The sequence below is a fragment of the Rhinolophus ferrumequinum genome, chromosome 12 (assembly GCF_004115265.2).
Source record: "Rhinolophus ferrumequinum isolate MPI-CBG mRhiFer1 chromosome 12, mRhiFer1_v1.p, whole genome shotgun sequence".
In the NCBI taxonomy this organism is placed as follows: domain Eukaryota; kingdom Metazoa; phylum Chordata; class Mammalia; order Chiroptera; family Rhinolophidae; genus Rhinolophus; species Rhinolophus ferrumequinum.
Window position 1 is genome coordinate 80,997,230 of NC_046295.1, and position 248,557 is coordinate 81,245,786.

Consider the following 248,557-nt stretch of genomic DNA (forward strand, 5'->3'; position numbering starts at 1 on the left):
GGCAGACCAGTCTTCCTGGCTAAGGATGGTCCCTCCTGCTGTGGAAAGTCGGGCCTCCTTGCCCCACCCCCACCCCTGCAAAGTGTCAGTACTGCCTCATTGTGACCACCAGAAATACCTCCGTGGGACTCAGACCCTCCCGTGGGGACAGACACTCTTCACCTCCCCCAATTGTCAAAGGATGGCTTAGTCCCCGGCCCCCACTCCTCCATCCTGTTGTGCAGATGGAGAAACTGATCCAGGGTTTCCTTCCCCTGCTCTATTACAGCCAAAAGTAAAGCTTCTCGTTATAGCAGTGTACCCCCTGTTAGTCCCTTTCTACTACGCACCCTGAGCCTGGTGGGGCCATGGCCCTTCTAACGTGCACTGAAACTATGAACAGTGACCCTGGGACACGCACGGCCCTGTTTTCTCGTCTCTCTCATCTCCTCTCCCCGTACTCCACCCACCTCACCCACATACTCCACGTTTCCTGTATTTTCAGGGAGTTCTTGGATGGAAGGCAGCACACTGTGTCCAGTGAAGCCCAAACCAGAAACTGTTTTCATGGAAAAGTCCTAATAGTGACTTGGGGAGCCTTCACTAGAAGATTCTAGACTTAGAACTGTGCTTCTGAACGTCAGTGGGGCTGGATCATGGCCCCGATGTAAGTGGGTCTAGAAGCTGCCCTGAAGCACATTTGCTCATAAACAGGTTTGAACCTAGGACGGGCCCAGGACCATCACAGTTGCCCCAAGCTGGCTTCACTGTCCCCTAGTTCCTCTGGTCCTGGCTTTTACTCTCCCCAGCCCCTCTCCTTCGTCCGGTCTGAAATACTTATTACACAGGAAAGAAAGGCACACAGTTGGTAGGTGGCCGTGAGGGCTGAATAGATCAGGAGAGGGAGACCGGGTGTGTGAGGTGGCCGTCAGAGACAGCCTCGCTAAGAAAGTGACATTAGTTAAAATCCTGAAGAAGGTAGGGGAGTGAGCCCCCTGGGAATCTGGGGGAGGGCCTTCTGGCAGAGGAACAGCCGTGCAAAGGCCCTGAGGTGGGGTGAGTTTGAGGAACGGGGAGGAGGCCAGCATGGCTGAGCAGAGTGGGGGAGAGGAGGAAAAGTAGGAGCAGTAACCACGGGTGAGGTGTGACACATGAGAGAAGAGAGGGACAGCCTCACACAGCCTTCCTTCCACCCAGGACTCCCCAAAGCACTCAGCTAGCGGCCTAGAGGCACCAGTTCCCACCAGCACCGTGGGCACACTGCGTCCTCCCACCCCTTGATCTGCGCCAGGAGACATTAGCTTCTGTTCGCGACCTTCCCCCTCTGCCCCCTCCCCAGTCAGAAAGCAGAGCTGTGCCTTCCGCATCTGAGAGGAGATGTGCCCGCTGTTCTGGAGGGGAAGGAGGCGGGTATCTAGGGTCCCCTGGTGGCAGTTGCCAGGAGATGCCTCCAGTGCCCCGAGTGGGCTGGGGCAGTCACCCCCAGGCCACCTGTCTCCTGGCCCACGGGCAGGAGGGGTTCTGTGAGTCTGCTGGCATTTAGAGGGTTAGCAGGTTAGTTTGCAGGGGGAGCCTTGGGCTTTAAGCCTTTGATTTGGGGGAGATTGAAGAATAAAGCTGAGAAGGGAATAAAGGCAGAACCAGAAAGGCTCATGTTGGGCTGTTCTGGGGCTTTCCAGCACTGCCACGAGCCCCTCCCCATCAGGAGCCTGTCATTAGGTGCAGGCAGGAAATTAGGCTGACCCCTGGCAGACCGTCCTTCCCAGGGCAGGCAGCGCGCTGGCTATTGCATGTCAGGGTATGCCGAGGCCCCTGGCACCCAGCTCGCACAGCCATGCCCTCCTCGCCCCCAGCACACGGGGTGCCATTCTCTCCCTCACGCACCTGGGAGGGGACCCTCGCTTGGAGGAGAGGGCCCTGCCAGGGTCCCCGGGCTCCTGCCTGGTGGGTCCTCTTCAAGCTCACTTCTGGGCGACCGAGAGCCAGATGGCTCAGTTGCTTACATCCCCAATCGTGACCTGGGTAGGACGGTGCTGTCATTGTCAAGCCCTCTGGCCTCTTCGTGCCTTGTCCCATAAGGATGAGATGGGTGTTCAGGCCGCACCCAGGCTGGACAGTGCTTCTGTGGGGGCAGGGAGGTCCTTGGCAGGCAGAAGCCCACTGGGAGCATCCCCAAGATGAAGCAGAGGGAGCACAAGGGCTGTGCCCCCCACTTCCCCTTGGCAGATAAAGTGGTTGAAGCCCAGGAGACACCACCCAGGTCACATGGCCGGGCAGGCCCACCCCAGGACCTTAGCACATGACAGGCTCCTTGTCCACAATCACTAGTGCCTCTCTTTTGTCAGATTCTTTCGTTGCTACTTTCATCAGCTACACTGGAGGGAGGAGTGCCCCATGCCAGCTGTTGCCTGTGAGGCCTCAGAGAAGTAGGGGAACTGGGAGTCACTTGGGCTTTCCACTGCCAGGGGCCACAGGTCCTCAGAGGGAGATGGGCGCCTAGTCCCTGCCGGTCATGTTTCTTCTCTGTTCACCACTTGGAGACCAGAGGCCGGGTGCTGGCCTCGCTCTGATGCAAACACAGTGCTGGGTGCAGGGATCTGAGACTGCTGTGGTCTCTAACGGCCCAGTGCAGAAAGCCTTGGCTGCATGTGCAGGCTGACGGACGGGAGCTAGCGGGAGAGTTGGGGAACAAGGGGCCTGGCCACCTGCCGTCTGCAGGGCACCACTTTGCCCCGAGCTCCAGGCACTGCTGAGGACACCGGAGACTCCTTTCTCCTGTTGACTTCCAGCCACTCTCAGCCCAAATCCTGGCATGATGCTCATTTTGTCCAGAAAAAAACTGCAAAACTAGATAATGGCAACAGGTGTCTCTAGATCCGGAGTGAGGAAGGACTGACCCAGGGTCGCTGGAGGGACGAGCTCAGAGGGAGGGTGCTGCGGGGTGGTCCAGCGTGCAGGCGTGGGGCAGGGCACGGACTGGACCTTCCTGCGGCCGTGGGAGGGGCAGGCGAGCGTGGGAGGCAGCCCGGGAAGGCCTCTCCCGTGATCCCGGGTGCTCTCCAGAAGGTCCAGGGCGGGCCCCCCCAGGAGCAAAGCATGCGCAAGTCTGTTTCTGAGGAAGGAGCTGGACTGGAACCTGGATTTGACCTCCTCAGCCCCCTCCCAGGACAGGCTGTGGAACGAACACGTGCACGGGCCCAATCCAGGGGCGTGTGGTCAACCAGGGCCTAGAGAAGCAGGCCAGGCCGTCTGGAAGCCGGCTCCCCCTCTCCTCCTCTGGCCCCTCGGTGCTAGAACCAGGCCTGAGGTGAGCAGGGGGGCTGCAGTGTTCCTTCGCCTGAGCCCCCGGAAAGCCAGAGGCCCCCGCCCCCCAGCCCCAGCCTGTGGTCTGGCAGAGGGGCAAAGGCCACCTGCAATCCAAACACTTTCCGTGGCTTTGACTTTATTTGCCTGACCTGTTGCAGCTCAGCCAGGAGCGGGGCTGCGTGGTGTGGAGTCTCTGCGAGCCACCAGGGCCTGCACCCCTGGGCACGAGGGGTACAGCTCTGTTGGGCTGCCTGGCACCTGGGAACGAAATCCTGCCAGGGAGAGGTGAGGGGGGACCTGGGCATGAGGGTGGGTCGGCCAGGCAGGGAGCAGGGTCACATGACAGAAGAAGAGTTCTGAAGGCCCAGCCAAGGGGAGCAGGTGAGTTACCCCCTTTTAAGGCCCTGTGCAAGGTCCTTCCCCCAGCAGCCGGAAGAGAAGGGAGACCAGGACAGAAGCATGTCTTAATCACTCGGCAAGCACGGAGGCCACCCAGGCAGGCGTATTCTGTCCGGTTCTTACTCTGACCTGGACATGAATGGGCTCCCGGGGAAACTGAGGCAGGAGATGGCATTTCTGCATGGCTGAGGGAGGGCACTGAGACCTTCCCACCCCCCGCTTCTGCTCACCAATTTCACGGGCTGGTGACTCTCAGATGGCTTTCCCGTGTAAAGAACTGAGAGGTCAAGGTAGGGAGGTTTCTTTCTAGATTTCCTCCCTCCTGGGAGACAAGAGCGTCCTGCCAAATGGCCTTGCTGACAGGGCTGGTGCCAATCCAGCCATGTGTTCTATGCCTCTAACACTGGGCCCAAGGCAGACATTACTAGTCAATCCCACTCTGTCCCCGGTTCCGGAGGCACCTCGCAGCTCTCCGATGCTCAGAATAGCAGGTGACACCTCTCTGCTCCCTGCTTTTACGCTGGGCCTCTTAATGTTTACTCAGCACCTTGTAAGAAGCTTATTGTGGTCCCTGAGCCCAAGACGTTATAGGTCTGTTTTTTGGGGGGTGGGGGTGGACTAGAGACCACCCTTTGGTCAGTGACCACAGGACGGGTCCTCTGGGTCCTCTCTCCACTCTCTCTGTCCATATCTGTTTGGGGGTTAGCAGGCCTGGACTGAAGGCAGGGGAATCCAAGTTCTGGCTGGGGTCCGGGTCCTGCAGCCCAGGGCAGGATGGCTCCGTGGCAATCAGTGGTGGGGGGTGGGGCGGGTCACTGGCTTCCTGAGCAGCTGAGGCCCGGCCCACGACCCCATCAATAGATTCCCTTCACCCTCTTGTTGTCAGGGTCAAAAGGAGATTTCAGATGAACCCGAGCAGGGTAGGTCACCCCCATCCTCTCCAGGGCGTAGTCCCCACTCTTCACGAAGTCCGCGGAGACCTAGGAGCAGAAGAGGAGGACGTGGTCACTTGTGACTTCTTTGTAGGAGCTGAGCTCACACCTACCTGCTTCTCAGGACCGGGGCTCGGCGTCACTTCCTCCCCTGTGGGTAAACCCATCATTGAGCCAAAGTTCCCTTTGCTGAACCGAGGAGCTACCTGAACAGACAGAGTCTGTGTCCCTGTGCCTTGGATTTGAGCACCTGGGTCCAGCAGAGCCCAGACCTGGTAGCAATTACACTCAGGGCTGAGCCCCAGGGAGGGCGTCTGAGGGCTCTTCTCCGGGAAGTAGAGGACCCCTCTTTCCTGGCAACTCAGGACCGGGTGAAAAATAATGAAAAACAAACGAGGCTTTTTCTGTGACTGTAGTGTTAGAAGGGGGGGGACTTTTAAGCCCGACCTCAGAGCCTGATGAGCAAGGGTGGGGCTCAAAGCTCCACGTGCCCCCAGGGGTACAGGCCGCTGGTGCCTAAAGCAGTGGGTAACCCAGACTGGCATGTGGTCCTTATTAATAAACACGCCGGATGCCCCAAATTCTGCTCCGACCCCCAAAACCTTTCCCTTCAAGGGGCGTGTTCCCAATTTTATGAAGGAATCTTGGCTCTCCCACTACGTGTTGGTAAACGTTTAACAACGGGCTCTCCAAGGAGGCTGGGGGTCCTGAAGCAGCGTTTGCCCATGTCTGTGGTGTAAATACTCCGGGGTCCCGATGGTGGAGGTGGGCAGAGATGGACAGCCGACCCTCACAAGCCAGCCTGAGCCGCCGCGGCCTCCGCTGTTCATCCTGGGGTATTTGTCTGGGTAACGTGTCAGCTTTCCTTCCTCGACGGGTTAATTATACACCAATCCCCAGTTGGATAGAAAGGGCAAGGACTGCTGCTCTGTGAAAGAGGTGACTGGGCCTGCACCCCCCACCCCAGCATGGGGTGGACACAGAGCTTTGGCTGGAACCCAGGGGTCTGTATCAGGCTGTGTCAGGGAAGGCCCTCTGTCACCGCCTGATGCTGCCACCGGCCATGGCAGCTCGTCATCACAACTGCTGCTTAAGTCCCCACCCTGAGTGGGCACCTGTGAGGCAGCCCTCCCTTTACAGCCGAGAAAACTTGAGGCCCAGAGAGAAGCCCTTGTTCAAGGCCACAGCCCCAAGGCTGTTGGTGCCGTCTCCCAGCCGACTGCAGGGGGCAGCCTTGCTGGAGGCCCTGCTGGGAGCTGCTGCGCCCCCTCCCCGGGGGCCTACAGGCCAGGCCCAGCACATCCCCGAGTCCCTGCCTAGGTTGGTCTGACTCACTTCCACCTGCCTCCCCTTCGTTGCCTGTCCCAAGTGCCCCTCCCTCCAGAGTCTGGGGTGGGGTGGAGCTGCAGCCTAGAGCTGTCCAAGACTGTCAGGGGCTTGGGATGGAAAACTCTGGAGCCAGACCCAGCTGGGTGGGCCTCCCTTCCGGGCCTCAGTTTATCAGCTGTCATAGGGCTGGTGTGGGAGACTCAGGAGGAAAGCAGGTGAATCCGTAAAGGTGCTGGCAGTGACCATGCGCTCCTTCTCCTCCTCACGTCACAGCACCCGCCTGTCCAGCTTGAGCAGAGACCCCTCGGTGGCTGGGAGCCCCTGCAAGCCCTTACGGCCCTTTCTCTGCCCCTCCCCCACACATACGGAGGGAGGCATCTGTGCTGGGGAGGTGGAGACTATTTGGGTCTATAGATGGTTGTTTGGACAAAATGTTTAGATTTTCTCCACCTGGAGAAAATGCCATCCCTTCTGTCTCACTGCCAAGCACCCAAACTGTGCCTGTGTGTGCACGTGTGTCTATGTGTGTGCATAATGCCAAAATGTGTGCACAGGCTTGTGTGCACGCACATGTGTATACACTGATGTGTGTACACAGCTGTGTGCGTGCACAGGTATGCACACATGTGTGCCACGTGCACTGTACATGCATGGCACAATGTAGGGAGCAAGGAACCTGCCAGCCAGGAGAGAGTGTGAAGCTGTACCCTGTGCTCTGGGAGGGGCCTGCCTGGGTCCAAGCAGGAGGGGCCGTCATGCAGCCTCCAAGCTCGGGGCCTCAGCCCCGCAGCTGAAAGGACGGGACTGAATTAGAAGGCGGGTGCCTCCCCAAGTGGGATTTTCTTCAGGCCCTGAGCTGGGGGATGTAGGCTGAGTGGGAGCCAGACACCGATGGAGTGTGAGACCTCCCTGCCTGGGACTGTGGTAAGGACAGTCTGGGAGCAGCCAAGACAGGAGATCACTGCCTGTCCAGGAAGTCCGAGGCTCTGAGCCGGGAAGTGACGGCGCCATGACAGGACTGGCAGGGCAGTGAGGGCCAAGGCCAGGCAGTGCCCAGGGACCAGGAGAGCAACACCGCAGCACGTCAGCACTTCGGCTCTGAGCCCCACTCCCTGGGCCCGGCTGCCCACAGCTGGGGGACGTTCAGCAGTGACTCAGGTTCCCCATCGACTGGAGGGAAGCACAGACAGACCAGAGCCTGCCTGCAGGGCAGGGGGTGGGTGGGATGTGTGTGCAAAGCACCCAGGGAAAGCTGTTGCCCCTGAACCCGTCCGGGCCCCTATTCCCTTGGCTTTTACAGATGGGAGGTGACATCTCATACCCGTGGGCCATGGTCAAGGTGCCAGGCAGGGAGCAGGGAGGAGGGAAAGCCCAAGGCCGCGGCCGCCTCTCCAAGCCCAGAGCTGGGAGCTGGGTGGAGAGGCCTCAGGACCGGGGCCTGGGGCAGCAGACGGCGCCTCCCTCAGGCTTGGGGCAGGTGGCAGACAGTCTCCTGTGGACGCCTCGGCGTGGAGAGGTGTGGCCCTACTAATAAGCAGCTCCGCCCTCGCCCGAGGACGGGGAGGAGGGTGCAGGGGCCACCCTTCTGGGGCACCCCCTGTCGCCTCCCTCCCAGGCCGTCCAGGGCTGCCTCTGCACTTAGCCGTGATGTTCAAGTCTCTGTCCACTACCCCTGGCCCGCCCCAGTACAAGCTCCTGGGGGCCACCTGGGTCTTGCCAGCTCTGCCTGCTGGGGGAGGGGGCCATGCCTGGGGCATGTCTTGTCTGAGTGAAGAAGGAAAGGAGGAACGTGGGTCCTGGCCTCTGCCCACCCTGGAGTCCACCTAGAGCACAGGGTGGGCGGCAGCTCGAGGGTGGGGTCTCTGGCCCATGGAGCAGAGGGTGCCAGCCCAGCTCAGACCCTCCTTCTGACCAAGAGAATCCTGGAGCTCACAAAGTCAGACCCTTCCAGAAAGAAAATACAGGAACAGAAGCTCACTCTGCCCAGAGACACGGCCCCATTAGTCAGTCACCTCACTGTGCTCCCGTCCCCCTTTACCCAGCATGCTTAGAGCCTGGAGAGAAACCGGGGCTCCCCTGGCAGCACTGGGGAGTGGGACTCACCGGCCCACCGCTGGGGTCCCGGATGTAGCCGTAAGCGAGCGTCTTGTCGATGGTGAAGCCAAAGTCGGCCCTGCGGACGTGGCCCACCACGTGGCCGTTCCTCCAGATGGCCTCCAACCCGAACATGGGCACTTTCCTGGAAGAAGCAATGAGCGAGCTGGGACCCCGGAGCCCCCCACCCCAACCCCACCCCTGCGCTTTGGCCGGGCTGGGGACAGAGGGAAGTGGACCATCCCTGCTGCAGATGGTGGCTGGATGCCTGTGAATCCTACACTGAACAGAAAAGCCTGGCCAGGGTCTGCGTGCCTCCTGGTCCCGGAGCAAAACGGTCTGGGCCCCACCTGTCCAATGGGTGAGGGTGGGATGGAAGGAGGTTTTGTAAACATATCCGCGTATCCTTCAGTGTCACTCCGGTCTTACAGAGTCATGTGTACATGGGGAAACCAGCTCAGGGAGGCCACCCGTCTCACTCAGGACCCAGAGCACAGCGGCAGGAGTTCTCTGCGACTCCACAGCCGGCATCCTGCCCATGTCTGTCCTAAAGATTGGGACAGCAAGATGCAGAGCCCGCTCTGTCTGTGTCCCCAAACCATAGCTGAGCTGCTCCCAGGGAGGTGGACTGTCAGTCATACAGACAGACAGCCCGACGGGAGCAGGGAGAAGCCGTAGGACGGTGACAAACCACAGCTCTGCGCACCCGCCACTTCCCCTCCGCTTGTCACTCCTGACACTTCTTTTGAAAGCTCCAGAAATCTGGGAGAAATGGCACTGGCTCTCAGCACCCAATCAACAAAGCTGAAGCAGCCACCGTCCTGAGACTGTTGCTACTCAGATTCCTGTCCAACACATACTGTCATCTCGGTGACTCTGCCCAAATGGAATCAGGAACACCACGGGCAACAAGCTAACGCCACCACTCGGGGAAGAGTGAGGGGCCAGGTCGCCACACACAGGGGTTCTCCTTCCACCTCTGCCGTGTGGCTGGCATTAGCCACTGGTCCCTTGGTACCCACGGTCTCCAACTATAAGCGGGGATGGTGGCCCCAGCCTGGCCCTTCCCCCCGCGTCCCCCTATCCCTGACATGGGGAGGATTTTATTGGAACACAGTGGGAGGTTACAGCACCGCGGTTGGTGACTAGGAGCAAGCTCCAGGCAGGGCTCACCCTCCTCGGCCCGAGGCCTGAGCGGTGGCTTGGCAGAGTCTCTCTCTTTTAAAATGTGCATTGGAGAGGGCACGTCCTGTCCACGTCCCCATGGGCCCTGCTGACCCTACCCTTCCAGACGTATTAGGACCACAGGACACTCACTCGTCCACGGTGAAGCACACCAGGCGCCGCTGGAGGCCTGCAGCCCGCTGCTTCTCTAGGGCCTCGCGCCCCAGGAAGGGGGTGGTGGACTTGAGCTTGCAGGTGAAGGCCAAGCCTGCCTCCAGAGGGCTGTCGTCTGCCCGCAGGTCTGCGTGCCAGTGCCGATAGCCTGTGCGGAGGGGGAGACCACAGGCTCAGTGCCCCCCGGACCAGATGCCCCATCCGCATTCCAGCCTCCAAACCACGGGCTGGGGTGTTGGGGAGGGGGCTTGTGAAGGGGCCCCGGCAGACTCCCTCAGGGACACTAGGCACTAAATCCAAGCCCAGCTCTGGCCCCTGTCCCCACACCACTGGGCCAGCACCCCCCACCCCACCCCACTGATGTAGGTGTCACTCACCAGTGCCGCCCGGACTCTGTACTCACCTTTCTCAATGCTCAGGGAGTCGATGGCCCGGTAACCTGCGTTAACAAGGCCGTGCTTGGCCCCTGCTGTCATCACGGCCTGGTACACGGGCACGCAGGAGAGCCTCGGGATGTGCAGCTCCCAGCCCAGCTCCCCCACGAAGGACAGCCGAATGGCCCGGACCTGGGGGGACAGTCACAGCTCACACATGGGCTGGGGTCAGACGACTGAGGTCCAGGCCCAGCGGCCACTTACTGGAGGACAGTTCCTGCTGTCATCGTTATTATTACATTATTAGCTGGTCCAGGGCCCAGACCAGCTCCTCACCAAAAAGTGGGGTCTCCCAAGGAGAGTTCCCAGGAGCATTCTGGAATCCTTAAGGGGAGAAGGGGTGTCCACGTTGATAGCGGGGAAAGCGGACACCAGTTCCCAGGCCTCAGCCCTTCTTCTAAGTGACTGACTGCCCTGAGGACTGCAGTCAGTGACTGACCACACACTGGGATGCTTCAAACAACAGAAATGGATTCCCTCCCAGCTATGGAGGCTTGAAGTCCAAAATGAAGGTGTCAGCCAGCCTTGCTCCCTCCAGAGGCTCTAGGGGAAAATCCTTCCGGCCTCTCCCAGCCTCTGGGGGCCCCAAGTACTCCACGTCACCCCAGTCTCCATTTCCATCATCACATGGCCTCCCCTCTGTGTCTGTCCTTTCATCTCTTATCAGGACACTTATCATTGGATGTAGTAGCAGTAGTACCCACGCCAATCCTGGATGATTTCACCTCAGGATCTTTACCTAATTACATCTGCAAAGACCCTATTTCCAAATAAGGTCCCATTCACAGTCCCCGGGGCAGGCCATGGACATCTGTTTTAGGAGGCCACCATCCGATCACTGCAGTGACCTTGGACCAGCCTCTTGACCCTGTATAGCCTCCATTTCCTTGTCTGTAATAGGGTCCGGGGCCCTGGCTCCATCTGCTTTAAGCTCTGAGATGCGTCCGTGAGGGAGTGGATGGGAAGTCAGTGGCACGGCTCGCAAATCACAATGGCTGCACTTAGTGGGCTCAGGGGCATTGAGAGGGGACACAGCTGAGCACTGATCGTGACACCCACCCCCACCCCAGCCTGCTCAGCCTAGGCCAGGTGCTGGGGTCAGGAGATACACACAGCTTCTGCCCTCCTGGACTCAAGTATTTGAAGGACTCATCCAGAAGCACCAGCCAGTTCTCTGACAACCATGCTCTAGGTGGCCAGAGTGCAGGAAGGACGAACTCTGCCTGGGAGGGTCGGACCCGGCTGGAAGGTTGGGCAGAGTTTGTCACTGCAGACAGGCCTGCCAGGAAGGGCAGGTGCAAAGGCGAAGAGCTGGGCAGGCATGTAGTGGGGACAGGTGGGGCTGCAAGAACCTTGCCATCCGTGTTTGAACATTTGACTGGGAAAGCCACTTGTGTAAGAGCTGGTTCCCAGAGGCCCAGAAAGGGACTGTGGCCCCCAAACCCCATGGGAATGCCAGTGCCGTTCACAGAGCTCTGCATGCACCGTACGTCATCAAACACCTTCTCGGCGCCACGTGGTGGTGGAAGCCACCATAAATACAACCCAGTGATGGTACAGAAACAGAGACTCTGGGGCACCACGCTGGCCCAGCACACGCGGCTCTGACGGGGACAGCTGATCTGGGCATGTGTGTCCCTTACACCTGTGTACCAGGCGCAGCTGCATGGGGTCCACCACCAGCGTGGGTGACTGCTCAGGAGCATGTCACTTTTCCTGCACATTGGGGTGGTTGCATGTAATTTACACACTCAGCAACTGGTGTCTGCTTCCAGGCCTAAGGCAAATCCTCGAATCCGCAGCGTCCCCGTGGGTAAGGCCTGACTGCTCCGCCCTGCGACCATCCAGCTCACAGGGACATTGAGAGCACGCCCAGTCACAGAGCTCACAGAGCTCCAGGAGCTGATCCCATCACTGCTCGGAGCAGAAAGGTCTGTCAGGTGCAGCTCCCGCCAGGATAATACCTGCACAGAAGGAGGGTGAAGGCCACGCTCCCGTCCACAGAACCAGCCCCTTGTAAATCTAACACTAATCACACTACACCGAGGGGCTGGATTCTGAAAGCTTTTAAAACAGCGCAAATGTGCTCTGAGTTGCCATTTGCCTTGGCCTCTTAAAAAAACTCAAAATTGACACAGAAAATGTACTGTTGACATTTCCCCGCTCCCCTGGTGCAAGCCAGAGGCCCCTGACAAAGATTGCCTTGTCAACGGGGTTCTAATTTTAGACAGCCTACTGAGGAGCTTGGAGCTCAAGGCTAATCTCATTTCGAAACAGAAAAATCCTTTTTAAAGCTCACCGTTAATAGCCTCAGGATTGAGGATTCGAGTCAGATGCACGTACCCCCAGCTAAGTGAGACGGTCAGGCACTCGGGCTCCGTGTATTCATGGGTGGATGAAGCCCCTTCCCCAGCTCCCAGAAGCCCGGCGCAGTGGGGGCTGCTGCATCTGACTCTCCACTGTGCCCCATGCATCGGCGCTGCCCAGAGAGGGGCTAAATACAGGCTTCCTTAACGAAGGAGGAGAAAACAGGAGCAGGTGGACCTCTGCTTCCCAGAAAAGTGAGGGACAGAGTTAGGGGCATTCCAGGTGCCTTTCTAAGCTCACAGAATCACTGGTTCTCGGGATATCTTGCATGTTTCTCCACTGAAGCGGTGGAGATGGGGAAGTCCTCACTTCTTCTGAGCGGGGACACATAATGAAGGGAAAAGGCCTAGCATGAGGACATCTGGAACACGGGCTCTGGGTCAGCCAGACCTGGGAGCAAACAGCAGCACCAGAACCTTCCAGCTACCTACACGAGTCGGCCTCTCCTGGCCTCAGTGTTCCCACCTGATAAATGGGGCGAGGCCAGTGCTGTGAGCACCAACTTCACGGGAAGCATGATGCCCAGTATGCATCCATCTGCCAGTAATGTGGGCTTGGATGAACTGGAAAAGCAAGCCCCCAGCAAACCCCTTGCGAAACAGAGCCCTGCATTCTTACGGGAACCACAGGCAGTGGATGGAGCCACAGAATCGTGGAAGGTCCTCAGGAAGGACTTACACCAGGTTTTGTTTAAACCCTTTTCTCACCCTAAGGACTCCCCCAGAGACTGTTGGAACTAATAATCAAATTCAGCAAGTTTGCAGGATACGAAATCAACACACAAAAATCAGTTGTGTTTCTATACCCCAACAATGAACAATCCAAAAAGAAAATTAAAAAAACAATCCCGTTTACAATAACATCAAAAAGGATAAAATACTTAGGAGTAAACCCACCGTGGAGGTGAAAGATTTGTACCATGAAGACTACAAAACATTGGTAAATGAAATGAAAGTCACAAATAAATGGAAAGATATCCCACGTTCATGGATTGGAAGACTTAATATCATTAAGATATCAATACTACTCAAAGCTACCTACAGATTTAATACGATCCGTATCAAAATCCCAATGGCATTTTTTGAAGAAATAGAAAAACCCATCCTAAACTTCATATAGAAACTCAAGGGACTTCCAATAGCCAAAACAATCGTGAGAATGAAGAACACGCTGGAGAACTCACACATCTTAATTTCAAACTCACTACAAAGCTACAGTAATCAAAACAGTGTGGTAATGGCCTAAAGTCAGATAAACCAATAGAAAAGAAAAGAGAGTCGAGAAATAAACCCATGTGTATATGGTCAAGTGACCTTCAACAAGGCTGCCAAGACCACACAATGGAGAAAGGACAGGCTCTTCAACCACTAGTGTTGGGAAACTGAATATCCACAAAAGAATGAAGCTGGACCCTTATATTACACTACATACAAACACTAATGGATTAAAGACCTAAATGTAAAACTATACAACTCCTAGAAGAAAACATCGGGGAAAAGCTTGATGACATTTGACTTGGCAATGATCTCTTAGATATGACACCAAAGGCATAGATAACAAAAGCAAAAATATGCTAATGGGACTACATTAAATGTAAAAACTTCTGTGCCTCCAAGGATACAATCAACAGTGAAAAGGCAACCTGCAGAATGGGAGAAAATACTTACAAATCACATATTCAATATGGGCTTAATATCCAGAACATATAAAGAACTGCTACAATTCAACAACAACAAAAATAACCTGATTAAGAAATGAGTAAAGGAGTTGAATGGATATTTCTTCAAATTTGATATTTAAATGACCAACACGCATATGAAAAGATGCTCAACATCACTAATCATTAGAGAAATGCAAATCAAAACCACAATGAGATATAACCTCATCCCTATTAAGATGGCTCCTATTAAAAAACAAAACAAAACAGAAAATAACCAGTGTTGGCGAGCACGTGGAGAAATTAGAAAACTTGGGCACAGTTGGTAGAGATATAAAATGGTGCATCAGTATGGCAGTTCTTTGAAATATTAAAAATAGAATTACCGTATGTCCAGCAATTCTCCTTCTGGGTATGTATCCAAAAGAGTTGAAAACAAGATCTCGAACTGATATTTGCACACCCATATTCACAGCAGCCTTATTCACAATGGTCAAGAGGTGGAAATGAACCAGGTGTCCCTCCACAGATGATGCATAAACAAAATGTGGTCCATTCGCACACACAATGGAATATTATTCAGCCATTAATAGGAAGGAAATCCTGACATATACCACAAGAGGGATGAACCTTGAGAACATTATGCTGAGGGAAATAAGCCAGTCCCAAGAAAAGACAAATCCTATATGATTCCACTTGTAGGAGGTATCTAAAGCAGTCAAATTCATTGACACAGGGAGTAGAAGGAATGACGGTTACCAGGAGCCAGGGGGACGGGAGGAATGGCAGTTGTTTAATGAACGAGTGTCAGTTCTGCAGGATAAAACATTTGTGGAGCTCTGTTGAGAAACAACGTGAATGTGCTTAACACGATCGAACCATGAGCTTTAAAAGGGTTAAGATGATAAGACAAAACAAAACACCCTTTTCTCCATGGATGGCACCCACATCCCAAAGGGACTGAGTGACTCATACTTTCCTGATGTTCTGGGTACCGAGAATGAGGGAGAGAAGAAGTGGACTCAGAACAGGACCACACCACACACAGTGCCCTGCACTAACCCCCTTGAATATTTTTGGGTGGGAGGGGATATGCTCAGGTTTCAGTACAATGGGGACTTAGGGGCTTGATTCCATGCTTGGTGCATCACTGAACTTCCCGCCAACTTTCCTTGGAGATGACTCGAGTCCAAAGAGGTGCTGGGCCCCGCCTCAGCTTTCATCAAAGGCCACACGGGTGCTCAGGACAGGGGAAGCCACAGCCTCCCCCCATGGGTGCTCTGGACATGTGCGTCATCAAAACAAGCCTGGAGTATACCTTTCTGGGTAAATACCAGGGGAGGGCTTGAGCAGATGTGCCCACAGATGCCCTTTTCAAATCACATTAGCTCACGGCAGTTTTACAAGTTTCCGGGGTGTTTGATTGTGTAACAGCACCCCCGACACACCAGGCACATCCACCAAACTCAGCCACCCCTTAAATAAGTGAGGATCTCAGAGATCCCGGAGGCAGGAGGTGGGCACGGATCGGAGCAGGTATAGCCCTCTGCAGAGGCCTGGGGTCCTGAACCCACAAGAGAGGGAAGAAGCAAAAGTTGGTGGTAAGTTCAGAGGATCTTCACTTTTTAAGTGATGTCCTCTGAAGGCTCAGAGGATATCTTGATTCTAAAATTGTTCAGCTGTAGGGGTGTGAGATCTCTCAGTGGTCTGGTCCAGAAAGCTAATGTGTGGTGGTAGTGATGATGGTCATGATGGTGATGACAGTGGTGATGACAATGGTGATGGTGATGGTGGTGGTGGTGATGGTGGTGATGATGGTGGTGATGGTGGTGGTGGTGGTGGTGGTGGTGGTGGTGGTGGTGATGATGGTGATGGTGGTGGTGGTGGTGATGGTGGTGGTGGTGGTGGTGGTGATGGTGGTGGTGGTGGTGATGGTGGTGGTGGTGGTGGTGATGGTGGTGGTGGTGGTGGTGGTGATGATGGTGATGGTGGTGGTGGTGGTGATGGTGGTGGTGATGGTGGTGGTGGTGGTGGTGATGGTGTTGATGACAATGGTGGTGGTGATGGTGCTGGTGGAGGTGATGGTGGTGGTGGTGTGGTGGTGGTGATGGTGATGGTGGTGGTGGTGATGGTGGTGATGACAATGGTGATGGTGCTGGTGGTGGTGGTGGTGGTGGTGGTGGTGATGGTGGTGGTGGTGATGGTGGTGGTGGTGGTGATGGTGGTGATGACAATGGTGGTGGTGATGGTGCTGGTGGTGGTGGTGGTGGTGATGGTGGTGGTGATGGTGGTGGTGATGGTGGTGGTGGTGGTGATGGTTATGACAGTGGTGATGACCATGGTGATGGTGATGTGGTGGTGATGGTGGTGATGATGGTGGTGATGGTGGTGGTGGTGGTGATGGTGATGGTTATGACAGTGGTGATGACCATGGTGATGGTGATGTGGTGGTGATGGTGGTGGTGGTGCTGGTGGTGGTGATGGTGGTAGGGATGATGAGTGGAATAAGAATAAGTAAAAGGTGTGATGCTCAAACTACACTTCACAAACTTGACCATCTCTGAGGATCTAAAAAGCCCCACAGACACTGGCCAACCCTCAGGGTTCCTCTCCCAGCCCTCATGAATGCTGGGTCCATCCGCTGGACGCTCCTTGGAGGAAAGCACACCTTCCTGGCCGGACCTGAGCTGCAGATTTCAAGTTGCTAATGATAGCTATGAATCACCCCCCCCCCAAAAAAGACCCTGCCTGTACCCACAGACAATGGCAGGGGCTGCACTCAGGCTTCCAGCACTCCCTGCAGAGAAAGGATGAAGTCTGCCTTGGAGGAAATTCTGGAATCTCTGATGCACACACCCCAGGGTCCCTCAGCACCACCGACCTCATTCAGGCCACACTTTGTCCTCACACTCACAGCAAGAAGACATCACTGTCCACCACGGGACACCTTGAATAGTGACTGCAGGTTCCTCAGCTACATCCATGGACCCTGCTCATGCCCCCACCCTGGCTCTCCAGGGCCAAGACAAATTTGCACAGATTGTACAAAGTGATTTTTAGGCGGCTGCTAAAACCCAATTGGCAAATGCAGTATCCGTGGAGGTCGGGCCTCCGGCCACAGAGCCTCTGACTGTCTGTAGAATGTGTGCGGGTGGGAGAACGTTCCACCCTGAAGTAATCGAATCCATAGTGACGACTTCACACTGTCAGGAAAAGAAATTACATTTCCTTTTGATCTGCAATTAATTTTCAGAAGAAAATCACTTTGTCACCATGTCTTATGCTGAGCTTCTAGACTGGCACCTGCCACTTTCCAGAGGGAGCCCTGTCCTCACCAAAGCCCTGGGAACACCCGTCTGCCTGGTAACCACACCAGGAGAGCACTTCCCACTGGGAACCTTGCTGGCCTTGAGGCCAACACGTGGGAGGCAAGGACATCTGGTCAGTTGGCTGCCGAGGGGACAGCTTCTCCCCGCCCCCTGTTCTTCCTCTAGGAATGCAAGGATCATGGAAGCCTGGGGCTGATCCAAGCATCTCAGAGAATTATTGCAAAACAACCACGCTGCTCAGCTGGGGACACTGCTCAGCCAGGGGCGTCGCTCAGCCAGTGTCGCCCACCCATCCGTTGGCTGTGAGTGTGGGTCCTGGTGGGCAGTGGCAGGGTCCTTCCCACCCACCCTTGGGCCTAGGCTGCGGCTCTGGGCTCGGGCCCACACCATTCCGTGCACGGGGCCCGGGAGGCTTTACCGACTACACAGGCACATACATTCCTCTCCCGCATCTGGTTGGCTGGGATCCAATTATCTCCCATAAATACTTGGCCCAGCCCGGCGCCCCAGCCCCAGTGTCTCTTCACATTGAGGGACGTGGCGTCAACAAGTGCTGAAGCCAAGACGAGACCTCATTTAGGAGAATCTGAAATCCCCCCAGATCCAGGAGAATTCAGGATGTCTGCACAGACCTATGGGATGGACTCGAGACATCGTCTAACCGTGCTGCTGCCGATGGGGAAACTAAAGCCCGGGGAGGCAGCCCCCCAGAAGACCGGGGCAGGACGAGAAGCCAGGCCTGCCAGCTCCCAGCTCTGCGAGAACTGGGTGACTTTCCGTGCTGATCCGTTCCCACCTTGAGCATGTCAGTGACCCTGCAGGACCCGCCATTTAGCCCCGATGACATTAAATCTGTGTGTTCTGAGATCGGCTGGTCTTCCTAAGGAGCAAGGCAATGTCCTCTTGGCCCTTGGCACTGGCTGTCACTGTCCCCTTCGAGGAACCTTGGGATGAACTTCTGGCTGAGACTGTGGGAAGGAAGAAGTATCTGCTGGCCAGCCCAGGGCACCTGTTCCTTTAGTCCTGACAAGGGGCCAGGAGGCAGTGGGATGGGGGATCCCGTGGGAAAAGGGGTAGGATGCTGAATGAGGCGGTGGGGCCAGTTGCGTCAGGCCCCTGGCTTGCCAATTGTCCCCCTGGGGGAGTCCTAGGGCAGAGGCCCCCTCCTGGCACAGGCACACTTCGTTCCCTAGCCCAGAGGCCCACGTCACCTGGTCGCTCCATCACCTGTCTTTCTCTCACACATCTTGCCAAGACTTGACTCTCCCTCCTACAAATGTCCCTGGGACCTTCTTCCTTTCCATGTCAGCTCTGTGGGGAGTGGCCACCACTCCCCACCCAGGCCTCTCTCCAATGCAGGCGGGGCTGTGGCTGCAGGTTCCTTCCCAATCCCCAGCCTCAACTAGTGTGTGAGCTCATGGAGGGTGGGGCCCACATCTTTCATCCCAGAGCCCCCCATCCAGCTCAGTGCCTGGCATCTGGTGGGCTCCCCGCCAACATGTTTGGCGTTCATTCCAGAGCCAGAGTGGGGATCAGGGAGGAAGCTCGGCATTGGGAAAAGATCCTTCAGTTTAGAATAAAATGCTAGAACGCACGGAGAAGCCAAACTGGCCGATTATGAGCGGAGGGTGTTTGTCTCCACAGGCCAGGGCCGCTGGGAAGCTCTCCGCTTCTGTCCCCTGACTCCCCCAAAGGCCCAGGAAAGCACTGTGCATGGGGGAGGAGACAGAAAACACCAAACGATGGGCAGGAAGCCACTGCAGAGTGACCCGGAAGGCTGGGCCCGTGTCCCTGAGACCCCTCTGTCTCTGGGTCCTTTTCTGAGGAATGTCTTAGATCAATAATCAGTCATAGAAGGAGCACCGTGCGATGACCCTGCTTCAGTTTTAAAATTCGTAGACAGGGATTAGGGAAAGAAGGACAAGGGAGGATACAGCCTTGTCCCCTCAGGGTGCAGTTAGGGGTCCGTTTACTTGTCCTCGCGTCACCAGTGCTCCCAAGATTCACGGTGAAATGCCAGCGCCCATCCTCCCTTCAGCCAGACGGCAGGCAAGCTTTGTGTTGGTATCTCCTGGGACCATCCCCTGTGCCAGGTTGAGAAAGAGGTAGTACCAGAGCGAGGTTGTACCCAGGCCAGGCGCCCTTAGCGCCACGCTACACAGTTATAGTTGGAAAGAGAGTGGTGCACACTCATTTACACAGCAGTCAAATACTTTTTGACAAAACTGGTAAGCTAGTCCTGGAGGAGACAGTGATGAAGAACCCCTGCTCATCCTACACCCCTCCCCCACCCGGCATCCCCTGGCGCCCTCACCCGTGTCTGCCCGCCTGTTACCCTGGGGAGAGATTCATCCAGAAGTCTGGCCTCTGCTTCCACCAGCCCAGCTCCTGGGCTCCGCAGGCCAAGGTGGGGCCAGACAGCCACAGGGCTGGGCCCAGGGAGGCAGCCAGGGCCCCCACCCCCCCCTCCGGGGCGGGGAGGCAGCTGGAGCCCCGCTGTCCAAGAACAAGTCCCAGGTGCCTCATTGGAGCAGCCTGGCTGAGGGTGGAAGTGTTCCCACCTGGTCCTCTCCCCCACAATCCTCTGAACCACACACGGGCTGAACAGACGCCAAGCCTCGCAGCTCAAATCAGAACCCAGTCCCATACAAGGCCGGACGCTGCATGGACCCCATGGGGACCGAAGGGTCCTGAACTGTGGTTGGGGCAGGCTGGAAGCCGCCATGACCTGGGGTCGAGCTGTGCTGCTCTCTCAAAGCGCCTACCCTCTCTGGTCCCAGCAGGCAGCTTTGCACCAAGGAGGCAGGAAGCAAGCTAGACAGAGACCCCCTCCCCCCTCCTCGGCTTCCTGCTCCCCCAGCGTGGCCTCTGGAGAGTGAAGGCAGGAGCAGAGCCAGGCCAACCCTCCCGGGCCAGTCCTCCTCAGCTCCCAGAGCTGCCTTTATCTCAGTTTCTCCCTGGCAGCCTCCTGGCCATGTCATCGCAATGTTGTTTATTTGCTAACAGGACCCAGACTTAACTGACCTCCAGACCCTCTGCGGGCCAGGCTGGCTCCCCACCAACGCCCCCTGCCACTCTCCACACCCAAACCCACAGAAAAGGGCTGTCTGTCCGCCCACCCTGTCCTTCTGGCCACATCTGCTTTATGACACGTATTTATGTGCTTTTATGTTTCAGTGGCTGGGGGGACTCGGGGAGCCCACCCAACCTCTCTGAGCTCCGTTCAGGGAATGAATCATCCTCCACGGTAACAGGGACCTGGCCGCTCTTGCTGCTGGTGAGAACAGGGCTGATCACACAGCGGTGGCTCTCCATGGGCGATTCTGTCCCCCGGGGACACTCACTCATGTCCGCGCACATTTTTGATTGTCACAACTGGGGGTGCTCCTGGCATCGAGCGGGTGGATACCAGGGATATTGCTAAACACCCTTAACACCCAGGGCGGCCCCCCCAAATATCTTCCAATATGTCAGCAGTGCCGAGTCCACGAAGCCAGTGACAGAACCTCCCGCTCTGCTGTGAGGGTCAGGGGAATGACACGCGGGTGTCTCGGGTGCCTGGTGCCCAGTGAGCCCCTGGCAACCAGTGGCTGATGTTACTCTTACCGTCTGCTCCTCCGCTCGGCCTCAGGAAGTCAGGGCGGAGGTCACAGGCCTTCATTTCCTACAAGGACACTGAGGCCCAGGAAAAGGACATGCTGACCTCGAGCTGGACTGGGACCCCTGCCCTGGGGTCTCTGAGGAAGCGGGGTCTGGTGGAGCCCTGACATTGTCCCCAGTCTCAGAAGCTTCGGGTCCTGGAACCTGGACTTCCTGGATCTGGGGGTGGGTGGGGTGCTCCTGGGGGAGTAGCAGTCCCTCCTCCTCCCATACCGAAATACCGGTGGGCGGGGGTAGGAACACATACCCAGAGGACAAGTGCCACCTCAGAGGACACGTAGACCTCCTGGAACAGCATAATTGCTCAGTTGTCCCCAGCCCTGTCATTTCCAAGGAGGCAGAAGAAGTAATGCGTCACCCTGACTTGGGGGGGGGGGGTGTGCCCTGTGCCTCTGAGGAGGGGAATGTCGTGGCGGCTGTGCAGGTGGCAAGGCTGAGGCTGCCTTCCTGGCAGAAGCTTGGGACGGGCTCCCAGTGTGCCAGGCCCCGGGGGGAGCTCAGCGAAGCCCGGCTTAGACCTGTTGTCCCTTGGAGGTCCTGCCAGCCTGAGGCCAAGACCATCTGTTCTCTACTTCACAGTGGTGGTGAATGGATTTACCCAATGACACATGGACTCCCAAATCAGAGCCCCACGTTTGTTCCCTTGCAGCATATGGCTGCCACTCACAACCCTGGGGACGGCTAGAACTCACCAGGTGCCCAGCAGCTCTCACCAGCTTGTGGGTGGAGAAAGGGAAGGCCTCATTGCTCAGGTCTGTGTCAAGCACCTCCTGGAGAATGGCCCGGCTGGGAGAGGAAATAAAGTCGTCAGTCAGTCAATCAACAAACACTTCATGAGCACTCCTGGGTGTGTGCCCTGGGCCAGAAAAGCACTGGGGACACGGCAGTGAGCAGGACAAGTCCCCGTCCTCACGAGGCAGACCAACAACAGTCATGGTATTAATGAAAGCACACCAAGACTAACACCCTCCAAACATACAGTTGGAGAAGAAAGCCCTCAGTGGAAACCATGACAAGAGCAGCAGACCCTGGGTGGAGGCCAGACCTACAGACGAGCTCTAGCAGGACTCCTTCTCCGATGGGTGAACTGACGCTCGGGGCAGTTATCTAACCATCTAATACCCCCCAATCCCACAGAGGCCAGTGTACGAGCTCCCTGAACAGGCACCCGGCGTTTCAGCTCTCCCAGCCCTTGGTGACCAGCTGTCTGGCTCTCATATTTGATGGACTGCCCGAGACCTTGCTGTGTCCATGGAAACCTTCACTTGCTGGGCACCTTGCCCCCTTGCCTCCTCCTGGCCTAGTTCACCCCTCCTGCACCTTCTGCATTCCCACACACTTCTCCTGATCCTGTTAACTCTTTGTCATCCTTCAGGTCTTGGCTCAGCTGACACCTCCAGGAAGTCCTCCCTGACTTCCTGAGTCTGGGTCAGGTGTACTCCCGCCAGGGTGCCCCACACTGGTTGTACCCTCACTAAACCAGGAGCTCCGAGCCAACAGGGCCCCTGTCCTGATGTGCCTGGCACAGAGAGGGCACTTTGTAAATAGACTAACTGAGAACAGCCTGACTTTGCACTACGGGGTGAACTCCCCCATTGGCAGGAGATGGTTCCTCACTTCTGTCCAACAGGAGTCCCCAAGCATGTTGGGGCTGCAGGTGGCACCCTAATCCCCACCCCCATGGTGCCGCGAGCTGCCCGCCCACTCAGCCTAAGGTGCCCAGCATGCTGTAGTCGGCCAAGATACTTATGTAACACTCCCCTGGGCCTCCATGTAGTGCCAGCCCGGAGAACCCAGACCCTGTCCTCACAGAGCACGTCCTGTCTGCAGCCCCAAGGTTATCTGGGGCCAGGCTGCTCCAGTGTCTTCCCCACGGGCCCAGGGTTTGAAGGGGCTCAGCAGTGCCAGAGTACCCCAGCTCCTGGCACCAACCCAGCCCATGTGAAGTGGCGAGGAAGGGCAACAGTGTGCAGGTCCTGGGAGCAGGAGGCTGGCCTTCCCGGGGGTGACAGCAGGTGGCGCTGGAGGGCATAGGCTCTAGGCCAGAGACCCAGGTTCAAATCCCAGCTCCTCTACTCACCCCCTCCCCACCCCCACCTAGCCTCACTACCCCCATCTGCTCCACAGGGACAGTGACCCCACTTCACAGCGACCTTGTAAGGAATGAGTGAGAAAACACATGCCAAGCACCTTGGTATTGGTCATTAGAACAGTGATTATAACAGTGATATTTACTTCTAGGGCACGTCCGCCAGCCACGTGCCACCACTTGAGTTTAAGCTAATTAAAATTAAAAATTCAGTCACACCAACCAAAGTTTAAGGGCTCAATGGCCACATATACTTAGTGGCTACCGTACTGGCTGGCCCACCCAATTATCAAACATTTCCAGAAAGTTCTATCGAATGGCCGGTCGTATGGCACCTCCAGGCACTCTGTGAAATGCTTCTCACATAACTCAGAAAGTGTCGCCCTAATTGGTCGGTGGTGGTGGGAACATCAGTATTCACACAAGAAACTTCGGGATATTTTTGAAAGAGAAAGGACACTTGGGAGGAGAAAAGTAAGAAATTACCCGGAGGAGGGCCATGGCAGCCATCACTCCCGCCGCCTGGAGCAGCTTACAGGGAAGCTGGATGAGCCTGGCCCGTCGCCCGGAGCGCGCCTTGATCTGTCTGTCTGGCACCCCTCCCTCCCCTGACCACCCGCCGCCCCCACACTAAAAGTCCAAAGTCACCATGGCAATGAAGCCCCAGGCTTCCCGAGCTTCGGGCCAGGACCCCCACCCCCATTCACCCTGGTGATGTGGAGGGTGGGCTCACCCAGAGCAGAAATGGACCCCACCCCCCAGGGTCGGGGCTTCCTGCACGTGGGCGCTGGGCCAGCGGTCCCTGCACTACTTCACAGTCTGGACCCGTGCCCTCTCGCTGCGGCCAGCGGTCTGCCCCTCTCCACACTCACTCCTCCACCCAGCCTTTCTCACACTCCCACCCATCGGTCCCTCAAATGACCCTTGGCAAATCCACAGGGACCACAAGTTGCCAAACCCAACAGTCAACTCTCAGTCGTCGTCGCACTTGACCCGTTGACCACGGGGACACAGCTCATCACTCCCTCCTCAAAATCCCTTCTCCACGTGCCCCTGACACACCTGCTGGCCTCCCAACCCCTGGCCCAGCACCAGAGACGCCATTACAGCCCAAGTCCAACGTGTCCGTCCTCTGCTCAGTCCCCTCACCCAGAGGAGCAGCCTCTGGACCTGCAGGCTGTCGCCTCCACACCCTCTGACCACGCCCCCTTCTACCAGCCTGCTCCCCCCACCTGGCTGCCCTTGCCCGGACACACTGGGCATCCAGGTACCACAGGGACTTTCCACCTGCTGTTTCCTCTGCTGGGACACCGCCCCTCCAGAGAGCTCCAGAGCTTGATCCCTCACTTCCCTCAGACAAATGTCCCCTGTATACACGTGGGTCTCCATGGGCAGCCTGAAGTTAAACACTTGGCAGTTAAAGCACATGACCCACTCAGATTCTATTTGTTCAGCGAGCACGTGCTGTGCATCTGTCCTGTGCCCCTGAGCGGTGCCCACAAACACGGCTACAACTCAGCCTGTGGGGAGCTCGGCCAGCCAGGGGCACAGCTGGGGAGCTGCTGGCTTGGCCAGCTCCGAGGCACCAGGGAAAATGCACCCGTGGCAGGGTCTGGGAGCACTGACTTGGGGTCCTGGCAAGACCCACAATAACAGAGATGTCACCTAGGCACAGCGTGCTTTGTCAAAGCAGAGCACTCAGCTTGGGGATAACGTGGCTGGAGGCTCACCTGCCCCGTCTCCCTCTCCCTCTGCTACCTCTCGGCAGCCTTCCCACCATTTTTCAGGAGTTCGTCCTCTCCTGCCTCTTCCCCACACGGCTCCAGTCTGGCAGCTCCGCCACCGGAGGGAGCCTCCCGCCCCAATGTGCCGGGGCTCTGTGGTCAGCGAGGGAGCGTCCACGCCAGGTGTCTTATCCCTCAGGGAGGGCAGCTGCTCAGGGTGGGGGACTTTTGGAGAGTTAGGGGGGCCCCATCCCCTCAGCCTGGCACTTACTAGCGATGTGCCCTGGACAAAGGTCTCTACCCCTCTGTGCCTGTTTCTTCACCCGATTGATGGCTATGAATACCATGTGCTGTCCCTCGTGTCCTCTACCTCCCAGTGCCTTCTCCAAAGCCCAGCCAGAGGGATCCAAAATGCACACCTGCCCAGGTGCCCCTCTGCCTAAGACCCTCCTGTGACCCCACACACAAAGCAGCATCCGAGGGCCTGCCAGGCTGTGCTTCCTCACGGATGGGAACATGGCTCAGTAAATACAGTGAACGAAGGAGTGAATGGTCCACCCCGCCGCCCCCCCCATCCAGTCATCAGAGGTGTTTAGGGAGGGGCAGGTGACTCCTCAGTGTAGGGTGTTATCCTCAGCCCAGGTAGCAGGTAGAAGCCCAGCCTGGCCCTGCCCGCTTAGAGAAGGCATACGTAATGCCTGGACTGTTTTAACCATCCGGCGACCCCTCACGGGCCCTTCTGTGACTGCTGAGTCCTCAGACGCTGATTCACTGGAAGGTACAGTCTGATTCTCCTGTTGAGGGCTTTTCTGCATGTTAGTGCTTGAAAATGATTGATTCAGCATGGCATCTCTGGAGTCACCAGATTGTCTAGTCGACTAGAACGTCCCATTCTGGTCCAGCAAGTAGTTCTGCCCACAGGTCCCAGTTGGAGGGACTAGAGTCCAGGGCCCAGGTACACCCAGGTGTGCCCAGGTGCACGGCTCCCTGCCCTCTCCTCACCTGGCTGGGCCCTGGATGCTGATCATGCCCAGGTCTTCCGAGCTGTCGATGAGCTGGCACCGGAACTTGTGATCCTGCAGCACAGTGGTGATGTGGGACCAGTTGTGCTGGGCCACAGCCCCGCCCACAGCCAGGTAGTAACCGTCCCCTGGAACAGAAGCACCAGACTTAGAGCTGGATTGCTAGACGGACGGGGAGCGAGCGGGCGGGGGGGGGGGGGGGGGGGGCGCCTGAGGCCTCCGGGTTAAGAAAACAGAGGATCTTGTCTTGAAAGTGAAGTCACAAACTGAGCGTGGTGACCCTGCCCCGGGGCCCAGGATTCTCACAGCTACAGGACAAAACGTGGGACCTTCACTGGGGGAGGGGGCCAGGGTGTGGGACCCCCTGAGACAGAACATGCCAAGGGAGCCCTTTCCTGGGTGTCTCCACTTTTCGTAAGATGCCACAGCAGCACGTCACGGGAGACACTGTGTGCCACCTCAGCCAGTAGTGGGCGGCCGTGGACAAGTCTCTTCCCCTCGGAGCCTCATGTCCTCACCAGCTCTCGTTTCACTCCACATTCCCACACCCCCCGTGTCCGGGTTCCCCGCCTTGCCCGTATCAGGACTGGCTGGGGCCGGGCGCTGGTGGACCTGGCCAGGTCTGGGCAGCTACTTCTCATCTAAAACCCCAAAGAGGGTGGAGACGCCCGGGGATCTGGGCGGGCTGGGCACTGTGGGCTGTGGACTTTATTTGGTACTTCCCAGGGTTGCCAGATGTTCCCCCATGGGCATATATTCATATCTTTTGTGATATGAAAGATCGTTCAGACTGACAACTGCTTCGTACACCACCTTGATCAAATGCAAATCGCCACATCCTCTTGACTTCATGGTGATCTGATGTAACAGGTATAACTAACACACGTATAAAACACACGCATGTTTAACTGACATGCACATTCAGAGCAGGAACCATACAGCTTATAAAGCTGGGAATAAAACTAACTCTGTGCACCATTTTCTCAGGTTGGGTGGTATCCCCGGGACCTTTAGGACACTCCACAGAGCCTCCTGGGACGTGACTCAGGGGTCACTGTGCCTTCCCTGTCACAGTATGTGCACTAACAGGTCAAGTGCCCCCCCCCGCACCCCCCGCACCCCCCCTCATGCAAACCTCCCACCAGGCAGCTATTTAATTTGATTCAGAGGCCCCAGCACCTGGGAAAAACACCTTTCAAATCGAGGGGCCAGGAATCCACCAGAACCATCCGGAAGAACACAGTATGGGGTACCCTTGGGCTGGCTCAGTTACAAAGTGCTTCCATGACAACTTCCCCTTGTAAGGGGGGACTAGCAAGGTCCCCGTTCCCCAGATGGGGAATCTGAGGCTCAGGGAGGCTGTGTCCCAGCCCTCCTGGCACCTCCAGGCTCTCACTCGATTCCCTACAGCAGCATAGGGAGGTGGGTCCTTGTGTCTCCATTTCACAGTTGAGAAAAACTGAGGCTGAGAGCCAGGCAGCGGCAGAGCCTGGCCCAGGATTGCAGGGACCTCCACTTTCATTGGGGTCCCTCTGTTCTGTCTCCCCAGCTAGACTCGCTCCCTAAGGATGGCAGCTATGGCTGTGCCTGGGGGACTCTCCTGGGAGATGAAGGCCAAACAAAGCTCCCACTAGCCCTTCTTCAAATGGCCCCGGCTGACTGCTCCGCCCAGCTCCTTATAGGCACAGCCCTCCATACAACACTGATTCTTTCCTCCATACCTTTCTAGCTGGTGGCTCCTACCCATCCTTTGAAACTCAAGGCCAGACAGCACCTCCTCCAGGAAGCCTTCCTCATCCTGGCTCCGCTGCTTCCCATGGCTTCCCATAATCCTTGCTCTTTTCCATCCCCCACACTCTTAGCCAGTGTCTGACCGTCTGTCTGTCTACACAGTCCACGGTGACATCCTGGAGGCCCCACCAGCCTTGCTCCTCTCCTCCTCCACTGGCTGCCACAGTAAAGGCTCCACAAATGATGGATGAGGGAATAAATGAGTGAGTGAACCCGTCCATTAGCTGGGCACATGTGCTCTGGCTGAGTCCACTGCTTTCCCAGCGTCCACGTCACCCATGGCAGGAGGGACAGGGCCCCCCAAGCTCTACACGCCCCCAGGAAGACGCTCACCGACGCGCACAGCCTCCTCTCCACCAGTAGCCTGCAGTCAGCCAGGACTGCTCTCATCACACTGTGATTTAGGAGCCACCCCAGAGGCCCAGGAGTCCCCATTTGCACTTAACCCCCAAATTGACCCCAAAGGACCCCATGGGCAATGCAGCAGACTTGACCCACCACCCCTGCCCTCCACCAGAAATGTAAACTCTGCCAGGGCCAGAGCCTACCTGTCTGGGTCACTGCTATGTCCTTGGTGCCTTGCACTGAGCCTGACACACAGGGGTGCTTAGGGACTGTTGTTGAATTCTCTGACAGATGACCGGATTCACTAATGAGCCCCTGCTTCTTGCTCCACCTCCCTTTCCCCCGGGGGTCCCAACAGAGTTCCACTGAAGATGTAGCTAAATTGCCAGCAGCACTGAGCCCGGCCCGGGGCCAGGTGCCGTTTTCTGAATGAGCCAACTTTGAGCCTCCTGCTGGCTGGCACAGTTCACCAGCACAGACAACCACACAGTTGACACTTTCTCCCCCACAAATCCAGTCTCCCAGAGGCAGTAGTGGGCCCTTCCTGGGACACAGAGCTGGAGGTCCTCTAAGGACCTGCCTGGCCTGGGGCTGGGAGTTATGTGGAATTGAGAACGTCAACCCAGCATGTCCCCGGCAGAACAGCACCAACTCCTCTGAGTGGGAGGCATGGCCTTAGCCTTGGCTCTCTGTGTTCTGGGCGGGAGCGCCAAGCACGCCCACGCTGAGGCGTCTCTGAAACATCTCCGTGTGGACAGGTTCAAAGACATAATCACTGAATACTCAGAGCTCCAGCATCGCTGCCCAAAACAAATCTGCGTTCAGCCTGAAGCGAAACCTCTGATCCCCCAGGCCCTGGCTGCAGTGGGCACAACAGGTGATCACAGGCAGCCCTGGACAGCCCTTCCTGTCTGTTCTGCTATCAGGGGCCACCAGTCAGTCACCAGGGCAGGGCTGCATCACGGTGCCCTCTGGGCACCTCTTACCTTCAAAGGCAGGGGCCAGCGGGGAGGCCTGGGGGCTGGGGGCCAGGCGGCTGACGGTCAGGTCGCTTTCGGTGCCTCCGCGGTGGTTCAGCATACAGGTGTACACGGTTGAACCTGGGGCAGGAGGGAGACCCAGTCGGTGCTGGCCCCAGAGCGTGTGATCCACTCAGCGCAGGGCAATACACACGAGTTTGGATAACCACTTGGCATCATGCCCTAGTGGGGGTGACCTGGAAAGTCACCTCAGCTCAGTGATGCCAGCACGACTGAGTGACCCAAAAGGGATGGACAGGTCACCCAGCATTGCCATCCCCAGAGAAGGAACAGGAAGAAAGCTTCTTTCTCCTTGAAATGCCTTGGCATTGACTCCTCCCACCCCATACCGCCCACCCCCACCCACCCCCCACCACGCTGGAAAGTTTTTAGGGGTAAGAGTCACGTCTCATTCACTTTGGTGCTCTGAGCACAGTGCCTAGCATAGCAGAAGCTCCAAAAATGTCCGTTGAATAAATGGTGGCAGTGGGTGGATGGATGGATGGATGGGTGGGGGTCATGGAGGAGAAGGTGGCTGGAGGGGGTGCAAGGGTGAGGGGTGGACGAATGGGAGGGAGAAGGGCGAGGGGGTAGAAGGGGGAATGGACAGAAGGGGAACAGACAGATGGAGAAGTGGACGGGTGACAGGCAGGCGGTGGTGGTAGGAAGAGGGTGGGGTGGATTCATGCGTAGGAGGCGCCTGTGTAGGTCGTCAGGTGCGTCAGTCGGGTGGCTGGATAGATGGTGTTATGGGTTTACTGTGCCCCCAAAAAAGGTATGTTGAAGTCCCAACCCCCTATATCTGTGAATATGACCTTATGTGGAAATAGGGTCTTTGAAGATGTAACCGTGTTAAGATGATGTCACTAGGGTGGGCCCCAGTCCCATGTGACTTGTGTCCTTATAAGCACGGGAAAGTGCAGGGAGCGTGCCATATGACCAGAAAGGCAGAGACTGGAGTGACACAGCTGTAAGCCGGGGAGCACCAAGGACTGACAGCACCGCCAGGCGCTGGGAGAGGCAGGAAGTGTGCTCCCCGAAGTCAGAGGCAGGCTGGCCCTGGGGACACTTTGCGTTTGGACTTCCAGCTTCCAGAACTATAAGACAATCGTTTAGATTGTTTACAGCCACCCAGCGTGGGGTACTTTGTTACAGCTGCCGCAGGGAACTAATACAGATGGTGAGTTTTCAGTGGGTGGACGGGTGGGTAAGGTGGTGAGTGGGTGGGCAGTAAAAGAGGAGAAGAATATTCCAAATATGGCATAAAACATATTTATACTAAAAACATTATCATCCATTTTTTATCTGAAATTCAAATGGAACTGAGCATCCTGTGTTTTTATTTAATTCTGGAAACCCTGCTTGGGGAGAGCGTTCCTGTGCGGTGAGTGGATGGGCTCCCCAGTCCCGGGGACATTGGTGGAGGGCCTGCGGCCTCGAATGCTTCCCGGAACAAAGTCAAAGGCGGGAAGGGGAGGAAGAAGAAAGGGTGGAGGGAGGCTGTAGTCCCAGGGCCTGGGGCTTGGCGATGAGGCCAGAGGGATCCGGACCCAGGGGCCCAGGGCCAGACCAAGGGGCAGAGCCATGATCTGGGGGAGCCCCGAGGGTCAGGGTCAGCACACCACCTCGTCTGAGTACCTGGAGCAGTGCCCGAGGAGCTCTGCCTGGTGCTGAAGCACGAGAGGATCATGGCCCGCCCTGGGCCTCATACCTGGGGGTCGGCTGACATCGGCGGAGAATAGCCAGTCAGAGGCCTTCCTCGCGTCCACGCCCACCAGGTAGAACTTGCCAAAGTAGGACATGTCGAACACAGCAGCGGCCCCTCTGCAGCCCAGACACTCCTGCTTGATCTGAAAAGTTCCAGGGGGTGGGTGCCACGGGGCTGTGAGATGATGTGCCTCCCACTCAGGACCCCAGGGCACTGGGGCTCTGAGCCTCCCCTCTCCTCCAGCTCAGAAACACTGTGACATTGTTCTCCAGCATAGGGAACACCCTCAGGGTAGATCATAAGCCACAAACCAAGACAATCCATTCCAAGCGATTAAAATCACACAAAGTGTGTTCTTTGACCACAATGGAATTAAATCAGAAATCTAGCAGAAGGAAAATTGGAAAAATTCACAAATACGTGAAATTAAACAACACACTCCTAGTGGATCAAAGAAAACATCACAAGGGGAGTCAGAAAATACTTTGAGATGAATGACAATAAAAACACAACGTACGGAAACTGGCACGTTGGGGCTAAAGCACCACTCGCAGGGGCCTTTACACCTGCAAACGTCAGTATTAGAGAAGACGCTCTCAAAGCAGTAACCTAACTTTCCAGTTTGAGAAACTGAAAGAGAAAATTAAACCCAAAGCAAGCAGAAGGAAAGAAATAATAATTAGAAGGGAAATAAAATAGAGAATAGGAAAGTAAAAGAGAAACTCAGCAAAAGCAAAAGTTTGTTTTTTGAAAAGATCAACAAAATTGGCAAACCTTTAACTAGACTAACAAAGAAGGAGAGAAGACTGAAATTACTGAAATAAAAGAGGGGTCATCGCTATTCACCTACAGAAATAAAAGGATGATAGAACATTCTGAGCAACTTTCTGCCAACAAATTCGACACAAAATGGACAAATTCCTAGAAAGACACAAATTGCTGAAACTGACTGAAAAAGAGATAGAAAATCTGAATAGATTTACAACAAAAAGGAGATTGAATTAGTCATTTTAAACACCCCACAAAAACAAAACGAAACGAAAAACACCAACAAATAAAAACAGGTTGAGATGGCTTCACTGGTGGATTTTATCAAACAGTCAAAGAATTAATACCAAATCTTCACAACTCTGTCAAAAAAGAGAAGTGTAGGAAACACAGCCCCACTTATTCCATGAGGCCAGCGTTACCCCTGATGCCAAAATCAGACAAAGACATTGTCGTGCGGGGCGTCCGGTGGGGTCTCTGGTCCCACTCCCCACATAAGAACGCAGGACATGGTGAGGCCAAACAGGCACACCCACGGAGCCATAGGTAGGGGAGTCACACCACTATAGTCTCACTGGCGGCTGGGTTGGAGACACAGGAACCAGGAGCAACACAATTCTCAACCCTCACTGCGCCGCTTGCAGACTCAGCCACCATCTTCTTGCTAGCTCCCCCTTTCTTTGCTAGCATAGCCACGGCAGTTATATTAGTGGCCAATGGCTCACTGGTTACAGCTGACGGCCAACTAGCCACAGCTGATTTGATCAGTTGATGGCCATTTACTACCTGAGCCAGCACCTTTCTATGTGAGGCCGAGAGCCTGGAAACTGCTTTTTGGGGCTCTGTCCCCACAGACATTACAAGAAGGCATCATAATCAACATCCCTCATGAATGTAAATGCACACACCCTCAACAGAATGCCAGCAAACCAAATCCAACAACGCAGAAAAAGGATCGCACACCACGATCGAGTGGGATTTAGCCCAGGAACGGGGGTTGGTTAAGAGCCCAAAGTCAATTGATGTAATACACCATATCAATACTGTGTTTCCCCAAAAATAAGACCGGGTCTTATATTGATTTTGGCTCCAAAAGACACATTAGGGCATATGTCCAGGGGATGTCATCCTGAAAAATCATGCTAGGGCTTATTTTCCGGTTAGGTCTTATTTTCGGGGAAACACGGTAGAACAAAGGACAAAAACCGTATGATTATCTCAATAAAAGCAGAAAACGTGTTTGACAAAATCCAACACCTGTTCATGACAAAAACATCGAGCAAACGAGGAACAAAAGGGAATTTTCTCCACCCAATTAAGGGTGCATATGGGAACCCAACAGCTGACACCATACTTACTGGTGAAAGACGGTGTTTCTCCCCCGGGGCTCCAGAGCAAAACAGGGCTGCCCGCTACCTTCTACTGAACGCAGTACTGGAGGCCTTAGCCAGGGCAATCAAGCAAGAAGAAGAAATAAAGGGCATCCAGATTGGAGAAGAGAGCAAAACTACCTCTATTTGCAGATGACATAATCTGATATATAGAAAATGCTAAAGAACCACTAAAAAACTATGAGAACTAAAAAAATAGTTCAACAGGTTGCAGGATACAAGGTCAATACAACAAACAAACCAAGAACTACTGTATTTCTTACACTAGCAATGAACAATCAAAAAGGAAATTAAGAAAATAATTCCATTCACACCCAAAAAGAATGTTTAAATGCTTACAAATACACTTAATAAAACAAATGTAAAACTCGTACTCAGAAAATATTTTTGAAAGACATTACAGACTTAAACAAATGAAAAGACATCCCACTGTGTACAACACAAAGATTTGTTAAGGTGACAGTGTTCCCCCAAAACATCTACAGATTCAACATAATCTCCATCAATATTTCAGCAGGCTTCCTGGCAAAAATTGACAAGCGGATCCTAAAATTCATATGGAAATGCAAGGGGCCCAGAATATTCAAATCAATCTTAAAAACAAAGAACAAATATAGAGGATTTACACTTCCTGATTTCAAAACTCACTACAAAGCTACTGTAATCCAGACAGAGTGGTAAAACCCAAGGACAGACATGTAGATCAAAGAAGCAAAATTGAGGGTCAGAAATAGACCTTCACATGTATGCTTAATTGATTTCACCAAGGGTGCCTAGGCAATCCAGTGGGGGAGAGCAGAATCTTCAACAAACAGCGCGGGGACAACTGGATATCAACCTGCGAAAGAAAGAAGTTGGACCCCTTCCTCATACCGTACACAAAACATAATCAAAGTGGACCACAGACCGAAGCATAAGAGCTAAAACTATAAAATGTAAAATTCTTAGAAGAAAATACAGGAGTCAATCTTTGTCACCTTGGGTTAGGAAACACCTTCTTAAACATGACACCGAAAGCACAAGGGGCAAAAGAAATATACATCAGTTGTACATCATCAAAATTAAGAACTTTCGTGCTGCCAACAACACAATCAAGGAAGTGAACAGACAACCCACAGAATGGGAGAAAACAGTTGCAAACCGTAAATCTGAGAAGGGACTTGTATCCAGAAAATACGAAGGACTCTTATAACTCAATAAAAAGACACGTAAGTCAATTTGAAAACAAGTAAAGTACTGAACAGACATTTCCCCAAAGAAGACACACAAATGGCCAATAGGCACATGGAAAGATGCTCAACACCACTAGTCACCAGGGAAACGCAAATGAAAACTAGCGAGACACCATTTCACCCCACGGGGATGGCTAAACTCAGGCAGCCAGTAACAAGTGTCGGCGAGGACGTGGAGAAGTCAGAACCCCACACACTGCTGGTGGGGATGTAACGTGGTGCAGTCACGTTGGGAAACAGTTGGCGGGGCCTTGGAATGTTAGCACATGACCCAGCGATTCCACTGCTATGTCCCCCTGAGAACTGAACACACATGTCCACACAAAGCCTTGTCTGCACATGCCCACATCAGCACTATCACAACAGCCAAAAGATGGAAACAACTCAAATGCCCACCAGCAGCTGAATGGATAAATGAGATGGAGTATGTCCACATGATGGAATATTGTTCCTCACAAGAGGTGATGAAGCCCTGATACATCCTAAAACATGGATAGATCTTAAAATTATTACGCCAAGTGGAAGAAGACAGTTACAAAAGACTACACATTGTGTGATTCCATTTATATGAAATACCCAGACGAGGTAGAGCTATAAAGACAGGAAGCAGATCAGTGGCTGCCTGGAAATGGGGGTGGGGTGGGGGAATGACAGGGAGCTCCTACAAGGTTTGGGGTTTCTTTTGCGGGTAGAGATGAAAATATTCTAAAATTAGATTGTGGTGGTGATTGCACACCTAGACTCAAAAACGCTGAATCGTTTGCTTTAAATGGATGGATTACATGGTATGTAAATCGCATCTCAATAAAGCTGTATTTTAAAAAAAAAGAACAGAAATTGCTCCTTATTTCCCTCCACAGGGAATACAAATGGCTGGCCAGGTTTCCAAGGTCTTCTATTACCCAGCCTTTCTTTCTCCTTGGTCCCCCTTTCGGGGTCACTCCACCGGTCCTCTAAACGCACCAGCCAGCTGCTAGGCAGATATGCCAACCTTGCTGTTACTACTGAAAAACAATTATAACAACAAAGACTCACTGACTGAGCACAGAGTGTGTGTCAGGAAGTGGTGTCGTCTCCTGCCACCCATGGAATGTATGCCACCAGCCCACGCGGTAAGTACTATGGGCAACCTCACACTCAGATGCCCTCTGAGGCCCAGGGAGGGTGCATGGTGTGTTCAGGGTTAGACAGTCGGGAAAAGGCAGAGCCATTCACTCAGCCATGTCTGTCTAGAGGGGCACCAATCACGAAAGGTGGCCGTGGGTATCTCTTCCCAGCCCTGCTTTCAGGAATACCACTGGGTGGTCGGAGGGAGTGGATGGGGAGAGGACTTATACCAGGGCAAGGCCAGCACCACGGATCAGCCTCCCCAGGGCTGTTGGTAGTGGAACAGCTCCCACTGGGTCCACCCATGCCCACGCCCACCCCCGGGCACCGCTGCCCCACCCCTGCAGACACACGACCCTTCTTGGAGTGCCTACCACCCGACTGGCACTGCGCTACCCTGGCTTCTGCTGCTGGGTGTAGACCAAACGCCAAAACAGCTTCCTGGGCTGACTCTCATCTACTCAGGCCCGGGAAGTTGCCAACACTGGGAACAGTGTGAGTTTCACACTTGGTGACGGTTCGGGTGTGTTTGCTACGAAGCCAAGTTGGCATTCCATCCGAGCTCCCACATCCTCACGGGCCAGAACGTCTGCAGGCCTTGGAAGCTCCATGTGTGGAGGTGCCAGACGGAGCCCCATTCACTCCCCAAAGTGGCTGCCCCAGGGACCCTTGAGCTCTGGAAGCAAGTGCTTCCTGCTCCATTTCAGAAGCCCCTTTTCCAAGGCCTGTAACTGGCCTTCGCCACTGGAGCAGCTTTGGGAGAAGCCTGAGGGTGATAGTGCCGTCCTTACAGGACCAGCTATAACATTTGTGAGGCCCAGGGCACAGTGAGACTGTGGGGCCTCGTTCAAAAGTCAAGCGCGACAGCAGAGCGTTGCACTAGCCTAGGGCACTTCTGAGCGGGCGTCTGTGTGTCTGCCTAGGTTGCAGGCCCAGGAAACTGGCCTTGTCACCTGCCGTAAGGCACCACGAGGGACACCCGGCCTCAAGGATGCTTCCCAGGCACGCTGGGCTCTCGGGACCCCCAGGCTCAGGCCTTCACTCCAGTCCTGCACAGACACGAGTGGGACATCATGCTGCCTCTCCAGTTGGCCATGTGTACAGGGACACAGCAGCGTTCTCCTTGGTAATCGCTTTACAAAATGGCAAAGAAGCTGGCATTGTTCTTTCTGCACAAGCTGCCTGTGTGGAGGGAAGGCCTGGCCCCCAAGACCTCATCACCTCCACCCCAGCCAGCGTGGGGAACCAGGCACTCTGGCGAGGGGCAATGAGCAGTCAGGTGACAGGTCTGACCAGCCTCACCTACCCACTTCTGGAGTGGGAGGGGCAGCAGTGAGCAGGCCCAGACCACAGACCCCTCCCCCCTCCCCGACCCCATAGCTCAGGTCTCCTCAGCTTATCCCCTGGAGGGGCCCATGCTGGGTCTGGAAGAGCTGCGGAGGGGGCCCACTGTCCTGGACCTGGAAGGGGGCGGTCATCACTCACAAAATCTCACACGCGCCCCAGAACAGCTCTGGGTCCACACAGCAACAGAGGCTCAGAGAGGTGAAGCCCTGGCCACGGCCACACAGCCAGACCCAGGCCCGTCTGCCTCCCCAGTCCCGCTGCCTGGAGCAGTAATATTGCCCTCGGGCCTACTGGCTGGCAGTCTGGGTACAGAGAGAAGAGCATGTGTGTGGGGGTGGGGGTGGGGACAGGACAGCATCACCGGATTGCTCCTGAAAACTGAGTCGGCCCACAGCAGCGGGGACAGGATGCTGCTGCAGAGCCTGGCACGGGAGCTGCTGCAGGCCACAGAGGGCCAGGCCTATGGGAAACCCAACTCTCTCTCACATCAGGGATGGGGAAGGGAGGGGAGGTGGGTACCACTACTGACCACGTCATGGTGGGGCGGGAAATCAAAGGTGTATTCGTCCCTCAGCAGCCTGCTGTAGGTGTAATCCTCGTGCGCCTGGTTCTCGTAAGCCCCGTAGTAGTCGTAATGGAGAACCTGGGAAAAGGAGGTGAGGGCATCACCACTGGTCCTTCCTCCTTCCGAAGATACGCAAGACGCATCCGGCCAGCCGGCCGTGCCCTCTCTGAGCTTTCCCCGGGCGTGAGTGCGTTGTGGACCCGGGTGGGGGATGGTGCCCAGGCATTCCACAGTCACCCAAATGACACATTAATCACCATGGTGGTGGTGGGTCTGAGAGCAGGTAGAGGGGGCGGGCTGAGCCGGTTGGGCGCCCAGCAGGATGGAGAAGAAATTGGGTATCTTCAAGGTGTGGAGAGACAGGGAGGTCAGGTCAGGTCACCTGGGACCTCAGGGCCACCGGCAGGGCTTCGACTCAATGCCAAGGCAGTGTGATGCGTCTCAGGGACAGACTGGCTCAGGAAGGGGGAGGAGGAGTGGAATGGCGCAGCGCCAGCTCCAGGAGCTGTTACCGTGGCAATCTGGGACCAAGTCCTGCTCTGGGCCAAGCCCTGCTCCAAGTGCCTCCTCTCCTAAGGAGGAGGATGCTTTCCACAGATGAGGAAACTGAGGCATAGAGATTAAAACTTGCCCCAGGTCACAGACTAGGACCAGACATGGCCTGGCCTGAACCCAGACAGCAGGTGGGCCCCAGAGGCTGGTTCCCCAGCCACCATTTGCCTTGGCCTCTCCTATGCTCTGCCAGCTGATCTCGGAGACGCCCACAACCTGACCCGGCTCCTGCTGATGGAGCCCCCTCCCCGTTTCCCTCCTCCTCCTAACTCCGCTGGCACTAATGGAGGGGTAGGAGCCAGCCGGTAGATTCTGACCTCCTCTCCCAGTGCCCAGTGCAGCCAGCCCCGCCTGTTTTCACAGATAAGAGCCCAGTGTGAGGTGATAACTGAATTCTGCACTATGCTTCCCCAGTGCCAGCTCAAGTCCTGGCCTCTGGGGAGGTCCCCTTACCAGAGTCTGCAGGGAGTAGTCCCCTGGCCCGACCAGGTGCGGCTCCCACTGGCTCCTGAGGCCTCAGAGGGACATCCCAGCCCCTGCAGCCAGGCCAGGTGTCAGGGATTTGGGGGACATCTCGTCACCCAGTGCCCTGGACTCCCAGGATGGTTCCCAGGTTGGGGTGCCAAGCTGGCCCATTTTGGGACCTGAGTCTGTCCCCAATTCCCGTTCCAGGCTCCTCTCCTTGTCCATGGATTCTGGGAAAGAGGGACTTCCAGGGACAGACCTGGCTGAAAAGCAGTGGGCTCTGCAGGGACCTGCTCAAGGGTGGGGTCTGCCCAGGCCCATCCTCCCTGCCAGTCCTGTCCCAGGGCCCCCGGCGCCTCAGCCTCGAAGGGACAGCTGCTCCCCCTGGTGGTCTTACAGAGCCTTGGCTCCTCTGCCCTCCCAGGCGACCCTCATCCAGTGGTTTGCACCTCAGGGAGGCTCTGGGCTCCTGCATGGGGAGCATGGGTCCCCACAGGCCAGGAGGAGAAGTGATGATGGCCAGTGAGACTCTGAGAACACCGACCCCAAGCAGAGGCTGCTGGGGAGCTCTGGCTCCCGTCTCCCCTGATGATGGCCTGAAACACAACTTGGGACATGGGTTGCTATGGAGATGGAAGATGGGTTGTGTTGGAAGGGAACTGGCAAAATATAGCAATGGGAAAGGGATCTTAATTTGTACAAATCAGGACCAAATACTACCCCTGGCGGGGCTTAAAGCATCACACCACCTGCTCCTGAGGACCCGGCCGAGGGGTCACAAGCAGGATGATTTTGATTCTTCTTTCTGAGGGCCTGGGTCCCTGGAGGCACTGGGGTGGTGGGTCAGGGACCCCCCAAAAGGACCCCCAGAGGCCAGGATGCTGTGAAATCCCAACGTACAAACACACAGAATGCATAATTTTGTGCGAAAGCCTCCCACTCATATAAACTAACAGTTGCCCAAAATAAATGAATAAAATTATGAGAAGATGCTCTAATTTCTCCTACAAACTGGGGAGTGTTGTGTGCTGCCTCCTCTCCGTGGAACACCAGCTTCCCCAGGGGCCCGTTTGGACCCTGGAAGGCCTGGCCGCCCTGTGGGTGGTGAGTGACACCTGTGGGGACGTGTGCAGAGGAGGCACCCTGAGCTCACGGGCACACTGACGGGGCTCAGCTTCCCCACGTGCAGGATGACTCACCCACCCCACGGCACCGACAGGGTGAGGGAAGGACAGGAAGATGGGTGGTGGGCATGGGGGCGCTACTCACCGGAGCCGTGCCGCTGGGGTTAAACCATCCTGGCCGCTCCCAGCCATGCCGCTCCTGGAACACGCAGCCTCGGGCAACGAGCTCCTGGGGGGGAGGGGACAGGAGGCACCCTTCACGTCAGGCCAGACACCCCAAACAGGACAGAGAGCAACGAATGTGCCACTTTATGCTCGAGGGAGTGGACAGCAAACAGGCCCTCGGGCTCAGAACCGCGGCCCAAGCCCAGGCTCCCCCCTCCCCACTTCCCTTCCACCCCCCAAGAATCCTGTCTGCACAACTACCTCCTGCTATGGACTGAATTACTCCCCCAGACTCCTGTGTGGGAGGCCTAACCCCAGTGTGGCTGCATTTGGAGAGGGAGCCTATGAGAAGGGAATTGGGATGAAAGGAGGCCCAAGGGTGGGGCCCTAACCTTACAAGGAAAGGAGGGGACAGGAGCAGACAGGAGTGAAGGGGCCGTCTGAAGGCCAGGGAGGCCCTCACCGGGAGCCCGTCGGCTGGCACCCTGTCAGTAAGCACCTGGGAACGAAGGAGCCACCTCCTCGCCTCAGCTGCCCTGCACGTGGGGTACCACATGCACTCTGGCACCCCGATACCCGGGACTTCCTGCCAGCAGCCAGAGCAGGTTCAGAGCAGGTGCTCTCAGGGTGAGGTACCTCGTGGAGGGGGTCTGTCCTCGCGTTGCGGCCTGCCAGGGGCTCGTCGTGAGGGAAGACCACAGAGTAATTCTTGGCATAGGACTCATGGCTGCGCTCGCGAATCCAGCGGCAGTCGTCCGTGAGCGAGTGATGGAAGCGCCTGTCACAGATGGAGGGCCGGTCACCGCCGTAGGGGGCCTGCTAGGGAAGGGCTGGCCAAGGACCCAGGGCAAAACTGGATCTTCGTCCCCTCCGCCAGAGTCTTCCCCATGGCTCATATGTCAGGAGGGGCTCCTGGCTGTCCATTCTCCCACCGTGGGGCCTGGGGCAGCCCCTCAGACCTTGGTGAGCTCAGCCTCCTCACCTGCCACCCCCTACACACACACACACACACACACGGTGCCCTCCTCAGCCTTCCCATGGGCACAGCAGCTGGAGCCACCCAATGGTCTGTCCATCTGGTCTCCTCGGACCAGCCATGGCTTCCCCAGCCAGACTATGAACAGCCGCTGGGCTGGAGTTAGACGCCTGGCCCAGCCGTGTCAGGGGCCCTGCAGACCCCAGCTCAGCCAGGCTCCACACCTGTCCCTTCCTTCCCTCTCCACCTGCTGGCATCTCATTGCTTCTCCAAGACCACCTCCTCCCCAGCTTTGCCCTCACCAGCATTTCTGCCCTCAGTCGTTCCTGCCTGAACCTCATCAGGGCTAACGGACTCAGAATTTGCACATAGGTCTAGCAGGCATGATTTTCTGACCTGGGCAGAGGAACGGAGCTACCGTGTTTCCCCGAAAATAAGACCTAGCCGGACAATCAGCTCTAATGCGTCTTTTGGAGCAAAAATTAATATAAGACCCAGTACATATTATTACATTATATTATATTACCCAGTCTAACAGTAAAATAAGACCAGGTCTTATATTAATTTTTGCTCCAAAGACACATTGGAGCTGATTGTCCAGCTAGGTCTTATTTACGGGGAAACATGGCACATGACGGGAATTAGTAGCACCGACATTGTCACTAGTAACTGCTGCCATCTAAGGAGGTCTTTGCCGTGCAGACCCAGGCCGACTTCCACCTGCAAGAATGCTCCCTGTTACTCCTCAGTGTGGCCTACACGGGAGTCCATGCGTGGGGCCCAGGGTTTGGCTCATTGCATACCAGAGGAACCCCAGCCTGCGTCCATGCCGGGCTCCCCTGAGCCAGGAGCTTCTGGAACACACTGCAGGAGAGGCAGCCAGGGATCCTGGCCAAGGGGTCAGGGGGGTCCCAGGGGCAGCAGCAGAGCCCACGTCGGGCTGTAGGAGCAGAGTTCAGGGCATGGAGCTTGGAGGCACGAGGCAGGCTTGTAGAGCCGAGTCGGGGAGCAAGAGGCCACGAGGCCCACCTTCAGCTGTCTGTCCACTCTTAGTCAGGCTTGCCCCCCGGCACCAGGAGCCAATGCGGCTTTCTGGGGATGGGACACGGTGACCTTCCCAGCTGCTCTGAGAGTGAGGACCCTGGTGGGGGTTCAGGGGGGCTCTTTGGTGTTCTTAGGCCGAATGGGTGGTGAGGACTGAAGAGGAGGGTGGGAGAGGGAGCTGGGCCTGGGGCAGGGCTGGGTGATCCCTTCACTCACAGATGCCACGTTCGGGCAGGACCCCAGCCAGCCAGGACTCTGCCGCCTCCCTGCGCACATCTGCGCACATCTGTGGGATGTCTGTGGGTGTGGCTCTCAGCTCAGCGGGAGCACGACCAGTGATCAGCAGGGGGATGGGCTGCTCCCTGTCGCCCACGGGGACCTGGCTGCCATATTCTGCCCATGAGCAAGCAGGGGGCAGAGAGGCCAGGGCCAGGGTTGAGCCACCCTCCTCACGTATATGAGGAATGACTCCTCCTCCCCTGGTTACCCGGACCCCAAGGACTTTTCCTAAAAATAACGGCTCTCTCTCCAGGCTCTGCCTATGCCAGGCACTGGGTGGAGCGTCCATGCACATGAGCCTCAAACGCAAGTCACCCATTTCACAGATAGGAAAACTAAGTCTCAGAGAGTAGGAGGGACTGGCTGAGGGCCACACAGCTGATAGGTGGTGGGGCTAGGATGACTGCGAACCTCAAAGGGGACACCATCCCTGCTTTGTCACCCCTGCCACTTGTGAGGTGGTGGCTGTGGCCTGGAGGCCAGTTGGTGCCAGGTGGGCCTCGGGGCCGTATGCAGCCCTGGACCTGCCGGCTGCCGAGGCGCCTCCCTCACCAAGCCTGTCCTCCCGAGTGTGAGATGAGAATGACATAGCCACGTCCCTGCTCGGACCTCCTGAGGTGCCCAACCAGGAAAACTGGACATAGGAGAGCTCCACTTTGGTGCTAGCTCTTTCTCTGTCCCTTTCTTCTCTCGGGCTTTGGCAACGCCCTAAGCAGCCCCCTCATTTCCGCTCTGCGTCTCCTGCAGCGTCTGTGTCTCGTCTCTGTCCCCTCGCTCAGGCCCAGGGAGGTGAGACAGCTCATTAGTGCCGGACGCCCGGGTGTGTGCAGGCAGCCTTCCAGTTGTCCAGTTGTGGGCTGGGTGCTATGGAAATCCCACAACAGTAACCGCTCGGGCCTGGGACGCCATTAGCCGGTCGTCTCCTGAGGTGCACTGTCCGGCCAGGAGGGTGTACGGATGAGTTCACTGCCCCCACCTCTACACACCGGGCCCCAGCTCTCAGCGGCTCCCTCCCTGTGCCCTCTGCCTCCCAGCCACAAACCAGCCCACGAAACTCTCCTGCCAGGGAAGGCGGCTGACAGAAGAAGGCCCAGACCTGTCCCCAACTGGGCAGGGGCTCCGCATGCAGCCTGGAGGCCTCTGCCAGCCCAGCAGGTGGGCAGGCGTGCCAGCCCTGTTTTGCAGTCATGGACACTGTAGCACAAGGAGGCCACCTGGTGAGGCCGGTGTGAGCCCCGGTCTGTCTGATTCCAGTGCGGAAGCCCTCACCCCGAGGGCGGCCAGGTCACACAGATAACCCAGCCCGAGACCGGAAGCTGGGTCCCTCCCCACTCTGGCTGGCGCACTGAGTGACTTCAGGCCAAGTTGCCTCCCCCACTGGCACCTCCTTTTTGCTGTTTGTAGCAGGAGGGGCTTGGACAGGCCCGTCCCTGAGGCCCCTTGCAGCTTTATCATTCTGGAACATTCCTCTCTTGGGAGAGAACATGGGCACAGCCCCAGGAGGACTCCCAGGCTGCCACAGAGCAGACCACACTGTGCCAGGCTCCATGGAGGGGGTGTCCATCCGGGCATCTCAGAGTGCCCCTGTGGGGGCCAGACATCCCCCCCCAGTGGGTGTAATGTCCTCACCAGGCCAGGAAGGGGCGAGGTTAGCAGAGGAACGGGGGCACGCTGAGTTGCACGTGCACCCCACCGCCACCTCCAGCCCTCACGACAACTGGCGTCTCCCAGGGAGGCTGTCTGCCAGAAGCGGGAAGGGCAGAGCAGGCTGGACACCCGCAGAGGCTCCTGCAAGGGGCTGCCTCAACGGCCGCCTGCCACAGAACTGCCCCCTGGGACAAGACCCCGGCTCACTGATTCCCACCCTCCAGCCCTCTCTGGAAGCACCTGCGTCACTGGCCCCGACTGGGTTCTGACGGCGGTGGGGCAACCAGGACGCCTCGCAGCCCTGACGTCACTGCCGCTTGGCCTCAGCTCAGCTTTTCTTAGCGTTTCCCTGTGCAGACCTGTTGCCGAGAGTTTCACCCGCACATCCTAAGCAGGACGTGCACCGGGTCACAGCGAGGACACTGCTCGGCCTGGCTCTGATTGATTCTGGTCACCCTGCAGCAGGCAGCGCAGCTGGCATCTCCACTCAAGGCGGGCTGGCTCCTGGCCACTGCACACATGCTAACAGCAGGTGTCCCAGCTCAGCCCTGCTCCCAAGCAACCTGTGCAGTCACTCCTGCTCCCCATGCCTCAGTCTCCCCATTTGCTGAGTAGGAGGATTTGATACTGCTGCTGATCCCAGAGCTGTCCGGTGGCTCAGGCGGGACAGTAGGATGAGATCCTGGAGACTGTAAAGGCTGTGGGTCTGCCAAACCCAGGCACCTCTCAACACTGCCCCCTGCTGGCAGCCTTCCTCCCTTTTTTCTCTTGCTGCCGCCTCTTCCAAGAAGCCCTCTGAATTTCAGGGAAGGCTCCTTTCTAAATAGCCCTTACTATTTACCCCACCTCACCCGATCCTAGGGCGGCTGAAGAGCAGACACCCCTGCTCGCGGGTTCCAGTGGACACTCACCTGATATCATAGCCATACATGTCCTTCTCTGGGCGCCCGTGGACAATCCAGTGGGCCAGCTCCTGCCCACAGCCACCACCCAGCATCATTCCTGGCAGGAGTGGAGCCATAGGTCTGTAATCCATCCCGAGCCCCGAGCCCCAATTCAGTGCCCCTCCCATCTCCATGGCAGCACCACCCCCGAAGCCTGGATCTCACGTCTGGGATGCTGCATGTCTTCTAGCAGGACCTCACCCTGCCCTGCAGGCGTTTCCGGTCACCACCCCTGTCAGGGGCTGCAGTGCTACTGGGACAGCACCCCCTTCCCCTGTCCACCTGGGGGAGCTCTGAGAACTGAAGGAGAGGCCACAGGGGTGTCTGGTGGGCTGCTGCCCGCACTCACCTGCACTGTTGAAGCCACAGCCCAGGAAGAAGCCTCGGAGTTCGGGTGCCTCTCCCATCAGGGGCTTGTGGTCAGGTGTGAAGGACTCTGAAAGGAAGGAGAGACCTGAACCTCCCTCCAGGCCACATGCACCTGGAGTGGGGTGTCCTGAGAGGGCAGTAATTGAGGTGGGGGTCTGCAAGTGCCTCCTTCATCCAGACCCTCCCATCCTCAAGACACAGGTCCATGCCACATCCTCCAGGGAGCCTCCCTGATTGCTTCTGCCTGAGCTCCTTGCCATTTACTGTCAGAAGCCCCCTGCCATGAGCCAGGTCCTGCTTTGTGGGGTCCAGGTGTGTCTCGTGGCTAGCACCCTTCTCCTGCTGATGAAGGCCTGTCTGTGAGCCCCCAGCACAGTGTGTGGTTCCCCCTCACTGCTGTGTCGTTGCCAGTCACTCTTGCCCACTGGACCATGAGCACCGAGTGGGCAGGGAAGGAGCTTTGCTCACCGCTGTGCCCAGAAACCTAGCACAGGTCCCAGCAAACAGTAGGTGCTTGATAAATGTACCCTGAATGGATGAATGATCATAAGTTCTTTCAGAAATGGGTCTAAGCCTCCCGCTTCTGTTTGCTGCCAGCATGCATCGGGCAGAGGCCAGGATATGGAGGGAGAAGAACCCTCAGGCATAATTATAAAAGCTGGACTTTGCAGCCAGTCCTGGGTTCCAACCTCGCTTTACCCCTTCCTGGCTGTGTGACCTTGGACAAATCACTTCACCTCTCTGAGCCTTAGTTCCCTCATCTGTAAAATTGGGATCATGGTACATAGCTCACAGGGCTGTGAGTTAGTCTGTCCACAAATATGTGGAGCCAACCCATATGTACCCAGGGTTTGGCCCTGGGGGTCAGCTCTGGACAAGTCCCACCCGTTGGGGAGCTGACGGAGAGTGAGGGAGGCAGAGAGCAAGTATGCAAATAAGCAAAAAAGAATGTCTGATAAGAAAACAAAGTGGGATAAGGGGTCACGAGGGAGTGCGGGGCTGGCTGCTCTGCACAGCCCTTTTTGGCAGGCAGTAGTACTGCTCCCCAGGTTATGGATGAGGAAATTGTTTTTTTGGTCTGATTTATCCCAGGTCACCCTGTTAGTGAACCATGGACCTGGGAGCCATGCCTGGCTCCCAGACCAAGTTCTTCGCCTCAGATAACAAGCTCAGTCCTGCTCCCTGCAGTGATCAGGGCCGGACCTGAGGGGCAGCATCTGAGCTGAAGGAGGCCCCAGCCCTGGGGGACCTGGGGCTTCCAAACAGCAGGGAAGGCTGGCATTCTGGAGGGCAGAAAGTAGAGCTTCCCTGGGGCCCTGGGGGGAGTCCAGGCTGCAAGGGGCTATGGGGGGGGGGTCAGGCTGCAAGGGGATATGGTGGGGGCCAGGCTGCAAGGGGATATGGGGGGGGGCCAGGCTGCAAGGTGTTATGGGGGGGGCCAGGCTGCAAGGGGCTATGGGAGCGGCCAGGAAGGCGCAGGGGTGAGAGGCCAGGGCAGCTCAGAGCAGACTGCGGGGGCGGAACGGAGAGGAGAGGCCGCGGTTATGTTTGGGGATGACCCAGGGTGCACTGTGTGAGAGCCAGAGCTGTTTCCAGGCCCCAGACAGGCAGGCAGGAAGTTCTGAACAACCTCAGAGGGAATCTAAGGAGAGAGCCAGCCGGAGAGCTTCGGGGGACAAGGGTCTCTTGAATGTTTACTAAATGACTCAAGTCTGAGCCAGACCAGGGTGCAGGATGCCTGGGACCTCCAGGCAGAGCAGACGACCCCACCTTGGCTCTGACCTCCCGACCCTGGAACGACAGCTCTGCCTGCCCCCTCCCACGCCCCCACCACTGCTTCCCCGAAGTCAGGGGGCCTTCCCTGTTCTGTTCCAGAGGCCACTGGCCCTTGACCGCGTTTGTCCTCCTGGCAAGGAGAAGTGCTGATTTCCCCAGAAGCCTCCCTTACAGCCGGGAAACCAGACGCATGATGTCCTGACAGGCACCTCTCCCCCGAGGTGGGGCTCCAGGGGAGCCATGGGTCCCCAGTCTAATTAACCGAGGCGACTCGGGGCTCTCCGTGCCCCTGGGAATGTTTCAGGCCCGTGCTTCCCATGCCAGTCCCCAGGGAGGCTGCGGGGGGTGCTGCGTCATCAGCCCCCTCCCACGCTCTGCACCCTGGATCCAGCACTCAGGGGCACCGCCGTCACACGTGCCTCTCCTGGGGACACTGGCCTCTCACCAAACGCTCCTTATGTGCCGAACAGATTGAAGTAGCCCGGGCCGGCAGCTGTGTGGACATCAGTGTGTCGCGATGCGTGGAGAGGGCAGGCCGGCCTGGCAGGCCATAGCCCCTGGGCACTGGGCCCTTCCTCTCTCCTGTCCAGCTCTGCCCCCACTCCCCGTGTGGCCCGCAGACATTGCTTTACCCACTGGCGCCTGGCTGTCCACTTCGCTCATGGGACTCACTGCAGTTGGCTGACCCCGGGCGTGCCCTGCACCTACACGTGGCTGGCCCTCAATCACCCAGAGTAGGTGCTCTGTCACCCACGTCACCCCTGAGGCACAGGGAACTCAGAGCCTCAGACACAATGTTTCCTCTTTGGGCAACTCTGTATCTGAACCTTGCTCTGAAGTGGGGCGGGCTCACCAACTCCTTTGTTAACTTTGTTGGGGGTTAAAGAGATCCTTCGTGTGCCAGGAAGGAGTGGGGAGATCCACGTGATTCTGCTGAAACCACCATAGGAGCGGTGTGTGTCCGGCCCACACTTGGCCTGCTGCCCCCGCCCGGAACACTCACCCCAGGGCTGGTCCGGCTGTCCCTCCTCGGGGCGGCCCCCCCTGTGCCCCCCACCCCTGTCCTCCCGTCAGAGCATCTGCCCCACTGGGCTGTAGTCGCCCAACTGCCCTGGGCGCAGACGAGGTGCCAGCTGGTGCACAATGAAATCAAATGAACGACAGTGTAGGTGCCGGTCATAGCGGGACCACCCGGCTCTGGGGCTTGAGCTGCCTCCCAGAGACCACCCTCTGCCAGGACCCCAGGCCGGCAGCCTCATCCCTGTGCCCTCACCCTGGGACAGGGCTGCCACCATAGGAGCTCTGCTCACACTCTAATGGGCACTCAGTGCAGAGTACGCAGGAGGTGGAGGGGAGTGTGGGGGGCAGGCGGGGGGCAGGTGCTCAGCAGGAAGAAGGAGCTGAGCCAACGCTGTACGTGCTCCTTCATACAACATCCCTGCTTATCTCGCCCCTGGGCCTGGAATCTTATTCTGGAATCTTCTCCAGCTGCACACAGCCTTTGAGACGCAGCTCAGACAACCTGCTCAGTCTGCATTAGTGTCCCCTACCCTGGGGTCCCTTAGCTCCCTGCGCCACCCCAGGATGGCACCGTCCCAGGGCACTGAGTGCCGACGAGTGGTCATCTTTCCCTGTCAAGCTGTGAGTTAGTTACTCGCACAGGGATATGTCAGGTCATCTTTGAACCGCCAAAGCCTGGCCCGGCCGGGGGGTCCTGCGGGAATGAGCTAGTGGCCTTGGCCGGACACTTCAGCTCTGTGGGTCTGAGTCTCCCCCAGCCGGGTACACTAGCCAGTAGGCGGGGGCTGCGTGTGCATGCCCCAGGACGGGCATTCTGGGAGCTGAGCCCCTTCGCTCACAGCCCCCTTTCTGCTCCAGCCTCCTTCAGCTCAGGTCTCCCAGAGGCTGAGCTCGGGCCTTTCCACGCTGAGTGGGTGTGTGGCCTGAGCTGTTGGCTGCCAAGGCCAGAGAGCAGAGGGGTGAGACCGATGGCCCTGCGTCCTGGGCAGGTGGAACATTCTAGGCAGCGGGGAGAGCAGGGCCTGAAGCTGGACTGGCCTGGGGGATGGCATCGGGAACGGGCTTGGCCCGCCTCCTCTCACTCAGCCTCATGGGGTGCTGGGAGGGGCCTTCCACCTCGTTTTACAATGAACACGCCCAGTTCTAGGGACTAGTTGTGTAGAGATGAAGAACCCAGGCTGGGGCGTCCTGAAGAGCTTACCGGGGTAGGAGGAAGCCTGGCTGTGAGCCCAACTGCGGGCACATTTCTGCCCCCGCCAAACCCAGGTCTGTGGCCCGCAGAGAGGAGTAAAGCAATGCCCACCGCCCGGGGCTGCTGGAAGGAGAGATTGTAGGGATGCCCAGGTCCTGCCTGGCACAGGCCAGCCTGTGGGGTCAGCCCAAAGGCCCCAAGGCTGTGCACGCCCAGCTCCTGGGCCTCCTGCTCACCTGGGCCACAGACCGTGGACTTGACACCCGTCGTCTCCAGCACAGGGACCCGGTTGACGGCACCTTCAATGTGCTGGCTGAATACCTCCCAGTCCAGGTCGAAGAGGCCAAACGCAAACTTGTCCGACACCTGAGGAGGCAGGTGGGAGCTGCACTGTGACGGCTGCCCAGGGGAGCTGCAGCTCCCCACATGGGGGGTGACAGGGCTGAGCTGGTCCCCCACAGCGCCCTCACTTGTCTCCCCCTAATCAACCCGTCAGCAGGGCCTATCTGCTCCCTGTCTCCCCCCCGCCCCCCGGCTCAGGTCCCACCAGCTCTGCCCTTGATCGTGGCCACGACACCTACCTGGAGGCCCTGCTTCCCCACCCGCCATCAACTGCCTCCTGTGTCACATCACACCCTCTCTGGCTCTCAAGCGTCACATGGCTTGAGTTCCCCAGGCTCCTGTGGTCCTACATGAGCCCACATGCAAAGCCCTACACGAGCCGGCCCTGCCCTTTCAGTTCTTCGAGAAGGGCAAGCTTGCCCCCGGGGCCTTCACCTCCACCTGGGGCAACTCCTTGCCCACCTGTCACCCACAAGCCCTGCTCAGATGCTGGCTCCTCAGGGAGCCCTGCTGGACCGTAGTGTGAAGGACAGCCTTCCCCTTCAGTCTCCCTAGACTCATTCTTAAGCTGCTAACCTCATTCAGCGCACAGATCACCATCCATAATTTCATTACTTTGGTTACTGTACGTCTCCCCACCAAAATACAGGCCTCCTGGGACAAACACTTTTTACCTTAGTCTCTCTCTTTACACAGAAAGTAAAACAGCATCTGGCCAAAAGTGGTCACTTAGTCCTTCAATTTGTGGACCGAAGGCACGAATATAAGAGCAAGGATGGTCCACACACGTTTGAGGGGGCCGAGGGGGCTGCTGGGTTTGCACTCAACCCAGAAGCTGCCAGGAGAGTGGCCCAGGCCTGGGGAGACGCCCTTGCAGCTGTGGGGGTGGGGAGGGCACAGGGTCATTTGCTGATGGATGGATAGAGGGCTTAAGTGTCTGCACGCTCTTCTAAAGCCATTATTTTACATTTTCACAGGCTCTCACTGCTGATGCTTTGAGGCAGGCCCTCCACCTGCCCCAGGTCTGGATCTACCTGTAAACCAGGTCCTTCAGGGGTTGGAGGAAAGTGGGTTTGACCCTTGGGGGCCGGGGGACCTGCCATGTCTCAGGTGCACACCCGAGGAGTTTCAGGAGGTGGGCTCTCTGGAAGAAGCCTCCTCCATGCTGAGATGCAGCCTCCCAGCCCCTCCCTCGTGCCCTCCCCACCTCACCTCCTCCCAGAAGATGGGGTTGGCCTCATAGCCACCCACTGACAAGGCGTCCCCTTGGAGGCGGAGGTAGACCGAGGCATCATGGTCACGGACGTTGGGCATGTTCTGGAAGGCAGAGCGGAGAGGCTCTGGGTCAGCCAAGGTGGGCGACGGGCCCAGTCCCTCCACCAGGGCTCCCAGGCCCACCATGGGCCCACCCGCGGCCTCCTGGTTGTAGGACGCTGAGGACAGAGTGGACCGGGGCCTCGGGTTACACAGTGGACAAACCAGCCCCATTCAAGTCTCTCCTTCCCCAAAACCCACAAAATAGCAGCAAAGATGTGAGGAGGAAGAAGAGGAGGGAAAGAGGAGGGAGGAGGGAGGAAGAAGGACGGATGAGGGAGGAGGGAAGGAGGAGGGAGGGAAAGAAGGAGAGAGGAAGAGAGGGAAAAGAAGGCATAACCCACAAAGATAAGAGGGCAGGGGGACAACCGCGGACAGGACGATCGCAGCAGCACTGGAGGGTGAGGAGGGATGGATGAGGGCACGTCATAGGGGCTGGGGGAGGGCAGACTGAACAAGTCAGGCCAGTGTGCCACCCTCTGTGTCCTCCAATCTGCAAAGAGGCCGTGCCTGTGGCAACCGCAGGTCCTTCAGCATGGGTGTGATAGCAGTGTGTGTGTGTGTGTGTGTGTGTGTGTGTGTGTGTGTGTACACACACACGGGTGTGAGTGTGTGAGACAGAAGGTATGTGCATGTGCATTTATGCGAACAGGAAGATGAGCGAGGGTCTCTTCACAGCAGCTGGACCCAGATTCCTTCCATCCCCACCCTGTGCAGCCCAGGGCCTGGCCCTGCCCTGCAGGAGCCCTGAGGTCTGTCCCTGGAGGAGTGGATCCCACAGGTTCCAGGCTGGTGGCACGGTGGGGACAGCAAGGGGAGGTGAAGAGTAGGCTGCCTCCACACCCACCCCCGCTGACAACAGACTGGAGACTCTTCTATGGAGACACTGAGTGGTCTGGGGAAAGCCACTATGAAATAAACATAAGCTATATAATACCACATGTCAACAAAGGATGGAACCGCTAATCATCTCAATAGACGCAGACAAATACTTGACAGAATCCAACCCCTTTCACGATGAAACACTCAACAAGCTAAGGAGAGAAGGGAACTTCCAGATAAAGGGCACCTCAGAAACCCCACAGCTAACACAGACTTGTTTGCAGCATTTCCTCTCAGATCAGGCCTTTTATCACTTCTCCTGAACACGGTCCTGGAGGCCTTAGCCAGGACAATCAGGCAAGAAGAAGAAATAAAGGGCATCCAGATTGGAGAAGAAGAAGCAAAACTACCTCTATTTGCAGATGACATAATCTGACATATAGAAAATGCTAAAGAACCACTAAAAATCTATGAGAACTAAAAAAATAGTTCATCAGGTTGCAGGATACAAGGTCAATACAACAAACAAACCAAAAACTACTGTATTTCTTACACTAGCAATGAACAATCAAAAAGGAAATTAAGAAAATAATTCCATTCACACCCCAAAAAGAATGTTTAAATGGTTACAAATACACTTAATAAAACAAATGTAAAACTCGTACTCAGAAAATATGTTTGAAAGACATGAAAGACTTAAACAAATGAAAAGACATCACACTGTGTACAACACAAAGATTTGTTAAGGTGACAGTGTTCCCCCAAAACATCTACAGATTCAACATAATCTCCATCAATATTTCAGCAGGCTTCCTGGCAAAAATTGACAAGCAGATCCTAAAATTCATATGGAAATGCAAGGGGCCCAGAATATTCAAATCAATCTTAAAAACAAAGAACAAATATAGAGGATTTACACTTCCTGATTTCAAAACTCACTACAAAGCTACTGTAATCCAGACAGAGTGGTAAAACCCAAGGACAGACATGTAGATCAAAGGAGCAGAATTGAGGGTCAGAAATAGACCTTCACATGTATGTTTAATTGATTTCACCAAAGGTGCCTAGGCAATCCAGTGGGGGAGAGCAGAATCTTCAACAAACAGCGCGGGGACAACTGGATATCAACCTGCGAAAGAAAGAAGTTGGACCGACCCCTTCCTCATACCGTACACAAAACATAATCAAAGTGGACCACAGACCGAAGCATAAGAGCTAAAAATGTAAAATTCTTAGAAGAAAATACAGGAGTCAATCTTTGTCACCTTAGGTTAGGAAACACCTTCTTAAACATGACACCGAAAGCACAAGGGGCAAAAGAAATATACATCAGTTGTACATCATCAAAATTAAGAACTTTCGTGCTGCCAACAACACAATCAAGGAAGTGAACAGACAACCCACAGAATGGGAGAAAATAGTTGCAAACCGTAAATCTGAGAAGGGACTTGTATCCAGAAAATATGAAGGACTCTTATAACTCAATAAGAAGACACGTAAGTCAATTTGAAAACAAGTAAAGTACTGAACAGACATTTCCCCAAAGAAGACACACAAATGGCCAATAGGCACATGGAAAGATGCTCAACACCACTAGTCACCAGGGAAACGCAAATGAAAACTAGCGAGACACCATTTCACCCCACGGGGATGGCTAAACTCAGGCAGCCAGTAACAAGTGTCGGCGAGGACGTGGAGAAGTCAGAACCCCACACACTGCTGGTGGGGATGTGCAACTGTTTTGAAACAGTCTAACACGTCCTCAGAAAGTTAAATATAGAGTTACTATATGACTCAGCATGTCCACTGCTAGGGGTTGACCCAAGAGAAATGAAGACATGTGTCCACACAAAGACGCGTACCTGAATGCTCAGAGCAGCACTATTTATAGTAGGCAAAAACAAGTCAAATGTCCATCAACGGATGGGTAAATAAGATGTGGTGTACAACAGAGTAGTGTTCAGACATAAAAAGGAATGAAATTCTAACACATGGACCACATGGATTATCCTTGAAAACATCATGCTGACTGAAAGAAGCCAGGCACAAAAAAGGTCACATAGGGTATGATCCCATTTTATAAAATACCCGGAAATAGAAAATCCAAGAAGACAGAAATAAGATTAGTGATTATCAAAGGTTGGGGGTGGGGTGGCAAATGGGGAGTGACTGATAATGGGTTTGGATTTTAGGGGATGAAGAGAATGTTAGATAGAAAGACAGACGATAGATGGATGGATGGATGGATGGATGGATGGATGGATGGATGGATGGATAGATGATAGATAGATGGATAGATAGAATTAGTGACAGTTACATAGAAAACTGAGCAACTAGAAAAGAAAATTGTAATTCCAGGAAACACAAAAAGTTGGACACTATTTGCTCAGGAGTTAACAGTATTTATATTGTCATTATATTGCAAGCACTGATCGATTTAACCAATAAACAAATCAACCAAACCAAACCAAATCTTTTCAGAAAACAAGCAGGCGTGGGCAGCCCTCGTCCACCGTGGCCCTCAGCACTGGAGGAGCTGCCTTCTCTCAACCCCTCTCTCGTGTACCCCTGCCCTGGAGACGGACACAGGGGTGTGACTGCTCTGCACCAGCCATCTCCGAGGACAGGTGGAGACCCGAGGCATGACCTGGCCAATGCCCCGCCCCCCCAACGGCAGTCTCCCGGTTGGAATAAGAATGCCGCGTTGAGGGCCTGTTATCAGTGCCATATAGGAAGTCCTCAGTGACTGAGCACTTCAGAAATCATGACAGCGCTATCTACAGTCACTGCTACTGTAAAAACGGAACACCCAAGCTCCACAGAGCAGGACAATAGGGACACCTGGTGGCCAGGGAAGCCCAACTTTTCTTCCAGCGGGATCAGTGTCCCCAATTCCCGTCCTGGCAAGGAGTACCCAGGAGTGCCCAGCACGTGCTCAGTTCAACCCCGTGCTGCCCACTGGGCACCCTCACTGTCCTCTCCACAAAGGAGCCCACCCTACAGGTCTGACCCTGGTCCCACTGACATCCCTGCCTCCCAACCTCTGCCCATGCCCTTCCATCTGCTTCTCCTGCCCCCAGCCCCATCCAAATCCTGCCGGCTTCTTCCTCCAGGAAGCCTACCTGATGGCTCCAGCCTTTCCTGGTCTCCTCCTCTGAAGCACCAGCTGGCTAGACACCCCATGCCCTATGGTCACCACAGCGACCACATAATGAGCACCTGCTACATGCCAGGCACCACGCTCTGCCCGCAGCCCCGTCACTCGGTTCCTCCCTCAGCACAGCCCTGTGTGGTAGGTATACTTTGCACCCATTTTGCAGAAAGGGAAGCTGAGGCTCAGGTGGTGCCTTGACTTTGTCCGTGCTAGGTAATGGAGGGTCGGGACGCAGACCCCAAGCCTGGATCTATCCTATCGCTCTGCGCCCCAGCAGTGCAGCTTCTGTCACAGCGGGCGGAGGACGGCGGGAATGAGAGACCATGGGAGACCACCTGGCCACCACTTTTGACGGATGCAGAGACCAGGCCCAGAGAGGGAAGGGACAAGGTCACAGAGGAGCTGGGGCTGTGCTCGGCTAGAGCCCAGGACAGGGACAGCTTGTCAGTACTGGGGACCCTCTGACCACCTAAGAAGGAAGATAAACAGCACGTGCTTCAGGCCCTGAGCCCGCACCAGCCAGCTGGGACCCCAGGACTCCTAACACCTTGAGGCCCAGCTCTGGGCACATGGTGTCCTGAGGCACAAGACTGCCAAGCCCAAGGAGCTTCCTGACCAGACGTGGACAGGTGGGCAGGTGGCACGTGACCCCAGGACAGGCCCGGCGCCAGGGCTCCCAGCACACACCCCAGAGCTCCTGCCGATGGGGCCTGGCTGGCATGAAGGAGCTTGTACTCCGACCTGCACAGGGGTAAGACCACGCTGGCGGGATTTTACTGCGCAGGTGCGGCCCCAGGTGAGGCCAGCCTCCCAGACATCCCTGTGGCCACCCTGATGGAGGGGAGCGTTGGTAACTTCCTCCCCAGACACAAATCCCCTTTTCTCCTACAAAGAGTCTTGCGGCTTCTGGAGCTGGTGCTCCGGTGCAGCCTGGAGCTCCCAGCAGCACCCAGGGTCCCTGTGTGGGGGCAGCGTTTGTGAATAACATGAATAACCCCAGCTTGGCTCTGACCTTGAAATTCCTGGCCGGTTTGCCTGGCTTCTGCCTGAAAGGTGCCTCCAAGTCAGGCATCAGGAAGCACAGCGCATGGAGACAGGCCCTAGTCCCGGCTCTGTGGACGCCCCGGGGTCCTCCTCCCCGACACAGCCCCTGCCCTGCCCCTCAGCCGGTCTCCAGCTTTAGCTCAGCCCTCCCGAGCCCACTGTGGCCCGAGGGCGACCCCTGGCGGCCGCCCAGGAGCTCTCCGCACAGAGCGGGGACAAAGACCCGTGCTGCCAACTGCCGCAGGGTGAGTTCTCTCTGTTCCCCGGCACATAGAAACCCTCAGGAGGCATGTGCGGGATTCCAGGAAACTCGTCATGAACCCGGGAAACCCTGTGTCAAGGGGAGAGGCAGCAGCGGATGGGGACCCTGGTCCCCCACTCCCTCCTCCACCGCTGCCCACCTAGCAGCCGGCCTGGTCTGTCCCTGGTGAGAGAAGCCAGGCTCGTCCAGGGGCGAGGCTTCCAGGACACTCTTTGCAGAGGCCTGACCCTAAACAAGGGTGGTCTCATCTCACATCTCCCCATCCACAGCCCACTCTGAACTGCCTGCAGGTCCCAGCTGCCAACCTCTGTGTACTCCCCTTCTCCACCTCGCCCCTTCTCTGCCACCCTTCAGATACTTCAGAAGATCCTCCAGACATGGCATCCTCCGCGAGACTCCCTGGTCCACAGACAGGGGTCCATACAGAGCCCGGTCAGCCTGCTTTGGGACGGCTTGTTCGTGTGTCTGTACCTTCCACCCCGCTCCACCCAGACAAGAACTCGGTCCTTTTCTAGTTATAGCCCCAGTTTCTAGAATAGAGCCTGGGACACAGAGCTCATCCAACCGATGTTTAATGGAGGGATGGGTGAGGGAGGGAGGGTTGCCTGGAATGGTGGATGGATGGAATAAATAAATAGATGATGGAGGGATGGCTGGGTAGAGGGAGAGAAGGAGGGAGGGATAAATGGATGGATGGATGGATGGATGGATGGATGGATGGAGAACTAGATGGATAGAGGGATGAATGGATGGAAGGATGGATGGCAAAATGGACAGAGGGAGGGAGATTAATGAAGAGATAATAAGTGGATGGAGGGCTGGGGGAAGGGTGGGTGTACGGATAAAGGAATAAATGAGAAAGAATGGATGGATGGGGACTACATGGCAGGATGAGGAAGGGATGGTTGGATGAGGGAAGGAGGGAGGGAGGGAGGGAGGGAGGGAGGGAGGGAGGGAGGGAGGGAGGGAGGGAGGGAGGGAGAGAAAGAAGAGAGGTCGATGACAAGGGGACAGGAAGCTACCAGCGACCACCATGGGTGAGGGAAGGGATGAGAGGGGAGGAGACAGAGGGCAGGGGGTGCACATCCAGGGGGGCACATCCCTTGGCAGAGGCACATCCAGGGAGGTTCTGACGGCCGGGGATCAGTGCATACTTGGGGGCACCCAAACACGGGGGTTCCCAGAAACATCTGGGGCACAGCACATGGGAAAAAGCTGGGCCAGCTGCACGAGGCAGGGCAGGCTTGGGCATCAACAAGAAGTTGTGCCCCGAGGGCCAAGGGGGCTGGCACCACTGGGACACAGCTCTGGTCACACCGCCCGGAACACCCAGTGTCCTGATGCCCATTGCACAGACGAGGCGGCTGAGGCTCAGGACGGTGAGGGAACACACGCGGCCACACCCCCTGGGTGCTGGGCTTCACAGTCAGGTCCCAGCCCTGCACAGCTGGCATGCCTCCTGGGGCTGTCCACTTACCTGGATGCCCTCGATGCGCTCAGTGACGACGTAGGCATGGTGCATGGCCACCAGCGGGACCTTGACTCCCGCCATCCGGCCCACACTGGCCGCCCACACTCCTGTGGACAGAGCACGGCAGGTCAGCTCTGCTGGCACCTGCTAGGGGCAGCCAGCTAGGGAGGCATGGGTGCCTCTGCAGGCCTGTCCGCCCTGGGGGTGATTCCCCCAGGTCCGTCACAGCTGGGCCATCACCCCAGAGAATGGTCAGGGTGAGGGAGCCTCCAGCATAGCCGCTCGGAAGCCAGGAGAAATGCCATCGCACCTGCACAGTTGACCACACAGGGCGTCTGGATGGTGCCGTGCTCTGTCTCCACAGCTGCGACCCGCCTGACCCCGAAGTCATCTGTCCGCACACGGATGCCCGTCACTGGGCAGTTCTCGATGACCTGGGTGTGAGAGAAGCTGCTCCCTTTGAGGGTGCTGACCACCCACCCTCTCTCCATCCCATCCTGAGGGACCTGGGACCCTTGCTTCTTCTAGGACAGGCTTCATGTGACACTACTGGGGAAATGGTGTGACCACAGAGCTGGAAACTAAACCCATACATTCCTAGATTTGGAGAACTTGTCCCCAAATACAGTGGCTCCTTTTCATAAAGTGACTTACAAGAAAAAACTCAAGGCTCATTTACTAAAAGATGTTTGTGGTCTACTGCTTGGTAAAGAGGTCACAGCACAGCACAGTTTGGTTCTGTGGACACATATATCCATCTTCACAGAAAATGTATTTGGAGTAACACTAAAATGTCAACACCGGTTACCCCGGGGTGATGTTATATCTTCTTTTTGGCTTATTTGTCTTTTCTAATTTTTTTCTACAATTTTGTGTGTCTTTGAGACAAAAGACTAAAACTATAGGAAGAGATTTTGAGGAGTCACTTCTTCTGGCGGGGCCGGAACCTCAGAGAAGGAGGCAGGTGACCCTGCAGACAGACCAAGGCACCACCCGCCTTTGCAGGAGCAGATCAGGAACCTGAGGGGTCCCACCTGGCCCAAGGTCACACCACGCAGAGAAGGGCACCTGTTCGCTGGCCTTCTGCCCTCTGGGTTTGCAGGCTGGGATCAGGGAGCCCAGGGCTCAGCGGCCATCAGTACCTGTGCTCCGCGGGCGGTGGCAGCCCTGGTGAGGGTGGTGCAGGTGCCGGCGGGGTCCATGGTACCGTCGTGTGGCACATACAGGGTCCCGTAGAGGTCATCCACGTTCATCAGTGGGTACAGTGCCTTGGTCTCCGCCGGGCTTAGCACGTGGGACTCCACGCCATAGGCCTTGCCCAACTAGGGGAACCAGGGGACAGTACCTGAGACCTTGGGGACCGATCTCCTCCCCATCCGGGCCTCCAAAGTTCTGCTCTGGCCCTGCTTAGCTGGTCAGCATGGCCCTGCAGCCCCTGTCCTTTGCCCCAGCTCCACAGAAGGGTGAGGAGCACTCAGAAGTAGGTTCTGGGGCTGGCCTGCCTTCCCGATCCAGATGACACTACAATGTGACCTGGGACACGTTTAACGTCCCCTGGGTGAATGGGGCTCATAATGGCTTGGTTGACACGTCCAAAGAGCTTAGACCAGTCCCTGGCACATAAGGGCTTATTATATAAAATAAATAAAAATAACCCCACAGGTCTAATACGTTGGGCTTCTCTGGTCAGACGCCCTCCTCAGACACCAGTGAGGTTGTCCCAGGCCTCTGACTCATCACGTTTGATTGGCCCCAGTGCAACCAATCAAGTGTCCCCTGGCATTGCCTATCAGAACAGGCTCCACCCAATTAGAGGTGAGCTGAGCCAATCAGATTTTCTGAGAATTGTGAATGAAAAGTGGCCGAGACTTCACTCAGCAGGATGGGCACTTGAGCTGAAAGATGGGTTGGGGGCTTCCTTCGCCCACCTCTATCCCAGCTGATGAGTGAGCTAAGGGGGAGGAGAAGGAAGAGGGAAGGGAGAGGAGGGAGCAGAATGGGGCTCCCTCCTAATCCCAGAGAGCCAGGCCTGTTCTAATGCAGCCAGCTGCCCCTGCTTCTGGCCTGGGTGCCCAGGGGAACTCAGCGTCCCTGTGATAACGAGCCTCTGCTAGCCACACAGCTGGCCCTGCTCACTGGGCCGAGCCAGTATTCAGTCGGTGCTCAATAAGGGGTGAGTTGCTGCAGGAGCCTGTCTCACCGATGCCCTGGATTTTGGGGTCCAGGCTGGCTGTTCCGGTTAGAAACCAACAGCCCAGCCCAATGCAGGGCCTTCCACAACACAAGGCTTTCTCCCCCGTCTCCCCCACAACCGGTTTCCCTACGTCCTCTCCACGGGCAGTCACTGCCTCCTGGGTAGTCTTCTCTCCGTGAGCACCACCCGTGATGATAACTCCCGTTTATGGAGCCTTGCCTGCCTCCGAGGCTCGGCCCCCTGTGCTCTGCAATATGGTCCTATTTCAAAGGTGAAAATGCCGAGGCTCAGAGAGGCAAAGTCACTCGTCCCAGGTGGCCCAGCTAGCAAGGGCAGCTGCAGGGTTCGAATCCAGATCTGTCGGGGCTCCTCCCTGCACCATGCTGCCCCACCCTCCACCAGCAGGGGGCGCACCCACCAACTCGATCCCGTCTAGCCCTGGCAGGGGAGCACCCACCGACATGAGCCTCTTGTACTCATCCAGACGCTGCCGGTTGGATGCGATGAACAGGCCCCCGTTCTGGATCCAGCCCGTGTGCAGCCCCGTCTCCTTCTCCAGGTCATGGCTTACCACGCGCCTCGTGTGGGCAAGCAGCTCCACCTCCACGTCGCTGGGCCTCAGCTGCCACAGCAGGCCTGGCGGGGAGGATCGGGACACATCAGTCCCAGCATGGCGGTGCTGCACCTCCATCCCCCCAGAAGGCCAGGGCCCCTGAATGTCAGGCAGCGCCCCAGTCCTCCTCTGCAGGCCACGGGCAGCCTGGATGAGCAGGAAATGACAGGGTCCAGGCTGAGTTTTAGGACAGGCCTCCCAGCCCTTGGGCAGCTCAGAGAAGGACAATTATCAAAGGCTCCCTCATCGTGCACCTACTATATGCCAAGCCCTGGGCTGAACTGTCATGGGTGACTGGGCAGCCCTACGAGACAGAAGGATTATTTTACCCAAAGCAGGCCCTTCACCAACAAAACTGCTCCCTTCAGAGCAGCCTAGGGAGTGGGAGGCCAGGGGTGAGGCCGCGTGCTGGAGGGCAGAGGCTGCGTGGCCCAGCTGAGACAGGGCACGGGTGATGCCCGACTCCTCCCTACTCCACAGTGACCTCAGGCTGCTAGCTTGATACCGGCCAAGGTGGGAGTGTTCACCCCACGGAAACTGGCGAATATAACCCAGGGTTAAGGCACAAGGTGGCTGCCCTAGGGCCACGCACACAGTAGGCGCTTCATGTATGCCCCTTGGTTAGTTAGGAGGAAGAGAATCGTGGACACAACTCATGCCTGGAGGACCCCACTCTGCATCACCCCGGTGGCCCCTTCCCCGTCCATCCTCCGTGCCCCATGGGCACCCCTCAGCCCAGGTGGCTCCGTCCAGTAAGGGGCTTCTGCTCGCTGAACGGTCAGGTGCCTGGCTCCCAGCACTGGTCTCAGCCTCGCCCTCTGGGGTCCCATTGGGGTGTCTGCTCCCTCCTCCCCACCACAGCTCTTCAGAGACTTAGGGATAAGCAGGGCCCCCAATCTGCCCACCTACAGACTGACCCTGAGTCTCCCCCGTGTCCTTCCCCGCTTTGCTCAGCTGCCTCCAACAGGCCTGTATCTGTCAGTCCAGAACTGGCCCCTCAGTGGGTCCCTGCCCGCCTGGCCCTACCTGCTGTGTGCCAGGTGGTCCCAGAGGTCAGACGCTCCCGCTCCAGCAGCACCGCCCCACTCACGCCCAGCTTGGCCAGGTGGTACAGGGTCTGGCACCCCAAGCTGCCCCCGCCAATGACCACCACGTTGGCTGTGCTGGGGAGGGGCTGGCTTGGGCCTTGGGCCACCGCTGAGGTGCCCTGTGCCTCCTTCAGGGTCCGCTGGTACGGCACGCTCTTCTCGGTGGTGGTGCCAGCCCGGCTGGTCAGGCGGCGTGGCCCCAAGGCCTGGACAGGGCTCCGCTGAGGGCACGTGACAGCCACACGCAGGGCTCGGCTCAGGGAGGCCATGGGGACTCCAGGTGTCAGCAGTGCAGCGAGCTGGCGAGAGAGTCGGGGCTGGCTGGGGTGTGGACCGGACGCTGTGGGGACCGTGCCCCCATGCTGTGACCCCCACCCAGGCCTTTTTCTTGCTGCCACCCCACGGCCTGTGTGCACTCATGTATTGGTCCTGTGTGTGCCTAGTGAAGGCCACGCACACATCAGGCCCTGGCTGGGCCCAGGGGGGACCATGAGGGGGGCCAGAAGGTCCTGGCCAGCCCAGGGAGTGCAGGGGGTGGGACTATGACAGAGCACGGGAGCTCTTGGGGGTGTCGGGGCCACAGGGGGCAGCAGAGGGGAGGGACATTAATGAGATCTGGGGTAAGTGGGGTTACCGGTGGGGAAAGCAGGGAGGACCAGAGGGTACTTGAGAACTAAGGACAAGGAGGAGGCCAGGTCATGGGGGACACAGGACCCAGACAGACAACCTGAGAGGACGAGGGGGAGGCGGGAAGGGGTAAGCACCCTGTCTGCTGGCCTTGGGAGCCCCATCAGGGCTCAGGACAATTCCTGAGAGTGGGGACCCCAGGACCCACACAGGTCTGCATTGGAGGAAGGCCCCCGGTGCAGGGCGGTGGTAGGATCTGGGGAGATGGAGGGAGGCAGGAACCCCCAGAGGGCACAGGGTCAGAGGCTGTGCTGAGGGCGTGTCACACACACAGAGGATGGGAGCTGGGGAAGACAGTGCGCTCGGTGGAGGAAGGGCCACAAGGCAGGTGGCAGGCCGCCCCGAGACAGGGACACGCAACCCTCCAGCTGGATCCAACACACCCTCCTGGGGACACCCGTCTCAACTCTAGACAGAAGTTGTTTCTGCCTCGAGGCAGAAGGGAAGAAAGGCAGTGGGGTCCAGCCACGTGGCGTCCGGGGTTGGGGCTCAGAAGCTGGGTAACTGGCTGCCCCCCCCTCAGTGTCCCCCTGTGGCCTGCAGGGCTCACCTCGTGTCCCTCTTCCTTCAAGCCTCCCAGCCAAAAAAATCTCATAATTATGACTATAACAGGGGCCTCCTTCTGAGGACAGAAGGTGCGGGAGAGGCTCTCCCTGGGTGTGTGTCCTGCCAACACGGTGAGGACAGGAGGCCTCGGAGGGGCCGCCTGGGCCTGCACTGGGATCAGCAGGAAAAGCACAGGGACGGGGCTGTGATCCAAGGTGTGGAGGTGGGCCACGCCACCTGCATGAACAGTCACGAGAGATACGAACTGACTAATTAACTGAGAAAGGCAACTTCCATTTCCAAGTGCATAGTACCACAGGCCAGGCTCAGGGCACACTCTCATTCAGCAATTGCAAAATGCCCCTAGTTGCGTTTTGGGGACTACTGTCCCTAGTTTACAGAGAAGGAAACGAAGGCACGTTGAGGCTTGCTAAGGTGACCCAGGTCACAGGGCCACTATGTGGCCAAGTCTGCAGGCTCTCCTGCGCCCTCCTGACCCCTGGCCGGCAGATGTCATGCGCCCTGGTCTGGCGGAAGGGGAAGCTGGGAGAGACGCCTCACCCACTGCCACACCCCGTCCCTCCCTCCAGTGGGACCAGGCCCCACCGTCAGATAGCCCCCCGTCTCCTTCTGGCAGAGGTGGCTCGGGCACAGGGAGGCGCACCCCCCAGCTCCCGTCTGAACTTACCTTCCGCCCTCAAAGTTCCTCAACCTTCCAGGAGCCCCCAAGAGTGGTGTCCGACTGGTGGAAAGTTGGCCTCACGTGAGTGCCAGGAAAACTGTCCCAGGCCGACACCTGCCCCCCGCCCACAGCGCTGCCCAGCACACATGCCCAGCCTCTGGCTCGGCCTCCTTCCTCCCTCTTGCTGCGCGAACGCAACGCTGCCAGCCCAGGCAGCTGCCACGTGCCCTTTGCCCACCCACCTGGGCTGGGGGTGGGGCTGGCACGGCCCCCGCAGGGGCAGCCCAATGACCCTCCTGCCTTCCAGAAGCTGCTGCTTCAACATTAACCTGCTCCCCTGACCCCTTCAACTCTCTACCACCAGCTGGCGCAGTGGCCATTTGTGGCCAGGGGTAAGGGCGCAGTATACCCCGGGCATTGGGGCCAGACAGACAGATGGGGGCTTGACCATCACTTAACCTGATCTGTAAGGCGGGGGGCCCAGAGGAGCCTCCCCCAGGCTGTGGGACGAAGGGGGATTGATGGTGGAAAGGGTCTGGCACAGCCTTCGCCCTGTGAAGGGGAGTTAGGGTGCCCAGTCCCCTGCCCCCACACGCAGTGACCTGTGGTCCTGCCCACCCAGCCAGATGGTCGATGGTCACAGCAGCCAGAGGCAGAAAGAAGCCCCCACTAGTTCCGGGCCTGTCCCAACCCCACCCACATTGGGGAAAGCCCCAGCCCTGCCCTTCCCAAGGGACATACTTCAGCAGCAAAGCACCTCTTAACCCCAAAGGGCCTGCTGCGGGCCTGGCCTGGTGGCGGTCCGGAGGTGCTGTCTCCTTCCTTCCTGAGCAGCTCCTGGCCAGCCGGAACCCGGGCTTCCCTGCCCCCGCCCCTGGCTGCACAGCCATCCTGTCGCCGCCCACCACCGGGCGGGACGCACCGCCCAGCACCGCGGGCCTGCCAGCCAGGGCAGCAGCCAAGCGGGACAGCTCTGGTAAGAACAGGGCTGTGAACGCTGAGGCTCCATTGACCCTGGGTGATAAGCAGGTGGCCTCAGCTCTCAAACTGCTGCCTGTGGTGACCCTGTGCACCCCCATCTGTCCACACTTGCCTGTGCTCCCTGTGCCCCAAACAAGCTTAGCACAGCCCAGGTGGGCAGAAGTTGCTGGTAGGCAGCTCTGTGCCAGCACCCAGGGTCTTCTGTGGGCTCACTCCCAGGGAAGGGGTGCTCACTGCCTTCAGAGGCAGGTCAGAAAGTCTGGGTTAGCACCCCAGGCTCAGTGCCCTGAGCTGTCTGCACCCTGCCCTCCACAACTCCCTGATCCCTCTGTGGCTTGGGAGACCCTGCCTTCGTTTGACTTTTGCGGGGCACCAGGGCCCAGAGAGGGGAGCCAGCTTGCCTCAGGCCACACAGCAAGCCAGAGTGGGAGCCAGACCAAAAGCCTGCAGCCTGACTCTGGGTCTAGGGCACTTAGTTGATGCGCAGACAGAAGACGCCCAGAGAAAATGCACACCGAATAGTACATGAGGTGTGATTAAAAAATATGGTGAATGTTTAAAATTATTACAGTAAAAGACACATCGCCATTAATGCCCCTCAAAATACTCCCCCTCGCTTCACAAACACTTAACTCATCGTTCTTGCCACTTTCTGAAGCGGTTCTGGAAGTCCTTTTTTGTGTCTTTAGTTGCGCTGTCATGGCTGCCTCGATGTCCTGAATCGATTCAAAATGTTTACGTTTCATGGTCATTTTGACTTTGATTTTGGGTCATTTTGACTTTTGCCTTTGAGAGCCAGAAGTCACACGGTGCCAGACACAGTGAATAAGGTGGATGAGGACACATTGTAATGCTTTTATTTGACAGAAACTGCCGTACCAGAAGCGATGTGTGACACGGAGCACTGGCATGCTGGAAGGTGAAGTAAACACACTCACGAAAGAGGACTTCCAGAACCGCTTCAGAAAGTGGCCAGAACGATGGGATAAGTGTGTTCAAAGCGACGGGGAATCCTTTGAGGGGGGTTAATGGCAATGTGTCTTTTACTGTCATACATTTTTTAAAATTTAAATATCACCCTATTTTTCGATCACACCTCATGTACCTCTGGATGTGCAAAGAATCAGAGCAGGTGCTGATGTGACGTAGGACATCAAAGAAAATGTATTTAAATTGCGGTCACTTAACAAGACAGCTGGCCAGGTACAGGGCTGACCACAGCAGTAGCCCTGCTGTGACGAATACGAGCCAACAAACAACCGTCCTTATTCGCACCCAGGCTGTCCGCTGTCTGCTCGCTTGTCTGTCCTCTACACTTACTGAGCACCTACTGCATACAAAGCACTGCTGGGGGAGAACCAGAGGTAAGACACGGTCTCTACCCTTGTGGGGCTCAGGGTCCAGGACAAGGCGGCTGTGATGGGCAAGCTGTTCTTCCTCCCAGCAGGAACCCAGAAAGGCTTCTCGGAGGTGGTGGCCTGGGCTCTGGCCTGACCTTGTGCTGCCACCACTTCAGTCCCATGGGGACAGAGACCATCCGTCACTCCCCTGGCTGGCTCCAGCTGCACGAGGCTTCCCCAGGATGTGAGGGGGTCACCAGCCTGGTCGCCCTACGATGGCTGGCCTGGCCCAGCAACCTGAGTCAGGGCTGTACTTGCTCAACAGGGAGAAGGACGGGTCAGAGAGGGCAAGGGCCCTGGATGCGGGTGCACGTACGAGTGACACACTGGTCACCAGAGCCCCAGGGCAGCAGCTGGGGCAGCCGAGACCTCTCCTGGCGCTGCACGCAAAGACAAGCAGCTGTTGCAAGATTGTCACAAGCCAAGTGGGCAGCAGTCGCCCTGGACTTTGGACAAGAGGTGGTGGCTGGAGAACCAGGCCAGGCTGTGGTCATCGATCATGCGTTGCTTGAGTCTGGGAGAGGTGGATGGGCCCCCCTCGTCCCCCCTGGGTGCTGGAGGGCACAGCTCAGGAGGTGGCCAGGCTCCCGCTGCTAACCTGCTGTGCCATCTTGGGCTAGTCCCCCGTTGAGGGGCCCCCCTTTCCCCATCTGGAAAGTAGGGACTATAACCCCTGCAGTGCCCATTTCAGGGAAGTTTTGTAAGTTTACCTGCGTATTATTACTTTCTACTTCTAGTGCACTTGGAAGAAAACCATGGAGCAACCTGAAGTCACAATGGGTGCCAGGCCTGCAACCCACCCCCACTTCCAGGCCACAAATCCCAGAGGGCCTGTGGTGGATTCCCCCCCTGCCTGCATGGCCAGCCCTGAGACATCCCCTTCTTGCCCTACTGGTCCTCTCTGCAGTCCCCAGCCAGCCCTCCGCCCCTGCCTGCTGGCTAGGCTTCCAGAGCAGAGCGAGGCGTCTACAGACCGACCTCTGACTGGGCAGAAGTCCAGGGTGGAGCGGGGGAGGGGCTGGGGACACCTGACCCAGGGGTAGGTGGTGTCCGGCCAGCACCTGGCCATACCTGATGCCTGCCCTCAGCCGCCTCTGAGCGGTGCCACCTGCAGCTTCTACTGGGGGCAGGCAGCGTGCTGCGCGCCTTACGTGAGACGCGCCTGCTGCCCATTGTCAAGATGAGAAAACTGAGCTAGGACACAGCCAAGGGCACCAGACCCAGGAGATTCATGGACCAGGGAAGTTTCCAGAGCGACTTTTGAGGACTGGATTTATACTGCCGAAATTTTACCTTAAAAGAAAAAACATAACTACGTTAACTATCCCCATGACTTCATGAAGACAGAATGTTTTCTCATCCTGAGGTACGTGGGCGCCCCCATCCCCCAGACACCCACACACAGAGGGCAGGTGGAAACAGCCCAGGGCTCAGCCACCTAGGCACAGGCATTCCCAGGAATGCCTGGGACACACAGAGGGTGTGAGCAGCTTGCTACCACGACCCCCAGGCTCCCACTTCACTCTGTGATGTCTCCAGTGTTATTAGGGAGTGAAACAAACATTGGGGTGGACCTGGTCCCTCTGCTGTAGGGCCAGGCTGGTGACCAGAGCTTCATGCCACCCTGGGGCACCGTGCCCACAGCTGTGGGCACCACTGCTATCCAGTGGGGGGACAGAACAAAGCTTCAGAGGGCAGCGAGAGACTCGGGTCCTGTCATTGAGGGTATTAGGAGAGAAAGATGGAGCAGCAGTGGCCAAAGGCACAAGACCCGAAATAGCGCCCAGCCCCCAGCCCAGAAAGCCAAACCCTCCAGGCTCTCACACTGGCCATCCAGGCTGGGTTTGCATCTTTATATGAGTTACCCCAGAGAGTTCCTAGAAAAATTCAGTTCTCCAAGACTCTCTTAAAAAGCTGAGACATACACGCCCCTAGGGCCCACATCCCTGCCAGGCACACTTAGATGGGGCCTGTTTCGTCCAGCTGGCCCCAGTCCCCACCCTGCCACTTGGACGTTTCACATTCCCCACTGGCCTCTGGGAAGTTGGCTTTTCCAACCACTGACCCAGACCTCCAGGCACTGCAGAGGAGTAGGGGAGATAAGTTTCCTCTCTCCAGATCCAGGGGCAGGGGCACCCCCAGAGGAGACCCTCGCGGTGGCCTGGCTCTGTGCGTCTTGCAGTGAATGGAGGGGGAAGGGATTGTGCAGAGCAGGCAGCATCCAAGGTGGGTGGGGGCTTGGTCACCCCTTCCCCCAGGAGGCTGAATTTTTGCAGGAAACACTTTCCCCTGGTGGCCACATGTGAGTATGACACTTGGGGGAGTTTGACTGGGGACACAGCCCCAGGATGACTGTCCCCATGAGGTCACCCACAGACGGGGAAGTGGATCCCCACTGGGACAGGCAGCCTGGCTGTCACGCAGTTGTGCACACGCAACACTCCCTGGCAGGGGCGTCCTTACTGACGGCCACAGGCTCCGTGTCGCTTTCTAAGGCAGCAGTGAGAGACGCCCTCTCTACCACAGGGACGTGCCCATTTCTCCCCATAATTCTCCATATTTACTTTACGTATTTTGAGGCTATGTTGTGAAGTGTCATAAGCTCCAGAATTATTATAGCTCATCGCTTAACTGTCTTTCATAATGCAATAATAAACCTCTTTATCCAGCGGGGTGCTGCTGAATGTTCAGCATTTGGATCTCTAAGTGGGGAGTGTTGCCGATTCCTCTGGTATAAATACTCCTACCAGGGCCAGTTTCAAGCCACCAACCAGAAGGACGTCCCTGAACACAAAGTCCAAGAGGCGCATAGCCGGCGTTCTCTACGCGTCAGAATGCCATTTGCCTCGAGCATATTATGTCTGATGCCAAGAAGGTTATATTCGCCCCAACACTGGCCTGGTCAATCCCTTTCCATTGCTCTGCGTTCAGCACTTGTCACACGATAGCCCAGCTGTGTCCAGCACATTCCTGTTTAAGAGTGTGACACAAAGCTGTGATGATCCAAAACGGGTGATAACAGCATCTCGAGGGGCTGGCCAAAGGAGAGCGTGGTGCCCGGCACACGAGGGGCGCTCACCTGGCCAGGCTGGCTCTCCCCACCCAGGAGCACATCGATTTGTCCCTTTTACTGCTGGACATGCTAACTCACTCATGAGGAAGATAAAACACATGCATATGTGCTCGTGTGTTGGTAAGAATCTAGGCTTTCGAAGTGGTGTCAGCGAGAGATTTTTAAGTCTTAAGAAACATCAAGCCAAGTCTTCACCGTGTTCGAATGGAAACGTGTTCCTTCCCCAAGTGTGCACGGTTTGATCCCCATTGGAACTGAACTCTAACCACACCAAGGCGTACCTGCTCTACAGCGATTTTCACACTGGGAGGAGGCTGGGACCGGGAAGCCTTAGAAAGCTCAGTGTCCCCTGCATTGTCACGGGAGTCAAAGTTCTCCATTACCAAGATGTACCTCAAGGGGGACTGACCACCTCTGTGCCAGGCCAACCCTTCATGGCCACCTGGTCCACGTGGCAGAGGCCGCTGCTCACCTCCCCACCCCACCCTGTCCTTTCTTCCTTCTATGCTAATCAACCAGAATAAAGACTACATTCCCCAGCCTCCTTTGCAGCCACATTACAGCCAATGGGAGATGGTGAGTGAACTTCACTAGTGTCTTTAAATTAAAGGCCATGCCCCTTCTCCTTCCCGTTGGCTGGAATGTGGATTCAGGGGCTGGAGCTGAAGTCCCTTCTTGAACCATGAGGAGGCCAGGCACAGGGGATCAAAAATACCCCCAAAGACCTGGGCCCCTGACCCAGTCCCAGCCCTGGGTCACTACCTGGTAGGTGAGAAATAATGGTCTCTTGTCATGTGGGTTGTCCATCACTCGGCCAGACCGTAATCCTAACCAACTCTGGCATGGGCTCGTGTGGTTGTCACATCCATCCACCTGCCTTATGGCACCAACAGCACAGAAGTGTCAAAAAGTGGAATCGTTATCCAGAGAAGGAAGCGGCACAAAGCTCTCAGCTCTATATGCACTTGTGGGCTCTCTTCTTCTAGGGAAAGTAAAGGGTCCAAACTAAATCGTTCAAGAAAATAAAGACATTGAGATACGACTAAAGAACAGGGGTCTGAGTTTAACCCACAAGAGCTGTGAAATCCAACCACGAGCGGGAGAGGGCTTGGCCGGCTGCCCCCACCACCCCTGCCCCAGCAGTGGGAGCCATTGGAACAAGGGCTGTAATTTCAAAACCCTGTAATTCGTGCACATTTAATCCATTTGTAATTTTCTGCTTGAAAAAAATTACATTTTAAATAGATAATTTGGAAATGCTTAATGGAGACATAAGACTTTTGCTCCAGGAATCAGTGCTTTGTCTCAGTCTGAATAACTGTCTGAAAGGAAAGTCTACCCCTAGTCCTTTGTATGTACTACACGCTGTCAAGGTCACCAATCTCGGGTCAAGTTCAGTTTTAGCAGTATTCTGCAAGTTTGGTATGAAGTATTTTTATCATTTAAAATTTGAAATAAATTTGAACTAATTTGGAATTCCATTATAACTTTATTTTTAGAAGCATGTTTCTTAATTTGCTTATGGAAGTTTCTTGTGTATCTTTTATGACTGATTTCTAACTCAACTCATTGCGGTGAAAGATGCTCCTTCTTGAAGACTCCCTCCTCTTGAGTGCAGACAGGACCTGTGACAGAAGTTACGGCTGTCAATCCCTTGATGGTGTTTCGTTAGATAAGCCTTTATCCTAGCAGACAGAAGAGAGAGATTCTCCTGCCGGCCATGAAGCAGTGAGCTGGGGCGTGGCTCACAGCCAGCAAGAAGCCAGGAGGCCTGTCATACACCAGCAAGAAAGTGAACTCTGCCAACAGCCTCAGTGAGTGTGGATGGGGCCCCTTCCCTGGTTAAGCCTCCGGTGACAATACAGCCTGGCCGACCCCTGGACTGCAGCCTTGGGGGACCCTGAGCCGAGGACTCAGCTGAGCTGTGCCCAGGCTGCTTACCTACAGAAACAGCACTTCCGTCCTCCCAAACTGCAAAGCGTTCCATGGGCCTCTGAACACGATCACACAGGTCACCCTCTCCCAACCTCAGGACATCGTTGTCAGGTACATGAATTCCATCTTGTTTCCAATCAGATAATGTCCTACTATCACTTTTACTGTCAGCGTTTGTTCTGATATATCCACATATTTACCATTTTCCTTCAAACTGAAATACCTTTAGAACTTTCTATAGCAAATCCTCCAGTGAGGGTGTGTTAAGCTTTTCTTTTTTGTCTAAAATTTCCTTTAGATTGTCTTTGCTTTTTGAAATACATTTTTGGGGGTTGTAGAATTCTAGGTTGACAGAAGACATTTGTCTTTGGGACCCACTATTGCTTCTGGAAAACCACTGCAGCGCTGTTTCATTAGAAGTAACCTTTTTGATCTCTTCAGCTGTTTTTAAGACCTCCTCTTTGTGTTCAGCTTCTTGCCACTTCCCTGTGGCAGTGCCAGACTTGCATTTCTTTTGATTTACGCTCCTTGGGATTCTTTGGGCTCCTGATTTCTAGACTGATTATTTTTATTAGTTCTCAGATGGCCAGCCAGTATTTCTTGAAACAGTGCCTCTCTCCCATCCTCTATTTCCTCCCCTTCTGGATTTGTCTATATTAGATGTTGGACCCTCTCATTCCATCTCCACCTTCATTTGTTTAATCTCTGCACTGTCAGTGATGTCCTCAGAATGATTTTCCAGTTCACTAATTCTTTCTCTGACTATGTCTAATCTGACTCATACACTATGATTTAAATTACTTTGATACAGAGAACTATTCAAAAACGACCCTGAGAGTCCACTGTGGGTGGCCTAGACAATGAACCACCAGGGGGCTTCTCTCTTCTCTCAGACAGGGAGATCGCACCAAAATGCAGATTTCTATGGGATAACTCCCTTCTGTCAGCAAAAGGGGCTACAATTCCCTTGTACTCCGAGTCTCCTGGAGCAGAGCCGTAGGCACTCACAGACGACTCCCACAAACCACTGGAACCCAGGCAGTTTGCCTGTCCTCCTTCCTCTGACAAGGCCATTTCCCCATACTGGCACTGTAAGGAGGTAGTCATGGGGTGGGGGTGTCAGTGTCACTCTCCGGAATGCAAACACACTGCGTGTCCAGCGGCAGCACTGGCCTCCATGCTGGCCTTGCAAATGTCCCCCACCAGTGCTTCATTCATCCTTGACTTCCACCACACGACGCTGTGGCGTCCAGCCTGAGCACCGCTGCCTCACCGTTCCTGCAGTTCTAGACGTTCTGTTAGATTCTTCGCCTAATTGGCCTGGTTATTTTTTTAGGTTCTCACTCTTTACACCCACTTCCAACCGTCATTAGTCTATCTTTAAGCACACTTACTTTATAGTCTGTTTTTGTGGATCTGATACTACAGCCTGTGGTTTTAGTTGCCTCTGTGCTGCTCCTGTGGTATGGTAGTACCGCCAGCTCAGGTCCTGCATTTCCAGCGTCCACCACAACCTGGAGTGGCCAGTGCCCAAACTCTGGGTTAGGAGGGCAAGGGGGAGCACTGTGCCAACCTCTACATGACTTTGATGGCAGGAGCTCCAGCAGCCACCCCGACCACGACCATGAGGGAAGCATATACTGAGAATGGGGGAACCAGGGGCGGGGCTCACACCCAACCACCCCTGGACCACGGCCCCTGACTGCTTCTCCCTGAGGGAGAGAGCAATCTCTACCCCACTGCTCCTTCTCCATCACACGGCACAGACTCACCCTCCAGAAAGAGCACTATTTTTATGTCCAGCAGATTCTACATATATAAAGAAACAGGGGCTCAGGAGGTAAAACACAGGCACCACTGGCAAGGCTGGGATTTGAAACCCATTCAAATGGGAAGACAGTGGTGCCTGCCTCTAACGGCTGCTGGAAGATTCCACAGAATGCTCACATGCCCATGGCACGGTGCCAGTCGGGAGGAGGCACCCAGGTGGTGGCCCTGGCATCACTATCTGCTCCATACCTACAGCCTCCACCCAAGGCTGGGCTACCACAAGCCTATGTCTGACCCAGACCATGTCCCCTGGCTGACAGTGTCCCCTACTGGGGACAGATAGAGGAATCCCGCCACTCCCTCCTCCCCGGCACGAAAGGCCAGCCACTCCTGCAGAAAAGAATTCAGGTTTATTTGCAGTAAAAACCGTGGTCTGAAAAGACCTATCGTCAAATGTACAGTTTGTGTTCTCGTTGGGGTCGCCTCCAGGCCCCTGACGCGCATGCATCGGGCACCTATGTTCACAGCTCATCTCAGGCCCCAGGTTCGAAGCCCCCTCCAGAGGGCGTCCCGTCTCCGGCCGAAAACACCAGCACCCCTGCCTGCCCCGGCCCTCCGCCCTTCCTGCCTTGTGCAGTGCAAAAAGAAAAGCGAACCAAATCCAGGTTTCAAAACAAACTAAACAAAACATTCACAAAAACCAGGGTTCTAAATTGTTTTCTCAGTGTCCTCCACTATCATGACGACTTGTTTTACGAGGACCTCAAATGCACACGGTTCTCTGGCTATTATAAAATCTCTTCCTTTTCAGACACATAATGGGAGCTTTGGATGAAATAATTACAAACTTCTTTTTCCCTTAAAAAGCAAACAGCCAAACTGAAAACAAAACAACAAAAACAAGAAACAAAACCTTTCCGACAACAGTAAACAAAAAGGGGCCGGCTGGTTTCTGCCCTCCCACCCTGGGCTCGTGCAAAGTGCTGGGTGCACCCTACGATAGGGATTCGGGTCTGTTCCCTCCAGGCTCATTCTTCCTCCCCCTGGCTCCAGGGCCCCCAAACGTGATCCTGTTCTGCCTCACTTCTCAAGCCTTTGCAGGCTGCCTTGTCGCTCCTCCTGGCTGTCCGCCATCTCGGACCCCTCTGCCTCCTTCCCACGCCAGCAGGCTGAATGTGAGAGCCAAGCCTGGAGGCAACAAGAGTGGCCTCAGAGGAACCCCAGGGTGCAGCGTGGCAACCAGCACCCGCGCCAACAGGGGCCAGCTGTCCCAACGCCCAGCGTCGGCCTGCTCCCTGCACAGGGCTGTGCCGCTGCCCGAAGGGAGAGGGCACACGTGAAGCCCAGGCTTCACCAGTAGATTCGGCATGGAGCTCAGAATGTCACTAGATCTCATGCAACATCCAGGCAGAGAAAACAGGGTCTGGCCAAGCCAGCCAAAGGTCAAAGGCCAGGAGAAGTCAGGAGGGGGCATTACGGGGGTAGAGCCACCCCAAGAGCACTTATTTTGGGCTGGCCACAGGCCAGTCCATGAGCTGCAGGAGCCCTGGGCAGGAAGACCTGCCAAGGGTGAGAGCTGACCTCCTGTGCAAAGGCTGGGGGGACTGGCAGAGACCACCCTGCAGGATACAGGAGACCCCGAGGGCCCGCCTGCACGGGAGCAGGGGGGCCTCCTCTGGAGAGGACGTGAGCAGCAGGGACAGAGCGAGGTGAAAACCCTGTTTTCTCCCCACCCGTAGCAGGGTTGACAGACGTCTCCACCTGGCAGCAGGACAGGACAGACACACACCTCGGATTCAGGGCGAAGACAGTACCATTGACTAGGGAGTAGGGTCAGCAATTTCCTCGTCCTAAGGCACCCTCCCGAGAGAGGGACTTGCCCTGGGGGGCTCTGCATGCCCCTGGGGCAGAGGGACATGAGGAGGTCCAGGGGGACTTCACAGGCCCTTTGCAACGCTCTCCCCTCCACTCAGCACAGCCAGGGCTACACAGGGGCCCTACTGCCACTCAGGCCTGAAGCCACCCCTGGGAGCAGCAGGAAGCAAGAGGGCCCACAGTCCAGGGGAAGAGCAGGAAGGGTGGGGAAAGGCCCCTCTGCTGTCCCCAGCCCTCCCTGGGACAGCATCTGCTGTTCAAACCTAGGCTCCTGAATGCCATCTCGACGAGACAGGGGCAAGATGAGCTTTGGCCTCAGCTGTCACCCAGAGCTTGGCTAGGAACGCTGCTGGCGCTCATTCTCCTCAGCGCTCTGGTGGTGGCAGCCACAGCAGGGCTGGCCCAGATTTTCTCTATGTACAAGTTGCGGACCCAGGACAGGCCACCGAGGGCAGACTGAGGTGAGGCAGTTCGCGTTTGGGATTTTGCACCCCCACCCATCCCTATGGGTTGTTGGAGACCGAAAGGTCAGCAGGCATTTTCCCCTCTGAGTCACGGAGCTGGAGACGGACTTCAGAGCAGCAGAGACCCTTTCAAGAAAATCCGTGAGTCCTGTCTGTGTTCTTGCCGTCACTGGACGCCCTCCTCTTCTACATACGTTGAAGGAAACCAGCCGATCTGAAAAAGATGGCAGGATCACGTAACTGTGTGTGTGTGTGTGTGTGTGTGTGAGTGTGTGTGTGTGAGTGTGTGTGTGTGTGTGTGAGTGTGTGTGTGTGTGTGTGTGTGTGAGTGTGTGTGTGTGTGTGTGTGTTGGGTGAGTTGAGGCTCATGGAGATGAGGGATCCTTCAAAAGGCTGGGGTTCTAAGTCGGTCCTGACCCAAGAGCAGCGGAGAGCCCAGGGCAGGTGTGGCCCAGGAATGGGTGTGGCCCTGAAACGCACCGGCCCTGAGCAGTTTAAGATGACCTGTTTCCTCTCTGGCTGACAGCCAGGGAAAAAAAAGTCCCCTCTGGAGGCAATAACATGCTCTAGAGCCTCTGTGGTATTTCATTTGCAAACTCAGCCTTCAATCAGGACCACGTGACAGAAACTAAGAGAAAACGCAGACAACAGAAACCAGTCTCCAGCTCATCCAGGTATTGCAGTCAACTGAAATGGATATAAAGAATTCCAACATGCATATTTCAGAAAACTGACGAAAAGGCAGAAAATTTTATCAGAGAGCTGAACTCAGAAATCAAATAGAAATCCTAGAACTGAAAAACATAATGACAAAAATTAAGGATCCAGGAGAGGGATTTAACAGCAGATTAGACAAAGCAGAAGAGAAGATTAATCAATGGAGAGTAACTGGATGGAAAACCAGAGCTAATGGGTGGAAAATATATAAACAGTGCAGTGATATATGGGCCACGGTGAAAAGGCCCTAACAGACATGTGAACAGAGCCCACGGGGAGACCGGGCTGAAGAACTCTCTCAGACCAGTGAAGACCATCAGCCACAGATTCGACAATTTCAAGCAGAGAAAAACAATTTCAAACAGAGAAAACCACATCTAGGTACATTATAGTAAAAGTGATGGAAAACAGACATTTTTGTTTAAACATGTAGTCCAGAGGGGAGCAGTGTAGACATTTCCTACAAAGAAGCCACATTACTAATGTCGAATAACTTTTCTACAGAAATGTTGGAAGCCAGGTGACAACAGAACGACACCATCAAAGCACTGAAATATCTGATGGCCTAGAAGTCTATCCCCTGGGAAAACACCCTTCACATATGAACTCAATACAATTGCTCCCCCAAAAGGAAGCAGGTCTCAGTGGAGAGATGACTGATTTCTGGGGGAGAAGGATAAAGGGGAGAAGAGAAAGCTTTTCCTTCTAGTAGAATGCCTCCTAAGAACTGGAGAAGAAAAGACAGTTAGAAAAATCACTATTTTTCAACCATGATAGAACCAGTTAACCAGGAAAAACTCATCAATGAATAATAAAACTAGTAGATGAAAGTTTGGTGTGGGACAGGATATTTATCAGATTTCCAAGTATTACCCTGCAAATTACTTACTAATTACAGTAACTTCACAATGGAGAAACCTGGCAGATACCACCCTAACTAAGTGATCCAAGTTAATTAATGTCACAATCCTAGGACAAACTGACATCACAGACCTCTGGGAGGAGACTACAGCCCTGAAAAAGATACAACATCCCTTATGGTTTCCCACTGAAAATGCAGAGCCTCAAGCTAATCGCGAGGATCAAACACACCTTACTGAGAGAAAGCCTACAAAAATACGTGGCCCATACTCGTGAACAAGGTCAAAGTCACGTGAGACAGAGAAGGGCGGAGGAACTGTCCCAGATGAAAGGGAGCTGAGTGCCGTGGCAAGTTAATGCAATTCATGGATGGGATGCGAGATCCGGGGCACCAGCTAGAGAAGACACTACTGAGACAACTGGGGAGACTGACTATGGACTGTGGATTAGACCATCTCTTATGGTCAAAGGGGAATGTCCTTGATCTTAGGAAATACACACAAGGGTTTAGGGGTCACGGGATATGATTTCTGCAACTGACTCTGAAATGGCTTAGAGAAAAGTAAGTGTGCACACGCACGCACATACTTACAGAGCAAGGGAGAGGAGGCGGATGACAAAGCAAATGGTCAAATCATTCTTAATTGGTAAATCTGGGCCTATGGGAGTTCTTTGGACTACAGCCACTTTTCTTTAAGTTCGAAATTGTATCAAAAGAAGTTACAAACACTTATACAATGAGAACGTTAAACAAAGAAAGTGAAATGAAGATGCGATCAAACAAAACCTGAGAATTTATGGGTAGCAGACGTGCCCTAAAAAACAAGAAAAGGAATTTCAAGCAGCAGTAACATGGTCTTGGGTGGAAACACGACAGTGTGGGAAGGAACTGGGAGCCCCAGGAAACGCAAACAGGTGTAAATCTAAACGAACACCACCTGCTTAAAACAAAAATAGCATCTTACGGGGTTAAAAGATATGTCGCGTTAAGCTACGTGACAACACCTACACAAAAGTTGAGAGAAAAACGAATCCAGTCAAAGACTGTCAGCTCCCTGCATTGTCCAGGAAGTAGGAAGAGCACTAACTTAAGGAGGTCTCCCTGAAGTCCACACTGTAACCCCTAAGGTAACCCCTTAACTGGGGGGAAAAGAACGTGTAACAAACCAACCAAGGGGGCGGGAAGTGCAATGGAATAAAATATTAGTTAATCCCAAAGTAGGTAGGAAAGGAGAAAAAAAGAAGGAACAGATGTGATGAATAAAAAAATAAACGGAAAGGTGATGGATTTAAACCTAAATATCGCAATCATTACATTACATTACATGTAAATGGACTATATACACGGTATTAAAAGGCAAAAACTGTCGTATCAGACTGGCTTAAAAAACTGTTTATAACATTTTATCTTACATCTACCTTAAATGTAAGAACACAGAAAAGTTGAAAGTAATACAAGAGAGAAAAAGTGTGCCATACAAAACACTTACCACCCCCTCCAAAAAGCTGTGCTGCTCTAACAACAGAAAACGTAGACTTTACCGCTAAGAAGTACTGCCCGAGATAAAACGAGACATTTCATAATTATAGGGTCAAAGCAACAGGAATATCTAGTAATGCTCTCAACCAGTGGTTCTAAAACAACTCTGCACTGAAATCTCCTGGGAGACTAGTTGGCTTCGTGACCAAGGCAAGGGCCCAGGCACGGGCTTTAAGTCACAGCCCCAAGCCCGCAGTGCTGGCGTCCCAAGGACCCCTTGGAAGGTCGGTGGTCTCAGCCCTCTGTCGACTGCCTGGGACTCAGTGGCCTCGTGCGTCTGAAGGGCTGTCGGGTGGAGAACGGATGAGGCCGGAGGGCCTCCAAGGGGAGCACTGTGCTACGAGGAGGCAGATGGGCTCCCTCCACCTGGCAGTGGAACGCTGAGCCCCGGGAGCCAAGGCTGGCCGGCACTCCGCAGCCCTGTGCGCCCGCATGTGGACAGTTGCAGCCCTAAGGACAGGTGGACATTTCCCAGTGGGCGGCACATGGACATATGGTCCCCTGTTGTGTGGGCACAGAGAGAACTGGGTCAAAGCCAGGGGGTGCAGACTGGGTACTGGGGCACGGGGCCATGGAGTGATACAGGATCGCATGGTGGGCAGGACGACCAGAGTGCTTAGGAAGAGTGTGAAGGAACAGGGCGGGTGGGGATGCACTGTGTGCCTTCCCGTTGCACCAGGATGGACACGGGGCCTTGGAATATGGCAGCAAGCGCCCCGCAAGGCCACCTACTCTTAGTCCTGGGGCCTCCCTGCCTGCAGAAGGATTGGGTACATGCAAGTGACTTGAATACTGTAGGCTAACCTGTCCCCTTGCAGTGGCCATGAGGACCACAGAAGAGGGCCAGGTACACATGCGGGGTCAGATGGGCCTGGATCAGAGCCAGCCCAGGAAGCTCAGGTCTGTGGCACAGTCGGGGGTGGCGGGGCTGTGCTGCGCTGCCAGCCAGCTGAGCTGGGCCAGGTCCAGCCAGGTCCGAGCCGGGAGGCCCGCCCGCTAAGCGGCTCTCTGCATGGGGGGGCGTGGGGTCGGGGCCAGCCCCACTCACCCGTCCATTCGTCTCGCCCCGCCACCAGCCCTGGTCCCCGCCAACGCGGCTGTAGATCTTCACCACGTCGCCTTCCCGCAGTGAGAGCTCGCGCATGTCCCGGGCGGCAAAGTTGTACCTGGCCACGGCCGTGCCGATGACACGGGGCGTGAACACTGTTGGGGGAATGGGCGTCACAGAGCTACCCGGTGAGGCTCAGCCAGGGCTGGGGGGGCCCTGGGGCCCAGCTGGGTCTCTGTCCCAATGCCTGGTCCTGTGCCCAGGGTGGAGACAGACTGGGCCCCAACCCCAGGACCCCTCACTCCTCTGTAGGAGCACAAACTAGGGCTCATGGTCTATCTGAGTTGCCCCATGAAGGGGGTCAGAGCGGTCACCACCCACACTGGGGGCCGTCGCAGGCAATGAGCATGTCCATGGGGACAAGAGCAGATGCCAGCACTCGGACCATTAGAGCTCCTGCGAGGCTTTGCCGTGTGCCTGGTGCACAGGTGTCACATGGCCAGTGGACGGCTGAGTGACAGCTGTCCAGCCCCCAGCCCTCAATTTGACAGAGCCTGCAATGGGACCCCAGGACATGGGGCCCAACTTCCCTCACGACCCCAGTTTCAGATCCCCAAACGAACTGGAAACCCAGCTGGACCAGCTCGGCCTGGGACCCAGGAGCCCCGATGGATAGGTGACAATGACCATGACGGAGGGGGAAACACACACACAGCTGCCGGGAAAGGCTCTGACTCTGGCAGCGGAGGGCAGTGCGGTCAGGGCCAACGAGACCCCTGCACCCATGTGCCACAACTCCTACAGCCGCTGAGTGGGCCCCGAGGGGGGCCGCCTGGCTCTGCCGCTACCAGAGACAAAGGTCTCACTGAGCAATGAGGGACAGTGACGGCCAAGCTGGGGGGTGGCCGTGGGGTGAGCATGTCAGAGAGGTGACAGCAGTGGGCAGGGCAGCGCCACGCCTGACTGCATCCTCAGGTACCAGCAGCAGCCCCTCCTGCCCTCCGGGTCACTTCCTTCCCCGGCCCGCTCCCCTCCACCCCCGCTGGCACCAGGCTGCAGGCAGCTGTGGACACCTTCAGGCAGGGGCTGTGGACCAGTGGGCAGCCCCGTGCCAGGCCTGCCAGGCAGCTGGCAGCAGGCCGGCCCCCCCACGCGCCGAGGGCAGCGGTACCTGACCAGAAGGGAGCGGAGGAGCCCTGAGAAGCAAAGCTGAGGCCCTGAGGACTGAGAAAAGAAAAGTTGTAGGAAGCGCAGGAAGCTGCAAAGAGGTGAGAGAGAACGTGAAAGGGGGGCGGAGGTAGGCACAGTTGCAGGCAGCAGGGACGGGGCCCAGACCCTGCTCAGGGGCCAGGAGGGGCCGGCGGCAGTGTGGGCTCTGAGGCCCACCTGGGCACAGGGGCAGCTCGACCACTTCTGAGCTGCTCTAACTCCACCTCTCTACGTTTCCTGGAGAGCAAATCAGGACCATCTCCTCCCGGGGGCGGCTTGCATGAGGACTGACACGTGGCAAGAGCCTAGCCCCTCGCCCAACACACAGTAGGTGCTCACTAAAAGCCCATCTTTCCACTCCTGGCCTACTGTGCCCGGGTGGGACCCACGGTTCTGCAGTCCCCTGTAGGCTAAAGGAAGCAGGGTGGCTCAGGGGACAGTCATGGGCTGGATGCTAAACACGCTGGGCCCACCCTGCCCGACTCGAGGTGGCCGCCTGGCCTGCGCCATGGGGTCCCTCATTTGCAAACAGAGGTGCTGGGTGTGGCTCCCTCAAAGTGGAGGCCCCTAGGCGGCTGGGGCACAGGGTGGGATCTGAGGACAGCGGGGACCTGCCCTGTTCTCTCCCCACGTTGACCTCTGGGCAAAGGCAAGACTTGGAGCAGTAATTCAGAGCCGACATTCCCCGCCTGTCACCTGGGACCACCAGGGCACCATAGGTCGGGCGGGGGACAGGCTGGGGGTCTGGGCCGCTGCTCCCAGGGGCAGGCTGGGGAAGGGGCTCCTGGCCTAGGTCAGTGCAGCCCACAGAAAGCCTTCCTCCAGGGCAGCTGGGAGGTGGGAAGCAAGATGGAAGAGACACCTCCAGGTGGGCACTGGTGTGCCAGGTGGGTGTGGGCATTACCTGGGGACCGGCTGGAAGCCCTGGAGGCCGCGCGTTCCCGAGACTTGTAGGGGTACTTGAGTGTGGTGTCCAGCTGCTTGAAGCTCTCCTTGAGTGAGTGGCACTGGTAGTACTCCACCAACTCCTGCAGGACACACATGCTCACTGACGGCTGTCGTCACCTCCAGGAAGTCCTCCCAGGCGCCCAGGCCTCCCTCTCCCACCTCCTCAGGTCCACATGGGGACTCCTGTCCTTGACCCCCAAAACTCCCCTCCTACCACCCATCCCGGAACTTGGCCCAGGGTGGGTGATCAGTATGGCTACGACTCTGATCCAGTGATTTCTCTCCTAAACGTTTCTAAAGGACAAATCAGGGAAGAATGCTGAGATTGAGGGAACACCATGCTCCCTGTAAAACCCTGTAACGGAGAAAAGCGGGAATCCCCCCACCCCATGGCCAAGGCCGGGAAAAGAAACAACAGCATATCTGGGGGACCAAAGCCTGTGCAGGCACCAGCGGGAGGAGGGGACGGTTAGTCCGACGGCGGATGTTTGTTCCGACGACAAGCAGTGCAGCCAGGGGTTTGGTTTGAAAAAGGTACACACCTGAGAATCCTTAGAGGATACACCCTCAAGGGTCAACACTGGTTTTCTTGGGGGGGTGGGTGGGGGGAGATTGTGGATACTTTTACTTTGTGCTTTTCTCTGGCCACAGGGGGGCTTCTCAGAGCTCAGACGCTCTGGTCAGATGTTCTCAGTACACGGACCTCTTGTAAGAAATAAATAATGGTTCTAATTTTAAAATCATCTGAAGAAGGACTATGTCTTTACCTGCATTCTGGCTGGGCTAGGAGGCAGATGCTGGAGGGACATGTGGGGGAGATGGGTACCTGGGGGGAGGGGGGCTGTTGGGACAGCACCCCCTTTGGTGAGGCTGGTAAATGCCAGGACCTGGTCGGAGCCTCACTGGGCCATAGTTTCTGGCTCTGGTGGGAGGACCGGCAGGAACGGGCTGCTGTGGTGCCAGTGGCCAGGGCGGCTGGGCCCTCCCTATCAGTGTCCACCAGTCAACCCACCTGGCCCTTTGGCGGGGTTGGGGCACAGTCTGGACTCAGAGGGCTGCGAAGAGGCCCTAACTGTCCCAAGGTGTCCTACAAACCCATTTCCTTGGCTCCCTCCCATGCTGGGAAGACTCACTCCCCCTGGAAGTGGCCCCAGGCCCAGCTGTAGGGAACCCCCCTGCAAGTCTGATCTGCAGGGAGCCGGGTGCAGGAGGCCCCACCCCCTCAGTGTGCAGCGGTGGAGGCCTGGGCTCTCCTCCCACCCTCGGGGCCAGGCCAGCAGGAGCCATGGAATCACGTACCAAGAGGTTTTCAAATTTCTTTGCTTCTGTGATGTGGATCCAGCTGTCCTTCTCCACCACCTTGATGTGCTTCACCTCGTCGTTGAACCTGGACAAAGAGCACGGGCCTCGGACGTCACTATGCGGTCACGGCGTCCCCCAGCCCCTCGGGCTCAGTACATGCGCAGGAACAAAGACCCCGCCCTGAGCTCACACCTCCTGCTCCGATGGCTATTCCCTTCTGGCCTTCCCCACCCCCAGCCCTTCTGTCCCACCCCAGCCTGGGCCTGTCTCCTCCTGCCTGTCTATCCATCCTCGGTCCCCTTGCCTGTCTGAAGCCCAAACTCCTGGCTGGGTCAGCCTGCAAGACCTCAGGCTCGAAGCCCCACACCTCTCGTCCATCCAGACACTTCCTGGCTCATTTTCTTCTCTGCACTGGGAACGTCTGGCCCCTCCCCTTCCCCACAGCTGGGTGAAGCCTTCACAGCTTGGTGTGTAAATCAACGGACACCTCAACATTCTTTACGACTAGAGATGTAAAAACCTTCAACAAATTATTATTGGCAAACTGAATCTGCCTCTACACCTACAACCACCACACCAAACATATAGAAAGGAGTTTACACCACAGCCAAATGGGACATTCGAGGAATGCAAGGTTGGTTTGACTCTAGAAACCAGTCAGTGGAATAAACAGTGGTTAAAGAATTCGAACCCTCTTCCGTGGGGGCCTTTGTAGAACACCCACTCTGCTTTTCCTGGATGAAAGTGAGCTCGGTGTGCTCAGCCCCACCCCCAGCTCCATGGGCAAGGTGCATCCGAGCCCCACTCGGGAGCCCTGCAGGCCAGACACACAGAGGTGCTGAGTGTTCCCAGCAGGCGAGCGATGCCTCCACCACAGAGCTGCCCCCACGGCCCACGCTCCACTGAGATGGTCCCTGAGGGCGGCCCCACCCACAATGTGTCACACACCTTATGATGCTCCCCGCCGCCCAGCAAAGGTACCACTGACCTCTGCTCGAGTAGGTCCTGCGTACCAGGTGACCCAGGGCAAGTCCAGTAAATTTCACTGGACATCTGTCACCATCAATGTTGGCATTTGCTTTTGTATTTTAGAGCCAGTGTATTTGTTTCAGGTCCCAAATGTTTATGGGGTCTCTTGGAAAGGCTGTGGGAACCCTGGCAGTGTTTGCCTCCCTGGGGGCAGAGGCTCACCCCGGGTTCCCGCTCCTTCTAGTTCCCTAGACACCATCCTCCACCGCTCCCACCCCAGGATCCTTCGGCAGCCATTTTGTACAGTGGGGCCCTGGGCCTGGGTGACTCGGGGGTGTCCACCTGCAGACCTCCCCAGTAATTTAGACAGGGGACGGAAGATTCACACACATGCACACACATGCAGACATGCTGGCCGACTGCCTGTGCTGGGGCCAAGACGGCACCCGGCGGCTGGGGTGGCTGCCATACTTTCAGCCCACATTGGATGCAGACGTGGTGGAAAGTGGTACAGGAGAGCAGCACAACTGTACCGCTGGGATGAGGGGTGGGAGTGGCTGAGTGTTCAGGGACGGGATGCAGCCCTGCTGAGCCCAGCACATGCCTGCCCTGAGGGCCGTGAGGAGCTCCTACATCCCACAGAAATGCCCTCACTGGCCCCTCCTGTTGGCTTCTGCTATGTGCAACCAGAAACACCCAGGCTGAAGCACTGCAGGTGCCTGGTGGCCTGGTCACAGGGCCTGCCCCACCCACAGACCAGCGGTGGCCTTCCCTGGACACAGGCCACCCTGCCAGGGGCTCTGGACTCCATCAAGGGGACGGCCGACCAGAACCCTCTATTTACTGGCCCAAGACTCCTGTCCAGTGGGCATCTTATGCCAGTGGTGACCATCCACCAATCAGATTCTGTCTCTTGAAGTGACAGCAGACGCATGAGGGGGCAGCTTCTGGGCAGGACACCTACACTGAAGGTCATCGTCTGAGGCTGCAAGATGGCAGCAGTGTGACTTTCCTGTGCTTTCCAAGGCCCAGCTGAGGGGCTGCTGGGAGGTCCCTGACTCCTCATGGTATCCCTGCCCCGCTCTGCTGCCTGAGCGTGTCTGGTCCCACGACCTGAGAATGACAACCAAGCCCACAGCAGCTGTGGGCTGTTCACACAGGTCCCAGGCCAGCTATACTGTGTAGACCCATGGATGCCTGTCATCTCAGAAGTGTCCCCGTTTGGGCAATATATGCGATGGCCACCCCCAACCCAACAAGCCTAGGACATGGAGGGACATGGGCTCTGAGGTTCAGAACAGCACTGGGGAACCCCTGGGCCCCTGCGTCACACATACTTGATGCTTATGGCGAAGCGCTCAGCCTCAGCCGGCCGCTCCCGGATCAGGTAGGTCCCGCTGGCGTGGGATTTGAGCAGGTTGTCTGTCTGCTGCCTCTCCATGTTGCCTGCAAACCTAGAGGGACCGGGAGGACATGAGGGTTGTGCCACTGACAACGCCTGTGACAGCATCCAGACCCGGGGCCAACAGCTCTAATCTGCATATGACCTGATTAGGAAATGAGGCCACGCCCCTAGAGGAGGGGCAAACAGTGGGTGGGGTCCGGAGGAGCTTGGAGGGGCATCTCCTGTGAGCACACAGTATATTGTGGACCACGAATCTCAATTAAGATCGTGTAAAAAAAGGGCTTCGTCTTCCCAAGTGTTCCAACCTGGTGAGCTGTCTAGCAAAGAGGAAACAGCTGCCTGGGTGTGGAGACAATCCCCCAGGCTCCTGCAATTTGGGGCGGAGGAAGGACCAGGTGGCTGGGGCAGCGGGGCTCCGCCCGCCCGGGGACGCTGAGACCCCACTCACCAGGGGTAGGCAGTGTAGTCGATCTCCCGGGACGGCGGCCGGCCGATGGGCGGCTGGCAAAAGAGAACATCCAGGTTAACGTCCCCCAGGGGCTGTCCACAGAGTGGGGGCCAGAGGGGGTTTGTCAGCAATGACCCAACCATGGAGCCACTGGACTGCAAAGTCCCTGAGGGTAGCAGCCAGGACTCACCACCTCTGAGTGGATGCTCAGTAGGTTTGACTGAATGAATGAATGAATGAATGAGTGAATGAATGAATGAGTAAACACCAACTAACAGTGCACCTAACCCCCAGAAGGGGAGCGACCAAAGTTTGCAGGAATCTCTCAGCAGTGGACAGGGGCTCACCCTATAGCTTTTTGCAGCAGACAGGCCCACGGCCCCTGGGCAGGCGTTTGGCCGCGTGGTCTCAGGGGGCAGCCGCCGGCAGGCAGCTGGCCTTGCAGTGCGGAGACGAGACCCTCAGGGCAGCCTCCCTGGCCAGAGCCCCCCCGGCCTCCTTATTCCCTCTCCAGCCATTTGCCGCGCAGATGGGGAAACTGAGGACTGGAATAGGAAGGGACCTGCCCCGACCACCGGGTGTATCAGTGACACGGTCCTCCTCTGCTGTCTGGGCCCCTTGACCTGTCAGCAAAGACTGTCCAAAAGCCCTAAGTGTTTTAGCATGTCCTCCTTCACCTGGGCAAGGGGACGGCACAGAAGCAGCGTGCAGGGCAGATGGGGCCAGAGGCCGGGGGACCCGCTGGGGGCCAGGGCTCCGGGTGTCGGGGACACGTCTCCCACTCCTTTGGGAGAATTTTCACTTTTAGCTTTTCTTTTTTGTGTGAGGAGAGGGTGATTCAATTTATTCAAGGCTCCCTGCTTGATGCTTTTGTCACAGACGAGAACGTGCTCCAGGCCACTTGCATGAAAGAAACGCCATGCTGTCCTTTTTCTAGTATCAGAAAGTCTGGCTCTGAATGCCTACATCTGGGGGAGCTCGCTCCTCCCTGGGCTATATAACAGTCTGAGAAGACTCAGAGTCCCTGCAATTTGGAGGAAGGCAGCTGGTCTTCAGTCTATCACAACTGCTGCAGAGATGGCCGTTTTTGTATTTTTAACACCAGGATGAAATGCAGCCCCCAACTGGTCGAGTCCTTCACACAGGAGGGCACCTTGGCCCCCATCCATCTTCCTTCGGGGCACAACCCCTGCTCTGGGGCAAGCTGACAATGGCCATTAGCAAGGACATACCAAGTGAGGGGGACAGCCCTTGGCAACCTGCACCCTTGGCACCCCAGCCACTGTGCTCCAGAAGCTTCTGTGCAAGCACTCACCCTTCCATCCACAGGGCAGGGCTTCACAGACACACTGGGAAAGTAGCCTGACTTCCTGGTTTGCATCAGCCGACCCTGGAAGAAGGCAGAGATGGTCAAGGCCAGCGGGGGCCTGGCCTGGCCAATGACAGTGGGAGTGGGAGTTGGGGGTAGCATTTTTGTGTGCGCTCAGTTTCCTAAGGACAGGATAAGGGCAGTTCCTAAGAAGTGTGTGATAGGACAACCTCCCTGCTGTGACCTCAGAGGACCTTATCTCCACTTTGGGCAGAAAGGTGAGGTCCATCCCCACTTCTCAGATGAGAACACTGAGGCCCAAAGAAGTCACATGACTACAGCCCCATGTGCCGGCTGCTGTTCTCTCATGTCTACACCGGCCCTTCTCACACCAGAGGGGCACGCAGAACCTCTCTGGAAGGGTCTGGGCTGGGGCTCGGCCTGCGCTTGCCGCGTTCGCTCTGCCAGGAGGCGCCTCACTATAGTATGCCCTCCTCAGCTCCTGCTCAGCCATCCTTTCTCATCAGCAAAGCGTCTTGGCAAGACCACCCAACTGATGGCCCTGGTCGCACCTGGGGAGGGAGTCTGGGTGGTGGGGGTCAGGACCGCAGACACGCTTTGCACCTTGTGCGTCTCCAGTCAAGTGAAGGCATGGCCGGGCACAACAAATGCCTCAGTGTGCACCGACGAGCACCACCACCCAACAATGACAGTAACTGCACCAGACGTAAGGACCGTTCTGCTCTACCGTCTGCTCTGAGCAGGTCGCCCCGGGAGCGACCCCTCAGGGCTCCCTTGAGCACAGGCGCTTGGCAGCAATGCCCAGGGATGTGTGGGCATCAAAAGCTCCACCTTTTCAGGCCTTATAAACGGAACAGTAAGTTTCACGGCTCAGAACCGTAAACCAACACACTGACGTTGCCGTTGCCTCCCCTCCAGCAGACGGGGTCTCCTGGGGGAAGATGGCAGGTGAGGTCTCAGTGATGGTGTCCCCCAGGGCTGGGTGGGCATGATGCCACGATGGTACTGAACTGGGGCAGGGTGGGGAGGGTGGTAGGCATAGAGTGGAGGAGGGAGAGCCTTGGGGGGGTATGCAGAAGGCAGACTGGACGCCAGGAGGGCAGCCTCCGTGAAGGGGCCTGCGTTCCCTACCACCACTTTGGGCATAAAGGTCAAAGCTAATGCCCCAAGAAAGGAGACTGGGGACTCCGGAATCCATGCCACAGCGGAACTCTAGGCCTTGCTCACACCCTCTTCTCTCCACCCCTGATGGTCTCACCCCCAAATCAGCCCCTGCCTGAGGGTGTAGGACTCTGTGCTTCTGCCCTGGGGGTGGGGTCGAGGAAGAGCCTGGGCCTCCACCTTCCGGGCCCCAGGACCCACCTCCCACCACTGAGACTCAGGGTCCCCTCTCAGTAGCTCGATCACGTCGCCCGTCTGGAAGGTCAGCACCGGCTTCCCCGGGGGAGCAGGGTTGCCATGGTAATTCTGCACAGCCACCATCTTAGGACCTGTGGAGGACAGGGCAGGAGGAGGTGGCTCCGTGACTTCGTCCTGGCAGCAGCCTGCCCTGTTGCTGAGCCTGGCCTTCCTGGCCCTTATCAGACCCCCGGGAGCATGTGGGCGAGAGGACAGGTGCCTATAGGGCCCCTTCTCAGATTCTTCCCAAGACTCCCGTGCCCCTCTGTTATGTGATTTACAGATTCAGTGTCATGGTGGTAATCACAACGTATTAATTGGCACTTCATACTTTCTCCCAAACGCCTTTCAAACCTGTGCCTGACAGTCGGCCATGGGCAGCAGGATATGGGGTACCCTCATGTTAGAGACGGGGCCAGAGGTCAGCCAGGCCCAGGGACTTGCCAAGGTCATACAGCTGGTCCAGGGCAGCTCTGAGGCTGAACTGGGGGTCCTGACTGAGCCCCCCAAGATCACGCAGGCTGCTCCTAGATGGAGCCCTGCTCCGGCCCGGCCACCCCGCCTGGGCCTGCATGTGCCAGGCCTGGTGTCCCAGGGGCAGCAGCGTGGTTTGGGGTCTTGTTTTCCCATGACTAGGTCTGGATGCTTGTCACTACCGGACTGCACTGAAATTTCTTCCCACACGATGCTTTCAATTCTCAACATTTAAAAGCCACGTTCCTTCGATGTAACACAGAGCGGGGGAAGCGAGGAGACAGGAAATAGTACAGTGACAGCAGCAGCGTTTTTATGCTCCCTCTGCTCAGGGTCTCTGGGTGCAGCTCAGGGCCTCCCCCTGGGCTGAAAGGACACCGACCCTCTGCGGGCTGGCCCTGTCCCCACGCCCGGGGCTGTGCCATCAGATACTAAGAAAGGTCCCGGGGAAGGTAGCTGTGTAAGCGGGAGGGAAATGGCGCTGGAGGACAGCACTCATGGTGGGAGGCTGGAGCCAACAAGGCTGGGAAAAGCTGAGTGGTCACTGTGACCGGACCCAGGCTCGGCTCCCAGGGTGACCGCTGACACAGACGATCGCGGAGAGGGTCCCAGGCCCGCAGACTCACCCGGTCCTGCTCCAGAGGCGTCCTGTGAGAGCAAGGACAGACAACAGTGATGAGGGAAGGCTGCCCAAGCATCCGACATCCTCCCCACCGCACACACCCCGAGATAGAAGGGTCAAGGTAAGAAGCAGGGGAGGAGAGGGACATGTCCTGGACTCCCACAGGCCTTCGCGACAGTTTCCCTTGATGACACCCTCCCGCTATTTTTACCGTATCTTCCACCTTTGTGCTCCTCCACGGCCCTGAGACATCCGTCCCCTTCCCTCTCCCACCCCTCACCATTATCTTCCACCTTCTCCAGGAAGCCTGCCCTGACTACCCCCGCCCTGGGGCCTCTCTGCTCTGAGCCTGGGCTTTGTCGTCTTTGTCTGGGCCACATCCTGCTGCATACAACTAGATGCCGTATGTCTTCCCTCCACCATAAGGGCATCTTTACACCCCAAACGGGGCCTAGAAAGTGCCCTTTAAGTGGTTAATCTGACTGGACCCCACAGCTAGGAAAAGACAACGTCCACATCCTAAAAGTGATTTCAGGGACTCAACCCCCAAGTCAGCTACACAGAAGGCTCTAAGCCAAATCAGGATGGAGCACAGGTGGGCAGATACAAAGCTGGGTACCCACTGCCGTGGGCAAGCAGAGTGGACAGGCAGCCGGGGCAGGTCAGGAGGCATCAGGGCCCTCATGACCACAGTGGCTGTTTGGCTCGGGGCGCACAGGGCCTATGGGGGGCAGGGCAGCAGAAGAGAAGAGTCTGGCGGACTCACCAGGTCTGCAGGTGAACCTGAAAAAGAAACACATCAGGCCTTAGAGAACAAGCCACTAGCACCAAGGACCAGTCGGCTGTCGCCTGCATGGCTGGAGGCCGCTGGGTGTGCTAGAGTGTACATGTGGTGAGTCTGGCGGCCGTTCGTGGCAGACATAGGCTGTGGACACACATAGCTGATGACTGTGAAAGTCTCATAATCACTTCTGACAGCAAATTCTGAACTCCGGTATTAGGGGCCCCGAGAGAACACAGACAGGGTGTGAGACCAGACGGTTTCCATGCGTGCCAGCTCTGTTCCAGTGGCAGCAGCTACCTGCTCACGGGACAAAACCTGCGCTCTAAGGGAAGGTTTCCACAATTGATTAGTGATGCCTGCCGTGGGCAAACGACAAGCAGGGGCTGGTACCCACGTTACCTGTTAACATCCTCATCTCAGACACACAGGCACCAGGATGCTCAAGGACACGGGGCACCGCAGCTTGTCGGATGTAAGGCAGATTCTTTCCACCTGCCTGGAATGCCCAGAGGGGAGGACGCAGTGCCAGGCTGGGCCCCAGCCACCTGCAAGCTGGTCTGCCACCTCACCACTGAACAAAGCACGGACTACACAGCAAACGTGTGGCTGACGTGACCTCAACACCATCTAACACAAACCGTGCAGACTTCTTTGGGCAGACACAAGTATCCCACGGAGCCTGCAGAACAGGTTATGGCCTTGGTGGGCACCGGGCAGGAAGGGCCAGACAGTGCAGCTGGTACCCACATGGAAGGCTTTGCTCTGACAGTGGCTCCCAAAGGGAGAGGCTTGTTGGGACATCCTTGCTGTCCAAGGGCAGCAAACAGTTAAACCCGCTTTGGCCGGGGTCACTGGCAGAGCCCAAAATGAAAGATGAGAGCATGGCATGGGAGAGAAAGCAGCTTGGAATTCTCCAGAGAAAAACGGCCAGAAGTGACTGGGGCAGGACAACCTCCTCAGCAGACAGACAAGAAAGCGAACCAAGCAAATGCCCTTGGGGGAGCCACAGGCTCCTTAAAATAAAACCAGGTACCCACACGGGCTTTAATGACATGGGACGGTGCTCATGGTAACTGGCTTTCAAAAGATATGAAATGGCCCATCTGGAAAGATCCCAGTTGCACACATAATGAAAACCACAAAAACAAAGAGATTGGGTGGGTGGGCGTGTGTGTTTGCAAAAAGGAAGGAAGGGTGTGTATTGGCCAACAGCAAGTATTTTTATCCCCTCTGCTCTTCTCTACATTTTCTAAATTTTCTACCGGATATGGTATTTAATAATGGGGGGGGGGGACCCAGAAACACTGTTTAAACAAGAAACTATACCAAAATATTACCTTCGGTTACCTCTTAAAAAATTCATGGGGATACTTATTTTCTTCGTTTCATTTCTTCTTTTTTTTCTTCCAAATTTTTGATAAGTAAGTATGTTACTTTTAGGATCAGAACAAACAATGCCAAAAGAAATGAAGTGTCTAGTCGCCCAGTGTGAGGGGTGTATGGCCACAAGAGGGCAGTATGGAATGACAAAGCTCAAAAGGCTCGTTGGGCCAGTGGGTGCCTGCTGTCTTCTAGCCCGGAGGAGACTGGAGGGGCTGCTGGATCCTGACTCGCCAGGAGTGGGCTACAAAGGGCCTGTGGTGAGGACGAGGGGGTCTGGGCTGACGTGTGGGGGCCTCCTCCCTGATCAGGGTACTGGGCCAGCATTCAGTCAATGGGGAATTGACAGAATCTTCTATTCTTGGAGGTGGTGTCGGTGTGACACGCAGGCCTGATGCGTTTTTCTGCCTACCTGGAGCGAGTCAACACCTCTCTTAGCACAGCTTCCCCGAGTGTGGACCGCAGTTAGCACCGTCTCACAGGGATGTGGGGGCATCTGAGTCGCCCGTGTGACGCATGGGGAGCAGAGCTGACCCTTGCACTTCAGAATGAAGCCTCGGGGGCTGTTCCCCACCAGACCCAGTACTCAGCCAGCTCCTGCCCGAGGCAGTGGCTCTGAACCTTCCAGAACCATCTCAGGCTTTTTGGCTGCCCAGCTAGGTGTTTTGGGATGGACACTGCCCACTTCAAAGGCATTCCCCAAACCAAGATGTTTCAGAGGAGCCTCAGCAGCCTGGTGCCAGCAGGCAGGCTCAAGCCCCTCCCCACCAGCCTCAGGCTTCCCTTCTGACAAATGGGCACAACAGATGGGAGCACTAAGTGCTGTGCGTATGTGTGCATGTAAGCCATCTGCTAATGCGGCTATAGCTGGAGAGGGCCAGGCCTCTCTGGGTGTGGGAGAACTGGGGGTAAGGGGTCTCGGTAATCAGAAACCTACATGCAACTGACGAGAACGTTCTGTGCCCATTTGGGATGGGTTCTAAAAGCTTACAACTGGAATGAGCAGGGGATGTGGAGGAGGCAGAGAAAAGCCCTGGAGTGTGGCAGTTAGGAGGGAGGGTTTGGCATGGGACCTCCACCCCCCGCCCCCGGCCCCTTGACACTGTGACCCAGGGCAGGTGTCCTCCCCTCTCTGAGCTTCAGTTTCCTCATCTGTTCCCTGTCTAACGGAGTCACCGCGATAGGAAAGGAGAACGTGCGAACTCAGCAGGGCCAGGAGGGTGGCAAAAGGCAGTGTGAGCAATGGGACCCTTAGCTAGGGACTGTGGCCGCGAGGACCAGCCCCCAAGGCTTGTGTTCACAGGCAGGGCGAGGCGGTACTCACTGATCTTGCAGGGAGGTGTCACTTCCAGACACTCCTTGTGCGCCCCAACGCCACACTTGGTGCACAGGTACCCCTGGTAGAAGGTTCCCCTGCACCGGGGAGGGCCCAGGTGAGACAGATGCTGCCCTGGCCGTGGGCAGGGCCCAAGACCACCAGGCCCACCTTGCCACCTGCCCCCCAGAGCACGCATCCCTCCGAGCTCAGGGCCTCCAGGACCCCGGCCACCACATGCAGCCTGGTGTAGCTCTCCCGAAGGACAGCCCTGGCCTTGCTCTGCCGCCCCACACAGCAGGCCCTGGGCACCCACGGGGACAGTCGCTTCCCCCCAGGTTGGGTCTGACACTGAGGGGCTCAGCCCAGGGCTGCCGGAGGGGGGTGGTCAGTGGTGATGGGGGACACAGGGCACCTGCAGCAGCAGGCTCCCTTGGGGACCGGGAGGTGCGGAACGGGTGGGGCCGGGGCAGGAAGCCCCCACCTGAGGAACATCCTGCAGGCTCTGCAGTTGGTGGTCTTGTCGAACGTGTACATCTGGAAGCTGTGGTGATTGGCGTTGGCTTTGTCAGGCTTGATGTTGGACCTGACAGGAGGGAAAGAGGGCATCAGACGCCCCGAGCCCCACACCAGCCGGGCTCAGGAATAGGCTGAGCAGGGCGTCGGTGGCCAGGACTCAGCCTGGGTCTGCCCGACACCTGGCTAGAATGAGGGTCTGTGTTAACAAGCCACTGCACTGGTGTGAGAGAACTCCTGGGTGAGGGTGCGGGGCTGTGTCTTGACGAGGGTCTGGAAGTGGCAGGTGTGGGCAGACGCAGGTGCCTGTCAAGACTCAGCAGATGTGCGCTTCAGATTTCATGGTCTACAGGCCAGACACGAAAAAACCTAAACAATGAACTCGAGTTCACGACAGGCACCCATGAAGTGTTCAGGGGGTCATGCCCTGATGTCTGCAATTCACTTAGAAATAAATACAGCCACCATCAGATGGCACGAAGGCTGGGTGGGGTAGGATGTGACAAAGAAAGCAGGGCCAGATGTTAACGGTGCAATCTGAGTGTGTTTACTATAACTTCCTTTCAACTTTGGTGAATACTCACAAGTGTTCATAAGAGAACGTCGGGGAGAAAATGACAACCCCTGGAAACCGAGGGGCAGAATGGAGATGGTCCACCGCCTGGCTGTGGACGTGTCTGTTTCGATGTGTCTGGGCGGGATCCCATTTGACCCTCCCCTAAAATCCCATAACCTGGGCCCTCTTTTCATCTCCATTTCACAGGGAAAAAAAGGCCAGGCAGGTAAGCACACCTGCCCGGAGGCCCCCAGCCCTCCTGACTGCAGAGCCTGATGGCACAGAGACCCTGCCACTCTGGGCCCCAGGTCTGACATGTCTGGGGACCCCACTGATCACCTCTCTCTGTTGGACATATTGGGGCTCCTCCTAGATTTCATGGATAAACAGCTCTGTATGGCTTCAGAGAGGTGACAATACACCAGCTTCTAAGGCCCTGAGGAGCTGGGTCACCCTAAGTCCATATGGCACCACGACCATGCTGGCTCTTCACTGCTCTGCCAGACAGGCTGAGCCTCGGGGCAGCAGTCCGCTGAGCTGCCTGGGACAGGCTGTGGCAGGGAGGGTGCTCTCGCGAAGATGACAACACGGTGGTGATGGGGTGACGGAGCCCATCTCAGTCTCCGGGTGTCTGATCCAGCCCTCATCTGAGAGGGTCCCTGGACCAAATCCCCCCGGGGCTTCCAACCCCCACACCGCTGCAATCCTTGGACTCACATGGCCATCTCAAATTGCTCCATCCATTTCCTCTTCATGTCTTCTGTCTTGCAGAAGAACTGGAAGCCCTGCTTTCCTTGTAGGTGAATTAGATAGAAGCCGTAGGACCACTGGAGGAGGAAACGAGACGCGCTGGCAACTAGCTGTGTGTGCACATGTATGTATGCGTGTGCATGTGTACGGTGCACTTGTGTGTACTCGTGTGTGCGTGTCTGTGCCTGTGTGTGCACATGTGTGTGCATGTGTACAGTGCATTCTGTGTACACGTGTGTGCGCGTGTCTGCGCCTGTGTGTGCACGTGTGTGTGTGCATGTGCAAACCCGTCTAACAAGATGTCCCGGGACCCCTCTCCTACCCTCTCCAAGGTGTGTCCCCAACTGAACTCCACCGGTTCAGCCGGGACTGTCCCTAATTATTGAACTGGGTCCCCAGGGAGCCCACGTTCAGGAACTCGCCCAGGGCGCTTCCACGACACCGGCCCACTCACTTTCACTTCCTAAATGTAACACTAAAGAAACTCACTGCTCTGAAGTGAAACAACAGGAAAATAAAATAAGGCAGGGGAAGGCCGTGAGTCTGGGAAGCCCACAGCAAAGCCAGCCACAGCTGTTCCCCCGCACCCCGCAGCCCCCCACCAGGCCTAACCATCTCTGGGGCTTTCAAAGGGGCCCAGGAAGAAGTCTGGAAAGTCTGAGTCCATTTGTTAGAATAGGTGAAGGGAAAAGGAAAGAAAGGAGGGAGAAGGGAGGATGGGAGGGAGAGATGGGGAGAACAGAGAAAAGGTGGAGGTGACACACGGTGAGACAAAACACCCTGACAGGCTCGGGAATGACATGTGGCCCTTAACACCTAGGCAACGGAGGGGGTGGGGGCCAGGCAGGAAGGTGGAGCCTTCACTTTCCACTCTCCTGTACCAGGCAAATCTTTTATCATGCACATGTCATAATTAAGAGACCAGAGGAGGAAGAAGGAAGAAGAAAGGCATGAGTTGACCCCTGTTCAGGCCCACCCAGGGCCCCCAGGACTCCACTCCCGGCTCAGGAAGGAAGTGCTGGCATCGGGCGCTGACGTGAAGGAAGGCAGCGAGACCAGGGTGCCAGGTGCTTACCATTTTCCCATGAGACTATGAGGAAGCATGAGGAGAGGAAAGCAAAAGGGGAAGTGAGGTCATTATGGGACTCGGCCCAGCCCTGAGGTGGGCACTGCAGCCCAGGACACTGACCACTACCAAGTGCGCTGGGATGAGGCCCCCAGAGCCTTCCTCCCAAAAGGGAAGGTGCCGGGTCTGGGACTCAGGGGTTGAGTCTTCAGCCCAGAGCCTGGGGAGTGGCCTGAGGTCACCACCTCGGGGGCCCCAGTAGGACTTCAGAGTTGGGTGGGTCACCCCCATAGCTCTTCCAGGTGGTACCAGCATGCTACACTGTAAGCTCCAAAGTCTAGGGTCTACGATCTTTAGCATAACGAGCTCCTGGCCCCCACACCTAGCCCAGGGCTACACACAGTAGCTGCACATAGCTCAGAGTGCAAAAGCTCTGCTAAAGCAGGACTGAACCAGAGGACATAGCAAACCCATCCCAGCAGCCATGGCCCCACCCCCAGCAGCCATGGCCCCACCCCCAGCAGCCACGGCCCCACCCCCAGCAACCAGAGCCCCACCCCCAGCAACCAGAGCCCCACCCCCAGCAGCCACGGCCCCACCCCCAGCAACCAGAGCCCCACCCCCAGCCGCCACAGCCCCACCCCCAGCCGCCACGGCCCCACCCCCAGCAACCAGAGCCCCACCCCCAGCAGCCACAGCCCCACCCCCAGCAGCCATGGCCCCACCCCCAGCAGTCACAGCCCACTGGTGGGACAGCAGAGTCTGTCAAGCCACAGTGACGCCCTCCCAGAGCCCTACTTCAAAGGAAGCAGCGGTGGAGAGGGGCAGAAGTCCTGCCTGCTGCCGGGGGCAATGTGAGCGGGAGTCAGGTGGCCAAGGTCTAAGGCCTGGCTCTCACCGGAGGCCTTGGCTGAGCCCCTTGGCTCAGTCTCCTCACTGGGGAGCTGTGATCCCGACTGTGCCGCTCCCACGAAAGATTCAAAGATAAAAGGCCGGGGAAGTGCTGGGCCCAGCACAGAGCCGGCGTGCCTTCTGCAGAAGTCAGGGTTAAGAGGCTGACTAGCAAGGGAGGCCCGTCCCCACTGCAGCCCACCCGGTCAGGGTCGGGCTGACTTCCACTCTTCCCAAGGCCACCCCACGACGGCTCCACCAGCTGGGTGGGTCACCGCCGGCCCCTGGCCTGGTGTGGCCCCGCCTCCGCAGGCCCTGCCGTCAGGCACCAGCAGGAAGCCGGGACCCACCTTCTTGATGTCCTTGTTGTTCATGGGGTCGTCGGTCATCTTGTGGAAGAGCAGCTCGATGATCTCCTTCAACTCGTAGCTGTAGCCCTTCCTCTTGCAGACGATGACCACCTTGTCAAACAGGAACAAGTACCTGGCGCGACAGCACGGCCAGGGGGCCGGTCAGCACAGCCAGCGCACTGTGCTCCCGGGCCACGGGGCAGACACGTGCCCCTGGGTGGGCAGCAGGAAGGCTGCGCCTGCTCCGAGCCCTGCCCTCTGCCTCCGCCAACACTGACCCTCAGCCAGTCCTCGGCTGCCCCGATACAACTCCTCCAGGAAACCCTCCTTGGCCTCCTGCCCCGAGGCTGCTCCATCCTGAGTGGGTTCCATCCCTCACTAGACAGGGAGCCCCGGGGACCCAGGCCCGTATCTGCTGTGACCTCAGCCATGGCCCCAGGCCTCGCACACAGTAGGTGTGCGTGGAGAATGAACAACCGTGGCCACACCAGCTCAGCTGGAGCTGTCCCCACCACCCGCCTGGGCACTCCCTTGGTCATTTGGCAGCCATTCTGTCTGTTCAACTGCAGGAAGCCTGTGAGCTCGCCAGCCAGGGCCTCTGGCTGCACCCTCTGCCCAGCGCGGTGCCGGCCACGGGCAGCACAGCTCCACGGCCATGGCAGCCACTGGCGGACATGGCTCGCCGACGCTCTTGCGGAGCAGGAAGGAAGCAATTAAAACGGAGCCAACAAAAAGCCGAGTGGGCGGGCAGCTCTTTCCACAGGAAAAGCAGTTTCCAGACGTGTGGGGAGCAGGGTGCCCGACCAGGCTGCATGCCACCGGCCCAGGCCACCGTTCTGCTCACCTGTCCTGCTTGGTATGGTTGACTATGGACCGGACCTTCAGCTCCCCGTCGATCTTCGGCCTCCCAAATTCCTCCAGTTTCACTTGCTGGGAAAGGTGGGGGAAGGCCGTTAGCCCCAATGCCAAAGCGGCACCCCCACTGTCCCAGCACCTAATCAGGAGAAAGGGCAGGTGGGCACACACCCAAGGGGGACAATGCCCACAGAACCCAAAGGAGGAAACCAAATTTAGATGAACCCAGTGGATCCCGGCTGGTGCACGGAGCAAGTGGGGAGCAGAAGACCGGGGGGAGGGGAGGGGCTGGCTAGGAGGCTCCTGCCCCACCTCCTGCCCCACCACGGACTCCCCACAGCTCCACGGGAACAAAGAGCGATTCATGGTGGGGTCATGTTAACAGGCCAGTGCGGTGTGGTGCCCAGAGCAGGGGCCTGGTAGGAAAAGGCAGACGCCCAGCCCTGAGAAACCAAATTAAAGGGAACAAAGAGCGCTTATCAGATGGAGGGCTGGCGGGCGAGGCGTGGGGTCCTGTCAACAGCTCCTCTTCCACAGGAAGAGGTTGCCCATCAAACCCGCTCTCTGGTTTGCTGAGATTTCATTTTCATTTTCCGTTTGGTTTATATCTCGGCTCCTCAGCTTTGATGCAGAGAGATGGTCTCTTGACACGTTCCTGTGCGGCCGACGCAGACAGGACAGGCAGGAGGGGACGCTCCAAGACGCTAAGGAGGCCATGCCCATGTGACGCTATGACGGACCTTCTCAGCATCTTCTCCTGAGTTCCCTGAATTTCCCAGAAGCCGCCGGGGCCAGACTCAGAGAACAGCTTCAGTGTAATACAGGGTGGGATGGGCGTCCTGCTCAGAGAGTCCCTCAAAGCCTCCGTGTCTCATCTCTAAAGTGACAGCAACAAAAGCGCCACCTCCACCTGGGTGGTAGAGTTCGGGAGAATATGCAGAGCCGAACACGGCCTGGCCCGCAGGAACGCTGCACACCTGTTCACCATCGCTGTTCTGTTTTTGTTATTTCAGGAACAAGTATGACTCACATGTAAAAGTGTTCTTAAAATTCCCCCGAATGACTGCTACAAAAGCAACGCCTGTCTATCGTAGGGCTTCTGACGATCAGTGAGGGGAAACCCGACAGCCAGGGCGGCCAGGCACTCACCCCACTAACAGTCTGGGGCACACCCACCCTGAACCGCCTCTGCACTTGGGGTGTATCCCAGTGCTTCTGGGAACTTCTTTTTTCCTTCACTTGACGACACATCACGAGCGTTTTCCAGGTCACATGTTTGCAGAGGTGACTTCTTTGGGCTCTTCCAACGCTGGTGGATGAGGAATGGGCAAACGGGCCCCAGGTGTCAGCCTAGGCATCCAGGAGCTTGCTTTGCAAACAGCTTCTGTGTTGACTTGACCTTGACAGAGACTCATCAGGACCCAGCCAAGTTCAGGGCCCACAGAGTGAAAATGTCTGGGTATAAGCCAGCAGTTCTCAACCAGGAGAGAGTCTGTACCCAGGGGACATCTAGCGATGTCTGGAGATACATTTGATCACCACCTCCTGGGCCCCCCCAAAGGTGGGGGTGGCACTGGCAGAGACCAGGGGTACTGCTCAACATCCTGCAATGCACAGGACAGACCCCACAAGAAAGAACGACCTGGCCCCAAATGCGAAGAGCCGAGGTTGAGAAACCCTGGTTTAAACATTTGGCAGGTCTGCAAGATATCGGTGCTGGCTGGCACAAGTGGGGAAGTGTCTGCTTCCTGGATGGCCCAGTTGTTCTCCCCGCAGGACACACTGGCTCACCCAATGCTCCAAGGATGAGCCTCTCACGGACCAGGGAGAGGGGCCCATGAGGTATAAGCCCTGCCTGATAGAAGCCGAGGGGAGGGGAGAAGCCAAGGGCAGCTCCTGGGCAGGTGGACAAACACTCTGCACTGTGCCTCCTAGGGACGTGGAGATGAGGTGGGCCAGGGGTCCACGGAGCAGAGCCTCATGTCCCCTGGGAGCCATGTTCTCCTCTTGGACGCAAGAGAGTCCTAGGTCTAGGCCAGGGAGGGAGGCTGGGGTGCTCAGCACGCGGGCAGCCTGTGAACACAGGGCACTTGGGGTCGCTGCACATGCTCCCGCAACCTGGCCAGACGGAGTGTGTGTTCACGCTTTCGCTGATTCGATACTGAGATCATGAAAGTAATTTCTAAAATAGGTACATGTAGTCATAGCTCATCTTCACTCTTTGGCGAGCAGCCACTTACCAAGTTCTCTATAGAACTCTGGAATTCGCTGATTTTCTTTAGGGTCTCTTTGTCCCGTTTCACTTCATTTATGTACATTGCCAAGTCCTTGAAAACAACCGGGGTGGGGAGGGGTTAGCAGGCGGGTGCTGGGCGGGGTGAGAAGGGCTCAGGCCCCAGCCCCGCCGCACGTCAGCCCAGGCCTGGGCATTTTCCAAGCACCTTCAACCGTCCGTCTACCAGAGGCGGCTGACCAGCTCTGCAAACAACAAGGGGTGACAAGTGTCACCCCCCACTTGACAAATAAAGAAACTAAGGAAGAAAAGATAAAACGAACCCCATACCATACCCCAACCAGTGGGCCAAGAACGCCAAACTGCTGCCACCTGATCTAGGTTAGAGTAGGAGGAAAACAGCCAACTAGACTTGGAACGACTACTTCTCAGCTCTGGGAAGTGGATACCTGCAGCCCTCAGCTTGTCCGGGTGTCCACACGCTGCAGCCTCCTGCTGGCCACCAGGGGGCAGTGCCCACTGCAATCCAGAGGGCAGAGTGGCTGGGCTGGGCACCGAGCACCACCTGAGAGCCAGGGGACCCAGCTCTCCTCTGAAGAACCAACACAGGTGGCACTGACCCTGCCCAGCAGGGGGACAGGCTGCCTTGGGTAGAGTCCCTGAGCTGGGCCAACAGGGGAGCTGGTTCCAGCCTTCCTCCAGTGACCCCTGCCCGCTCCTACAAGGCGCCCACTGGCGGGGCAGAATGTGAGATCCTAAGGCGGAAATGTTAAAAGATGGCCTGGCAAGCTGTCCCACCTCTCCAGCCTCGGTGGCACAGGCCACAGGTCACACACGACTTGGAGTGAAGTTCTCCACGAGCGTAAGGCTGCTCAGAGCTCGCTCAGCACAGACACAAGAGCACCGGGGGATCAGAAACCCAAAGCGGGGTGTTGCTCCAGGGAAGTGCCACTTTACAGAGACTGAGAAAGCGCAGGATGCAGCCAGGTGACAAGGAGCCAACACTCAGGGGCAGGAAAGGACAGCGTGCATTCAGGGGCCTGGGAGTGGCCACGCTTGCCTAGAATTTGGGGCACTGTGGTAAACACAGCGTGCCAGGGTGAGGGGGGGTGAGCCTGGCTCGGGGGGCGTGGGGAGCCATAGAGGGTTTCCGACCAGGGAAGTGACTTGAGCTGACCTCTCCATCAGGAAGTGTGCCTGCACAGTGGGCTTTTGCGGACAGAGGGAGGACGGGAGAGGTGGCATGGCTGGGTGGGGTGCACATTTCAGAAGCAGAAGCCACCGAGCTGGGCAGTGGGCTGTATGGAGTCAGATGGCCCAGAACCGAGTCCAGTGCCTCGGAACTGGTGATGGCCTCGGCAGACAGTTGGGAAAGCAGGAGGAAGGAAGGCCCGGGGGAGTCACTGGAGGCCACGCGAGGTCAGTGACCAGGACACCTGGGGTGAGCGTCTGACCTGTAGCCCCCTCCACCTGACTCCTCTGCCCTTGGGTGGGTCTTACCCACTGCCCTGCCCTCTCTGTCTCTTGCTGTCCCAGGAAAATCTACATCTACGGTCACAGAGCGAGGCTCGTTCATGAGCCCAATCCAGTCCAAAAACGCATGCAAGATAAGCCCCAGGCTGGTCTGCCCTCCCCCCCCACCTGCATGGCTTCCAGTGCTTCTTTCAGCTGCTGCCTCTCCGGCCGGTCAGTGGAATGGCTCAGAAGTTCCTGAAGGTGTGAGAGGGGAGTTGTGGGTCACCACTCGGGGGTGTCAGGGCCTCTGTCCTCGCCCCCACCCGGCACGGGGTATGTGCACAGCGCGAGGCCCTCTGGACAGAGCTGCCACCTGCTGGCCCAGGGTCCGGTTCAGCTGTGTAACCCCAGCAGACAGACAGACAGCCCTCACCCAGGTGACACGCTGCTTCAAGAAAGAGGTGTCGCTGACACTTGTGGGTCATGGCAGGGACATCAGGCTGCACAAAGCAAGGTGCTGAGCTAACAGACGACTGCTGTTCACAGAAGAACCTCACTCAGCACCTCCCAGAAACCACTCTCTCCCCCACGTCTATCTGTCCAGCAGGTCCTCCTATTCCCTTTTCTGCCATGACTGCCAGGAAGCTCAGAGGCCGGGTTAAGGGCCAACCCCAGTTATTCCTGGTCTGAGGATGCTCTTCCACTGCTTTCACTTGTTCTGCTCTTACCCGTTTTAATCACAATTTTCCTTTGTGTATTTATTGTCATAAACATCACACACACACACACACACACACACACACACACACACACACACGGTGCCAAAAATATATATATACATTTTAAGAAAGGAAAAAAACTATTAAAATTATAATACTCAATATACATCGATTAAAAAAAAGACGAATACAAGTCATGTGTGACTTCTGCAATTACAGCAGGTGCTCAAAGTGGTTCCCATCAGCGTCCAGACACTTCTGATTACGGTGAATTACCGCTTGAGCAACACTGACCAGTCCACTTGTATACATTTTTTTGGCACCCCCGGTGTGTGTGTGTGTGTGTGTGTGGTGTGTGGTGTGTGTGTGTGTAGAGAGTGAGAGCAGTTCCCAGTGTAGAGTGCAGTTTTCATGCACTAAGCACAGTCTTACTTTGTCTGCTTGTTGATGTCCCGCCCGCCCTGGCCTCTGTGTGGGCTCCGCCCGCCCTCACGCAGCCCACAAAGGCCGAGGGGTGGGGGTGGGGTGGGTCTCACCTTCAGGAGAAGGTGGTACTTCAGCACCCTCTGCATGGGCACCACCAACAGGTCCTGCAGCTTGAACCTCCCGTCCTGGACCTTCAGTGTGCATTCCTGGGCGTCAGGGGGCAGCAAGTCCATGAAGAGTCCCGGCCAGGGGGCGCTGGACCCCCCCACTCCCACACCCCAGCCTGGGAGGGGGCAGCCCTAAGGCTGGCACTGGGGCCCCGGGGTCTGGTCCTTCTCTGACCAGGTGTGGGGCCAGCCGCCCCTCACACACTCAGGGGTCCACAGCAGCCATGTGATTCTGGGGCTGGCGCCGACCAGACCCGCCTCAAGACTGTCGGGGAAGCCAGCTCACTAAGGGAGCCACTTGCAGGAGCCAGAAGCTCCCCACTGTTGCCTGAACACACGGGGGCATTCTGCTTCTCCAAGGTCATCCCCAGCACTGCTAGAGCAAAGGGACCCGGCACCAGAATCCACTCTGGAAACGGGGAGCCCCAACCAGGGAGCAGCTGAGCTAACCCCAATAAGGGGTTCACGTGGGAAACTCAGCAAGTACCAGAGACTGGCACCGAGCCTGGGGTGAGGACGGGAGAGCGGTGGGAGGCTCATGGCTCCCAGCAAACGTCTGTCACCTGAGGCCCTCGTGGGGTCTGTACAGGCCAGGGTCTGGGGTCAGTCACAGCGCCTCGCAGAGCCAGATCTGGTCTTTGGGGCCTGCCTCAACAGCACCCAGGGGTCTCAGGCTGTGTTCTGGCCTGAGACAGTGACCTCCACCTGCCCACTCCCCACCCCAACAGAACGCAAAGGATAAAAAAATCACCTGCTGAAAACATCTACACAAAAGTCACATCACTATCCCGTCCCCAACTTCCCACAAAACGGGCTAGCCAGAGAGCAGCAGGCTGCGATCTCAAAGGGACGGGTTAGGGGATGGGCCGGGAGACAGGCTGGGGAACAGGCCAGGGGACGGGACGGGAGAGAGGCTGGGGGACAGGCTGGGGGACAGGCAGGGAAGTCCCCATTACCTCAACTTTCAGTCTGAAGTCCTCCCGGCTGGCGAGGAGCTGGTTCAGTGCATTCTGGGCGTGTTCCATGTGGCTGCAGTACTCCCCGTAGATCAGGAGCCTGGATGGTACACACGTGTGTACACACACATACACACACACACATACACACTCTCTCTCCCAGGATTAGGACACCGCTGCGACGGCTGAAGGCCCGCTTGGTTTCACGACGGCTCTAAGTGCACAGCAAATGGGTCTCCCCCCCATGACAGCTCCTCATGCGCCAACACGTTTAACGGTTTTGTTCTTTCTGTACGGCTGCTTTCTCTCTCGTCTCGAAATATTGCCAGGCTAGGTGGAGGGGGCCCCCTTCTGTGGTTCTATTCTAGGTCAGGGCTGGGTTGGGGATGCAATTCTCATGCCCCCCCCAAACCTGTCCCCAAAAAGGGCCAAAGCCGGAGAGAAGAGAAGCCCCTCGCCTCTCCAGAGCCAGGCGACCCCAGGAAGGCTAGGGCTGGTTTATGCCAGGACGGCTGAGCACTGTGCCCTCGGCTGCTGCCGTGCACCCCCAGGTCTGAACCCCTCCGCTCGCACAGCCACAGCTGCCCTCCGCTGGGCGTGGACCAGCCGTGTAGGCAGCACAGGCCCAGCCTCAGTTTCTCCTCACAGCAGGGACGTGGCCGCAGCTCTGGGGACACCAGAGCCTGGGCTCTCAGCCATGTCCTCCTGCCTACGAGCCCCTCACTCAGACCAGCACGGGGCGGGTTCTGTCTCCCATCAGCAGCAGCTGCTACACGCCACCTCCCCGGGACCCAGGCATAGCGCTCAGGGGGCAGACTCCCCGGATGCCCGATTCTCCTGGGGGGGGGGGTGCATTATACATGCATGAATGCCCGTCAGCCACCAAGACCCACAGGACAGAGGTGGAGGGAGCTGCTGGAGCCTCCTCAGGCCTCCGCCCATCCAGGCCGTGCTCGGGGGCACCCCTCCTGGCTCTGACGGTGGGGAGGGGGTATTCCTTGGTTTACAAGTACGAATGGGTCCAGAGGGCCACAGCCACCTGCCTTGGGCAGCACACACCTGCCCTGGGCGAAGTCACCCCACCAGCTGTGCCCCGTCAGGCCACGGTGGTCCCATAGACAGGGAGCGGCCGGCGAGGCGGCCCTGCCACTCACCTCTCCTTGAACTCGAGGAAGACCTTGGCCAGAGTGCTGCCCCCCGCCATCATGGACACGTCGATGGCCCTCAGGAAGCTGTGGTGCACCTTAATGAGGTCCTGGGAGGACAAAGCGGTTAGCGCGTGAACGGCTCACCAGGCGAGGGGAGAGTGCTCCCCACTCTCTCACATCTTCTCTTGGATGAGGACGTGTGTGAGGCCCGGGCCCTGGGCGTGATTCCCACATAAATGCCAGGTGTAAGCCAACTAGGAGGTGGCAGTGACGCGTATGCGGTCTGCGGGGAGATTCCACAGTCCGTATCCGTCTGTACAGACATGTGCGGCCGACCAGGGCAGGCTCTTGTGCCCGGAGGGGACAGCGCTGGCCCGGGATCCTGGGCTCGGAGGGATGCAGTCTTTTCACTGCAGAGCTGGGGCCTCAGGCCTGGGGAGGCGTGCTTCCAGGGCAGGTGACATGCTGGGGCGACCCACATCCCCCACCCAGGCTACTGATCTGTCCCTGGACGATTATGCTGGCCACCGCTCACGGCAGGAAGAACGCTGGGTGGGGGGCACAGAGAGCAGGAAGCTCCGGGGCCTGGGTGAGCCGAGCTGATGAGGGGCTGAGGGGTCGGGCAGGAGCACCCCGCAACCCCCAGGTGCAGTGGGGGGAGCCCACCCCTGCGTAGCTTCTGTAGCCTCACGCCAAGCTGCCCTGCTCTGCTGACCACATCGAGATGAACCTTCCCACAGGGATGTCCTTCCCACGTCCAGGTCCAGACATCCATAGAGCGAGCGACGGGCTCGCTCTAAGGGGTGGGGGACACATTTCTCTCCAGCCGCTGACAGCCTCCCAACTCTTCCAGGGCCTGTGCGCCTGCCTGAGCCACACCCACCAGCACAGCGAGCAGAAAAGGCGAGCTCCCAGACGCTGAGTCCTCCCATCCCCTAAAGCCGAAATCCCCGGAGGAAGGAGCAAGCTGTTCTCCTCCTCACGTCTGTCAGCCATCAGAACACCCCTTGGCCAGGACCAATCATGTCCCTGGCGGGGACAGTCGCACTGGAGCAGGTTAGGACCAGAGCCCGCACGCGATGAGTGGGGCTGGGCCTTTACCTCCAGGTTGATGAAGATAGCCGCCATGTCCGCCGGGCTCAGCACCAGTCTCAGGGGGGCCATGTAGTTCTGCAAGGGAAAGCCCAATGGTTCCATTTGCGCCTGGAGGCAGCCAGCCACCTTCCAGGCCACAGCCGCCAGCCAGAGGGGCTCTGACAACCTGACCAAGGTCAGGGGTGCCCTGCGAGGCAGCTACACAGGCCTGGAGCCCGGCCAGTGCTCGGCGGAGAGCATTCTGGGGAGATCTGGGCTCCGCCCCGCAGGGTGAGTGCTGTGCAGAATGTGTGGGGCTGGGCGGGATCGGGCCTGAGTGTTGACCAAGCACCCATGCCCGCCACGTGGTCAGAGCCCCAAGGGAGGCACTCAGCATGGCACTGGACTTCAACCCTACAAGAGCCGGGACGGGTATTGCTGTTGTTTGAAACACAAGGAAACTGAGGCCTAGGAGGTAGGAGCGTCACCCCAGTGTACACCGTGGGTGGTGACGGGGCCGTGATTCCCACCAGCACTCAAATTCCTGAGCCTGGGGTCCTGGGTCCACCCCTAAGCCTGCCTTCAAAAGAGATGCCCCCACCCCCATGCCCCGAACCCCAGAAGCTGCACAGTGACAGGCAGTGGTTCTGCCTGAGTCCTCCAGGTCTGGCCTTGCAGGAGACACACATGTGTGACTCAGTCATCTCCTGCCCCACAGACCCTTTCAGACAAGGACCTGCCACCCTCTCCTCTCCCTGCTCCTTCTCCCCCAAGGGGTCCTGGCCCCCGGGACCTCTCCTCGGCCACTGTGTGCAGCAGGTGAGAATTGTCCAAATGAACAAAGGCCGGAGGACACTGGATGTGGCAAGCGGTTTTCCCCATGCCGAGGACAGGCTGGCACTGACCTGTCTAGGATTCGGTTTCCTCGTCTATGACGTGGGGCAGCAACACCTACCTCGGATGGTTAGGGAGGACTAGAACCGCGATTATCCCTGAAAGCACTCGGCACACTGCGTGTCCTGTCTGAGCACGCTCCCTGCGCAGCCCCCACGTGCACCGTGCCACGCCGTAGTTGGGCAGCGCCTGCCCTCGAAGGCCGTGTTCCAGGGGAAGATGGAACACAGCAGCGTGCTGGTTTTGGCAATGGGACTCAGGCTGCATGGAGGAAGTGACAAGGCCTGCAGGGCCCTGGGAGGAGCTGACCTGGGGGCCGGGGCAGGGGGGGCAGAGTGGCGAGGGCCAGGGCGTACAGCGAGGATGCTGCCTGGTGTGTCTGCAGAAAGGCCGAGGTCAGTGGGGCTGAAGGGTGGGCACACAAGGGGTGGGTGGGGCAGGGGGAGGGGGAACATCCATCAGGCCTGAGCCAGTCCTGGATGGCTGGAGGCCACACGGTTCCCTAAACAATGAGGGCTCCACTTCGGTGTCCCCCACTGGGTCCGACACCAAACCAAGGAATAGCCAGAAAGGTTCTGTCTTCAACAGTGTTGGCTTTCTCATGCCAGTAAGCTTTGGCAGTGGGGATGAGGATGTTTCAGTGACAGGGAAATGCCACCGAGCCAGTGCACACAGGAGGCCAGGGCATGGTGAGGGCAGGAGACGGCCCATCCGTGGCCCTGCAAGAGCTCGGCAGGCTGGTGGGCAGAGAGGACTGGCCAGCCATTTGGGGCAGCACAGGGTCTGCCACGGGGCTCTGAAGGCTCACACCACTGAGCCTAAGTCCCAGGTGCAGGACACGCACCGCCACCTGTGAGATGGTAATATCGTTATCCCAATTTATAGAGGGGGGCTGGGCGCAGAAAGTGCCCTAGGTGAGAAAGTCTACATACGGAGCTTAGCCCAGCGCCCGGCCTGGGCGAGGGCACATACATAAGGAGTTTAGCTCTGGTGACCGGGCACACGTAAAAAGATTAGCTCAGTGCAGTCAGAGCAGAAGACATTATGACGCCCAGTTTAGGCTGGAAGAAGCCACAGAGACGAGCTCAGGATGGTCCAGGACCTGAGGAAAGGTGGGAGCAGGGGCAGCGGGGTGGCCAACGAGGACCCGACCTGGCCAGAGCCCATGGCTCGAGTGGGGGACAGAGGGCAGGAGGGCAGCAGGGGAAAGGGGAGGGCAACCTCCGTTTCTGGTGGATGGCAAAGCCGAGAGGACCAAGTACCGCCATCTGTCACCACTGCCCTAAGACCTCTCCGGGTGACGGCATCTCCCAGGGGACTGGGAGCCCTACAGTGGACCCCGTGGCCATCAGGGAAGGGCCAGAGCCCTGCCCACCTTCTCGATGTCCTCCAGAGTCCGGTAGTACTTGGCCTCGGTCTCCTGAATCTCCAGCAAGCAGCAGGTCCTTTTGTCATCCTCGGTCATGCCCATTTTCTAGAGGACAGACACACGACATAAGCCCGGACCCTGCCAGGCCTGATGCCTACCAACCGCCTGGGCTTGGCCGTGGGGTCGCCGAGGGTGGAATGGTGGGGCCACATGGGAGACAGAAGGGTCCCGAGTCCTTCCCCTCTCTTCCGCAGCTGAGCCATAGGGAGGGGATGTGGCATGAAGCTGAAAGCTGATGACAATGGAGGCTTCCGGACCAGAGTGAGGTCCTCAGAAGCCACCCCGTCCAACGTATCAGCAGGGGTGACACACTCACAACCCCGACTGTATACACAGGAGAGTCTCTGAGCAGCTCCCTGAGGACCAACTGAGCCTCTGCCCCGTTAGTGCCTCAGAGAGACAGCAGTTCCTCGCAGGGCTGGGCTTTCCGAGTGTCCACCAGCCTCCAACCACGGTCCTGAGACAACAGCCCACTGGCAGGGGTCACAGGGGACACGCCACTGTGGCAGGGCCTGCCTCTCACCTCCGGGGGAACATGGCCAGCGCTGGAACTGACCGAGAGACTCATGGGGCGGGGGGGCATTGAGTGTTCGGAGAATCACTCTCCTGAGGTCCTTTCAGGCTGAGCCATAGCTGCCTGCACGTCAGGGTCTGGGGAAACGGAGCTGGGACAGGTGACGTGACATTTGGGCTCACAGCTGCCCCAACGCCGTCCTCCTCCTCCTCTAGGGAATGACGCGTGGCCCTGCTTGCATCTGCGGGGGCACAGCTCCCCAAAGCAACACGTGGTACATGCCCCGGGGACCGGGTTGGCAGCAGCCCCCCAAGGCTCCTCTCCAGGCCCACAGCCCTGCTCCGCCTGGGAATTGTGCTGTTACTCTTGGGGCTTCACTGGGGTGCTGGGGGTCCACCATACCCCTAAAACTGTGTAAAAATGGTATCCGACAGTGTCTCCCTGGGGACAGTGGTCTGAGTGTTTTCAAACAGGTGTGAGATCTCCCGGAGAGGTGGAGGGGGACGGAGCTGGTGCACTTACCCCGGCTTCCCCACTGCCACTCACCTGCATGTATCTAATCTGGAAGCATGGGGAAACAAACGATAGAAAGAACCAATTAGCAGCGTCGGCTTCTTACTCAAGCTGTGCGTGGGGAAGTCAGGGGTGCTTGTGTGCATTTACACAACAGCCAGGGGTCACGTCACAGCCCCGTGCCTGCCAGTGTCCCCAGAGGGACGCACCGGGACCGAGCATGTCGCCAGCCTTCCCCACATCTGGGCTCTGAGTGGCACCTGCTGTCTTCTGGCTTTATCTTCCTTTGCAGAAGTCACATCCCCATTACCTTCCACTAAGACTGCTCCGATAGCTCCAGACATGACAGGAGATGAAATAAAAGCGGCCGTTTGATCTCAGAGGCAGGGGGCCTACCCTGCCTGGAACGAGTTTCTGAACAGCGTGCCAAGCGTTAGGGCACTGAGCAGAGCGGGCAGGTGGGCACCAGCTTGTCCCCAGGACACAGGCGGGCATCTGCCCCCAGCCCCCGCAGGTCCTGTCAACAGGCCCAGGTCCCATCACGTGCGCTTCAGGACCAGGGACAGCAGTGGTCTCTGGGGAGTGCCCACTCTAGGGCCTCTGCAGGCCGGGCACAGATGAGGGTCTCTCGGGAGCTTGTATGGCCTGGGGGCAGGGGAGTCCTTCAAATAACACAGAGCACTCCAGACACATGCTCTCGCTTTACCCAGAGGACACCCAGCTTCCAAAGGGCTCGGGGAGTCAGGGGGCCCCAGTCTCAGTTCCCTGCCATGTCCCGAGGCGAGCCAGGCTTTTGGGCAGCTCCAGGAAGACGAGGCAGGGGCCTCTAGCAGCAGCCCATGGCTTGGTCTCACTACCCCTGACAGACTCCACTGGCAGATCGGAAACAGAGCTGCCTCACTGCGGGTCTGCCCAGCGGAGGGCAGATTGGCCCGGGACAGACCTGCAGTCACAGACCCACAGCTCACTCTCCAGAGCAAGACCCCTGAGAGCTGTGGGGAAGGAAACCTACCTTCAGACCCTTCAGGGGCAGAATAAGGAATCCATTCTTAGGAGCAGAGTTTGGGGGCTGTGGGCACCACCGCCCAGCATGTCCGCATCTCTGCCACATGCTGCTGGCGGCAGCGACAGGCGCCACTGGGGTGGGAAAGGCCTCCAAACGGCCTCATCGGGGGGCTGCTTCCCAGTTTTTTGTTTCCCCACCAGCAGCTGGTTACCCACCACCACTGACGGACGACACTGAAACTTACTTTTTGAGAACTTCCCCCTTTTCGTGGGTGAAAGCAAATGGCACCGTTGGCAAGTGGCACCTTGACCACCGCCCAGAGTTTGGGGGCCCAAGGGGACTGTGGCCCGCCCCACCAGGTCCCCATCTCCCTGGCCCCGCCTGGCAGGACTCCCACCTTCCACACAGCAGCTGCTGGCAATAAACCCACACTGCAGCCAACTGGCGTCTGAGAGATTATTCACCAACGCCTGCTCGGGAATAAATACTGTCACCACATAAAAGCCGCACAGCTGGCTAATTGAGCCAATAGCGGCCTCCTCGCGCTGCACAAAGGGGTAGAAGGGAGCGTGCTATGCGGGGCTGAGCGCCGAGCTACTATTTTAAGGCTCCCAGGGCAGTGAAGACTTAGCGTCCTCACAGCCTCCGAGGAGAATTCCATAGCAACGCGTCCTAGAAGGTGGCAGCGGTGTCACATCTCAGTCTCCTCAGAACATTTCACAGGGAAGAAGGGCCCAAGGCAGGGGAGGACGGGGTGCAGCTTCCGGAACCCCCTCTGCACGCAGCAGCTCCCCCTCGGAGGCTCAGAATCGCGGTCGGCTCCGTTTCTAAAGGGAGGGCCGGGCTGCTCTGCCAAGGCCAGCGTTCCGCGGGCGGCTCACCATGGGCTGCTGCACCTCCACCTTGATGATGTCCTCGTAGATGTCGTCCCCTTCATCCTCGCACGGGACGCAGTCGTAGATGTCGTCCCCCAGGTCATGCTCGCTGCACAGGAAGAAGCAGTTAGAGGGACGGCAAGTCCAGCCAAGTCGACGAGGGATGCAGCCCAAGGGGACCCCGCCGCGAGAAGAGGTGGGCAGGGCCAGCACGAGCGCCTCCCTCCCAGCCTCAGTCTCCTGGTCTATAAAATGGGCGTGGGTAACTGCTGCCCAGGTGTCTGAGAGTTTAAACCAGGCCGCCTGGAGAGAGCACTGCCGTGCTTCTAGAAGGACCTCCCATGATAAAGCCCCAACTTCTCCAGCCCTTAAGTAAATGCTGGGGACACATGCTGGAGGCCCGGGGTGACACTTGGCCTCACCTAGAATCTTTGCACAGCTAGTCAACAGAGTGCCCGGTTCTGGGGCCTTCACTCCTGCCTCCAGGCCAAATACCCTTTCCTGGGGCCCACATCTGTGACCTGGAGCCCGAGCACTCTTGCTCCGCCCAGGGTCTCCCCAGTGTGAAGGTCAAGGTGCAGAGCTCACATGCGACGTCTTCCCTACCAGGTGGTAAGGAAGCAGAGTGGACAGCGACACAGAGTTTGTGATGCGCCTTCAGAAACCCACACTGCAGCCAACTGGAAATGACTGCTTAATTCATAACTCAGTAAGCCTTAGTTTCAGCTCACGGTCATACCTTGACTCAACTCCAAGTTACTGCCCTCGCCTTGCAAGACTTAGGTGGTGGGACACCTCCTCCCAGAGGCCTGCTGGGATTCCCCGCCCTGTCTGCAATCTGGGGCTCTCCTTGGCACTCCTGTACAAAGTACATCCCACCCACTGCACCTCAAATTGTTTTAGTAAAGTGACTGAGATGGGCCTGTCTCTTCCCCGGAGAAACCCAACCGCTTCATCCCTTCTGATCGCCACGCCTGATACACGGTAGGTGCTCAGCAAATATTCCACCAAATTGGCCAACGAGCCGATCCAACCACCCACCACCCCCAAGTTCCCATGGGCGACGACAGGCCCCCCGGGGGGGGGTCACTCTGGCCTGGGGTTCAGGGGCAGGAGCCGCCCTAGGCCCAGGGCCAGCCAGCTCTGCAGTCTGCCGTGGCATCCCTCCTGCGGGCAGGCTGTGCTCAGAGGCCAGCTCACCCTGGAGGCCCATGCCAGCCCCGCGTGCCCTTGGCTCTCTGTGTGAGGACACACCTCAGAGCCTGGGTTCAAAGCAGGGTCCCCCAAAGTTCAATTCTTAGAAGGCATTGACATGTGGGGGAGTACTTGCCCTCTGCACCCCATAGGCAGCCACAGCTCCGGGGGATGGGGGAGGGAGGAGAGCGGCTGAGGAGGGAGGTGGGGTTGGAGGGAAGTGAGGACAGAAGTGATACCCAGCAGCTCTTACGAACGGCTTCCTGGCTCCCTCCCAATCCTAGCTTTTGAATGTTAGCTGTCATTTTATAGTCTGGGGAGGGTTGGGGTGGGGGTGAGGTGGGGGCGGGAATCGCACAAAATCCACTTGAGGGAGGGTGTGTCTGTATTCAAGGAAGGCCTTTCTCTGCAGCCAGAGGGGGTCTCGCCAAAGCCTTGGGCACCGCCCCTGTGGGGCCCAGCCACGATGTGTGGGCAGGTGCATCTGGACCTCCAGGGGGAAAGTGGTCCCTGGGGGGAGGGGCCAGCTCCTGTCCTGATGAAACCCCCAGACAGCCATGAGCAAGGGAAGGAGAGGCAGCTGCTGCTTCGGGTGCTTTGTTTCTCAGCACTCCAGGAGCGAGGGTGAAAGCTGGCAGGACTCAGTATGCTGTGTTCAACCAGCCAACGGACCCGCTCTCTTACACGAAGGGCCACCCATGGCCGGGGAGCCCTGCTTCAGCCAACGTGCGTGTCGGGCAGTTGAAAAACATTTCTGTGTTTTCGCCTCACACACCCTTGGAGATGGACCGCTCTGTGGCCACTGCACGGATGAAAACACACTGCGGCTGACGGGACAGCACGGCCCTGGCCCATCCTCTCTCCTCTCCATCCGCCCCCCACTGGAAGACACCTGCCTGGACGTGGGCAGTCCTGGAACGCACACTGGGGGCACAGCAGCACCCAGATGAGAGGTGCCCCTCGGAGCCAACGTGAAGGCAGGGAGGGTGTGTGTGACTCCTGGATTCTCTTCCCATCTCGGAGGTCACGCCCCCTTGGTGGGCCTTGGGAACAGTCACTCATTCCTCCCTGCCTCTCCAGACACTGTCCCAAAGGAAACAGCTCCCACAATTCTGCCCGCCAGGTTACTGGGGGTCCAGGGAAGTCCCTGCAGGTGTTCTTTTCAGCAAGTGCCAGCCACCCAGAGTTTTGTCGTACAGCAGAGCAAGGCTGGTGACAAAGCTACTGCTGAGAACGGTGCTGGAGTGGAACAGAGGAGAGACAGGGAAGTTCTCAGTGGTTAAATTAGACAACTCAGAGGCAGACGTGGCCATTCATACTGTCTGGAGACAGACAGCAGCTCTGCTCCGGAGGGCTGGGGGAAGGAAGTGGGGCGTTGGGGGGCCCTGACACTTAAACATTCTAAGAGCTGATGAAACGAATAAAAATGATGAAAAGTAGGCTCAGAAAGGGGCTTCAAAGTCATCTGGTACAGGGACCCCAAACCACCAGCACGAGTCCCATTTCGCAGGGTGGAGGGCCTTCTAAGTGACCCCAGGACTCTGTCCCACCCACCTCAGACTCCTTTTCAGCGAAACCGTCTGTGCAGCACCCCCCTCCAGCCCACCAGAAGCAGTGCCTTCCCCCACGAGCCCACAACCCCCTGTCGCACAGACGGGAAGGTCCTGGTGCGCGATGCCATCCATATGCCCAGATCTTAGGGGTCTTCTGGGGAACGTGCCCCTGTTCCGCTGTGCCCTCTCAGGGGCACTGGCCACCATGCTCACTTGCTCAGTACTCGATGACAGGCCGAGCCCTGAAGTCGGCACGGAGGGGTTCAGAGAAATACTAGAAGCGGTCTCCTGATCGTGGGGGAGGCAGGCACCAGCCCCGGTACAAGCCCAAAGGGGAGCTGCGGTGTTTTTAAGGAGGCAGCGGGCAGTGAAGGCCACACGGGGTCCAGAAGCTTCCCGGACAGGTGCGACCTGAAAGATGCTGAGGCCCCAGTAGAACGCTGGATCCTAGACAAGGTGTCCGAGGGCTCGAGTCCCTTCTCCGCCTCCCTCTTCCTGCGGCCACCTGGGCGTCAGCCCTCTCTGGGCAAACACCAACATCTGTGGGGCACCTCAGATGTGTCTCAAGCACGGTCAGAGTGGCTGCCAGAGGTGTCTCACCATGTTTTTGCTAAGATTTATATACAGATCAAGCAGCAGCTTAGCTGTACCAGTCTGACAAATGGATACCCACGTGTAACTCACCGCCACCACGTTACAGAACATTCTCTGTCACTAAACGTCCCTCTCCTTGCTGACTAGTCCCGCCCCGCCCCCAGCAACCGCCCTCCTGACTGTTCACCAGAGATCAGTTTCGTCGTTTCTAGATCGCCGTATCAATGGCATCGTGTGTCGTGGGCACTTTTGTGTCTGGCTTCTCTCCCCAACTTTACATCACGTCTTTGGGACACATCCATGCTTGTCATCCAGACTTCGCTTGATGAACACAGGTTGCTTCCAGGTTTGGGTTCCCGTAAATAAGAGCTGCTGTAAGTGTGTGTGAGTGTGTGTGTGTGCGTGTGTACGCATACACGTCTGGTCTTGTTTCCCTTGGAAGTGAAATGCTACGAGGAGTGAACTGCTGGGTCAAAGGCGGTGGGGGTGGGGGTGGGGGGAAGTTTAACTCCATCGGCGGCTGCCAGTGTTTTTCCAAGTCGCAGCAGCAATTGTGTCCCCACCAGCCTTGAACCTGAGTCCCCGCTACTCCTGGTTCTCTTCAGCTCTGGTTGTTGCCAGTCTTTCCCACTGTCGCCACTGGACTGGGTGTCTAGTGAAGTGTCAGTGTGGTTTCACCTCCATTTCCGTGATGACTGGTGACGTGCAGAATTCCCGGGAACTTACAGATATTAGAGCAGCTTCCTTTGCAAAAGGCCTACTCGAGGCCTTGTTCATTGCCAAAAAGTCGTTGCCTGTCTTTTTCTTACTGAATTCTAGGAGTTCTTTATATATTTGAATGAAAGCTATTTGTCAGATGTTTTGCAAACTTTTTTCCAGCCTCTGGCTTTGGTTACCTCTTTTCTTAATGGTGTCTTTTGGTAAGAATGTTTTCATTTTAATGAAGCCTCAATGGTCAAACGTTTCTTGTATGATGTCCTGACTTTGTCCCGTGTAAGAAATCTTTGCTTTCATCCAGGTTGCAAACAATCTTTTTCCTATATTTTCCTCTAAAACCGATACCTTGTAAGTGTTTATGTTTAGGTCTCTGATCCATCTCAATTTTTTTGTGCGTGCATGGTGTGAGACAGAGATTGGGGTCCATTTTTCCCCACAGGAATATCCAGGTTTCAAAACAATTTGTTGAAAACTTTTTCCCACTGGGCAGCGCAGATCCCTTTGACAAATAGCAAATGACCACATAAGTGTGGGTCTATTTTGGAATTCTCTAATCCATGCCATCCTTCTGCCAATCCCACTCTCTTGATTCGTTTTACACAAAGTCTTAAAATCAGTTCGTTCAAATTCTCTAGCTTTGTTCTTTTGTAAGATGTTTAGGCTACTCTAAGGTCCTTTGTGTTTATATATAAGCGTTACAATCATCTTATAAATTAAAAAAAAAGTCTGCTGGGATCATAATAAAAACTGTATTAAATCTGTTTAATTTGGAGAAAACCAACATCTTAACCATAATCACCTTCCGATCCATAAACACAGTATATACTTTCATTGGTTTAGGTCTTTTTCCATTTCTCTCAGCAATATTTTGTAGTTTTAGCATAGAAGCTTTGGAATTTAGAAAGTTTAAGACCACTATTTTTGGAATTTTTTTTCCTGCCTCATTCTCTCTTCTCCCTCTGGGATTCCAATTATAGCTGTGTTAGACCACTTGGTACTGTCCCACCTGTGTGAGGCCCTGTTCCTATTTTTCAATCTTCTTTTCTCTCCATTTTACTTAGAGTATGTACCTTCCACTGAAGTATCTTCAAGCTCAGTGACGCTTCTGTCGGCCACCTGCAATCTTCTATTAGGCTGATCCAATGATTGTTCACTTCAGTTATTGTGCTTTTCAGTTTTAGAATTTCCATTTGGCCCTTTTTTATAGTTCCTATTTCTCTGCTGAGGCTCCTCATCTGTTCATTCATTTGGTGCATAATTTTCCTCTAAGTCCCCGACCACATTTCTAAAAGCTGCTAATTGTAACATCTCAGTCATCTCTAGGTTGGTTCCTTCTGACTCCGTGTTTTGGTTTTTTTTTTCCCTATGACTTTTTCCTGTTTCTTTGCAAGTCTAATGATGTATTTTATTGGACATTAAACATTAGGAATGACACATTATAGAGACTGGATCCCACTATTTCTTCTGAAGAGTAATATTTGCTCTAACACACTGGTAACTTAGCTGGACTCATACAGCGGGCAGCAGCTGAGATGGCGGCTGACTTCAGTTTCCAGCTGCTGAATTTTTTGCTGGGAGCCTTAGGATGCTTCCTGTGTGTGTCAGCCTAATGAGCAGACACGGATTTCGGTGGTTTATTAGCTTGTGGGATTCCTGCTCTCTGTGGGATCCACCCTCCTGGCATCTCCCCTCCCAACTTTCAGGTTTCCCTACCGGCCTCAAGTTCTTTCCCCCGACACGTTGTCAAGCCAAGCCAGCGAGTGCAGCTGTCTGTATGGATTGGGGAGTGCCCTCAGGCAAAGGGCTACAGACACCCCATCCCATCCACTGTGAGCACTTCCCTGTGTGTTCCTGCAGGTAAGCGTGAGATGACACAGTCCCTCCCCGCTCTCTGTACTCACAGAAGGGACGAGACCACAAGACGGAGACACTGGGAATACGCCCAGGGTGCTTACCCCAACACATGTCCACTACCAAGGACTCAGCTTGCTTTTTTTTCTAAAGACAAGAAACCTGATCATACGGGATCACTTTTCATACACCACTTCCCAGTCACCTCTTCTAACTCGGGGCACTGAGGTTAAAAACAGGCAGCCAGAATCACGAAAGGGAGAGCCGAGTTCTGACATCTTAACTTGGGACAGAAAAATCTCAAAAATGCAGACATCACCCCTTCTCTCAATTCTGCAAAATGTCCGCTATCCGAAGCCTGTTGAAGACTGGGGAAGCGAAAGGACAGTTTTCTGCCTGTCATGGCCCGAGACTCCTCTCCTCCAAGGGTCCTCGTCACAGAGCCTCAGAGCACTCATGTCCCGTCTCCTACATGTACAGTGCTTTTCAGTTGTGGAAATTCTCTTGCAGCCATTATTCAAGCCAGGCCAGTGAGCACTAAGAAATATAGGTTCATGCAGCTTCTTTGAAATTATGAAGTAGAGGCACTTCATGCGTGTTCCACATTATAGGAGAAGAGGGAATAAAACAAACAGCAAAGAAGTGTCCTTGTTAAATTAAAACAAAATTATGAAAGCAAAACCCACCGTGTTTGTTAAACTCACCAATTAAGATAAAAAGACTATCAGCTCCAATTGGTTAAATCAACACTTATACTAAGACTGACTCTGTGCTGGTAACTCATTGGGTCCAGGGACACGGGTGACAATGGCATCAACTCTGTGCTGTGGGCCTCACGCTCCAGGTGGGGAGATTAGAGAGGGCAGCAGTCACGTCTGAGATGCAGAAGCTTGTAGAATGTAAAAGTGTCATTCGCACGGGATGCCCAGCTCTGGCTCCCAACAGTTCTGTCCCCTCGGCCACCATGGCACGGACATTCTACTGTTACCTTGCTTTTTAGCAAAGGCGTCATGTCCTAAAGCGAGTGTCTGAGTAGGGTAGGGGATGGATTACGGTCTTAGGCATCTGTTAAAGCTGATTAGCTTATGTCCTGGCCAGCTGGGCCCGGTGCATCTGACAGCCGTGGCTGTAGGGCCGGAGGAAGAGAAAATGACAGGTGTGGGGTTAGGGGAGGGGTGCATAACGAGGTCCCCCGGTTGTCTGCAGCGTCCTGGAGCGCAGTGCAGTGACCGGGAGGTGAAGCCCACTGTGTGAGGCTCCTGGCCCGTTTTGTCCTGCAATACGAGCTTGGTGAGTGTCCAGCTCTGCCCCGCACGGCCCCTACACGTGGTCCAGCAGAGGAGAGGCGAGGCTGCTGCATGGCCGCCCGGGGCCCAGTGCACTTGACTCAACGCCAGTCCAACATCCCACAGTCCTCGCAAAGGACCCCAAGGCCCCGCCAAATCCGAAAGTGCCTTTCGAGTCCCCACAGTGTGGTTCCACCGTGCTCTGTTTAGCTTTCGTGGTAGGCTGTTTGGCTGGACCCCGATTCCTTTCAAACCAGTGTCTCGGGCGAGCAGAGACTTTCTCGTGGAGATTCCAAGTTGCCAGAGGCCACCTTTCATGGGAAAACTCAACATCCCGCCACACTGGATCTGGGCACATACCAGTGCTCGCTCAGCGCTGGGCCACAGAGCCCAGGTCCCTACCTCCTTCCAGGTCAGGCGGGACACATGGGTCTCTTGTCTGTAGGAACTGGGCCCTCTCGCTAGCGACCCCTAGAGGGAAAGCAGTCAAATGGGTGCGAGTTCTGGCTCTGTTACTCTGGGCAGGATAACCTGAGCTCAGGTTCTGCAAAGTGAGAGGACCACCAAACCCCTGGTAAGGTCATTGGGAGGATCAGCCACAATGTAAGTGGCCAGCACAGTCCCAGACCAGAGCAGGTGCTCGATAAGGAGTGATTGGCCCACCCCAGAAGCTGATTTGCTCTCACAGGTTTCAGACGTTGCCCTTCTCTGTCCAGTCGCCCATGTGAATGGAAGAATCCTGGACCAAGGCAGGGACGTAGACATCCCGATGCAGACAAACCTCCAGGGCCAGGCCCACGCCATGGCGAGACCTCGGCCCAGATCCCTTCACTGGACAACACTGGGTGGACACCTTGGTCCCCAGCCCTCCTCCCCCCTTTCCCACCCCACACTCTGGGACAGTGACCCTGCCCTCCTGCCCCCTTCCTGTCTCATCCTTTCGCTCTTGCTGCTTTCTGGCAGGCAGCTGCGCTGACAGATGCTAAATCCTGGCAATTATTTTAGTCCTCACAATGGCCTGAGATCCTCCAGGAGGGGCCCGAGCACAGCCTGCTGCCCTACGGAAAGGCAGAAGCCCGCCCCCCTCACCTCCTACCCGGGACCCCGAGGGCCCCAGCCCCAGCAGCCTTGTCTGCCCACCGGATTTTGTTACAAAAAGTCAGCTGTTCAGAGAGCCTCCCACTGCCCCAGGCCGCCTACAGAAAATCAAAGGAGAGAACCAACTCTGGGCTTTCTGCCTCTGGCACGCCTGTATGTTTACGGTGGACATAAAATATTGCTGCTGACGGCACAGTGTGGGTTCCGGCCCCGGCTGTCAGACCCTGGGAAGCAGGACACCAGACCACCGCTAACTTGTTACTAGGAAACCCAATCGGACATCTCCTCGGTCCACACTATTCGAGGTCCCCAGGACCTGGAGAAGGCAGGCTGTGGGTTGGATGGTCTGCACGTGGGGACAGACAGACAGACAGATAAGGAGCTGCTTACACATTAGAGACCTCGGTCTCACTCACCCTCGGCAGACCCTCACCCCAACCTGTGAGGGTGGGGTCGCTCTTCCTACAGGTAGGAAACCAGGGCCCAGAGAGGGCAAGACAGTCCCCCAAGGTTGCAAAGCCACTTAGGAGCACACCTAGACAATGCCAGCGCCCAAGAGGGATTCCTTCTAAGTGCTGCAAGAAGCGCCCCACTATCCAGGCCGGGTCACAAGGGCGAAGTCCAGGGGACTGTCCAAGATCACAGCAGCAGATGGCTCAGGGTGTCCGTCCCTCCTCTGCCGTCATGTAAAGCATGCTATGTGGTCTCGGGCTAGTTCCCTACCCTGAGTTTCCATTTTCTCTACTGCAAAATGGGCCACCTGGCAGTGTTCCTGTGACGGCTGAGATGATGGGACAAAACCCAGGCACGGCAGGCACTCAGAGGGACACACTGCACTGCACCTGAGACGATGGGACGAAACCCAGGCACGGCTGGCACTCAGGGGGACCCACTGCACTGCACCTGAGACGATGGGACGAAACCCAGGCACGGCTGGCACTCAGGGGGACCCACTGCACTGCACCTGAGACGATGGGACAAAACCCAGGCACGGCTGGCACTCAGGGGGACCCAGTGCACTGCACCTGAGACGATGGGACAAAACCCAGGCACGGCTGGCACTCAGGGGGACCCAGTGCACTGCACCTGAGACCACTGCTACTGCGTCGAGACAGCGAATGTTCGGCACCTTGCCCCCGGGGCACTTTGTGCCACACTGTGCAGGGTGCGGGTCAAGTTATCTATCTGCTCTTTCTATGCTCTGTTGCCTCAGGGACGACCTTTGCAGGGAGCTCACCTCTGTGGGTGGAGGTGGGAGGACAAACACCGGCAGACAATAACACAGTGACAGAGCTAGTCCTGCTGCACTTTTCTTAATCCTCTGAGAAAGGGGCACTTCATTCAGCCAGGTAGGGCTGGGGATGGCTTCGTGGAGGTGACCTCTGGTCTGAGCTGCGTAGGATGAATAGGAGTCTGGCAATCCATATAACAGATACTATGTGCAAGGCAGAATTTTTACAATGAAATCTAGCAATCTAGCATGTTATACTTACTCATTTTTAAGAAATATCTCTTAAGTGCCAATGTAGGTCTGTGTTGAACACAAGGGAAATAATGTAAAATAGGCCTGGTCTTTATCCTCAAGCTCTGCCAGAAAACGGTACCAGGAGAGGGATCTGGGGAGGCCCTTATTAGACAGAATGGAAGCTCTCCTTCCGGCCACAGCCCAGCTGGTCGCTGCTCCCTCTGGAAAACGGCAAGACGCACATGCGCGTCTGCAGGACATCCCCTCCACACTGGCCTCCCCTACCCCCGCGGAGACTTCGTTAACTCAGATGGCGGAATCACTATGACCACCTTGGCCTTGAAAGGACCAGGTTTAACTGGGGGGTAAAAATAAGAATTCATAGACATGCACACCACGTCTGCTGCCCCGCATACACTGGAATATTTAGCCTGGACAGGGTGGCAATGGGGCGTCTGCTCTGCATTCATTCAGAAGGGCCCCTGCGCCCACCCTGACATAGAGAATGAACCTCTTTCCTGCAGTGCCGGGGGTCGGCGAGGGTTTGAAGGTCAATCAAGCTCCAGACCACTGTGCTAGCCAGGGCCTCTGGGACAGCTCAGGCCCATGTACCAAGGGGCCAACAAGATGTCCCAGGAGGGTAGGGCAGGGAGCCGTGGGGCTCAGTCCCACCAGCTGCAGCCAGCTGCCTCCATACCCAGATAAGAAGGGGGCACTATGACCTGTTCACTGGGCAGAGTGTAGATGGGCTGCCTTCTATCCTGCCCGTCCTGCCGCCAGCTCTGGAAGGGCAGAGGGCTCTGGACAGTTTATCTAGACCCACAAGAGCAAGAAAGAGAGGCCAGGGCTCCTATGCCACCTGCCTTGCCACTGGGCTGTGCCTACAGGGTCACTTTGGGGCCAGGAACACCAGTCCTCGGTTCCCGAGAAACAGATATAGTTGAGACCCAAACTCTCCCAAGACCCTGGCCCAAAATAAGGCAATGACGGGCCCAGTGGGAGCCAAGGCAAATTTCCTAAATCACATTTTGGCAAAACCTATGCACCCTCAATGTGGCCTTCCAGCAACAAGTCCCTGGACTTCCCAGCCTCCTGGTCTGTGAAGGTCTGGCCCTGGTGGACATCCTGTTGGAAAAGTTCGAAGAGCAGGCCCTGCAGAGTCCCAGGCCTGAGGCGGGGCACTGCCAGACAGTCTGGGGCAGGGGGCTGGTAGGCAGGTGCCCTTCTAAGTCAGACAAACCCAGTTTAAACTGCGGTTCTGCCCCTTAGCTGCTGTGTGCCCTTGGGCAGGTGTCTTCACCTCTCAGAGCCATCTCCTTCCCATCCAAAGGGAAGGCTCAGTGTGGGAACAGACCTGTGCATGTTCCCTGCATGCTGGCTATTTCTTCCACTGGGCCAGTCCCCACGGCCGGCAGCTGGGCTCACAGAGTTCACGTGAGGATGGAGAGACCTCGACAGGGCCTGAGGGACCACGTGCTGCTAAGGAGACCCTGGGTTGGGACCACAGTCGCTGCTCCCTAAGTTTTCGTTGTACAAACGAAGATCTGACCAGCCAGAGGGGAAGCAACTTGACTAGCCACAGATAAGGAAACAGTCGAGGAAAGACCATGGAGAGCTGCCACCTCCTGACCAGCCCAGAGCCAGGGCACCAGTTCTGGAAGGCACCCTCGACCGGCCAGACTGCAGAGCAAGGGGACGTCTGAGGACAATGGCCACTGGTGCCAGTGGAGGGAGGCGCCTGCCAACACCACCACTCTGGGCGGTTACTCTGCACACCCCACAGACTGCGGTGGGCTACGTTCTCCACGAGGCGTGACAGAGGGCAGCCTCACAGGGCTGGGGCTGGCTGTTTGTTTTGAATGGCGCGGTTTCTGTATAGTCTGTTTTCAAATTTGTGCCCTTTGAAAAAGCAATCCTTTGGGGCAAACACGAGACATTCCAAACCCAAGCCCTGCCGACCCAATCCTCCATGCACACAGGTCTCCCTGCGACACTAAACTTTCATGCCAGGCGGCCTGAAAATAAGTGGACTCGGGGTAGCTTTTAAACAAACTTCCTTTGCAGCTGGGCGAGGCAGGTGGGCGAGGACCCCGAGGGGCGGATGGCCTCTCACGTGGATGGGGGTCACCATCAGGCAGCGATGCTCCGTGTCCCCTGCCTGGGCGGGGCCTTGGACCAGAGGCAGGGCAGAGAAGACAGCCTCCTCCCTCCCAGCAAGCAGCCCCCCACCACCTGTGCGCCCACCCCACTCCCCACGGAGAAGGAAGACCAAAACCCCCAAAGACAGCATCAACTCAGAAACTCCTCCATTTTATGCACCTTAAAAAATTCTCCGAGCGATGCTAACAGGACGCATTTAAAGCCGCGGAGTCATCTGAGTAGCAATAAAGCAAGAGGCTATATACAGCTACGGATAAAGCACACTCCCGGCCGTGTCTCCCTCACATTTGTTTAAGCCTGGGAACCACTTCAACTCCAAGGACAGTGAACCCAGCGAGAAGCAGCGGCTCCTGGATCATAAAACTGTGGATCCTTCAGGCTGGAAGGAAAGCCCCTGCTACCTGGAGCTTGCATTCCAGAGGTGGGGAGATCGAGGCCCTGAGAAGGATCTGACATGCCCAGAGTAAGACAGAATCCCGCCGTGAGAGCCTCGTGTGGCCCGACCTCAGCCACCAAGACCCAGGTGGACACACCTTTGCTGTCACTCGGCCTCACACAGGCAGGCACGTGCCTATGTGACGGTCCCCTCTCCAGCCAGTGAAGACGGACTTCAAAGCAGCCTCTGCACACCTGGGCGCCCTCCGTCACTGAATATACCCCAGTTGGGGGATGGCAGGTGCTTCCACGTGGGCTGTGCCTTCCTGGGGTTGGTGGGTGGCCCTCCAGTGAGTCCCAGGGAGCTTTGATAATTCTGATGTCTTGCAAACCCCATGGAGTGTCACAAACCATATGACTCTTCCATATCTTGAGATGGCAGCTCTGGGTCGTGAGCAGGTGGTCCTGCCTCGCTCTCTTGCCTCACCCCACTCCCTTCCTCCTACTCTTGGGGGCACTGGGCCTTTGCAAGGCTGTTCCTTCGGCTGGGGTGCCGGCCCTGCTCTTCGGCAGTTTCTACTTGGGCTCCAAAACCTAGCTGTCACCTCTTCTGAGAAGCCTTCCCCAATTTCTGAATTTCTGAGCTGGCATTCTCCCAGCCCCACTCTGGGCGCCCAGTCTGCTGCATGTCGTGCTTCTGTGTGCATAGCTCCCTCCCACCCGAGCAGGGGACTCTCACAGTTCAGGCCCCTAACCCCAGGCCCACCCAGGACTCAGGCAGGTATGAGACATGAGGAACAGCACACCTCCAGGCTCCCAGAAGCACCCCAGAACAAAGGGGAGGGCAGCACAGGGAGGAAAAAGCCATTATGCAAATGCAAGGTACTAATCCTTAAAGCAATTTCAGAACAGGCCTCTCATTGGGGGCCTAGTTTGCTTGATAAAGCGTTTTTAAGTGGCAATATTTTGTGTTAATTTTTTAAACCAGCTGCTCTGTTATTTGATTATACGGAATTCAATGACCTCAAAAGTGAGCTGAGAGCCCTTCATCTTAGTCCAGTCTCATCTGTTCAAACGCGGGGGCTGTGTTCCAGCTCCTGGAAGCATGTTCTGGATCTGAGAGCCCCACTGCCCACTCAGGGACCTCTAGCCACACGTGGCTGTGAGCTCCCAAACGGGGCGCGTCCACCTGAGCTCTGCTTACAGTCTACACAAGAGAATGTCAGCTACTTCGTTTATGATCTGCTGTGTTGATTACGTGTCGAGCTCGATAATATTCTGGATATACTGGGTGAACCAAAAGTATGTTCTTCACTTTAACTTCACCCGTTTCTGTCCTTTGTGTGTGGCTACCAGGAAATGTGCATTCGTACACGTGGCTTGTGTCGATTTCTCCTGGACACATGGACACTCGAGAGAGAGACCACGTTCCTGGTAAAATGGGCGGACGGGAACCGCCACCGGTGCCTGAGGGCTCACAGGGCTCTGTGCCACCTGCAATGCCACTGCGACCTTCCCAACAGTTACGGAAGCAGATATTGATGCTGCATGTCACACACAGGGAAACCGAGGCACAGAAAGGTGGGAAATGCGCCAGAGGCCACACGAGTGGGACAAGACAGAGCCGGGGCTCCCAGGCCTGTGTGAGAAGACGATCTTGGCGGCTTTGGGAACAAGGCATGGCGGGAGCAGGACACACAGACGCCTGCGCGGCCCGGCACGCCGCTTTAAGTGGGTGGGAGGTGAACTTTGGAACTGCATCTTGGGGGCTGAGGCTGTGTGGCCCTAATAACCTACTGGACTCTGGGGTGACACTGGAGGCTGTGCAGGCCCTAGACGGCTCCCGTCGGGACGGCCTTTCTAAGGGGTATTCTGGGAGGACCATCTGGGAGGGTCTCGGGTGGGGCACCCACACCTCTCCTCCAGCGCTTGCCCCTCTTGCAACCCCCACCACACTGTCCGACCCCACCCCCACCGCCCGGAGCCCGGGGCCAGAGGCGGGGGTGGGTCTCACTCCCCTTTACATTTCCAGCTCCTGGAAACACACAGACAGTGCTTAGTAACCAGCTGGTGACTAAACAAGTACATGCCTGACTGACTGAGTGGAAGTGGACATTGGGCCACTGGCACATGGCGGTCCCTCACTGGTGCCCCAGGAGCCACACCAGGTTCCCCGCCTGGGGAACCCGTGGAGCCCGTGTCTGACTTTCCCCAAACAGCTGTGGAGCACTGCGATCTGGGTGACCGGGCGGGCCCTTTAAAACCTCAAGGTGCTCGTCACTTGTGACGCCTGCCAGGAGCCCAAAGGGAAGACTGGCAGCTCTGCTCGCAGGGTCCCTCCCTGGCCCCCGCCGCCCGGATCAGATCTAGGCCATTGCCCCAGCTCCAGCCCTGATGACGCACAGACACACTCCCTCCCCCGGCCGCGGCCAGGTGAGAAATGACATTTCTGTTTGTCTTGTAAACTGCCATAATGGATAATATCAGCCCCAGGTCCACAGGGATGGGAGGCTAGGAAATCTTGCTTTTCAGTGAAAGGAGAAGTGGGAACAAAAAGCATGAAAAATTTATTAAACTGGAGCCACTGGGACCAAACTGCAAGTTAAAGACTCAAATTCATCCCAGTTCCTAGAATTTATGACTTACGTTTGCAATAACGGCAGTCATACGGACCTCACTGGATGAAAAGGCTCGCTCTTAATGTCTCGGAATAATACTGAACTGTGCAAAGCCACACGTCCCCCGGACTGGCTTCTCCGTCCAAGAGGAATTATATCCCATGTTTTGTTTCTAGAGCTGTCACAACCAGAAAGGGAGAGAAAGGAGAAGTGGGGGCCCCAGGTCGCTGCTGCCTGATTCACCCCACAGGAACCCTTAAAACGGGCCACGCACCACCAGCCATCGGGGACAGGCAGGCAGCCCGGGGGTGGCGGCTGAGGGGAGGGTCCCTGGCTGGTACTGATGAGGTATTCTATGCCAGGTCCCGGCGGCACAAGGAGCCCTCGGTCTGTGCTGACCACTGGGGGAAGTTTCTGGAGGGCACAGACCCCCAGCCTCGGGTTGGTGACTTGGGAAAAATGGCGGATCATGATGGACCTCACCCCCAGCACTGAACAGGGAGCTCCCCAGACTTGGGGGACACAGACTTTGAATAGAGGGGAGGTTAGACCATAGACTTGAATCAAATGGCAGCTCTGCCACTAACTGAGTGACACGGGCCAGTGGCTTCCCCTCTCTAGACCTCAGTTTCCCTATCTGTAAAATGGGGACACCTGCACAACAGACCTCACAAAGCAATTACGGGCGGGGGAGGCTAAGGGTAGGGGACATAAGGAGATGAAGTCCCAGCAGGGCCCGGCCCCTAAAGGCTCAGTGGGCACCACCTATCATCATTGTCACCAGGCCTGTGCTACCAGGGCTGAGGGGATTGCACAAGACAGAGATACAGGGTCTGACCTCGGGCACCTTCCGGTCTGCAGAAGACAGGTATTGAACCACCTAATCATGGTGCACCCCAAGGACAGCCAAACCGCTGTGGGGGCTCTGCAGGGGGGTGGGAGAGGTGATGCTGGCTGGGTGGGTGGAGTATGAGGGGTTTCCCAAAGGGGGAGACGCTCAGGCCTGGGCGTGGCAGACGAGAAGGGTGGAAAACACCGGGAAAAGGGGTGGGAGGCGGTTCAACCTTGAGCTCAGCACGCGAGGGGCTGCAGACAGGGCAGGGGGCTAGGGGTCCTCACCCCCGGGACCTCCCTCCTGTCGCGCCTCCCTAAGACTCGGTTTTCTCACCCCTCCAGGGTAAGGTGAGCAGCTCTTCATTAGGCCCCACGCCTCAAAAGGCCCCTCGTGTGGAGTGTACCTTTCTAAGTCCCTCTCTGACTCCTGGGACTGTCAGAATATCCGGGTGGGCTGCTCCAGGCCTTAGGTGTGACCTGTGTGGACCCCAGGCCCCATTTCTCCCCTTCAGGGTGCTCTGAAACCCTTTAACCCACGTGGGGTCCCCACAGGACCCTGGGGCGGCCCCATCTGGGGAGGACAGGCAGTGGGAGCTACTCCCCCTGGTATTTCGTTCACAGAATCACATGAGATCAGCATAGTGCTGACATGCTGGTTTTGGGATGCTTCAAATTGTTGCATCCTGCAAAAGCTGCCTGCCTGGGCCCCACATCCGAGAGGCAGCATGGACGTGAGGAGGAGCAAAAGCACGGCGCCTCCACACAGAAGGTGTACAGAAATGCCAGCTCTGATTCTCAGCCGCAGTCTGTGCTACCAGGGGCAGGGAAAGAGAGAAGCTAAGAATCTTCCCAGGAGGAGCAGCCATTTATCCAGAACGAAGAAAAGTCTGCCGTCCAACAGCAATGAGGCCCCTGTCAGCGGAAGTGAGAACAGGGTTCTCCCCCTGGCCTGAGCGCAGCCGCAGTGGCCAGCCAGGTCAGGGGCCACCAGGGACCACCCTGGTGCCTGCACAAGCCAGTCACTTCTGGGGCCTCAGTCTCCCCTCCTGCAGCACGGGGCGCCCCTGCCTCCTCCGCCCACTGCCCCTTCTCAGGGAAGTTGAGCTGCAGGCTCCTGACCCCACCCCTGGCCACAGCGGGCCCCGCAGAGCCAGACGATCTCTTCAGGAAGAGCCACCATCCGGTTCTCATCGGTCCCTGTGGGGCCCCAGGACTGTGAGGTGACCTAGCCAGGAGGGGTGGCCAGGCCTGGGCTGCATGTGGGCACTGCAAGGAACTCCTCAGAGCGTGGACTGAAGCAGACACAAAGCAATGGAAAGACGGGGCCACCCAGACAAGGGAGACGCCCTGTGGCTTCAGGCGGCCTGTCTCAGCCCAGGCCCACGCCCGCCGTCAGGCCACAAGACAACCCTGAGCCCACGTGCTGCGTCTGCTGGGGCCTGTGCTCCAGGGGCCCCTGCTCTGGAAATACCGGCTCCCCCCTCCTCAACACAGCATCCAAGCGCCTCCCCAGCCCTGCCCACCCCACCCCAGCTCCTCCTGCAGCTTCGCAAAAAAGAGCCCCCTCCACGTCTGACCTTGGGAGGAAGGTCACGCCCATGTCACCACCAGACATGCTGGGGAGCCTCCTAGAATGCGGAGGGAGGTGTGACGTGTACAGCGGCTCACGTGAGAGCCTGCAGAAGCCCACGTTCCCACTCTGGTGTGGGGGAACCCACAGCACACACAATCATGAGGCTGGTGCCATGCTTTCTCCCACCGGCCCACCCTCCCTCCCCGTCCTTCTCCCGCCTGGTTCCTTACTCAGCCAGCTCCTCCAGGCTGCGGTAGACATCGTCATCATTTTCTGCCGTCTCCTCTGAGGGAAAAGGCCTGCGGGAGAGGAAAGGAGAGCAGAGTGAGGTAAGCAGGTCTCAGTGGGGCCCCAGCCTGTCATCCACCACGGGCCCCCTGGATTGACAGCTCTGCTGGGGGAAGCAAAGGGCTTCTGCCTGCTCTCTCAGGGAAGGAAACGGGTCTTCCTGACACTGATGTTGTCACAGAGGCAGCCAGGCAGAGGAGACGGGAGTAAGGAGAGCCATGCCCAGCTCAGCACGGGGACACTGGGTCTTTACTCCCTCTCTCTGGGCTCCAGCGTCCCTGTTGGCAAATGAGGGGACTGGGTCAGCGATGGCAGGAAGCTTTTATCCCAGGTGCCAGTCCTGCCTCCACACTCCAGGGGAATTCTAGAAACAGAGGTGTGGGTGTGGGGCTCCCCCAGGCAGCCTTGTGGAGCAGCACTGCGTGGGAAGGCTGCTGGCTCATCTGCCTGAGGGAGAGGACCCAGGAGGGAGTCTGGCAGGGAAGGGTGGAGCTTCTGGGGCACCGTCCTCCACCCCCAAGGGTAGGGCCACTAAGGGACAGAGGATAATGGCAGAGCGTGCTCCACAGAGGAGGCCTGCCAGTGCCTGTGGGGAAGATGGCACTCGGCCACCACTCCCACTCACCAGCCCACTGGGGCCTGGCTTGGGGTCAGAGCATGTCCTGAAAAGCTTTCGGACCTTCCGTCACGTGCTGCCTTCCTGCAAGGACCTGCCTCCCCTCCTGGAAAGGGAGCTCTGGGAGCAGGAGCCACGTGGGGACGAGCCCCAGGGGGAGCACGGCGGGGCGCCTGAAACGTCCATCCCCTGGAGGGTAGATGGCTGGGTGGCTAGAGTCACCATGGACAGTGCCATCAAGGGACGTGGTCTCTTCCCATGGCCTTGCGGTCATCATTCCAAGAACTGTCCCTCCTCCCCCAGCAGCACCAATTTTCTCCCCTAAGTCGCCCTCCCCTGACGCCACACCTCCGGTGCCCAGCCCCTGCCACATTCTCCTCCCTCAGCCGCAAGCCTCAGGAGCTGGCCAGTCGTCTTTACCTCCGTCTCCTCCACGATGCCTCTTTGAACCCACCTCCATCCCCCAATGAAACAGTTCTCATCAAGGGTAACAGTGACCTTCATACTACTGACCCCAAAGGCTGGATTTCAGATGTGACGAGCACTTCTCAGAGCGGACGAGGGGCAGAGTTCCTGGGTAGGGATGCAGCTTTGCCAACTGCCAATGCTGACCCAAGGAACTCGGCCGGGCGCGGGGCACCTGGAATCTGGTGAAGGGCTCTCCGCAGCGGGCCTAGCAGGGCCTTCACATCTACATGAGACTCTAGGACACATGGAGTGGGCCACGTGGCCCACACTCATCTGGATTTAAGACCCTTAATTACCATTTTTTCCATGAAAATCTCACAGTTCTCTATTTGGGGGTGTGCCCGGCATCCCCATCCACTCTGTCATCTGGGAGGAATGAGACGGAGTCAGAAAGCTTCCCTGCCGGTGTGAGAGGGGGCACACCAGCTGTGGTCCTCAAGAGACAGGTGTCAGGTGGGCAGCTCAGAACTCACGGGGAGGACGGGAGGAAAGCGGGTTCTCGCTGGCAGAATGCTGGGGGCTCAGGCCCCACCCTCCACTACTGCAAAATGAAACTGGGCCTGGCTCCTGAAAACGGCAGGCCCAGCCTACACTGCCGAGGTGTTGGGGACCAGCAGGTGCAGGAACGGAGTGGAGGCTCACTGGGTACATAAACCAGGTTCAAATCCTGGCCCTGCTCTTCCTCTGGGCCTGCGTTTGCACATCTGCGAGACGGAGGGAACATGGAGCCTGGGCACGGCCAAGGTCAAAGGAGAGAAGGCAGGTGCAGTATGGGCACTGTGTCTGCACCCAGCACGTGCTCGCTGGGAAGGGGTGAGCCCTTGGTCTGTCACCCCTCAGTGCCATCTGGGGACTGTTCTAAGGAGACCCCTGTTCACAGACTGGAGGAAGGAGGCAGGTCTGCAAAGGAGGCAGTGCACTCTGGCCAAAGAGGCAACAGGGGAGGATGGGGGTGTGGGGGGAGGGGTGGATGTGGTGGGCATCTGGTTCTCTGTGCCCACCACCAGCACAGGGAGCCCAACAGCAACCGCTCAAAGAAATCGGCCCCCCACGCCCTCCCCAGAGCTCCCCGGGAGTCCTCTGCACTCCCGCCACTCTAACTGCTCACGCAGGGACCCGTAGACACAGTGCACAGGCCACGGTCGGGTTGAACCAGCCGCGCCAGGCGCCAGGCGCCCGGCCGGCCTCCCTCCTCCTCCACGAGGGAGGACGGGGCAGGAGAGCAGACGAAATGGCGCGAGGTGAGGGAGGCTCACTCAAAGCAATTGGCCCAAACCCACCCACCCCTGGGGGAGAGGAAAGTGCCCTTTAGTTAAACCAAGCACCTCCCTGTGGCCCAGGGGTGTGGGCTGCGTGGGAAGCCTGTTACTAAGGATCTTGCAGGGAGACCCTGGCGGGGGCTTCCTCACTCAGGGGTCAGGCTGACATTTGCTCAGCAGGGTAATTTGGGGGTGGGGGCTGTGTGAGCAGCTGCTCCCAACATCAAAGCTCGGGGCCTGAGCTCCACGGGGTGCAGGCCTGGCGTGTGGAGAACTGAGCCAGGAGCTGAAGGCCTGGTCCTGCCCAGCTGACACAGACCTGCTGTGACCCTGGGTCTCAGGTCCCCAGGAAGACCCACCAGAAGACTGGTCCTTGTTCCCCAGTGGCTTCGTAGCAGTAGCCTGTGTCCACGGTGGCAGCGTGGCCGTGGCCCAGCTTGCCTTGTCTGTGGGTGGGCTCCCTCTCCTCCCTACAGCCCTCCCCTTCTTTCTGCCATCACCATGACAAGCACATCCCCACTGGGCATCACGCGGTGAGAAGGGAGGAGCACAGCAGTCAAACGTCAGGTCACTACAGGCCATCGTGACACCCTAGCCATCAGCAGGGGAGGGCCCCTCACTGACCCAGCAGCCCTTACAACCGGAAGTCACTCCCCCGATACAGCAGAGCTGGAAGCTGACCCAGATCCCGTGTGGTTGATGGGATCAGGCTGGGAACCCAGCTCTGGTTCCTTAGCCGAGTCGCAGCGCCAAAAGGTCCAGCCCACACCCGTGACCACAGAAAGTACCAAAAGGCTTGGGCCAGGCTGAGATGAGGCTGTGGGTCCCCACAAAGTGTCTCCTCCCCTTCAGCATGAGACACCCCCCGCCCCCGCCCTCTGCCAGGACAGGCTTTCCCCACACCTCGCCCACGCCCACGCGCCACCCTCCCTCGCTCGTTTCTGGCCATCTCCTCTCCAACCACTTCATCAGCCATTTCTGCAGCTTCCCCATAGTCGATGATGAATGGTGTTACTTCCACAGTGAGGTGAAAATACAATCAATATGTTGAAAACAGGTCACCACGCTGGGACTATACTTAAGACCAAAGTAATTTTATTTCATGAGCTCCATTTAAGACTTTCTAACAAATGAGGGGGCATCCAGGTGCGGCTTTATGAGCTGGAGCCTTCGATTTTCCAGCTCAGGATCAGCAAATCCATGGCATGGGCGCCACCTCTCACTCTTCCTGTGCCCAGACAGACATCACTAAACGCCTGCAGCACTCCTACCCTGGAAGCTCAGTAAGGTCTTTCTTAACACAGCGCGGTCCCCCTCAAGCACCCGCTCCACCCGTGAGGTGAGGCAGAGGCAGGCAATGAAAGGCAAGGCGTTAGAGTAAGGCACGCACAGCAGGTCTGAACCCGAGGTCACTGCCTGCTGTGTGACCTGCACAAGCTACTTAACTTCTCTGAGTCTCCGCTCTCTCCCCTGAAACGTGGAGATGATAAGAGTCCCTTGTTGGGTTTCTGTAAAGAGTAGCTGTGATATGGGAGACTGCTCTGCACGTTGCAGGACCCCAAATGGTTGCTGCTACTTATAATTTGTTACCATCCTCATCCTCACCCAGGCTATTTTCTACCAGCCGAGAGAACTAACTCCCGATTCCTCCTTAGGGCCTAAGTGCCCCATTACCCAGAATATTTCAGTATCTTGTTTCCGTCCAGAAAGACAGAAAGTTGATGCTCACCAACAGGAGGAATTTCAAAACATTTTGCCTCCTTTTTAAAAACTAATCAATCTTGTGGGTGACTATCTTTTAATTTCTGTGTCTCTGTCAGGGTCCTGGTTTGCTCCTCCTTCATCTGTCCTGTCCAGTGGAGGTAAAACAGGGATGTTTAAGTCAGAAGAACGCCGCTGCCCACAAAATCCTTACCTTTGTCCTGACATCCCTATTCGGGGCCACAAATCCCCAAGAACGGAGCTGCAAATCCAATTAATTCCTGCCACAGCCAAACAAAGACAAGCTACATCCAGGGCAGACAGAGTGGGAAAGGGATGTGAACCCCCCCCCCCCCGGCTGCTGGGTGGCCCCGAGATGCGGCAGGCGTGCACGGGGTGGGGGAGGGCTTGGCAACCCTCTGGCCTCCTTCTACTCCACTCTCCCTCCAGCCTTTGCACGTGCTCATCCGGCTTCAATCCCCTGCCCCACCCCATTCACCCAAGGCTTTCTTCACCCTTCAAGACTCAATTCAAGCCCTACCTTATGTGGGTCCCCTTCCACCTAGCACAGTGCCTGGCACTAGAGATGGACGGATGGATGGCTGGGAGGACAGGTGGGTGGGACAGTGGTTGGATATGAGGGTTGCTGGACAGGTGAATGAGGTGGGTGGGTGAGTGGTCGGAGAAGGATGGAGGGGTGGCCAGGAAGACAGGTGAATGGACTAGTGGCGAGTGGACGGGTGGACAGATGGGTGTATGCCAGGTATTCTCAAGCTACTCCTTCCCCAAAAACAAGGGCAGCCCTGAATTAGATCCGAGGAAGCACCTTCAAAAAGAGCTTATGAGAAATCAACCAGAGATATTCGTCACCCGAGTTGTGACTTGACAACACTGACCCCCAACTTAACACGGGGAGACACATTTGCACACAGGATATTTGAGCCGTTTCTGGGGCCACATTCCAGCTGTAACTTAAAGCCTGGAAGGTCTGGAGAAGGTGTGACTATTCACTCTGCAACAGGACCTGGCTCCATCCCTTCTGTTTCAGGAACCAGCTGATCTTCCAGATCCTTCGGTGCCTCTCCCACCCCCCAATTCCCTCTCCCTGGCTCAACAAGACATCCAGACGTTACGTTAACAGTGGAGTTAATCTGCACCTTAAGAGGAAGGGATGAGAAGCGAGAACGGCAGAGCTGTCCGCACAGAAATGACTGTAGGCTAAACACCGAGCGTGGTCACCCAGGTGCCCCCGGCAGGGCCCGCTGGGGTCCCCTTATCGCATTAGGCCCTTCCTCAGGATGCACTGCCTTGTGCCCAGCCTCTGGAAGGCCAAGTTTCCCACTGGCATCACCGAGGAAACGAAGGGGATGCCGGTGCCGGGAGCAGAAAAGCTGCTTTGAGCCAAGAAGTCGCCACCAGAGCCCACGCATCAGGCAGTGTCCAATCCACCCACAAGCTTCCGCAGCACCCTGCCCGCACAAGATGGGGGTGCGGAGAGGCTGGTGTTGCTGCTTCTCAAGGAACACCCCTCTAATTTACTCCTCCCACGCGGTCAATTTCAGCGTCCAGCTGTTGCTGCCGGCATGGCTGTATGTGGGCAGGACAATTACAGTCCCAGGGCCAGAGGCAACAGGGATCACCAGCCAGAGGAAGAGGATCTGAAAACAGGACACCCTAAGGGGACGCCTGGACCCACAACCCTGAACAAAGAACAGAGGAGGCTTAATTTCTACTTTGTCCCCTTCCTTCCTTCACCAGGTGTTTATCGGGCACCTGCTCGGGGCTGCCATCTGTCATTGCTTCAGGGACAAGGCACAGCTTGAACCCAGCTCGGGGACCAATATATCAGGCTCCGGTCCTTGCCCTGGGGATCTCTTTGAGAATCTGCTAAAAAGATGGCCTCTGGGAAGGGCCACATGTGCAACTGTGCCTACGGCTGCGTGGGAGAAAGACAAGGTCTGGAAGAGGGGCAGACCAGATGCTCCGGGGGGCGGAGCGGGGGGGTGGGGGGCAAGAGCTGAAGGTCCATACCTGCTGGGACCCAGGAACTAGGCTGGATGGGAACGGTCAGGATTTGTTTTCTTGGAGCATCCTCAGCAGTGGGCAGCCAGATTTAGTTTATAAGACAAAGATCAACGTAGCCAAAGAAAGGACCCCCAAACAGACAGACTTCCTCCCTCTGGGGGCAGGGCCCGAGTCTCTGGGTTCCAGGGGGAGGACCAGTTAGCTTCCGGTCCTATGGGCTTTGGCGAGGGCTGTGGGACCTGGAGCGCGGGGTCTGGGGAAACACGACCCGCTGTCGACGCTGATTTAACACTGCACCAGGCCTGCTCCCTGGGCTGACGCCTGCCTCTCTTCGCACTTCACACCAGCTCAGGCACAGCACCCGGCTTGCGGACCCCGTCTGTGGCTGGCAGCGGCGTGCTTGGCATCATTAAATCCAATCCAGCGCTCCACCGTGCAGGGCTGCCCACGGCTCCTCAGCTGCTCCCCAGGGGGACCCTCCACCGCAGACGGAGAAGCCCCCTGGTGCACGGCAGGTGTGCATCTTATCACCAAGCTATGTGTCTGCAGACGGCCCTGGCCGGGACTCACACTGCTGCCCTCGGGCTCCATGCCCCACACCCTGGAATGAGCACTGGCGAGAAGCCAAAACAGAGACCCCCACTGCCCCTATCGCCTTCATTTCAGGGGAGGCCTGTGGGAAGAGCTAAGAGCAAGGCCTCTGCAGGTAACAGATCCACGTTCAAATCGTGGCTCTGCTGTGGGCTCGCTGTGTGACCCTGAGCAGGGCACGCTCCCTCTCTGAGCCTCAGTGTCCCCAACGGTAGAATGAAGGTAAGTAGTAATTGTTAAGATTAAATGAGATGACACAGGTATGCCTCTTAGTCCAGGTGCTTCCACCTAGCGAGTGTCCTGTGTATGACAGTGTGGGTCACTCTCCCTCCTGTCTCAGCAGCGCCCCCCAAGAATCCACCAGCCGAGTCCAGAGCCTCAGGACAGGCCGTCCCCATTGCCCCCACAGCCTCCTGAGCAGCAGCTCCAGGGGCTAACTCCTGGTGCCAGCCCTAGGTTTCCGTTACAACTGGAAAGTGCCCTCACCCAGGCACCCCTCAACTCTGCCCAGGGACACGCAGAGCCGGCACCATCCCCAGGCCCTCCAACCCACCCAGAGCTCTTTCTCCCCCAAGACCTAGGAAGAACGTCACAGGAAACATGTTCACTTGCCAGTGGTCAGCACGCCCGGTCAGCACGTGGCTCCCCCGCCACTATGCAGCTCCCCCGGCACCATTCAGACAATCCAGTGCCCGCTGTTCATGTTCCACATTCTGTTGGCAGTTCCGATGAGAGTCAGCCCTGAGACACCTCCTGACTTGTCCACCCCCCACCTGGCATGTGCAGGGATGAAAGTGGAACTTGGCTCACAGAGAAGCAGTCCCGTAAAGTGACCGCCACGGTCCATGTTTGAGGGAAGCATCCCGGACGCCTTGGTCCTCCGTGGCCGGCCTGGTACGTCCGGGAGAAAGGGTAGGGACAGGGCCTGGGGCTCCTTCCCATCCTGGGGGGCAAGACCAGCCCCCAGAGAGCAGACCCAGCCTCAGAGGCCACCGGCAGCCTCTGCTGCCGTGCAGGGGGAGACCACCTGTCCAGTTTGCCCGGGATGCGGAAATTCCAGGGCCAAAACCAGACAAGCTGGCCACCCTAGTCCTACGTGTGACAGACAATAGTGCTTCAATTCATGGCACTGTCACTACTTGGGGGGCTCTTGGCAGGTCACCTCCCAGTTTCCTATTCTGAAACCGGCCCTAGAATTAGGTGTGGTGGGGCTGTGGAGCTAGACCCTGGCATCGGGCACCATCAGGTTCAGGTGCCTCTCACCAGGAGTGAGCAGGGGCCAAGGGGCGGGAGCTGGGTGAGAAGGAAGAGGCAAGCGTGGGGGTGGGGGGCTGGGACCCCAGCCCAACAACTCCCTCCGGTACCAGCTTTCCAAGGAAACAGCAGCCAGGCAAACTTTAAAGGCGCATCAAGAACACAGCCTGGAGGACCCAACAGACCTGTTGAATTATTAAAAGAGTCACCTGGTGCTGCCTGCTCATTGGCAGGGAGGCCTTGGCGAGCCAGGGTTTCACTGATTAAAAACGGTTCTCCCACGACACAGCCCCAACTGTCAAAACAAGCACATGGATCGTGTTTCTTTTCTCAGCCCGCCAGCCCACCCAGTGCAGACAGGCCATCGTGTCAGGGGGTAGCGCCAGTCCGTACCACCCACCCACGCCCACACCCAGTCAGTCTACTCCCTGTGTCAGAGATGAGGGAGACCCACACCCACCATGAAGGCCACACAGGTCTAAAGGGTACCGGGAGGCCACAAAGGCAGCAGAGAGCAACAGAAAGGCTCTGTGTGGAGGGCAGTCCTGGCCTGGGGAAATCAGGAGGGCTTCTCAAAGGAGGTGGCATGGGAGCTGGCTTAGAGAGCAGTCTAATTTTTGAGTTCAGAGTCGTAGCCTCAAAGCAGACAGACAGGGGCTGGAATCCACCACAAAGCTTCCTAGCCCATGGGCTTGGAAGGGACCTGAGTATTCAGCCTCAGTTAACTCATCTGTAAAATGGAGATAAACCACCTGCTACACAGGTATGTTGTGAAGCGTCCTGAGACGCAGTGTGGACATGCTTTCCACAGGACCTGGCACATAAGGAGAAGAGGAAAGGGGTGACGGTTATGGATGTGGTCATGATGTAGGGGTGGGTGGAGGAGACAGCCCTGGCAGCGGTAAACGCATCCTGCACCCTGAGGGATGTGCAGGCTCAGGGTGGCTGGCGTGGAACAGGTAGGAGGCTGAAGGCCCAGTGGGGCAGGGGCCCAATGGGGGCAGGGGCCCAAAGGGGGCAGGGGCCCAATGGGGGCAGGTGGCAGAGTGACCGATAGGCCAGCCCAGGTGCTATTATCAGGATCGTACACTACAGTCAGCACAAAGAGAGCTGGGTCTCTCTGCCTCCACGGGGTTGGGGTTTGGAATGTGGGGTGACGGGGAGGACAGCAAGGTGAAGCCACTGCCACAGCCCCGGCAGCAACCCTGACATCTGCAGAGGCGGGTCCAGCAAACGTGGGGGTGAGGCGGCAGGAAGGTGTGGTCGGCTCCTGGACAATGGGGGAAGATCGTGAGTGCTCCCCAAGAGGAGAAACCCGAGTGACCCCCAAATCCCGGCCAGGTTGCTTCTTTCCTCACTTCGGGGCCCTAGCAAGGCAGAGGAAGATACTGTGACCTCAGGGTCAGGGAGGATGGTTTATCCCTGCCATCCCATTGTCCAAGGAAGGGCGGGGCCTGGGGCAGCTGCTGAGGGCAGAGGCAGAAACTTCTCAGGGCTGCGAGGCTTTGTATATTTGTGATTTTCCGCACCCTTCTCAGAAGGCAGAAGTTTGGAATGGAAAGGCCAATGGACTGGCAGGGCCGCCATCCACCCCGAGTGGGACCCAGCCCTCAGAGCGAGCCACCCTGCTGTTTCCTTCCATGCCACCTGGGCAGGGGTCACCTACCCAGGCTATGCAGAAAATCCCTGGGGCCTGCCAGGGCCCTGCCTGGCCTGAGAGCTCGGGCCATGTCCACCTGGGAACAGGGAAGTGTCACAGAAGTCGCTACAGGCCTGCACGGAGGCTGCACAGGCCAGTGGGGGGGCTTCCCAGAGCGTGGCCTACGTGCCCTCCCCTCACACACCTTCTCTTCCCAGCCTCTAGGCTGAGGCCTCCGTGTACCCCCATTTCTGACAATAGAAAATCACAGCACATTCCCTGCACAAAATGCTTCCAAATTGGTCGTGATGGGCAAAGCCCCACATGTCCTCCCAGCCTTGACCCGGGGAACCAAGCCCAAGGTGGGCAGGGAAAGGCAGACAGGCTAATACATGAGAAAACTAGCACAGGGATGGATGGATGACAGGCCTCCTTTCTGAGGAAGGGACAGGCTGGGCAGGCAGCTATGCCCAAGGTTCTAGAACCGCCAGCCATGGGATAGGGACGAAGGTCGGCCTCCTGGCCTGCAGCTGGACACTCCGTGCCCCAGCGGTGTCTCTAAGGCCCCTGGCTGCTCCGCACTAGGCAGCCCTGAACACGGATTAAAGGCTGCACCCAGAAAACTCGGCAGCTACTGAAAGTAAAGACACTCCCGTTTCGTCCTTCTCCACGTCCACAGCTGTTTGCTCCCTGAAATGACCCTTCTGGGCCCAGCGAAGGCCAGCATTGGCAGAGCAGAGCCCAAGCTGCCCTGCCTCTGCTCCCTGGTCACAGTCTGGTGCTGCCGGGACACAACAGCGGCCTGTCTGACTTTATGTCTGGGCACAGGAGAGTGAGTCAGAAAGAAGCAGAAGCGTCAATTTGCCGTGTGGGTGTCGAATTCACACAACTGGCTCTGGATGGGGACCCAAGTCAACATGTTCATAACGCAGATCTTAGTAAATACACGAAATCTGGGAGACTAGGTGGGGACCCTACTCAGGGATCTGTGAGTGTGGGGGGGGTGCAGCTGGGGGTTCTGTGCAAATGGGGGGAAGGGGACCCTGCGGTGACACAAAGCGGGAGGTTCTTTTCTCCCCTCCCGACGTCCTGCCCTTCTGCTGGGAAATAGGGCCCTTGTGGTGGCCCCCACCCACTGAGTCCTCAGAAGCCGTGCAGACTCCCAGTGCCAGCGGCCCTCCACTTGGTGGATCCACCATGACAAAGGGGGCAAAGCAGGGCTTGCTGGCAATCACGCCACCCTTCCCACCGGGTCTGGCTGTAGCAGGCATCACTAATCAATCACGGTGTTCTCTCTGGCAGAGCTGGGATGGATCGCACTCCGAAGATGGATCCAGGGACTCTGGTAACAGAAGCGTGTCAGCTCCCAGGGGAGCTCTAGCCAGCCCTCCATCGCGGCACCTACTGCCCACAGTGAGGTCAGTCGGGGCCAGTCTGGTCAAGCCGCCACCTGCTGGCTGGGGCTCAGGAATGGGGTGGGGACACACTCACCCAGCTGAAAGGATACAAGGATACCCAAGCCCTCCTTCTGATTCACAAATGAGGGGTCCAGGCAAGGCCTCAGGACAGGGTGGGGGGTCCTCAGGTTTCTCCCGGTCAGTCATAACAATCGCCCACAAGATAGGGTTATTGTCTCATCATAAGTGAGGACAGCACAGCTCAGAGTGGTGAAGAAAGGTGCCCAAGGAGACCAGCCAGGAAGTGGCAGAGCCAGCCATGGAGCCAGGCCTGCCCTCTAGAAGGGCCACACAGCAGGGAAGAGACCCAAGCAGGAGCAAGTTTGCACGCCCTCCCACCCCTGTCCCAGCTTCCGGCCAAGTCTCCGACAGCAGCCCCTAGTCATCATGGGACTGACCAGCCAAAGGGCCTGGGGTGTCACTCCCTGCACCCCCAGCATCTCCCGTTGCCTATCGGGCCCTCCCTCCCCTCCCCCCAGGAGCCCACAGCAGCCCCACATTGCTCCCACCCTCTGCCTTGGAGCTCCTACACACCACACAGGGCCAGAAGAAGGTTCTGGATAGAACTGCAGAGGCCACTACCCTGCTGAACCTTCACTCTCAGAGGACCAGAGCCCCCCTACCCTGCCCACGCTGTTCCTAGCACTCCCACGCCTTTCCATCCCACAGGGACGCCAAGGGCATTCCCTGCCCGACCCCCCGAGCCCAGGCCTGGGCCTCTACTGCCCAGACCCCTCATGCCGTCCTTGGGGTCAGCCAGACCAGACGTCGCCTCCTGTGCTAGGCGCACTGACCATCTCATCTGGGTGCTCCAGTCCTGCCCCCCACCCTGTCTCTCGCCACCCCACCCTCAGACTTGCCCCCCTCGAGCCCAGGACCTGGGAAAGGGCAACGCACAGTAGGCGCACACGGCTAGTGACAGGCCAGAATGAGAGGGGAGAGCTGCCTGTCTGAGTGCTCCAGCACCGGGCGTCCTGAGCCTGTGAGGACCAGAACAGGCCTGCAGCCCTCCCACCGTGCACTGTGGTGTCCGGCTTGGCCATACAGGAGCGAAGAACTAGACCTTGGCCCTCCGGACGGCGCCAGCCCTGGGTGGGTTGGGCTGGACGCGGGCCAGCTGTCCAGGCCTGCGACTGCTCACCTTGGAGCCCAGGGCGGAGAGCCCAGCCAAGTCTCCAGGCTGAGCTCCAAGCCTCAGCTTTCTCCAGAACCACTGGTGCCTCACTGCTGCCCTCATGAGAGGGGCCGTGGCTGGACACCCACTCTATCTAAACCTGTTCCCGGACTGCCGGCCAGATTCCCAAGCTGAGGCACTGGCCCTGTGAGTGCTCAAGGAAGGGAGGGTCCAAGACAGGAATTCACCAAATGGCAGAAAACCCAATTTTCTGCAGCCACCAACCAGGGCCACTGGGGGCCAGGGCCAAAGCCAGAACAGGCCTCTGCCGTGAGCAGCTCTGCATCACATTAGGCTGGAACCTCCAGTGCTGGGCAGGGGTAGAGGCCTGCCTCGGTCTCCCTACCAGTGACCCCAAAAGGGATATGGAGCCCAGCTACCCCCGAGGTCAGCAGGCCAGGCCTGAGAGCAGCATTCCCAGCCCCCGGAGGCCAGCCCTACCGGGAACTGAAGGTGGAAGCCAGGAGACGCCTGAAGCAGCAGCTCCGTGCCTGGGTCAGTGGGCCCCTCACTCCCAGATGTTCCAGGGGCATGTTTAATGAATGACCTCACGTCCCTTGTGCATCTGCGTAAGTCCCACCACAAAATATGACAAGACTTTATTTCTGAAAAGGAGTTGATACTGCTACACAGCTGCTCCGATAAATTTTTAATGGATGTTTGCTGAAAAGATGGCCCTGCAGTGTTTTCTCATTACAGAGGGAAGGACAGGAGCTGGGCGCGCTCTGGACCCCGCGCACTTGGACATTCTTACTGCTGCCAACACTGAACGCTGCTGGGGGCAGGGCTCCCACCAGTGAGGAGGCCATGTCCCGGGCCACCCTCCATCCTTGCTAGCTGGAGGGGGGCTCTGAACCCCAAACCTCCCTGCCAGCCACTGGCCTTCTCAGCACCCAGGCCTTGGCCCGGCAGGGGCCGGGTACGGACTGGGTCAGGGTGAAGTGCAGCTTCGCACGTCCACACACGAGGCTAACGGACCCCAGCTGGTCTCTGCCCCAGAACTTGCTGTGCTGGTGTCCGGGGGCTGCCAGTAACCAAGTACCACAGAATTCATTCTCGGCGCTGGAGGCCAGGAATCCTACACCCCGGTGTCACGGGGGCCACGCGAGGCTCTGGGGGAGGAGCCTTCACGCCTCTCCAGCTCCCAGCGGCCCAGGCGGTCCTGGTCCTTCGTTTGGGGCAGCGTCACTGTAATCTCTGCCTGTCTCCATATGACTTTCCCCTCTTCCCCCGTCTCTCCTGCATGTGACCCTTAAAAGGACGCTGCCCAGCGGGTAATCAGGATGACCTCATCTCAAGAGCTTTAATTCAATTACATGTGCAAAGACCCCTTCTCCCAAGAAACTCATGTGCACAGGTTGGGGGGCCTCTCATTCAGCCATGATACTCCCCCCCCCCGGGCTCACCCAGTGCTCGTGGAGCAGGGGCTGGAGGCAGCGTCGTCAGTCTTCGCTTGGAGACCCACCTCTGGGGGCTGCCCTGCCCTGGCCCCTCACCACAGGCTCTGACCGTCAGGCCATGGTCTCCTATTCAGAGACTGGAAACAGACCCAGGACTAAGACACCCGCTGAAAGTCACGCCAGCAGCCCGACCCGCCTCTCAGGCCCGCCCTTCCCTTTACCTCTGGGTTTGGGGCCACGTTCCCCACCCTCACCATGCCCTACCCTGCATACAGCTGCAGTGACTTCCGCGCCTTGAACAGGGGCCAGTGTCCACCTCCCCACCCAAGTGACCCGTTCCCACTGTATCCCAGCACCTGCGGTGGCCCAAGGCTTGGAATCACCGGGTACTGAATGAATGAATGAATGAATGAACGAACAGACGAACGAAAGAACAAGCAAACGTATGGCTGCTGACACCCTAGGCCCAGCCACCACCTTCTTGGGACTCAGGAAGTGATGCCCTCTGAGCCTCAGTTTCCCCATGTGTGAAAGGAGGGATGAAGGGCCTTCCAGTGTGAATGTCTGGGCCCTGAGAGCCAGACAAAGGGTCTGAAATGTGGCCCAGGGGCCTTGCGAGTCTGAGGCCATGGGGGTGCAGGCCAGGTCTCCACGCCCTTTGTTTTCTGTCTCACTGCCCGGTGCAGACACGTTCTCGGCCCAGGAGGCAGCTCACGCTTGGGGTTTTCACCAAGCGGTGGATTCTCTCATCTTGGCACAGGGGACATCTGTCAGCGGAGACAGCCCACGTGACATCTCCCCACCATAATCCTGAGTTTGGACACCCAAGCTGCCCCGAAGGGGTCCAGGGGGCTGGTGTGATGCTCACAAGCCACAAACTGGAGCAGACACGCACCCTGCATGCACACTGTCCCCTAACAGCTTCTATGAGCACCTTACATGGGACAGTGGCCCTGGGCTCCTCCACAGATGCCCCAATGCCCCTCCACTGTGGAATCGGGAAATGCACGCACCACCTGCTTTGACCCTCATAGCCTTCCAGATAGGTGACCCTGGGAGACCCCAAGTTTACAGCTGAAGAAACTGAGGACAGAGAGGCAGCTTGTCTTCCTGTCAGTTTTGGACCTACTGCGTGCCAGGCACCATGCTCTGAGCCTTATGGACATTGTCTTTTGAGTCCTTGCAACAACCCAGGGAGGGAGTGAAAACTGTGACCCCACCCCCCAACCCCCACAGAAGAGGCCACGGAGACTCAGGGGGTGAGGAAACTGAGCCAGAGTCCCACAACCCCCCAAGTCAGCCAGATCACTCCTTTGTCCTCCTCCCCTCAGCATAAAACACTGTGGAGGGCCTACTGTGTGCTGGAGAGCAGACGACGCCTGACCTCAGTGCTGCCGGATCAGGGGGGCTGTGGGCCTAACCCTTTATAGCATCGTTGAGACCAACCGACTGACGTCTGTCCATGTGAAATGGTGCAGAGGGAGGATGGATGGCAGGACAGAAGGACAGATGAGTGGGTGGGTGGATGGATGGATGGATGAGTAGAAGGAGGAACAGACAGACAAATGCGTAAGTGGATAGATGATGGATGGGTAGAAGCACGAATGTACAGCTGGGTGGGAGGATGGACGGATGGGTAGAAAGACAGAGGGACAGACAGATGTTGGGTGGATGTATCAGTGGACAGGTGATAGATGGAGCGATGGGTGGGTGAATGGACAAACAGATGCATGGATAGGGGGTTGGTTGGATGGAGAGAAGGATGGGTAGCGGGTGGGTGGCTGGATGGGAGGGAGCAAAGGAGGAAAGGGAGAAAACCATAATAAAAATCCATGAGATCAGGCAGATGGCTGTTCTCTGTGGGCAAACTGACGGCACAGGCAGGTGCCCCTGCCAATGCCCGTGAAGACGTGGAATGGACCAGAGAGAGACATTCAGTTGCTCTTAGCCTTCTTAGAGACCCCTGACCTGTGGTGGAAGCTCCAGCTGGCTGTTCACGCCCCTCCTGCCAGGATGCCCACCTGCTTCTCCTGAACGCCCCCAGCATGAATTAGCTCCCCGCTATCCCAGCATGAATCAGCCAGTTCATACATTTTTGAAAAAAAGTGTCTCTTTCCCGCTCCCATGTGCTTTGTGGCAGCGGCAGAGAGAAGCACACACAAGTGTTTCTGAGAAAACCCATGAGGTTGTGGGTGACGGAGGAAAGGTAGCCCCCATGTCTACGGTGTAGACAGACACTCAAAGTCACCTGGCTGACGTCTGTCATGCATTTCACTCAGACCCAACAGCAACCCATTCACAGACGGTGGCCAGAGCTCAGCTGCAGGTGGAAACCACTCCAGTGTCCAGGGGAAGGGCACTGCAGGCCCTGTACAGTGGGAAAGATCAGAGCCTCCATGGTGCCATGGGAGCTCTGTCCTGGTGGCCTCAGTGGCACCAAGGTCAACCTTTGGTTCTCCCTCTGCTCTAGGGCCTCCCCTCTGCCTCAAGTGTGGGTCACTGTCTCCAGTGGGTCAGGGGAGAGGGAGAGGGTGGGAGGCCTGACGCAACATCAGTCTCCTTCCCTGCAGGGAAGCAATGGAAGAGGAGTCCCCCAGCTCTGCCCCAGCCATTGATCTCACTGGGTTGGGCCCAGCTTGGACAGAACCAGCCCCCACCCCCAGCAGTGGCCTCTGACCACCGGAGACCCAGCAGGTCAATAGCTTAGCACAAGGTGGCCCAGGACAGCCACTCGGGAAAGGAGAGCTATGGATGAGTGAGGACTGCATACGAGCGTCACCGTAAAACCGTATCTGTGACATGGACACCAAGAGCGGCCTCAGCCGCCGGTTCACGGGTGCATCCAGAAGACGGTGGACTGATTTTCTGGGAGAGCCATGTCATCCACGTGCCCACTCTTGTGTCTGTTTAGAGTAGAAAATAATCAAGATCTTAGAAGGCAGCCCCAAAGAACTGAAACGACGTATTCAAACAAACAGTGTGCACACTGCAGCACGACCCACAACAGGCCAAGGGTGGAACAACACAACGGCCCTTAGAAGACGAATGGGTACCAAGCTGTGGTCCATCCACACATACAGTGGAATGTGATCCGGTCAGAAAAAGGAACGAAGCACCGACACGCTCCCTCAGGAACCTCGCGGTCCTGACACTGAGTGAGAAATGCCAGACACAAAAGGCTACATAGTGTAAGATTCCATTCACATGAAATGTTCCGATTAGGCCAGTCCCTCGAAGGCAGACAGACGGCTGCGGGGGTGGGGGTGTGGGTAGGGGACGGGAGGGGGGTGACTGCTTCACAGACACTAGGTTTCGTTCGGGGTGAGAAAATGCTCTGCGACTAGAAGGAGGTGGCGGGTGCACCACACTCACTAGACTGAACGGCACTGAATTGCACACTTTGAAAGTTTAGTTTCATGTTATGTGGATTTTACGTCAATTAATAAAAAGTCAGAGGGCAGAAGGGGCTGGGCCAGGACTGGGGATCAAAGGCAGAGGCGGGTCCCTGCCCCCAGGCGCGCTCGGCCCAGTGAGGACCAAGCCAACGCCACCACCACCACCACAGGGACCCAGGGAGCGTGTGTGGAGACGCGTCATGTGCTCCACGACAGCCGCCCCCCAATCCTCAGGACCCCGGGCAAACGCCATGTGTCCTGGCTCCCACTGCTGCCGTTACAACTCGCCTCAAACAGCCAGATTTTTTATCTTGCGGTTCTGTATGTCAGAAGTCTGAAAGGAGTCTGACGGGCTCAAATCAAGGTGTCTGCAGGGCCTGTTCCTTCTGGAGGCTCCAGGGAGATGGAGAACCTGTTCTCACCTTTTCCAGCTTCTGAGACCACCTGTGTCCCTCGGCTCACGGCCACATCACTCCAACTTCTGCTCTGTCATCACGTCCCCTTTCTCTGACTTGCTCCTCCTGCCTCCCTCTTGTCATTACGAACTAAGTCCATCTGCACAAACTTAAGTACATCTGCAGAGAGCCTTTTCCCTGTCACACAGGGTCCAGGAGTCACAACATAGATGCATCTTCAGGGGCCACCCGTCAGCCCACCAGCCGGGCCAGCGACCCGTGGGTGTTCCCGGAGCGTCAGGTGCTAACCTCACCACGCCGCACAGCAGGCAGGCTCACTGCAATCTTGTGTAGCAGGGGGCATGTTCCCAGCCTGCAGAAGAGACAGAAGCCCCAGGAGTAACCCTTCCTAAGCTCCCTCAGCAAGCAGGTGGCCGACAGAGGAGACCTTCACGGGCGGGGGCTTCTTGCCTTCACCTTTCATCTTCACTCAGAGTCCCGCCCATTGCCATCTCCTCCCTCCCAGCCACTCAGAGCTGTGATGATCCCAAACCAGGTCATCCCTCGGTCTGCAGGGCCAGCTGTGGCTGTGACAAGGACCTGCAACCCACATTCGGACCTCGATGACTTGACACGGGCCAGGCCTCACCCCAATTCTGACCCTCCCACTGTCACCAGGACGGGACTCTTAGATGAAGTCTCATTCATTAGCCTCTGAGAAGTATAACTGGGCTTTTATGGAAAATCGGCTCATTATGCAAAGTACAAGTGATGTGAAAATGAGCATTTTTTTGAAGGAGCACATTGGGCTCCTATCCAGCCACGAAAGAAATGAGGAAGAGATTCTTCAGGGCTGCGGGCTCGGCTGGTGGGTTTTCAAAAAAGGAAGGGGTTTGGCTGAACTAAAACCTTTCCCTAATGAATAACATCACGAAATGCTCAACGAAGAGCCCGCTTAGTGTTTGGTAAAGTGCTGCTGCCCCCAGAATGTTCCGTCACCTGTGAAAACCTCTCAGCCGTGTGGGGGATGAGAGGCTACCCAAACTCCTCGTGCTACCCCGGGCAGCCACACAGGTCGGGCTGCCCATCTGCTGGGCTCACGGGAGGTGACCTGCGTGAGGTGACAGAGGATCTGTCTCCAGGGGCCGCAGACAGAGAGGCCCCCGGGAAGCTTCTGGATTGGGGCCCAGACAAGGAGAGGAAAAGCACACGGGGGAGGACGGCACAGAAGGAAAACCAGCGACAAGGGCCAGGAGCGGTACCGCCGAGACGGACGGTTCTTCCTGCAAGGGAGCTGCCCGTACCAGGAGGCCCTGATCCTTCTGTCTGCAAACACCTCCCTCGTTTCCCTCATTCGCTCCTCCTCCCGTGTGCAGGAAAGGGTTAACTCAACAGACCTGGGTTGGCCACAGCCTGACAGTCCAAGAAAGGTCTGGCCCTGGCCCAGCTCCTGGGAGGGAACCTCTGAGCCCCTGGGACGTCCTGCCGGATACAGTGTCTTTGTTACCTGGGGCCTTGGGCCAAGCCAGAGTCTCTGCTAACGATGGATTTGGGGGGAGACCCGGGGCCACACGGTATCAGCCCCACCTCTGGAGAGGCTGGAGACTAAGGTCAGCCTTGTGGGTGGTCAGCCGTGTCTAGGTCACCAACACCCAGGGAGAACCTGGGCACCAAAGCTCGGGTGGGCTTCTGGAGTTGGCAACATCCCACGCAGGTTGTCACACATCATTCTGGGAGAATTAAGTGCCGCCCACACCGCTGCCCTGGGAGGGGAGGGCCGGAAGCTGGAGCCTGGCCTCTCCTGGAGCCTGTTCCATGCGCGGATGTGAATCTGTATCTTTTGTTGTAATAAACCGTAACTGTGAGTGTAAGGCTTTGGCTGTGTCCCGTGAGACCTTCCAGCCAAGCATCGAACCTGAGGGTGGGCTTACAGCATGCCCTACTCACCCTGTTTCTGTTACTAAAACACACTATAATATTTCCTAAGCCCTTCTCCAGGCCAACACTGAGCTGTCTCATCTCAGCGAATCCTGAGAAGGCCCCTGTGTTAACCCATCTCCCCAACGTCTAAAGCAAGATGCAGGCAGAAGCCTCCCCCACGAGGCCCACAGTGAACCAGGATGCCAGCCGTGGAACTGGTCTCATCCACTCCGAAGCCCAGATCTCAACTTTCTCTGCTCGCCGTCTCCTAGGGGCAGCAGCCTTCAGGGCTGGGGTCACCCCTCACCCTCTAGGGGGCCCATGTACTGCCCAGGGGTTCCTAGAACAGGGACGGAAGGGGGTGGGTTTCCAATCACATCTGCCAGTCTGAGGGCCCAGGGCCCAGAGGGCAGGGCCGACTGTGCCTGCTTCTGCCCACCTACTGCGGGAACGACTTGTGAAGCACCTGAATCGCGGAACAGCCCTGGCGGGGAGCACAGAGGCTGCCAGGGTGGAGGGGCCAGGAGAGACGGAGGCACAGGGGCTACACGTCCAGGAGGGAGGACAAAACCCCACTCGAGGTGCCTCCTTACTAATCAGGCAGGACACACACCCAGGACAGACGGAGGGCCAGCTCTCGCATTCTTCACCACACTAAGCCACCAACCAGGTCTCATCATCAGCTGTAGACCCCCAAGGAAACAGAGGCTCCGAGAGCCTGCGCACGGGGTGCAAACAGCCAGGGCCTCAGGAGGGAAGAGCCTGGAACACCCCTGAGGCAGCGCTGAGGCCACGGCAGGACCGCATCCCTGCAAAGCGCTGAGGAGGGCTCGTCGCCCCCGGGAACACAAGGGGACTCCCAGCACCAGGGCCCCTGGTTGGGGAAGAATGTCGAACGGATTCAGAGAGCACACTCTAGCGTTACATGAAAGAGCAAATAAAATGACTAACGCTTGTTGCACAAACTTCATTCCTGCCTACGTATGTATGTAGATATGCATATAGATGAAGAATTTGCTGGCAAACGCAGGACAAGAAAACCACAACACAACACGTCATCCTGGGCCAGGGGGACAAGGAACAGATGACAGTTTCTGGGAAAAACAAAACACAAAAACCACGTACTGCCTTTGTGTCCAGAAATGACACACTTTTTTTTAATTAAACATTGTAAAACTGTCCCTATTACAGACCTTTCAACAGCTATGTTGAAAAACACTCATGCCCCTGGGGGAGACGTGGGGGGGGGTACCTCAAAGGTATTAGTGAGATTCTGGGACAGAGGCTGGGTGGTGGGTTTTGTGTTCTTGTTATTCTCTATACCTAAGTGTGTTACAAATATTCTTTTGCATGTGTTTAATATGTAGTTTAAAAATATTTTAAACAGCCTATCCTATGTGACAAACAAACAAACAAACAAACAAAAGTCCTCAACGCAATGGAACGTCTAAGCCCTGTGAGGACCCAACAGAAGACCTGGGGGTGGGGGAAGCGCTAACATCTGCATCTGTCCAGGTGACTCTGAACCCGGGCAAACAGCCCCACCAAGGGCCGGCAGCGGCCCCCACCCCCCGCCCCGGACAACACCAAGGTGAAGCTCCCCTCCTGGAGCTCGACCACCCGCACAGCCAGGCGTGACCCCATCCACCCCGCTCTCAGGCAGGGCTGTTTCCACCCTCCCACGCCTCTCATTCTCATCCAGAAAGGGCAGCTCTTGGGTTCGTCCCCACTCGACCTGGGAACTGGTCCCCATTCACATGTCTCGGACCCCGATCTGTGGGCCAGAATCCACAATGACCCGTTCTCGTGTGGGACTGCCCTCCCCTCCCCCACTGGCCACGTGCCCCATCCAGGTGTCAGAGGTGAGAGGCCAGACCCAGGGGTCACAGGATTCTAAGCAGAATGAAAACTGAGTGGGAGAAATTCCTGTCAAGAGACGTGCGGCCCCCAAGAGGGCAGGTCCCCTCCCTCTGGCCTGGTCGTTACAAACACCCGCTACCTCATTCGCAGCAAAGCCTCCCCGTTCCGACGTGTGGAGAGTGCATTTGGGTAGGCAATGATCTGTGAAAGGATTAATTTGCTGATCTTATTACCTAAATCGAAAGCGATTTTTCAGCCACCACTAACATCCGTGGGAGATCTCCCTGGTGTGAGCCGAAGGCTCTCCCTCCCCCACCCCTCCCAGCCGCCGCCCACAGACAACTTCACAACACAGTGAAAATGCACGATAAAGACACAGGTGGCGGATGTCTGCGGAAAACTCCAATGTCTGTGACCAGGCACGTGGTGGCATGCGGCGATGGCAGGGCCGGCACGCTGCGCGTGCGCGCCAAAGGCTTACCTGATCCCTTTGTTCTGGGCCACACTGTGCAGGGACAGTCTCGACACCGCAGAGATGACCTGGGGAGACAGAAAGAAGGCCTCTGTCATTTCACAAGAAACCAGAAAGTCATCGTAAAACTCCTCAAATGCTCTGCAGACACAAAGAACTATTCACTGAGCAGTTTTCATCTTGGGGGTAAAAAACACACAGCAAATCCCCTTTTAGGCGAGGCACCTGTGTTGTGTTTACGGTGCCCAGTCTGTCCTTTTGGTGCACTGATCCTTACGGAGGTGCAGGTCACACTGCATGAGCGGATCCGAGCAGTGTCCCCAGACCAACACTTGTCAAAAGGAAAGTTCTGAAGTGCTCAGCCATGAGCACGGGCCGCTCCCTCCTCTGCTGCCCACCCGCCCCGGCCCGGCCCCGGATTCCGGCCAGCCTCCTGCACACACACAGGACCCACCTGTCTCCCAGCCCTACTGCAGTTATTCCACAATCCTCAAAACAACAGGCAACAAGCAGGTATGAGGCTCCGCAGATGATGAGGGGGAAACTGAGGCAGGGAGCGGGAGGTGGCTGACCCTGGAGTGCAAAGTAGGACACACACGACGAGCACACAGGAAGCTGCTCACGATTCATTACAGAGTTTACAGAGCACCTGCCATGCCAGACCTCACACACCGGGGACACAGGTGCAAGTCTTAACTTTGAGACTTCATTGTGTGAGCATGGCTGAGTTCATCTGTGCGTGTGTGTGTGCGCGTGTGTGCGTGCGTGTGCTGGGGAAAGGGAACACGAACATGGCCCATGACGCCCACTTGCTAACATCATAGATGCCCCCTGCTGGGTGCTGGCCGTCCTAGGAACTCAGCCCAATGGGCCTCTCTGGGCCTCGTCCTGGGACATCCTCATGCCTCGTCATGCATATTTGGGAGACAGGAAAGCTGCAGCTAGGTCACTTGCTCAAAGCCCCCCAGCGGGGACACATTCCTCAGACTTCCTTTTAGGCTGTTCTCCTTCTAGCAGCAAGTTTTAAAAGGGATTGTGTGGGAGAAAAACACCCAAACTGTACAGAAGGGCCCTTTCTCAGCCTGGTGAGAGGGCCCATTTGCCAGCAAGCCACGTGCTATGTGCTGTCTTCTGGTAGGTGGTTATATTTCAGGGGTCGGGACTCACGGAAGCCGTGAAGCCGAGGGATGACAGGGTTTGTCTGTGTTTCCTCAGACAAAACTCAATTGGTTTATTATGCAGCTGGGCCAGCCGGGCTCCCAGGCTTTGTGTTATAAGGGGTCTTTCACAAAAAAGGAGCAACTTGGCTTCAGCTGTTATTCTTGGCTTTTAAGAGCTCTAAATATTTACAGAGAACAAAAATTAAAGCAATATTGCTCTATGTCCTTTGATAGAAACTGGAAATGTTAGAGCTTGAAAGGTTTGGGAACTACAGGGCGCACAAGCCCCCCCTCCACCACGCCTCCTACGGCAGACATTGCTAATCAACTGCCACATTTCCCCACCCCCCACCCCCCAATGAGCCGGACGCAGGCTGAGAACCCTTCCAGCAGAGTCTGCCCAAGGCATCAGCCATCAGTCAGCGATGGCACAGCAGACAAAACCCGTCTTCCAACCTGGAGCTAGCACAAAGGCAGGGCTTCGCACAGGTGGTACCCAAGACAGGGAGGGGCTGCTGCCCTGAGCCAAGGCCAGGAGACAGGTCTCCAACGTGACCACGTGCCCGTGGTCCCAGCAGACAGAATAGCTTCTCCAGCTGCTATGACCACAGCAGCCTCAGCCCTGAGCTCACAGCGGCTTTGCTCCAGGCTGGAATCTGTCACCGGTGGTTTGTGCAGGGCTCAGCTCTGGGTTCCTGCCACCAGACAGGGCAGCTCCTTAAACAAGGTTAAACCTGCCCAGCTCTGGCAGAGGTGCCTGACCCTCACTTTCCCTGGGCTGCATGCTTCCTTGGTGGCACCTGCAGGAACCACAGGGAACCCCACTCCGGGGACCGGTGGACAGAGCAGGGACTGTTGGAGGCAGACATGGGACCCCTGAGACAGCCGTGGAGTGAGCTGAGGGGCGTTGGTGGCCCCTTGTAAAAGGACAGGGAGCGGGGTGCACCTCCCTGCAGGGGGAGGGAAGCACCTCGGCCAGGGCCCCGCTCCCAGGACGCAGGGCTGGGCTTCCCCAGGGGCACTGCTCCCAGGAGATGAGCAGAAACCTCCTCCACAGCCCTGCCAATCCTTCTGAAAACGCAAATGTCAAAGGATGACATTTTCCCAACTTATCTCCACGTCTCGTCTGCGTCCCAGTTAACGACTGAAATGAAGACACACACACCCGCTCTTCCTTCCCGTCCCTGCCCCCACCTCCATATACAACCAGCGCAGGCCTCTGGGCTCAGCGATGCGACTACTTTCTCGCCTGGGCCCACAGAGCCTCAGGCCCAGGCCAGCCCAGGATCACAAGGGCAGCGGGTAGGGGGCAGGTGGGGTCACACAAGGAGAAGACTTGCCCCCGAGAGGACCAGCCCCGCTGGGCAGAGCAATAGGCATGGCGCGCTCCCCCAAGCCATACTGTCTGTGCTGGTCACCCATGTCCAAGTGCTGCCTCGCCATGATGTTTAATATTACCGGTTCCTTTAATGCACAGTGAAGGAGCCAGGAGTGGATGTGACAGCCCAGAGGGCAGGAGGCGAGGTCTGGGGTCTGGATCGCAGGCTCTGTCCCCACCAGCCATGGCCGACTCTGACCCCGGCTCTTCACCAGACACCAGCAGCCAATCAGCTTCCTCACATTCACAAGAGAATCTGAAGAATACAGACGCCCAGGCCCACCCCCAGAGGCTCTAAACGGGACTGTGGGGCCTGGGAATCTGCATTTATAAGGACACACACACACACACACACACACACACACGGCTCAGATATGTGACGGGTCGGGCACAACAGGCTCGGACAAGGCGTTGTCCATCTTGCAGGATACCCTGCAAGCACTGTGCCACTGAAGGGGGTGTGGGAAGGAGACTCAAGCAGAGTGGGCAGAAAAGCCTTCTTAGGAAAGGACACGTGGCCTGCTCTGGGGTCCAGGGCAAAGCAGTGTCCAGCATGGATCTCAGCAAGCTCAGGGTTCCAGAATGGGACCTCCCAGGACCCCTGCCACTGGGGGTGTGCGCTGCCCCCTCTGACAAGCAGCAGGCCTCTGTGTTGCTGGCCCCCACAGGCCCCAAGCCAGGGTAGTCCCCCCTGCCGGGCTCGAAATGCGGGCTTCTACTCCTGCCCCGACATGGAGAGGCAGGCAAGCAGCCTGCAGGCTATGTCCCAGAGGGGCCAGGATGACCCGGTATGGCCACCAGCAGGTAGGTGGGAACCGTCCCATTCTCCCACTTAACGGAGCAAGTCCTCGCTGCCCTGTCGTGCCTGCCCGTGGCCAGTCTGCCTGTTCTCACGCCTCTCGGGTGTTCTCATGCCTCACAGACTCTGCGGGAGGTTTTGCTGCTCAGGCTTAGCCTGATGTGACAGCAGAAGCAGCGACAACAGGGGAACAGCCCTCCAGCTGGAGCGTCCTCACCAGGAGCTCCGGGGTCCAGCCCTAAAGCCACCGCCTTCATGTCCCCCACTCGTCTGCTGTGGCAGGGCTCAGGGCCAGGCTCCAGGGGCCGGGAGCTGTGCTGGCCTGGACACTAGCTGCAAACCTGTGTGGAGGTGCCCACAAGAATATTCTGGAGAGAGACATCATTGCACAGCACCCGCTCAAAGGGTCCAGCACGCCCAAGAAAGACGAAGAAGCAGTCCGTCAGGTTTACCAGCTGGCAGGTGTTCTAGGAGGCAGTCCCAGCCACAGGCTGCTGGGGACTGTGACCCGGTGCCAGGTTCTGGGGGCACTCTGGCAGCGTGTATCCTTAGGGACGTGTCATTAAAGATGGCACCGAGTTTCCACTCTGGGCGTGTGGAACAATTTCGTTCCAGACGTGTTCACTGCAGCACTTTACAGATGCTCAGGAATTTGGCAGCGGCCTGACTGAGAAGTACAGAGAAAGCCAGTAGGGCACATCCGCACCTTGGGTTCTGAGCTGCATGGAAGCCGAGGTCAGAGACGGAACTGATTGATACAACACATATTCATAAACACCGTAAGTGAAAGAAACAGGGTACAAAACATGTACGACAGACAGGTCTAACTTTTTCTAAAAAGGGACTGGCAGATAACACGTGAAATGTTGGCAGTGGGTAGTGCGACTCTTGTTCTCCCTTTCTGTATTTTGATATTTTTCTACGACGAACATAGTCATATAGTAGGGAAATGTTATATAAAAAGAAATAAGTCTGCTGGTGTCCACTCCCCACCCCACAAGGTGCAGAGTGGGCAGGAATTTTCCACCCCCAATTTTCCTGTCAATAAAACATGGCATTTAAACCACAGGAACCTGACTCTGGGCCCCCAGGTGGAAACGCAGGTCGGTCACTCGCACCATGCCATCACACTCATCCTAAGACGCCACTCCCCACCCCCACCCAGAGTGCACAGCGGCAGACCCCTCATTCAAGCTGCAGCCACCGGGACACCAAGGGGACCTTTACTCTCATGAAATTAAGGAGTACTCAATGTGCTACAGGAAACGTACCAGCATGTGAAGCTGTGTCTTTAAACGTACATGTCCTTGGAATTGATGAGGGTGGGTGGAAGGGTGGGTGGGTGGGTGGATGGATGGGGGTGGGAGGGTGGGTGGGTGACGGATGGATAGATGAGAACATGGGTAGATGGACATATAGGATCAGCAGCAAAGGTCCCAGTGAGAACCTGCCTCCCAAGCCCCACTTAGAACGTGAGCAACCATTTATTGGGTACTTACTACACGCTATGCACTGGGATTAGCATGACACAAACGTATTTCTGTATGTATTGTTCCCTCCCCCAACTCTCCATCTATTAGAGGCAGACACCAGGGAGTAGAGAGAATGAGAACCTTACCGCAATAAGCGGCCGAGTTAGGAACTGAACCCAGGTCTGTGTGACCCACGCCTGTGCACCCTACACCACGCAGGAGCCTGCAGCTGGCAACAGAACCCCGTGCCCTCCTTCCAAGCCTGGCTAGATCATATTTCCCACCCTCTCTTACAGTTACTGACACCCACCCAACGGATGGGCACAAACATCAAGTGGGCCACTCACAGGCCTGACTCATGGGACCTCGCTGCCCCTGGGGTGACTTCTAAAGCCTCATGTTAAAGGTGGCAAAGCAGCCATCAGCCTAGGTCCCTGAGGGACTGCATGGAGCAGAGGTCACACACACGCACGCACACGCTCTGCCCACCTGAAACCTCCCTGAAGGTCCCGCCATCTCCCACATAAGCCACCACAGCTCAGACTGTCATCACACAGCATCTCACTCTTCCTCTAGACTCAGAAGGAACGTGAACCTGGGCACAGGCGAAAATGGTCCATAACAAAGATGTATACAAGTCGGGCACGAGCGGAGCGACAGCAGGAGAGTGTGCCAGTCCCATCAACCTTGCTCGCCTGCAGACGCCGTGCTGATCAGCAGAGCTTCCTGGCCCCAATTCTCCCACTGTCATTAGGAATCAATAAGGAGGAACCGCACAGCTCAGGCCCAAGCCCGCAGACCTTCCTTATCAGCCATTACCACTCATCTGGAAACACACACACACACTCACACGCAGCCCAACGGAGCCAAATGGCAAGATTATCAAACTCATTTAAATATGTTGCCCCGGAAACTCTCCTATCTTCCTGGGAAATCTACAGCTAACACTGCTGCATATTTAGAAGCAAATCATTATGAATTGCTTTCCCCAGCTTAGCCTGCATTGTCCTTCTGTTTTTTCTTTTTTCACATCCAGAGCAAGGTCAGAAAAAACTTGGTGCTGTTGCCTTCGAAATGACAAGTGGCCAGCGAGGACTGATTAATTACGAAGCACGTGCAATCACAGCTTCGTGGTCAGGGCTCGCCACCGGGAGGAGGCAGGAAAAACAAAAGCAAGCGGGAAGCCACAGCCACGTCTCAGCCACTGCATCCTGTTGGATGCGGGAAGATGGGTGTGAGCCAGACCCCAGGCCCCCAGATAGCTAAGCTGCTAAATGAAAAACGCCAGTGGCTGGAGCCAGGTGACTGGCAGCAACTTTGGAGGGAAGTGCATAGCAGGAGGATCTGGTCATCCTTAGAAAGAGGGTCAGAGCTCAAAAGCCACTTTGGAGGAAACTAAAGGGCAGGATAAAACAGGAAGGCCCGTGGCTATCGGCCCAGCCCACTCCCTTTTCCTGCACCTGAACGGAGCCTTTCAGCACGATGTTAACCAAACCCCCAAATCTAGCTGTGCAGCCTCAGCAGGTTTGGATCAAGACTCCCAAATGCAAGGGGGAGAGACCACCCTGAGCCTCAGGACCCGCAGCCCAAGTATTCGTGCCTTGCTTGGTGCTGATGTCTATTACATGGATGGATGGATGGATGGCAGACGGTGGATGGATAGTGGATGGTGGATGGATGGATGGTGGATGGATGAACGGACGGGTGGATGGATGGGAGGATGGTGGATGGATGGAGGCCAATGCAGAGGGATACCTGGGTCCCAGTCCCTCCTGAGAAAGAAGGGAGGGAAGATGGAGCCCCGGCAGTGGCCTCACACCCCTCTGCCTGCTGTACGTATCCTGGAGTGGAGCCTGAGCAGCTAACATGCCCTGACTCCCTCTGCAAGTGGGTCCGCCCATCGGTGCAGCCATCCACCTTGGGGGCAGTGCTGCCCTGTTTTGTAACAGAGAGAACTGAGCTCAGGGAGGTAACCTGATGTGACAGAAGTCTCATGGCTGGCGGAGGGGACCACGCTTGAGCCCAGCTCCTAATCACATAGGAGGCCACACAGAAGCAGGGACCCTGAGCATCTGCCCCAGCCGCCACCTCCCAGGGCCAGGAGACAGCCCTGGCCCCTCCTCACCCAAGGCAGGGTGGCTCGGGGACAGATGCCTCCGGGCCCTGGCGCTGCTCCCCATTCCACTCTTTCCTGAGCGTCTGCCCTGCCCCTCGAGCCCCACTTTCTTACTAGGGATGAAAGGCCGGGACTTGGTCCAGAGTTGCCCTGGCTCGGATCGTGTCCAACAATCCCAGGCTACTGCACACAGGGCAGACCCGAAGGCCTTGTGAGCCCCTCGTGGATGGGACCAAGCAGACGCCCCAGGGACATCACAGCTGGGAACCGGACAGCGCCCAGAGCCAGAGGCATGGGGAGACAGACTGCAGATGGCTCAGTGCCTCCGAGACCCGGCTGACCGCTACACCGAGCCCATCAGGGGAGACAGGAAGGGAGCAGGGGCCAGGCCCTGCTCTCCGCCCCGTCTCTGAGGCTAAGGCTGTGTCACTGGGGGTGGGGGAAGGCTGAGATTCCACTACCCTCCTCCCTAACACGGCGAGGCCAAGCTGGAAGAGAAGGGCTGAGCAGCGGCCCTTGTGCCCTGGCACCACCCAGACTGCAGCCAGCTATAGTGGCTGGCCACCACAGCCAGTGTGGGCCCACCCTCGACACCTCCTGAGGGGAAGAAAGCCCGGAAACCTCGGGGTCACATCACTTTGTATACCTCGGGAGCCAGGAGAGAAGAGGCTAGAAGGGAAAGCTGAGCCCAGTGTCCTTGTGGAAAACAGTGAGGAAGCAGGCGTGGACGGGGCATCCAGAGCACCAGCCCCTCTGGGAAACCCCTCTACTGTGGGGTTCCCGAGGCCTCTTCATTGGACAGTCTGAGGCGGGTGGGGTGGACAGAAGATTGCAGAACCCTAACTGGACGCATGAGGTGCCTTCTCTGCGTCAGGCGTGTTACAGAAGCTATTTTAATTAACTTGCAATCATGAGAAAACACCAGAGAGGCACAAATCGGGGCACGATACCAGAGACCTGGGTTCGAGTCCTAAACCTGCCACTCAACGTCTACACCCCTTCTCCTCTCGGGCCTCAGTTTTCCCACCTGTGGAGTGAAGGAACAACGTTACATCAGAGACGGCAAACACGGAGCACCCAGGCCATCACACTCCCTGGCTGTGCTCCCGGCAAGCATCGCTAATCGACCACAATGCTCTTTCCTGCTAAAGTCGGAGGCAGCCTCTGAAGCTTTCTCCACCCAGGGCTCTGAGCAGCCTCTCTCATCACAAAGATCTGGTGCACGATAAGAAACCTGTGTCCACCCTGGGAAATGCCTGAACCGGACGGCCTCAGAGTCCCTCTGAGCACTGACTGTCCACCATCCCTGACCCATAACACCAGGACGAATGCTCTGTGGTCACCAGATGAGAACGTGAACTTTAGCTGTTCCTGACCCGGAAGGTTTGCAGGACTCAATCAGGGAGACTTAAAATCCTTGGTGGAAGGAGCTCCATGACCATCTGGTCTAAATCCTTCAATTTGCAGATGGGAAACCTACAATGCAGCTCGGAAGATGTAAGTGATTTTGCCAAGGCCACCCAGGGACGTCCAGGCGGGACCCAGGCTGTTGTCAGGAATGTCACCGGCCTCAAAGCTCCCTGTCTCTGACTTGGCTTCCTTAACAGTTATAGCTAACGTTTCTCTAGGCCTCCCCTCTGTCAAGCCTTACCAGCTTTCTTGTATTTTATTCCCTCAAAAGCCCCACGAAACACTTCTGCCACTCTTCCCACCACGTGACGAGCCCAGGCAGACAGAGCTGGTCCCTGTGGCTGCAGGGCCCCAGCCCTTCACCCCACTCTGCCCTGTCCCCAGAAGACCTGCTCATCTGTCCTGGATCTGATGCTGATGGTGGCGGACGGGACCACAAACCTCACCATCAGGCACTAGAGCAGGGCTGCTAAGTGGGGCCTGCAGCTCCACGGAGGCCAAGAAGCTCACCCACCACCTGGGTGGCTTTCGGGAGCTGGCTGGGTGGGCCGGCCCGGGTCGGGGCCACTCACCGTCTGTGAATGCACACTCACTCTTTCCCTGACACTCCCTCCCTCCTCCTGTTATCACATGCAGCTGCCACAAGCCTGTGGTGCCTGCTGAGGCTGCAGGAGGGGAGACTGGGTCTCCCCGCCCCCATGGGCAGGCAAGAGGTGGGATAAAGGTGTGTCAAGCTGCAGGAGGCATGTCCACCGGCTGCAGGCAAGCAGCAGCATAGTCCCCCTCCGATCCCAGACAAGCCACTAACCCAGACAAGCCACTAACGAGATACAGGTCTGCTGCCCAGCGACGTGAGTCACAGCCCGAAGGTACAAGAATCCCAGAAGCAGCCCCGGGAGCCCGCCCAGGCCTAGGATGCCAACTCAGCATTACAGACAGCACTGGGCAGGGCGGACGGAGCCCCCGTCCCCCCTGGAAACCTCGCCCTCTCCGAAAGGCTTCAACACACTTTTCCCTTCACTCTTCCTTGTACTGGAGATCTGAACCAAGCAGCCGGAAAGCAGGCGTCCGTATAGCCAGCTCCCCGAGTGGGCCCCCGGCCCACCCCCAGCCCACGCTGCCTCTGCCTGCCACACCGACTCCTACCTCAGCATATACGGTTTGGCCCCACCACAATCCTGTGCAGTCAGAACCATCATCCTCACCTTCCATGTGAGGAAACTGAGGCCCGACGGCTGACCTCACTTGCAGGGACACAACTAGAAGAGGCAGGTCCAAGACAGAACCCAGCCCTCGCTGAGGTATCTCCTGCACTTTCACTGAGGAGTGAAATGCCTCCCGCCTTAGACCTTAAAAAGTTGCCAGAAACAAGGGATGGATCCTGTTTTTCTGTTCCCTGTCCTCCAGAGAATAGCCGAGCCACAGCCTCCGCACGCTGGGACCCACACCCCCAGGTACTCACAACCATTTACTGGCCAAACTGGCAATCCTGCTGAGTCACAGCCCTGAGCAGCGCTCAGGGCACCAGACCGGCCAGGAACCCCTTTGAATGAGCCGATGCTCAAGTGAGCCTAAGCCCTGACCACAAGCCTGAGCCCTGACCGTGAGTCGGAGCCCTGACCGTGAGCCTAAGCCCTGACCACAAGCCTGAGCGCTGACCGTGAGCCTGAACCCTGACCACAAGTCCGGGCATTGACCGCAAGCCTGGCACTGCTGCCTCACTGAATCCCAACCACCTAAGATAGTGTCACCGCTCCCCTGGTCAGACAAGGAAACTGAGGGTCAGAGTGGTCACCTGCACTCAGCAGCAGAGAGGGCTGAGAAGCTGGGTGGTCTGATTAGCGCCAAGAGCTCTTAATGGGGAAGTGTCCAGAAGAAGAGCCTCGGCCTCCCGTCTGAGTCTCTCCCCACAACCTCTTGTCATAGCGTTTCTGGCTGATCTGCTCCAGGCTCTAGCCCTTCACCATCTGTCAAACTCCTGGCTTCATAATGAGGGAGAAGTGACAGTAGCCATTACCTGGAGAGGTCCGATGGGTTTCAGAGCTGCTTCACTGCCCTCCCTGATTAATGGCCATTTTAACGGGAAGAGGAATAAAAATCGTATCTTACACCACAGCAATAATTTCTCAATATACACTCTTATCTCTGAAGCGATGAGTTAGGAACTTGGTTATTAAGTGTGAGCACAGTCCCGCACACTGAGGGCGAGACTCTCCCGCTCCATCACCTCGGCGCCCGCTGCTGGCCTGCAGGGAGCGGGACCGAGGCCAGAGCGCCCAGAGCAGCCTCTGAAGCACTTGGCACTCTGCGTGGTATTTTCTCCCTGGGGCCGTCTGATGCCAAAGGAGGGTGTGGCCCACCTGCCCCCAGGTCCAGCAGGAGGGCTCCTAGCCGGTGCTCTCGGCACAGGGCTGAGCTCAGCACTGCATGTAAGCTCCTATGTCAGGACCTCTGAGGGAGGGGAGCTGGCTCAGGTCAGATCGGGGGCAGCTGGCAGCACCGCAGCAGACAGACCTGCGTCAGAGCAGCCTGGAGCAGCCACGATAATTACAGGACAAACTGCTAAAGCGAGCACTTGCGCGGCTGGGTGAGTGTTTGGGAAAGACATGACAGGCCTGAGCACTAAGAAGGATTACTCCGAGTCTGAAGACGCGGGTCCCCATCCAACCCAGCCAATGTGATGAGTGGAGCTGAGCCTCGGTTTCCTCACCTGTGAAATGGGGGCAGTGCGAACCCACACGGTTAAGGGAGAACTCACGCCCCATGGTTTCACCATTCCAGTCAGTCACTGTTTCTGCCCCTCACTGCCACCATCGCTGTGGCTGTTTGTCACTGGACAGAGGCCAATCTTTGTATGGACTAAATGTCTGTTTCCCCGAATTCCTGTGTTGAAGCCCTAACCCCCAGTGTGAGGCTGTTAGGAGCTGGGGCCTCTGGGAGTTTATGAGGTCCTGAAGGTGGAGCCCTGGGAATGGGGTCAGTGTCATTGGAAGAAAAGGCACGTGGGAGACTCTCTCTCCCCCCGCCCTGCCACCCCACCAAGTCTCAACACAGTGAGAAGGCGGCCGTCTGCCAACCTCCCAGCGCGTGGTGCTTTTGTTACAGCAGCTGAGCTGAGCAGCAACCTTGCAGAGGCCGTCCCTGCCGCCCCTGCCCCCCTCCAGCCTTGGGAAATGCCCAGGAAGCCACACCTCGGGAGAACCCCAAGCCGCAGCCACTTCCCACTGCCCACGTCAGGAGTCCCCGTCCCAGCCAGGGGAATTCCAACAGGCCAGCAGAGCCTTCAGGGTGGGGGCAGGTGGGGTGGGGGGCAAGGACAGCGCTGACCACTGGGTAAGGAGTACCCACCTGCCTGTCACCCACGTCGCACTCCTTGTTAAGGGACAGACCCTCTCCCCAGAGACGAGTGGCACCACTCGAGAATCAAAAGGGACCATGGAGGTGGTTGAATTCAGCCTTGGATTCTGCAGGATGGAGCAGGGCTGGGGGGATTCTGCCAGAGGTCTCACTGCTGCCCTGGCCAGGCGCATGCCTGCTGCCCCCAGCTCAGGACGCCTGAGGTACAGCCTTCAGGTGGGAGCAGGGTGCCAGGTTGGTATCAATAAACCTGGCTTTGCATCAGCTGCAGAATATCCCACAATCTCGGCAATGCCCTGAGCTCTTGGGGTCCCAGCCCTGTTCATGCAATGGAGGTGACAGCATCCTGAAGGGTTCTCACGTCCTCACCTGTATGTTCAACAGCTTCAGTGAGCACCTACAACATAGCAAGCAGAGTGCTAGGGACAAGAAGCCACTGATGGCTTCTGGAACGCACAGGACCTAATGTGTGCTCAGTGTTATGAGGCAAAGGACAGACCAGCCAGTGGAACAGGAGCACCAGCAAGGGCCTAACTGAGTGGGGGGCAGCGGGCATCAGGGAAGGCTCCCTGGAGGAGGTGCCACTCAACCTGAGACCTGGGGGATGAACAGGAGTTAGCTGGGCTTGCAGCACACGCACAGCAGGCTCACCGTAAATGAGGGCAACCTTCCCGCAGGATGGCCAGTGGGGGTGGCAGGGGCCAGGGCTCTGCCTCGGTCAGCACAGCCTCGGCCCCTGACACTGCAGAGCTGCTCACACAGACCACGGAGCACCAGCCCTCCTTTCCACATCAGCCTCAGCCCAGGACCCCTGCGCACCCACTGCGTGCGGTGCCAGCCTGCAGTGAGAAGAACCTAGAGTGATTTCTCTCCCTGAGCACTGTGCTGATGGAAACAGATGGAAAATAGCCACAGACACAGCTCCAGAGTGCTTCTGAGAAAACGGTTTCATCTCGAGTCCTGCTTCATCCTGGCCCACCTCGGAGGTCCTGGGAAGCCAAGAAAAGCCGGAGGGCGGCCCAGGGTCATGTCTCACCTGCACCCTTGGCACCTGAGACCTGGGCACTACGCTCGGTACCGTGTGAGTGGTGGTCACACTCTCCTCGTGCACAGTGTAGAACACACGGTGGGCTCGCAGGAAGTGCTGGCTGCCCTGTGCTCCTGGAGCCCTGGTGCCCTCAGATCAGGACTGGTTTGGAATTCAAGAGCTCTGAGAAACCCAGGTCGCTGAGCTGTGGCTGCTTAGGGGTGTGACACGGACACCTCAACACAGACCTTGAACTTGCAGAGGAGAAGCAAGGGCGGCAGCTACTCCCACTGCAGCTGGATGTAGGGCCGAGCAGGTGGCCGCTGGGGGCCGTGCACAGTCCCCATGGCTGGGCTGCCCCAAGCTGAATGGGCTCATGGGTTCAGAAGAATCGCAGGACACTTTGGAGCAAACGAAGCCACGGTTTTGGAAAAGATTCACACGTTTTGATGAATATGGGTTGTGCCTTTCAAGCTTCTGGAGAGAAGCCTCTGGAAGGGCCCAAATTGTCATGACCTTGCCCGTCATCGTGGACGTCTCAGGAGGAACAGGAGGTCGCGTGGAAGAGGGATGTGGGGGCAAGGCCTGCCTGGTGCACCCCACTACGAGGATGGCCCGTCCACCCTGCACCCTCCTCACGCAGCCCCAGTGCAGACTCCCCAAGGGGAAAGACCCGTCTTCACAGCCCCCAAAGGAGGCCCAAAGGACAGATCGCCTAAATGTGCTGCTGTCACAGCTGACTACAGTCAGAACGAGAGGACAAAATTCATGTCCTCCCCAAAACCTCAGAATGTGATAATTGGGAAAAGTGCCACCACAGATGTCATTACTTAAGATGGAGTCACTGTGGAAGAGGCGTGGCCCCCAGACATGTGCCATTCCCCGTCTCTCCTCCCAGTCCTGACCCCCCCCACACACAGCCACCTGACCAATCCGGAATGCAGGGCCTTCCTGAGCCCCTCACCCACGCCGCCCCCGGCCTTTCAGCGCGTTTTGTCCTGGCCGACTCTCGTGGCCGCCATCAGACCTCCACTCAGGGCAGCTTCGCAGCCCGCCTGCCCAGCTGGGAGCCTGGGCCCTCAGGGGACCTCACAGACAGTGGGGTGGGGGTGGGGCCAGGGCAGCGGCTTCTAGGCACAGCTGTCCACACCCCCACAGTTCAGACTGAGCCAGCAATACTGTCCCCAGGCCACTCAGTCCACTGTTACGTTGGGGCACCCTGCTCCCCGGCACCGTGATCCCATCAATGGGACAGCACCCCTGGACAGGCCCCCCAAGTCCCACTGCGAGCTCCCACCACGCGCCTCACCTCACAGTCCAACAATGAGGCACGGCCATGACATAACGTAGAGCCCCCCAGGCGAGCTCAGCGGGAACCAGGGTGGGGGGCTCAACTCCAAGACTTCCACTCAGATCCACAACCACGCCTCCCTGTGTGGGGGGAAGGGGACGGCACCAGAGCTGCAGGACAGCCCGGGGAGAGGGGCAGGGCCAGCGCTGGTGGGCCTGTCGGACTGGAACCAGCGTCTCTGCACGGGGGCTTCCTGCCAAGCCCTACACCGCCCGGGATGGTTCATCAAACGAGACCGTAGCCAAGTGTTGTGTACACTAGTGGCCCTTGGGAATGACGAGCGAGAGTACTTCCTGCCGGATACTCAGAGGGCCTCAACTCCAGGTCCAAATCATGCACACGATAGGATCCCGTGTAGGTAACGACCACCTCTTCAAAAGAACGGCACTGTCAGGCGCAGCGGCCACATGGCTGACGGTTCACGACTCACCGCGTGGACCTTTACTCCTCACCGCCAGCCCGAGGGGGACAGCCCTGCCCTTTACCCAAGTCCAGAGGGTGAAGTGGCCCAACGGGAAGGGCACCCCATTCTACCACGCCCTTCCTGGGCAACCAGCACGTCAGAGTCTCCGATGGGCATACTCCACGGGCGTAGCTCATCAGAACACTCTGTCCCCAAGGGGCAAAGGCCACATCTCCCCAGGGCTCCGTGGGGACAGGCCCGACGTGAGACTTTAATCCTGTGGCTCGTGTTAGGGAGGATGCAGCTGGCACCCCCCCAACGGCAGGTGGAGCAGGTTCTCAGGGCCTCCTACCCCAGGAGCCATCGGCATCTAGGTGGGCACCTGAGCTCAGGGAGAGGCACCTCCAGAGGCTCCCGACAGCACCTGAGAGTGGGCCCTGGCACGTGTGGGTGAGCTGGCAGCCACACAGGGCTGGCCCAGCAGGCCCCCCCAGGCAGCCACTGGGCGAACCCTGCACATGCAGCATTTGCCCCCGCTGCCCGCCTTCCCTTCCTGGCCTCCCCTTACCCAGCCGGGCCTCCCACACCCTCCTGACTCCCTGAACCACCTACTTAGTCGGCACTGGAATGAGCCCCTCAGACATATAACGAAGCTGAGCAGAGAAGGGATGGCCGCTTCCCCAGGGTCGCTGTGCTAACGAGGCCAGGGGGGCCTGGAGAAACCTAACCTGTCACCACATCCAGGTTTCCCGCTGCCTTGTACAGAAGGTCCCCTTCCCAGGCCAGGCCATCGGAGCTCCCGGTAGGCACAGTGATGGGCCAGGTGAGCGGTCGTACAGGTGAGCGGGCACTGTGCTGTGAGTCCTAACAGGCCTGGCACCACCTGCACAGCCTCCTGGGTGATTCGGCAAATCAGTCCACTGCCCGCAGCCCGGCCGCCACCCACCTCAGGCTGAACTCCACACGGGCTACCCCACGTCCGTGCCAGACTTGGCCAGAAGCAGAAATCTCGAGAAAAACAGCACATGACAGAGGACCCCGCACATCCCCCAGCCTCCTGAGGAGAGGGCGGCGGTCACCCCTCTCAGCATGGAAGTCATTCAGAGGCTAAGGAACCCGCCCACTGTTACCCAGCTAGAGAGGGCAGGTCCAGGCTCAAACCCAGCTCAGGCCTGAGCCCACACAAGCGGCAGCCGCAGACCTGAGGCCCCACGCTGCGTCTTCCCGGCCCGCGGGCCCCGTGTCAGGATCTGCTGGTTGCAAGCCCTTCTCCTCCTCGAGATGAGGAAACTAGACAGGGCTGTGGAAAGTGAGGAGCCCGCTGTGGCCCGGGGCACTTATGGAACCCGCCGAGAACTCAATCCTCTGCTAGAACACCCATCTCTAGAAGACCCTGGTGTGCCCAGCAGCAGAGGCTCAAGCTTCTAGTCACCAGAGAGCAGCTGAATTCAGCCCAGAAGGCTGCTTTCATGAAATACTCCCTGGAAATCGATGGGGACCACTCAGCTCCCTGGCTTTGGCGCAGGGGCACCTCGGGGGCGTGGTCAAGTTTTCCCCACTGCAGAGGCAGGTTCAGGCCTTAGACCAAAGCAGGCACTGAGGACCCCAGGCCCTAGTCTTTCTCTACCACAGCAGTGAGGGTTCTTCCTGGTGGGGGGTGTTAGCCGCCTGGCATGGCCCCAGGACAGCAAGGCCCTGTCACTTGTGACGCCTTCTTTGTGGGGGTGGGGAGGGGCCATCTGCCAGGCCCATTCTGTGGGAAGTGACCTCTTTACCCCACGGTGCCCTCAGGGACTCCCTACAGAAACTAATTGCCTGGAAGCATAAATAACATGCCCCAGGGATGGGGTAGGGCGGGGACAGTGAGGTCCCCACAAGCCCCCCTGAATGGGGAACAAAGCGGCCTCAGCTGCTAGGAGCCCACCCACCTACCATTCCCAGGGAGGAGGGCCAGGAAGAAGCCAGGCTTTTAGAGGGAGGGACAGCTGGGCTCAGGGAACTCTCTGGGTCCTATGAACACACCTCTCAAGAATGAGCAACTGCCATCCAGCAGCCCCTGCCCGACTGGACCCCCTCGCAGCCCCACACACATCCCAAAAAGGGCCATGAGGGTCCACTCTCCTTTCTGAAGACCGACAGAGACCTTCCAGGAGCCCCCAGCAGACAGCAGGAGGGGAGTGACAGGACTCAGGGCAGCCAAACCACAGCGCCTAGAGCACCATCCGTGACAGTGCTTATCACAGCCGGCCAGCCCATCTGCAGTTTCCCGTGACGTCCCCATAAGCTGGGGAAGGTGGAGTGGGCCATGGTTGACAGATAAGTGGAGAGAGGCTGGAGGAAAGGCAACTGCTCAAGGTCACGCCATACGTGGGGGTGACAGAGTCCCCCACTTCCTCTGCTTCTCCAGGGCATCCGAGTACCCGGGGACCCCCCAGGACAGGTGCCAGGATGCAGGCTGGAGGGGCAGGCGGGGTGTCTGATCAGCCTCCTGCCACCTGCCCGAGGGAACAGATGAGAGTAGGTTAGAGACCCTGGAGGCAGAGTAATGAACAGACACGTGACAGAAAACAGCTTCGCGGAGGGGAAATCAGTGAAAGCGAGAGCTCAATTCTAAAGGGGATGCAGGTCAGACCTGGGCTCGTCCCGGCTGTGTCATCGGCGGGCTGCTCATCCCCTCTGCGCACCTAGGTCGCACCGGAGACAGGATGAAGTGCTGTGGGGTCCCATGGTGGGGCCCCAGAGAGACACCCTAGATCGGATCAGGTTCCTCACCCCCACCACCCCCCGAGTGATGTCCAATGTCTTCCCCACCCCCTCCGCCTGGTCTCTGCAAGAATCCTCGTGGGTCCATTGAACCAGAAGTCCGCTCGCCCTGCCATCGCCTCTTGGCAATTCTCCAGCACCCGACCCCCACCTGCGCCTGGGCTGCAGCACCCCACTTGCCCACACCGTATTCAGCGTTAAGCCCGGGTCCACCTGAGGGGTCTTTCCCCTATGTCAATAGTCCTGAGTCAAATCTGGTTTCCCACTGTAACTACCACCCAGCTCTGGTTTTTCCTTGACAGACGGACGGTAGCGGCGGCTGCACAACAACGTGAATGTGCTTAGTGCCACAGAACCGTGCGCTTCCGATGCTTCGAAGGTAAAGTTTACGTTATGTGTATTTTACCACAATGAAAACAAACCGCTATGAGTGCACACACACAACTGCGCCTTCCGGCACATGGGCTCTTTTGAACAAAGGCCAGGGACGCGCTCTCTCTCTTCCTAACAAGCCCGGGTGGGGGGGCACCCACAAACCACCGGCTGGGTCACCCAGAGCGGTTTCCATAGAAACCACTGCCTCCGCCCGTCCATCTGTCCATCTGGAAAACCGGGGCAGGCTTGTCCAGCGTTCACATCTTAAGTCCCAGCCTTGCTGCACAAGATGAGACCGAGTCCTCCAAACGTCAGCGCTGACAAACCCGGATTCTACCCCAATTAGCAGCGTGAGCCTGCGCTAATTGATTTGTTCCAAAGGGCGTTGTCGTCCCATCCGCTGGCTTCAAGACACTTAACACCTGATTTCCGGACCCAGAGAGGCTGCTATTAGCAAGATTAATTGTCCACACACACAATTTAATTTTTCCCCCCTCTGCACAAACAAAAGTGACACTTCTCCCAATTAAAGGACGCTAGGCCCTGGTGAGATGGCTAGTCATTCGGGAAGGAGACCCGCCAACAGCATTTAAATAGTGCCCATCAAAGTACATCCCTGATGCACCACGCAGGGGTCAGGCCTGAGAGCCCCGGGGAGGGGAGGCCTGCAGGAACGGGACCCCCAGCAGACATCTTCTCACCTCCGATCTCTGCGGTGAGATGGGGGCAGCCTGAAGCAGGATGAGCAGAGAGAAGGGATCTGGACTATGAGCCGACGGGGCCTCAGCCCTCAAGCACTTTTGTTCCTTCAGTTTGGGAAGCCGAGGTCCAGAAGGTCAAGGCCACAGACGAGGGGCCGGAAAAGCCTGGGAGGGACGCCCTGTGACCCTTGACAAGTTGCCACCATCTCCTGGCTTCAGTTCCTCATCCAGGAAGTTAGAATAATTACAGCCCCTGCCTTCGAGGGGGTGTGCTTCGGGATGTGGCCCCTGAGGTGTTAAAGCACGGACATTTGTTTGTAAGACATTTCACGTGGTAAAGTGCCTTTTCTTCTTTCTTCTGTGTCCCCGATAAACCTAGCCAGGTGTTAATGCTTCGAATGTTCACACTGGTAGAGGCTGGACTGGAATATTAGCATTTCTCATGAATAATGCACAACCCAAGTGGCCACTCCTGGGGTGACCCTGCAAACTGTTATCTCTGCAGTGGAAGGAACCTGCCGACCCCACAGGGGAACAAGCTATGGCTAATTAACGACATCCGCCTGGAGGACGACCTGCGATGGCTGCAGCAGGCACGGGCACACAAGGGAGGGGCCAGCCTGGCATGCCCCAGATGCTCGGAGACCTGCACGTGGAATGAGATTTCAGGGGTGACATAAGGGTATGAGCCACGGCCAGGAGCCTGGGTGACGGTTCCTTCCATGGAGTCCGGAAGGCCTGTCTTGAGCCCAGCGCCTCGAAACCACATGGAGCGGTCTCTGCCTCAGTTTCCCCATCTGTAACAGAGACGGCCCCCACCACACACTGGCTCTGGGGACTCAAGGAGTAATATTTGTGACCCGTCCAGCCGTGTGCACACACCATGGTTTCCCAGCTCCTGACCTTCAAGCAAAGCAGAGAAAATACACCCGAAAGCAGGGGGACCGCGAGGCTGTGACCCCCAGATCCCTCCTCCCTCTCCCATGGGAGATGAGACATGACTGTTGGATGACACACGGCTGTCTGGCTAAAAACCCCACTTCCCACTCCTCCCTGCAGCAATAGCCATGTTCTGGGCAGCAAGCAGGTCTGAACGCAAGGGCTGTGAGGAAGGCCCTTTCTGTTTTAAAAAAAACGGGGAGGCCGCCTCCCCCTTTCTTCCCTGATGCACGGAATGTGGATGCAACGGCAGAGGCTGAGCAGCCCTCCGGCCCCACGAGGAGGATGGCAGAGTGAGGGGTGGTGGCAGCCCGAGCCCTGGGGACTCCTGCAGGACGGGGCAAAGGCACTGGGCTTGCGCGGCTTTCGCAGGACCTCCTGTTTCAGCAGCCACTCCATCTTACCACCAGCCACTCGTCTTCCCCCGCCAGCAAAGACCGAACATCTTTTATAGACAAGTATAAGAATACTCAGACCACTGGGGCACTTTCTGGTCTGAAGAAGGGAAGTTCAATCGAGGGATAAATACTGTGTTTCCCCGAAAGTAAGACCTACCGGACAATGAGCTGTAATGCGTCTTTGGGAACAAAAATGAATATTTTAAGACCCGGTCACATTTTACCATAAGACCGGGTCTTATATTAATTTTTGCTCCCAAAGACGCATTAGAGCGGATTGTCCGGCTAGGTCTTATTTTCAGGGAAACACAGTAGAACTGGAGGCAATTCTTCCAAGGGGGCACCCTAAGGCCGCCAGCTGCCCTCCTGGGGTCTAGAGCGGAGACTTGCCTGACCTGCTCCCCCAGGCTTCCCCAGGGGTCAGTGTGTCCACGGGCTTGGTCCAGGTAGCCCAGAAGCCAAACAAAGGCAGCCTAGCCTCCTGTCAATGGAGAAAATTCCAGACAGAGTAAGTGCAGATACCTCACTCCAGGACCAGTCCTCTTGGACTGGGAACCATGGTAGAAGAAAAAGAAAGAGACGGGGGAAGGCAGGTGTGGCCTTAAGAACAGGAGCCGTGGTGAGAAGGCCCTCCTCCCCACCCTCAGTGTCCTCACCCACGATGGGGACAGCAGCAGGGCAACAGAGGACAGCCAACCACGGAGGCAGAACAGGGGCGCCGGGGTGGTGGTGTGAGGAGGAAGTGAGGGAGAGACGGGAGGGAGACGCTGAGACCCCATGTGAGGGCCCCGGAGGGGCTGCTCAGGTCGCCACGGGGAGAGGCCGAGCCTTGGGGGGAGTCTGAGGCTCCTGAGTGGAGGGGGCCGTTTGTGATGGTGTCCTCTGAACACAAACAGGCCCGTTTATTTTGGAAACGTGGGCAAGAGGCCGAGGCGGGGAAGGAAATCAGACACCCTTTAGAGGAGGCTCACACTCAGGACATAAAGACACACTCACGCACGGATGGAACTAAGTCACTTGCCCAAGGTCACTCGACGAGCAGGCCGCAGGGTCACAAAAGCCAGCCTGCCAGGATTCCTACTGTCTGATGCTGGGCCTGGCCACAGGGCAGCGGAATGGTCGTCCTGAGTGGACACCGTCCCGGGTCTCCAGCCCAAATTAGACATCAGAACGGAATGGAGAAACAGAGGCTGCCTCAGGGAGAGAGGAAGACAGGTGCCCAGGACATGGCACAGGCTGGGCTGAGGGGAGGACGCAGGGGATGGGGCCACACAGGGATGGGGACAAATGCCAGGGCTGGGACTCAGAGGCCACCTAGATGCGAAACCTAGGGCCCAGCTCAGCTTAACCACTGAAAACACTTCTCAGGTCCTTTAAGAAGGAAGGAAGGAAGGCAACAAACCACTTGCACCAGGTGTGTCACACCCAGCGGGTAATGGCCTCAGTTAGCATGGCTGTGAGACCTACCCCCAGGTCGGTCTGCACTGGGTCGGACAGAGACTGCCAAGCAACCCTCGGGGCACCGCACAGAGGGAAGATGGGGGTACACAGGAGAAGGTGGCTGTCCACCAACCAGGAGAGAGGCCTCAAGGGAACCAATCTGCCGACACCTTACTCTTGGACTTCCAGCCCCAAGACTGAGAGCACATTTCTGCTGTTTAAGCTCCGTCTGGGGTGCTCTGTCACGGCCACCCCAGGAAGCACTTACAGGGAGAGCCTGTGGCCATGTGGAAAGCCTGCAAGAATGGGTGGCTGGAATCTCTGCTTCAAGAAAACCAACTCACTGTTAGTTAGAAAACTAACACCCCCAGGGAGGGCAGCGACCCGGCAGGTACCACGCAGCCCACTGCTTGGGGGACCTCGTCCCCGGGTCTCCCTGCCCCCTCTGCTACCCTTCAGGCCTCGCTGGTTCTGATCCCCTTCCTCTCCCAGGATGGGTGGTGACCCCTGCTGGGGGTCCTGTGCCCACCCCACGCCAGGACTCAATCCACTCCAGATTCTGTGGGCACAGCCACCTTTGCTTGTCCCCCAGAACCATGGTGCCCAGGTCCAGGCACCCAGCGGCCCTCAGAAAATGGGTGCAGAGTGAACAATCCCGTGAGTTACACCCACCCCACACACGTGCACAACGGGAGGTTTGTCCCACCAAAGCATCCCCCAGAAAAGATGGGGGCCTCACGTACAAGTCCTTGCCAAGGTTCTCAGGTCACCAAGTCCTCGCAAGTATTTTATTTCCAACAGCCAAGCACTGCTGGGGGACACATGCTGGCCTAACCTGGCCTCAGCCCGAGCAGGGCCTGGCGGCTCCCGGAGGTCACGCGATGGACTCGGTTTTGAAAAGAGAGGCAAAGAAGTTTGGCACGAGCCAGTCAGCGTTTCTCGGGCCGACCTCACAAGTGCAGGCGTCGCTGAAAAGCAGCCTTTGAAAGGGCTCTGGACAGAGGTGTCCTGGAGAGGGACGGGGTGCTGGTGCACAGAGCAGTCCTGAGACCGCCCGCACAGATCAGCATGGAGTCAACGTCCAAGCCCGAGTGAGGGGTCCTGCAAAGCTTCGGGGACGCGAAGATCCTGACCTTGAAGATGAGTTTGAAGAAACGCATTTCATGAATTGTGAACGGAAAAGAACAACTTTATAGTAACATGTTATTTTCATAATGTGCTTTTAAAGATGTAAATAATTAACAAATTAAATACTTAAGTAAACATTTAACTATTTAATCTACCCCTGAAAGCTTATAAAATCATGCTGACCAAGTGTCATATGGGGTGTCATGCGGGGTCTCAGCTCCCGCTCCCCACACAAGAACACAGGACACGGTGAGGCCAAAAAGGAACACCCACGGAGCCACAGATAGGGGAGTCAGACCACTATACTCTCGCTGGAGGCCAGGCAAGACACACGAAGTAGGATTCACACGATCCGCAACCCGCCATCCACTTGTCTCTGCCAACCAACCTCACTTGCTAGCTGCAGTCCGCCCTTGCTAGCTCAGCCACGGCAGTTATATCAGTGGCCAATGGCTCACTGGTTACAGCTGAAGGCCAACTAGTCACAGCTGACGGCCATCTACTACCCGAACCAGCACCTTTCCACATGAGGCCAAGAGACTAGAAACTGCTCTTTGGAACTCTGTCCCCACACGAAGAGATATAAAATCCTCTCACTGCGTAAGGGTGGGGTCAGCTGGTATTTGGCGTTTCTTCCTACCCGGGTGTCATGCGTGGTCTTAGCTCCCGCTCTAGGACATGGCGAGGCCAAAAAGGAACACCCACGGAGCCATAGATAGGGGAGTCATACCACTATATTCTCGCTGGCGGCTGGGTTGGAGACACAGGAAGCAGGAGCCACACACTCCGCAACCTGCCGTCCGCTTCTCTGCCAACCGATCAACAACTTGCTAGCCACAATCTGTCCTTGTTAGTGTAGCCACAGTAGTTATAGTAGTGGCTAATGGCTAACTGGTCACAGCTGACGGCCATCTACTACCCGAGCCAGCACCTTTCCATGTGAGGCCGAGAGCCTGGAAACTGCTCTCTGGGGCTCTGTCCCCGCATGGGCTGTACCCCAAATCACAGAGGCCCGAGCCCAGGCCTCCAGATCATGTGTGGGGGTGGGAAAGGGGGTTCCCTGCCATATACAGCTTTGTTCTGCTGGTGCGACCCCCCGTAGGAGCTTGAAAAAGCAGAGAACCATCCCAAATCTTCCCTTTCAAACCTCAGCCCATCTCCTACACCAACCAATGCGACAACTGATGCCTCCTTTCGAGTTCCTGTCCTCTGAGGTCCCAGGCAGTTCAAACCAAGAAGGGTCTGAGTCTCTCCCGACAACCAACTGCGTGGAAGTGGACTCGAGCCCACCCTGGGGGCAGCAGAGGCGCTTGCAGGCACCAGACCTCGAGATGCGCCAGAGCACAGAGAGGATCCGACCGGCCCAGCCTCACGTGGGCACCCAGCCTCCCGAAACAGATTGTACACAGTGGGTCCCCATTCCTAGGAGAGTCCATGCACCTCTCCTGCCCGTGGCTGTAAACCACCCGAGTTCTGACGGAGGCTGTGGCATCCTCGGGCACAGGCTGTGTGCCAGGCATCGGTTCAAATAAGTGCCAACCTTGCCTCTCTCACCAACCTCTCGTGGTGCCAGGGAGGAGGACACAGGCATCGCTGTTCCAGGTGAGGACACTAAGGCAGTTTCCCTTACTTGCCTCAGGTCACACAGCTGCAATTCGAGTCAGGGTGGGCCCAGGCTCCTCCCCCTCGAGGCCCTACCTCCTCCACAGGACCATCAGGTGCTGAGTCTGCAGCCAGGACCCTCTATCCTTCCCCTGAACTGCCCTTCAGTGTCCCTTACTGTCCCTGGGTCTCGGGACCACAGGTGTTGCCCAAGTTGCTGAGTCAGGCATTTGGAAGGACCCAAGAAGCCCACCTCCCCAAGCACTGAGGAGTAGAAAGGGCCTCAGAATTTTAAAAATCGATCACCAAAGGACCCAAAACACTTCCTGTGCGAAGACTAAATGATATCTCCATCGGAGTAAATGAAGGCTCTGTTCCATCCTCCTGGGACCTAGCTCAGGGTAGCTGGCCAGTGAGGTCCAAGGGAGGACTTGCTTGGCTCTGGGGCATCCACACCCTGTCACCCACCCCTCCTTCAACCCAGGCGCAAAATGCAATTTCAAGAACACAGGACAGAAGCCGCCTGCCCAGCACCCAAGCCCAGCGGGGCCCCTCCCACAACGGGCATCTATAGCCTCATTCAGTTACAGAAAATCTAGCCCCACAAGCGCACCCATCACCAGGGCCAACAAACCCAATCAACCAACTCCCTAGTCCAGGGAAACCCCTCCTCCCCCAAGAAAACTGAAGACCTACTGTGTGCCTTCCTGGAGGCTGGTTGCCCCATTCCCAATTACTGCTCCAAATTCAGGCTGATTTCGGCAGTGCCACCAGTCCCCTACACAAGGGACTGAAGATGTCCCCAGCCTCACCCGGCTGACCTTGGTGACCAGGAGGCGGAGTGAAGAAAAGGCTCTTGAACCCAGATAGTCCAGCAAAGCCAAGAGACCAACTAGGTCACCAGATAACTAACTCTGAGCTCGGCAAAGTTGCAGAGCCCCCTGGGAGCAGATTTACTGGACAAGAGAAAACCTCGCCGGAATCAAAGCTGATTTATAGACTCTGGAGGGAATGCTGACATTTCCTAGATCCCACCACCACCCTCGTAAATCAATTCTGCTCTCCACTCGGTGCAGCCGCGCCAGCCTTTGTGAATAAATGCCAAGCCTAATGAGTTTGGAAACAACCAGGCTGAAAGTGACAAAGAGAATGACAGTCACTGGGTATTCCCGAGCCCTTCGGATGATCACAGACACACACGTGGTCGGGGTGGGGCGTTCCAGCCTCCCTGCCAGCCTGCCTTCACTGCCCACCCAGAGAACAGACAGGGCAGTGGCCAAAGCGAGGGCCCATTGCCCCCTGGCTGCTGAACACACTGACCCTCCCAGTCCCTCAGGGCAAGAGCTCCAGGAGCCCAGAGGTGGGCGGAGAGAAGGGGGAGCCCGCACCCCACAGAGTGAAAAGCAGAAGCAAACAGCCCCCCCAAAGCAGAGGGTGCAGTTCCTCGACATCGTCTCAATGCCAGCTCCCCAGGTAAGGCAGGTGGGCACCGCGTCCTTCCCCAAAGGCTCTGCGGAGGTGCGCTGACCCTCACACCCTCTTCACGGCCCCCTCACCTCTCAGAGCCACCCCCTCCCTGACACCCCAGCCCTGATGAGGACCCCGCAGGGTCCACCCCAGTTCCCAGTGCCCCACGGTACACGTGCAGTCACCGGACACTGGCATCTGCTGCCCATTCTGAGCTCCCCACGGGCAGAGTGCAGTGTCCGGTCTCGGGCAGGACGCGTGCGACAAATACATGGCATTTGCCACATCCTACCACCCAAACCAAGGCCCGAGAGGGAAAACAATGGAGGACTAAGCCTTCTGCCCACTGCTCTGTGTCCTGTGTCCCTGTGTCCGGTGGCCACCTCTGAAACCTGGTTGTCACGGACGGGCAAAGGCTTCGGAAAAGGTTCCCACTGCACAGGACCCACCTCGGAGAGGGCACGGCAGAGGGGGAAGGCAGCACTGAGCGTTCCGCGCGGAGAACACAGACCATGTGAGGGAACCGTGCTGCCACCGGACAGGAGGTGCCTGGGAGGCCCCTCGGGGGAGTCCTGGGGTGCGGGAAAGCTCTGCTCTCGGTGCAGCAGGGCCATGTCCCCTCGGCAGGAGCAACTGGGACCGATCACGTGCTCTTTCTCTTGTCACATCAGCCATCCGGAAGCCCAGAACCCAGCTGTACCCAGGACCCTCAGGGTCCCCGGGAGGACGTCTGGGCCACGTTCCTGTGTTGTCTCCCTTCTCTCTCCCAATTTGTCTTAGTTCTGCTCACAGGTTTTTTTCATTTTACAACATATATTTCTTCACAACTGCCTCCGATCCTTCGTGCAGTGGAGGAGGAGCTAATTAGTAAATTACTAAACCCACTTTCCTCCAGAAGCCACATCTGATCTGGCTCGTGGGCACCGTTTACTTGGTATCACAAAGAAGCATTTGCTAGCACGTCACCAAAGACAAAAGCCATGGCGGGTGGAGTGGGGGTTGGGGGCGCAGGGCTCCCACACCCAAGTACGGTGCCAGAGATTACAGGGAACCTCAGCAGTTGTCACCTCCCCCAGAGGGAACTCAGGCTCCCGGCTCTGTCCCCCCATAGAAAACCACAGCAGAAATGACTTCCCTGGAGACCACAAGAGTTATGTGCCAAGACTAACGCCTCCATGGAAAAGTCTGGAAACTCTGAACCTAATAGCCCAGGAAGACTCAGGGATGGGTGGCAGCTTCAAGTCGATTCGGAAGCCCTGAGGGGACAGGGGAGGGCCACGAAGATGCCTCTTCCAGGCCTGGGTCCCTCTGAGACAGACACATCCACAAACCAAGGAGCGGGAGCCCACGCCCTGTGGAAGGAGCAAGCGCTTCCCTGCATTGGTCTTGCAGCCCCCACAGCGCCCAGGACAAGTGCTTGTGGGGGCCTGTGACCAGTAAGGTGACGGAGGCAAGGGCACGGTGGCCCAGCAGAGCCGGCCAAGGAACTCCGCTTCCAGGACCCCAAGACAAGGGCTCGCACCTCCCGCTCAGGGGGAGGGTACTAGGAATACATGAGAATGATGTGATCTGGTTCGAACGCTGGGTTCACAAAAGTGAACCCTAAGTTACAAAACTGCAACGTATGAACCAAATCCAGGCACCTACAGCAATCCACGCAGAACGACAAACCTCCTACTTCATCCGGGCAGAGAAAGCGCTTTAGGAAAACGGTTACTGAATCATTCTGACAAACCGTCTCCCAGTGGAGACAAGTCCGCGCTCGGAGGCGGGGCTGGGCTTTCTCTGCCACCTGCCTTCCTTGGGAAGGGGTGGAGGTGTGGCCGCCTCGTCTAAGTTCTGGGGCCAAGAGTCACAGGGCTGGACTTTGAGCCCTGAAGCCCACCAGCAGCACGTTCAAAACCCAGTTCCTCCATGCTGAGCTGTGTGACTTTGTGCGATGGGCAACCTCTCTGAGCCTGTTTCCTCACTTGCAAAATGAGTCAGGGCAGACCAACTGCCGTGATCACAATGCAGTTTACTTCTTACCCTGGACATGGGCAAGAACAGTGGAGCCAAAGATGCAGGCAGGCCCCCCTGGTCGTCTGTCCTACTAGCTCTCAGGAGCAATCGAAGGCAGTGTTAACCTGGGGAGGGCGTGGGGCCAAGGAGAAGAGCCCAGGCCTGACAAATACACACCGTGCTGCGCAGTCATAGAACACGGTGGTTTTCTGAAGCTCCAGCAAGCAGAGACGGAGGCAGGCCCCACAGTCTGACCTTTCAGATAACAGGAGACCCCAGGGAGGTCTGAGCTGCCCAGGGGCACCTGGACCCAGGACCCCCCACCTCAAGGAGGAGACGCTGCCCCAGGTTTCTGACCCCGTCAGCCAAGAGCTCACTGAGAAGTGCGGTTTTCTGGAGCCAGTGAAAGCAGCTGGCTACTGCCCAGGGGGCACTGCGGGCGGTGAGGACTGGTCTCTGGGTTCGTGAGCCCCTGTGGGCACCCCGTGAGGGCTTCCCAAGGAGTGATTCTCAGGCCCCACCTGCAGCATCTCCGGGGTACTGGTGAAAAATTCAGAACCCTGGGCCCAGTCCAGACCTGCTGAATCCCAGTCCCTTGTAGGCGGGACCCAGGACTCTGCATTTTTAAACACACCCCTGCTTCTTCTGATGCCCGCTGAGGCTTGAGAACCAGGGTTTGCATCCCTGCCCAGAGATGAGTTTGCAGGGACCTAACTTCTCCCAAAAGCCATTGTAACTGATGACTCTTTTCATTAAAGTAACAATGTAGACACCTGTGGGAACGATGGACACACTGACGCCGCTGTGGCTTGTCACTTCCTCAGAGAGCTGCCACATCCTTCGTGTACCTCGGTCCCCACAACAAAGTCCCAAGAGGAGACGTGGGGCTGACACCACCGGCGGCTCAGCTGGGTTGGGTCAACGTTCCCCGGGAAGGCTGCTGGGTGGTGCAGCCCACTAATGCGTGCCAACAGTCACTGCCGCGGGGACACAGTCCTGGCAGGGGTCCTCTGAGAACCACAGGCTCTGAGCACTCCGCTCCCAGTGCCACTCAGGCAACCCGACCAGCTTCGTCCCCGCCGAGCGGCTTGATGGTCGTTAGCGAATGGAGAGCAAGACCCAGGGATTCTGGGAGGTCCCAGGCGGCTGCCCGTGGGGCAGTCACAAACATTCGACAGGGCATTCAGTGCTGCCGCTGGACGAGCCCGGACTCCAACTCCAGGGTGAGAAGCAAAAGTCATGAAAAGGTCCTGTTTGCAGGAGAGCCGAGAGCCCCCAGGCCCAGCCCCACCGCCCCATTGTGTCAGGTGTGTTCAATGAGCCCAGGAACTGGGTTTTTACCGGCTGTGCTCCAGAAAGAACCAGGTCGCCAGGAGGATGCCTGCGGCAACCTCAGAAACTACTTCCCCTCGCCCTAATTCATTCACTCATTCTACGAACATTTGTGGGGCCGCGCGCCAGGCATTGCTGGGATGTGCAGATGAACCAGAGCCGGGCCCCTGCTCTTGTGGGGCCAGACAACACCTGAGCCCCCCGAGATGCTCCAATTCTGGACGTGGGACCCAGAGACCACATCCGCGAACCACGGGGAGGCCAGCGGGACGGGCAGAGATGTGGCAGCTAAGGCTGCATTTGGGGGTGGCCGTGGAGCTTCCGGGTGGGGCAGAGGAACAGGAGAGGAGCTGAGGGAAGAGACACACAGCGATGCCAGCCAGACTCTCCAGTCGGGTCCCAGGGAGAACACGGTCTCCTCAGGAAAGCCGCTGCCTGCATCCCCGTAGGGCCACGACTTCCTGCTCCAGACGCAGGGAGGCCAGCTGTCACAGCTTCACAATAACCTGAAATACACACTGCTGACCGACCAAGAACCACAACTCGGCTACACACCCAGCCCCTCGGCCCCAGGAGGCGACCTGGGCCGTCACCACAGTCAGGAGGGCCGGACCCGTAAGCAAGACCCAGAATGACCAGGGAACCGCTAGGTATGGACCCAAAGAATCAACAAAGGTGTTCAGACTCATACTTGTGCACGAATGTCCACCACAGCAAAGGTGCAAGCGGCCATCAACGGAGGAACTGCACGTGTCACTGGGACACGGTTCTGACCCTCGCTACAACCGTGGGTGGACCACGAAAACACGGTGCTGAGTGGAAGAAGCCAGACACAGAAACCGCACGCTGTGTGATTCCACTTCTGTGGAAAGCCCAGAAGAGGCAAACCCAGAGACTGAGAGCAGGCTGGCGCTCGCCAGGGGCCGGGGCAGGGGCACCAGGAACCGACTGCGGATGGGGACATTCTGGAACTACACAGTGGAGATGGTTGTACAACACTGAATTTTTTAATGCCACAGGATTCACACTTTAAAGTAATTAAAGTGGTAAAATCTATGCCATGTGTATTCTACCACCAAGAAGAGAGAGATGGAGGGGACCCTCATTTGTTCATCTCTGTCGCCAGAGCTCTGTTCCCAACAACAAAACAAAGCAGAGAAATGTGTCCGGGGCCCTGGAACAGCAGAACACGACGCCGGTCACGGGTCCCCCACTGCCACGTCTGCCCTCAGCCAAATGGCATCAGCACGCTTCAGGGTCGAGGGCAGGTCCCATGCGGGAAGGAGCCACGAGCAGCAACCGGCGTCGCGTCTGTGAATCCTAAAAACACCACAGTGTTGTGTGAAGAGCAGCCCATGAGAGGAGCGCACGCCATGTCTCTCTTGGTTTCCTTTCCCTCTCAGCTCAGGGGGCTCACACGTCCCCACAGGCTCTCGTTCCACCAAGACAGTCTCCATGGCTGAAGCCACAGCCACTCAGCCACTGCATGTGTCCCCCTCCTTGTGACGGGGGCTCGTGACTGGACTTCCTTTGTTTCCTGCAACCCTCCATCTAATATTTTCAAGGGAATTCAACACGTTCTAGGGGATCCAACTGCCCGCATCCAACTGAATTTCTCCCAAGGAGCAGAGCTGCGGCAATGAGGAACTTGCATTTGAAGAAAACGGCCGATGAGGGGGGGGCCTGCCCCTTTGCAAAGCACCCCGAGAACACGGGCCTGCAAGGAGCTGCTTGTCTCCGTGCAGAAGCCCACTGGAAACACTGAGGATGCAAAACACACACACAGAAACAATCCTCTCACACAGAAACGACACACTCCCACAATGCACACATACACACTCCCACATGTGCACGCACACGACACATTTACATAACACGGCCATGCATATGTACACTACAAACAACACACTCAAACACATGTGCACATACACACACAACACACAGACACACACCCACGTCCTCCTTTCCCCAGGCCATGCCCACAGGGAGGAGGGAGGGCAGGGGGGTGTTCCCAGACACTCGCTCCCTCCCTCCACCGCTAACTGGGCTGAAACCTGCTCCTTGGAGGAGGCTGAGTGGCGCTGGGCTTGGGCTTGCTCAGATAAGGCAGGATAGAGGAACGAGATGAATTGCCGGCCGAGCCCATTACTTGTGCCGAATGCTAACTGACAGTGATTCATTTGGAAAGTTTCTCCTCCTGGAGAAAGGCCTGTGGGGGAAGAGGAACGTGGTGGGCGCTGACAGAGACCGGGCATGGCGTGGCAGTGCACACCCAGAACCAACCAGAACATGTGCCCCACTCACGACCCACAGCTATTACCTGAGCTGACGGGTGAGGCATCGTTCTGGAAATGGGTGGACTTTCAGTCGGGAGTTTGGCACTTGGAGAGCGTGGTATGTGAGGGGGGATCTCAGCGGCGCAAGGAGAGAAGAGGAAGGGAGAAGAGCAGGGGTGAGGTCGGGGGGTCAGCTGTGGATTCCAGAGTCCAAACTGGAGGAAAGACGCAGGCGGCTGTGGGGATCTGCCCCCAGGCCAGGCACAGTGAGCCGCATCCCTGAGCCACAGCTGGGCCTGAGCCACAGCTGGGCGGGCTTTGTGCATTCTCCCCATTCTCCCCCGCAAAGCACACCTCGGATGCCTCCACGCTAAAAGCACTGAGTGCTTCCAACTGGGCCAGGTTGGGTAAAGGAGGGGCAAGGAAGAGGCCTGGGCGCTGACATCCTGGCGCTCCAAGCGCACTGGCTGTGCGACCTGGAAGCGGTCAGCAGTCACTGCACCTCCCTGACCATCCTCGTCCACCAAGTGTGAACGAAGCCCTCCCACAAAGCAGCCCTGTGCTTTGGGCTGGGGCACAGTAAACCCTCAGTAAAGAATTAATAACAAGAGCCACGCTGGTGCCTCACGGGGCCTGTGCCCGCAGCCCCCATCCTGGCTTCCCTCCTTGCCGATGGCACATGTCTCTGTTCACCAAAGCCAAGCAGATCCCGGACCACCCCTCCCAGATCCCGGACCACCCCTCCCACCCAGGGGCCGGTGAGGAGCCAGCCTGAGTGCTCATCCCGTTATCTGGACTCTGCACCTCTCTTCCTGCAAGGACCCCCGACCCCGTCCTCCCCTTTGAGGGGCCCAAGTTCCTTCTCCATTCCTGATCAGAACCCATTTTCAAGAGAGGGTCAGACAAACCCCTCGGCACTGAGAAGGGAGTAGTAAAGCCTAGTGGGTTACCAACGTCAATAGGAACAAACTCTTAAGTCAAAGGAAGGGTTCTCTAACGGTGGAAGGTCAAGTTGAATATTTTTTATGACCTATATCAGAAACCCAGGAATCTACCATGAGTCTTTTATTTATTTATTTTTTTTGCTAGAAGGGCTTTTTTATACTCAAAAGATAGAGCTATCTTTTTCAGTAAGCTGAAAAGACATATAATCTCCAAAGTGCCATTAGCAACTCAACAACAAAATCCTGGTCCCATTGAAATTATAAACACCACACAGAGGGGACACGTCTATTCCAATTGAATCAACTCAGACCTTGACTCCACGCCTGGTCCCCACGGGGTTTCACTGACTCCCTAAGTCCCCAGAGGCACGTGTCCCCTCCTTTTAGTTGATGAGGAAACTGAGGCTTACGGAGGGGAGTCACCCAGATCAGGCACCTGCTAAAGGGCGGAGTTAGATCTGCCCCCCTCCCAGAACAGAATCCCAAAGACCCCAGAGAGAGAACCCTGGAGACAGGAAAGGCGGGTTGGACCCTGTCTTACTCCACTGGAGTTGCAGTAACAAAAATGCCACAGACTGGGTGATTAAAAACCAGACATTTATTTCTCACACTCGAGGCTGCAACTTCAACATCAAGGCACTGGAAGTTCGGTGTCCGGTGAGAGCTCCCAGGTCCACCTTCCTGCTGTGTCCTCACAGGCCGAAAGGGGCGAGGGGACTCGTGGGGGGCCTCTTGTCTGAGGGCACTGACCCCATTCACGGGGCTCCACCCACATGACCTCTCACCTCCCAAAGGCCCCCCCCTCCAACACCATCACACTGGGGATGAGGTTTCAACGTATGCAGTTTGGGGGAACACAGACATTCGGTCCCCAGCAGCCCCACAGCCGGCTGGCAGACGGGGACTGTGAGAGAACTGCCACAGCCCTGTGGGCACCGGCTGGGACTCCCATCCCTGGCCCGTCGCCGTGCTCACAGGCCTCCCAGACGCTCCTTCACTGACCTCCTTCCCAAGGACTTCAGCAATTTCTCATTTCCCTGCTTCACCAACTCCATTTTCCAAAGTGATTGAGATTCTAACACCATTAAACATGATTTAATTTGCTTTTCCTAATGACATGCCCACCGTATTAGGACATCTCTCCTTTTCCACTTGAAAGACGTTGCAGGGTGATTTTCTCCAGTTAAATTAATAGGGAAACCATTGGAAACGTTAAAAAGGAATTGTGGCCTCCAGCTCAGCTAGAAACTATTTTTAAACATGGGGGAACACGGTCTTAGCTAATGCAGAAAGCCTCTCGTTTAAGTGTCACTTCTGTGTTTTCAAACGCTTCTCTGTGGTGATCTAACCCACACCCAGCGGCCACCCCCGCTGCCACCATTACTAGGAAACAGGTAGGAATCTTCTGGAAGGCGGCCTCCCCCTCCGGCACCTGTGGTCAGAGTCGGAACAACGCCACGAGGCTGATACAATGTGATGATTTTGATTCCCACTTTGTAGAAAAGACGACTCAGGTCAGCAAGGGTGTGTAGCATGACCAAGGCCGTGCACGTAACACACGTAGGGGCAGAACCCAAACCAGGGGCAGCCTGATCCGTTCCATTGTCAGCCCCTGGGAGCCACAGTCCTACTTCCAAATCATTTCCACCCCCTCCTGTTCTTATCTTTCGTCCTGTCCCAACCTGGCCATTGCCCTCGTATTTCTGGCTGGACTGTCCATCACCCCCTCAGGCGTCCCTTGATGCATGTCACAGCATTTCCAACACAGGCCCCACTGCCCACTGGAGGGCAAAACCACCCCCGTGCACACGGCCACCCTTCCCCCGGGTTCTCACAGCCGACCTGCGAAGCTGGGACTGATGGGGAATGGGCTCCTGGCAGGTAAGCGACTCCCAGGGGAGGCCGCGTCCCCCGGGGAGGGTCCAGCGGGCTTTGAGATCAGAGCCTCAGGCTGCAGGCTTCCACGGTCTGTGCTGCAATGTGCTGCCTCCTGGGCCCTGTCCTGAAGCCGCACAGTCCTTCTTGGGGCTTCCTGAGCCCCAGGTGCCCAAACTCCCATCCCACGGGCTCGCTGTCTCCAGTGGCCAGACAGCAGGCCGACTTCCCGGGTCAAAGGCTGCTCGATAAGCGAGGGAAGGCACCGGGACAACAGGTTTTTCTGGAACATTCTTCCCATCTTGGGAGGGAGAAAGGGCACTTAGCCACTTTTGCCACCAGCTAAAATACTTCAGTCTCAGATCAAACAGGAATGCAAGCCGGAAATGGCACACAAACGGGAGCCAGGGGGATATGGTCTGTCTCAGGGAAGCAAAACTCACAGTCTGCTCTCAGTGTCCCTGGGCAGAGCAGAGAAAGGCCTGTCTGTCCTCCACCCTCCATGCTTGAACGCAGCTCAGACATGCCTTTTCTGCTGGCCCCAGACCCAGGGGGCGGCATTCAGCTGTGCTCGACCCTGCCTGCCCTGGCCCTGCCAGCACCAGTCAGGCACTGTGCCAGGTGCCACAGGGCGGCCAAAGGGTGCTGGGCAAAGGTGCTACTATCTATTGTATACTACTCGACCCTACTACCTGCCAACTCCACACTAGTGGCCTCCCAGATGTGAAAGTGGCAGCTCAAACAGGTAAAGGGATCTGCTGTCAGAGGCTGAGCGGAGAGCCTGGTACTGGTCAGCCCTGAAAGGAAGGCTGTTCTCGGTCCTCCCATCACCTAGGGCCTGGGCGTAAGCCCAAAAGGGGCCAGGAGAGAGAAGCCACAAAGCAGACCCAGTCCTCACCAGGCCTCAGTGTCCCACCTGGCACAACAAGGCTTCTGGCTAGAACACTGCTAAGGCCAGCCATTCCAGAACCTGTGCTTCCTGCCTCAGGCTAGAGCAACCCAGAGTGGCTTCACAGAGGAGGCGGCACTGGGCTGGCTCAAACCATGCTGCTTGGTCAAGTCAGTGAGAAGGGAGCCCAGATGGCTGAACAGAGATGCCCCGTGCCCTCTGCCTGCCCACCCAGCCTGGGAGGCTTGGGCACTGAGGTCCACAGCTCCATGGAGACCACAATGATACCAGCAGGTGTGTGTGTGTCGGGCGGGGGGGTCATTCCTCCCCAGATGGCTCCCCAGATGAGCACCTCAGCTGACAGCCAACACTCTCAGGGCCCCACTGCACAGAAGAGCCTCGGGAGGGCTCGGGGTTGGGGTGCTGCCTGCCACCCTCCAAGCTCAGCAGGCAGATGCCACTCTGCCTCTGATGACGTTATGCCCTCCATGACGAATGGCACCCACACCAGGGTCCCTGAAGGTCATCATCCCAGAGGTCTCCAGTGACCCCAGCACACCCAAGCTGAACAGACCCAACTCATAACTTCCTGCTCACCCCTTTCTTGGTGGGTGCGCCCTCCAGGTGGGCACAGGAATTATCAGGTGTGAATCAGAAACTCCTAATTGGAAATGTAACTCATAATTAGTCTTTGATTAATTAAAAATGGGAAAACTAATTACTTAATAAATGTCGCTGGTTCCATAGGCATAATCTTTGAAAACTCACGGGGGGAGCTATTAAAGAGGGTCCACGGAGGGCCAAAGCCGGGTGCAGCTTTGGCAGGTTCCCCAAAGACCTTGGCCCTGAGCCCTCAGGCTTAGGCACGTGGGAGATCCTCCCACCTCCCCGCACTCACACAGGAGCAGAGGCTTTGGGGTCTGTCACCACTCTGTCCCCTGCACCTGGCCCCTGGCAGGCACCCAGTGTTTGTTGAATGAATGAATGAATGAACGAATGAATGGCTTCTTTTTCAGACCACTGATTGTCCAGAAGGAAAGCTGTGTTCACTTTAAAGATCACAGCCGCCAGGTCACCAGCCCCGACACACCAGGACCCACGTCCCAGACCACTGCTCTCCACAGCCTCACAGACCACGGGCCACAGTCGGGACTCAACTGTGAGTTCCTCCCTTCCTCCAATGGGACGCTGAGCCAGTACGAAAGTCACTTGAGCCCCTTCCTCCAGACCTAAAAGGAGCTTCCTCCAGAGCTCACCTTCCCTGCACCCGCCTGCAATGCCCAGACCCACACGTGATCGGGATCTCACAAAGAAGGCCAGGATCAAAGGTGTCCAGACCGTCCACGCCACAGCCCACAGCGAGGGGCCGTAATGGTGGTGTCTCCAGGGCCGTGATCACAGCCGTCTCATTCCCAGGAAGGCCTCTTAACGGCCACTGTGGTTACAAGGCTGCGCAGAGACCAGTCAGGCTACAGCCCAGGACCGGCCTTCCCAGGACAGCTAGGAACGGCTGCAGTCCTCACTGGACCAGAGTGACCGGCCTGGCCCGCTCCCACGAGGTCTTCTCATCTGTGAAATCAGCCCCGGAGACCACCCTGGGGGACGGACCGACTCCACGCTGCCCAGCACATTGCCAGGCGCTCCTCCAAGGCCACCTGCCCCTTGTGAAGCTACCAGGAAGCCAGGGCCTGAGCGAGGACAAGGACCCACGGCTGATTAACAGCAACGTGTGCAGGGCCCATGTGCCGAGATGCTCATTCTTCATAGAAATGAAGCCACGGGGGCTGGACGTGAGGGTTGTTCTGATGACGTCTGCAGGTGGTAGTTAACCTGCGTGCGTCCCGGCGCTGGCAGGTGTAGCGGGCCAGGTAATGGCAGGCAGGTGTGCCTCACTGAGACCGACGAGCCGGCAAACTGGACAGCATGGGCCTTGCTTCCATGAGCCCCGGAGCTCCCGACCCACACACAGCTGCTTCCAATTTGTTCTCCCTGGAAGCCCCTGGAAGCTTCTCCACCCAGTTCCTGGGAGACGAAGGGGCAGCACAACCTGCTCTACCTGGCTGAGCCGGGGGGAAAGGAGCGGCCACCCTGCAGTCGTTTCTCTTGCCCCGGCTCTGTCACAGCTGTGGTTACCTGCCCAGGGTTCCCACACCTTGGGAAGGGGCCTGACAAGCCCACGGGGAAGCAGAGTGCAGCGCTGGGGTGCAGGCCTTCACAGGTGGGGAGCTGGGGGCAGGTGGGGGCTGTGCGTGGCTGGGCAGACCCCTCCCGGGCACACAAGCCCTGGTCATTCTGCGAGCGTTTCTCTTACTGCCCTTCCCCCGACACCCTGTCTTATAAAGCTGCACACCTGCCCTCCCTCAAACATATGGTCAAATGAAAAAGGAAAGAAAACAATTAAAACATGAGCAATGGACTTGAATATAATAAGCTCAGTGAAAAAAGCTGGATATTACTGATCATTAGGGAAATGCAAATCAGAACTCGATACCACTTCACACCCATTAAGGTGGCTATTACACAGAAACACACGCACACAGACAGAAAATAACAAGAGTTGGAGAGAATGTGCAGAAATTGGAACCTTCTGCACCGCTGGTGGGAATGGAAAATGGTGGCGCCGCCGTGGAACATGCAGTGGTTCCTCAAAAAATTAAACACGGACTTACCATGGGATCCAGCAAGCCCGCTTCTAGGTGTACACCCAGAACACATGAAAGCAGGGACTCGGACAGACATGTGCACGCCCGTGTTTGCAGCTCCCTACCCACAGATCCAATTTGTAAACCAGTCCCGCACCCCGCAGGCTGCTCGAGAAGCTGGTTATCTATCTCCTGCTTCTTTCGAAAGTGAGAGAGAGCCCTCGGCTGGGGGGTGGGGGAGGATCTCCTCTTTGGACGGACCATCAGCTTCACCCCATAGGGAGGGTCCTCGGCCTTTGGGTGCCCCGGGTCGTGGGCTCAGGCGTTCAGGAATAAAAGTCAACAAAGCTTTGCACACGCATGCTCACAGCAGCACTCTTCACACCCGCCAAAAGGTGAAACTGCCCAGATGTCCATCAAGGATGATGGACAAAACGTCTATCTATACAATGGAGTATTATTCAGCCCTAAAAGGGAATGCAGTTCTGACACGTGCTACATGGGTGAACCTTGAACACATCGTGCTAAGGGAAAGAAGCCAGTCACAGAAGGCCACCTGTTGTGTGACTCCATTTAAATAAAATGTCTAAAACAGGCAGATGTATAGAGACAGATGAAAAGTTCTGGAACGACACAATGGTGATGGCTGCACAACTCTGAATGCACTAAATGCCACTGAACTGTACAGTTTCAATGGTTAAAATGGTAAACTTACTGTTATGTCCATTTTATCACAATGAATTTCTTTTTAAGAATGAAAATCAGAACAGAACGCCCAAGATAAATATTCCAGGACTCCCGCCCAAACTCACTAATCCAAGTTTCAGACAGAGGGGCGGGAAGTCTGCGCGCTTGGGGACCTGGGAAAAGCTCTTCCACCAAAAGGTCACAGCCACACCCCTTGTGATTCCGAGGGGCTGCCTCCTACCCTCGGGCACGACTGGCCGCAGACCCCTACTTGCCTCTAGAAGCACTAGTCTTCCTTCAGAAGGGCCACCCAGGCTGCCAGAAAGGACACTTTATTACACTTAATTATTTACATTTTGATATTCTTTTCTTCTCACCCTTTCAGCTTTAGTTTGCTGCAAACATCAAATTGTCAGGCTTCAATAGAAACAATGGCTTGGGGCGCTGGGGAGAAACAATTACCCAATTAAAATTTAATTAACTGTGGACACAGGCCAAAAAAAAAAAAAAAAAAAAAAAACGGATGCAGATTTGCACCAAGACTAGTTGGGAAAATGCAAGCTCTCAGTCACCTGGGTGAGACCCACAGGGTAAAGTAGACATGGAAGGAGAGAGACGACAAAGATGTGAGTCCATGGGGACAAGAGAGGCAGCTCTGACAGCTGCCACCAAGGGGTCACCCAGCCTATCCAATCTTCCGTTCACAGATGGGGACCTCAGGCCCTGAGAAGTGGGCAGCAGCCCTCCCTGTGCGGTGAGACTCGGTGTCCAAAGCCTGGACACACTGCTCCTGCCCCCATCGCCTCCATCCCCGGCTTCTCCACCAGACGTGACTGCTGCCCCCACAGGCACCCAGAGTTCCTTCACCCCATAAATGAATTGTAAGGGAGAAGGGGATCAACAGGCACGGATCGCGCAGCAGGGATCAAGAAGCGACCTCCTCGGCCAGTGTCCCCTCTCAGAGACCTGACTCACTGACCCACGTCTGGGAATCACCGCCTCCCGGGGGCCCCACCCAGGGCGGTTGAGGCACCAAAACAAAGGCCCAGAGGCTTCCTGGCCTCGCCCACAAGAGATGAGCATCTCACACAAGAGGGAGACCCAGCTCTCCCAACGCACAGCTCATCATACCCGCAGGGACTCGGCTACTGAAACCCAAGGGCCCCCACCCTCGTCCACTGTAAGGGCCACAATGGCCATGGCTCCCCTGTGGAACAGGAGCCAAGGGAAAACCACTTAAAAAAGCAGTGGCTCAGCGTCCAATGGGCTTACTTGACTCTGCGCACACGCGTGTGTGCACACATAGGGGCATGAGTGTGCGTGCATACGCGCATGTGCCCAGCGGCTGTGACGTTCCTCTGAAAGCAGGTGGGCTAATACGGCCTAAAATGACAACTCGCAGATAAAAGGAGGAAATGCTTTCAAGCAGAACTCAGAAGGCCTTACGCAGCCAGCCGCCCTGCGTGGGCCCAGCCTGGAGCTGCTCCCGCTCCGTGGCCACTGCGTTTTAATAAGTAATTAGCACAGAGTGGCTGCTGTGAGAAGAGCCGAGCCGACGACATTAAGACGGGAGAGCAAATGAAGTCACGGCGGCAGCAGCATCTGAGCGTCATTAAAGCGAGTGTAGAAAGGGCTGGACCGAGCACAAGGCCGTCTGCACTCAGCGAGGGGATGAGCTAACACACGGCGGCACGGGGCCTGCGTACAGAGACAGGGGGGTTGGATGGATGCCCCCAGCTGCCTGCACCCTTCCTTCCTCCCTGACCAGACCAAGGCCGGAGGATGCGTCCACTGATGCCGATGACCCCAGGGAACTCAATGGCACGGCTGAGACAGCGCGTCCGTACGCATCAGGCGGGATGAGGGTGGCTGGGTTAGGTGGGCGCTCCAGGCAGCCGGAACGGCCGTCGGCTGCTCGCTGCCCAGAGCCAAAGCCGTGGCCCACTGCTCAGTACGGGCCGGTGTGTAGGGCAGCAGCCAAGGGCAGCCACGCAGCCCACCATCTCTGGTCCTCAGCAGTCCTCAGAGGTGGGCCAGGCCGCACACCCGCTTCACAGCTGGGAAACCACAGCCTCGAGAGGGGAGGGACCTGCGGCCAAGCTCAGCGCCGCCTGGGTCCTAATTCCCACCCTCTCTTCAGCACCACATTCTGTCACGAGCCCCACAGGCATCCCAACTGGCCCACTTTCACCCGGCTTCTAGAAGCAACAGCACTCTCGAGAAGTCGGGGGACAGTGGTGGATGGGTGTTTGGAGTGGCTGATGCCAATAACAGGAACAGACGGACCGTCTGGGAAATCAAACTGGCTTCCCCTCCCGTGCCCTCTCCAGGAGACTGTGCGTGATCGCGGGCTCAGTGGGAAGGTGCTGGAATCCCTGAGTGATGCCTGCCCTGGGCACGGGTGGGGGGCTGGCAGCGTGTGCTACGTGCTGCCACGCCCAGAGCACAGAGGAAGGTCCCAGGCAGAGAGGAAGAGTGAAACGGGGTAGGCAGAGAGGTGTCTATTCCAGCAAGAAGGAGGGTGCCTCGGCCATACAAAGTCAAAGGGGCCTGGCGCTGGGGCAGCACATCCAGGCTCTGGACCCAGCCAGACAGGTGTGTGCTGCGGGCAGACGGTCGGAGGGACTGCGCCTCCCACGCCCAGAACAGACATGCAGCCGAGGCCTCGGCATCCTGAGGCGTGACCGAGGCGTGACCAGTCCTGCCCCACCGCCAGCACCCCCCTCCCCCCAGGCCAACGGTGAGGCCACATCCCAGCCACGCCCCCAAAGCCCCAAGTCCAGGGAGGTGGATTTCCTCAGATATTAGAGACTGCTGGTTTCAAACTATCTTTTTAGCCTCTTCACCACTCTTTCTTTCACCAAAATGTCTGGCAAAATGCCATGGAGAAAACAGATAAAAATGGACTCAGTCTGATTCAGCGTGGCCCGCACTCTGCGCCTCCCCCCGGCCTCCTCAGGAGTCCCCAGTGGTCTGAAATCCACCCCAGGTGGGAATTCTCGGCACCTGTTCTGACCTTTGTCAGGACAGACCACCATTCACAGCCGTGTCTTTTTAAGGAGCTGAGAGTCAGCTCTTCCCTCCTGGTTTAGGCCTCTCATGGCCTCCCCGGGACAGCCCCCCCCACCCCCGGTCTCCTCACTGCCCCCCTGGCCTCCAGCCCCTGCAGATGGCAGAATTCCACTTGACTGACCATGCCCTATCCCTCCTAACAGCTGCCCACTTGGCAGAAGGAAGGGGTACTGTCATGCAGGGCGGCCTGCGGGGCCTCTAGTCCCACTCCCCATATAAGAACACAGGACATGGTGAGGCCAAAAATGAACACCCACGGAGCCATAGGTAGGGGAGTCATACCGCTATAGTCTCACTGGCGGCTGGATCCACACGACCTGCAACCTGCTGTCCCCTTCTCTGCCTGCCAACCAACCAACGGACTGACCAACCAGTGCAGCCGCGGCAGTTGTATCTGTGGCTAATTGGCTCACTGGTTACAGCTGATGGTCAACTAGCCACAGCTGACAGCCATCTACTCCCCGAGCCAGCACCTTTCCACGTGAGGCCAAGAGCCTGGAAACTGCTCCCTGGGACTCTGTCCCCACAGGCACACAGCAGAACACATAAAAGTTTGACCTCTGCCATCAGCAGGACCCTAACTCACTGTGGAACATGAGCGAATGTGCCCTCTCTCTGGGCCTCGATTTCCGTCCTTATCTCCTGAGGTCCCTGAAGGATGGCAGGAGCTCGTGGACGTAAAGAGCCCAGCACACAGCGCACGGCGTCCACACACGTGAGCGATGACTGCCAGTGGGAGGAGGGAAGGACGGAGGCCGGAGGACAGACAGAGCTCCCGGCACGTGGGGCACGGCAGCTCGGCCCCGCTCCGCACTACACTAACCAGTGGCCTGTCGGTCGCCCAGCGTTGCTGATGGTCAGGTTTAACCGCTTCAGAAGCTCTGAGCCTAGCAGTCTTTTAATGAATAATAAATAGCAGTTAAACCATTTATTAGAGGGTGTGTGCTCTGCTCTTTAACTCAAACGACAGAGAGTGCTGCGCAGACCTTCCTCTTGGGTGAATTCCTCCAGAAATGACAACGAATGTGAGCCGAGCTGACCAGTCAGGTCTTGGGTGGCAGGGCAGCCCGGATGGGGGCACACAGGGGAGCAGCGTCCACTTCACTGGAAATGGGTCCCTGGCATGGTGAGGGGGCACCTCCCCAGGAAAGTCCTGGAGGACCACCACGATGTCTAGTCGCCCTGGGCTCCGGCCAGGCAGCTGGGCCAGCCTGGGCCTCCTGACCCGCCAAGGGCACTGGCGCTTTGTTCAGGATGCCCAGCCGTCCCCAGCTCCTCCCATGAGATCCAGGAATTCAGGCAGACAGACGGGTGCCCTTGCGTGCCATGTGCAATTCCAGGCACCTGGGAGACATCAGTAAACAAAGCATGCAAGGCCCAGCAGCCAGGGAGCTCAAATCCAGTCAGGGGAGACCGGCTGAGACCACCAAACCGTGTAAAGTGAGGACACTGCTTAGCCAGTGGGCAGCACTGAACAGAAAGGAGACAGCAGGAAAGGGGATCACGACTGATTCAATAGCACAATTTGAGCAAAAGCCCCCCAGGAGGTGAGGATGGGGACAACTGCACTAATGGGGGAACCATCCCAGGAAGCCTACAGTCCACCCAGCAACAGGCATGAGTGCGGTGGAGCAGGTCCAGGAACGACATCCCAGAAGCACCCTGAACCAGAGGCTGCCTGCAGCTTCCTGCAGGCTGGGGTTCCACCCCTCGCGGCTCGCACGCCCCAAAGGAAAAGCCCCCTCGTCCCTCCCTCCCTGCCTCCCGCACACCTTCCTTGTGTCCTCTGCCCAGAAGAACAGACGGGCCTCCTGGAAGGCTTTCCCACTTCTACCCGACTTGACAGTGCAAGGAAACACGCTCCACGGTGACAACGACAGAAAGTCCACCTACAACCTGTGCACCAAGTCCCAGCCTTCACGAAGGTCTTCCCGTAACACGGAGCCTGTGAGACTCCATCAACAGGGCAGATTGGGGACAACTGTGCCCATTTTCCAGATGAAGTAATTAAGGCTCAGGGAAAGTCATCTTCCTACAGCCGCTGGATGTAGCTGGACCGACCCTGGTGGCGATGCCAGGATGGAGCAGTGCTGGCGAAGCCGGCCACAACTTCACCACCCAACTAAGGAGACCGCAAGGCCGGGGGGGAAGGCAGGGGGGGTCTGGAGTCAGCGAACTCCCGGACCCAAGAAACTTACAGCCAAGTGACCTTGAGCAAGGTGCTTGCCCTCTGAGCCTCCGCCTCCTGTTCTGGAAAGTGGGGTAATGAGAGCCAACATTGGGGCACACTGACAAGGTTACGTGAGCTGCTCTAGGGGGCCCAGCTAGAGGGAGGCAGGGCTGTTACTCCGTAATGACATTACCTGCAATGTCCAGGGACCAAAATGCCAGCAGAAAGCCACCGCCACCCCACCAGCATCCTCCCTCCAAACTTCCATGCGGACTCCACGCTGGGGCAATGGTGTTCCTGGAAGACCCAGCAGATGCTGGCCACCCATTCGGCCTTCTCACGCGCCTTCCATCCGGGGCGCTGGGCGTGGGACACACGGAGAATGAGAGGGTTCCCGCACCAGCAGGGAGGGGCAGGGCCAGCCGGACCTCACCAGCCAGCCCTGGCTCACGCGCCACGCTCGCCCAGCACAGCCCTCGGCTCGCCCACCCTGGGCAGCAGGAAGCTTCGCAGACAAGCCTAGTTCTGAGCCGAAACCTAATACCTTTAATGCGACCTATGGGAAAATGCCAGGGGAGGCGGCCACAAAAGGAAAGACTTCCAGAAGCAACTTTCTGGATCCTTCAGCTCTTGCTGGAGCTCTCGGGGTCGTTAGCAAGAAGAGGAAGAAAACACTAGTAAAAATTATAGGACCTGCACGTTCCCCTCCTTGCCGAGACCCTGTACCAACAATGCCACACGCCACGTCCTTACTGTCTTTCATTTTACACCTGCAGAAACAGAGGCTCCAAGGGCCTGAGAACTTGCAGAGCCTGGACACACACCCAGGTCTAAGTGACAGGAAAACCCTCTCCCCCACCGCCTCCCTCCCACAGAATCCGGGGAAGAGAAGGCACGGGAAGGAAGCTGCAGTGGACCAGCCTGGCAGCGTCCCTGGTGAGCGGGGCCTGCTCCCTTGGGGGCTGGCTGCACCCAGGGCTCCCACAGCCCTCGAGGGTCTCCAGGAGTCCACCGGCCTGCTGCCCCCACGATGCCTCTGCCAAGGGTGTCCCCAGGTATCCTGGGCCAGGGAGCAGAGAACTTTGCCAACATGGGGCTGCCCCTCCCAGGGCCCTGCCTGGATTAAGGAAACACTTTCGGGAACTTTGTGTACCCTGAAACATCAGCTCCCCTGTGCACCTGGCCCGCTCACTCTAAGGTCCACTCTGCCCCAACGGAAGGAAGGCCAGAAAGGCCGGAAGGAGAAGCCCGAGGGCCCAGGGGCGGGGGCTACCCTTAAACAGCACGGGGAGGCCGTGTGGGTCCTGTAAACAGGAAGAGCTCGGCTGTCCCTGGGGAGAGAGGTTGAGCATCCCCCTCACAGAAGAGATTTCGCTGCAGTGGCCCTATCACAGTGCCCGGTCCCCTCCACAACAGAACCAGAGAAAAGGGCTCCAGCGTCCCCTGAAGGCTGGGCCCGAGCCAGCCTCCAGAGCAGGACTTCTAGAGTGTTCACTTTCTCACTCCTTTTTTCTACCACTAATTGCCCAGCAGCAAATCTGGGGTCCCCTCGGAGGGCAAAAGCCAGGCAAATATTTCTCTCCATTTTACCCCTAGCACAGTAAATGCTGAATAAACACTTGCTAAATTACATGCTTAATGAATGGATGATGGACGGATGAAGGAAGGAGGGAGGGAGGGTGGTAAGGAAAGAAGGAAGAACCTGAACACCACAAATCTTCTTAAATAATAGCAAAAACTAATCTGGAAATTTCTAAACCAGCCTGAGATTAACCAGATATTCCGTAAGGAGCCTTTTCGCTTCCGAATTCTACAAATGTGAGAAAGAAGCCTTGGCCCCACCGACCCACACTTGGCAGACACTGCTAGTCGGCCCCAAACCAGTGCCTCCTTGTCCTAGAAGAAGCTTCAGCACCGCTCTCAACACGGACCCAGGCAGGGTCTGGATGGCGCGGCTGGAACTGGCCGAGATCAATCGCACTGCTCCGTCTCGCCTCACCCACCCAGGAGACGAACAGTCAATTCTGACCCTACAGAGCTTTGTGTACAAAAGACGGACAGACGCTCCCTTCCTGCCAGCTGTAACTGTTGTCACTCACTCCTCAGGGCCAGCAGTGGGGGCCAGGGGAAGGACAGAGCAGGTGGCCCCGTTTGATGGTCTAACGGACGTGGTGGTGTCCCCACTGGGCTGGGCTCCTGGCGGGCAAAAGGTGAATCTGGGCCCGTAGGAAACCTCAGTAACGGCCCCTGAAGACAAGAACGGGGCCTCCGCTCTGTCTGTGCGCAGAGGGGACTGTGACGCCGGCCTCTCCAGGCCTGCTCCGTATCATCACCCAGCTGGGAGGAGCAGGAGGCCAGAGCACGGCCTGACAGCAGCTTGCACATCCCTCCCCGTCCACGGCAGCGCCCTCCAGGGGCGGGGAGTCCGCGTGTGTCTGCAGCGCCGAGCACAGCAGACCGCAGTGCCAAAGAGGGACCGGAGCTTTGCTTGTGGTTTTTCCACGGTGTCCCATCCCTGGACATCAGGGGGGACTAGCCGAGAAAAACAGACTCCAGACAGTGGCTCCCAGTGGGAGAGGATGTCCCAGTATCCCAAGCCTCCGTGGGCCCCAGATCAAACTCAGCTGGCAGGTGCTCGCCACAGGTAACCACGGGAAGGAAAACACACAGGGAAGGAAGAGACCAGTAGCATGGACGCATAGCCAGATGGACAGAGGGCAGGCCAGAGGCACAGGCCGGCCCCTGGCCAAGGCCACATGGCAGGCAGAGCAGACTGCACTTCCACTGCCTCTACAAGCACCAGCGCCCAGTCCCAGCCAGGTGTCCTGCACACACACGGCCCGACACACGACCCACAGGCCGCTCCCAGGCCGCCAAGAGGAGGCCAAAGGACCAAGGACGAGGCACTAAAGACAAGAACACACCACCTGGGGCACATGCCAGGGGCTGAGGACTCCACAAACCGGTCTTACTTTCTGCTCAGCAGACTTTGGAGGGTGGTGTTCTTATCACCATTTTACAAGCAGGACTTGGAGAAACTGAGTCATGTGGGCACTGTGACGGTAGGGATGGGACTCAAGAGCAGGCCAGCCTGCACCTGCTGGACGCGACAATGGAAAAACCCACTGCACTCTGTGTTGGGGGCGCCAGGGCACCAAGCCTGGTGACCGAGTCACTCACCTTCCCAAAGTCTCGGACATCGAAGAGGTCGAAGGGGTCAAACAGTTCACTGTTTCTTAATCCAAATTTATCGTGGCAGACTTTAAGGAAGGTGCGTATGTTCTTCAAACACAGGAACTAGAGGAGAGAAGGAAAAAGTCATTAAGTCTGTGGAGTCTAAGAATCCTAACGACAATAGCAGCAAACGTTTGCCTCCGTGTGCCCATACAGACCAGCACCTTCCTGCTCCGAGACGATGCTGGCCCCGATTTCACAGATGGCCCCTGGCTCACCTTGGCCATTCACGACCATCACCCCAACCCCGGCACAAGGGGACCAGCACACACAAGTCATGACGATCTTGACTGGACCAAAATATACTGGCCTCGAGTGAGCCAGGACAGAGCGCGCGCGCACACACACGTCACCTTCCCGGCACAGGCTGACCCCAGTTTCTTAACCCATGACAAAGCCTACAGCCAGGAACCACCCATGAAAGCCATCCAGGGGAGCAGCACATGTGAACCACAGTGGGGGGCTGGGGTGAGCACAAAGACCAGAAAATTCCCAAATCAATGTTCCAGGCATCTCCTCCACCCGGTACCCCAACACCTGGGCTCCCAGCTTGCAGTGGCTTGGCATCACAATGGGTGGGAGGCAGGCACGTGGCAGGTGGGGGAGGTGAAAAGGATCGCTAGTTTCTAGTCCCTGTGGAGAAGGAGCTGGTAAAGAACTTATGGGGGCAGCAGCCGAGGGGGTCTGGGGCACAGACTTTGGAGTCACTCGCCCTGGGTTCGAATCCTGTCTGCTGATTCTAACTTGCAGGACCAGGCGGCAGTGGCCGGGCTCCTGAGGCCTGCGTCCCTAACACGTTCCTAACACGAAGTGCCTCGCTGGATTAACTCTGTACCCGGAGGGCACGGGGTGGGCATGTGGCATGTGGGAGCCATAAGCCCACCCAGGCCAGCTCAGCATGGGCGTCCACGAGGCAAGGACAGAGGTACACACGGAGACTCACCCACATGTCAGTCATGCTCATCACTGACCGTTCACTAAGCGCCTGACGGCTTGCTTTCTAGACAGCCACGGAGAGCCTGTGCCCGCTCACTGGAAATTGAGACGAAGGGACAGACTCAGGTGAAGGGCTGGCCAGAATCAGAAGCCATGGCAGGCCTGGCATAAACCAAGTTGCCCAGAGAAATAATAGAGTGCTTGTCACAGTACACTGTGAAGGTGTTCAATGCCACTGAACTGTACGCTTAAAATGGTTAAAATGGTAAATGTTACATTTTGTGTATTTCACCTAAAAAAAAAAAAACTTTTTTTAAAGCGAGACACAGAGATACAGACCCACAGGGAGGAGGCACTTTGCAGACGGAGGCAGAGATTGGAGTGATGGTCCCACAAGCCTAGGAAGACAGAGATGGCCAAGGAACCACCAGAAGTTGGGAGAAGCCTGGGACACGTTTTCCCTCAGAGACCCCAAGACCGACCAGTCCAGCTGACACCTTGATCTTGGACTTGTGGCCGCGAGCGAATACATTTCTGTTACCTCAAGCCCTCGGGTCTGTGGGACACGAGGACGCTGCCTGGGCCTGCACACCACAGAGGCGGGGTCTGAACCCAGCCCACCCCTTCATTCCTGCTTGCTTCAGACCCTCTTCCCCTGCCTGCCCTGCAGCACGCTGCAGCTTCCAGCCTGGCTCCACTATTTTTTGCACATCACTCGTCTCTAATTTCCACTAAGCATTTATTTTAATTCCTCCTCAGCCTCCCATTTTTAGAGTTAATTACACAGCTCCTAACCACAATCGCAGCCGGCAAGACCAGGCTTCCTTTCAGGGCTCAGCAGGGGACACAGCGTCTGCCTGGCCTGGCCCCACCCCCACCATGGCTGCTCGGGCCCCTAACCTTCCAGAACCACACCCCGGCAGCTCTGGGCCCGCCCCAGGCACCCCAGGCCGGCCTCTGGAAAACTGAGCTGCAGAGTCAGGCTTCAGGAAAAGGGACACAGCAGGACTGGGAGAAAGAACCTGGACGCCTGGGTCAGGCTCTGAGGTGGGAGGAGGCTGCCCGCGCGCCAGCAGCCACTCCTGGAGTTTCCTGTACGCCTGGTGCCCCAGCCCCCAAGAATTTAACCCATGTTACACGTAAGGACACTGAGGCCCAGAGAGTTAAGAACTCTGGCTCCCAACTAGAAGGTGGGAGAGCTGACACTTGAACTCACGTCTGCTTACGAGCGCGCAGGCCCTTTGATCGGACGGGGTCTGTCTCCAGGGACCCATGAGCCCTGGGTCCTACTTGCCAATAGTGTCCCTTTCCTTCTCCTAAGTGGCTGGTTTGCACGATAAGTGATGTGATCACTACTTATCTATTTCACTGTACATACACTTAGGGAAACTGAGGCCCAAGAGGCAGTGAGGGGGCAGGGCAAGGAAGAGCCATGCCCGTGTCCGGATTCCTGGGCTCCTTCTCTTTCTATTAACTGGGAGCAGCGGGCGGCTGCTATTTCTGCGGCTATGTCCACTCACATGTCTGTTGGTCCCCTCTGTCCCCGCCACCCCTGGGCCCAGGAGGGCATGTGGCCCAGGCCTGGCCAATCAGACCCTCACGGTCCCTTGACCCCAGCAGGGACAGGTTCAGATTCTGGGAGAGAGACTCCTGAAGGTACAAGAGTGAGGACGCAGGCCCTAAGAGCTGTGGGGATGTCTCAGCCACAGACTGGGTGACGGCGGGCGAGGGACGGCCTAGACGGCGGCCAGTGCGAGGCCAGAAGCTGCCCATTCTTGTCCTGTGGCCAGAGAAGGCCTGACGGCCGGCCGTGTCCCTGTGGCTTCAGAGGCAAGTGGCATTCTTCTCTGTTCCCGGCCTGCGGGGCCCTTCACAAAGGGCAGCCACAGCTTCACCAGCTTCTTGAAGCAAACGCTCATCCTCAGAAGTCTGGCTAAGTGGCCACAATAAGCCTCTGTCCCCAAAAAACTGGCCCCACGACAAGCGGCCCAGAACTGAGGCAGCCCCCGCTGTATTTGTTTAGTGCACTACGTGGGGCGTGGGCAGGCCATCCCCTGCCCCCCAGCCCACAGGGAGGGCTCCTGCCTCCCGCTCAGGCCTGGCTGAGGCGGAGCAGCCTGCCCTGGACCAGTCAGCCTCCTCTCAGAACCGTTCATCAGCTTCCTCAGACCTAATGGGGCTGAAATCAGATGGGCGTGAGGACAGGCTTCCTGCCCAGCCGCCCGCCTCCCCAGGCGCTACGGGCCAGTGCACCAGGCCTGCTGCTTACGGTCATCTGTCATTTAGTTCCCGTGAGGCCCCAGCTCGGGGATCCTGGACGTCAGAGGCAGAGAAGGGACCTGAGAACCAGGACCCTGAGTCTGAGCCACAAGGCCCCGGATGTATCCTCAGGGGCAAAGGCAGAGTGGGCTTTCTGGCTCAGCTCAAGGGGCCCACTGTGACCACTTAGTGGCCAGCCTGCTGATTGGGGAGACACTGCCAGGGACACCTTACCCTGCCAAGGACACACAGAGGCCCTGCCCCACCAGGCAGGGAGCCTGCAGGCCACCGTGGCCCCTCTGTTACCCCTCACTTGGCCCACTCACTCCCCAGGAGGTGCTGGAACGGGTGACAGAATGGCCACCCTGCCCACGCAGCTCACATTCTCTGACACCTAATGCACATGGGGACTCAAGGGTCACGCTTCATGCCCACATTCCCTCACAGGCCGCTCTCATACCTCAGCCCTGAGGAGCAGGTGCAAAGGGGAAACTGAGGCACAGAGAGGGAAAGCCACTTGCGTGAGATTACATGGAGCAGGGCAGGAAGGCACAGCTCCACAATGCCAGCCTAGACCCCACGGAGAGAGTGCCTGGTGGTGAGAGCCCTGGCCTGGCCGTGGGCCTGTGCCAGCTCCAAATCAAAAGCCACCTGTCCTCTCCATGCCTCGGTTTCTCCATCTGTAAAATGGGGAAATAAAATGCTGACTTCCAGGATGCTGGAAGATAAGTGCTTTAAGAAGTGACAGTTGATGCTTGGGCCATCTCCCTAAGGAGGTCCTGAAGTCCCTATGTCCAGAGTCCCTGTGATCTGTACTCGGGGCCAACATCCACCGCCTGCCCCTGCCCCACCTGACTGTCAGCTAGAGGAGTGGCTCCACCCTGAGGGACCTGGGCCCCCCATCTACACCTCCAGCAGCCTCGAATGACCAGCCTAACTGCCCTGCAGCTGGGGGGAGACTGCAGGCCAGCCAAAGGCCCCCAGCTGATCTGAGGCTCTGGCCAAACCAGCCAGACAACAGGGAGGTGACAAGCATCATCTCGGCACTCCCCCAGCTGCAGAAGACCCCTGGGCCCTACAGCCCTGGAGACAGATGGGGCACAGCAGCTTCCCAGGCAGCGAGAGAACAGGAATTCTCTTTCAAAACCTCTGCATCTTTCTGAGAGAAGTGGGGGTCTCCATAGCCAAAGTTCACGTCCTACAAGAGAGGCTGCAAAAAGTGCCTATAGAGACACTGCATTTTCTTGAAACGTTCTCACAAGTGGCACTAAAACAGCTTCCCAGTGACAAATCATGTGGTCAGGGCGATATCAATAAACCCCGGCAGCCAAGCTGCTGAGGCCTGCCTGTCTGAGGCTCTGACGGGCAGCTGACGATGTCTTTGATCAATAAAAAATGGGAAAAATGAATTAATTGGTTTTATTTATGCCATGCTCATTCCAAAAAATAAAAATAAAAAAATAAAAAACATTTGAAGCTGCTCCATAATTATTTAATAGATGAAGCTTGCTAAAATGGATCTTTCAACTTTGGGGCCCTGGAGATAAATAAACAAGTGGCTGTGAGGTGACAAGCTGTCAAGACCTCTATGGAAACAGAAGCTGAGACCATCTCCTCCCTTGGGTCCCAAATACCCTGGACAGTGACCCACAGCAGGAGCTCAATATGTAGGGAAGGAAGGGAGGGAGGCAGGGAGGGAGGGAGGGGGGAAGAAAGGGAAGAAGGAAGGCATGATGTCTAGAAAGCATCCTTAGCTGACATCTCTGAAGTGGCCCCTGCTTTGTCCCCACGCAGTGGTGATCCATGACGGCTTTAGAGGTTCTGGGGCCCCCACCAACAGCTGCCACTGCTTGAGTGGCAACCCTCACTTCCAGAAGCATCGCTTCCGCAAACAAGCAGGCAGGTGAAATTTGGGGTCTGGCCATGTCCACTACTCCCGCACACGTCAGTCCTGTCCTTGGGCCTCCATGCACCAGCCGGTTAGGGCCATCAGCTCACCGGCAGGTCGGATCATTTATCGTCCATTCTACAGAAGAAGCAACCGAGACTAGGGAAGCAGATCTGGCATTGGAACTCCACGGCACTGAAAGGTTTCCCATGCCAGCTCCAGGCCCACCAAAGCCGCCTTGATTGCCCCAGCGCTGGGCTCTGGGAGGCCTCAGGGGACTGCTGCCGACTCCAGCTCATCCGCTGCTCCAGGCAGAGAAAGCACAGCTCAGCCGGGGATTTATCTGAGGAGCATCGGGGATTCGATTATGTCTGGACAATTGAACACAAACACTTCCTCCACGCGGGCCATTCCTGAGCTGCACACACACCCCACCAGGAGACAGAGGCTCGATCAGGCACCAGCAGGCTGACTGATGAACCCAACAGCCTTTGTTGCAGGGCCCCCACCCGTCTCTCTGCACCGGCTGCAGGGAGGGAAGGGCAGGATTTTCTTTGTGCAGCCAGGTCTTCCAGGGGCCGGCCGTGCCACAGATCAAGGGCAAGCCACGCTGGGCATGGCGTACTGCTCACGGTCTAACAGCTTAACCCAAGGCCGCTAGAGTTTATTACCCAGAAAGGACCAAGTCAGCTATGTGTTTCGTTCCACTGTTTGGTGAAGTTTATAGCATTTTAGGTCCACGAACTCTCAGATGTACCGAAGCACCCTCAGAGGGTATTTTCACTTTCTCCAATAATAACAGTGAGCGCTGGGCTAGCACCAGGCGCTGCACTAAAGGTCTGTTCATGGTCTGGTTCATTCCTCTGATTCGATCACGCCCCTGTTTTACAGGTGGAGAAAGGGTTTGGAGACCACCAAGTGGACAGGTAGTGATGGAAGGGCCCAGCTCTAACCCGGGTGGTCTGGTCCAGTCCTCAAAGTCTTGGCCACTAAGCCAGGCACCTCCCATGAGAGACCCCCCAAAGCCACGGATGGGAAAGACCTCCCTGGGCCACATCGCAGTCGGCCGGGCCAAGCTGTAGGATGAAGACAGAGCCGCACAGGGTCTCCTTGGGACACTGGCTCTCTCCGTCTCTCTGATCCCAGCTCCCCTGGATGGAAGGTCCCCTTCAGGGAGCCTGGGGCCTCCTCCACCCCTAAGGCACCATCCTCCAGACTGACTACCAAACTGTGATTCAAAACGTGCCCAGCCTCCTCTGTGCTAAGGAGGGGGTCCCTCCAAGGCAGCCAAGTCCCAGCCTCAGCAAGCTTCCTGACCCCTAACCCCTCACCCTGGACGCTCCTCCCACAAGGATGTCCTGACTCATTTCTGGTGCACTCTGCACTCTGGCCACTTCCGGGAGAACTCAGCATGCGCCTCCGCCTCCCGCCTGGCCCTTCCCCTCTCCCCCTTTGCTTCATGAGAAGGTGGCGGGCTCTCTGGATGCTGCAGACACAGCGCTGACACCTGGCACCCTCGGGACTCCGGGCCTCTGATCATGCTGTTTCCGTGGCCCCCGGCCCCGCTGAGCTCACCCAGCATGACCCCCCCCACACACACAGCCTTCCGCAGCGGTCACAGCTGCATATGGCCACCTGCTCACACACTCCCAACAACTGGCATCATGAAACGGGGAGGGGGCTTCCCAGTGACAAAGGGGAGGGGGCTCAGTGCAGTCACGGGAAGCAGGTTCTGGAAGGTTAGGAGGTCAAGCTCTCCAGCAGAAGGGAGGCATGTTGGCGGCCAAACAGAGCCAGGCTGTGCCAAGCTGGTGACGGCTACAAAATGATTACCCATGTCCTGATCTTAAAGGACTTCCTTTCCTCATCAACACTTGGGGGGAAACTCACCAAGAAAAACAATCCTGGAAAAGTACAGTTTGGAGGTCTGAGCTGGGGGTGGGGGCAGCTGGGGAGCTCCACTCGCAACTCTACGTTCCTGTTCAATCCACTTAATAGACACTTAATAGGCACCTACTGTGTGCCAGGCCCTGCCCTGGGGTCCCCAGTTCAGAGAACACAGACGAGATGCAGCAGGGACTCCTCTGAGCCCACAGCTGTCCGAGGAAAGAACCAAGGAAACTGGAAAATGTTCCCAGCAGTCCTCAAAAGATCCAAAGCTCCAGCTAATGGCCTGTTAGAGCCGAAGGGATAAAGAGTGGCCCACGTTATCGAGACTTCAAGATCTGGGTCAAACCAAAGGTTTTCTACAAAGCCAGCAGGAAACTGCTTTTCTAGTGTTTCTCTGTGTAGCCATCTTCCCTGAGCCGGCTTCTGAACGCCGGAGGGTTCAAATCCCCTCTCCTGCTGCATGACTCCTCCAGGCAGGCAGGGCTCAGAGAGATTAGCTCAGATGCTGCCTAGTGCGGTGTCCCCACTCCCCAGGGTCCGACGCCCCTCTTCTCTCTTCTGCAGCACAGAGCCAGACCATTTACACTGGCCATAAGCCCTCTGTGAAATCGCCCCTGGCCTCTGGCACTTCATTTTCTCCATCTCTTCTTCCTCAAGGTCAACATCAAAGCATCTCCGTGCTCCTCCAAAGCTCTTCTTCTCCAGGGCAATTTAGACAAAAAACAGCGAGTGATGCGAGCAGAACACGTTTGGCTGTTTGTTTCCCCATTGACCGCTGACACTAAAGCCAAGCGCATCCATAATGGCCAGCACTCGCCAGACTACCGCCCTCTGGTCTCAAGGAGCCACGCTCCTTACTACCCCCTGCTGGCTGAAAAGACTGGCGGCGAAATGGAGCTGCAGCGCCAGAGGGCTTCCCAAACAGGAGGGCGGGCAACCACACGCATTCTTCCGTAGTCAGAACCAAAGGCGAGCAAACCCAGGCCTTCCCTGGGTTCCGGCAGCCCAAGGTCGCCAGCTGGTCGGAGGCAGCCCTTAAGCACACCCTGAACCACTGGCTCCATGAGAACACAACAGGCAAGGCCAGCACCCAAAGGCCCTCGGCAAAGGTTTGTGGAATGAACAGAGGAAGGAAGGAAAGGAGGAAGGAAGGAAAGGAGGGAGGCAAGGAGGGAGGGAAGAAAGAAAGAAAGAAAGGAAGAAAAGATTTTGGTAAGAAACTGAAGCAAGAATGCTGGTTTCTTCCACCTGCCGTCCCAGCTCTCCACTATTCACGCTGTTTTCAGGTTCCCCAACAGCCCCACTCAGCTGGGAGCCCCTGGACCTGGCACACTGGTGCCCTCAGCAAATGTGGTTTTGACCCCCAAGTCCGACCCAGGGCTCTTTGAGGGACAAGGGCCCAAAGAGACTCCCAGCCTGTGAAGAGTCAGGAAGTGGCTGTGCTGGACCCCAGACCCACGTCCTTGCCTCCTCCCGCTGACCATCACGGCACGTACCTCCAGCTCCAGACACCCCTGCATTGGGGCAGACCCAGTCAGCTTTCAGGCAGACAGATGTGGGTTCAAATCCTGAAGTTCCCCCCGCCATACCCTTCCTGGGAACCCTGCCCCTCATGACTCCAGTTCCAGGCTGACCACACATCTCAAGCCCCCAGACCTGCCTGTCTAGCGACTGCCTCCAAGTCTCTATGGAAAGGTGCCCAGCTCGAGCACCCCAAAATCAAGGGACCAAAACAAACCTGTGATTCTCTACCCCCAGGTGTCCCTCATCCATGAAAGACACCCCCAACTCACCTACGGGCCGAAGCCAGCACCTGCAGGCAGCTGGGACCCCCCAAAAACCACTTACAAACCGATCATGCATGTGACCTCCCACGTGTGGCAACCCAACGTATTACATGCGGCGTTTTTAAGGTCTCATCACCATGAACACCAAGGGACATAAAACATCCTTCTCCAAAGAGCCGAAAATGCTGCAGAGACTCATGCAAAGCCGCACGTGAGGCTCATAGGGAATCCCTCCTCGGGTCAGCACACAGCATTTCGGAAGGAAAAATGAAATGTCACGTTCAGTTACCCCCCCAGCTCTTGGTGGTTTCTGAGAAGAGGCGGGGGCCCCAGCGACTGCTGGCTTCCCCCCCAGAGACACACCACAGTTAATATCTTTCCATCAGTCAGTCCACCCTCGGCCCACCTGCGGAGGGCCTGTCCCCACGCACATGGCTGAGGCTGCTGAATCAGCTCTGTCATCCTGTGGGGACGGGAGGTTGTCACAGAGCCAGCAGGCAAGGCCCAGCGAGGAGCAGTCCATGTACCGTCCAATGTGGGAGCGGCCCTTCCAGCTGCCTCGCTCTCTGCAGGCGCCACAAGGCGATTCAAGAAGCGTCTCTCCCCATACATCGGAAAGGAGCCAAAGTGCCCGGGGCAGGAGCAGCACATAGTAGGTGCTCAGTGAAATCTGAGTGAGCGTCCCGGGAAGGTTTCGGGAAGGCGGGTTGCTGGTGGCTGCGCAGGTAGGTGTGGTGAGCGTGTGTCAGGGTGACTATAGCTAAAAAGCTAAGCACAAACATGTCTGCAGGTAGACCAAGAGAAACGTTCTGAAGTCCAGGCACGTGGTGGTAAGACGTAAACACATTGCCCTGTTTTTAACTGCACTTCATTTCCATTGCACTATGCTTGTGCTCCACAAGTGCAAGTTTAGCTCCGTGTGGGAAGAGGAAGGCACTTCCTCCTCCTGCTGCCCCAACGACACCCACACGATGAAAAAGCACCAGGACGCTCTGCCAGGGCCCTGCTTCTCTGAACACCTGCCCGCGGACAGGGCCTTCAACCCATCAGGAGCCCCTACCCCTTCAGGGTCACGATCCCTCAGTCAATCAACTATTCACTCACTCACGCCCCAAACAGTCACACGTCGTTTGTGACCCAGGTTGTAGGGTCCCCACGGGAGCCACACCCTCCCTGAGGAGCCGGGTGAGGGTCCACATCCTGAGGCCAGCAGTAGGCCTCCCCACCGAGCTCTCCACTCCCCAGCCCTCCCCCGTGCAAGGGACGCCCTTGAAATAGTAAATCTCAGGCTTGGCTTCTGAAGTCATTTCTCTCCCCATTCACGTGGGGAGGAAACCTGTTCTGAAATCAATGCGACGGCTGCCTGTCCACAGGCTCGGACAGGCCACCATGGCCCCCAGCAGCCATAGCGGCCTCTGCTCTCCACCTGGGTACAACGCACCACGGGAACTCTCCAGAACTGGGGCCCCGTCTTATTCACGGCCCCTGAGGACAGCAGGACACTGGAGATACCCCTATCCTCGGAACACAGCCGGCTGGGTCACCGGGGACAGGTCTCTGCACCGCTCTGTGCCTCAGTGTCGCCCATTCAGTGAACCTGGATGAACACAGACAGTCCCTGGAGCTCCGAGGAGGCAGACCCCCCACCCCGGTTTCTGCAGGAGTGGGGAGGGAGGGCGTTGTGCAGCTTCAGCACGGGGTTCAGTAAGAGAGCACCTCACGCCATAAGGATGGCCACTACAGAAAAGACTAAGCAACCCGTGTTGGTGCGGATGTGGAGACACGGGAACCTCGTGCACTGGAAGCGGGCATGGAAAATGGTGCTGCCACGGCGAAAAACTGCATGGAGGCTCCTCAGAAAGTGAGAAACCAATGCCTTATGAACCAGCAATTCCTCTTCTGGGTATTGTCAACAAAAGTTCGATGCCACAAATGCAATGGCAACAGGAGTCCCCAGGCTGGGGTGCAGTAAAAGGAGAAACTTTTTTCAGGTGACCAGTTTGCAAACCAGGGAAATGCAGACTCCTGAGGAAACTAAAAGGGTGTTCCCTCCAGATGAAGGGGAGGTCCCCTTATATAGAGAAACTGCCCACCCTAGTCCCTGATTGGTCCATTTTTATGCAAATGAGGGGTTCAAAATTATACCTTTTGATTGGTCTAAATAGCACTGTCCTGATTGGTCAGAATCACACATCCTGATTAGTCAATATGGAGCCACTCTGATTGGTCAGTAAAGATGCAAACGACAATATAGCTATGTGGCTCTGATTGGATAGGGAAGCTCTCCGATGACCCATTGGTCGAAATGTGATCCTAGGAATTCCTCTACAGGGGTTTACTCTGAAGGCAGGAGCACAGTGCAGGAGGCTGGAGATTCAGTCTGTAGCTTTTCCCTCAAATGCACAGTGCATAAGAGGCCTCTGTAAACAGTGACTGCTAGACCCTGATTATAAATTTGGACCCAGTTAACCACAAAGACTCCTTTTTGGCAGGTATATTCCTTCTCGTATATCCACAGAATTGAAGGCACAGTCTCAAAGAGATATCTGTACACCCATGTTCACAGCAGCACTACTCACAATAGCCAAAATGTGGAAGCAACCCATGAATCATGAACAAACAAAATGTGGCATCTACATGCAATGGAACACTATTTAGCCTTCAAAAGGAAGGAAATTCTGGCACCTCCTACAACATGGATGAACCTCGAGGACATGATGCAAAGCGAAATAAGCCAGTTGCAAAAGGACACATTATGTAGGATTCCACTCATCTGAGGTACTCGGTCAACTTCATAGGGGCAGGAAGTAGAATGGTGGGTGCCAGGGGCTGAGGGAAGGGGATGGAAATGTTTAATGGGTACAGTTTCATTTGGGGAAAATAAGAATGTTCTGGAGATGGATGATGGGGATGGCTGTGCAACAGTGTAAATGTGTTTAATAACCACTGAACTGTACACTTAAAAATGGTTAAGATGATCGACTTTATGTTATGTGTATTTTACCATAAAAAAAAAAAACCCAGTTTGAAAACCTGATGGCCTCCCAGGTCCCCCCAGCATGGGACCCACACCACAGATCATGGGATTCATCTTGGGCCTCCCCTTCGTCCACCCACACCCCCACCCTAGCTCCTTCCCGCCCAGTGGCCCTCAGCAACCTGCCTCCTGGAAGATCTCTGGCTCCCTCAGGAGAAGGAACAAATACGGCCTTTGCCTCGGTGATGGACACAGTGGGTCTGGGGGCCCCAAAACGGGTGTAGATACCTCCTGGTGGCAGGGTCCAGGGAACTTTGCCTTTCTTGAGTTGTTTCATATTTTGATTCTTCCAATGCGTAGGCAGTACTTTTGGGATTTCTTAAAAAGACATTTCCAATTTGGACTGGGCTTAAGAGGAGTGGGTCCCATGAATGTGTTAAAAATACAGCCCAGCAGCCAGCACTGCAAGTGTCTGAAGAAATCGCCTTGAAGATGTCAGAAAAGCAAAGATCAACTGGAGAAGCTGCACTTTCTGGAAATTCCAGCTGAACCAGTGCCAGGCCCCAAAGGCAGAATGTGGAGGGGCTTGGGGAACGGGGAGTTGGGTTCCATTATTTGCCCAGGGAGCAGCTGGGTTTTCTCCCCTGAACTGCAGGTCAGGAATGTTCACAGCTGCAGACTCACCCTCCGCCCCCACCCAGGGAGTGGGAGGGAGGCTGGGCCGAAGCCTGGGGACAGAGTCTGTCCAGGGGGAGGGAGGATGGGGGCAGGAAACGCCCCCGGGTTGTTTTTGCACAGGAAAGCTGAGCCAGAGCTGGTATTTCAGCCCCAGGAGCCAAGCTCCACTCCCGGCCCCACCTGCTCAGAGAGCAAGGGGAGAGCAGTCCTGGCGCTGGAGTGGAACGTGGGGCTTACCTGCCCAGGGGCACCCAGGCGCCCTGCAACAGGCCAGGGCTCCCGCTGCAACAGTCTCTCTGGTCTTTCCCCTTCTGAAAGGCCTTGCCCCTCGGGTGCTCTTTGGGATGGGATGACCATCACCACTTTACCAGGTGGGGAAACTGAGACCAGACCGACACTGAGGGGCCTTCTCCTGTGTCCACTACCAGTGGGTCCTGTCCAATTTTAACAAGAGACAAGCCCAGGACATCACTCCAGGGGATAAAACTTTTCTTTGTCTCTTCCCCCAATATACAAACAATGCCTCTTAGATAAGAGGAAAGGTGGAATAGCCACGTGATCTTATACCCTAAAGCACCACTTATCATATGGGGGCTTTTTTTTGGCCAGCTTCTCGATTCTGCTTTTTATTTATTTATTTTTTTAAACAAAAACGACTGCTGGGAATAACACCCAATTCTGAGTCCTGGCTGCAGAGGCATTCCCCTACACACAGGGCTGAGTGTTTGGGAATCTCCCCTGGCCTGGGCCACACTTTCCTTATCCAAGCCCCCTCCCGATGGGCATTCCGGTTGTTTCCAGTTTCACTATTACATCTGCATGACAGTGAATGCCCTGTTCTACTAGAGGGTGAGGGGTGGTGGGGCCACCAAACCCAACTGTCACAGTCCAAAGGCCTTCAGCCCAGACAGGCTCCACCAAGTGGAAACAGTTGGGCCAACAAGGACCTCGGAAAGCCCCGGGTACCCATCACCCACTTTCATTCATTCACTCATCCTCCATTCATTCATTCATCCCTCATTCAGACGGCTGTCAGGCTTTGCTTTGTGCCAGGCCTGGGGCACCAAGAAGAAAGGTGCACGCCCTTGTCTATCCCCCCACAGAAGAGGCCGTTACATGGGGCTCCCAGGCTGTGCTCACAAGGTGCCTGCCCTCCCCGAGTTATTTTCAGGAGGAGGAGCAGGGAGGCCAAGGGAAGTGAGAGGGCAGCAGAGCGGCTCGCGGGAGGTGAGAACCTGCAGCCGAGCAGCTGCAGACCAAGGGGCCGCCCAGGGTGGGCCCAGCAGGGACCGAAAGGAGCCCCAGAGGACGGAAACTCCGGGCGTAGCCTCCTCAGTGCACATGGGAGACCAAAATGGGAGACCGAAATAGCAAACCGAAAGGCACCAAGGAGACCCTGCTGCTGGTGGGCCCTCAGTACCCAGGGTGGACCAGGGACACTCAAGAATCTCCCACAGTGACCACCCAGGCCCCAGGGCCTGTCATCTCAGGCAGCTGCAATGTGGAAAGTCCAGCCAGAGGCACAGCTGGGAACCCCAGGTCTAGACCTCCAAGCAGCCCCACCAGACCCAGTTCTGGGCTTTTCTCCACGCTTCCCCCATGTCCACCTTCTCCACCTCTTGCCCACCCTTCTCTGCCCAGCTGAAATGCCACCTACTCTCCAAGACCTCTCCATGCCTCAATGCCCACCTCTCCCTATCCCGTCACACTCCACCGTCTAGTTCACCATTTAGCAGGGCCTGAACCTCACACCCCTGCCCACTAGGAGCCCAGGGCTGATAAGGCATCAAGTACCCAGAAAATGTCTGGACAGAAGAAAAAAGAAGTAGGGTACAACGGGTTAAATTGTGCCCCCCCCCAAAAAAAAAGAAAAAGAACCAAAGATGTCCATATCATCACTCCTGGAACTTCAGAATCTGACCTTATTTGAATAAGGGTCTTTGCAGGTGTAACTGAGGTAAAGATCTCACGGTGCAGTCATCAGGTTAGGGTGGGCTGTAAAACCCACGCACAGTGTCTTTTTAAGAGATAAAGAAGGAGAGAGACACATGGAGGAGGAGGTCCCCTGGAGACTGCGACCTAGGGCCCCCAGGAGCTGGGAGAGGCAGGAAGGACCCTCCCCTAGGGCCTGCAGAGGGAGCGCAGCCCCAGGACACCTCCATTTCAGACCTCTGCCCAGAACTGCAAGAGAACACATGTCTGCACGGCCCTCTCGGTCGGGGCCACCTCAGGGCGCAGGCGCAGGTGGCCTTGGGGAACCTGCCGCCCCAGCCTCTGGCCTTCACTTGCAAGACATTCCTCTGCTGGTTCCTGCTCACTTCTCCACTATCAGAGGGAAGAATCCGAGATGAACAGATAAACAGGGGTGGGGGCCCACGTGCTCTCTGAGGCCTGACATTCCAAGCCCTTCTGGATAGATCCTGCCTGCTTAAAGCCATCGTCACTGGTGCGTGGGGAGGTCAGAGATAGAATGTCCTGGTCTGCGGGGAATTTCATCATCTCGCAGTGTAGATTCTAAATCACAAGAGACTGAAGACTTATTTCCCGGCCTCCCCCGGTCCCTGGAGAGGCCTCCACCACCAAACAAAGGCCAGGGCGGCCGGGGGGGGGGGGGGCCACCCGGAATGTGCAGGAGAACCCCACCGGAGCCGCTCACCCAGAAGGCTCCCCCTGAGCACTGTCCAAAGGAACCCCCAACCTGGAGAATGGCTCCACGAAGCTTCGTCCCACACCCCACCTCTACGTCACAGTACTGCCAATTATTTCCTCAAGCCAGGAAATCAAGCACCAATCTGAGGAAAGAGGAAGCTAAGTGCATTATTTTCCTCTTCACTGGGAGTCAGCGAACGCCACAGAGGGCGGGGCTCCTTCCTCTCAGTTTACAGGACGATCCACCAGGCCAGACATGTGGCACTCTGTCCACCTGACTGGACAACACCCTCTGTTCAGCTAAGGGGTCCCGGACCCAGGGACAGGGAGTCCAGACCCAGGGCGGTTGTAGGGAAGCCGCTGTTCCTCCGGAAGACAAGCCCCTTCCTTAGTAGCACTGGGTGGACCCTCGCGGTACCAGGCCGGGGAAGAAATCCCCAGGGCCAGCACCAACAGTGCGGGCGCAGCGCTGGGAGCATGAAGCAGGAGAGGTCACCTGTGGGGGTGCTAGAACTGGCCTCGGAGGAGCATGAGGAGGGGGAGCAGGAGGCAGGAGAAGTCCCACGGTTGGGTACCCCAGGCAGGCTTCAGGGCTGACGCCGCACCGTGGGCGGAGGCAGACAAGCAGAGCACGTCCCCCTCCATCGTCCACACCCGGCGACATCACTAATCCATCTGGCCGTCCCAGCAACCGCACACACACGCCCCTCCCCAACCTTCTCAAGGGTGCTTCCCAGGTAGGCTGGGCCCAGGTCTCGAGTCTGAAACTGCCAGTGAGGGCTGAGGGTCGGCTGTGACCAAGAGCCCAGGGCAAAGGGAAATGTGGCCAGGGTACCTCTGATGAGAACCAGGTCCCGGAACACTGGTGTCTGGGGCTGTGGACCCCCATGAAAGGTCTGGAATCCCCTGTCCACTCTGACTGGGATGGGGACACGGAGGCAGTGCGTATCCCAGCCCCTTTCCATGGACCCACACTCAGGCAGGGGTCACAGGGCTACTTCTGCTCGACGGTCCGTACCAGCAACCCGCCCCCTTCCTGACGTGGAGCCAAAGGGCCGGCTCAGGAGAAAACTGGCCAGGAGGGCATGGAATGCCTGGCGGCTGACCGCTGGTTCCCACACATGGCACGAGCAGCGGCGGGTTTCATTTCCTGTTTACGATCCCCACGCTGGCGAGTTCAAAGCACTTCTCAGCCAGCAGCACCTCACTCTTTAAGAAACAAGGACAAATGACATCTGAGCTGCTGGGGGAACCGGCCACTAGAAGCAATCCAGGAATTGACACGCCACAAATCAATGAGTCTGAAGGAGCACAGAAGGGCAGCCTTGATGCTCAGAGGTCACAGGGAGCTGGGCCACTCCCTTGCTCTGGGTGGGGAAGGGACACCCCCCAGACGACCCCCACCCTGACTTCTCGTCCCACAGGGGTCCATGCAGAGCCTCCAGCATCGTCCCCCACCTCCTGATGGCTCGGTCCTGGGACACACCCTCCTGAATGGCCCTCAGCCACCATCATCCCCACATGGGTTGGGGACGTGGGGGGACCTCATGGAAGAAGCCAGGGGCTGGACAACAATGCAGCATGACAATGTGGCCCAGTGCCAGAGAGGGGACAAGCAGTAGACAGGAGACCAATGGGAGGCCCTCAACCCCAACTCTGCCCACCAGCCCTTCTCTGACCCTCATGAGAACCTGGGGGCAGAGGCTCCAGAACACATAGCTGGGCACAGAGAGAAGGATAAAGAAAAAGGGGCACAGGGGCTATGGTTCCTCAGCAGAGAGAGGGTGCGGGGGAGTGGGTCCATCTCCTACACTCATTGTCCCCTGGGCCCCACAGGTCAGGGGCCCCGGGGCGCCTGCCCAGGCCCTCCCTCCCAATCCGACTCTCCATATACAGCAGGAAAGTGACACCCCCACCCCAAGCCTTGAACGGCTCCGGGGCCCTGGGCCCCTGCACGGGGAACACCCATGGTTCAGTGATAACCTTATCAACGTGGAGGAAACTGCAAACACCATCTGGGAGGAGCGCTGCGAGGTCGCTGACCGCCTTACACCGTTTTCTGGATGTTTTTTGTTCCAACGCTCAGTTTTCTTACACCAAAGTTCTCCTCTCTGCTTCCATATTTATTACACGGTGGAGGTTTCACTCCACGGGTGTATCCCTTCACTTCAGGCCACCTTCCGGCCCTCTTGAGGTTCTTTCGTGGCCATTCATTCTATCAGGCTTTAATTCTCCAGAGCAAATTCTGCAGCTGTTTCATCAAGAGATTTCACGTTTCATCCCTTTTAGTCAATAAGGAATGGTATCACTCACAGCGTTACTGGCGGTCACTTTTATTTTTGTATTGATCATCTCCACCGAAAAGAATCCCGAGAATTCTTTAAGGATGAGAGTATTTATTTCTTGGAGGAAAGGCCCTTCCATTGGGACAAAAAAGGTGATGGGAACGGCTCAGAGCTGGACTAGACAGAGGCCTGGCCCCTCTCCCTGAGTTCACGGCAGACCCATGCGGCGCAAGCGCCAGGGGGACACGGGAAGGGGGTCCCCTCCCTTCTTGACATAAGCTTCATCAGGACTCTGCACCAGGAGGCGGGTGAAGAGCATACTCATCACGATCCACAGTCAGGGACCCGAGCCTCGGCAGCCAGCAGGCAGGGCTAACCAGCGTCACCAGGACGGTCCAGGAAGTACCACTGGTCGGAGCCAAGGGTCAGCGAGAAGGCGCGAGGCCCAGTGTGTAGGGAGGGACAGGGATGCACTGGGGGGGCCCCAGACAGCACAGCTCGGTCTCAGGGAGGGGCCCCTGCCTCAGACTCCGTCTTGGAAATGCACCCCTTTCTCAACTGCAGGGAGCATCAGAGTGGCCGTCCCTGTGAGGGGGTAATCGGGACAGGCTCTCTAAAAGGAGAGTTGTGGGCATCCAACCACAGGGCGGGCAGGGTGGGGGGTTGGGGGTCACCTCTGGAACTTCCAGACACCGCCTGATAAATCTGTGACTCCGACACACCCCTGATTATAAGGCTCCAAGACCCACCTGATGTCCGAGATGTTAGAACATGAAAAAATGCCCATCTTGGAACAGGTGGGACAAGGGGCAGAACCTGGTGACCCCCCAAAATGGAAGGGGGGTGGCCAGGACAGGCTTGTGAGCAACGCTCCGTGCTGAGCGCTCCACAAGGTGGCCAGTTACCCACCCCCCACCCCCATGGAGCCCGTCGCGCAGCTGTTTCTGATTCAAGCTTCAGCAGATCAATAGCGATAATGCAGACCCGAAGAAATCAATCTAAGACGATGCCCTTTTTAAGACAAAACACTCTTTCCACAGGCAAGAACCACTTTAAAATAACACACACACTATTTTGGGTTTTTCGGCAGTTTCCTGGGTCTCTGCAGAGGCCATCGTGTCACCAAGAGGCGAATCGCACGCTTTGGGGTCCAACCTCCCCTGAGAGCTACACCACGACGGGCCACCCTGAGCTTCTGAGAGACGAATGCTAGCACCTGTCTACCACCTTTCGGATCAAGTGTGCTTCTGCAGGCAAAGCCGCCAGCATGGCAGAGAATATAATTACCAAGGGAGGAGAGTCTGGAATAGAGTCCCACACTAGTCAAAGGTGTTTTCCTCCAGGGAACCTGCCTCTGCAAGAGGCCCCAGGTCCAGCTGGACACGGATGCACTCAGCCACACAGACCGGAAAAGAAGCAGGAAGCTCAGAGCCAGACACAGAAGACAACGGGGTGGGGCCAAAACGTCCCCCAACTCCGGTCAGGGCAGATTCCGGACGGACGGCTGGGAGAGCCGGGCCTTCCCTGGGCCCTCAGCCAATGGTAGGCTTGCACCCAGAGGGCCAAATCTGGACAGCCCCCCATCCACCCCGCTGCCCACGCGTGACATCGGGGCACCCTCTTCATCACCCCACAACTGATGGATGGCCAGCCCCGCCGACTCTCCTGCACGTCCCTGGAGCCTGGTGTTCCTCTCCCTTCCCCCACCCCCCCCCCACCCCAGTGGCGGCCTGATCAGTTTTCCTGCTGGTGACCGCATCCTCCCCAGCCTCCCGGACTCCAGGCCTGCCCTCCAATCCACCCCAGCACTTTGGCCTCGGCGGAACTTCCTGGAGCTACATCCAGGCACATCACAGCATCTCTACCAGCTTCCCAGCTCCTTGGCACCCCAGGACAAAGCCGCCCGCCCACCACCCACCGCCCGCCGCCCGCCACCCACCACCCACCATCCTGCCTTCCTGCAGCCTTCAAGGCCAGGGTTCTGAGTTCCTGTCATCTCCCCTCGAAGTGACAGCTGCTCCCCAGGCCCTGCGCACCCTCCATTCCTACCCCTGGATTCTGAACCCCTCGCAGGAGTCGCCGGGCCTCACCTATCTTCCCCTTGGCCCAAGGGTCAATCACTTACAGGCAGTGGGTACTCAATAAATGTTCCCTGAGAGCTAAAGGTCCAGGTGACCTTATTTTACTATAAGACTGGGTCTTATCTAATATGATATAAGACCGTGTCTTATATTAATTTTTGCTCCAAAAGATGCATTACAGCTGATGGTCCGGCTCGGTCTTATTTTCGGGGAAACACGGTATAAGAGTCAGGGACTGTGGCCCGCACCTAATCCCACAGCAGCCCATTGTACAGATGAGCCAACTAAGATCTGGGCAGTTTGGCAGGGGCTGGGGGAGTATTAAGAAGCCTGTCCAGGGGCACACACGGCCACCTCAGCAGTGGCTCCTAACCACCAAACCAGGGCACCCGCCCTTCCTCCCCTGATGGAGGAAACACGGCCAGGGCAGTCTGGGTTTCAGGGTCCCTTGGGCACGTGCAGGCTGCAGAGAGCAGAAACAGGGGAAACAGCTTCTCCCCTGAGCCCTGGCCACAGCTGAGCCTGAACTTGGGCAGCGAGAGGCCAGGGGCCTAACATCCTTAGTGGCCCACAGCAGGCCTCTGGCCCAGCCACAGCCACGGAAAAGTTCTTGCTGTCTTGAGGGACCCAAGGGGAGCGGGTACAAACGCTCCAACCCCCCAAACGTCATGGCCTGTCAGTGCCAAGTGTCCCTCCACGCGGGGGTGGGTCTGCCTGGCAAGTCTGTGCTCGAGCAATAAACACAAATTACTGCCGGGCTCTGCTCTCCGGAGCCTGGCTGGCTAACAGATGTTTCATTTAAGCAGCTAAATTACCACAAAATACACCCAAAGAGATGACAGGCCAATCTATCCCAGGGTTTATTTGCATGAGAAGGGAGTGGTGTGTGAAAATTCTATCTTCCTTTTTCTGAGATGGAAAAAAAAAAAAAACTTTTGTTGCAAATGAGTTTAGAAAAAGAGAGTGGCTGCCGGCTCATGGATCACGGACAGCAGTGTTCACATGGATGTAAATCCCACCTCTCAGGGGCCTGCAGTGCCCTGCAGGAGAGGATGCTGAGGCCACAGGTACGCGGGAGGCCACAGGTTCAAGTCCTGCTTCCATCCCCTACTGGCAACCAAGACAAGCCCCTCCGCTCTCTGAGCCTCAGCTTCCAAAGCTGTCAGCTGGGTGACATGACCCCTACCCCACGGCCAAGTGCCTCCAATATTGTGACTGGTTATGACCATGTTGGCATCACCAGGCGGCCCAGGAGCAGCCCAGAGCAGGCACAGAGTGGCAGGTGACTCCATCGTGCCTAAGGAATGTCAGAGGGGGAGCACCACTCTTGCACAAGAAACTGTCCTGGCTGGATCAGGAGAGACAAGCACTAGCTTGCATGTCCCCAGGCCACCAACTGGCAAAGCAAAAGGAAGGGAGAGGGCCAGAGCCACTCTGCTGGGCAGGGCAAGGAAGACAGGGCTGTGACGCGGTGGCCTCCTGCGCAGGCTCCTCACTTCCCACCTTGCCGGAGACAACCACCACCAGCCAGGGGCCCAGGCGTGAGGGAGGGAACAGGACAGGGTGTGGCTGAGCCATGGCCATGGGGCCCCAGCACCCACAGAACCTGTTGTTCAGTGGTCACCTGCACCACCTGTCCTGATTCACGGCCAGGGGACGGCCAGGGCTCCCCAAGCAGACAGAGTGGACGACAGAGCTCTGCGGGCAAAACCCCAGAGCCCTCGGCCGCTTCAGGGAGAGTGCACAGAAGCCCCAAAACAACCCAGAGGAGGTGGATGGCTTCACCCGGGCTTCTCGGGGTTGCAGACAGGCACAGAGGGCAGCCTCTGGCCTGAGGGCACAGCGCAGATGGCAGCCCGAGCCTGGCCTCCTGACCCCAGAATCACACACACACCTCATCCCAGAAACGAGGAGACATCCTGCTGGAGAAGCAGGCCACGCAGCAGGCCACGCAGCCCACAGCAGAGATAAGCCAGACGGTGAAAACACACACACAGCACACCATGCCCCTCCCCCTGCTGCGGAAGGTGAGGTCTCGGCCTGGATTTACCGACTCCCAGGCAGGGCGTCTGTCCTCATCGGCCCAGCCCTCAGCTCCCACTAAGGACACCATCAGGAAGCGCCCTGCCCCCTCCACGGGGCCCTTCAATGGGGACATCTGCAGTGCTCCCACTCCAGCCTCCAGGCGATGCAGATGCTGCCTCCACGTGCTGGTTCCTGGTTCCTGGTTCCTGGGGACAATTGCAGCTCCCAGACAGGCAACACCGGAAAACTCCCCTACTTAAAAAGAGGGACTTGTCAACCAGAGTGCAGGGACTCCCAGAGTCAGAGGCAGGGCAGCTTCCCACAGGAGCAATACACACACAGATCCTGCGTGTCCCCACCTGACGCCCAGACAGCAGGCATCCGTGCCATTCCCTGCTACGAGGGGGATCCAGACGCCCCAGCAGCCTTCTCCCATCACCGCCTGGAGGCACCGAGAACAGAAATGATGGCCCCATTTTACAGGTGGGGCAGGCGGGAGGCCAGCAGCCTGAGATCTCATGTGCTCCCGGGACCGTGTTCCTCCATCGCCAACCCTGAATCGGGCACTGGCTCCACACGGGGGCGGGGGAGAAAAGGGGACTTTCTCCTGACAACTCAGCTGAGAAGCTCTCCTAGGCCCCCTATTTAAGGCGCAGAGTCCAGGGCCTGGAGCACAGGAAGCCATATCCGGGCTCATCACCACTGAGGTCTCGCTCCTGGAGAGAGAAGGAAGTCATGAGGAATCCCCAGGAAGCCCAGCCACACGGCTGTGTGTGGACCCCAGGAGCGATGTGGGCGTCTGGCCCCGTCTACAGCCAGGAACACAAGAGGCCCAGGGGGGCAGCGATGCAGCAAGGCCCACCTCCGCCGGTCACGCCCCACCACCCTGCCTCGCCTCGCGCCTCCTCCCGGGCAGCAGTGGGTGAAAACAAACAAGACCAACAGCTAGGCAGGCAGAGGGACCGGTGGCATCCAGACGGGTGCTTGGTGTCAGTCTTTGTGAATGGAAACAGGTCAGAACTGAAAGGTGGTTTGTCTCTCACCAAAATGACAGTCGGAGGGTTTCTCTCTCCTGTCCCAGCAGCAGATAAGCTGGCATCTGGGGGAGGGGAGCACAGGTGCCCCAGTCTCTGGGGAAGAGGCGTCAATCAACAGCTGAAGGAGTTTAGGGACGAGGGAGAAGGGTCTCAGGACACGGCTCTCAGGCGCATGTCAGACCAGAACCTTCCACCAACCCCCAGGGGAGGACACGGCAGAAAAACTGAAATGCGGCCTCAGAAGTCTGGTGTGAGGCACGTCCAGGCCCAGCTTCCCAGGAGCTGTGTGGCCTGCAGGTGGCTGGGCCAGGGCTGCAGTGTCCCCTCACACTGGGGTCGTGGTGGCCTCTGCTCAGCACGATGCCTGTACTACCTCCCAACAGCGTCCCCTTATTATGAGACAAATATGACGATCAAGCAAACGCCAATGAAAACTGGAAATGTGTGGCGACCGGGCGACAGGAGGGAGGCCAGGCACAGGCATGGCTAGGAGGCATGTGGAGGAGAGAAACATCTGGAACCCAAACCTAGCCACTGCAATGACTCCAGTCCTGGTGCCATCCTCTGGGCACCCACCGTGGCCCCTCTCCTGCTGCAGCCAACAAAGCCTCGAGCAGAGCGATGAATGTATCAGAGGTGAAGCAGGAGGTAGTGACAGTGGCGTTTACAAAGTCCTCTGATAGCAGGAGACAGACAAGTGGCCCCTCTCCCTGCACAGATGACAACACGGGCGTCCAGGGGACTTGGAGGTGGGCCCCGTTCCTCGAAAGGCGCGAACAGGGAACAGGAGGACAGGAGGCAACTGTGCCCCAGGCCTGCCTGGGCCACCGTCACCGGCCACCACGTGTGCTCACTGCCTTTGAAACCAAAAGCACAAAACAAACCAACAGAAAGCATTTGTGGCCTTAAGTTTATGTTGGCTTTCAAGGGACGAGGAGTAGGTGTGTTAAAAATAATTACCTTAATCCTTATAAACATTACAAAGACCGACCAACAAACCGCACGAAACAGGAATACTGTGTGTGTCCAGCAGCTCGGAGATTTCCAACGCTGCTGGCGGGCAGGCAGGGAGCCTCGCTGAGGTGCCACCACCGGGGTCCCCGCCGGCCGTTCAAGCAGCCACTGCACAGCCCATCTCGCTCTGCGGCCGCGTGTTTGTTATTCTTTATTTCTTGGATTCAGAAACCACAAGAGTCACAGCAGCTCCAGCATGCTGACCAGAGGCCATGAGAGCAGTTTCAGAGGACCCTGAGGGGGGGCTCGTCCTGGCTGGGCATGAAGCTTCTGTGGCCGGAGCAGGGCGGGGCTCGTCCCACCCACGCGCAGGGTGCCAGCTCCTGCGCCCAGTGTCAACGCAGGTGTGCAGGTCCCACAGTGTCCACTCCTGTGCCCTGGGCTTCTCTCCCGTCCTGTTTCAGGGCACGTGTCAAGGATGGGGCATTCACAGGGAGAAGCCACAACCCCACCGTCAGGGGTGGGGGACCATCCACTGAGCAGCTATCACATCCAGACGCTGGGCTGAGAGATCTGGGTCCCCTCTGCCACCTCTGTCCTCTGTCAGCAACCACCTTTTACAGATGAGGGAACGGGGCCCCGAGGGGTCGTCATTGGGCCAAGAACTGGCAGGCGATACTCGAGCCCTGGTCTGCGAGGGTTCAGCACTGCGCCCATCTCCACTCCGGGAAGAAGTCATGGCCCCTGGCTACCAGCACTGCCTAACAGCAGACGAGGCCAGACACAGGGTGCAAAAACAGGTCCCCAAGTAGGGGCTGCACCAAGACGGCTCCTCCAGGGCGGGGGGCCCAGGGGGCCCGACAGAATGGACACCATCCAGCCATCAGGAACCAGGACAGAGTGAGAGGAGACGAGGACACAAGACTTCCTTGCGGCAGAGACTGAAAGCCAGGAGCCACAGCCGCTCACATCAGAGAGTGAGGAGCTGCCCCGCGCCCCGTGACTGCGCCCCAGCACACAAGCACCCTCGCCCAGGCCCCCCCCAACAGGCTGAACCTCACTTTAAAAAAGAGATCGACGTGCCCAGTTGCCGCTCAGAGTGAAGAAGCATTTGAGGAGAGCAGGTGGGGGGAGGGGTGCTGTGGGAGACTGGACATGCAAACCTGGTCAGAAGGCACAACTAGCGGGGGACACTGGCACCTCCTCAGGAAGCCGGCCTGAGCGGCACCCCCAGCCTCCAGCCTGCTTTCTTCCTCTGCATCTAAAAGTGCATCTTTATATCTTTGGGAATCCCTATTCCATCTGCCCCTCCGGAAGGTCAGGGGTCTTTCTCTTCTGCCCAAGGCCCATGAGTGGACCTAAGTAAACGACCCCCAGCTGCCCGGGAGCAGGTGAGGAGACAGACTCGGACGCCATGTAGGGAGAAGGGCAGAGCCAGCCAGCTGGGGCCATCTCTGGATTCTGGGACTGTGCCGTCCACAACCTCCTCACCAGTCGAGGTCCGTGCCAAGGGCCTGTTTCGCTGGTGGAGGGAGAAGCGCGCGGAGCTCCAGAGGCCAAGAGCCCTGTGCAGGCTGGCGAGAGGCCTCGGTCCCGCACACAGTGTGACGTCAGGTGGCCCCATCACATCTCCACTAACCAGGGTACAGCCTGACACGGTGCCTCCAATCTCCCAAGGCCCAGGGGAGGTGCCAGTGCTGGGCAGTCAGGGAACAAGCCTCCCAGGACAAGGCACGGCCAGAAAGCAGTGACCTAGAATACCGGGGGGGCAGATGGGAGCCCCCCAGCCTCTGCCCCCAAAGCCCCATCCCTGCAGCAACCACCCACCCCCATCTTAGTTAGCTATGGGGATCCAGTTTTCAAAGCCAGAATGAGTGCCACCTCCTCCATGAAGCCCTCTGCAGTCACCCTGCCCCCAGGGATCCAAACAACCACCTCCGTTGTGGACTAGCACAGCCCCAAATGCCACAGAGACAGTGAATCCTGTGTCTGCTGCCATCTCCCGCCCCGTCCAGCCCAGGAGTTCCTGGGGAGGAAGAAGCAGAGAGAGGCTGTGAGACCCCTTCCAGCAGGCGTCCCGATCACCCTCAGAAAGGGCCGACCCTGAGCCACGGGTCCCCCATCCTTCTCCCTCACAGGCCTCCACACTGCCTCTGGGGTGAAGGGTAAATTCAGCGTGAGAGGAGCTAAGCGGCCAAGGAAGCACAGAGGGGCAGCCCTGGGGCGCTGGCAGCCCATCCATTCTCTTTACCTCAAGGCCCTGCAGCAGCTGGGCGGCCAGGTGGACGGGGAAGGCAGCTGCCCCAGGCCAGCGGCGAGCGAGGGCCGGTGCCCAGCCAGCAGGAGCAAGCGGCCACCCTGGGTATGGATGGGACACAGTGTTCTGAGACATCTGCAGCCGGGTACAAGGTAGGGACATCCAGGCCCACGTTTTCCCACCAACCCCTCCCAACAACCTGCGAGGTGGCCACAGCCATCCCCTTTGCAGGCTGAGGCTCAGCCAGGCCCGGTACACCGTCACCACTAAGAGCCTCAGGGCAGCCGAGTGGCCGGGAATGTCCCCCTCCGCTGCCACCTCGGGTAGCACACGTCACTCCCTCCATGCTTGGGGACCTAGTTAGGGCAGGTGCCGCTCCAGACACGAGCGGGCTCAGCCTCTACAAGCCTCCCTTCCTCATCTGGAAAGTGGGCTGAGAGCAGAACCCCAGCCATCGCTGCTCTGAGGACAACACCAGGTCATCGACGTGACACTTAGCACATTGTTTGGCACCAGAGACGCGGAGGAGAAAGCTTTGCTCTCACCGCACACTTCCTGCCTGAGGAGCCCGAGTCAAGGGCACTGGCCACAAATGGAGACACAACTGCAGACCGTGATGGGAACCGGGACGGGAGCTCAGGGAACCAGGACCCCTTCTCAAGCCTCTAAGCCGGCCCACTGCCCATCTTTGTACAGCTTGTAGGCTAAGGAAGGGTTTCACATTTCTAAACAATTGGGGGGGAAGGGAATCAAAAGAAGAGTATTTCATGACACATGAAAATGATAATGAAGTTCAAATTTCATTCCCCACAAATGAACGGGATTGGTGCACAGCCACGCTCACTCGTTTACAGACCGTCGACGGCTGTTTCGCACTCAAAGGCCAAAGTTGAGTCGTTGCGACAGAGACCGTCCGGCCCACAAGACCTAAAATGCTTACTGTCTGACCCTCTACAGAAAACTTGCCGGCCCTGGTCTGGGAGAGGGGTGGTGGCGGCCGGTTGGGGTGCAGGGGAGAAGGGGCTGCATTTGAGGGGCAGTCAGGAGGGGGGGCAGCCAGGAGGGGGGGCAGACAGGCTCAAGCCTGGGCACCTGCCTAAACCAGGGCCCCTGCACCAGACCCACCAGCACTGATGTCCCGGGCGTCCCACCCCTCACACTCAGGAAGCCACTGCCACAGACACAGCCTGGACACACGGACAGGAGGAAGGGGCCAGCACGGGACCCAGTGCCCCTTTAGAAGGAGGGAGTCTCCTCCAGGGAGGGGACATTCTTGGTCTCCCAGGCCTCATGGCAAGAAAGGGCTCAAATGAGGCACTGGGGTCGGGGCCCATCACAGCCACTGACCCTTGTCAGGCCCCCCAAAAAGGCTCTGCCCCGACCCTGTGCCCAGCACAGCCGAGCCCCCAGTCCCGCCCGGCAGGGCGACGCCCTAGTTCCAGGGCCCAGACCACCGTCCCTCACAATGGCCTCGCCACCAAGTACACAGCATTCTTCTCGGTTTCACCGGGGCTGGCCCAGGACAAAGCCAGATTTTCTGAATCAGTGCACACACACCACTCTACGCCAGTACCAGGGGCTGCTCTCCGTGCCCCAGACAGATGCATCCAGACCCCAGCCTCGCTCGGGACCCTGCTGCACACAGCTCTGCAAGCGCCCCTCCAGTCAGTCAGGTCTCCATGCTAAAGCCGAGACCCCGGCCCATCGGCCTCTGCTCTCCCACCCCCACCCCAGCCCCGCTCCCCAGAACAGACGGGACTTACTGCTGCACACACACGTTGCCACATGGAAATGCTGATGTTTGCTGATGTTCGGGAAATCGGTGTTTCTTTTCATTCTCGCTCCCCTAAGGTGCTTTTTCAGGTATTTTTTTCCTAAACGCCCTCCCCACGTGAAATTTTAATACCACAGATGTGCTGTTATGTCTGTTTTGTACTCTTTACATCTGTGCTTTATACGTAAAAAGAATAAATTTCTTTACCCCCAAAGATCTGACTTCCACCCTCCGAGTGAGAACGCATGGGCAAAATAAAACGTATTATTAAAATTAATGTCTCACATTTCTTTTTAATTTTTTAACATGACCACAAGAAATTTTAAAATACACACACGGCTCACATATTTCTATTTGGCAGCACTGACATATACAGAAAACAAATACAAATGTAACTGTGTGTAGGCACAGTGTCCATGAACACATGCATAGATACCTGTGCGTGTACACACGTGTACACACACGTGTACACACACACACACTCCCAGGTCTAACCAATGACACCCGGAAGCAGGGTCACCCCAGCAGCTGTGTGCACACCTACACCCAGATGTTGGCTTCTAAATACCCCTCACCACTAAGGAACCAGAGCTCCTCAGAGCCATGGCTGATCCCTGAGCTGGGGCAAATAGAAATACAAGAGGAGCCTGGAGTATTTTGTGCCAGAAAGGCAGGCAGTGCTCAAAAATGATGGGGACGGTCAAAACACCACACAAAAGCGGGCTTGAAGCAGCCCCCTCTGGTCAAACCTGAAACAACTTAAGCATCAGAATAAATAATGACTGTAACAGATGCTAATCCATGGAATAAAAATAGGAAAGGAATAAAAATAGGAAACTGGAATCTAAACTGGTGGAAAGAAAGGGGGAGCAGAGGGGAGCACCAGATAGCTACATTGTTTCAAAGTATCTTCTGGAGAACATTTGTGACCTACCGGGGGGAGCAGAGTAACTTCAGAGTGGAGCTGCCCAGCAAACTCCGTCCTAACTAGTGGGTGAAGCCAACCTGCCCAGCCAGGGAACAAACCTAAACCACGTGCCACCTGCAAGACAGAATACAGGAGAACGCAGCATCACGGCTGCTCTGACACCCACAGGCACAGAACCCCACAGGGAGGGCCACTCTGCAACAAATGGAGTGTCAAGGTCATGAACATCCTCCCAGACTGAAAGGGGCTGAAGGGCACACGTGACCCTCAAGTTAACCTTCCCCTGCAAAGCACAGTACTGAGACTCGAGTGGCTTACCAGCCAGGATTACCACTGCTGCATTCGGGCTTTGGACAGCGGCACCGCGGTTCGGGAAGAGAATGCCCTTGTAGGAAACGCACGGGGTGGAAGTCCCCAACTTACTCTCAGATGGTTCAAGAAAAAGTTCTGTGTACTGCCCTTACCACTTGTCCCTAAGTCTGAGTGAGGTATTTCCAAAATTTCAAAAAAGAAATCTGCCCCAAAGAGAATGAAAAAGGCTTCCTTTGTTGCCACTGGAACCTGCCTTCCTCTCTGCTCCCGGCCGCCCTGGTATCACGCACCGCGGCCTCGGGAATCAAGCAGCCTCCTGCTTGCACTCGGGAACTCCCTGGACACCTGAAGGCCGCTTTTTCAGCAACAGACATCTCATCAGCACCCACCTGGAAGCCGCATGAGAGCAGGGACTGGGCCCCCATCGCCAAGCACAGAGCCGGCCGGCCCGGCAGCTCAAGGGCTCGGCAGTTATCCCTCAAGTAAAGGAACACAGTGATGAAGAAGTGAAGGGACCAAGGGATGCCAGGTTCTGTGGGACCCAGAGATGGAGACTCGGAGGGGCACATGCCCACGTGGAGGGGACAGACAACCACACACGGATGCTGGCATCCCTCACTGAAAATCTATCTAGCTCCTGCTGCTGGAGAACGAGCAACAAGAGTCTGGCTCCCAAGTGGTGAGCGTATTGACACAAAGTGCACAAGTGTGGGGTTAGGGATACACACCAGATACACCGGGGGCCACAGCCAGGCCCGTCCCGTCACCCCACGGGATGGGAGAGTGAAATCAGGAGGCTTCCCAGAGGAGGGGGCCTCTAGACTAGCTCCTATAGGAAGAGGACAAGAGGAGGGCAGGTCTTCCGGCAAGGGCACAGCACACGAAGGACACAGACGGAAGCATGGGCGGGGGGTGGGAGGCGGCTGGAGCGTCAGGCAAGAGGCAGGAATGAGTTGGAGTTGTGTGGGAGGTGCAGGCAGGGGGGAAACCCTGGTGGGCCCCAGGTCCCAAGCCCTCTCGGTACCATGTCCCTGCCGCCCAGCTGTCCAGGGTGTCGTTCGGGGAGGAGGCCTGCCAGGGTGGTGTAGGCAAGAGGCTGGGTTCCGACTGCAGACCAAACACGAGGGCTGTGTGCTGGCATCAGCAACCACAGGACCGCACGAGGGAAGCTGCTCCGACACACGCGCTCTCGTCCTCAGATCAGCAGATTGAGGCCAATACCTAATTAGTTTAATTAAACCCGAGGTGGCTTCCAGGCATCTTGAATGAAAAGATAAAGCATTCCCTGCCAGCTCCAGGAGGGCACAACAAAGGGCAACAGGGACTCTCGGTGAGTCTCTTTCCTAGTACTTGGCGCTGTACACAGCAGGCGCTCAATCAGTGCATGTTGCTATGAAGCTCCTTTAGGTCCAATAACCTAGCTGAGATCAACCCAAAGAGAAGGGGCACGCCAAACGCTATCTTCTGAAAACACATGGCATTCTGGAAGGAAGGGACATCGTGGAGGCCTTTGGGCCGGTCGGGTCCCGGGCACGCCGTGACAGCGGGGACATGGGAAGGCCCCACCCTGACCTGCCTGCACAGTATCCAGACCCCCACAGGAAACAGGCACGCACTTCCCACCCACCCCTTCCATGGAAACAGACACACACCGTGAACCACCCGAGAAGCAGCTAAGAACATCCATCCGAAAGGCAGCAGGACAGCTGAGGGACGTCTTCTGAAACCACCATTTGTTTAAACAGTTCTGGAAGGGAGACCTAAGTTTGTGTCTTAGTGTTGCCACTTACTACCTGTGTGGCCTGGGGCAAGTCACTTGACCTCTCTGAGCTTTAGTTGCCTCATCTATGAAATAGAGCTGGCACCGCCCTCCGGGATCGCGCCTAGCCCAGGGCAGGACCAGTAGGAAAGGGCAGCTGAGATTTCTCTTGTGATTGTTAAGTTTCCCGGATGACAAAGAGCAGCCGCACAGAGGCCACCAAGTTCCTCTCCCAGACCCTGCACAGCCTTCGTGGTAAACACAATTGTTTCTTTAACTGTGACCATACCGATGAAGCCACGCCGGCTGACCCCCGACCCAGTAATGCAGGTTCATCGAGCACCTGCAGCCATCCATGTGCCAAAAAAGCCACATAAAGATCGGTGTGACCAGCCCCACCCTCCATGAGATGACAAGCGAGCTGAGTTCCAGGAGACCAGCCTTCAGTTACAAGGATGATACTTGCCAGGTTCAGGATGACTGTCCTAAAATAGCTGACGTTTATTCAGCACTGCACTAAGGACGTTCTCTGCCCTCCCTCATCAAATCCTCACAACGTGGCTAAGAGGTTGCTACTATTACTACCCATTACACAGATGGGGAAACTGAGGCCCCAAAAGCGGTCACCTATCTGGGAGGTGACAGTGCCAGGTTTCAATCAGAGCATGTGGCCACAAAGACACACAGACACTCGCCCAGCTAGTTCTCCTACCACCCAGCCACCTTAATACCCCTTCATGCGGGGAGCTCAAGGGGCCTACGTTGGTGTCAGTATTGCTGCCTCACCAATGGCTCCAGAGACCTCAGAAGTTCTGCACTTCCAGCCCAAATCACCTGCCAAAGCCAGCGGCCCCTCCTCTCCCATCCTGCTCAAATGGCAGCTGGGGAGGGGCAATCCAGGACATAGTGGCCCGCCAAGCCCAGCCTCTGCTATGTGGACCTACCCAGGCTGTGCCCTGTACCCTGGCCACCCTGCCAATCAGGTGGTAACCAGGAGCCAGCAAGCCTGGCCAGCCCCTGCAGTTCACAGCCGAAGGCAGCCACTCCTACTCGCTGCCCAGCTCTGCCCTCCACAGCACTTCTAAACCCTCAGTTTCTCCAGGGGGGGGCAAGGTGAGGACATAGGAGGGAAGTGGATCTGTGAGAGCCCTCTGCAGCAGGGCCCTGGCCGAGGGGGACCTTGGGCTACTTAGCACTGAGGGTGTGTAAGGATGGTGCTGGCTTCAGGGGAGTCCTGAGGACCAAGCTACACCAGCAGGGCACCACCAGGGCCCCCTCACTGGGCTGGCCATCTACATGGTCCTGGGTTATTATTACCTAGTGGGAGGGCGGCCCCCAGCCCCCTCAGGTCTCTTCTTTGTCAGTGGCCAACCCCCATCGTCCCCGGATGGGGGCAAACCCCATCTTCTTGGAAACTCGGTCACAGCCAAAGGGCAGAGGCCATGCAGCCCAGCCTGGAAAAGCAGTGACTCACTCCAGCCCTGTTTTCCTATGTCACACTTGTGAATAGCCGTTGTCCACACGGATTTGCCCAGGGCCCTGGAGGAAAGGGCATAGGGCTAACAGAAAGGTACTGCTGGCCAGACCCAGGCTGACCTCCTGGGCCCCACAAAGTGTGCTGGGGTGTGGATTCCACGACCCTGGAAAGGCAGGACAAAAGCCTTGCTTCTGCTGAAGTCTTAGCCAAGTTCCCCTTAAAGACCCAAGAAAGGCAGCTCCTGCTGAGGGAGCAGACATTTTCCTATCAGCCTGCGGCCACACGCGCCTCCACCACGACAAAGACCACCCTTGAGGGTGCTGGTGAAGTGATGGGGGACTCCCTTCACATCAAGTTGCGTGGCTCTGGGGGTCGATGGCACTTGGGCCACCCCCGGCCAGGAAAAGGAGGAGGCAGGCAAGGGGGCGGGACCCACCAGCTCCCTCCGCGGGGCTGGCTCCAGCTCCCCGCCCCGCCGGGCCCCTCCGGCCGCGCCCCTCCGGCCGCACCCCGAGCGTCTGCTCGTCCTCCACAGCGTCCAGAACCCCGCGCGAAGCCGGACCACGCGACGCCTCACGAGGCCTCCAGGAGCAGCGGCCTCCCGCAGTTAAGAAGGGACACTCGCAGGGCCCTGGTACATAAGCCCGAGCGCAGGGGCAGCAGTGGTGGCGCCCCACCGGGTTCGAGTCTGCCCTCACCCGGGAGCTCCCGGGCAGTGTCGCATGAAGGCGGAGGCACGCCCACGACTGGGGGGTACTTTGGTCAACTTCGTGCCTCTGGGGGTTGCCCCTTGGAGGAGCGGGCTCCAAAGCCCAGGGCGCACCCCTCTCTCTGCTCCCCGTCCCGCCGCCTGCCGACGTTCCCCGAGACCGGCCACTCCTGACACTGTCCCGGGACTGTCCGTGGCTGCGATCTCGGAGTCGGCGACCTCGCGCCCCGTGGAGCGAACGCCCGGGACCAGGGTCCCTCCCAGACCAGTGTATCAGTGGAGATACATCCAGACCCTCACCTGGGACATCTGCGGCCGAAAGTTGATGTCCTTGAGGTCGATGGAGCCAGGGGAGAGGTTGTGCAGCAGCTGGCACAGGAGGACGCCGTCGCGCAGCGCCTGCGCCAGGTCGAAGACCACGGCCGAGGGCCACACAACCCGGTGGTTGGGCGGCAGGACCTTGCAGTCGATGAGCCAGCGGCCGCACTGCCGCCACTGCTCCATGGCGCCCGCTCGGCGGACTGCTCAGCGCAGTGCTCGGGCCAAAGTGCTGCGGCCGCGGGGCATCCCGCCCGGCCGCGCCGGGCTCGGCGGCCGGGGCGGGGCTTCGCGCAGGCGGCCCGGGTTCCCGCGGCGCCGCCGCACGTCCCCTCCTCTTCCTCCTCCGGCTCCTCTCTGACCACCGCTCCCGCCCACGTGCGACCGAGGGGTGGGCGCCGGGCAGCGCGCCGGATTCCCCTTCACGCGCACAAGTCCCCGGGGGACCCGGGCCAGGCTCCACGCCGTCCACAGCCGCAGCGCTGCGCAATCAGCCCCGCCGGGCACCGCATTCTGCGCTCGGGGCGCCTCACGGCCGCTGCTCCTGCCCCGCCCGAGACAAAGGCCCGGCGGGTCGCTTGCTCTGCGCGTCCCAGGCCTGGGCCGCCTTCACTGCCGCCGCTTTGTTCGCCCCGCCTGCGGGCTCAATGCTCCTCGACCTGATCCGCGCTCCGACTCAGTTGCTCGGATTGCGGGCGCTGGGGGCGCGGGGGCGCGGGGGGCGCGGCCACTGGCCGGGCGGGGCGGAGTGGGGGCGGGGCGCTTGCCTGGTACCTCCCCGAGACCCAAGCGCCACCCCCGCCACCACTCCCCACTTCCTGCCCCGCTGCCGCGCGCGAAAGTTGCGGAGCGCTTGGTGGTGAGCCCGCTGACCTACTCCAAGAGGCGCCAGGACTTTGGGGAGTTCTGCTCCCGGGTCAAGCGACCTCGCCTGTGGATTGATGGCGGGGTCGTATCTGCGTCCCTGCTGTGTTCCGCAACTGAATATCAGGAGGGAGCCCCTATCGGGCTGTGTGCCTCCGCATGGCCCTTCGGGAAGGAGACTCTGGCGGGGTCACAGGCTGGGCCGAGGCCTCCCACGCCCCCTCGGCCCATCATATGTCCCCCTCGGGATAACTCGAGGCTGACAGCGCACGGGCCGAGTACGCGCCCAGAGCCCCGTTCCCATCCTCCGCCTGGGTCTGCCCCAGGATCGGCAGGAATCCCCCAAAGCCGGGCACAAAGGCTGGGGTTCCCCTGTTTTATGACCCAGAGGCCACTCTGGACACTCACAGCTGTCCAGAGGGCAAATCCTGGCATCCGAGATGGAATATGTGAGATAAGTAAGTGGGAGAGAGGGAAGGAGATGAGGCCAGACCCGGCCCTGGGTCGCGCCAGCCCCCATGCTGGCTGCAGGGTCCAGTGACCCGGCCCTGAACTCCTTCCTGGACCACGCCCTGGAGGGCGGGCAGTGTTCTCTGCAGCTGGCCTCCTACGACGCTGGGAGCGACTCAAGGACATAAAGAGCCCGTCTGGCGATGACATGATATGATGCGAGCCCTGGATCAGTGGTCGGAAGCCCCTGGGTTCTCTCCACCGATACACTGGGCAGTCCTGGACAAGTCTGAGCCCCTCTCCGAAAAAGGCTCAGTCATGGGGTGCGGTTGTGGGGTGACCAATCTCAGAGGGGCCACTTGCCCTGGATACTTGTGGTGGAACCCTGGACCTATGTTAGCTGGGGCAGCACTGGGCAGTTGCCCGCATGGTCCAGTCCCCCTCCCTTTGGCTTTCCTGATGGGGGGGCAGAGCAGGATGACACTCCCACCTCATTTTGAATCCAGAGAGGGTGCCCTGGGCCCTCCGTTCTGAGAATTGGCCTCTGCAAAGAGTTAGACTCGCCCCTTCCCAACTGAGGAGGAAGCATGGGGCCCAGGGAGAGAGGTGGGGGAGGAGCTGCCTCCCAGGGCACAGCCCAGGCCCCTGGAGGAGTGGCCTAGGCAGGAGCAGAATCAGGCCAAGCCACCAGTGAGCTCCCCGCTCCTGTCCGCCACCGAGGAAACAGGTGTGGGACCTCGGTGAATGTGCTCAGGAGGGAACGTGGGCTGGGGGGAAGGCAGCCCACCTGCCTTGCCTGAGACAAAAGCACACAGTCTTGCTGCAGCCCTGAGAAATCGCCAAGTGGGGGTCAGAGCCTATACCCCAGCCCCTCCAGGCTCTGCTCCAAGAGCCCGTGCAGGCACCTTCCCCTAGCAGCACTCCCTTCCTCCCCTGTAGAATGGGGAGCACCCCACCCCATCAGAAGCGCTTGTGAAGAATGAGCAGGATCGAATATCCAGAGGCTTTACACCATGCTTGGGGCAGAACGCGGCTCCTACAGCCCTTCACTGGGGGTGCCCTATTCATGCTGCCCCATAAATGCCAGTGTCTCTCCCACAGGTAGCTCCCTTGGCAAGAAAGGGGCCTCTGTCCTCACTCACTGTCCTTGACCTTCCTCCCTGGCCAGAGAACCAAGGTGATAAGCCCAGGCTGGGACACAGGCTGCCCCGCCTTCTACCAGCCAACAATGCAGACTATCATCTGCTGCCCCCTGGTGGATATGGAGGGCACTGTCGCCACTTGGCTGCCCCTTGGGCAGAGGCTGCCCAGCCAACCCCAGAAGAGCCAAATCAGGAGGCCCAGACCGCCCCACGGTGTGGTCCTGAGCCAATCACAACACTTCCCTCAGCCTCAGTTTCCCAACCTGACGATGGGGACATTCAGCAGCCTGTGTCCCTCCCAGAGTCCTCGGGAGGCTCTGCAGGCAGGCTGCATCAGGCTGAATGAATGAGAACTTGACAGAAACACTCTTCCCTCCAAACACTTGGTGTGAGTATAGTGAGCAGGTCCACACTGTATTAACTCAGAGCATATATTCAGGAAGTGGGGACACCGTTCCAGAAAATCTTACCGCCATACACACGCTGCCGGACTCAGAGCTATTTGCCAGGACTGCCTGTGGCACACCTCCAGGGGGCACAGTTCTCATCACATTCTATGGAGATGGCACCCCAGAGATGAGTTCTCAGACTACCAGTGAACAGTACACTTGAGGCCCGCCTTTAGCACAATCAGTTTAGACAGCCGTTTTCCTTAGTGCGGGAGGCCCTGTGCTGCCCACAGGAGAGGTGGGAAGCTGGGCTCCCTGTCCAATGGAGCAAATCAAACTCTGGGGCCAGGAAGCGCCAACAGCAGCCACATACCGCAACGTATGGAAGGAGGGGCACAGGCCCCCCTCCACCTGCACCACCCTCACCCCTTCAGTCTGTCGTCAGCAGCCAACCAGGACCCACTCAAACCTTGGTGAGGCCGTCTCTCCTTACAGGGGAGCCCTCACCAGAAGTAAAATCTACGTCCTTCCGTTCACGTCCCCCTGGATGACTTCATTTCCTGCAGTGCCCCAGCCATACCCAGCATGCCCTTTGCACTTGCCATCCCAGCAGAGGGACGTGACCCTCCCCCGGGCCCTCCTCACTTTCCTTCTCTGCTCTTCCCACCACCGTATATGTTGGTTGCTTCGCTCGGTATCATCCCTCTAGCCTGTCAGCTCGGTGGCAGCAGGGACCCATCTCTGTCCCGTCCCCAGTTTACAACCACCACTGCAAACTGGGCTCAGCCCATGGTAGGTGGTCAAAACTCAGCTGTTGAAACACCAAACGAATAAACCAATAGCGTGACAGAGCACCACCACTACGATTTTAGAATCCAGGATATTCTTTCACAGAAGCTACAGAAATGTGTGAAAGTGACTCGAAGTTTTAAGAAATAGGCGATATGGGGTATTTATTGGTTGGTAGCATATTTTAACATCACTACGTGGCGTAGCATCACACTCTGCATGTAAGATGTGCTCTCCATGGAGCACATTGTCGCTTACAGCTCATTTTCTCCTAACACTAGTCTGGATGGTAAGAGCCGCTCCCATTTCTCCAGGGCTGGGTGGCTGGCCTGAGGCTTCACCTCGTCTCCCATAAGCCTCACGGTTACAGTAGCTGTTCTTATCCTGAACGCATAGGGGAGCTGCCCAGCGTCACCCCGCACCTGCGCCAGCACCCAAATGTTGCTGTTGCAGGGGGTTTCCATCCCTGGAACTTCCTGCTGTCCCTTGCCACGCTGATTTGGGTGGGTAGGTGACCACGCAGAAAGAAGGAAGAAGGAAAAATGCTGCAGGGAGTAGGTGTCTAAAAACAGGTAGATACTGACTCAGCTGCAGAATGCAGTGCCATAAAAGGCAGGCACATGCATGCAGACTCCCCACTGCAGAAGGGGCAGAAAGTGGCTGCTGGGGCAACAGCCTGTATCTGAGCTGAAGGAGGGAAGGGTATGGAAGTGCAGCCACGCAGCCGGCCATGAGCTCCTGGAAGCCTGGTGGCTGTCAGGTCTGTGGGCCTTTGGAGTGGGGTCAGGCCGAGAGGCTTCGTGGAAGGCATGCCTGGGCTCCGTACTCCACTGCTCTCCCTGGACAGTAACTTGCGTGGGGCGTGTCTGTCGGGCTCCTGCTTCTGAGCCCCGCCTGTGCTCCAGGCACGGCGCTGAGCGTACCCACGCCCTCAGAGGTACTACCATTACCTCTGGCTTACAGGTGAAGTTTCAGAGCTGCGTGACTTGCCCCAGGTCAGGCGTTTGGCAGGTACGGGGTGTGAGCCCAGTCTGCCTCCTGCAGCACCTCAAGCTGAGAACTTTGCTTTTGCTTCTGCTGATAATGAGATTCAAAGGGAAGCAACACAGGGGTGTCTGAGCCCACAGGCCTCCTGGGCTCCCACAGGTCGCCCTCAGTAGTCGGAGCCCAAATTCCCAGATCTCTGGGAATTGGCTGTCAACAGAAATGTGTGTGTCCTCGTGTGTTGTTGTGGTCGTGGGCTGGAGGGCTCTCTCTGCCCATCCAAACATTCGAGAATATTCCTTCCCACACAGGTGTCCTCAGAGAACCACCCACAGCAAGACCGGGGGCTTTCTCAGCCAGGTTTCCCCGGCCAATGCCGAGAGCTGCCACAAGGTCTCAGTGCTTCTGATCAACAGGCCCAAGGCTGAAGGGGCCCTTATTCCATAGCCAGGGTCCCAGGGACCTACTGAGAGCTTCTCCCACAAAGGCCATCCCCCGAAGGCAGAGTCCATCCACCCTCCACCCATCCCTCCATCGGTCCCTCCGTCCATCCCTCTCACATCCTCCATCCACAAAGTATTGACAACACTCGCTTTGTTCATAGGGCAAGAGAAAATGAGTGTTTTCACTCTTCCCAACATGACAGGGTAAAGAAATCATTCTTAAGTCCAGACTCCGTGAACACACACATTTTGCAAATTCCATCTGTAGCTGCATCATGCAAATTCAGCTGTCATAATTTCCCGGGAAACTATAAGTGGAGAAAAAGACCAGCTGGCCTGCCACAGAGTCAGGTTACACTTCACTGGATATTAGGGGTGGGCTTTCACACTTTGTTTGAAAAGGCAGAATACAGACTTTTCACTCATGTTGCTTCAACTTTCAAAATTCACTCTGCAGTGCTTGGTTTGTGCCCCACTCTGCGACCTTGACATCTGACCACCAAATGGCCATGATCTGGGCCCCTCCTAATGACGTTTCCTCTGAGCCCAGCTCGGCTTGAGGCTTGACCTCTCCTGAGAGGTGCCTGAGAGGTCTGGGTGCAGGGCCACTTAACCCAGGCTTTAAGAAAGAGAAGAAGGGCCACAGGGCTTGATTCATTCGTAGGCAGGAGGCTGACAAGTAGGGATTTCGGGGAGATTCTGGGTTTCTGCAGGAAACTTCTCAGCGTGGAAGCAACAGGCCACCTCAGTGAAGGACAGAGGTGGCAGTCCAGGCCGGCTGAGGGAAGACCCAAGCCCCACGCGGCTGGTTGTGCGTCATGGGACCTGAAGGGTGGCCCTCTGCCACTGACCGTGCTCCCCAGCAGGCTCAGCTGTGACACTGGTTGCCAGCTGTGTTGGCTTCTACTAAAAGAGAGGCGGCACACCATGCTAGTCAGAGCCAGTCCGCCCCACCCTTACTGGTGTGCACGCTGCCCTTGGATCTGGCGCAACGGGTCAGCCCAGCCCAGGGGAAGGGCCAGCTAGACCCCACTGCTAGACAACAGCTCGAGTGCTCCAAATCCTGGAACATTACCATCACCCCCAGAAGACACCCGGACCCCCCGCTTCCATGCCCAACACTCTGCCCACTCGTCTTTTTTCTGTCTCCCTGGATCTGCCTGTTCTGGACATTTCTATAAATGGAACATATAATATGTGGCCTTTGTGTCCAACTGCTGTCACTCAGCATAACGTCAAGGTTTACTCGTGGGAGAGTATCACGGTAGAGTGTATCGCGGTAAGTGTGTCAGTGGAGCTCCTGCAGTGGGGCGTGTGCACACGTGTGTGTGCACGGGCGTGCCTTCTAAGGCACTGCATTCTGCAGCTGAGTCAGTAGCTACCTGTTTTAGACACCGACTCTCTTTATGGCTGAATAAACCTACTGTAAGTGGAATCCATTCTAATAATGCATCTTACCTAACCCCATATGTCTGAAATAGTGTCCTTTCAACATGCAATCAATCAACCTGCAAACTTATTGATGAGATAGTTTACATTCTACTTTTCATGTTAAAGTCTCCAAAATCCAGTGTGCATTTTATATGTACAGCACATTCAACTTGAATGTTAAATTATCATCGGAGATATTTGATCTGTATTTAGGTGTCGTAAAATTTATCAATCATTGAAAAAGTAGATTAGCATACCTGAGTGGTTTCAAATATACTTAAATTTCACCAAACACTGAATTGAGTATCGTATTTTAAGTTAATTAAAATTAAACACAACTAAAAATTCAGCTCCTTAGTCGGGCGAGCCACAGTCAAGAGCACAGAAAGCACACGTGACTCGTGGCCGCTGCCACATAGGGCAGTGTCGGGTTGCCCCCACCCCTAGTGCTGTGGCATTGCAGAAGACATGTGTCCACTGTTTTCTGACCTGTGAAATGGGTTTCGTGAGACCTGCCCCCCACCCCGGCGGCGGGCGTCCTATGCGATCTGGGATGTAAAGGATTTAGCACCGGGGCTGACATCACTGCATCACGAAAGCAAGGACTGATGCCATTGAGATTTTCCTCTTCCATCATCTCAAAATTGGGCAAGTTTTGCCTGTTCCTGGGACACATGTAACAGAAGCAGGCTCAGGTCTGTGTGCTGGGGGTTGCGGAGAATGACTGTGCATCTCACTTCCCCAGGGTTGTCCCGTCTTTCTGGTCTCTCTCCCCCACCTGACCCCTGCAGACCCCTGGCCCCCGCAGCACTGATCTTTCTAACCCTCAAAGTTGATCATGCTCCCCGCTGCTCAAAGCCCACCCTGTGTCCTCACAGAATCTGTACACCCGTGTGCCCAGCAGCTGTTAATGGCCAAAAGGTGGCCACAATCCAAGGGTCCATTGACGGGGGATGGATAAATGAAACATGGTCCACCCTATGCAGCCGTACAGACGAAGAAAGTTCTGATACATGCAACAACATGAACTTCTAAAACATTATGCTAAGTGAAAAACTCCAGCCACCAAAGATGGTATATTATATGACTCCATTTATATGAAATGTCTAGTATCAGCAAATCTGTAGAGACAGAAAGTAGAAGAGTGGTTACTAGAGTCTAGAAGGAGGGGGCAGTGGGAGTGAGTGTTTAATGGGGACAGAGTGTCAGCTTGGGGAGACGAGAAAGTCCTGGAGATGATGGAGGTGGTGGCCGTACGACAGTGTGCCTGCGCCTAATGCCACCGAGCTGGCACCTAAAAGTGGTAAATTTTATGTTATGTATATTTCACCACACATTCACAAAAAGGAATGAAGTGCTGACACACGCGACAACATGGATAAAGCTAGAAAACACAAAGTTAAGTGAAAGAACCCAGGTACAAAAAGCCATATATTATATGTTCCCCTTTATATGAAACGTCTAGAAAAGACAAATCTATAGAGACTGAAAGTAGATCGGTGCTTGGCTAGGGTTGGGAGGAGGGGGACATGGGGAGTGACTGCTCATGGGTCCGGGTTTCTCCGGGGGTGATGAAGATGTTCTAGAATTGACTGTGGTGATGGTTGCACATTTCTGTGAACACACTGAAAGTCATGAACGTTGAAAATAGGTTGGCTGTATAGCACGTGAATTGTATCTCAATAAAGCTGCTATTTTTAAAACAAATAAACAAAAATGACCGCTGGCTCCCACTGCCCTCAGAGCACAGCCAGCCTCCTGGGCACAGTTGTCAAGGCCACTGCACCCTGTCACAGCCCCCTTAGGCTCATTCGTGCCCTCTCCTGACCCCGACCCCAACCCTTAACTTCATAGTTCAGGCCTCCGCCATTACCAACTGCTTCTTCCCCCCACGCCCAGCTGTCCGCAGCCGTGGGCCTACAGTCTGCTCTGCCCGGAAATGTGTGTCCTTCCTAACAGCCATCTGGGCCATCTCTTCCCTCAGGACCATCTCCTGCCTCCCCAGGGTCCTCTTGGTACTTGGCATGGAGACATCCTCCTGGCTTGGGACGGCTGTGGGCTCCTCTGGGCCCAGCCTGTGGGCTCACCTCCACGGCCTCCCAGTACTCAAGACAGTGCCGGCATGAATTCATTCCTTCTCTCACCATCCACCCATCCATCCACCCATCCATCCATCCATCCATCCACCATCCGTCCATCCAGCCATCTTCCATTGATCCATATATCCATCTATCTATCCATCATCTATCTATCCATCCATCCATCCATCCACCCACCCAACATCCATCCATCCAGATGCACCTAAAAGTGGTAAATTTTATGTTATGTATATTTCACCACACCACACATTCACAAAAAGGAATGAAGTGCTGACACACGCGACAACATGGATAAAGCTAGAAAACACGAAGTTAAGTGAAAGAACCCAGGTGAAAAAAGCCATATATTATATGTTCCCCTTTATATGAAACGTCTAGAAAAGACAAATCTATAGAGACTGAAAGTAGATCCATCCATTCATCTACCCATATATCCACACATCCAGCCAGACAGACAGCCAGCCACCCATCCATCTGTCCATCCACCCACCAGCCAGCCATCCATCCATCTTCCATTGATCCATATATCCATCTATCTATCCATCATCTATCTATCCATCCATCCATCCACCCACCCAGCATCCATCCATCCAGAAAATGCTTCCCGAACACCTGCCCTGCATGAGCCCTGCCCCAGTGCGGAGACCGAGCTGGCACAGGATTATGCTGCAAAGGAGGACTCAGAACGGTGGGAGTGACAGAGGCTGAACCCAGGCCTCTTGCCTCCTGGGGAGGTCCCAGGGGTCCCAGAGGCCCCAGAGGGGCCCTGTTCTGGAGCAGAGCTCAGGCCCTATAGACATCCTGAGCCCCACCCACCCCCAATGCACTTTCCCACCTCATCCTGATGCAAGGTGGTGGCCGCCCCAATCCTGGCAGAGGCCCCTGAGTCATCTCGCAGGCACCCAGGTGGGCTCAGCGGAGGGGGCTTCAGTGCCTTCACAGGTTTCCTGGCTCCATGTTGTGGGAGAAGATAATGGTGTAATACGACTGCTTCTGCTGAGCCAGGGGGCTGGGCTCAGCCAGCAGATGCCCCACCACAGACGTCTCTGTGGGGGCAGAGCTCCTAAGACTTGGAGCTTGGAGCGCCTAGGGAGGACCCCACGGTCTTGCTCCTGTAGCAGTTCACATATGCTTGAATGGATGCTGGGAGAGCCAGGGGTTCCCTCAGAGAGAGAAAGGCCACGCGTAAGGCTCCCGGGTTCCATCCAGCCCTCGGGCAAATGAGTGATTTAAGTCCCTGGGACTCAGTGTCCTCATCTGTGAAATGGGCACGACAGTGCCCCCAGGGCAGAGGCCGCACTGCGAGAGTCAGTAAGATGGATGCATGCAGAGCACTCAGGACAGGCCCCCACACCCGCCCCAGCACATATGCAGTCCCGGCTCGTGTGTCTTCCTGGCCAGTAGCTTTATGCTAAACTGGCTTTGATTCAGGAAGTCAGAGCTTCCCTCCAGTGGTGGGTGTCCACTTCCCTGAATTGTCCAGAGGGCAGCCCACCTGCGGAGCCCAGCACCTCTGCCACAAGGGGGCGCTGCTGGGCCCAGTCCGTTCCTGCCACGGTGCAGCCAGAGGTGGGATGTCCAGCCTCTGCAGGCCACAGCCATTTCTGTCACTTGGGACCTTGGCTCAGAGCCTGGCCCAGCTGGCCTGGGTCCTCCAGCCCCTCCGCTGCCTCCAGTGTTGACTGGGAAAGACCATTCTCTGAGGTCCGCGCTCACTCCCTCGGCCACTGCCACCAGAACGAGGGGTCCGTCCTTCGGTAATTGCATGTCCACCAAGACAGACAGAGCTAGCATCTCCTCCTCTGCACGTTGTAACTTGAGTCTCACCGGGCACCCGTTTTATTGATTTTCTGGGGACCACCTTCTCTCCTGCCTCTGGCCCGAGGCCTCCTCTCTCCCTTCCCTTCAGGGTGAAGACACACGTCACCATTCTCCTGTCCTCCTGCCTCAGCAGCCTGTGACTTCACAAACCCGCTCAGCTTGGCTTCCAGGGGCCAGACCTCTGATTTTATCTGTGGCTCCCATCATGACAGGTCTTTGCCAACAGCTGCCAGCAGCAGCCACACACAGCCCCGCTGTGCCCCACTCCTGCTGCCCTGGCCAGAGAGGGGCAGTTAGCACCCCCAAGCCAGGGTCCAGGAATGGCCTGATGGCTTCTTAGCCACCCCACCAGCCTCTCCTTCCAGGCCAAATAGACCCTGTTGTCTGCTGTGTTTCCCCAACACCTAGGGGTTCCTGGTCCCCCCACCACTCCCAACACTTGGTGCCTGGAGGGTCCCGAGAAGCAGACCCTGGCATGCTATCACGGACTGGCTGGCCTTGGCCAGCTGACAAGAACCCACTGCTGAGGGTAAGTGGAGCACTGAGAGTCCCTGGCACGAGGTAGCAACTGTTAGAACTGTCCCCAGTGGTACCGGGGAAGGGATGCCTGTGGATGAAGATGGCTGGGCGCACAGTATCTGGGACGTTTGAATGATGGGGAACGAGTAACAATTGGGACCATGGAAACGGATGACCTCAGCAGGCAGCTGGAATGCCCTGGAGAAAATCCGTGAACGGCTGAAGGTCATTAATCACCCACTTAAGGCAACGTCCGGAAAGCTGGAGCAGCGTGTAAAAGCACGTACAAGGAGACTTTCGTCCCTAGTGCCGCAGGCAGGAAAAGCGGTGTTGTTCCAAGGAAGGCTGAGTTCTCCAGCCAGCAAGTCGCCCAGGTCAAGACCAGGAGACTCAGGGATGGGGACACCTAGCTCAGCACACTGGAAAGTCATCCACTCGTGCTCCCTCTAGAATCTCTGGGCCCACAGACGTGGCCATTACCCCTCACCCCCATTAAATGCTAGCCTTTCCCACTGCCTGGACACCACCCACCGGCCTCTGCCTTCCGAGATGTCACACCGCTGGCATCGTTGGGTATCAGCCTGCATCTTAGACTAACATGTAGGCATCTTAGCTCTTTATTTTCTTTCTTGAAGAGCCATTTTAAAAAATATCCTGTGCCAGAGCCATTCACTCCTCTTTTTGGCACCAGTCCTTAGTCCTCCAGAGCCTTTCACGAGGCCTGTCACTCCAGGTGACCACCAGAGACATTTAGCCATATGGTCCCTTTTGTACCATTTCCTAAGACAAATTGTACTTCCATCGATTTTAGCCACAGTCTGGCCAAATAACCAATCCTAGAGTCCCTCCATGTTTCCTCCACCAATTCCTGTTAGGGTTTACAGTGGCTTGAATGGTGAATCCCCAAAAGATATGTCCACATCACAACCCTGAAACCTGTGAATGAGACCTAATTAGACAGCAGTCTTTGCAGATGTAATTAACTGAGAATCTGGAGATGAGTGATCCTGGATTATCTGGGCCCTAAATCCAATGACAAGTGTCCTTATTAGAGACAAGAGGAGAGACACAAGGAGAGGAGAGGCCCCTGTGAGAACAGAGCAGAGATGGGGAAATGCAGCCACTGGCCACAGAAGGGGAGCAGTGTTGGCAGCCACAGAAGGCAGGAGACAGGCGGGGCCGGTTCTCCCCCTCAGAGTTGCTAGAGCGCGTGTGGCCCTGCCAACCACTTGATTTCCCACTGGCCATCAATGACTGCAATTGATTGAAAGACATCAAATACATCACAATTCATGAGGTCAGATTGATAATGTTTTTAAAGCCCTGACTTTTAAAAGCTCCCTTTGGAAGCCGATAGAGCACCAACCCATTATTCTGAAAACCGATGGAAATGAAGCATTTATTCTGCCTTTCCCGTATGAGCTGTATTTCAGGGCAACCAAATAGTTGATGGAGAAAATTCTTCCCTATAAAAGAAGTCCAGAAAATACAGGCAGAAGTAAAGTTAGAATCAGAAAATGACCGATTTGCAATCCTTTATGAAACAGCGAATCTAAGTTTTGATCATGAATGACAGCTAAAATGATCCTATGAAAGACAGATGGGGAACTGTGTCATGTGGCTGCCAACACTGGTCAGTGTTAATATTGAAAGAGAGAGAGAGCCACAGAGTATGTGCTTCTCCACCCGTGTGACATGCTGGCAAGCTCCCCGCACCACCCAGGAAGGAACCGGGTCAGCCACTGAACCTGAGTCTAATCAAAACTCTAGACCAGAAGTGTCCAAACTTTTTTCAACGTTTTTCACCAAGGGCCATATGCGGTAAAATACACAAAAAGCCGGGCCACTCACTCGAGGTGAAGTACGTCTTGCCTCACCTGGTTTGTTTAAGTAAACTAAATATAGTTTTGGAATTTGCTGCGGGCCAATTAACAATGGATTGCGGGCCGCAGTTGGCCCGCGGGCCGCAGTGTGGACACCCCTGCTCTAGACTAACCACGGGTTTTCAGAACAGAGAGGAGAGAACACGTTGATGAAGCCGTGGGGACGCCATCAGCCAAATCCATGATGTGGCTACTTCTATAGAGCATGTGACCTGGTTTCTTTAACAATTAAATGGACAGGAGGAGAAAAAAACTGTAGGATAAGCATCATGAATGAAGAGAGACTTAAGAGATATTTGACCAAATGGTTGGACCCTGTTTCCAAGAAATTAAATATAGAACGACATTTATCAGATAATCAGAAAATATGGAACACTGACCTGATACTAGATATTAATGAATAATTGTTACTGTGGTGATGTACGAAAACACCAGCGTATTTATAGGTGAAATTAGATCATGTCTGGCATTAGGTGGTACCTGTATTCTCACAACCTATAATTTGCTTCCTTTTTAAAATCTTTTTTGTGAAATATGACATACAAGGAGATGTATCAAATACAAACGTCAGCTTAATGCAATGTTATCGAGTTAGAACCTAGCAACCAGCACCAGGTCAAGAAGGAGACTTTGAAAAGACCCAAGTCCTCAGGGAGTCTTTTCCCAGTCGTACCCTCCGCCCACCCCCCAAACTAACCGCTATCCTGACATCTATGGCCCACATTGCCTCCCTTTTTTCCGTAGCTTTGCGATCTGAGTATGAAACCAAGACACTATCATTAGTGTTGCCTCTGTTTGAATTTTGTATAAGCAGGATCTCAGCAGAGTGTTTTAATGGGTGAGCTGACTTCCCTTCCCTAAATACTTTGTGATTCCTTCGTGTGTTTGTATGTATAGTTCACTTTCCTTGCTTTAGGGACAGTACTCCTTCCTGTGAAGACGCCATGTTTATGTCCCCATGCTGGTGATGGCGGACACGGGGACATTTGCAGTGTAAGCTGTTACGCCTGAAGGCTGCTTCCCACGTTCATCCATGTGTGTAAGGGCACACGGTTCTCCTGCATGGACCCCTGGGAGTGGACTTGCTGGACTCAGGCTATGGCAACCCTCAGATTTCATGGAAAATGACACGTTGTATTCCGGAGGAGTGACATCAATGGCATTCCCGCTGGCAGTGAGACCGAGTGACTGCTGCACACTTGTGTCGTCACTGGCACTTGGCCCCGGCAGCCTTTTTGCTTTGAGAGTTTCTTGTGGGCTGCGGGTGGTTTCATATTGTGGTTTTCATTTAGACTTTCCTGATTACCTTTTTGTTCAACTATTGGTTTGTCTTTTTTCTTTTCTTTTTTTTAAAAACATTTTGTTGGGGAGCAGTGTGTTTTTCCAGGACCCATCAGCTCCAAGTCAAGTCGTTGTTTTCAATCTAGTTGTGGAGGGCGCAGCTCACTGACCCATGTGGGAATCAAACCGGCCACCTTGGTGTTATGAGCACTGTGCTCTAACCAACTGAGCCAACCGGCCGCCCCTTTTTTCTTATTAAGTTCTTTTCATATGCTGGATGCCCTGCACCAGTGTGCAAGTCAACCCCAAACCCACACTTGGCCGTTTGGCAGCAATGGTGGCTGTAAGGACCAGGGTGTGGGAGAGGTCTTCTGAGTGCCCTGGGAGAACTTCACAAGAAAGGGGGATGTCTTACTTCTTGCAGCCATCAGGCCAATATTGCTAAAATCAAACATCAAATTATATTTGGTGGATTGCAGACAATGGTGGGACCCCCAGCCTCTCCCAGTCTGTCTCGTGGACGTATCGCATTGATTGGAAAGGAGTGGGACCCTGAAACTCGGAAAGGGACATCCGGTCAGACTCAGAGGAAGCTGAGAACCTCCAATCCCTCAGCCCCTCTGACACTCTCTTGCCAGGGGAAGTAACTTAAAAACACCATAACAACCTCACCTGGGGAATCTGTCTTGGAAGAAACTGCTTGTTCCCCTCAAAACCCACCCCCAACGCCCTTGGTGCCACTAGATGCATCGGTAGTTCCCGATCTCAGCCTGCGCCCAGGCTGCTGCTCGAGGAAACAGCGTGTACACTAAACGGATGGAAAGATTTTGCACATGCAGATGGCACCAACCAGGGCCGTACGTGTGGGAATGGATTCTCGGAGTGTTCGACCAAGGAGGCCAGAGCGTAACGCTGGGTCACGCCCAAGGTACTGACAAAGCGCCCTTACCAGAGGTTCTGGATTTAATGTGTAGCTCGTGCAGCTAGAAATGCCTGGAGAATATCTGGTCGACTGACTGAAGTTGGACTCCACGGTGGCCTGCGTTTAATGAGGCCAGCATGCCCGCACCCCACTGGCATGACGTAGCAGGAATACAAAGGTTTGGGGACAGAGGAATGTTGGGTGGAGTCCATTGATCGTGGGCCTCCCAGCCCCGACCAGCTCCAGCTCCCAAGGCGTCCTGGGAACACTCCCTCTACTAGGGAATGGGAACCACATCCGTGAGGGGCGCGTGTGTCCCTGAGAAGCCCGGTGCAGGTCATCTCCTACAGGCCATATGTGATGGTGGGACACTCTGGGCTCCCTGATTTCACACGTCAGAGGGTCTCAGAGTAGCAGAGACCAAGTGTCAGCCTTGACTGCCAAAGCCAAGGTGGGCCCAATTTCGGAAAGGGCGGCAGGGACTGCTGTAGCCACAGAAAGCTTTGCCGGTGTAATGGATTGTCGAGCCCCTAGGAACGAAGTCACCCACTAAAATGTTGCTTGATCTCTAAATGAGAAACAAAAACACACCAAACTCCAGGTCTGGTGACCAAACAGCTGACTGCTCCTTGCAGTCGCTACCTCTGAGCTTCACAGTCCTTTTTTAATCCTGAAAGTTATCTAGTTAAAACTGTGTACTAGTGAACAATTCTTTCTATTAATTTCTCTCTGGTCAAATCATTGGTGTGATTTCTGTCTTCCAACTGGATCTTAGCACTTACAGGTACTGCAGATTTCTTCTCACCTCTGACTTCCCTTATCACTTATCTTTAAAATAAGCTTTGACACGTTCATTTAGGACAGTTTTAGTCACAGAAAAATAGCAAAGATGGTACAGAGTTTCCATACACTCCACACCCAATCTTCTCTACTGCTCACATCTGACATTAGAGAGGTAAGTTTGCTATAATGAATGAACCAATACTGACACATTTTTATTAACTGAAGTCCATAATTTATTCAGATTTGCTTAGTTTTTATCTCACGTCCTTTTTCTGTCCCAGGACCCACATTACTAAGTTGTCAGGTCTCCTTGGGCTCCTCTAGACTCTTGACAGTTTGACTTTCCTTGTTTTTGATGACCTTGGCAGATCTGAAGACTCGTCAGGTGTCTTGTAGAATGTCCTTTAATGAGGATTTGTCTGACACATTCCTTGCAGTCAGACTGGGGAGATGAACTTTTAGGAGGAAGACCACAGAGGTGAGGTGCCCTTCTTATCACATCCTGTCAAGGGTCCGTGCTGTCACCATGACTTATCACTGTTGATGTTGACCTTGATCAAATGGTTGCTAGGTTCCTCCACTGTAAAGGTACTTCTCACCCCCTGTTCCATACGGTCCTGTTTGGGAGGACGTCACCTAAAGAGTGGGGGTTATATCCCACTCCTCGAGGACAGAGTATCTACATAAATTATTTGGAATCTTCTTTCTACACTGGAGACGTGGTTCTTCTCCCTCATTCATTTATCAAATTATGCATTTACATCAATATGGAATCAGGGATATTTATCTTATACTTTGGGTTGTATACCGCAACACAACTTTATTTCGTTGTTCACATTGTTCCCGCTTTGGCCACAGGGGGATCTTTCAGGTTGCTGCCTGTGTCCCTCTGACAAGCCCCTCAACACTGACTTTTTTGTTTGTTTTTGTTTGAGGAGCACGTCCTTACTTCTAGCACTACAAGATGCTCCAGGCTCATCTTGTGTATTTCTTGCCCAATCCTAGTGTCAGCCATTTCTCCAAAGAGCCTACTTCCTTTTATTGGATAATATTGAAACCAAGACGTGAGCAGTAAATTGTTCATTGCTCTTGGGCTGCCATTGCTTCTAGGTCTTCTCAGTTGACAGAGCAAGGAAATACAAGCGTGTATACCAACCCGTGAATATACATATACATATATCTAGCAACATTTCTATGTGTAACCATCTTTATCTATGTGAAGCTAAATGTGGGCTTATCCTGCTATCTCCAGCTCTAATCTGTCACCACACGGATCTTTCTAGCACCTCCTGTTATCGGTCACTCTCACCCCAATAGTGAGATACCTAGTTCCCAGCATCCGCCATCCATTTACTAACCTGGCTAATTCCAGTGTACACGTGTGGCAGTATGGGAACCGTGAACGCAAACCCCTGTGGGAATTGATGTGCATTTTGATAAACACCTGAAGGTTAAGCTCGGGGCTGTTCGTTTGCGACCTGTTTTAGAAAACTTTTCACCCCAAGGTCATGAAGATATTTTCTATTATCCTGTAAAATCTCTCGTTTCTCCATTCATATTTGGATCTACAATACTCCCGGAATTTATCTTCGAGTAGAGTGTGAGACAGAGCTCAGGTTTAAGTGTTTTCTATATGGATTCCTAGGACCATTTAGTGAAAAAAGTCCACCCTTTCCCCCACTACTTTGCAATGTCAACTTTGCAATGAAGCCAATGTGCAAAAATGTGTGGATCTCCTTGTGAGCTATTTATTATTCTATGTGTCTATACTGGCGCTGCCCCTTTGTAGCCAGTCTGAAACTTCAGAGCAGTAGATCTCCACACTGATTTTCTTTTTCAAGATCTTGGCCATTCCTGACACTTTACTTTTCCTCCTAGATTTTATAGTTGGGAGTTGGTTTGTCAAGTTGCATACAAACCTGTGATATTTTGGGGGATTGCGCTGAACCTATAAACCAGTGTGGTTGGGAAGAACTTACATATTTAAATGCTGTTTTCCAATCCATGACTTTTCTGTTTAAAGTTTATTTTGGTGTGTGTTTTTTTTTGCGTAGAAGTCTTGAACATTTTTTGTTAGATTATTCCTAGGTGTTTGGTATATTTTGATATTATTGTAAAAGGTACCTTGAAATTTTTTTATTTTCTGTGTTTTGCTGGCATGGAGAACTGCAGCTGATTTTGTATATTCATTTCCCATCCAGTAACTTTACAAATCTCTTATTCATTTTAATAATTTATCTGAGATTCTCCTGGGTTTGTACACAACCATCTAACCAGTTTTGCTTCTTCTTTTCCAATCTCTCTCTCTCTCTCTCTCCATATATATATATATATTTCTTTTTTTTTTTTCCGATTTCTTTTTGTTGCATCACTATACTAGTTAGAACTTTCAGTTCAGTGCTGAATAGAAATGGTGGGCATTTCTAACAGTGGGTAACCCTATCAATTTTTTTAAATAAATTTTTATTGGGGAATATTGGGGAACAGTGTGTTTCTCCAGGGCCCATCAGCTCCAAGTTGCCATCCCTCAACCCAGTTGTGGAGGGTGCAGCTCAACTCCAAGTCCAGTTGCCGTTTCCAAGCTTTAGTTGCAGGGGGCGCAGCCCACCATCCCAAGCGGGAGTCGTTAAGAGCTCACGCTCTCACCAACTGAGCCATCCGGCCGCCCAACCCTGTCATTTTCCTAATCTCAAAGCAAAGGCTTTCAGAGTTTCACTATTAATATGACTGTGCTGTATGCTTTTTACTAGATACCTTCTATCAGATTAAACAAATTCAATTCTTACTCCTAGTTTGCCAAACGTTCTTTAACCATGAAAGTTAAATTGAATCAAATACAGATATTGAAATAGCTGTACACTTTTTTTTCCCTTCCTTGTTAGTATGGTGAATTACATTTATCCAATTTTTAAAATACTAAGTCAACCTTGTACTTCTGGAATAATCACAATTTGGTCATGATGTATTGTGTGTGTGTGTCTTTATATATCACCTATATAGATCCATTATTTTGTTTAGGCTTTTCACATATACGTTTATGAATGAGATAAACCAGCAGTGGCCCTTTCTCGTAATGTCCCTTGGAGGTTTGGTAACAAGGTCAGGCTAGTTCATAAAACAAGCTGGAAATGTTTCCCTCATGTACTATTGCCAGAAATCTTTGTGTAAGAATGGTTCTATTATTTCCTTCAATGTTTGGTAGGATTCTCTAGTGTCGCCATCAGGGCCCAGTGTTGCGTTGACAGAAGGTTTTAAATGAAGGACTTAATTTCTTTAATAGGACTGTTCACGCTTTCTTTCTTCTTATGTCCATATTGATAAACTATTTTTCTAGGGATTTGTCCACTTAGTAAAATTTACATATTTATTGACATGAAGGTGTTCATGGTATTATTTTATCTTTTAAACACAGCTTCTGAGATGATCTTCTTTTGAATTCTAAGTATTAGTTTTGTGTACTTTGTTTTCTTAATTCAGAGGCTTACCACTTTTATCAGTCTCTTCAACGAACCAACTGCTGGCTTTTTTGTCTTTTTTGGTATGTTTTCTACCTAATTCCTTCTTTCATCGTTATTCCATTTACCTTATTTGGGTTAACTTTTGCTATTTTATGTCCCTTGACATCTTGAGATGGATGCTTAGCTCTTCAGTTCTCAACCTTCCTACTCTTCTAATATATGCATTTAAGGCTATAAATTCCCCCCAGACATGATTTTAACTGCTTCCCACAATTTTGATATGTTGTATTTTTATCATCATTCATTTAAAATACTTTAAAATTTGTATTGAGTT

General features: G+C 56.6%; 2 protein-coding genes across 5 annotated transcripts; both read right to left on the reverse strand.

Annotated features, from left to right (window-relative positions):
* Nucleotides 1-3,404: 3,404 nt before the first annotated feature.
* On the reverse strand, nt 3,405-63,561 carry SARDH (sarcosine dehydrogenase). The gene is made up of 22 exons (XM_033123792.1): nt 63,446-63,561; nt 62,711-62,764; nt 60,728-61,088; nt 59,546-59,724; nt 58,037-58,216; nt 57,205-57,328; nt 56,901-57,001; nt 50,040-50,144; nt 48,722-48,851; nt 44,478-44,564; nt 44,096-44,186; nt 39,875-40,016; nt 39,219-39,302; nt 36,897-37,010; nt 30,526-30,664; nt 28,782-28,895; nt 25,640-25,787; nt 21,517-21,610; nt 9,781-9,943; nt 9,357-9,525; nt 8,049-8,184; nt 3,405-4,664 (listed from the first exon to the last, which is right to left on the reverse strand). The coding sequence occupies exons 3-22, from the start codon at nt 61,056-61,058 to the stop codon at nt 4,539-4,541; spliced, it is 2,757 nt and encodes a 918-aa protein (XP_032979683.1). The 5' UTR covers nt 61,059-61,088; nt 62,711-62,764; nt 63,446-63,561; the 3' UTR covers nt 3,405-4,538.
* Nucleotides 63,562-72,237: 8,676 nt separating this feature from the next.
* On the reverse strand, nt 72,238-229,280 carry VAV2 (vav guanine nucleotide exchange factor 2). Of its 4 annotated transcripts, XM_033122756.1 has the most exons (29): nt 228,948-229,280; nt 195,932-196,048; nt 149,587-149,645; nt 127,894-127,962; nt 110,352-110,454; nt 108,498-108,512; nt 107,384-107,482; nt 105,142-105,210; nt 104,047-104,147; nt 102,893-102,992; nt 101,880-101,975; nt 100,811-100,879; nt 99,177-99,263; nt 96,926-97,011; nt 96,082-96,214; nt 94,850-94,864; nt 93,742-93,851; nt 92,437-92,538; nt 91,962-92,050; nt 89,240-89,256; nt 88,478-88,499; nt 87,342-87,469; nt 85,965-86,039; nt 84,650-84,702; nt 84,134-84,250; nt 81,825-81,912; nt 80,482-80,605; nt 78,369-78,523; nt 72,238-74,416 (listed from the first exon to the last, which is right to left on the reverse strand). In XM_033122756.1, exons 1-29 carry the CDS (start codon nt 229,149-229,151, stop codon nt 74,369-74,371), a joined length of 2,550 nt encoding a protein of 849 aa, XP_032978647.1. In that variant the 5' UTR covers nt 229,152-229,280; the 3' UTR covers nt 72,238-74,368. The 4 variants fall into 4 exon arrangements, with proteins under 4 accessions (XP_032978647.1, XP_032978649.1, XP_032978648.1 ...); XM_033122758.1 differs by lacking the exon at nt 108,498-108,512; XM_033122757.1 differs by lacking the exon at nt 94,850-94,864.
* Between the last annotated feature and the right edge of the window lie 19,277 nt (nt 229,281-248,557).

What these genes read in the sequence shown, in the direction of transcription:
- VAV2 (XM_033122756.1), bottom strand. Translation starts at nt 229,151, where the DNA reads ATGGAGCAGTGGCGGCAGTGCGGCCGCTGGCTCATCGACTGCAAGGTC. An exon ending in GCCCAGAACAAAGGGATCAG is followed by an intron (nt 127,963 to 149,586) that starts GTAAGCCTTTGG and finishes CCTCTCCCGCAG; the next exon opens with GCCTTTTCCCTCAGAGGAGA. An exon ending in CCTGCCCTGTGGATGGAAGG is followed by an intron (nt 84,703 to 85,964) that starts GTGAGTGCTTGC and finishes CTCTTTTGCCAG; the next exon opens with CCGCCCATCGGCCGGCCGCC.
- SARDH (XM_033123792.1), bottom strand. Translation starts at nt 61,058, where the DNA reads ATGGCCTCCCTGAGCCGAGCCCTGCGTGTGGCTGTCACGTGCCCTCAG. An exon ending in GACCACCTGGCACACAGCAG is followed by an intron (nt 59,725 to 60,727) that starts GTAGGGCCAGGC and finishes CCTCCCCGCCAG; the next exon opens with GCCTGCTGTGGCAGCTGAGG. An exon ending in CGATGTCAGCCGACCCCCAG is followed by an intron (nt 28,896 to 30,525) that starts GTATGAGGCCCA and finishes CTCCTGCCCCAG; the next exon opens with GTTCAACCGTGTACACCTGT.